The 231,909-nt window shown below is 36.4% G+C and overlaps 2 protein-coding genes across 2 annotated transcripts; one reads left to right on the forward strand and one right to left on the reverse strand.

Moving 5' to 3' along the window:
• Nucleotides 1-46,945: 46,945 nt before the first annotated feature.
• On the forward strand, nt 46,946-103,730 carry LOC149806249 (voltage-dependent calcium channel gamma-5 subunit-like). The gene is made up of 4 exons (XM_089937581.1): nt 46,946-47,717; nt 93,110-93,205; nt 94,962-95,096; nt 102,812-103,730. The coding sequence occupies exons 1-4, from the start codon at nt 47,522-47,524 to the stop codon at nt 103,114-103,116; spliced, it is 732 nt and encodes a 243-aa protein (XP_089793707.1). The 5' UTR covers nt 46,946-47,521; the 3' UTR covers nt 103,117-103,730.
• An 8,320-nt stretch (nt 103,731-112,050) lies between these two features.
• On the reverse strand, nt 112,051-158,261 carry LOC149806250 (vitamin K-dependent gamma-carboxylase-like). Its single transcript, XM_089935484.1, has 10 exons — nt 158,155-158,261; nt 152,174-152,346; nt 150,497-150,675; nt 148,629-148,760; nt 143,469-143,600; nt 140,786-140,937; nt 123,160-123,338; nt 120,588-120,712; nt 113,863-114,033; nt 112,051-112,197 (listed from the first exon to the last, which is right to left on the reverse strand). The coding sequence occupies exons 1-10, from the start codon at nt 158,259-158,261 to the stop codon at nt 112,051-112,053; spliced, it is 1,497 nt and encodes a 498-aa protein (XP_089791610.1).
• Between the last annotated feature and the right edge of the window lie 73,648 nt (nt 158,262-231,909).

Genomic DNA, 231,909 nt, shown 5'->3' on the forward strand with positions numbered 1-231,909 from the left:
CCCGGAAGGATAGCCACTGGCTTCTTGTTTCAGTTTCAAAAAGGCATCCACGTAGTCTGCGAAAATGCCTTTCTGAGTGGGGTCACCCTTGTGGTATTGTTGTGTCTTGGGAAAGTAGAAAATTTCGTACACTTCTAACAGTTGGTATCCTATGTCCAGAGCTTTGAACAATTCCACGCTAACCCACGTCCCCGTCACGGCGCGTTCTGCCTTGGTTGCACGTTTCGGCACACGTACGGCACAAGGGAAACATCAGTTTGCCTTGACAATGGTGAGGTAACACGGGATGGTACAAGTCCGTTGGAGGCAAAACTTTACATTTGATGAAACGTTCGTATTGTCGAATGTTTTTCAGGTCGACGTGTTCCGTCAGCAAACGTGGGTGCCCTGCAGGAAAGCGACAATATTTGCACACGTATGGATAGAGTGAACACAGGTCCAAGTATTTGATTTCTTCTCCTTTCTCTTCTCAGCAAACAGGTGGCATTAGTCCTTCCTCCGTACAAACTATCCCTCGGGTTTAGGGGGTCCATCCACTGGTAACTTTCTACGATACGTTTAAACTCGGGATCCATTTTCAAACGGTGATCGTACTCGTATTCCCACATTTCCACCACTTGGTATCCTTGCTGATCTAACTTCAAACGTCGCTGACAAGTGTCCTGGTACAAGTCTTCCATGGCTCATTGTAAAAACTGATTTTTAGTGTTACGATCAGGGTAGCAGACGGCACATCCGTGAAATAAACAACTGTTAAACTCGTACACGATCTTGGGGTTTTCTAAGTCCCAGCCATCTACCGAATGCATTCCGATGGTCTTTTCACCCCCTCCGTTGCGGGCATGCTGAACCCATTTGTCTTCCTTGTCGCACAAGCAATGTAACCAACGTAGGGCTTTGACCGAGTATTGATTTTGACAAAGTTGGTCGTTTGAGGGCTGATGACTGCCAGTGTGTTTTCAGGCATGAATCGTTTTCTGTACACTAGGGAACACGCTTTGGCAATGGTGCAGGCTTCTTTCAAAGGATCAACCCCTCCGTGTTCCATGAACAGTTCTCGAAATTTTCCACAGCAACGCCGTAATATGTCCACGTCGGAACGACAATACTTTAAAATTTCTTCCTCAAAGTCGAAAGGGTCAGAGGCGTGAGCCTGGTACCAAACGTAGAAAGCTTCTCGTTGTTCGGTACGCATGTTGTCGGGGTCGTGGTCTTTAGCCTCAGGCAAATGGGGTAGAACGGCATGTTGATTGGCTTCGGTATTGAAAAAGTGTGGAAAGTACCCTTTGGCCATTTCTGTCATTCCAAACGTTTTAGGCATTCGACTCAAAGGCATGGCCAAGTCACTCATCGAATCTTTAAACTGTACTTGTCCCACTTGCATGAAAATGATTTTGGCTCCGTTCAAAGTGACTTTAGGACGTGCGGTGCCTTGTTCAGTATAGTATCTCAAAAGAAACTGTCCATCGTATCCGGAGAAATTGTGAGCCATCACTGTGGCATGGCGATGACAATCTCCGTAACGTTCGATGTCCTCTTGGCTCCACGTCTTGTCGATGGGATCTGAGATCCATCGGACGAATTCGGCTAACGTGTTCGGTCCTCGAAAGATTTTTTCACGTCCCCCAGGAATCTTACTGCAGTGAGGGCAATGACTAAAGATAGGTTCTTGAATGCACTTCTCGCACGCTCGATGAGCCACGCAGAAATTAGGAATGTGAATGCCGGTCTCTTGCATGCATTCAAAATCGAAAAAGATGAAATTGCCTTTCTTCTTGTGGCCTTCATTTTCCTCTTGTTGGGGTTGGTATTTTTGCATGAAGCATTGATGTTCCAAGTCCACGATTTGGTGACAAATGTGACATTTTTTCTTTCCTCGACATACGTGTGCCTTGGCACTGTTGGTACATATGCCTTGTCCACACGTAGGCCACAATCTCAGCAGCTGACAAGTACATTTCTGTTGTGAACCTTGCGTCTTTAGATGTTGTTGGTAACAGTCAGGGCTGACAAACGTGCGCAGACAAGTAGAGCAATGCACTCGTTCTTGTTCTTTGTCCAGACAGGGTTGAGAGGCCAAACATCCTGGGCATTTCGATCCACAATGTTTGTGTTGCTCTAGATTGTTATAGCCATAGTCAAATTTATCACAGTAATAACCGTATCCCAGGAATACAGTGATACTGGTAATGGTATCGAAATGTTCATCGTGATGATAGAGATTAATGTATTTTCCATCTTTAAAATCTTGGCCTCGGAACAACAGAGACCCGCGCACTTCTTGAGGGTGCACTTTCAAGGTGTAGCGTGGAGCTAGGACATCTTGCAATGTTTGCATTTCAGGAATACCACAAGGTGTGTCTTTGGTCAGGCCGACTTGTTGCAACAGGAGTTCTGCTTCACTTCATTGTTTGGCTCGGTCCGATTTTCGAATGTTCTCCCAGGCTCTTTTCCATTCTGCCGTGTCGTTCTTGTCGGCATAGGTTCGTCCCACCACGATAGCCCTGGCTAAACACATCTGGTCTTGAGGGCTGTTAATTTGGACGAGGCTACGCTTAATGCTGCGAAGGTCGTCCACCAATAAGACCTTTTTGCGTTGTCCGGTCTCTTGAGGAGGAGAGACATGGGTCATGGACAGTGTGGCTTTTCCATCAGTGATGTGAAACTGGTCATTGGATTGTTGCACGTGTTGAATCTTGTCCATGACTTTGGAAGGGGTCAATTTTGCAGGGCTGCTAAACTCGATTTAAAAAAGTGTATTTCAAGCTGTCGTGTTGTATGGAAAGTCTCAAGCGATCGTCTTCTTTGGCTTGACATTGTCGCTTCAGTGTGGTGAGCAAAGAATCCCACATCTCGGAGATGAACCCGTCTGCATTCTCCATAGGTACGTCGGACTTGAAATCTTTAAACTTCACCGTGTAGGTGTAAGCCGTGGTTCTAAATTTTCTAGAGGAGCGCTTTTCCGTCTCTCGAATGTGATAGTACTTTTCAGGGTTCACTAAGGGTGGTGAACTTTGGCTAGGTGTAGACTCTCTGGGTCTGGATTCTGGTTCACTTATGTCATCTTCAAAATCACTGGCATGAATTTGTGCCAAGACTTCAGCTATGGTACGAGGCGATTGATCACGTTTCTGTCTCTTACTTGCTTCTTCTTTCTTCTCGAATTGATTCGATCGTTTCATCTTGACTGCAAAAAGTCAAATGACTACATGTTAAACACCATGGGTCACTTTATATCTATGACAGACCTGTGTATATATAAAGAATGTGTGACTTGCCTTCATTTCACTCTCAAAACTGAGCAGAACGATGGAAGAACCTACACAGATCGAACTTTTCATCAGAGCTTTGCGAGGGGTCATCAGAAAATTTTCTTCAGACAAGCCGACGGACTACTCTCCTTCCTTTCGAGATAAAAGTCAAGATACTTGCATTATCTGTAAGAATAAAGGGCATTGGTCTTCAGAGTGTCCAGACCGTCAAAAAGCAAAACAGGGCCTAGAAGAGACAAAAGTCAAGATACCTGTTATCATTGTCAAGGGAAAGGACATTGGTCTACAGATTGCCCTAAGAAACAAGAGGAGTAAAACGAAGAGGACAGTTATGGAGAGGAAGAAGAGGAAGAAAGAAGGCAGGTGAAGAAACAGAAACAGGAGAAAAAAAGAAGAAGGGAAGAAAGTGGGGATGAAGAGGAGGAAAAAGCTGTGAAAGTGAAGAAATTTTAAAAAAAGAGAGAGTGAACAAAAACAGAGAAGAAGACTATGAACTTTTTAATGTGTTATGTTGTGAATTGGATTGTAAAATTTGTACCAGAATAGACAGTCTATAACACGTAAGTGTCTCTTGGTTTTGATTTTTAGAATAAGAATCTACACTGACGCACTCAACCAATCACACGTACCATAAGGGTAAAAAGGTTTTTTGAGTTTTAATTGATGTTGGCAATTGAAATAGTATCTCTTTTCGAGAGAAATGGGCGGCCCTGAAAAGAGCCATTGGGGTATTTGTTGATTCAAACAATGAACTTTAACTGTCTTAAGCCTTTGCCACGGCCAAGCCCTACTTCTGGACTGCGTACTGTCGATGATGATTTGGTAGAAATCACTAAGGGTGGTATGGTAGGGTTGGATTGTTTCGCTCGGGAAGGTCTTTTTCTCTTCGGTCGTAATAAAGAAGTCTGATACATTTGTTTCAGACTTCTAACTCCGCTAAAACGTCTAACAGTACCGAAATGGTTTGACTTTCGCCATCTTGTTTCTTTGTTGCTTCTTCTTCTTGTTTCCTTTCTACCTTTTGTTCTTGGTGTTGTTGCTGTAGGAGAAAAGCTTGTTCTGCTTCCTTTTGCTGCTGTATAAATTTCTCCAATTCTTCTTTCTGTCTCTGTTTAAAATTCTCCACGTGTGGTAAAGAAGGAGAAGGTGGCGAATGTACTGGTTCCAATTCATCGTCTTCTGAGTTTCCGTCATGTTTGAAAACTGTCGCATGGATTGAGTGCGCGCAGACGCTAGTGACTCTATATAGACAATGTGACGTCACAGACTGATGTCTTCGGATTGGACGTGGGGTGACTGAATTTCGTAACGCGTGTTTGGATTGGTCAATGAACTCAATCCGTTTCGATCCTCCCTTCCCCTATAAATAAGCGCAGTTCGCTGCATTCCTTCACCTGTTCTCGTCACCAAGATGTGGACCAACGTGGAATCCTCTACTCTAGTCTCTTCAATGTTGTTTCGGTCGGACTTGCCGATGTATGTCCGATCCTCGTGGATTATTGTTAGGACGACAGATACAAGCCATTGGAAGAGAAGAATATACGTGGAGAGGCAAGGATGTTTAAAGAGGGTTTTAATTTACGGTCCAGAAGTGAGACAGAGTTTGAGGAAAAGAAGAAGACCTAAGCGATGTCCTCTATGTTAACATGGAATAAGGTTAACATAAATACAAAGGCCCTTTTCAGGGCCATTCATATGCCTCGAAAAGAAATTGACTTTCTTGCCTAACTCCCAAACAAATGATTTTTATATGTTGTATATGTATAATGTAAGTCTTGTCTCTATTACATAAATCTCCTATGTTAAATTTCCATTGTCCCTATATCGTCCCGGGGGGGGGAGGTATTTTAATGATAAGTCCCAATGTCCCTACATCGTATCTATACACTACTATCGATGTATTTCGATATCATTCTTATGAGTACTTTGAATGAATCATAAATGTATTTTGATATCATTCTTATGAGTACTTTGAATGAATCATCGATGTATTTCGATATCATTCTTATGAGTATTCAGATCAGCTGATAGAATTCTGGCTAATCACAAATTAGGTCAAGCTGGTCTTTTCCAGAAGTTATGTCCTTGTCGGATCACGTGAGGTTCACTTGCACGTATAGTTCGAGTCAAATTTGAAACTTACGAAAGAATCTATTCGAGCATTTGATACATGACTCAATTTACAATACAAACCACAATCATAGGATTAATTATTAAGAATGTAATTAGCTAAAGGACCTTTATAAGAACTATCGTAATGAAACAATGCACATAATATAGATACACATAACATCATATATAATACATGATTGCTCTTCAGTGTAAATTTTCTACCTATATCTTGTATTAATGTATATTCCAGTTAAAGGCTGTAAAACTTGCTCTTAGAATAGTTATGTGAATGATGAGTTAATGACTTTTCTACCTTGTCTGTTTGCAAATGCTACGTATTCACATTTCATGTGTTCAGCCTGATAGAGCTACATATTCAGCATAGTCAGACACCATTTGTCACGCAAAGAAAACCGTGAAACATTCCACATTGCTCTCATAACTTTGTCTATTAAACTTGAAATGATCATCCATTTACTTACTTTGGACGAAATTGTTTTGCCACCCCCTGACATTCACAAGGCATTCTGTCGCATGAGGATATTTTGAAGTGAGATTTGATTTAATTAAAAATATACATCTAGTATATATTGTTATGTATATTTGATTTAATTTATATTTGATCTAATTTAATTGTTTGTTTGTTAGTTTTAATTTTTTATTTCATTACATGCTATTGTAATGTAACTTTATTACTGGATTTGACATTTTCCAGAAATTAGTTTGACCTGACTGTTTTTTTCGTAAACACTAATAATACAAACTTTGTATCTAATGCTGACCTAGTTCCTGACCTTGGTTCTGAATTAGTAAGAGCTGAAGTAAGCAACCTTTAAAAAAATGTTATTCTTTCCCAGAGTAAATAGCATTGGTTTTAGTCCAGGCCATACTGGTAGTACGTGATGTTTGGCATGTAAACTGGTTCTATCTTGTTTTAGAAACAAGATCACGTGACCCTCATACGTGAATCTGTTATGCGTCTTAGTGTATAACTTTTTTCTATAGAGAATTTTTTCAGTTGGGCTATAAACCATTAACACTTGAATGTGTTTTGCTGTGACCAGTTTGAGTTTAAAATCTATTTTATGGAATTATTAATTCTTTTCCTTGAAAATATTTAAGTGCTCATACAGAATTATTGGACAAAGATATTTGTTGAAACTTTATTCGGAATTCAAAACTGAAATATTATTTTCTGTGGTTCAGCAAAGAGCTGTTGACACATCAGGACAACACTGATCACAGCAAATGTCATCGTCCTCCATCTTGGATTTTTTTCTTCTTCAGGACTCCAGCTTAGATTGATTTAGGACTTTTTATTTATAGGACTTCTATTTATGAATTCCTGGATTATTCTTGGAATATTCTTGGATTTGATTCGTAAAACCGTAAGTCCTTTTACTCATTTTTACATGTTTTTCTAGGGAAATAATTATTTGTTAAATTTACAAAGCTTCATTCCTCACTCTTTTCTTGTTACTGTTTTAAAGAGCCTAAAACGTTACTACACACACACACACACACACACACACACACACACACACACACCAATATAATGTTGATGACGCACGTATTACTCGCTTGAAGTGGAAAAAATGTTGCATATCTAGTTATTAACATATATTTGTCCGTAATACACTTTTTTTGTCATTTTTGTTTGTATTAGATCGTAAAATGTTTCCCTCAGATTACAACTATTCATCTCCAGTAAAAAGTATTAAGATGTTCGGCTTTAGTATTTCACCCGTGTCTATACATCAGGTATGCACCCTTGCTGTGTCTATACATCAGGTATGCACCCTTGCTGTGTCTATACATCAGGTATGCACCCTCGCTGTGTCTATACATCAGGTATGCACCCTCGCTTATAATCAGCGAGATACGATAACGAGGCGTTAACTTAAGCAACAAATAATTCCATTTGTCAAGCTTTGAAATCACCTCATATATCGACATAAGTATGGATTTAAAGATTAAAACAGTCATCCCCCTTATAAATTTAGGAAAACGTACACACGTTTCATATGTTGCTTTAGTAATAAACTTCATATTTAAGAAACAAAGGAAAGTCGAGCAGTATTGTATACATACATACATATATACATATATACATACATACATACATTTTTTCATGCATACATGCATGCATACTTACGCACGCACGCATGGACGCACACATACAATATATATATATATATATATATATATATATATATATATATATATATATATATATATATATATATATATATATAGATAGATAGATAGATAGATATAATTTATGTATTGATTTGTTGTTATAGGATGGAGAAAGAAACCCTTGCAATCAGTTAATAGGAAGAGATAAGGGAGATGAAGGTAGAGACAGAGTGGAGAGAGAAAGGGAAAATAGAGTATTTCTCATATAATATTATTGTTTTCTTACTTTGAAAAGAAGATAATCTGTATTATTCTTGTACAAAGCGTTCTATATCTTTCCATATGCCACTAACCAAACAGAGTAATTTGATTAAGATGTTTTTCAAGAATTTAAAACAGAAACAAGAGGTGAAATGTAACCTAACAAATGAAGAAAAAAACAACAACAAAAAAGAACTAACCCATTTCAGAACTAATAAGAAAAGAAAAGAAAAAAATGCAAAACGCATTATTAGAGTTCTCTGGCTATTTTAGAACCTTTTGGTGACATAATGAAACAGTTATATGCAGAAAGTTCTAAAACACATATTGTACACACTTCTATGATAGCCATATATAATATTTGTCCATAGCTATAACACATTTTGCGCACATACCATGACACACATATGTGTCAAAAGCTGTGACACATATTACACACACTACAATGACACCCGTACGTGTCCATAGCCATAACACATACTGCGTACACTACTCTGAAACCATACATGTCCATAGCTAGAACACATAGCACGAACACTTCTATGACACCCATACGTGTCCATAGCTATAACACATATTACACGCATTTCTATGACACCTATACGTGTCATATTTATGACACATATTTCACACACGTCTATGACACCTATACGTGTATATAGCTATAACACATATTGCGCACACTTATATGACACCCATACATGTCCATCGTTATAACACATATGACACACTTCTATGACACCCATACGTGTCCATAGCTATAACACATATTGCACACACGTCTATGACACGTCTATGACACCCATACGTGTCCATAGCTATAACACATATGACACACTTACATGACACTCGTACGTGTCCATAGCAATAACACACATGACACACACTTCTATGACACCCATATGTGTCCGTAGCTATAACACATATGACACACACTTCTATGACACCCATACGTGTCCACAGCTATAACATATATGACACACACTTCTATGACACCCATACGTGACAATAGCTATAGCACATATGACACACTTCTATGACACCCATACGTGTCCATAGCTATAACACACATGACACACACTTCTATGACAACCATACGTGTCCATAGCTATAACACACATGACACACACTTCTATGACACCCATACATGTCCATACCTATAACACATATGACACACACTTCTATGAGACCCATACGTGTCATAGCTATAACACATATTGCGCACACTTCTATGACACCCGTACGTGTCCTTAGCTATAACACATATTATAAACTTATATAACATCTATACATGTCATAGTTGTAATGCATATTGCACACACGTCTGTGACATCCACGCCGTCAACACTCAGTACTGGAGATGTTCCTGATTAATGGATTGTCGTCCAAGTATCACAGAAGTTCTACGTGCCATTCCTGTCTGCGTCGTATTATCATCAGCCTTGTTCCTCAGCCATTAGTCTTGCAACTCTCCGAGTTTTTATTGGACAGACCTCTTGACTTTGCTGAAGGATGCCATCTTAGATGATGGACTGCTGTCTCCAGAACCGGTGTTTTGGAGACAATATTTGTCGTTTATTAGTCTCCAATTGTCAGCGTAGTTCTCAATCAACCAATCTTGATATTAACGTGAGGTGGGACGGATGTTTTGTATGCAGTCAGGTACACAGAGTCTCTGAAGGATACCTATTACTCCTCTACGTTCTCATCAATTATTACTAAGTATCTGCACAGTTCTTCAATTGTGTCTGTTTCGCACTTTCCTGTTTCAATTTGGAGACAACGAGCGTTTAAATCGCTTCTGTGCCTTGTGTCGTCTATTAAGCTGAATCCGTATAATGAGCTTGGAGACCACGAGCTCGTGGTCAGTCCGGATTTTTGTACTTCTAACGCCCGTTTGGCGATTTACGAGCTTGCTGAATATCTTGATGGCAACCCAACATAAGTTTCAGGTATTTGTCCCAGAAGTACGTGCTGTTGGCTTCATCTTCAGTGAGAGGTCTTTCAACGAGTTTCACTGAGGGCTATATCTGGATCATCAAACTGGTCAATTATCTACCAAATGGAGCTGTTCGTCTCTCTGGTCTGTCTGATAATTTTCTGTCCATTAGGGTTAATATATTTCCGGCACCGATAGTGAATGACGTCACCTGTCTTCTTGTGTGATTTTCAACCTCTAAGGTGGGATCTTCACCAACCGTGGTACGCTGATTAGAGCTAAAATGAAGGATGCAATGTTTATGTCGCCTATGCCCCGTCCTTATGCTATGGAGGCGAGGGTTATCGTCCAGGGACCACAGAGTTTCACTGTTGTTACGATCCATTGAAATGAACTTATGACATGGGCCGCCTATATGCAGTTTTGCAGTTAGAGTTCCAGTGTATCCATACCTAACGCATTTCCACTCACTCATCACCATGGGACTTGAAGATTTCTGGCGGTGGTGGAGGAGAGGAATAATATCGTGACTTACGCGTGAGTTGGATTTATAGTTTTTTCTCTCCCTCCCTCTCTCTGTCTCTGTCTCTGTCTCTCTCTGTCTCTCTTTTTCTCTCTCTGGTATGCCAGAATCTAGTGTTACACAATTTCGATGCATCTGGTATTGTTTGTTTTTTAATCACTATGATACTCCATCATTTCACACATTGGTATGTCTTGTTACTCAAAAAGTCCCTTTCATGCTCCTTCATTATGTCTTGTTGCTCATAATGTTACCATGATGTTTCATCAGTTAAGACATCGATATATGTTGTTACTGATGCAGTCCCTATGCTACTCCATCATTTCACACGTCGGTGTATTGTTATGCATATTTAATGTATAGTGTCTGCTTCACCTTTGTCCGTGATTGAAGGCTGTGTCTACTTGATTTTTGTCACGATTAGAAAAAACAAACAGTAAATTTACTAAAGTTTGAGATCAAGGCCTAACCTTGTTTACGAGCTTAGAATGTTCTGGAAGAGAACTATGTAGGTGACATTTCTTTCGGAAATACTGTAATTCTAGAATTATCTATTGAGTCGCAGGTCAAGTGGGGTTTTTATATAATAAGATTGGTAAACAAATTTTCATTCCTGTATCACATCAGTTTTTAGGAATATATCATCATAGCAGTGTTCATATTGTGATGCAAATCTATATTTTTTGTAACTCCTAATACATGATTTTATCTCAGTTTTATAATTTGTATACATGACTGTAATTTGTACAGAGTTTCTTGAGTTAGTTTTGCTTACGTGACCTGCATCTGTTAAGATCAAAGTAATGCATAGGATCTATCAATAGATGCTTACGTATGTGGTGTCAATTATTGATAATAACCTTAATAATAAGACTCAAAAAATTTCTCGTTGGCTAATGGGGTTTCGATGTTTCTAGAAGGATTCAGTAACTTCCCATTTGTTGGGCTAGGTCGTATGAATAGGCAAATTTAATGCAAAATGAGAAGTGTATTCTGTTTTACAAAACTTGTTGGTTTTTCCTTTATCTGTTACTTAGTTTGTGGTAATAGAATCGTAACAATATACAATTTGGAAGAATTATTTATTTACATTTATCGTTGGAATTGAAAAGTGCTCATTGACCTTTTCAACTAAAACACTATTTTGGGATTATTGAGAAATCATTCAAAGATATTCTGGATTATGCATTGTGGTAAATGAGGACATTCAAGATTATTTGGAACATTCTATACTTTTGTATTTGTGATAGGGCATTTATGATTATTTGGGATTTAATTCACAATACTGTACATGTCATTTGTCCATAGAATTCCACGTTGTAATGCATGTATGCTTTTACACATGCTATGACCAGGAGTCGTAATAATAACTTGTTATTCAAACAGTGCTTAGATCAATGCATCGGTTTACATATCGGTATGTCTTGTTATTTGAAAGTGTTTATGATTCTCCATCAGTTTACTCATCGGTATGTCTTGTCATTCAAGCAGTGCCGATGATGCTCCACTAGTTCACACATTGATGTCTTGTTATTCAAACAGTTCCTATGACGCTCCACTTGTTTGCATATTTATGTCTTGTTATTCAAACAATTCCAACGATGCCACTAGTTCACACACCGATGTCTCATTATTCAAACAGTTCCCATTATGCTCCATAACTCTATGGCCCATGAGCAAGCAAATGTTGATTTCAAAAAGCTATTGCAAGGGCGAGGGACTGATCGAATACACTGTTACCTTTTCTTTGATTTTTCTCAGATATAGCACACAAAAAAGAATAATACTTCACGAAATGTTTGAAATTATTAATTTTAATTAACACATGTTTAACATTTGACACACTTGTAGTGACTCCTGGGCAAAGATGGAAATAACACGCCTCTTGCAATACCATATGGGCAACAAATGTTAAATAAAAATTACCGTTCCACATTTTGCAAATATAATAACAACTGTTAGATCTAAATCCCCGTTCCACATGTTAGAAGTATAATAAAAAATGTTAAAAATAAATTACCGATCCACATTTTGGAAATATGATAAATGTTAAATCTAAATTACAGTCGCACATTTTGTAAATATAATATCAAATGTTAAGCGTAAATTAATGTCTCATTATGGAAATATAATAGCAAATATGGATAGATCGAGGGTATCACAATATAAAAAGTGCTAATTAGAAAGGCACAGTGTGTGTCTGTGTGTGTGTGTGTGTGTGTGTGTTTGTGTGTGTTTGCTTGTGTTCCATATATACCCCACAAGACGCCTCCTATAGACACTAGAGTCATTGTTTTACACTTGCGAAGTCAGTGCGCTATATTTAAAATCGTCTAGAGTTCACACATGATGTTCTCATTGTTATTACCTATTTTGGCCTCAGATACTGTGCACTGCCATGGAAAGGAAGGTACCACGTACTCTGATTCCCGAATTACATAATCTCAAAACAATAACAACATTTCAAGGAATCCATTCGACAACAAGCAACTACTGCTATCTCTGTGAAAAATTAATAAAACAGATACACTGATTATTTACTGATTAGCGATCCCAATTTCTACACGAATTCAAGCTTAAAGCACAATAATACTTGAGCTTGTTTCACCGAAATTCCTGTGTTGTCTTAAGATTGATTGTTCTGCTTTGTTATGGTATTTTTAATGTGGAAAGATAACATAGTAAGGGATCTGCTTACAACAAACCGAAATCTAACAGTTACCGACACAACATTTCATAGGTATTCATTCAAATCTTGTCTGAACGAGGATTAAGAAAGACTCCAGCCTACTATTACTATGTGAATAGGGATTAGAAAGGGCCCCAGCCTAATATTATAAGGTGAATAGGAATTAGAAAGGGCCCCAGCCTAATATTACTGTGTGAATAGGGATTAAGAAAGGCCCCAACCTACTATTACTATGTGAATAGGGATTAAGAAAGGCCTCAGCCTACTATTACTATGTGAATCTTGGCATCCGTCCGTCTACGGGAGACGATGGCGTAGCTCCAAAGTAAGCTTTTGTTTATCCTTCTTTCTAGCTCTCTTTTCAGCTTGTTTAATTTTTCTCTCTTCCTCTGCCTTTTGAACTCCCTGTCTGACAGCTAGACGCCAGCTGGGACGGTTGTTTGCACAGTTCTCCCAGTCGTTGACATTGATGTTTGCCGTCTTCATATCCTTCTTGCAGACATCTTTGTAGCACAGATGTGGTCGTCCAGTTGGTCTTGCACTTTCTGCTAACTCCCCATATAACAGGTCCTTGGGAATGCGGCCTGGGTCCATTCTCTTGACATGGCCAAGCCAGCGAAGGCGCCTCTCGCTGAGAATGGAGAACATGCTGTTCATGTTGGCGCGTTCTAGAACCTCTGTGTTGGGTACTTTGTCCTGCCACTGGATGTGCAGAATGCGCCGCAGACATCTCAGGTGGAAGCTGTTGAGTTTCCTCTCGTGTCTTGCATAGGTGGTCCATGTTTCGCTGCTGTAGAGAAGTGAGCTGAGCACGCAGGCTTGGTAGACACGTAGTTTGGTCTTCTCTGTGAGGTTGGGGTTGTTCCAGACCCTCTGGTTAAGTCTGGCCATCACTGCTGCTGCCTTGGCAATCCTGCCGTTCACCTCAGAATCAATGGAGAGTGAGCTGGAGATGTTAGACCCGAGGTATGTGAAGTTCTCGACAATTTCCAAGTTGTACCCATCGATGGTGACAGAGGGAGAGGAGTCTGCGTCCTGAGCCATGACGTTCGTTTTCTTCAAACTGATGGTCAGTCCAAATTCCTTACAAGCATGGGAGAGGCGGCATACCAGCTGCTGAAGTCCATCTTCTGTGTGTGATGTCAAGGCTGCATCGTCGGCGAAGAGCAATTCACTGATAAGTACCTCTGTGAATTTAGTCTTAGCACGGAGACAGGCGATGTTGAACAGCTTGCCGTCAGCCCTGGTATGGATGTTCACTCCCTCGCTGCAGTCCATGAATGCGTACTGGAGAAGCATTGAGAAGAAGATGGTAAAGAGCGTCGGCGCAAGGACACAGCCTTGTTTGACTCCGCTGATGACTGGGAATGCTTCAGATGTTGCGCCATTGTAGTACACTGTGCTGTGCATGTTCTCGTGGAACGACATGATGACAGCAAGCAGACGTGGGGGGGGGGCAGCCAATCTTTTGCAGGAGTCTGAAGAGTCCACTCCGACTAACCACGTCAAACGCCTTCGTCAGGTCTATGAAGGCAATGTAGAGGGGCATCTGCTGCTCGCAACACTTCTCCTGCAGCTGACGTAGTGAGAAGATCATGTCTACAGTTGACCTGCCAGCTCGAAATCCACACAGGGACTCTGGGTAGACACGGGAGGCTAGGATCTGCAAGCGCGCCAAGGCAACACGGGCGAAAGCCTTTCCGACGATGCTGAGGAGGGAGATGCCCCGATAGTTGTTGCAGTCGCTACCGTCTCCTTTGTTTTTGTACAAAGTGACGATGTTGGCGTCACGCATGTCCTATGGGATGTATCCCTGTTCCCAGCAAAGACAGAGGAGTATGTGTAGGGGCTGGAGCAGTGCTGGTTTTCCGCTCTTGAGGACTTCAGGCGGAATGCCGTCGCTTCCAGGAGCCTTCCCACAGGCAAGGCAATCGATGGCTTTCCGAGCTCTTCCAGGGTAGACTGTGTGACAGGCAGGTCTGGAATGGCTTCCAGGGCAGTTCCAGTGACATTGTTTTGGGTTGCATAATGCTCGAAATAGTGCTCAACCCATCGCTGCAGTTGTTTCCCCTGGTCTGTGATGACTTCGCCCGTCTTGGACTTGAGGGGGGCGGTCTTGTAGCTGGGGCGAGGGGGCGGGCCTGTCGCCTTTTTGATACCCTCATACATTCCTCCTTTATCCCCGGTGTCGGCAGCTGTCTGTATTGTGTTCCAAAGGCTCAGCCAGTAGGTGTTGGCACAGCGGCGGGCGGTCTTCTGGGAGTTGTTCCTTGCAATCCCGAGGCCTTGTAGTGTTCTGGGGCTAGGTGTAGCCTTGTATGCCAAGAGGGCTTTCCGCTTTGCCTCAGTCACGGGCTCCATCTCCTCCCAGTTTGCCTCATACCAGTCGACACTCTTTTGCTCCCTCTTCCCCTAAGCTGTGATGGCTGAATTGTACACAGAGTCACGGATATGGGACCACTTGGAGTCAATGGTGTCATCAGGTGTCACTTTGGTGAGGGCTTCCTTCAGTTTGCTGATGAACTGCTGTGTTTTCTCTGGGTTGCTTGCACAGCAGGTGTTGATCGTGGGTGACCTTTCTTCTTGGCTTGGTGCAGCTTCTTGGGTAATATTCGCACCTTGCTGGTCCGTGTCGCAATCGGCACTGTGGTAGCTGCGGGTGAGGAGAACACTGGCCAGTTCTGCACGCCTGGTGATGACGAGGTCTAGCTGGTGCCAGTGGCGTGAACGTGGGTGTCTCCACGACACCTGGTGGATCTCCTTGCATTTGAAGAAAGTGTTGGTCACACATAGGCTGTGGGAACAGCACATCTGTAGCAGTCGCTGACCATTCTCGTTGATCTTGCCCCTTCCGTAAAAGCCGAGACAGGTGGACCAGGCTTCATGGTCAGCTCCCACTCTAACATTGAAGTCTCCTAGTAAGTAAAGGCTTTAATTGTATTGTTGGGGATGCTGGATATTGCCTGATCCAGAGCCTCATAAAACTTGTCTTTCTCCTCGTGGGTGGAGCAGAGGGTTGGGGCGTACAAGCTGAAGATGTTGACCGGGCCTAAGGATGTTGACAGCCGGAGGGCAAGGATTCTCTCAGTACCTGATGATGGAGGTTCAATGAAGGCGATTAGCGTGTTCTTTACGGCCAGGCCTACACCATGCTGCCTAGGTTCATCCGAGGGCTTCCCCTGCCAAAAGAACGTGTATTTGGCTTCCCTGATGGTGCCGCTGTCAGCCAGTCGGGTCTCCTGGAGGCAGGCAATGTCGATGTTCAATCGGGAGAGTTCTCTGTCAATGACGGCAGTCTTCCGTGCATCGTCGATCTGCTGTAGGTCAGCGGTCAATCCAGGACACATGGTCCTGATATTCCAGGTTGCAAAACGAAGAGTTGGAGTCTTCTTATTTCTTCTTTTAGTCTTTCCTGGTGCGGAGTTTTGTGGCCCACTTGTCGAGATGGTTCTCTAAGCTCCACGCACCCAGTGAAGCAGGCAGGCCAAGGCGGGCAGCACCTTACTGACTGAGGGCTGCCCAGCTTGAGGCGGGCGGTAGCTGTCCAGTGAGACCTGGTGATCTCTCCCACCGTCAGAAGTAACCCCTGGCGCCAAGCTCTACGCCAATCGAGCTTTGACTTAGAACCGGTAAACTGCTACTTCTCGTGTTGTGCCGACGCCGTACGACGACGCTGGAGTGTCCTCTCCAGTGGAGCTATGAATCCTGGGCAGGGTGGTATGGAGAATCAGCTGTTGTCCATGCAGCAGATCCCCCCTCTCCACGCAGCTGGTGGGCCCAAGTGAACGACGAATGCCGATACAGCTTTTCACCAACGGCGTCGCAGGAGTTGCCGAAATGACGTTGAAGTCAATGTCAGACCGCCTTAGGGACGCCATCTCCGGATTTTCTGTCGGGGTTTACTCCCTTAGCCTTTCCCATGAGTGGGTATAGCCACAAGGCAGCAGAGGTTTGGAATCGGAGTTTTCCTTCTCCTAGATGAGCTACCATCCAAGGCTTACGAGTCCCATCTACCCGAAGCAACTGGTTTTAGGGCGCCAATGGCCCGCCTTCACCCCTTCTCCTGTTAGTGGAAAACGTGGTCTGCCGGACTTCAAATCTAAGCCACTCGCGAAGGCCAGCTGAATTTTAGTTGACAGAGGCAATCAGAGATGCAAGCCGTATGGGGCATTTATGGAGGATTGGGGCGCTTGTCTCCCACTTCCACCCCGGGCAATGTCAACCTTAGACCACACTATGTGAACAGGGATTAAGAAAAGCCCCAGCCTAATATTACTATGTGAATAGGGATTAAGAAAGGCCCCAGCCTACTATAACTATGTGAATAGGGATTAAAAAAGACCCCAACCTACTATTACTATGTGAACAGGGATTAATAAAGGCCCTAGTCTACTATTACTATGTGAATAGGGATTAAGAAAGGCCCCAGCCTACTATTACTATGTGAACAGGGATTAAGAAAGGCCCCAACCTACTATTACTACGTGAATAGGGATTAATAAAGGCCCTAGTCTACTATTACTATGTGAATAGGGATTAAGAAAGGCCACAGCCTACTTATACCGATGAAAATATGAGTTAGAAATGGCCCTAGCCCACTACTGCCAATGTGAATAGGGATTAGAAAGGGCCCCAGCCTACTATTACTGTGTGAATAGGGATTAAGAAAGGCCTCAGCCTACTACTACCGATGCGAATGGTGATTAGAAAATGCAAAAACATACTACTGCTGATGGTAACAGGGATTAGAAAAGGTCCGGGCCTACTAATACGGAGGAAAATATGGATTGAGAAAAGGCATCTACTTACTCTTAGTGATATGAACAGGGACTTAGAAAGTCCGTAGCTTACGACTACCAATATGAATAGTTTTCAATAATGACATTTATGTTAGGCATATTAAGCGCTTGCGAAATAAACAGTGGTCTTTTCTAATCCATAGAATGGCACATTTACAACTGTATTTTGCTAACACACTTGGGACTACTTCTCCTTCGAGGATAATCACAGCTGTAAACAGTCAAAATATCAGTCAAGATACAGCAATACATTCAGTGAATTGCATTACAGTAAAGCTCTAATGTTGCCGTTGAGGTATTAAAAAGGAGAAAAAAAGCTTATGAAACATTCATAAATAAGTAATTTCTTGCAAGAGAGGAAAATTTTATGCTAGATGCATTGTTATTCATATTTGAGTGGTAAGTATCAAACACAGTAATGGGAATATCAAATCCGCTATCTCCACATTAATCAAATAATAGGTTGCATGTTCACAGAAATGGATCGTCCCAAGAGGATGGCCTACCTGAATATTTCCGAGATGTAAAGTCCTGATCTTGTTGTTGTTGTAGGGTTTAACGCCATTATTCAGCACACGATAGGCTATACATGGCGACCAGTATTAATGGTGGAGGAAGAACCCGGGAAATCCCCGGAAAGAACCACCGACCCTCGAGAAGCTACTGGCAAGCTATCTCACATACCCACATTGGCCAAACACGAGACTGGAACCCACGCAGACAGAGGTGAGATGGCAGTGATCCGTAACGGAGAGCGCTTTAGACCACTCGGCCACTCGGGCCCCCTCCTGATCTTGTGTTATATTATTGTATCAAGGTCTGATATAGTATTATACGATTATATCAAGGTCTGATATAGTGTTATGCGATTGTATCAAAGTCTGATATAGTGTTATACGATTGTATCGAGGTCTGGTATTGTCTTGTACGATTGTATCAAGGTCTGATATAGTGTTATACGATTGTATCAAGGTCTGATATAGTGTTATGCGATTGTATCAAGGTCTTATATTGTCTTGTACGATTGTATCAAGGTCTGATATAGTGTTATACGATTGTATCAATGTCTAATATAGTGTTATACGATTGTATCAAGGTCTGATATAGTGTTATACCATTGTATTAAGGTCTGATATAATGTTGCACGATTGTATATCTCTAATGTTTGATATTGAGGTGTACGATTGCATGTATGTAAAGTTTGGTATTGAGTTTTACGACTGTTTGTATGCAAAATTTGATAATGAGTTGAACCACTGTATATATTTAATATCTGATATATGTAATATTTGATATAATTGATATAATGGTGTACGGCTGTAAGTATGCAATGTTTGATAATGTGTTGTACGACTGTATCTCATTATAAACCGAATACAGTAACCTTCTAAATAGATATGCTTATATAAAGTATAATGTTTATATCTGCATTGGTTGTAGTAGATATGACTGCTGTGTGACGGTCCTTTTATTGCCTCTTTGCACCTAAAAGAGTAAAATTTATCAAATTCAAGAGAAACGACTCTTTTTTTAAAATTATTTTGAAATGGTTTGGGACGGTAAAATGTTTTGTTTTCTTTTTAAAAAAGAAATCTACGATAGATGTTTCAACGTAAATATACAGGTAGACTAAAATATTTTGAACACCCGAATTTAGAGTGATCAAATCAGTATAGAAACACACAAATAGACTAATACACACCCGTTTGTAACAGGTGCTCATTGTGTTAATTTTCACTCATCATCACATAGATCTACATAGAAACTACGACTTCTTTGATACGCCAACAACACAAACCAAAGGCTGATCTACGTCGAACCTTATACTTTTTTGATACTACAACAACACAAACCAAAGGCTGATCTACGTCGAACCTTAAACGTTTTTGATACTACAACAACACAAACCAAAGGCTGATCTACGTCGAACCTTAAACGTTTTTGATACTACAACAACACAAACCAAAGGCTGATCTACGTCGAACCTTAAACTTTTTTGATACTACAACAACACAAACCAAAGGCTGACCTACGTCGAACCTTAAACATTTTTGATACAACAACACAAACCAAAGGCTGATCTACGTCGAACCTTAAACTTTTTTGATACTACAACAACACAAACCAAAGGCTGACCTACGTCGAACCTTAAACATTTTTGATACTACAACAACACAAACCAAAGGCTGATCTACGTCGAACCTTAAACTTTTTTGATACTACAACAACACAAACCAAAGGCTGACCTACGTCGAACCTTAAACATTTTTGATACTACAACAACACAAACCAAAGGCTGATCTACGTCGAACCTTAAACATTTTTGATACTACAACAACACAAACCAAAGGCTGATCTACGTCGAACCTTAAACATTTTTGATACTACAACAACACAAACCAAAGGCTGATCTACGTCGAAACTTAAACATTTTTGATACTACAACAACACAAACCAAAGGCTGATCTACGTCGAACTTTAAACTTTTTTGATACTACAACAACACAAACCAAAGGCTGATCTACGTCGAACCTTATACTTTTTTGATACTACAACAACACAAACCAAAGGCTGATCTACGTCGAACCTTAAACATTTTTGATACTACAACAACACAAACCAAAGGCTGATCTACGTCGAACCTTAAACGTTTTTGATACTACAACAACACAAACCAAAAGCTGATCTACGTCGAAACTTAAACATTTTGATACTACAACAGCACAAACCAAAGGCTGATCTACGTCGAAACTTAAACGTTTTTCATACTACAACAACACAAACCAAAGGCTGATCTACGTCGAACCTTGAACGTTTTTGATACTAGAACAACACAAACCAAAGGCTGATCTACGTCGAAACTTAAACATTTTTGATACTACAACAACACAAACCAAAGGCTGATCTACGTCGAACCTTAAACGTTTTTGATACTACAACAACACAAGCCAAAGGCTGATCTACGTCGAACCTTAAACGTTTTTGATACTACAATAGCACAAACCAAAGGCTGATCTACGTCGAAACTTAAACATTTTTGATACTACAACAACACAAACGAAAGGCTGATCTACGTCGAAACTTAAACGTTTTTCATACTACAACAACACAAACCAAAGGCTGATCTACGTCGAACTTTAAACTTTTTTGATACTACAACAACACAAACCAAAGGCTGATCTACGTCGAACCTTATACTTTTTTGATACTACAACAGCACAAACCAAAGGCTGATCTACGTCGAAACTTAAACGTTTTTCATACTACAACAACACAAACCAAAGGCTGATCTACGTCGAACTTTAAACTTTTTTGATACTACAACAACACAAACCAAAGGCTGATCTACGTCGAACCTTAAACATTTTTGATACGCCAACAACACAAACCAAAGGCTGATCTACGTCGAACCTTATACTTTTTTGATACTACAACAACACAAACCAAAGGCTGATCTACGTCGAACCTTAAACATTTTTGATACTACAACAACACAAACCAAAGGCTGATCTACGTCGAACCTTAAACGTTTTTGATACTACAACAACACAAACCAAAGGCTGATCTACGTCGAACCTTAAACATTTTGATACTACAACAGCACAAACCAAAGGCTGATCTACGTCGAAACTTAAACGTTTTTCATACTACAACAACACAAACCAAAGGCTGATCTACGTCGAACCTTATACTTTTTTGATACTACAACAACACAAACCAAAGGCTGATCTACGTCGAACCTTAAACATTTTTGATACTACAACAACACAAACCAAAGGCTGATCTACGTCGAACCTTAAACATTTTTGATACTACAACAACACAAACCAAAGGCTGATCTACGTCGAACCTTAAACGTTTTTGATACTACAACAGCACAAACCAAAGACTGATCTACGTCGAAACTTAAACATTTTTGATACTACAACAACACAAACCAAAGGCTGATCTACGTCGAAACTTAAACGTTTTTCATACTACAACAACACAAACCAAAGGCTGATCTACGTCAATCTTTAAACTTTTTTGATACTACAACAACACAAACCAAAGGCTGATCTACGTCGAACCTTAAACGTTTTTGATACTACAACAACACAAACCAAAGGCTGATCTACGTCGAACCTTAAACGTTTTTGATACTACAACAACACAAACCAAAGACTGATCTACGTCGAAACTTAAACATTTTGATACTACAACAGCACAAACCAAAGGCTGATCTACGTCGAAACTTAAACGTTTTTCATACTACAACAACACAAACCAAAGGCTGATCTACGTCGAACTTTAAACTTTTTTGATACTACAACAACACAAACCAAAGGCTGATCTACGTCGAACCTTATACTTTTTTGATACTACAACAACACAAACCAAAGGCTGATCTACGTCGAACCTTAAACATTTTTGATACTACAACAACACAAACCAAAGGCTGATCTACGTCGAACCTTAAACGTTTCTGATACTACAACAACACAAACCAAAGGCTGATCTACGTCGAAACTTAAACCTTTTTGATGCTACAACAATACAAACCAAAGGCTGATCTACGTCGAAACTTAAACGTTTTTCATACTACAACAACACAAACCAAAGGCTGATCTACGTCGAACCTTGAACGTTTTTGATACTAGAACAACACAAACCAAAGGCTGATCTACGTCGAAACTTAAACATTTTTGATACTACAACAACACAAACCAAAGGCTGATCTACGTCGAACCTTAAACGTTTTTGATACTACAACAACACAAACCAAAGGCTGATCTACGTCGAACCTTAAACGTTTTTGATACTAGAACAACACAAACCAAAGGCTGATCTACGTCGAAACTTAAACCTTTTTGATACTACAACAACACAAACGAAAGGCTGATCTACGTCGAAACTTAAACGTTTTTCATACTACAACAACACAAACCAAAGGCTGATCTACGTCGAACCTTGAACGTTTTTGATACTAGAACAACACAAACCAAAGGCTGATCTACGTCGAAACTTAAACATTTTTGATACTACAACAACACAAACCAAAGGCTGATCTACGTCGAACCTTAAACGTTTTTGATACTACAACAACACAAACCAAAGGCTGATCTACGTCGAAACTTAGACAAGTTAATAATATTAAGTATGAGCACGAGTACAAAATTCAAAATTACAACCTTTTACAGTCATTAGTAGCAAGCCCTCTTCAACGTACTTTGTCATTGATGGATTTGATGTACTTTGTCATTGATGAATTTGAAGTACTTTGTCATTGATGAAATTGATGTACTTTGTCACTGATGAATTTGATGTACTTTGTCATTGATGGATTTGATGTACTTTGTCACTGAGGAATTTGATGTACTTTGTCACTGAGGAATTTGATGTACTTTGTCACTGAGGAATTTGATGTACTTTGTCACTGATGGATTTGATGTACTTTGTCATTGATGAAATTGATGTACTTTGTCACTGATGAATTTGAAGTACTTTGTCATTGATGAATTTGATGTACTTTGTCATTGATGGATTTGATGTACTTTGTCACTGGGGAATTTGATGTACTTTGTCGTTGATGAATTTGATGTACTTTGTCATTGATGAATTTGATAAATAATGTTTTAAATTGAATGTATTAAAATTAATGTTTTGCAAATTTGTTTTCATTTAATGTATTAAAAATAATGTATTACATTTAATGTATTACGATTGATGCATTACAGTTATATTACAAATAATGTTTTACATTTTAGGAAAAGAATGAATACAAAAAACAAAACAAAACTCAAAGAATGAAGTTTTCCAACTAATGATATGGTTTCGTTTCCCACATTGAATCATTGCAAACTGTTATACTACCATTTTCCTGGCATGTATATTGTACACTTTATATGTAATACGTTATAATACAGCCGTCATTCCTGTCAATTTGATGAGTTAATACATACAAAGTCATTGACTGTTTGATGAGTTAATCCATACAAACATAGCTTTTGTCAATTTGATCAGTCAATCCGCACAGTCATTGTCAATTTGATGAGTCAATCTGCAGTCATTGCCAATTTGATGAGTCAATCTGCACAGTCATTGCCAATTTGATGAGTCAATCTGCACAGTCATTGCCAATTTGATGAGTCAATCTGCACAGTCATTGCCAATTTGATGAGTCAATCTGCAGTCATTGCCAATTTGATGAGTCAATCTGTAGTCATTGCCAATTTGATGAGTCAATCTGCACAGTCATTGCCAATTTGATGAGTCAATCTGCACAGTCATTGCCAATTTGATGAGTCAATCCGCACAGTCATTGCCAATTTGATGAGCCAGTCTTTACATAGTCATTGTCTATTTGATGAGTCAACCCATACAAAATATTAAATATTTATTAAATTCAATAATTGGACCTTTCAGTGTGTGAATGTCTTTCTTGCCTAACTTACTGATGACACCTTTTAGTTCATCACAGACGCTGTGTAACACTGTTCATATTAATCAGTCAATATAGAATTGAACTTATTAAAAAGGCGAGAACCAAACATTCTTGAGCTCATGGGATCCTATGTAAAGTTCTTAGCTGAAAATGTTTGTACCTTAATTTGCACCGTGAACTTCTTTAAACGAGAATTAAAGACAACGGCTTTGTTATTGATTAATTCATTGTTTATGATAAATGTTTGCTTTGTAGATATATCTGACCAAGAATACGAGAAATGTCTTAAGGTCATTAGCTTGTTTCAAATCTACATCAGTGATATTAATAAATCAAACAACAAGCAACAGTGTTATGCAGTGCTGTACAAATGCCCCCATTAAGGAAACTTTATCAAAAATTCTTAATAAAGTCTGTTTCACAGTTTCAGCCTTTTGATCAAACATTGCAATTGTCTAGATGACAATCTTGTACAGTATGAAAATGAAAATCATCGTGTACAGTGTAGAGGTGAAAATCATTATTAACAGTATGAAAATGAAAATCATCGTGTACAGTGTAGAGGTGAAAATCATTATTAACAGTTTGAAAATGAAAATCATCTTGTACAGTATGAAAATGAAAATCATGCTGTACAGCTATATAGATGAAAATCATCGCGAGCAGTATAGAGGTGAAAATCATTATTAACAGTATGAAGATGAAAATCATTGACTACAGGTACAAAGATGCAAATCATCCGGTACAGCAATACAGATGAAAATCATCGTGAACAGAACAAAAATGACAAAGAAAGAGTACAGGTACAAAGATGCAAATCATCCGGTACAGCAATACAGATGAAAATCATCGTGAACAGAACAAAAATGACAAACAAAGAGTACAGGTACAAAGATGAAAATCACAGTATACAGTATAAAGATATGAGTCATCGTGTGATGTATAAAGATGAAAGTCATCGTGTACAGTATCAAGATGAAAGTCATCGTGTACAGTATCAAGATGAAAGTCATCGTGTACAGTATCAAGATGAAAGTCATCGTGTACAGTATCAAGATGAAAGTCATCGTGTAATGTATAAAGATGAAAGTCATCGTGTAATGTATAAAGATGAAAGTCATCGTGTACAGTATAAAGATGAAAGTCATCGTGTACAGTATCAAGGAGTAAAATACTGTGTTAAAGGATGCTTAACGTAGAATAGAAAGAAACAACAACTACCCGACAGGAACATCTATCTTAAATGATTGATATATCTAGTAAATTGAAGCTTGGATGCCCGTACTGCCAATAAAGCATACATTGCCATATAAACATGAATTGCCATATAAAGCAGGAATTGTCCTATAAAGCATGTATTGCTATATAAAGCATGTATAACCATACAAAGCATAAATAGCCATACCAAGCATGTATAGCCAGACAAAGCATGTATAGCCATACAAAGAATGTATAGCCATACAAAGCATGTAAAGCCATACACAGCATGTATAGCCATATCAAGCATGTATAGCCATACCAAGCATGTATAGCCAGACAAAGCATGTATAGCCATACAAAGAATGTATAGCCATACAAAGAATGTATAGCCATATAAAGAATGTATAGCCATACAAAGCATGTAAAGCCATACACAGCATGTATAGCCATACAAAGCATGTAAAGCCATACACAGCATGTATAGCCATACAAAGAATGTATAGCCATACAAGGCATGTATAGCCATATAAAGAATGTATAGCCATACAAAGCATGTAAAGCCATACACAGCATGTATAGCCATACAAAGCATATAAAGCCATACACAGCATGTATAGCCATACAAAGAATGTATAGCCATACAAGGCATGTATAGCCATACAAAGCATGCATAACAATACAAAGAATGTATACACATATAAAGCATGTAGAGCCATACAAAGCATATATTGTTTATAAAGCATGTATTGCCATATAAAGCATGTATTGCAATATAAAGCTTTTATAGCCATATAAATCATGTATTGCCATATAAGGCATGTATTGCCATATAAAGCATGTATTACTATATAAAGCATGTATTGCCATATTAAGCATGTATTACCATAATAAACATTTGCAGCCATATAAAGCATGTAGAGCCACATAAAATAAGCATTGCCATATAAAGCATGTATTGCCATATAAAGAATGTACAGCCATACAAAGCATGTGTAACCATACAAAGCATGTACTGCCCTATAAAGCATATATTGCCGTGTAAAGATTCGATAGTCATGCGAAGCATGTATTGCCATACAAAGCATGTATAGCCTTACAAAGCATGTAATGTCATAACAAGCATGAATAGCCATACAAAGCATGTAATGCCATACCAAGCATATATAGCCATACAAGGCAAGAGTAGCCATACAAAGCATGTATAACCATACAAAGCATGTATAACCATACAAAGCATGTATTGCCATATAAAGCATGTATTGCGATATAAAGCAGGTATTGCCATATAAAGCAGGTATTGACGTAAAAAGCATGTAGAGCCTTCCACAGCATGTATAGTCATAGAATGTATATTTTGCCCTAGAAAGCATGTATAACCATACAAAGCATAAATTGCCATATAAGGCATTATTGCCATATAAAGCCAGTAGAGCCGAATAAAGCATGTATTGCCATAAAAAGCATTTATAACCATATGAAGCAGGTATTACCATATAAAGCATGTATTGCCATATAATGCATGTAGAGCCATATAATGCATTTATTGCCAGATAAAGCATGTATTACCATATAAAGCGTGTATAACCATGCAAAACATATATTGTCATATAAAGCAGGTATTGCCCTATAAATCATGCATTGCCATATAAAGCATGTAGAGCCATATAAAGCATATATTGCAATATAAAGCATGTATTGCCATATAAAGCATGTATAGCCATATAAAGCATGTATTGCAATATAAGGCTTTTATAGCCGTATAAATCATGTATTACCATATAAAGCATGTATTGCCATATAATGCATGTATTACCATATAAAGCATGTAGTGCCACATAAAACATGTAGAGCCATATAATGCATTTATTGCCAGATAAAGCATGTATTACCATATAAAGCGTGTATAGCCATGCAAAACATACATTGTCATATAAAGCATGTATTGCCATATAAAGCATGTATTGCCATATAAAGCATGTATTGCCATATAAAGCATGTATAGCCATATAAAGCATGTACTGCAATATAACGCTTTTATAGCCATATAAATCATGTATTACCATATAAAGCATGTATTGCCATATAAATCATGTATTACCATATAAAGCATGTATTAACATATAAAGCATGTATTGCCATATAAAGCATGTAGAGCCATATAAAATATGCATTGCCATATAAAGCATGTATTGCCATATAAAGCATGTATCGCCATATAAAGCATGTACAGCCATACAAAGCATGTATAACAATACAAAGCATGTATTGCCCTATAAAGCATATATTGCCGTATAAAGATTTGATAGTCATGCGAAGCATGTATTGCCATACAAAGCATGTATAGCCTTACAAAGTATGTAATGTCATGACATGTATGAATAGCCATACAAAGCATTTAATGCCATACCAAGCATATATAGCCATAAGAGGCAAAAGTAGCCATACAAAGCATGTATAACCATACAAAGCATGTATATCCATACAAAGCATATATAGCCATACAATGCAAGAGTAGCCATACAAAGCATGTATAACCATACAAAGCATGCATAGCCATACAAAGCATGTATAACCATACAAAGCATGCATAGCCATACAAAGCATGTAATGCCATACCAAGCATATATAGCCATACAAGGCAAGAGTAGCCATAATAAAACATGTATTGCCCTGTAACGTATGTATTGTCATACAAAGCATGTATAACCATGCAAAGCATGTATTGCCATACCAAGCATGTATAACCATGCAAAGCATGTATTGCCACACCAAGCATGAATAGCCAATGGAAGCATTAATATCTATACAAAGCATATATTGTCCATTAACGCATGTATTGACATACAAGGCATGTATTGCCCTGCAAAGTATGAATAGCCATACAAAGCATTAATGCAATATAAAGCACTATTGCCATATAAAGCATAAAATGTTTCAGGCGGACAAATGAGAGAACCGAAAATTTCTCATGCGATGATTATCGCTACAAAATCAAATAAACATGCACAGAAGTTGCTATTTACATGAATAAAGCAATTTTCTCTTTTTATCGTATTCATAAACAATGCCGGTAAAAGACCCAGATGGGATTCAAACTGAAAAATGTCCTAAATATTATACATGATCATGTCTTTAAAACAGTGAACAAAGAAAAGAAATAGGGACAGGAAACAAAGACTTCATTTCAAATACAAAGAGGGTAATTTACGTCACGTGGTTAGAATGTATATTCGTCAGCTTTCAAGCGTGAAACACATTGGACGAAGTCTCCTATGGTTATGAAAAGAAATGGAAAATATTAACTGCATGGGAAATGCATGAGAATTGTTCCTGACAGTGGAGGTAACGCATAGTAATGGAACGCCTTTCTAAGTCCTACAATCCCGCAAAAGTTCTTGAAGCAATGATTACATTAATTTAATTATATTAAACAATATAGTAGGATACAATCATGTATAAAAAGAAATTTATTTTTACATCATGGCAAAACAGAAAAATCTCCTTCAAACTGATGGACACTATTTTGGTATGACGTATCCTCTATGCTAGGCTTGGTGGTTTATAGTTGTTCAAAGAGGCTTTTTGTGTTAGAAATGGAGTACTGTTTATTAATTTACTTGCAAAAGACAACCATATTCAACAACATTGGTAAACACTTCAGAGATCTATAAGATTGGATATAAAATGTAAATATTTTGGTAGACAATTTTCGCGTGGTTTTACCGAATAATTCATTTAAAACTTTAATCTACTGGAATTGCGACATGCTTTAAGGCCTGGGTGCTATATTATTTAATGCAACATGAAATTATGAATTTTGGTTTTTAAGAGCTCGGTTTCTAGTTTTCATTCTTATAGTTCACTTTATTCTTCTTTAATTAGGAAAGATTCAATGCATATCCAGGAACAGCCACATGCCAGCTCAAACTTCCCTTTGAAATAAAATGGCGACAATAATGCATCAGAAATACGTAAGAATTTTGACATGATTATGTAACAGTCTATCTTTCCTGATGCAAAACTATGACTGACAGCATGATATCTAAACATACTTATTGACAGCATGATATCTAAACATACTTTTTGACAGAATGATATCTAAACATGCTTGTTGACAGAATGATATCTAAACATGCTTGTTGAGAGAATGATATCTAAACATAGTTGTTGACAGAATGATATATAAACATGCTTGTTGACAGAATGATATCTAAACATATTTGTTGACAGAATGATATATAAACATGCTTGTTGACAGAATGATATCTAAACATACTTATTGACAGAATGATATCTAAACATAGTTGTTGACAGAATGATATCTAAACATACTTGTTGACAGAATGATATCAAAACGCATTGTTTGAAAACTTAACATCAGAACACACTGATTGACAAGATGGATATAACATGATACTTTTAGGGGCTTATAGTTGATCAGAGACGATATTCTACGAACTACCTATTTTAACTTTTTATGTTATTAGGAAGGGTAATCATTCTATTAACTTGTTATTTGGCATTAAACATGTTAGCTGCATAAAATCCAAAATACTATATGAAATAGGTTTATGACTGATTTCTTTAAATTATGTTTTAGTAAACGTTTACTTTTTGAGAACCGTACCCAAATGAAACAATATTTTATGAATACAAAGAATACAAATACACAAAAGGAGTAAGATATAAAAATTAATTCATAACATGGTAATTTGTATTTGTTTTTCTACAATTTTCATACTGCAATGGTATTAATCAAACTCACGAAAATAAAACAAGTATCTGAAATGTTTTAGTCTATTGAAACTAAAATATTTCAACAATGACACGAGAGAGAGAGAGAGAGAGAGAGAGAGAGAGAGAGAGAGAGAATATTAATGAATATTAAATACGCCCTTCTGTATCAGAAATCCAAACCTTATTACAACAGTCATTATATCCTGATATTTTAAGTCAGTTAAAATGCTAAATATGACTAATTGGATACTTTATTCTGCAATGCATAGCTGACATTAATACAGTGTACAAAAGAACTTTTCTGAGTTAATCTTTACATATTTCTATTCGTTCCTCCGTGTATTCTCTTTCTTCAGAGATGTAAGTTAAACTTTTGTCGTACATAAATGTTTCTTATATTATTGAACCAATTTTGTATATATTTGTTGTACTAAATATAAAGATCCAGCTTTTTCTGATTTCATAATTAAATCGACCAATATTACCTACTATTTGTGGTCTATTTCTTTCTGTATAATAAAAAAAATCATCATCTCTATGGAATATTCTCATTAAGATTATATAAAATTATATAATATTTATCATAATGAGGTAATGATAAATTCTATTTTAGTTTAATATTAGCTTTACTTTAGTTATGCATTGTCTGTTATAATATTGAAAACTTTATGTCCCATTGTTATCTATTATTGTCTGATTTGCAGCCCTAATCATTTTATTGCAGGATTACTTACTTGCACTCAGAATTAATTCTTTTGTACTAGATTCCATTAGGTGTAGGTACTAACCTAGCTGTTGTACTATATTCCAATAGGTGTAGGTACTAACCTAACCGTTGTACTATATTCCAGTAGGTGTAGTACTAACCTAGCTGTTGTACTATATTCCAGTAGGTGTAGGTACTAACCTAACTGTTGTACTATATTCCAGTAGGTGTAGGTACTAACCTAACTGTTGTACTATATTCCAGTAGGTGTAGGTACTAACCTAGCTGTTGTACTATATTCCAGTAGGTGTAGGTACTAACCTAACCGTTGTACTATATTCCAGTAGGTGTAGGTACTAACCTAGCTGTTGTACTATATTCCAGTAGGTGTAGGTAATAACCTAACCGTTGTACTATATTCCAGTAGGTGTAGGTACTAACCTAACTGCTGTACTATATTCCAGTAAGTGTAGGTACTAACCTAACTGTTGTAATATATTCCAGTAAGTGTAGGTACTAACCTAACTGTTGTTCTATATTCCAGTAAGTGTAGGTACTAACGTAGCTGTTGTACTATATTCCAGTAGGTGCAGGTACTAACCTAACTGTTGTTCTATGTTCCAGTAGGTGTAGGTACTAACCTAACTGTTGTTCTATATCACAGTATATGTAGGTACTAACCTAGCTGTTGTACAATATTCCGCTAAGTGTAGGTACTAACATAGCTGTTGAAAAAGAACCTACGGTTCTACGAATAAAATCCTAAAATAATCCAAGGATAATCCAAGAATTAAAAAATAGAAGTCTTAGTAATAAACAATTTCTAATGAATCGAATCCCGATGAAATTCCAAATGGAAGGCAATGACGTATGATGTGGTCAGGGTCGTACTGGTGTGTCAACATTTCTTTGTTGAATCGCAGAAAGCAATATTCCAATGTTTGAATTCTGTGTACATTTCTGCCTTTGTCCAAGAATTATAGCACAAGTATTTCCAGGGAAAAATAATCTCTTAGAATCCAAATAATTTTAAAGAAAAATTAAAAATTCAACTCAAACTGTTCACAACAAAATATCTTTAATTGTCAATGGTTTAAAGCCCGACTGACTAAATTGTCTGTAGAAAAAATGTTATACACTAATTTAAGACGCAAAACAGATTCCCGTATGAGGGTCACATGATGATGTTTTTGGAACAACATAAAAGCTTTTTACAAATCGAACATCACGTACTCCCAAGATGGCCTTGACTAAAACCAATGATTTTTACTCTGGGAAAGAATTTTAAAGAAACAAAAAAAGTTGTTTACAATAACCCTATAATGGTTCTGAATCAAGGTCAGGAACTAGGACAACATTAGATACAATGTCTCTATAAATTTGTTTACGTCAAACGTATTTTTTACAACAGCATGTAATGGAATTAAAAAAATTAAAACTAACAAGCAATCAATTAAACTAAATCAAATATAAATTAAATCAAATATACATAAAAAAAATTCAAATGACCGAGACTAAAAGTGGTGCTAAAAGTTCTGAGAATCTACCGGACCTTAGCCGAGACTGAAAAAGTCCAGAAAAACTTTTAAAGAAAAAATGCCCTAGACTAGAAGTAATATTAAAATCATTACATTGTACAGGACTGTAGCGGAAATTAAAAAACAACTCAGCATGAAGTCAGTTTAAGGAAATTAATTGGACTCGTAATAATAAAATTCCGATAATCTACATGACTTTAACGGAGACTGAAAATTATCCACAAAAATTTGAATATCGAACACTCGCATTTTGAATACAATCCAACACAAACCTACTATTAATCAACCTCATTTTGATTACTAGCCAACACCAACCTTTTCAGTACTATCCATCGCCCCATATATATCATCAAAAATGTCTTGTGTGGTACCTTTGTACTGTTACGACTCTATGGTCACAAACTAAGAAACAGAAATAAAGCAAAACCAACACGTTTCGTAAAACTTAACAAGCAATTTAATTATCAAAGTTATAAATGCAAATCTGAGAGGAACTTTTCGGTATTATGAAGTGAATCCAAACAAATCTCTATAAAGGTCATTGAAAATTCTTAATGACTGAAACGTTAATTATAAAATTGCCTCTGCTTTGGATAGCGGAAAGATTACAGTCCTTACCCTCCTTGATTTGTCTGCAGCATTTGACACAATAGACCATGATATATTACTTCACCGTCTCCAGCATGTATTTGGCATTCATGATACAGCCTTACTGTGGTTCAAGTCCTACTTGGTCAACAGGACACAAATTGTGTCTGCAAATGGAATACACTCCAGCTCAGTTAATCTATGTTGTGGTGTTCCACAGGGGTCTGTTATTTGGCCCGATCTCTTAAATATATACACTCAGCCGCTCTCAAGTGTCATAGATCATCATCCAGTGTCTCACCAATTGTACGCTGATGACACCCAAATATACAAATCTAGCCACCCAACTGAAGTTGATGCTACCATCCAAGGTGTAGAGAGGTGCATTTCTGATGAGAAATCATGGATGACATATAATAAGCTGAAGATGAATGATGATAAAACTGAGGCCATTCTGATTACAACTCATTCACAACCTTTACCTCAAACAATAAATATCAGCAACACCTACATTAAATTCACACAATCAGCACGAAACCTAGGTGTTACTCTGGACAGTACTCTCACATTGCACCAACATGTCATGAACATATGCAAGGCTGCATATCTTGAGCTGAGACGCATCAACTCCATTCGCAAATATCTTTCAGTTGATGCCACTAAAACATTTGTGTGTTCATTAGTACTTTCAAGACTGGACTATTGTAACTTGCCTCTGTGTGGTTCATCTCAATATCTACTCCAGAAACTTCAAAAAGTTCAAAACACAGCTGCTCAGATCATACTTAGAGTACCACGATCAGAGCACACCTCCCCGCTGCTCTGGACCCTACACTGGCTATCCATTCGATCCAGAATTAAACACAAAATTTGTTCTCTGTGCTACGTTTCAGTCACGGATTCTAGTCCAACATACCTATCCGACCTCACCCATGTGTACACACCAGCAAGATAATTACGCTCCTCTTCTGACAATCGTATACTCATTATTCCCACTATGAAAACAAAGTCATATGGACAGCGTTCTTTTGCATACCAGGGCCCAGCAACGTGGAATGAATTGCCCACTGAACTTCGACACAAAGACACAGTGATCCCATTCAAGAGTGCTCTCAAAACTCACTTATTTCGACTGCAAGAACAAACTTAAAGACTTAATAATGTTTCCTACCTTAAATATTCTCAGCATGTTTTTTTTATGTTTTCTAATTTCATGGTGTTTGTGTTTGTAATCATATCATTATATATGTTTTTATCTTATAGGTGTTATCTAACGTTGTAAAGCGCTTAGAGCCTCTAAAGATTAGGCGAAATACAAAGTCCTCATTATTATTATTATTATTATTATTATTATTATTATGTATTTGTCTTCCAAGAAACATGACGTTGCCGAGATAGACTTGTCCATAATTCCTTCTAATAATTTATAACAGTTATAGAATATTATTAAAATCCAAATAATGAACACTTTCAATTTTCACTGTAAGGCCCACAAAATATTTTCCTCTCGAATATTATCTAATTACAAGTGAAACATAAGATATGTGAACGATCCCAAAATTCGGAATGAACACGATTGCTCAGTTCTCTACTTATATAAACCGTCTACTGTGACTGTATTTTGCAATAGACCCCACGTGACAAATAACACTAAAAATTTTCCGTCGCTTTGGCCTATTCATCGGACCTAGTCCAACCGATGGGAAGCTACAAAACTATTTTAGAAACGTCTAAAGCCCACCTGCCACTTAGAAATAAAAATATAGGCACCATTAAGTCTAATTATTAAGATTATTATTATTATTAATTGTCAACACATTTGTAAGCATCCATTTATAGATGATACATAACTACTAAAGATACTTAGGCCACGCATGCCAAATTTCACTAAAGACAGTCTGTATGATTTACAGCAATGAATCAAACTTATAATGCCGCGGTTGCTGTTGATACCTAAATGTCCAACAATTGCGACTTAAATGGTTTAAATTTAGCAATGTAAGTGTAAGGGGTGGTTCTAAATATTCTGGACGTCAATTTTGTGTATCTGGAACGTGAAACTAATCTTCAAAAGCTATAAAACAAATAGAGCATGTTTGATAGTAAAGGTCGGGTGTTGGGTAATAAATGTGGGGCATTAGATCAGTCGGTGTTGGTCACTCGACCTTTTCGTTGGTCACTTTTGCACACCTGTGCTTCATAATTTGTAATAAAAATTAATTTGTTAAACTTTTGCTTTACAATCTGAAAAGTATTAATTGCAATTTTTAAATTTGTCCCGACATTTTTAAGATTTTGATTCAATTCAGTATAATTTCTTTATTCTTTAATTTGTAAAAATGTAAATTTGCAGGTTTTCTACCTTTAATTTTTTTAGTTAGTTTAAAAAATCATATTTCACAGTTTTTAATTAGGTGGGGGTAGAACAGCATTTTAGCTTCTACTAAAGTCTGTATTAGATTCGAAAGTTTAGTATTAATTTTACACTCGATCATACTGTAAATATTTCTTGACATGATTTTTAAAGTCCATATGATTTTCAGAATTGTATTGCTACTTTTAGTCTGGGCCAATTTTCGGATGCATTTTTCCCGGATTTCTTTCAATCTCCGCTAAAGTCCGATATAATTTTGACATTGTATACTACTTTTAGTCCGGCTCAATTTTTCAAAATATTTGTCTGATGTTTCTCAGTCTCAAAATAAAGTAGAATACAATTTCTGAATTTAACGTTTATTCTAGTCTAAATCAATATTTTGTAGAATTTGTTTTCTTTTATGGACCTTTTTCAGTTTCTGCTAAGTCTAGTAAAGATTCGGAATAATCAGTACTACGTTGCAAATTTACCAGAACCACCAACATGACCATGCGTCTCAAATATTACATTCCCGTGATGACCTCACGTAATGACCCCAAAGTGACATCTCCGTGCTAAATTCTCTTTGCGGTTACCCACTTAAAACAATGTTACCACTTCCCCTCAATGTTAAACTGATGGACAACTCTTACATATGATTTCCCGTATGACCTATAGCGACCCACAAGGTTAGCCTATGTGCTAATGTTAATTCCCATTTGGCTCTGTTGAACCCGATGCAACTATTCTTTAGATAGATGCTACATCACTTTGCAAAAAAGTCACAAAACTAATAGTTGAATAATATACCATATCCATCCATGTGATTACGATATCAAATATGTTGTAGACAATATTCTGCTTCTATGGAATATAACATCAAAATGAAAACCGAATTGGAAAATACGAGAGAATAATACAAATTCATATAACGCCGTAAGTGTGGTTAGACACGAAAAGTTTGCAAATTACAATCCGTATAAACATCTTTGGGTGATGAAAAAAATATGTTTCTAGATGAAAATATCTTTCTAGAGGAAAATAATATCTTTCTAGATGACAATAATGTCTTTTAATGTCTATACTTTCCAATAAAAACTGTAAGAGCGTTTGCTCCCGTCAGGATTCTGTGTAAGCAGGACAAGTGCAGGTATGGACTGAAAAGCTTGTGAAACCCCTGGCCTTAAATAAAAAAGTAAAACGTATGCATAAAGACACCTGCCTATCCAATTTACCGTTCGTGGCCTTCCTTAAAGTTCCGATAGACAGCATTCTAAGTAAAACTCCCTGTATAGCCCTCTCTAAGTTTCCCATGGACAACATCGACAATAAAGCTATGTCTTTGGCATTCTCTCAAATCTCTTTAGATAGTTTTGGTAGTAACGTTCTGTCTTGTGTCCTCCCTAATTTATCACAAACACACACACACACCTTTGGTAGTAGCACGAGTTTGTACACGAACTCATTCCAGCTATTGAATTAACTGTTTTCGATCCCCTTTTGTCCCTTCTATAATATTTGCTATAATTGGCCATAGTTTTGTTGCTATTTTGGTAATTCATAAAATACGTTGGTGTTATTTATAGTTCTAGATTTTCCTTTTTGGTCTTAAAAAAGTCATCAACTTTCAGTTCCATTTCGAAAGTTGCTATAGCAGATTCAAAGCTACAACTTGCCTAAGAGTGACATAGACAGTCACGTGATGTACTTCACAAAATAGAAATTTTGAGTAGTAGAAGGTAAATGGGTTATGGCACAATTCCCCATTTTTCATCCAACCAAGCTTGTTTTCACCTTTTTAACCCTTCTAGGGGCCTCTTATAGTAATCCAGTAATGCTTTAAAAAAATGGAACGAGATTATTATAATGACTCCTCCAATAAAGACATTCTTTTTACTGCGTCTACAATCAATTATGTTGCTTGCTTCATGCAAAAGATGGCTCAATATACCCCCTTGCATCCTACTACTAAATAAAATGAAAACCTATTTACAGGTGTGTTTCAAAATGCCCTAAAGCGAGTGTGTTTGTACCATCAGCACAGTATCGCTTGTCATCAAAAATAGTTATTCTATGTTTATCTATTTTATCTGTTTTGACAATATGCTCTTATTACGGTCATTTCTGCAGTGTGATTTTGTTCTTCATTAAACAACACCTGACGAAGGTTATCATGGCCAATATTGTTTTTTCTTTTTTACCAAAGCTTTTTTAAACTCATCTTGCCTTCATCACACTTTCCTTAGGATTTGCACATACTACTGAGTACATCTTGCTTCGAAGTCCAACAAATTCGAGAATAGGCTTAAAAAAAAAATCTTTCATCTAACTGATGACTTTTTTATTTGTTGGGTCTTGAAATCATGTCTCTGGCGGAACATCAGATAAATCAAAAGGTACACCAAGGCACTAAATCAAATATTTCTCTGTTATTATATATATCTTGATACACATCATCATTAACGCAATCAGCTCCATCAATCTCATGTGCGAGTGAACCAGAGTCTGTGAACAACAATTTTGCACTTGGCCAGTTTGTCTTTACCAAACCGTAGTGAAAATCGTACATGAGCCACTATGAAATTTCTATCACGGATGCATGGCTTCTGAAATTATGGGCAACACAAGAAACAAACTTTGATGCGTGAAATTTTATATTACAACCATTATGTGCTTCTCCTCTATAATCACCAGTAAGTTGAAAACGGTTTTTCACAACTATGACAACATGCAGATGTTTCAAACTAATTTTGCCTCTTGGGTTATTTGGTTCATATGAACTGGATTTGAGAAACGTTGAAATATTTTTGATGCTTCATTGGAAAGAGTTTATAATAACCAAACATCTGGTTCTTCATCGCTTTTAGCTTTTTGACGATCAATTTTAACAGGCTGAGATAGCGTAGGATTAACCATGTAGGTAACTTTGTAAGCAACAGAGACATAAATGTGTTTATGTGTGTTAGCTCTTGAATGGACTCAAATCATGCATAATTGTAAATGGTATTACGAACTTTTTCTTATAGTTGGTGAATTTCATAAAAAAAATCTTCTTTTGGCATTGTTGTGTTTTGTTGATGAATACAATATTTATTATGTTTCAGTAGAAGTTCTTCTTTTGTAAAAACAATTAAAGAACGACAGCATAAATATTTTGTTTCTTTATGCTTGTTACATTGTTTGCCTGCTAATCCTTTAAAAACTTTTGTTAGTGCCTAATGTATTTTAGGTACCAACAGGTTAACTGTTTTACTACTAGTTGTCTTTGAGATTCGTCTTCGAAAGATTCTATCATCATCATAAACACCAAATACATTAATTCCACCATCATCAACACCAATACATTAATTCCACCATCATCAACACCAATACATTAATTCCACCATCATCAACATCAAATATATTATTTCCATCATTAATTCCATCATCAACACCACATAAATTATTTCTGTCATCATCCTCAACACCAAATACATTAATTCCGCCTGGTAACATCATCAACACCAAATACAATAATTCCACCTGGTAACATCATCAACACCAAATACAATAATTCCACCTGGTAACAGATTAATATTATTTTTTCTATAATGTGATATTGGTGTTGGAAAGGTTATTCCGGTTAAATTTAGTTTTGATTCATGCTGTTTATAGTTGGAAGGCAGGAAAATTTGCTGCTGGTATTTGCCATTTGATACACTTATTATCACCTGAAACAACATTTATGCAACACTGTGTGTTCTTAATTATTTTTCTGGGAGCACGGTAAAATTACCTATACGCAAAGGGTCGTATTTATGAACATGAACTAATATTTTTAAAATCTCAATGAAAACCCATCCAGAACCAACTGATGTGTATTCATGAACGAGATTACCATATTATTGACGTATCTGATCAACGAGTAATTCAATATTATCATTTAACAAAACAATACGAGGTTTTATGGATAAGTAAGGTTCAACAAGTTTCTCAGCATCAACAGCGTGCCTAAACAGCACCTGGCACTCTACAATTATTTTAAATTGGATTATTATGCAAAATGTATCTGTTTCAAATTGCTTTTTGCGTTTTGAGGGACCCATTGAAAAGTTTTTTTAAGCTTTCAAACGATGAATTAATCAACTTCAATTGCAATTTTTCTTGTCTGAGTGAATCAGTATGTTTTTTGTAGACGTTCAAGCTCAGCATTTGACTTTGGATACTTTCCGGTTTTTCCAGACTGCAGCTGATACTCACTCATTCAATTTTTCACAAAATTATCTCTGGTGAATTTATCTCTTTTAGTTGTCAGCCTTAGCAAGAGTGGTCGATTTTTTATTTCTTGAAGTACTTGTGTGAAACGAGTTTTTTGTTTATTTTTCCAATGCTGCTTTTTAAGTGTCATTTTTGAGACGGTCTAAATCAGCATCTGATATGGGATTACTTTACGGATGTTCCGGTAATGTCTTGATGGTCATTTATAAGTTTTGTTACAGTAATATGACTTGTGTACTTCAGGTTGGCTTAAATAAATGTAAGTGGCTACTTCAGGGGTCAAATGAATTTCGCAACAAGAACTGTTATAAAGAATTTTGCGGCCTACATAAGCTACAATCAATCAAAATAAATGGTACTGGTCCAAAACCATGCCTGTACTGTGGAAAAGGCGTGCGAGGACAATATCCAATTTGTACAGATTGTGGTGGAGACAAAGTTCGACCATTAATAATTTATTACAAGAGAAAGCCAAATATTCTTGTTTAAAAAAAAGACAAAAACGACAATTGAGGAGATTTTAAAAGAGCACTTAAGCCCTGCCAATACTACAGTAGGATTTTAAACAACGGCTTACTCTAATGGCTATATTAAGAGAAATTCGAGATCAAGGTTCCAAAACATTTTACAACATGTTTAAACTAGGAAGTATATATATATATATATATATATATATATAATGACTGATTCGTGTGTCGAACCTTACAGGCAAATAGACAGTTTACCATTTGATTGGTTAATATTAGGCGCCAGATGACTTCAGGCTCTGTTCCAATAACATGAGATTTATAGATGCACGAGCTGACGTATTGAGTGCTGTTAAACACGCAAACAAATGTACCTTCTATCGAGTAACACAAATAGAATGAATTCCGGCACATATTTGAGATTGTCCATTTCTGAAATGGCAGTGCATTTAATCTGGTCTTGCCATTATTACTTTTTCATGTCGGTGCGTGACTAAATGTGGCTTCAACAGTGGTCAGTACTGAAGAAAGGCACACCCGTGAACGACTTCAACAAGCTATTAGTGAATCCGTACTGGAGAATGACAAATACATGATAGCGAAATAATACTATCATGGAGTGTTTGTGACATTTGACAGGATGGGCTAGAAATATTTGAAAATAATATTTATTGGATACATACAAAAAATCTCATTTGTGCATAATATACGGAAGACAGAATTTCTTTCGTTTAATCTTTTAATAATAAACACAAGATATCAAGTAATTTCACAAAAACGAAACCCAAACCAAGCCCATACTAAACTCACCAAGCTGTTGATGTTATCTGGAAAGCAATAACGTAATGTATTATGATGTAAATATCTGTGTACACTGACATTCTTATTAAATGCAGATTCAGAGAGCAGAATTCGCTGTCAAATAAATGATGTAAGTTTAAAAGAAAACCAAGAAAAGCTGTTCGACTTATGATAATTTTTGACGTTTTGCAAAAAGTAGATTATTTATCTCCCTCTTGACAATGTAAACCAGCATGCAACATGTGTCAAAAGCAATTTACAAAATTCATTCATTTATTTTTGTGCTACAGCTGTAGAGACGCCTCTGATAGATGATGGAAAAAAGCGACGTGTAACACCTTGGCGCTTCGTAGATGCATTAGCATGCCATTAGAGCTAACATATATGAAACAACTAACATATTAGAGGCTTTCCAAATATCACATCTGTGTCATGTCTCTACTACTCACAGAACAATTTACCTCAATTAAGACCCATAATAGCATTCTCCGCATTCTTATCTGAAAAACGAAAAAGGAAATTAATGTTAGAATGTATACTTATTCCACCATAGCACGGCATAGAAAATTAAAGATTAAAGAAGGTCTGTAATAGAATATTGTCATACTAAAACATTTTCTCTCAAATATACGATTCAGTGTAAATTCCAATAATTGCAATAAATAATGTATTCATTGGCAGAAACACGTCGAATTCCACAACCACAGACGTATGAGACACTCCTCGATTAATTCCTGTTACACATTCTCAAATCATAATCTTAGTTCAAAATAATGCTTGAAATGTCGCTATAAATTTAAGTCTTTAATGCCAAGAATCTTAATTTTGAAGAGTACTTTGTATTTTCAAAGAATCAATATTCTACTTTAATTCAGTATGTTTACTACACTGACATAACCTTTGACAACAGAGACTATATTCTATTATATTTAGTGCATGGTAGACGTAAACATTAATGTTTTAAAAAAACTATGTAAATCTCCATGTTAATTATTTTATTCAGTTTTAGAGGCTGTAGAATTTGCAAAGGAACCTGACACCGAAAACATCAGGAAACACAAGAAATATGTGAAATCCAAATCCTCAGGGAAAGAAAACCTCATATGCACTATAATTAATTTTGTATACATCGCCTAACAATAGAAACCAGTTCTGATACCTCGGAAAAGATAGACATATTAAGCCATGTACAACGTTACTGTATCACATTGTTGTCTGTTCATGTTCTGTTATCGACGTCTTCAATAGAGTAAAGCAGATTTTGGTTGGTGAGAATAAGTTTACTCGCATGAATCAACATGATTCTGATTGACATCAGTCTGTTTTGTTGTACGGGTCAGGTGCACCCAAGGGAACTAGATTACATATTGCTCGGGTTTTATGAGGTCAGGTGCACCCAAGGGAACTAGATGACATATTGCTCGGGTTTTATGAAGTCAGGTGCACCCAAGGGAACTAGATGACATATTGCTCGGGTTTTATGAAGTCAGGTGCACCCAAGCGAACTACCGGTAGATGACATATTGCTCGGGTTTTACAAGATTGTAAGGCTATTTCCACAATGTTACAGCTAATTGAGTTGAAGGCTTTTCAATGTCTATTAACAATAATAAACCATATATATATTCAGTCTCTTGTTGATTAATGATATTTTATAGCCTGATATTTTCTCTAATGAATATACCCTTCATAAATCATTTTTTGAATATCACTGATTATTGACAGAAAACCTATTTAATCCTTGTAGCAATAGCTCCTGAAGCGATCTTATGGTCAGTATTTAGGAGTGATGTATGTCTCCAAATTTAAAAATATCTTCTGTCTTTTTCTTCTTTTGGTAGACATGTGATTACTCAATGAGTCTGAAAATCTGAAGGTTTACCTATATAATATCCATAATTTACTGATGTGCATAGAAATCCCCCAAAAGGCTTTCGAAAGAATTTATAGAACTCTGCCCTAAATCCATCTGAGCCAGAACTGTCCCATTTTCCACCCGTTTTAGAGCCGTATATTATTCGTTAATTGTAAGTAGACCCTAACATGATTATCTCCCTTGACGAACTTTCATATTGTGATTAAAAACTGTTCTATTTTTAGTTTCCTGAATATCCTTAACATAAAGCTGAGGAATTCTACTTTTGTACAATTCGATAAAACTGTTGTTTTGTTTTTGGCTTCTAAGATATCTGTTTGGTCTGATATATTCATCCCATTATGTAAAATGACTTTCTTTATTGACCTAATTTCTTTTTTCAAGACTTAAAGAGCATTTCGTGCTTCCATACTATCTAGCTTTGGATCTTAATGTAATCACCTTGTATGTATGTTTGCTAGATTCCTCTAGTTCTGCTTTCTTATTTTCTAAATGTTTCAATTTAGCCATCAATGTAATATAAAAATTTATAATATTTTATGTTCAATTTTCTTTAATTTGGATCTTTTGTCTTTTGTTTTCATAACAGAATAATACATAGTTTTGGATCTTATCTTCTTTTTCGCAATTTTAAAGAACGTTTGATCATTACAGGAAAGAGAAACATGGAGAAAGACCTCTTTATTTCCGCCTACGTAATATTCATTTACATTGTCAGTTACACATAGCTGTTTGACAAAGTCAATAAAATTATTGTTCCTAAACAGCTGAACATCGAATTTCCAATATCCTTTTCCCCTTGGACACATTGGAAAAGCCACACTCAAAACAATAGCTGAATGATCAGTCCTGTACTTTGGTAAGATAAGTGCATCAGTGGTATTCATAGAGATATCATCACAGACAAGAAAGTAATTTAATCTACTTTCAAGGGAGATTTTTGCCTTCAGGTATACATCTTTAAGTCTTGATTGGAATTTATCCAGGGGTCAATTAATTCTTGTTCGTTTTTCTGGTCTTGGATTGCTTCCCTAGACGGTCGGTGTTTGTCATCTAAAATATTACAAGTATCTAAATCTAGGTTTTTAACAGAATTCCAATCTCCACACATTATAATTGATGAATTGTAAAATACAAAACTTTTCCTTTAGATTTCTAAAAAAGCTATGATTATCATAGTTATACTCATACAAATTCACGAGGGTCTTTCTGTTTCCATTAATTATAATATCTATCATAATAAATCTCCCGTGACATGATTATATTTATGTAACGCGATCCATTCAAATAAGGCCTCCTTGATATTATTTTATTTATAAATGTAACATGATCCTATTGAAATAAGGCCTCCTTGAGATTAAAATATTTATGTAACACTATAATATTTAAATAAGGCCTTCTTGACATTATTATATTTATGTAACACGGCTCCATTTAAATAAGGCCTCCTTGAGATTAAAATATTTATGTAACACGATAATATTTAAATAAGGCCTCCTTGAGATTAAAATATTTATGTAACACGATAATATTTAAATAAGGCCTCCTTGACATTATAGTATTTCTGTAACACGATAATATTTAAATAAGGCCTCTTTGAAATTATTATATTTATGTAACACGATGCCATTTAAATAAGCCTTCCTTGACATTATACTATTTTGTAACACGATAATATTTAAATAAGCTCTCCTTGACATTATAATATTTATGTAGCACGATAATAGTTAAATAAGCTCTCCTTGACATTATAATATTGTGTAACACGATAACATTTCATTAAGGCCTCCTTGACATTATTATATTAACGTAACACTATGCCATTTAAACAAGGCCTCTTTGACGTTATATTTATGTAACACGATAATATTGTAATAAGGCCTCCTTGACATTATTATATTTATAAATGTAACATGATGCTATTTAAATAAGACCTCTTGACATTATAGTATTTATGTAACAAGATAATATTAAAAACAAGGCCTCGTTGACTATTATATTTATGTAACATGATGCTATTTAAATAAGGCCTCCTTGAGATTATAATATTTATGTAACATTTCAATAAGGCCTCGTTGACATTATCATATTTATGTAACATGATAAGATTTCATGACATCGTTAGAGCAGACATACAAAGAGATGGCGGTATGCCACATGCTGGTGTCCCTTTTTGTTGCATAATAGTAATAATGAACCTAAGGTCAGGAAACTTTACATCACACGAAGTCCAAATGAATATTCTAAAATCGGTGGAGTTTGCGAAATAACAATCGCACACTGGTTTTCCGTTTTAAATCACGCTCGCTTTAACCTGGTTGACTCACGCTGCAGGAAAATTTCAATCGCACACTGATCTTGCATACTAAAACACGCTCACTTCAACTTATGTGATTGACGCTGCAGAAAGAGTTCATTCGAGCACTGAATGTGCAAACCAAATCACGTTCACTTTAACCTGAGAGAGAGAGAGAGAGAGAGAGAGAGAGAGAGTTAACTTAATCTAACACTGGTTATGCATACTAAATTATACTCACTTCAACATGAGTGTTTATCGCCTCAGAGAGACAGACAGAGTTGAGTCGCACATTTGTTGTGCATACTAAATCATGTTCATTTCAACCTGGAGAGATAGGTTAGACAAAAGATGATACTCAAGGAAGAAGCATCAGCACTGGCAAGATGTTTACTTGCCCGCAGGAGACACTCGTATTGACCGGGATGAATATTCAGATCCCAGGTGTAAAATGCGTGACGTAAAGTTCAACAGATTGTACTCGGGTCTAATACGAATACCTATATCCTTGTTTGTAACAAAAGTAAAGAACATTGCATTGGCGTTAAGGTTGAGCATTACACGTTTCATGTAAATCGATTGGCGTCAGGCTTGAGCATTACATGTTTCATGTAAATCTATAGGCGTTAGGCTTGAGCATTACATATTTCATGTAAATCTATAGGCGTCAGGCTTGAGCATTACACGTTTCATGTAAATCTATAGGCGTCAGGCTTGAGCATTACATATTTCATGTAAATCTATAGGCGTCAGGCTTGAGCATTACACGTTTCATGTAAATCTATAGGCGTCAGGCTTGAGCATTACATATTTCATGTAAATCTATAGGCGTTAGGCTTGAGCATTACATGTTTCGAGTAAATCTATAGGCGTTAGGCTTGAGCATTACATGTTTCATGTAAATCGAGTGGCGTCAGGCTTGAGCATTACACGTTTCATGTAAATCGAGTGGCGTCAGGCTTGAGCATTACATATTTAATGTAAATCTATAGGCGTTAGGCTTGAGCATTACACGTTTCATGTAAATCGAGTGGCGTCGGGCTTGAGCATTACATATTTAATGTAAATCTATAGGCGTTAAGCTTAAACATTATATAATTTCATATAAATCTAGAGGCGGATAGAGCAACCAAGTGCTTATAGTTGCATTGTTTACTTTGCGAATGGCGTTAAGCTTGTAAAGAAGGAAAAACACGAAAGATGTTTTGTACACACGAGCATTTATGGCATGTGTCGTGAACTGACGGTCGTATATTGTAACGATAAACAAAACTTATCAGATCCTTTAAAATCTGACATGAAACGTTTTCCTTCAAAATGAAAGTGTAGTTGTAACTTTAGTTTGTCACGAAGACAACACATCCCGTCACGTGTTCTTGGAATAATTTCTTTTTCAATGAGAATGGAAGACGAGATAGTTATTGACATTCTAAGTTTAGCGCTATACGTATCATTTGCAACATTTTCTGATTCGTGTCCAAAATTACTTCCAGCAACTACTCGATTCTACATATTGTTGATTATTAGTGAGGATTCTTTTTAAAAAATGCATTGTCTTAAGCTTGCATTGAAATCACGATATTATTTGCTTTAGGTCGTAAAATGTGAAATTTTGTCATTCTTTTTACTTGGAACATAAGAAAACAGTTATACACAGATAGAATGTTAAATAGTGGTTCTGTTTTGATCTGCAAATTTTTAGCTAACAAATTTAATACAATGTGAACAAATCTTCAAAGGAACGAAAAAGCTAAACATTAACTGTAACTCGCCGAGTAATATCGATCCCTACCTGAAGTTGCAGAGGAGGCCGTGTAATTAAATAGTTGCAGAAAACGTACTATTATTAAATAACAATCCCAAGAGTCATTACCTAGATAAAGTACTATGAAGATAGTCTGGTTTACAGAATAAATAGCCTCTTTATGAAGGCAGTCTGGTTTACAGAATACATAGCCTCTTTATAAAAAAATATCGAAACCAGTTACAGGGGATTATTATGTATTTAAGAGTTAGTGTCGATTGAAAGGAACTGCAGAGGCCTGTCTTGTCCGCGGCCAATATTTTACGATATGGAAGGAAAACTATCATAAATTTTGGCGTTAGGTTTAACAGAAGCATAATCGATACAGCAATATGAGGGCCGGTTCTGAACCAGGATTGTTTCTGATAATATCTGCTGACAGACACAGACAATGATTTAGCATGGAGCATGACTGCTTTTCCCAACTGGGACGATTTGTGTAGCCTATATAAACGACTCTTTGATAGGACTGGTGCTTAATCTACATGACAGATAAACACTATCAAGAGCACGGCATCTATAGGTCCTGTTTCACCTGCTGAGGTAGACAAAATACACAAAATGGATGTTAAAAGAAAACTATCAGGTGTCTGGATTAATATATTTTGTCCAGCAAGACTGTTAATAGTATAATAGCCATATATCGCTGAAAAATACCAAGAAGTAGCTAATAGCTAGCTACCTGTGATTTCCATAAATTTTACACAGGTGAGTAAGTCTAAGGATTAAAAGTAAACATGCACTGTACACCCCGCATATTGACAATTGCCTCGGTGGTGTTGGGGGCTATTTCCATGACGGTTTTGGCCCTTTCAGTGGGTACAGACTCGTGGCTTTACACTCGAGAACAGTTCAAAACCGACGGCGGCAACCTCACATTTACCTTCCCAATCAAAATGGGTCTGTGGAAAGTCTGCACGATAATGGAAGATGGTAAGTCTCTCTCTCTCTCTCTCTCTCTCTCTCTCGTATCGTATTGTATCCATATGCAATCGCAATGAATATGATAATAACAAGACCTTATATCTCGTTTCTTTTATTTTCCGAAATTTCTGAAACATAAATTGTTGCGTACACTTTGTGTCAAAGCTTTAATTTTCTCTAGAATATTATGTACGATTTGTGTCAAAGGTTTAGCTGTATTAAAATTATTGTGTACAATTTGTGTCAAAGATTTAATTGTATAAAAAATGTTATGTACAATTTGTGTTAAAGGTTTAATTGTATCAAAAATGTTGTGTACACTTTGTGTCAAAGGCTTAATTGTATCAAAAATGTTGTGTATAATTTGTGTCAAAGATCTAATTGTATCAAAAATTTTGTGTATAATTTGTGTCAAAGGTTTAATTGTGTCAAAAATGTTATATGATCTATATCTAGAGTTCACGATTCAAATGTGTCTCGTGTGCTATAACTCATACCGATAGTTCACAATTCACTTGTTTCGTGTGCTATAACTCATACAGAGAGTTCACGATTCACTTGTCTCGTGTGCTATATAACTCGTATCGAGAGTTCACGATTCACTGTCTCGTGTGCTATATAACTCGTATCGAGAGTTCACGATTCACTTGTCTCGTGTAGCAACTTTGTAACAGTACTTCTATTTAAGGGCTGAACTAGAATCAGTAACACGGTTACTACTTTAAAAAAATTAAATTCGCTATTTTGTTACTAGTTTGAAATCTCCCATCGACAAATAGAGTCCTTTTTTTAGATTTCGAAAGCTTGAAATTGTGGATTTATTTTATTCGAGCTGAAGATATGTAACAATAGCTCTAAACCATCAAGAGTTTCTTCATTTATGTGTAAGACGTGTACTACATTCGAAAATTTAAAAAAAAAATATTAAGAAATATCTATTATGAAAACAATCGCCAAAATTTGGATAATTAGCTAAATAGGAAAATATGCCTGTACTTTTAGTGTAGGAATAAGCAAACAGTTATATGCAAATAAAACTTGTCGAAGAGGAATTCAACCCATAAGATCCAATTTTGTGTCATAAATCCATTCACATATTTTTTAATCCACTGTGTCCAATATGTTTTTGATCTAAAGGCAAAGAAGTAAAGTTCCTCAATATTTAGTAATCCTGTGCTTCTCTTTTATTTAAGAGACATCATCTCACGCATATGATTTTCTTATCCAATAGACTGTCTCGATATTCCATTCTCACCCATGCGACTGAGAAATCTAGCTCTTTTGCTGACCTTACTTTTCTTATCTCAGTCAGGTTGTCTCGGTCATTGTGTCCACGCGCCAGGAACTACTTTTAAAAAGAAGCCCTTGTTGTCTTTTGAATATCACTGATTATTGACGGAAAACCTATTTAATCCTAGTAGCAATAGCTCCCTATTCAATCCTAGCAGCAATAGCTCCCTATTTAATCCTAGTAGCAATAGCTCCCTATTTAATCCTAGTAGCAATAGCTCCCTAAGCAATCTTATAGTCAATATTTAGGAGTGATGTATGTCTCCAAATTTAAAAATATCTTCTGTCTTTTTCTTCTTTTGGTAGATATGTGATTACTCAATGAGTCTGAAAATCTGAAGGTTTACCTATATAATATCCATATTTTATTGATGTGCATAGAAATCCCCAAAAGGCTTTCAAAAGAATTTAGAGACCTCTGCCGTAAATCCATCTGAGCCAGAACTGTCCCATTTTCCACCCGTTTTAGAGCCGTATATTATTCGTTAATTGTAAGTAGACCCTAACATGATTATCTCCCTTGACGAACTTTGATATTGTGATTAAAAATTGTTCTATTTTTAGTTTCCTGAATATCGTTAACATCAAGCTGAGGAATTCTACTTTTGTACAATTCGATAAAACTGTTGTTTTGTTTTTGGCTTCTAAGATATCTGTTTGGTCTAATATATTCATCTCATTATTTAAAATAACTTTCTTTATTGACCTAATTTCTTTTTTCAAGACTTAAAGAGCATTTCGTGCTTCCATACTATCTAGCTTTGGATCTTAATGTAATCACCTTGTATGTATGTTTGCTAGATTCCTCTAGTTCTGCTTTCTTATTTTCTAAATGTTTCAATTTAGCCATCTATGTAATATAAAAATTTATAATATTTTATGTTCAATTTTCTTTAATTTGTATCTTTTGTCTTTTGTTTTTATGATGTACCTGACGGAGTTGTTGTAAAATTAAAAAAGCAAAAACTACAAGAACAGATACATAACAAACAGAACCTCCATAATAAAGCAACTTAAGGTCTCCCCAACTTTGAAAAAACACCATCCTAAACATTTTGAGACACACACACACACACACACACACACACACACACACACACTCAAGTCAAGCTATTTGGTATTAAGGTAGAAACAAGCTGAAAACACTGTTCCAGACACAGGCTATACACCTGACTGACTACAAATATTCAAACTCTCTCAAGAGCTACCGCAAACCTGAAAACAACCTGGTATATGCTATATCAGACTTGCGTTCTTCAAAATCTGACAAACACCCCCAAATGAACCCCAGCTAAGTCAAACATAATAATGCAATCGCAAATGAAAACGCCTACATTTGCCAATCAGAGTGGTTCATTCATTAGTCCACACGCCATTTGACAAAAAGATTTCCATGTTGCGTATCATTGTATTAGTAATAGCAACACTTGCCATATTCCAGGACAGAAAACATAAATTTCCAAGAAATTCATGAATTAAAAATCGCCAAATAGTCATTACACACTTTGTTAAGGCTAGGTACCCAGTGTTGTATCGTACCATTGAACGTTTTCTAAATTAGAACTGAAGAAAGTTTAAAGTTACTCTTATACTGATATTAAATACTTATTGTTATTTTCACATGACATCCATCGATTAAATATGACAATACGGTAATTATATCAAATGTTTTATGATTCCGTTTTCTCATGCGTAGATCTTGTGTTTTTAGGGTCGTCAGGTCATCCGAATGCCCTCATTAACATATTCATATTAATGCGCTGTGTTTACAAACATTAGCGCGTTGCCCAAGATGGTACAATAATTCAACACGTAACAATTTTAGTTTAGATTCTTAAATTTGTCAAAGAGAGGCATATATAGCTAGACTCTTCTTAGAGCAGTAATTATATTTTAACAAAAGATTATAAGACCTTTGTATAAAGTGAGAGGTAATCATGCTACCTGACTAATACTGTGTGTGCTGAATCTGTTAATTATGTTGCAAAAGTGCAGGGTTATTTTTAATCTGAATGCAAAAAATTGGGTGAGAAAAATAATATATGTCCCAGTCGAGGGTTAAAATATTCGTGGTGAGACAAATAATGCAACCTTTAACTGGGATTTCCTTGTCTCGGTGCAAATCCCAACATTTCGTAGTCGTATGGGACTTGACCCTAAAACAATTTAGACTCGTACTAGTTCAACCAACCATATATATTTCAGCTTAGCAAAGGAGTGATCATTTATTGGACTATTGTGTGAAAGTCGATTTTCATATATTGAGTATCACGAGGTCTTGTTCTAAACATATTGAGTATCACGAGTTCGTGTTCTAAACATACTGAGTATCACGAGTTCGTGTTCTAAACATACTGTGTGGGTAAATTAACTCCGTTGTTATGCATGGATATGATAACTCTTATAATGTGGATAGCTCTCCTAAACCAGTTGGAGAGATCCTCTGCTGGCACATGTTGAATCCCAGAGCTACGATTTTATTCTCAAACTGAGTTTTACTTTAACTTGCCGATAATAATAATAATAATAATACCGGCTTTTGTAACACAGAAAAACTTCAACAACTAATCTACCTTGTGTTCGTCTATTATTTACATATGTACATAAAAACTCATAGCGCATTAAGGGTACCCCTCCCCACCCCCTCCTCTCTCTCTCTCTCTCTCTCTCTCTCGTGTCCTTTTTCTGTGGCTAATGAAAAAAACATATTTCCTAGTAAAAGATAATGCATTAATTTGGTATTTTTTGTATGGTGATAAGCAAAAGACAATCATATTTACTACACTTATTAGTGACTACAATGTGTTTATAAGTACATTAAAATTTTTTTCCTAAAGTTTGATTATTTACAGCGAAATAGTTTTCATAGAGAACCATACCACTAGCCAGGAAGAATAGTTTATGAATTTTCATCTGTGTTATGATATAATAATGTATATATATAGCATTCCCTCATTTCATTTTGGAGTGATTTTCCAACTGTGCTAATCCTTGTAGTGATGACATTTTGCAATAGCTCTTTACTCTGATTCAGAACAAAAAAATATTTGTCTACAAGGCCTTTAATTGGTGGGTTGCCTTGAACTCTCACACAAATGTTTGGAGACAAGGCCTTTAATTGGGACGTTGCCTTGAACTCTCACAACAATGTTTGGCTACAAGGCCTTTAATTGGTTCGTTGCCTTGAACTCTCACAAAACAATGTTTGGCTACTATAGTCTGACTCTACATCCCCGGTTGTTTGTGCCCCCTCCCCCCGATTTCAATAACGAGAAGTTTAATGTGATAAAAAGTGCACAGAACTAAGTCAATTGAATCACTGATTTATAATTTCTAACTCACTGTGATCAGAATGGTACTAATGTTGGCATCCCCTGCACCATTTCATGCTTAAAGGACTTTCCATACTAACACGGCGCCATATTGCGTACAATATAGGCTAGTTTATTTCCATCAGACGACATAATGACGTAGTTCATCCTGTTCGGCAGCTGCTGAATAATTGCGTAAATTACATAACGTTCAGAGTTTGGAATTATATCCTTTTGCATATATGAACATAGAAATTAAACCGCTTATTAAATCCACATGAAAAGCAAATTTGTAGTTGTCATTATTTTCCTTTGCTTGATTCGACATTGTAAATGTCGGAAGCAGACGACTTATGTATGTACATCTGTAGTCGTGATATGAGAAACTATAAATCAATGAATGAATTGACTAAGTTCCTTGAACTTTTTATAACATTAAAGGTTTCCATTATTTAAATTGGTAGCGGGGTACAAACAAACGGGTTTGTATTGTCAGGCTATAGGTCTTTAATTGGTGTGTTGCCTTGAACTCTCACAAAAATGTTTGGCTACAAGGCCTTTAATTGATGCGTTGCTTTGAACTCTCACAAAAAATGTCTGGCTACAAGGCCTTTAATTGGTGCGTTGCCTTGAACTCTCACAAAAAATGTTTGGTTACAAGGCCTTTAATTGGTGCCTTGCCTTGAACTCTCAAAAAAAATGTCTGGCTACAAGGCCTTTAAAAAGTGTGTTGCCTTGAACTCTCACAGAACAATGTTTGGCTACAAGGCCTTTAATTGGTGCGTTGCCTTGAACTCTCACAAAAAGTATTTGGCTACAAGGCCTTTAATTGGTGCGTTGCTTTGAACTCTCACAAAAATGTTTGGCTACAAGGCCTTTAATTGGTGGGTTGCCTTGAACTCTCACAATAAAATGAAGGAGGAAATGTAGTTGCGAATTTTTAAAGGCAGAACATGAAAGAATAGAAATAAGACGAGTGGACACTATGTGGTTGTCCACATGATGCTGACTCTTCTTCTGGAAGGTAGACATTTACTATGGCAAATTAGAATTTGCTTGTAAGGTTGGTTTCAAACCATTTTGATGACGCAGCATCGCTTTCATATTTGTTAAATTTATGAACAAGGTTATTGTGATGCACAAGATCAAAAATCTTCCTACGGTCAATAAGCAGTGATTCCACTAATTGCCCATTGTCAAATGCCATTTGTCCACCGTGGAGACGAAAGCTGCCTCACATGGGTAATTTTATTTTAACACAGACTGGTTTTGGTGAAACACGTTGTGGTCCATAAGTACAGTGTAAGGTTAGCGTGAACATACTATTCGAAAGGTTTAGACAGAGTGGGTAAGGTCATTATAGGTACTTAGTTATTTACATCTTCTTTAGGTTTATACAGAGTGGGTAAGGTCAGTATAGGTACTTAGTTATTTACATCTTCTTTAGGTTTATACAGAGTGGGTAAGGTCAGTATAGGTACTTAGTTATTTACATCTTCTTTAGGTTTAGACAGAGTGGGTAAGGTCAGTATAGGTACTTAGTCATTTACATCTTCTTTAGGTTTATACAGAGTGGGTAAGATCAGTATAGGTACTTAGTCATTTACATCTTCTTTAGGTTTAGACAGAGTGGGTAAGGTCAGTATAGGTACTTAGTCATTTACATCTTCTTTAGGTTTAGACAGAATGGGTAAGGTCAGTATAGGTACTTAGTCATTTACATCTTCTTTAGGTTTAGACAGAGTGGGTAAGGTCAGTATAGGTACTTAGTTATTTACATCTTCTTTAGGTTTAGACAGAGTGGGTAAGGTCAGTATAGGTACTTAGTTATTTACATCGTCTTTGGTACCTGGTTTATGAATGGGAGTAATTGTTGTACCTGATTTATGAATGGGAGTAACTTTGTTACCTGATTTATTATACATTTTCCATGTTTTGTGAATGCTGAAGAAAATAGGCTCTATTTTTATATTTACGTTATATCAGACGTTGTTGCTGCATCAGCCCGCGAGAGGCATGGCGCGATATTGTCCGGGCCCGCAGTATCATCCCTCGATGGAAATGGCCGAATTGTCCGGTCGTGTTGCTTTGTTTCTATGAATATCAGAACTTTATCAAATGATACAGCATAAACTAAAAACGTGCTTTCAGATGCAAGTTTTTCTGAGCCGATATTTCTTAGTTCCTTATGATTGGAGTGTAAAATTAGATCCTTTATTTTTGAAGCAACAGTGACGAAAGATTCGTTAAAAGTATTTGTAATTTCTTTATGTTGATCAACAATTCAATGAATTCTGTATAATTTGCCTTACCTAGTGCGTTGAAAATCTATGAAGTGAAATTAGCCTTATGTCTGTTATTATCTAGATGACTGACGGTATGATGTCTTGGCAGTTTTCAGTTGTCTATAGCTAGTGATGTAAAAATTTAATATGGGGGTGGGGTAATAACACGAAGTGGTAATGATTCATCAAAATTTAAATTTGTTCTGTGACATTGTTTTATAAAGCCTAAGTAAATATTGGTAATTATTTCTGTTGAACACTACATCAGCAATGCCTGGAATATTTGGCAGTGTAAAAATCAGAAGTCTTAGAATAGTTGGACAAACTGTTTCATTCCTTGCTGAACACGTAATTTGCTTTGGCATTTGTTGTCTCCTTTTCATTTTTGGATTTTTTTTTTAATTTTGAGGTTGGAGATGTAAACAAAACATCTAGCAGGATTAGAGGTTCCTAATTATCGGCCACTACGCCGTTATTTTACGAAGTAAAGTACAACAGTTTCTGTATCATTAGTATAAAAAGTGATTGAGTGTTTAATTCACGGTCAATGTTGTTTTTTTGCCACCTCGAAATTGGACTTTTCGCGCTTTGTGATTACTCTGTGCTACCGTAAGAGAGACATTGTGTACCAATGCTATTGAAATGGTTTCATTAGAGTGTAAACGAGTGTTTAGATTGATATAATTGTTGTGTATTGAGTGTCGACAGGTCACCCCGTTGCCCTCATCAACATATTCGTCTTACTGCGCACTAATGGATAAATAAAAGCACTTGGCTCGAGACGCTCAATGAATTATAACTTTTTCTTGATTTTGTTTTCTTCTTCCATTTCTAAGAGCGGCATATATAGATAGTTTCTACTTAGATAATTATTCAGATTTTCATAAAGAGTATAAAATCTGATTAATTTTATACAGAGTGAGGAAAAACAATAGTACCTGACTTATATTGTATTTTGCAACTGTTATTTTACTTGCGAGGGTGCAGGGTTATTTAAATTTAGTTGGAACAACAATTGGGTGGAAACAAAATCTTGGTGTTTGTAGCAATACTAGGAAATCCCAGTCGTGAATGCATTATTTGTCTCATCACGAGGCATAGCCTCGTGGAGAGACAAATAATATAATCACTTGACTTGGATTTCCTTGTCTAGGTCCAAACCCCAACATAGATTATATTAATGACTCTGTTTCTTACTTATGCAAATGGGCGTTAAATGCCTCTTCGTCGGTATGTCGTTACAAAACAAAGGATATTCAAACAAGAAGTGTAATCATTACTTTTTTCTAAGAGAATTGAGAATTTCATGTATATTGCTTTAATGCTGTATTATATTGACCCATGTGATATTAGGTTCAACCCTTGCTCGTCATGTTTGATGATTAGAGCGTAGTCTGCCAAACAGCTGTCGTACGTTAGGTTGTATTATTGTATTGGCAGTGCCCAGCGGAAAATAAATCCATAAGAATATAGTCCTCCAGATGCTTTGGCTCAACAGAAACGGCATGTAACACATCGATTTTTGTATCAGCTGATGCCTTTATCTTCAGTACTCTACTGCACCTTGATGATAAGATTGGCCAACGTTGCCAAGAACGCTTGATATATCTCATCCACTATGTGTACTAAGAATGTACATACCAAGGTACAGCGGAACATCTGCGCTATTCAAAGTAAATTTCAAGCAGCAATATATCAAATACTTATTATGATATACACCTCTTGAGACGTTTCGCATTCACATATAAGAATAAAAATAATAACTATTCTAAAATCTGGCTAATGGAATTCCAGTGTATTGCTTATCATTGTTAAAGATTAATATAGGGCTTCCATTTCTTTAAACTTCCCTTACATACAATTTCTCATTTTTTAAAATACTGCTATTTATTTTAGAATTAAAATGTTTTTAGAAATTAAAGAAAAAGAAAACAACAGTATTCTAATATTGATTCGAAACATACCTCCCTCCACCACCCATCAAAAAATGAACACCCCCCCCCCCCCAACACCAAGAAAAATAAACAACTTAAAGACTCCAGGTAAGAAAACAAACAAGCAAACAAATTACTGAACCATTACTATTTAGGTAGACATTATTGATAGAAATATCACCTTCTTTCTAATTGTCGCTAATATTCACAATTAAAATATTAATCGGAACATTCATAATTGATTACTCACGTGACCATACGTAAAGTTGTATTCACACCTAGATTTAGGCAAGAAATAATGTCATAGAATTAATAATTAATTAAGAATTAATTGATTCATTTTTAAGTGGCATCAGAGCATTCAACTTTGTCACTGACTTTCCACATTAAAACATTTACCAATAAATATATTTATAAATCATATATTAAGAATTTAACTAAATACGCACAATTATAACGCTGCTCTGAAAAGAATTTTTCTTTGAGATTATGATATTCAATGTATATAAATCTTTTGAGAGTATGAGCAAAGAACTTCTTAGAACTAAAAGATCAGATCAGTTACATTATCAAAGCACCTATATTCCGCTATTAACAACGAATGAGTACGTTGATATGGCCAGAAGTGTAGCTTACATGGAACCGGCCATCTTCCTACCCTCTGCTTGCCATACATGGAACCGACCATCTTCCCTACCCTCCGCTTGCCTTACATGAAACCGACCATCTTCCTACCCTCCGCTTGCCTTGCGAGCTGCTGGGGAAACGGAAAAACCAAGGAATACATAGGATTAAGCTAAAGATAAAATCATCCAGCCTAGCTCATTGCTCGGTCAAACAACGGGCGCGTCGTCCAACCCATCACTGTCCAACGGCAATAAGTGGGCTACGATGACAGTGAAAACTATTCAAGCACCAATGGAACGATTGATTTCTATCAGCATTGGGACATTAAATGTTGGAACACTGCTAGAACACGGCGCAGCAACACAGCTAGCAACATGACTTGAACGTATGAAGTTTACAATAATGGGTATGCAGAATTTGAGATTGCCGGATTCAGGCGAGATAACGCACGGTACATCAAACAGTCATCTCTATTAATTCATGGATTTCAGACGAACTGGATTCTGACCACCTACTCATCGCCTCTGCAACGTCGATCAATCTGAAGACTTGTGAAATGAAATTCACAAAATCCGTGACCTATAAAACTGCGAGATCCCTACAAGGCGCATGGCTATGCATTCGAAACTCGAAACCATTTTCCAGAGCTTTCCGGGGATAAAGGACAATCCTGGGAATGTTTCCGGGTTGCAATGAATGACTCAAGCAAAGAGCGGGCTTCAAATAAAAGACTGGAAGTCACTGAGTCAAGAAGAGATGTCAGATTTCAAAGTGATTGAACAGCCTATCGGAGTCTCCACAAGATCCTGAAGAAAAAGCAGCGGACAAGCAATATGGTCTGATAGCAGAGCTACAGAATTTGAGGATTCCTTGTTCAGAGAGACTCTTGCTGGTACGCATTGGTCCACTTCAGGGACCTGTTTATGCCGCTTTCTGGATCATGACACAGCCGTATTGAAGATTCAGCGGTAAGATTCTATGTGACAGCAAGCAGAAACTAGAACGATATTATATTATATAAAACGATAACAACGCTATTCTCTGTTATTAAACAAACATCCCGCCACTTCATCCCAGGAGACTGAAGACACCATCAGTCTAGCTTCACCAACCCAGATCATAATTGCTACGCCACCAAACGGAGGCTAAGTTAACTGTATCACTTAAGAAATTGAAAAATGGGAAAACAGCCGTGACCTTTGATATCACGAAAAAATTGCTGAGCTCTACAGGCGACGTCCGCATTGCGTGGTATATCCGGATATATAGTTCTGCGTAGGAAACCTCCTAGATGATAGGAAAAGGTTTTAATGCCTGCCTTTCTAAAACGGCAAGAACAGTTATCAAGATTGTAAGAATTAACACGGCATTACCTTGTTATTTATGACGAGAAAGACCTTCGTTACTTCCTCCTTACCAGAGCGTAATACCGTTTACTGGGATTGCGCCTAAAGGAACAGAGTGAAGGTAAACCAATGAATAAATCTAACTAATTTTCAACTATACAAACCTTGATGAATTCGATCAAGCATTATGGAAAGTCTACGTTGACCTAAAACCAGCCGTTGACTTGGTCGACTGGACCGTATTCTGGCTTTTGATCAAGATCGTAACACTCTCTGACAAAGTTGTCAACATAATAAAATTCTTTCATACAGACACTATCACCTGTTTTAGAGTAGATGGCTAATATGCTCTATAGTTTAATATAAAAAGTGGCGTTTGACAGAGACGTATCATTGGCCTGAACGTTTTTCAGTCCCCAGTGGACAGGATGATGAAACAACGGCAAGGAAGGGACAGCTGAAAACAAGTATACGTGACTGAGTTTTACCGACCTTGATTATGGCAACGACGTCACTCTACTGTCTGAGTTGCTAAATATCGTACTGCTCATCCTAGACCCCATACAGGAGGAAGCAAAACTTTCGGCATCGAGATCAGCTGGAGCCATACCACAATATAAACGCTTAGCGCACAAACCATCGCGTCAGCAAAAATATCACAGGGGTAAACATGATTGAGGTACTGAACTTAAATATCTCGTCAGTACACTCCACGGCTTAGGTAGATGCGAACCAGAGATCTGGCGCAGCATCGAAATTGCTCGTGCCTGCAGAAAACCCATCAATAGACATATCTGGCGCTCAAAGACCACTCGTGTGACAAAGATCCTGCGGTATAACGCATATATTCTACCAGTTTTGCTGCACGGTACGGACACGTGGACGCTTACAGCTGTGATGATTAAAGTGACTAATGTGCTGGATTAATGGTGCCTCCACAGCATCCTTTGCATCACACGCATCCAGCATATCGCGAATGCAAAGATTTGGGACAGAAAGAAGCGACCGCAGCTCACAAATAGCATCAGGATTAAACGTTTTGATTGCATTGCAAGAGCATTCCCTGATATGGACTTAAATCCTACACTTAAAGCTGCCGATGGAAAACCAGTGCTGTGGTGGAAGTGCTGAGTGGGAAGACCGAGAGCACCTGACTGCGTGTGGTCGATCAGGACCTCAAGGAGCTCAACTTCAGGCTGTAAACTGGATGGCAACAGTCACAATATCGGATATACTGGAGCCGACTCGCATCTACGGCAACGATATCTTGGATGCCACTCTTATAACGCCGACGAAACAGATGTGTACTCAAGCGTCACCAAAACAGAACAATAATGACATCTTCCAATCCGATACGAAGTCTTAAAATTGTTCAACAAAGTGTGAATCTTGCTAGTTCATTTGCTTTGTGTCATCTTTTTCAACAAGTTCCTCGAACATTCCTTTGTATCAAAACTGTCATGCTTTGTCAATTTATGCATTGCCGACTGCTCCCGGGTTTTCATCATTAACACTCTTATCCCTACCTGCCCAAGCTGTTTCTGTACACGTGCATCAAAATGTGAAATCTCCACAGGCTCCTGTCATCTCCAGACCTGCACCTTCAAACCCCTTCAAACAGAAATATCCATCTGAACGTTTATATGATAGAGCATTTTGTGGAAATTGAAAAACGAATAGCTAAAGCAAAACGCACAATCATGCTGTGCAAATAATGATAAAATCCATAACCTAGACCTAGAGCTCAGGTAAATAATGATAAAATGTATGACCTAGACCGAAAGCTCAGGTAAATAATGATAAAATGTATGACCTTGACCTAGAGCTCAGGTAAATAATTATAAAATGTATGACCTTGATCTAGAGCTCAGGTAAATAATGATAAAATGTATGACCTTGACCTAGAGCTCAGGTAAATAATTATAAAATGTATGACCTAGACCTAGAGCTCAGGTAAATAATGATAAAATGTATGACCTAGACCTAGAGCTCAGGTAAATAATTATAAAATGTATGACCTTGACCTAGAGCTCAGGTAAATAATGATAAAATGTATGACCTAGACCGAAAGCTCAGGTAAATAATTATAAAATGTATGACCTTGACCGAGAGCTCAGGTAAATAATTATAAAATGTATGACCTTGACCTAGAGCTCAGGTAAATAATTATAAAATGTATGACCTTGATCTAGAGCTCAGGTAAATAATGATAAAATGTATGACCTTGATCTAGAGCTCAGGTAAATAATTATAAAATGTATGACCTAGACCTAGAGCTCTGGTGGCTACATTACGAAGTTTCGGGAATAAGAATTATGATGCGTTTAAAAATTCTCTGCAGTGTATGAGTAAGAAAGCAAGACGACTGAAAGATTATTATTATTATTTACCCGAGCTCTAGGTCAAGGTCATCCGACAAAATAACAGACACGGATGAAAAAGTAGCTAAGAAATCTAAGCGAAGCACTAGCTCCATTGCAAATTGAAAATCAAATATTGAAAGACAAGAACATCAGTCATATGCAAGTTAAAAATATGTGAAATAATATGTTATTTAACGGGCTCAAACGAAACTGAAAATGAAGATCGCAATAGCAAAAAGGTGCTAAAAACAATTATCAGAACAGGGCTGCAGATTTACATCGCTGACATCTATGAGAAATGGGAACCTCTTTACATACCCAGCGAAAGAAGGGCCCCAAGTTTCGTCTGATTGTTGTTAATTTTTCTTTCTCTCCAAGGATCGAGAAACTTTAATACAAGCAACACCTGTACATCCCACCATCTGTACATCTCAAAGGGAGACCATATGACGTAAATAAACAGTTTCTAAAATAGGTTGCAGAACGACGCAAAATACGTTTGCCAGCTTTCAAAAACCAAGCACAAAAATGAGAACAGCTAAGCCAAGATAAATAGAGTTGTGAGAGTTAAACCTTCCTAGGTGAAACTTTACATCAATGGCAAACTAGTGAACGAACAACAAGGAGAAGCACGTGTTAATAAGCACCCACCGTTTTCTGTACGAATCCTGGCATGATTGACAGCTGATATTAATACCGATGTTGATTTTACTCAAGAATCTAATGTATCATTAAAGCACCCTTCAGAATAATCAACAACGTACATGCGAAGTGACCGTGCCATTCGTCCACAAAACATCAACATGGACCTAAATAAAGAGAATTGCTTTAGTGTATTATCTAGCATTGACTCAGTAAAACCGTAACGGTATAAAGAGAATCTCTTTAGTGTTTTATCTAATACTGACTCAGTAAAACCGTAACGGTATAAAGAGAGTAGATGCCAGGAATATAAATGTGTTTGACATGAACCCGTATAAACTGAATGTTTGAAAATTGCTTTTGTAAATATTATCAAGTCAAATACTATATTGTCTTGATTCTTAAATTGTTTGATTCGTATGATAGTGTTTCATTCGCTAAACAAAGCCCACGGATCCTGATGAAAGAAATAGTATAAGTTAAAAACTAATTTAAAAAACAGTCGTACTATTCTCGCTCTGATTTTATTGAATGTTTTCTCATCGAAATCAGAATCAACCCTTTTTAAAAAAGAAAAACCAAGCTAGTAAGCATCCTGATATTGTTTGGATCAGTACATGCTCACCAAGAATATTAGGAATGTAGCTCTGCTGAACCATTTACCTAAATAGAAATAAAACTGCATATTTGTAATGGGTCTAATTATATTGTTCTTTTTTGGTGATCTAATGCCAGAACTGCCAATGTATGCTGATAACATTCTTGGTAGAAATCAAACTTTCAGTTTCGATGATGATGCAATGAATTTACGCAATGAAGTTATGCAATGAATTTACGCAATGAATTTATGCAATGAAGTTATGCAATGAATTTACGCAATGAAGTTATGCAATGAATTTATGCAATGAATTTATGCAATGAATTTATGCAATGAAGTTATGCAATGAAGTTATGCAATGAATTTACGCAATGAAGTTATGCAATGAATTTATGCAGTGAAGTTATGCAATGAAGTTACTGAGCATGCAGATATAATATGATATGCTTTAGGTCCAATTAAGAAAACAAAATATGTATGTATGCAAACTTTTTTTAAATAACGAATAATCAAATGCATATTGTGGGAGGAGGAGTTGGTATGGACAAAGAGTTGGAAAATACAGATCCCTTATTCCTTATTTATTAACCACTTTATGTAATTTCCAATTGTCACAAAATTTTTAAATGCATTCATATTTTCTTCTTCAGATATTTCCTTTACATTAGCATATAACATCTAAGGTAACTTGCTACATGTACTTGATGCCACAAGATATTCCATTGACTTTAACATATAATATCTAATGTAACTTGCTACATGTACTTGATGCCACAAGATATTCCATTTACATTAGCATATAAGGTAACTTGCTACATGTACTTGATGCCACAAGATATTCCATTTACATTAGCATATAAGGTAACTTGCTACATGTACTTGATGCCACAAGATATTCCATTTACATTAGCATATAAGGTAACTTGCTACATGTAATTGATGCAACAAGATATTCCCTTTACATTAGCATATAAGGTAACTTGCTACATGTACTTGATGCCACAAGATATTCGCTTTACATTAGCATATAAGGTAACTTGCTACATGTACTTGATGCAACAAGATATTCCCTTTACATTAGCATATAAGGTAACTTGCTACATGTACTTGATGAAACAAGATATTCCCTTCACATTAGCGTATAAGGTAACTCGCTACATGTAATTGATGCAACAAGATATTCCCTTTACATTAGCATATAAGGTAACTTGCTATATGTACTTGATGCAACAAGATATTCCCTTCACATTAGCATATAAGGTAACTTGCTATATGTACTTGATGCAACAAGATATTCCCTTCACATTAGCATATAAGGTAACTCGCTACATGTACTTGATGCAACAAGATATTCCCTTTACATTAGCATATAAGGTAACTTGCTACATGTAATTGATGCAACAAGATATTCCCTTCACATTAGCATATAAGGTAACTTGCTATATGTACTTGATGCAACAAGATATTCCCTTTACATTAGCATATAAGGTAACTCGCTACATGTAATTGATGCAACAAGATATTCCCTTCACATTAGCATATAAGGTAACTTGCTATATGTACTTGATGCAACAAGATATTCCCTTCACATTAGCATATAAAATATAAGGTAACTTGCTACATGTAATTGATGCAACAAGATATTCCCTTTACATTAGCATATAAGGTAACTTGCTACATGTACTTGATGCAACAAGATATTCCCTTTACATTAGCATAAAAGGTAACTTGCTACATGTACTTGATGCAACAAGATATTCCCTTAACATTAGCATATAAAGTAACTTGCTACATGTACTTGATGCAACAAGATATTCCCTTCACATTAGCATATAAGGTAACTTGCTACATGTACTTGATGCAACAAGATAGTCCCTTTGCAAGTGGCTGACCTGAATACGCTCTACTGTAGGTAGGTAGGTGAAATGAATTTTATAGGGACAAACAAAGACCAACACACACACACACACACACACACACACACACTAAACATCATGTGTTACCTGAGAATGCCAATGAAGAAGATGAAATTTCACAAAATAGACTATCCCTTTATCCACAAAGATACTATCCATTACATCAAATATACCATCCATTATATCATACTCACTACGCAAACGCCCTCTTTTAGTTTAAAATGTAAGAGAAGGAGATAAAATCGCACAAATTATACTATCCCTTACATTACAAAAAAATAATATTCATCAAACCATCTATATCATCCATCACCTCACACGCGAGTCGAACTGTTAGCTCAAATATATGTCAGTGATTTCGACATAGAATCCCACAAAACCAACCTATGTTCAAACTTCCACCATACAAACAAACGTAACTGTCGCGATAGTGTTTAAAAGTAGGAATAACATGGTCTTTTTCTGTCTCTGTCTCTCCGTCGTAATACGTTTGATTGAAATCCTAATGGTATTTGTTCCTGTTTTAGGAAACCGTTTCAGATATGTGACCAGTAGTTACCATAATTATGTGAACTGTTCCGTTTGTCGTGTAATTATCTTTCAAACACTCGCACCCTAAAAACTGTAGAGCGATTTCTTTCCATAAGAAAATCGTTGCATGCTATAAAATCTTGAATTGACTTGAACTTGTACACATCAGGTATCCTATTTGGCACTGCCTTATGTCACGGGGAAAAATTCTAACATTAGATATACAGTTTTTCAGAAAGAAAACAAACACATGGTTTTTTCAAGAAGAACGCGAGTTTCACTGCACTCTGTGACCATGCCTATGGTAAACTCTCATTCTAAACCATGCGTTCAGAAAATGTAACAATGTTGGCCCTATTTTTTTCTCTCCGTTGCTTAAGAGTGAAGTAGAACCAGACTTTATTTTGGCGATGTCCGATGTTTTGTTGGAAACTTTGCCATATTGTTTGTAGCGTGTGCTACCAAACATGACATCTAAATTGGGATATCCAACAAATGTTATGGTAGAATGAAAACGATTGTCGATGAACATTTTCACATAGAATATATCGTTGTCTTTATTATCATTGTCTTAATTATCATTGTCTTAATTATCATTGCCCTGTAATACCTTTAAAAAAAATAACTGAACCAAAAAATGGTGTCCTACATTTCCGTCTTTTTCCATTCTTTTTTTCTCTCTGCAATGCAACTTTAAGTCTGTTAGTCCATCTCTCAAATCACTAGTCCCCGTTTTACTGTCACCCAGTACAAGTAACACGTGTGTATGCGTACTTGCGTGTGTGTATGTGTGTGTGTGGGTGGTGGTGGTGTTAACTTTCGTTTGTACCAAAATTTCATATGAATAGTACATACAAAGACATAGCAACCATTGACTTTTACCGTTTTATTTCTCCGTGTAGGTGTATGTCATCGTTCTAAATTTGTTTATGCAAGTCCCTATTGGTTTCTAGATTGTAAAACACAATCTTCATGAGGCATCAAACGAATTTATTTCTTCACTGGTCTTGTTGATTCTGTCATCCTATCAGATTTACCACCGTTTCTCTCTCTCAACTTCTCAGTCTCTCTCTCTGTAGTGGACGTAGATGGTGTTGAATATGAAGTACTCATATCCTCTTCAAGATCGCCACCACAAACTTCTACTAACACATTTGGAAGGAATTGTGTGACACAGATCGTTATTGTCGCTTAGTGTCTACTTTCTCCTTGAAAATGTGTCATCGTTTCGTCTTGATTATTAACTTTAATTTGACTAAGTTATACACACTACTTGAACACTTTACACTTCACAGTGTAGGTGTAAGCCTTCGTTTTCAAATCTTTTAAGTGCGTTTTTTTTTTGTCTCTCAAATGTGACAATAATATTATGGGGACGAACGAATTTCTTTGTAGCAGAATCGGGACTCTCATGGTTTTGTGACAGAAGTGGAGGACATTGATGCAGACTCACTCATGTCGTCTTCGAAATCACTGACATAGATTTGAGCAAACAGTTCGACTCGCGTGTGAGGTGATGGATGATATAGATGGTGTGATGAATATTATATTTTGTAATGTAAGGGATAGTTTAATTTGTGCGATTTTATCTCCTTCTCTTATATTTTAAGCTATAAGAGGGCGTTTGGATAGTATGATACAACGGATGGTACAGTAGATGTAATGGATAGTATTTTTGTGGTGTAAGGGATTGACTATTTTGTGAAATTTCTTCTTCGTTTACAGTCGAAGCTAACACATAACGTTTAGTGTGTGTGTGTGTGTGTGTGTGTGTGTGTGTGTGTGTGTGTGTAGTGGTCTTTGTTTGTCCCTCTAAAGCTCCCTTTGTCCTTATCAAATTCATTTTACTTACAGTAGCCCGTATTGTGGTCAGGCACCTAGTCTCTAGTAAAAATGGACCATGAAATACAAAAATAGGGACATAGAAATAGGGACATAAAATTAGCATACTTAGCGACACTTTAGGGACACTATAGAGACAAAAAAATAAACAAACAAATCTAATGAATATAAAATGTAGCTAACTAATCAAATGTATAAATAACCCATCTATAAATAACTACGAGATCTCATGCTCGGTTCAGCTAAATCTCGGAGCCTATCGAACGGATCTCTTCATCTTACTTACTTACTGACACCTTAGCGACACTGTACAAACAAAAAATAGGGACACAGAAAATGGACATTATAGAGACACATTTAGGAACATTGTAAGGAAATTGAAGCTACGCAACGATTTTAATCCGCATAGATATAGCGTACCTAATCATATGTCCCTGAATACACAAATATTCAAAAGCATAACGGATCACATAGACTAGCTCAGCTGACTACTCAAATCTATAAATAACTTATATATGATTAACTACGAGATCTTCTGCTCGGTTCAGCTGAAGCTCAGAGTATTTGTGTGTTTGTGTGAGTGTGTTTGGTTTTGTGTTTGTTTCTCTGTGTGTTTGTGTGCGCGCGTACGTTTGTGTGTATGTATGTGATTGTTTTCTCCTTAATAAAAAACACTTGTCCCTAAACACAAAAGATATTGTTTGTTTGTGTATACGTGTGTTTTTGTGTGTGTGTATGTGTTGGTGTATTTGTTTTTCCCTTAAAAAAACACTTGCCCCAAAACACAAAAATAGTGTGTGTGTGTGTGCGTATGTATGTATGTATGTAAGTATGTGTTTTTATATGCACGCGTTCGTTGTGTTCATGTGTGCATTTTGTTTGTGTGCATGCGCGTACGTTTGTGTGTGTATGTATGTGTATGGGTGAGCGCGTACGTTTGTGTGTATATGTATATGTTAAATTTCCCCATGTTAAATTCCCTTCGACGCCAAAGTTTCCCACGACCTTTTTTTGACTGGGATTTCCATTGTCGCTAAAGTGACCCACATTACTACTATCGACCATGTCAGTAAAAAATAAACATGTCAACACTGTCCTACACAACCCAAACAAAATTTAGGGGGACTTGAACCATACTTAAATTAAAATACAAAAATAATTGCAACATATTGCACTAATTCCGTGCAGGGCCGGGTCAGGTCAAGTGTAGAGGGAGCGGGTTCCCAAAAATTTCAAAGGGCCCTGACTTTCCTCTAAAGGGCTCCAAAGCAAAGTCTATGTTTCTATTTGCTCAGTGTGCATAATACACAATAAGCAAGAGCAAGAATAAAACGATGGTCAAATTTCAAGCGATAAGTAACTGTGTGTGTGTGTGTGTGTGTGTGTGTGTTTTCAGCCTGAGGGATCTGGTCAATCAGGCCCTGACGTAACATCGACTGGCGTAAATAAGACGTGCCCCAAGCGGACGACATATCGACTGTGGCACTAGAAGACTACATATCAACTGTTGGCTAGGAGACAACATATCGACTGTGGGATTATTGGGAAACATTTTTGTGACTTTTTATTATATACGTCAATGTAATCATGTAGGCGTCTTTTCTGATCCTAAACAATAGAAAAATGTTTGCCCTAAAATTTAATACTAAAGTAATTTTACCAAAGTCTGTTCAATCCTGATTGTTGGGTTATCTGCCCCTTAGTTGTCATCACAAAACTTCTTAACGAAAATTGTTGATCGCTATATACCAGGGGTGCACAACCCCCGTGCCGCATCTGGTCCGGGAACGTGTTCTGTCCGGCCCTCATGGCAAGTTAAAACAAGAGAGAAATCTGGCCCGTGAACAGTAGTTATATTAAAGGAATTAGTGGTTGCGGCCCTCGAGTGGTCTTAGAAAATGCAATCTGGCCCTTGGCCGAAGAAAGTTGTGCACCCATGCTATATACATTTACACTGGCAAACTGCCAACAAATTGAGTCAAGAAAAGTGGAAGAGAGTCTAATCATTACTAGTGCAAACGATGTCCAATTGGATGCATTTTCCTTGTGACATCATAACGCCACATTCATTACGGTTTACATTTGATAACGCCTCACGTTTGGCCTGCTTTAAACTTTGATATTTCGAGTCGCGTTTATATAATGAACTTCCAAGAAATATCAATCGATAAGCGAAGTAAAGTGATTAATAGTCGTTTATGGGTTTGTTTAATCAATTTCTCAAAAATGACACATAGAGCTGAAATAATCGATGACGAACCCCACGTGAACTGCATTATCTGTACTTTTTGTATTATAGATACCCTTTGCAGGACACACGATGTATTAGCCTGACCCCAAGGATGATACTTCAAGGCTTCACACAGAATCAGAGTTAATTTGATATGACAGGTTAAGCATGGTGTTCTTCATGTTAGGATGAATAACTAGAATGATTACCTACATGCTGCACTCTTCATGGTCATATATAACTTCACTCTCTTTTTCTCAGTGTCAGTGTTATATATATATATATATATATATATATATATATATATATATATATATATATATATATCACACTGAGAGAAAGAGAATACGGGGTGGGTGTCTGAGTAATAATTGAAGTTTATTCGATAGTCTTCCATCAGTTGTCCAGTTACTTTTTACTTTACTGTCAGTTATCCTATAGTCAGTCTACCATTAGTTGTCCAGCTACCATTAGTTGTCAACTACCATTAGTTGTCCAGCTACCATAAGTTGTCCAGCTACCATTAGTTGTCAACTACCATCATTTCTATCATGCCTACCGCATGTTATCATGCAGTCTGTTATCAGTTATTTTACAGTCTAGTCAGATGTCCAACTACCGCCAATTGCATTATAGGCTACTGTCAGTTATCCTGCAGTCTATTGTCATTTATTTTATAGTCTAATCAGATGGCAGACTACCGTCAGTTGTATCATAGTCTACCGTCAGGTATCCTGCAGTCTATTGTCACATATTTTGTAGTCTAGTCAGATGTTAGACTGACCTACATGGTTGGATCAATATCCATCTAGGATAATTTCCACACTGGAATAAAGAAATAATGTGCTTCAAACTAGAATATTTTCCATATTGGTATAATGAAAATATTGTGCATTCTCGAATGAATAATATTTAAGAAAAAACCAACGTATTAATGATTAATCAATCCCGCATTCTAAACATTTTAATAAATATAAAATAGTTTTGTCCAAATTTTGTAAGTTTGATCAAATAAGAGTACATCTGAGACCAATAAAATTCCCATATTTGAAAAACCCGTTATTAAATAGCTACTTCTACCTTATTTCTTTCATAGAGTGCATATTATGACATCTATTTGGTGTTCTTATATGATCACAAGGAAGGAGAAGATATAAAACGTTTATGAAACGATGAGACACAAATTCTGTCTCTCGATGTAACTTAGTCTCACAGATCGGTATACCTATTCTGTGTTTAATTGTATGTATTGCCTTAATGTAGACATTGCAGCTTGGAATGACCAGAAAATTGGAGTCGCTACACAAAGTCATATGTTGCTTCTTCAACAAACCTTGTTTTATATACAAGGTATACATTTACATTTATAATAATAATAATAATAATGAGGACTTTGTATAGCGCCTAATCTTTAGAAGCTCTAAGCGCTTTACAACATTAGACAACACCTATAAGATAAAAAAACATATATAATGATATGATTACAAAAACAAACACCATGAAATTAGAAAACAAAACAAAAACATGCTGAAAATATTTAAGGTAGGAAACATTATTAGGTCTTTAAGTTTGTTCTTGCAGTCGAAATAAGTGAGTCTTGAGAGCACTCTTGAATGGGATCACTGTGTCTTTGTGTCTAAGTTCAGTGGGCAATTCATTCCACGTTGCTGGGTCCTGGTACGCAACAGAACGCTGTCCATATGACTTTGAGGTAAAAGATGTGAATGAGAAAGTCTTTGTATTGTGATCAGAATGGCCTCAGTTTTATCACCATTCATCTGCAGCTTGTTACATGTCATCCATGATTTCACATCAGAAATGCACCTCTCTACACCTTGGATGGTAGCATCAACTTCAGTTGGGTGGCTAGATTTGTATATTTGGGTGTCATCAGCATACAATTGGTGAGACACTGGATGATGATCTATAACACTTGAGAGCGGCTGAGTGTATAGAACAAAGATTACAGAATATATACAAGGTGGAACATATTTAATTCCTTTTCGCAATAGTCATGTAGATAGTAGTAGAAGCAAAGTCTTGATCCTGATTATTTATGCTAATAGTACTTATTGGGTATGATTCTTGATACTTAGTATTTATGCTAATCGCGCTTATTGGGTATGATTCTTGATATTTAGTATTTATACTAATAGTACTTATTGGGTATGATTCTTGATACTTAGTATTTATACTAACAGTGCTTATTGGGTATGATTCTTGATATTCAGTATTTATACTAATAGCGCTTATTGGGTATGATTCTTGATATTTAGTATTTATACTAATAGTGCTTACTGAGTATGATTCTTGATATTTAGTATTTATGCTAATAGTGCTTATTGGGTATGATTCTTGACACTTAGTATTTATGCTAATAGTGCTTATTGGGTATGATTCTTGATATTCAGTATTTATACTAATAGTGCTTATTGGGTATGATTCTTGAAACTTAATATTTATACTAATAGTGCTTATTGGGTATGATTCTTGATATTTAGTATTTATACTAATAGTGCTTACTGAGTATGATTCTTGATATTTAGTATTTATGCTAATAGTGCTTATTGGGTATGATTCTTGACACTTAGTATTTATACTAACAGTGCTTACTGGGTATGATTCTTGATATTCAGTATTTATACTAATAGCGCTTATTGGTATGATTCTTGATATTTAGTATTTATACTAATAGTGCTTATTGGGTATGATTCTTGATATTTAGTATTTATACTAATAGCGTTTATTGGGTATGATTCTTGATACTTAGTATTTATGCTAATCGCGCTTATTGGGTATGTTTCTTGATACTTAGTATTTATGCTAATAGCGCTTATTGGGTATGTTTCTTGAAACTTAGTATTGATGCTAATAGTGCTTATTGGGTATGTTTCTTGATGCTTAGTATTTATGCTAATAGCGCTTATTGGGTATGATTCTTGATATTTAGTATTTTTACTAATAGTGCTTATTGAGTATGATTCTTGACACTTGGTATTTATACTAATAGCACTTATTGGGTATGATTCTTGATATTTAGTATTTATATTAATAGCGCTTATTGGGTATGATTCTTGATATTTAGTATTTATACTAATAGTGCTTATAGGGTATGATTCTTGATACTTAGTATTTATGCTAATCGCGCTTACTGGGCATGATTCTTGATACTTAGTATTTATGCTAATAGCGCTTATTGGGTATGATTCTTGAAACTTAGTATTTATACTAATAGCGCTTATTGGGTATGATTCTTGATACTTAGTATTTATTCTAATCATGTTAACTGGGAGTATAGTATATGCATCGTGTGTCTCAGATGTTTAGGAAAACAGATAAATGGCACGTCACATTAGGCGTCGTGTACAGTGTTTGGAACTTTAAATAACATGTTACATTACGCGTCAGGTACAGGGACATAAATTCAGATGTCACATTACACGTCATGTACAGTGTTTGGAACATTACCTTTATGTTACTACCATATATTTGAGAAACCTAAATGCAATATTGCTCGCGACGCCTTTCTTTGGTGGTTTGCTTTGTTTTGTATTTTTGTGTGCGTGTATATGTGTATGTGATTCAGATTTTTAACGTAGTTTTTAACAGTTTAAGTCATATTGCTACGATGTCTGCACTGTGGCAGTTTACAGTGATGTCTAGCACCGGGGCATCATGCCGCGGACATGTAGCATGATGTCCCACCCAATCACGTTATCCCGACACCAGGCCGACCAGTCCTAACACTAACCTCTTAATGCTGAGCGCCAAGCGAGCCAGCTGCTAGTACCATCTTTACTAGTCTTTGGCATGACTCTGGCAGGGTTCGAACCCGCGACCTCCTGCAGTATAAACGGACGCTCTAACGACTTAGGCCACCTGAGTGGTCAGTTTTTTGCTACTGAATAGTACTTTAACGGGTTATGTATTATCAGTTTAAAAAGGGAAAGACACTCGCTTTAAGCGTCCTAGTGAAAGAAAGTTTAACAAATAATACAAAATACCGTGTTTATATTGACATGAACCATGACGTAACTCGCTACCGTGTTTCTATAGACATAACCATGGAATAACTCGCTACCGTGTTTCTATTGACATCAAACATGGGGCAACTCGCTGGTATCTTGATCACATGCCTCACTGGCATAATACTTGGACTTGTCAGTAACAATGGCATACTAGCATAATATTTGGACTTGTCAATGACACTGGCATACTGGCATAATATTTGGACTTGTCAATGACACTAGCATACTGGCATAATATTTGGACTTGACAATGACACTGGCATACTGGCATAATATTTGGACTTGTCAATGACACTAGCATACTGTCATAATATTTGGACTTGTCAATGACACTGGCATGCTGGCATAATATTTGGACTTGTCAATGACACTAGCATACTGGCATAATATTTGGACTTGTCAATGACACTAGAATACTGGCATAATATTTGGACTTGTCAATGACACTGGTATACTGGATTAATATTTGGACTTGTCAATGACACTGGCATACTGTCATAATATTTGGACTTGTCAATGACACTGGCATACTGGCATAATATTTGGACTTGTCAATGACACTAGCATACTGTCATAATATTTGGACTTGTCAATGACACTGGCATACTGGCATAATATTTGACTTGTCTATGACACTGGCATACTGGCATAATGTTTGGACTTGTCAATAGCACTGGCATACGGACATAATATTTGGACTTGTCAATGGCACTGACATATTGCATGATATTTGGACTTGTCAATGGCACTGACATATTGTATGGTATTTGGACTTGTTAATGAAACTGGCATACTGGCATGATATTTGAACTTGTCAATGACTCTACATGATAAAAGTTCTAATTTAGTCTTGTTTTGGTTCGACTTCAAGAACGGTTGTTACAAATATGAAAACTCTTTGAATATATTGAGCTTCCTGTTTGGCAGTTATCAGAAAATAAAATTGCATACCTTTAAGACAGATTATTATTATTATTATTATTATTATTATTATTATTATTATTAACCCATATTCATATTGTCATTCACGACCTCAGAAAATATTACCTTTTAGCGTAATATTAAGAATCACATGGTACAAAATGACAAATTACGTACTTATTAAATGCCAATGCAAAATAATTGTATACAACTTGTACGGGTAACGATAAGCTTCAAAGATATCATTAACTTTGCAGTGCAAGATCACCTCACTGTTACATAATGGGAATATACGGAAGAATAGATTAGCGAAACACAGAAAGGCTACTTAGAATGTTTACAAAGGGTGACGTACATAGGTTCGAATCCAAAAAGATGATCGTTAAAGCGTACACTGTTTTTGTTGTAGCGTACGATAATCGTATAGCCTACAGTGTTTTAGCGTACGATAATCGTATAGCCTATAGTGTTCATTTTAGCGTACGATATTCGTTATAGCGTACAGTGTTCGTTTTAGAGCACGATATTCGTTATAGCGTGCAGTTAAACTTTGCCACTATAGGTCGATCATCCGAACTCAGGATCTGGATACCTTGTATGTTTATGGCCAAAGGTCTACTGTTTTATTGTAGAGAATAAATTAACTCTTTCAAAGGTTGATTCTGAGTGCTTCCTGCTGAAATCTTCATGAAAAGGTCTCCATGATGCTACAGCATTTCTCAACCATTCTTTTTGTTATACTTATTTCCTTTGGCTGGATTTGTTCTTGTGTACTAGTATGACCAGAGATGATAGGTATGAATAACTATCGTACCGCTTACATGATGGGTATGAATAACTATCATACCGCTTACATGATGGGTATAAATAACCATCATACCGCTTACATGATGGGTATGAATAACCATCATACCGCTTACATGATGGGTATGAATAACGATCATACCGCTTACATGATGGGTATGAATAACTATCATACCGCTTACATGATGGGTATGAGTAACTATCATACCGCTTACATGATGGGTATGAGTAACTATCATACCGCTTACATGATGGGTATGAATAACCATCATACCGCTTACATGATGGGTATGAATAACCATCATACCGCTTACATGATGGGTATGAATAACCATCATACCGCTTACATGATGGGTATGAATAACCATCATACCGCTTACATGATGGGTATGAATAACCATCATACCGTTTACATGATGGGTATGAATAACCATCATACCGCTTACATGATGGGTATGAATAACTATCATACCGCTTACATGATAGGTATGAATAACTATCATTCCACTTACATGATGGGTATAAATGAATATCATACCGCTTACATGATGGGTATGAATAACTATCATACCGCTTACCCCTTTAATGTGTCTATACGTGTTTATTCAAACTAACTAATTAAACCCAAAGTCATTTTATCCCCAAAATGTTTGCACCAAATATTGAACCAAAATCATTTTAATTCTTGCTTAGTTAAAGAAGATTTCGCCTCAGAAAGATTATATCTACCAACAAGCTTGAGTAGTTTATCTTTTTAGAAGGACTCTGACCCTTCCTCGGTAGGATTTAAAATAAATTTCTTAGTTTTACATGACAATGCGAAAACCTGTTGGTTTCACTAAAGAGTTTTACAAATAGGTGAAATAATATCTGGGACTTAGAATATTCCGAAGTTTCTGAAATAATTTAGGGAAATTCGTATCCAGGACGAACTCCCAAATTTCTGTTCTCACTCCATGGTCTTAACCTAAGTAACAAAAAAGAGCACAAACCAACAAGTTTTGTAAAATCCAACAAATAATTAGTTACAGTATTTGTTAATTAAATCCCAAATAGTCATAAATGTTCTGTCACTGGTCCAACTGCACGAAGTTCCATTTATTTTCCATTGTTATTCTAAATGAATTCCGATATTGAATATGTTGATGTGCCTGTAGTCTGTAACGTGCTAATGTGCATATGGATGGAGTGATAATTTAATCCAAAATGACTTTCCCTGAATTAGCTATAATTTCAAATTCCAGCCCAAGAATAGTATTGAGCATTGTAATTCCAGTGAATACTAATTTGAATAAATGAATCCACCCAAATTAAAAACTGAACACATCAATTGGTCTTATTCTGATTCAGATGTTAAGGTGAAATGAATACTTTTTTAGGTAAACAACATTGTATAAAAAGCTATGACACAACAATAGAGAGGATGCGGTCAGTCTCCATTATAAACATTTAAAGTTGTCAACACAGACAGGAATTTCCAGGTGCAAATCTGATGTCGTGGACCCAGACGTAAATAAATACTTTTATCTACATTGATAATGATCGGAAGATTAAATCCACACGCAGAGAAATATTTTATATTTATCATGTTGATTACAAAATAAATGTCACTTGTCACGAACACCTTCAACTTGATTTACAAAAAGGTCCAGTATAAAATACAGATGTACATACCATAATCAGGAAGAAAAGCCAACAAATAATCAAAATTAAATATACATAACATGGTTTCTACCTTAGCGGGAGCATACTCTAATTTGCAATGAACAGTTGATATATGGCAATGATTACATCAGAGTCTGACAACATTTGATACTCAGAGGATTACCTACCGGTAGATTGAAACAGTATTTAAAAAAAATTACAAAGGTAACAGAAAATATAAATCTCCCCTGAAAGTTACAAGCCTATTTGCGTACTTCCTGTTATTTACAACACTTCTGAGATATTTATTCAATATGCATGGTCAGCACAGAATAAAAAAATTCAAATGCAATACCCCATCGAAATTTTCACGTAATAAACGAGTATGCAACCTTTACATTCAAGGAAGCTTTATAGTCGTTTAACGAAAGTATTTTTTAAATGTATTCCGGAAAATGTATTGCATGTTCTCTATACATAAGTTATAAAGTACAGTGGGACAGATCTATGTGTACAGTGGGACAGATATATCGTTGTGTACAGTGGGGCAGATCTATGATTGTGTCCAGATAAATATAGTCTGAATCAGTAAATAAATCGTTTCATTGACACTTGAACTAGCCAGACGAAAAGTACGAGCTTCCATCCACTGAGCACCATTCAACCCATTGTCACCTAAATCTGTGAAACTGACAAGAAAAATGGTTGTTCTTGTTAGAGCATCTTATCGAACGATAATCTTTCCCCCAATAGCAATGTATCGCTAAAGGTGTTACAACGATAATCTTTCCCCCAATAGCAATGTATCGCTAAAGGGGTTACATCTTACAAAGAAGATGCAATTAGTTCTGTCGGCTTGATTGCCTGTGAGATTTGAAATTTATTGGTTGTGAGTCATTAATCAAAGCGGTTTGTACCCTCACTCTGTTGAACTGTACTAATTACCCTAAAATCCATGTCACTAGGCAACGCATTGGTAAAAAGATGGCAATTACTAATATTTTCATGAAAATCTCACGATGAATGATGAAACAATTAGAATAATCAGTCTAATATGAATTTCTATTGAATTCACTGAATATTGAATTAATATGGAAATGAACATGATGAGTAGTAGAACGATGCAAGAGGAAAGAAAACAAGGCCTTTTCAGCAATGAATTATATTTTAATTCATCACGACTATGTTTGGACATTTGTAACAAATTCCAAACATCATCGATAAGCCAACGAAATCATATTTCCCTACCCTAAAACTACGCTGGAACATGGTAATAATTCCAAACAACATCGATAAGCCAACGAAATCATATTTTCCTACCCTAAAACTACGCTGGAACCTTGTAATAACTTCCAAACAACATCGATAAGCTAATGGAATCATAGTTTTCTACCCTAAAAGTACGCTGGGACGTTGTAACAAACTCTTTTTCCTGCAATTTTCCTTTAGTTAGAAGCAATCTCGAGGAAACCTCTATTCAAAAGATCTTCATCTAAAGGTTGCCTGTATTAATATTGATATTGACATTGATATTTATATTGCTACTGCTATTGCTATTGACATTGCTATTTATATGGCTAATGCTATTGATATTGATATTGACATTGATATTTATATTGCTATTGACATTGATATTTATATTGCTACTGCTATTGATATTGACATTGATATTTATATTGTTATTGCTATTGATATTGACATTGATATTTATATTGCTATTGATATTGATATTGACATTGATATTTATATTGCTATTGCTGTTGATATTGATATGATTATATTTCTGCTAAATCAAGATAAACTGTTGACAAAAAATGTATATAAAAAAGAAAAGAATATTTGGGGAAGGGTACGTCTTTTTTAAAAGCTTTTACAGAAGCAGACATAGTCTTTAAAATATTAAAATAAGAACACTAATTCCCAAAACGTTTTACCAGGAATGTGTTGGACGTATTTTATTACATTGCCTCGCAGAACTCCTATGTATTGACGACTATTGACCTTGCTCGTGAGATATGGCTTTGTGCCAGATCAATGCGCCATTTAAGACTACTGACACTCAAATCTGCAAATTAAGACTACTGACACGCAGCATGACTGGTACGAGAACTATAACTTCTTTTTCTCTCCTGCTATAAACTTGCAGTCGGAAACTTATATTTTAATTCCACCACATTTGTATAATTAACACATACATACCTCATGGCATCACTCATAGTCGATAACGTTTTCTAATGGCTGTTATAGTACGGTAAACCTATTGATATGTAAACACATTCCTAAAGTGATTATCGATTGATATGTCAGTAGTATCGTAAATAATGTATCAATGACACAAAGGGTTGTGGAAACACAACAGAAGAATATACCATAAAACATTATCATTCCAACAAGAAATTGCCAGCCACTGTCATACACATCAAGCGTACATACTTATCATATTAAGAGAAAACACGAACCTGTAATTCAAAAAACTTGTTAGTTAATTAAATCATATTCATTAATTTACTTGCAATGTAGGTAAGAGTAAGTCCTTATGAATTTCCTTACGTTTGTCTTTCTTTCGAATCTTTATCCGTCTACATTCTGGTGCTTTCGTTCCTTAGTTTGCAAGCATTACACGTTGACAGAATGGTTCTGTATCGCAGTTATTTCTATGAAAAGTCTCGAATTACTGTCTTTTCATGACTGATGTTATTCTGAAAGATTCAATTGGTTAACAAATAAAAACTATATATTTATGGATTATTACGAATTTAGGGTCTTGAACTACGTAACAATAAAGTGCAGAAATCAATCAGTTTTGTATAACTAATAAATATGATTTATTTCCCCCTACGACACAGTGAAAGAATTAAAAATATCGTACAGTATGGTGAGTTAATTCTTAAACTCATAAAACGTCTATCCATTCCATTAGTTCCGAGTCATCCGATTGAGTTGCAAAGGTATTCTGAATGATGTCACTACTGTACTGTTGTGTCAGCAGTACCGACGAAATAACTGATATAATCCCAAAATGTCTTTAAATGAATCACGGTAATTGCAATACAGTTGTATATCCAAATGCCTTTGAATATTTCAAAATAATTCCATATAGGGTAATTTTTAAGATTAATCTTTAGATGCATGTTACAGCACGATCCTCTCGTATAACTCTTGCGAGACCAATAATGCTGTCAGAATGTGTAATCCGCGTTATAATTCCATTATATACAAAACTAACACGCAGTTGCGAGAATGCAATTCCAGGTTTTTAATAAGTCGTTGATGCTTTCGAAATAATGTTTTACAGTAAAGAAGTCAGCTGATTTACATTGGCTAATCCGGAAGTATGTGAGGAGCCTTATTTTTAGGAAACCAACTACCCCTCCCCCCCCCCCCATCCAAGAACTCGTGGAATTAACCTTGAAGCGTGTGAATGAACGGATCCACATACTTGATACACCACTTATCTTATAGTACAAACTAAGATCAAAGGATTTTTGGCATTAAAAATGTCATTAACTAAATGACCCTTATAAAAGCTATTAATATGAAAAAAATAGACATAATGTAGATATACATAACAGGACGAAATACCAGACGGATGATTAGAGAAAATGTAGTTAGCAGGGATATCCACAGTGGAAAGAGTGTATAGTGTACTTGACATAATCTATCTATGTTTATGAAGAATCAGTACTTTTGGCGAGCTGTAATTTGTAAACATAATCTAAAGTCAAGATAAAAATACATATTTATCACTGGAATAATTATTTGATGTACATCGTCATTGTTTTCAGGAACCCATCCACTCTTTCCAGGGGTCATAATATTTTTATTTTTATTTTTGTTGAAAAAAAGCTTAATCACTTGTAAGTCTGGCCTTTAATCTATCGAAATACTCCTGACATTTCTCGGCTAAATTAAAGTTGGATATCTTAATCAACAAATTTGTCCAAAGTTCGACAATTATGGAATTTTTTATATAAAAATTCTGTAAATAAGCAGCCAAACCTTTAAACTTGCATCATTTCGTTTTACTAATATGCACTGGGAATTCAAAGATAAACTTGACCTTTACTTCCAAAGGTTTAAGATGACTTTGTTCCAGAATGTGTCCTTAAAAATGACACAAGCACGGCAAAATAAACATTTACATAAATTAACCGTCAGATTTGCATTACTAAGCCTATCGAAAAATTTCTGAATTGTTTCCATGCGATTTTCTCAGGTGTCTTTATAGATGATGACGTCATCGATGTACGTGTCACAATTATTTAGATCAAACGATATCACGTTCAGTACACATTTAAATACTGACTGAGAATTTTTCATTTAAAATAGCATCAGAGCATTGCTTTATGCTGATAAAGATAAAACCCATCTTAAAAAGAAAAATTTGGTGACATATTTCGCATATCCAATTTTGTCGCTGCAGTCATCTATTCATGACAGTGAAAATAAATCCTTTTTGGTGACACTGTTTACTTTTCTATTGTCCGTGCACATGCAGACATTATCTGATTTAGGCACACAAAAACATGGTGGACTCTGTTACATGGCTCTTTGAAATCATTCTCCAGTGAATTTCTTATTTCAAATATGTCTTATTAAAAGGATGCTGTTTCACGGGTGATAACTACAATATCAACACGGGTGATAACTACAATATTAACGTCATGATGGATTTTACTTGTGCATGTTGGAACATCAGGACTAGAGTGCTCATAGTCATATAAAAGCTTTTTAAGTTCTTTCCTTGCTTATTGTTGTGACCGCTTCGGTGGCCTAAGTGGTTAAAGCGTCCACCTCGGATTCGGGAGATTGCGTCTTGAAACCCAGCCTAATTATACTAATGACTTACACAAATGGTACTTGCAGCTGCCACGCATTAAGAGGTCAGTGTTAGGATTTTGTGACATGATAATGTGACTGGGTGGGGCATGATGCTTCATGTCTCCGGCATGATGCCCCAGTGCTGGACATCACTATAAACTGCCAAACTGCAGACATCGTAGCGATATGACTGAAAATTGTTAAAGTTCAAAAAAAGTTTTAAAAACAAATCACACACACACACACACACACACACACACACACACACGCATATTGTTGTACATATGAAAGTTTCTGGCCGAAATTATTTAATATTTCTCAGTTCTGAAGATTTTTTATCCCAATGTCTCTACAATCCGATTGCATTCCATTGTGTACATACTCACTAAATAGGATAGATACAGTTAAATTGATTAAATTATTGGCTGTGCTATTTCTATCGAAATTTTCCTCCGACATATTTATATCATAACGTTGTTTCTATTTCCGCCTCCCAAGGGTGTTATTGATATCATTCAAGTTATTAATGTTCTTTCAACTGCATAAGCACTATAAAATTTAGTCCGAGCAGGATCTGAAGGTATGGACGAGACAGCCAGAACTATATCACCAGGGTGAAAACTCCTTTCCTGTGTATTTCAATCACATAGTAATGTCATATTTGACTGTGTTGAGTGATGGTTATTAGTTCCTGCTACTTCACAAGCATTCTATAACTTATATTTCAAATTAGGGACATATTCAAAAAGATTATTTTCTGAATCTTCAATTAATGACGTTTCTTTTCTGATCCTCGGACAATATATTCAAAATCCAGTTAAAACATTCTAAAGCCCAATGACTCTTGAATTGATTCCCTAACGGCAAACAACAGTAAATGAGCACTCTGATCACTTGTTGTATCAAAGTAATTTGAACGAATCACAGTCTTCAAAGTTTGATGAAATCTTTGTGAAGTCCTTTGTCTTTCAGGGTGATAGGCAGAAGATTTGAACTCTTAGATGCCTAATTCGTGCATAACATGTTGCAAAATTCTAGACTGCGCCTGCCAGTTATAATTCGTTCATTTATATTGCATTTCCATTTGTTATCTCGGCATTTGCAATTTCCTCCTCTTTCTCTCTCTCTCTCTCTCTCTCTCTCTCTCTCTCTCTCTCTTAGCTCGCATTCATTTTTCTTCTTTCTCCGTCTGCATTTATGTTTCCCCTCTCTTCTTCTGTATCTCTCTGAATTTGCTTTGTCATTAATTCTTGCTGGAGCTAAAGCTTTCTAAATTACAATTTCATATATATTTGCTTTCCTTTAATTTTCTATCGAAACCAGATACAGACATACTAATCAGTCCCAAACCACTGTTACCCAAATTTATCACCTAATAGCGATTCAAAATTTTCATTATATCTTGCTTTGTTAAACATGCATTCGCTTCAGAAAGTTCCAAATGTCTTGCGAACTCAAACTACTCGTCCTTTTTCGGCGACTCTAACCATACGTGGGTAGGATTTGAAAGAACGTACTGTATATTACATGACATTATGAATGCTTGCTGATTTCACTAAATATTTCTCAAATGTGTGAAAAATTAAAATCTGAACCAGGGAGACTGAAAATTTTAAAACCACGTCCATTTATATCTTAAAGGAAAGTTTTAATATGACTGAAACTTTACAAATAAACTTCGATCCCGAACAAGCCCACAATTTTTGTTACCACTCTAATTATTAAAATATGTAACAGAAAGGAACTTAAACAAACATTGTAACTAAAACGATAATGCAGTTTATTTCTCTACGATACAAAGTGAAATTTCAAGAGACGCAATTTTTGTGAATCAAGTTCAAAATAATCCTAAATGTTTTGTCATAGGTTCCGAATGAATTATTTTAGCCTTAATATCATCACTTTGTTCGTTCTTGCTGGCAGGAATGTTACACTCCATTTAAATATGGCATTTTGCTCTGTTGTGGCTTTAGCTTAATTTTACTTTCACGAAATATTTAGATTTACACATGGTTAATTGAATGTTTAGAATAAATATGAGCTATTTGTATTATCTTCTTGTGAAAAGGAATAAGGAGCAAGTCAGAGCTTTAACTGCCCTAGATGAGCTACTCAGACGATGTTTCGAGGTCGCCGGTTGCTATAAGAGTTTGCTGTTGTGTGGGCAATAACAACAAAAACTGTACCAAATATGATACAGATAAATTTGTCTTACTACCATTTTCATCAATGACTTTATTTGGCTGAATACAAGTATTATTAGATCCTCTCCAGAGTATGGCATAATTGTCATGACAAAGTCAGCAAATTAAGTAAAACTTTAAAACTCAAATGACCAAGATTAATATTATATTGAATATATTAGCGACTATTATAAAGAAAGAGCAGGTAATAGTTCTATACTTACTGTACCGTGTACTGATTATGTTCTCATTGTGCGGTATCAGTTCTGTACTTAATGCAACTGAACCATACCCTAACTTACTGGATTTTCGTTCCCATCTTCCTGTTCTCCTTACCTTTGGTGTAGATATTAATACATTTTATTACCAGAAGGATATTTGCATTTAACGTAAAGTGTTCTGTGTTTTCAATGTAAATTCTTGGTGACTATTCTTTTCACACGGAAGTTCATGCAATGTGAACTTACCTGCATGTGGTTATTATATTTCGACTGCAAAACGGTAAACAGCCTTATCATGTTAAACACGCAAAATGTTTATAGCGACTAACTGGAATTTAACATTGAAGTTAATTGGTAGAAATGTTAGAAGCGGTTGAACCATATTGGGTAACAGTGTATGGTAGAAATGTTAGAAGTGGTTGAACCATATTGGGTAACAGTGTATGGTAGAAATGTTAGAAGTGGTTGAACCATATTGGGTAACAGTGTATGGTAGAAATGTTAGAAGTGGTTGAACCATATTGGGTAACAGTGTATGGTAGAAATGTTAGAAGCGGTTTAACCATATTGGGTAACAGTGTATGGTAGAAATGTTAGAAGCGGTTGAACCATATTGGGTAACAGTGTATGGTAGAAATGTTAGAAGCGGTTGAACCATATTGGGTAACAGTGTATGGTAGAAATGTTAGAAGTGGTTGAACCATATTGGGTAACAGTGTATGGTAGAAATGTTAGAAGTGGTTGAACCATATTGGGTAACAGTGTATGGTAGAAATGTTAGAAGCGGTTGAACCATATTGGGTAACAGTGTATGGTAGAAATGTTAGAAGCGGTTGAACCATATTGGGTAACAGTGTATGGTAGAAATGTTAGAAGTGGTTGAACCATATTGGGTAACAGTGTATGGTAGAAATGTTAGAAGTGGTTGAACCATATTGGGTAACAGTGTATGGTAGAAATGTTAGAAGCGGTTTAACCATATTGGGTAACAGTGTATGGTAGAAATGTTAGAAGTGGTTGAACCATATTGGGTAACAGTGTATGGTAGAAATGTTAGAAGTGGTTGAACCATATTGGGTAACAGTGTATGCGCCCTAGCAGGAATTTAGCACTGAAGGTATATGGTGACATCCTTACGAAATGGTTGCCCCACTGTGGGTAAAAGTTTATTTCGACTAAAATGTATTTAAAATGGGAAACTTTATTAATGTAAGTTTAAAGCGATTCACTGGAATTTGAAATGGGAAAATTCATGGTCAAAGTTTATCCCCATACAGGATTTTAACACGGTATCTACGGTAGAAGGTTTCTGATTTTCTATAAGAATGTCACATGCAAATAGTTATCTACCGTCAAATACTTTGTTATCTACTATCTAATAATTAGTTATGTACTATCAAATATTTAACTATTTATTATCCAAAACTTACTTGTCTGCTACCCAATACTTAGTTATCTACTATCCAACACCCTACATTATAAGCAGTGAAGGGGATAGATACTTTAGCCTCAATGGAAAATACATACAGACCCACCCACCCCGAGACACTATAGCCTCAAGGTTTTTTTTATCACACCCTGGTACACTCTAGACTCAAGGGGAATTAAACATGGGAATATTGGTTCTGTATAGCGTCCAAGGAAAGTGGGGTTGCTGTATAAGGCCAATAGGAACGGAACAAGTGAGGTGATGTAACGGTACTAAAGATTGGTGACAGTGTAGTAAGGGCCTGACCTCAGTCGGACCAAAGAGTGGGCAATAAAACCTAGAACGTTTGTGCGGGAACGCACGTACATTCATACAAACCCTTAAAATACTATCCACACACGTGAAGAAAAAAAATACAAATATGCTATCCACACAAGCTTACACTAACTCAAAAAACACAATATCTACTATCCACACACGGGAACAGAAAAATAACCCCCAAAATCTGCTATCCACACAACGTACGCGCACTCATACAAATCCTAAAATATACTGTCTACGCAGGGGAAGGAGAAAAAACAACCCTTAAATATGCTATCCACACACGGGAAGGAGAAAAGCAAACACCCAAAATACTATCCACACACTGGAAGTGGAAAAAACAATCCCAAAATCTACTATCCACACAACGTACACACTCTCATACAAACCCCCAAAAATATACTATCTACACACTGGAAGGAGAAAAAAAAACATGCCCCAAATATATTATCCACAGACAGGAAGGAGAAAAAACAAACCCGATATCTGCTATCAAAAACCCCAATATATACTATCTACACACGTAAAGAGGAAAAAACAAACCCCAAATCTACTATCCACACAACGTACGCCCTCTAATACAAACCCAAAAATATAATATCTACACACTGGAAGGAAGGAAAAATAAACAAGTCCCAAATATAATATCCACACACGGGAAGGAGACAAAAACCTGAATATACTATCAACACACAGGAAGGAGAATAAAAAACTATATATACTATCAAAACAGAGTGAAGAAAATAACCCAATATATACTATTGACACAGAATGAAGAAGAAAAAGATTTTTTGAAAGTACCTAAACCCTCACATACAATGATCAACTCTACCAACACACACACACACACACACACACACACACACACACACACACACACACACACACACACACACACACTCACACACACACACACACACACACACACACAAACACACGCCAAAACCCATTTAACTCATTATTCTATAGCGTCAGTGTGTGATTTTAGAAACAATCAAAACAAAGATGATGGATGAACAGACTGACTATATTTTACCCATCTGCATGCCTAAAGTGCGTACGTGAAGGAAAACACACCTTTCATTTTAATTATATATATATATATATATATATATATATATATATATATATATATATATATATATATATATATATATATATATAATGACCCAGAGGGATAGAGAGAGGTGAAAGCGAACATATTCATGCAGTGTCAATAAAAACAAAACATACCATCCTTACTATAAAAACTCAAGACGAAGAGACACGTTTTCTTTCTGGTCTGTTTTCTTTTAGAAGTTAGTATGACATTTCACATCAGGGACAGCGCATCAGATTAAATTGTCATTTTTTCCATTTCCATCTCTTCATTGGTACAAGTTCTTCCTCATCATCAATTTCTTCTTCTTCTATACCTCTCTCCTCTTTCTCCTCTTGTTTATGTTTCTTCTCTTTTCTCTTAGGGCACTCTGAAGCCCAGTGCTCTTTCTCCTGACAACGATAACAAGAGTTTTGTCTCTCTTTCTTGGACGAAGCAGGTATTCTGGAGACCAGAAGAATAATTTTTGTTGCCACTTTCGCCCGTGATTTATGATTTCTTATTACTCTTAGCAGATCTTTGACCATCAGGTCGATCTGTGCTGCATCTTCCATCTTCTTGATCGTTTAAGAGTTGAATGAATACTCTTCTGACTCTAAGGGACCTGCTACGTGCGTAACCTTGTCAAATGAAGTTTTGCAATAAGATAAAACGATTTCATTGAGAAAGTAAGAGGCAACGAATGCCGTGTCGCCTCACACACAAGCTGAAGTGTTAGCTCAGATCCGTGCCAGCAGTCTCGAAGACGACATATGTGAGCTTGAATCAACGCTCTCCACTTATGCCACAAAACCAAGAGTCTTGATTCTCGCCAAAAGAAATTCGTTCTGTCCATAAGAAATATTACCACATTTGAGAAACGCGAAAACAAACATCCATAAAATTGAGAACGACGGCTCACACCTACAACGTGAAATGTTAAAGTTCAAGTAGTGTGTAAAACTTAGTCAAAATAATTTTTTTAATCAAGACGAAACGATCTATTTTCCAAGGAGAAAGCAGACACCAAGCGACAATGGCGATCCGTGTCACACACCACTTTTCAAAATGTGTTGGTAGAGGTTTGTGCTTGCGATCTCGAAGATGATATATTTATCTCATATTCAAAACCATTTGCATCCACTACAGAATGAGATCGAGAGGTTGAGAGAACAACGGTGGTAAATTAAGTAGGATGACAGAACCAACAAGACCAGTGGGGAAAAAAATTGTTTGGAACCTCAAGGATATTATTTTTTACAATCTAGTGACTTGCAGAATAATTATGAACGATGACATACACCGACACAGTTAAATTAATGGTTTACTTGAATGGCTGCTATTTCTTTGTTATTAAATGTTCGTACAGACGATATGTGTGTAAGCGAAAGCTAACACACACACACACACACACACACACACACACGCACGCATACGCACACAAGTGTTACTGCATTGGGTGACAGTAGAACGGTCAGTGCTTTAGCCTGGAGTGTTTTGAGAGATGGACAGATACATGTAACATTACAATGGAGAGAGAAAGAAAGAATAGTACAGAAAGAAAAAACGTAGGACACCATTTCTGTTATTTTTGCGGTATTGCAGAACAAAGACAACTGAGAGAACCATACATTCTATGTGAAATAGGTAGTGTGATATTTATTGTCGACTGACTGCTTAACGTTAACTTATCTCAAATTTAAGATATGTCCTGTGTTTCGCAGCACACACTACAAACAATGTTGCAAGGTTTCACAAATCTAAGTCCTGGGAAAACATAATAATAAAAAACAGCACCAAAACGCATCTTGTTCTATCGACAGTCTAAACTGAGAGAAAATAGGTCGAACATTGTTAGGTTTTTTCCGAACGTGTGTTTTGGTTTTAGAATTCAGAGTTAACCCTGGGCAGGGTTATACAGTGCAATGTCATTCGCGTTATTCTTGAATATTGTTACTTTTTTTTTTACGAACGTGTGCTTTGGTTTTATAATTCAGAGTTAACCATGGGCAGGGTTACACAGTGCAATGTCATTCGCGTCATTCTTGAATATTGTTCCTTTTTTCTTTTACGAACGTGTGTTTTGGTTTTAGAATTCAGAGTTAACCATATGCAGGGTTATGCAGTGCAACGTCACTCGCGTCATTCTTGAAAAAGCCTTGTGTTTGTTTCCTTTCTTAAAAAACGATAGATGTAATGTTAGAATTTTTTTCGTGACATATTGCAGTGCCAAAATAAGGACAAAGCTAAGATACCTGAATTGTATAACCTCGTCAACTCAAGATTTTATTTCATTCAACGATTTACTGATTTACACTTTGTAAGGGTGTAAGTGTTTGAAAATAAAGTACATGACAAAAGAAACAGTTTACATAATTATGGTGACTACTGATCACAATTTTGGAGAGGTATCTTCAAACGGGAACAGATACCATTAGGACTTCAATCAAAACTACTATGACGGAGAGAGAGAGAGACAGAGACAGTGTGTGTGTGTGTGTGTGTGTGTGTGTGTGTGTGTGTGTGTGATTAGTATTTGTAACGTAGCTTTAAAAAAATTTCAGTCATATCGCTACGATGTCTGCAGTGTGGCAGTTTATAATGATGTCTAGCACTGGTTCATCATGCCGCAGACACGTAGCACAATGTACCACCCAGTCACATTATCCTGACACCAGGCCGACCAGTCCTAACACTAACCTCTTAATGCTGAGCGCCAGGCGAGGCAGCCTTTAGTACCATTTTTTGAAGTCTTTGGTATAACCCGGCCTCCCGCTTCTGAGGCGGACGCTCTAATCACTGGGCCACAGGAGAGAGAGAGAGAGAGAGAGAGAGAGAGAGAGAGAGAGATAGAATGGTATTCTAACTGTAGAAAATATCACGACAATTACGTTTGTTTTTCCACTTTATTTTACCTTAAGAAAGATTCAAAGAAACACACATTCCACTTTGATAATCAACATCCATAGAATGAAAATACACCATTATTAAATATCACAAGAGTCAACTGAAGATGTAGGCAACTAAAACTTCCTCCATTTTGTTAACATGGATGTAAAGTTCTCACAGAATAGTTCATCCAAATATGCTGTGATGTATTTGACTATAAAACTGACACAATTTCCGTGGGATCGCCCAGGGTACAATTGTTCTTGCGTTGATGACAGAGAAGGAAAAGAAAAAAAGAAAGGAATCGTTGAGAATCTGAGGAAATGGTGGAAGAACTAGAGAACATAGAAGAAGAACCCAAAGACCATATTCAGGGCCACTCATATACCTCAAAAAGATTTGCTTTCGTGCCTACAAATATGTTTTGTGTTAGTGGTATAGTTGGTTGTGTTTTTATGTTGTATGATGTATGTGTTATATATGTCTATGTCCCGCAAAAACGTTCTAGTTTTTTCTCCAGCTCTTTGTTCCTTCTGAGGCCAGCCCCTTGCTACATTGTTACCAATATTAAGTACCGTTACATCACCTCACCTGTTCCATTCCTATGGTCTTTCTACAACAACCCCACTTTCCTTTGACGCTATATAGACCCATTATTACCATGTTCAATTCCCCTTGAAGCTAGAGTGACCCAGGGGTGTTCTGTAATATATTTTCCCACTGAGGCTAAAGTATCCCCCTTCGTTACTATTATACCATCAACAAAGTGTGTGTAGTGACTAATACCCCACATATACTATCCAACACACCAGGTGTACTAATAGGCAAGGAATCTACGATCAAAACCTGACATTATGCTATCAACATGATGTGTGTAATGGATAATACCTGAGATACCAAGAAACTAAACCGTTTTCACATGGTCTGCCTGAAGAAATAGACGTGGCTAAGATGGCAAAACAGAGTCCTAGACACTGAGGTTATCGCCCAGGAAGGCATTCCAAGCGTCCACACTCGGCTCATAAAATTACGGATAGGATGGGCAGGCCTTGTCGTTAGAAATGATAGGATGAGCAGACCTCGCCATTAGAAATGATGGGATGGGCAGGCCTTGCCAATAGGATGTCAATTATAGGACGGGCAGGCCTTGCCATTAGAATGTCACTTATAGGATGGGCAGGCCTTGCCAGAAAGATGTCAGAAGAGTGACTACAAAATAAGAGCCGAAGGAAAGAAGGTAATTTTAGAGGTTTCAGAGAAAACGCCTCAAAGATTCCATCAAGTCATTCTCCAAACACTTCAACACTGACCCTGAGTATTGGGAAGATATCGCACGGATTGATCCAAGTTGCGCAGTCTCATCTCTGCTGAAAATACAGACTTTGAACTGAAGAGAATCACAGAGGCAGTGCAGATTCGCGAGCAGCGTAAAGCCTCAAAACCGCAGCACGTCCTCTATTCATCAAGAAAATCCTAGCAGCATATCCTGTCAAGTGTGCTACATACAGTCCAGAGTACAAAGTGGCCTGATCACGGAAACCAAACCAGTTAGTGATGGCACGGTCACTTTCTAACTTGGAGGACGAACAACAACAACAAGAACACACAAGTATTCTTCCTGTGGTTTTCAAAGCAAATGATGAGTACAGAAAAAGAAATACCATAGCTTGTTGCATGCTCTATCTATGATAAGTATACAAATATCCTCTGTGTATAGGTTTCGTGTAAGGTGGGTAATTGGGATTCGCTCACAGCCTTTTGAGCAAGATGTATGAGGAGCATTCGTTCACAGTCCCATGGTTTAAGGAAAAACTTGGCATCAACAAAATACATAACATTAAGGACATCATGTTTAAGTTTTATCATAAATGCTCAATTTAGGCACGGAAAATTAAAATATAGTTCAAATGCATAATATAATACAGTAAAGAAACATATTTGTAAAACGTTCTGGTAATATTATTGTGTAAATTTTCGTTAAAATATTTCCACATATCACACCGTTTCCCTATCTTATATCAATAAAAATGCCAAGACAATTACCAGAAAGTGATGATATATGCACCCTGTTCTATTTCTGTCTTACTGATATCACGTGATATATTCGTTCCATTCATTCTGTAGCATACTCCAAGATGTCCGCCACTGATTTCTCCACTACTTTATTTATTTTCTTACATTTTTATTTTTTGCTGCCGTTACTAAACGACAACACAGCAAAAGATTTACCATGTTTTCCATCCTATATCAAAATATTGAATCAGATTATATGCTTGTATGTATATAGATCACTGTGCCAAATAAATTAGTAATTACATTGATTACTATGTCAGTGAAGGTTTTTTCCCCTAACTTTCAAATGCCCATTCATTTAAAACAAATAGCGAACTAATATCGCTGAGGTGTTTGTGAGGGGCATGGGGGAGGGGGTTACATTTAAATAGCCTTATAAAGGCATAGCATAACCAGCCCAAACGAGCAGAACTTGAATATTTGTTTCTGCAGGAAAAAAAATAGACAGAGAAAACAGTATGTCCTTCCAAATAATTCCTAAATGGATAATCAAACCTATATAGTTCACGACTACGAATTATTTAATAATTAGAGATCAATTTCACCTCTTTTATTTCGAATGAACTTTTAATGTGCATGCAGCAGTTATAGTAGAAACTGACTTATTATTTCAATAACGTTCTTTAGTTGTTAACGTGAAAACAACATGGCTATTTGTTTGTTAATTTGTTCATGGTATTGTTTTATTTAGTAAAACAAGAAACATAAAAACAATTCAAATACTAATTCTTTATCGACGATAGCGCCATGATAGATGATTGCGTCATATAATTGATGGTTGCACCAGCTTCACGTAGCAGGAGTTGCGGCATCGACCTAGAAAAGAGATTGCCATAAATAAACAAAATCTTTTAACCTGAATCCTATTACCAAAAGACGAAGCGGAAATATTTCCTAAAGAACCAAGCGACCTAAAGAATATTTCCTACGGAACCAAGTTCGCCTTTAGAATATTTCCTACGGAACCAAGCCCACCAAAAGAATATTCCCTAAGGAACCAAGTTTGCATTAAGAATATTTCCTAACTAACCAAGCCTGCCTTTAGAGTATTTCCTAACGAACCAATCCCACATAAAAAATATTTCCTAGTCAACCAAGCCCACCTAAAAAATATTTCCTAAGAAACCAAGCCACCTTAAGAATATTTCCTACGGAACGCAGCCCACCTAAAAAATATTACCTAAGGAACCAGGCGTGCCTTTAGAATATTTAATAAGGAACCAAGCCAAACTTAAGAATATTTTCTAAGAAACTAAGCCCGCCTAAAGAATATTTCCTAAGGAACAAGCCCGCTATTAGAATATTTTTTAAAGAACCAAGCTCACCTAAAGAATATTTCTTAAGGAACCATGCCCACCAAAAGAATATATCCTAAGGAACCATGCCCGTCATTAGAATATTTATTAAGGTACCAAGCCCACCTAAAGAATATTTTCTAAGGAACCAAGCCCACATAAATAATATTTCCTAAGGAACCAAGCCCACTTTAAGAATATTTCCTAAGGAACCAAACCACCCAAAGAACATTTCCTAAGGAACCCAGCCACCTAAATGATAATTCCTAAGGAACCAAGCCCACCTAAAGAATATTTCCTAAGGAACCAAGCCCACCTAAAGCATATTTCCCAAGGAACCCAGCCACCTAAATAATATTTCCTAAGGAATCAAGCCCACCTAAAGAATATTTCCCAAGGAACCCAGCCACCTAAAGAATATTTCCTAAGGAACCAAGCCCACCTAAAGAATATTTCCCAAGGAACCCAACACCTAAAGAATATTTCCTAAGGAACCAAGCCCACCTAAAGAATATGATGACAAACACATTTAAGACTAGGTAATATATTTGGTATGGGATGCAATTAGAACTTTCGATTTAACTACAAAACAATCAATCATTTGTCTCTTTCTCACAAGTTTCACTATGCCCTAGGAGGACTTTATAAGCAAGATATATGTTGCATAGTGTAAATAAATTAGCAATAAAACTTTTCCGCACTTATTTACTGACAAAAATAATGTCCAAAACGCAAAATAATTGTTATGCCTTCAGGATTTCCGTAATAATTATTTTCAGATAACACCGAAGATATCAGACCCTGCTTGAGTGTGGGCGGAAGTGTTTCAGAGCCGGAGAGGGTTGACGGACAAGGGACCTCCTTGGCCATTATGAGTTAGTATATTGGACAGATACGCATTTACTCATTTGAATGCCTTAAAGACAGATACGCATTTATTCATTTGAATGCCTTAAAGACAGGTACGCATTTACTCATTTGAATGCCTTAAAGACAGGTACGCATTTACTTATTTGAATGCCTTAAAGACAGGTACGCATTTACTCATTTGAATGCCTTAAAGACAGGTACGCATTTATTCATTTGAATGCCTTAAAGACAGGTACGCATTTACTCATTTGAATGCCTTAAAGACAGGTATGCATTTACTCATTTGAATGCCTTAAAGACAGGTACGCATTTACTTATTTGAATGCCTTAAAGACAGGTACGCATTTACTCGTTTGAATGCCTCCAAGACAATTTTGACGTACGTTCATATAACTTAGAAAGACGCATAAGGATAGATAATATTAACTGGCAGTGGGCCATTACTTACGAAAGGGCAAAGAAAACTACTGTAATATCATAGATCATACAAAATAATAAGGCATGTACTGATAAGAGTTCTTGTAGCTACATTTAGCAAGAATCAGTAAACACTGAATGACAAATTTTGACAAACCCGTTGATACTTTTGAATTATTAATGGAGAAGTCATTCATCTCCACCCAAACAATTGTTGGAAATTTTCGTGACTTAACTCTTGCTTGAATGGTAGGTGTCTAATAATAGTTGTAGGTGTCTAATAATAGTTTCTTTCTAGAACCTAATGAAACTTTTTCCTTATACGGTTAAAATTTCCCTGAGTGGTTTGGATCATTTTGAGATAAATATTCCCTGAATGGTTTGGATAATTTCCCAAAAAGATATTCCCTGAATGGTTTGGATAATTTCCAAAAGAATATTCCCTGAATGGTTTGAATAATTTTGAGATAAATATTCTCTGAATGGTTCTGATAAATTCCTAATAAATATTCCCTGAATGGTTTGGATAAATTCCAACATTTATTGAATCCTAACACTACATGGAGATTCTCTTTTACCTCTGAAGTTACCACAGGGTTCTTGTGGAAAATGATAGTCCACGTTTCAAAATTCATTCAGACACCCACAACTCTTTTCCTGCCAAAAATATACATGAAAAAATACAGATATTTAAAATCATATGTAATCTTTCCTAAAGTAGAAAAAATGTTATAATGTTTTAAAGTAGAAAAGGTGTTTATGATGGTATTAAATTAGAAAAATTGTTTACAATGGTATAAAGATAGAAGAAAAAAAAATATGTATAATGGTATTAAAGTAGAAACTCGTTTATAATGGTATTGAAGACACTCCTGTATGATAAACTGCTATCACTTACTATAAAAATACAAAAATTCAACGTACGTCCATCCGACATATTGATAATTCATTATAATGGTTTTGTTGTAACGTTTGTCTTCATCAAAATAAAAACGCATTTTTAATGATAACCATTACAGTAAAATATTGTCGTGCATTTACAGTGATAAGCAAAAGCTTTTTTGCGAAAAACACTTTAGTCATTTATTCTTGAGAACCTATAGAATTCATCCCATGTAAGAACAAACAGGGATATTTCCATTACGTTCCCTCCAAGCTACTTCTGCCATTGAAGTCTTGTACTTCTATGCAGACATTATAGAAATATCTTTACGGATAGTTTTTTTGTGCAGATGTTATCCATAAATATTCGCATCGAGGCTTAAACCAGACGTCATGCCATGAGAAGTGTTTCATACCACTGTCTTTCCTAAGTTATACCTATGTATACATTTCTCATGACAGGTGCAACCCGTTTTGCGGCCCTTTTCCCAGTATTCTCTCTTGTGCTGTTGACTATTGCCGTAATACTTGGCATTATAGGGAACCTGAAGCAAGACGTCCGGACCCTTCTGGCATCTGTTGTCTCGGTGCTAGCAGGTAACCGTCTTTTTCAGAGCAAAGTATTACATCAAACAGGAAAATTTAACTAGTCAATGCAAGTATTCAGAAAACAGAATGAAGTACAACTTAACGAAAAATAATCGTTCAACTATTCCTATGCTATACAGACAAAGGATGAAACAAGTCATTAATAATTAGGATTTTTGTATCTATCCGTTACCTAAGCTGTGCAAAACATAAATTATATAAACAAATTTTGTCCAAGCTGCAGAGAATACATCTGTGATCCTCACTGGCAAACTTTATTTTATTAAACAGCATGGATTATAAGCCAGTAAATTCCTTCTTGTCTTCCTAATCGTGTTAGTATTTAGTGATTAGTCATCTTATGAGATTATTAGTAAAGAATGTTAATATCCTTCTAGATCCGTCATATATACACTATAGCCACGACGGTCAGAATCCTATAATACATTATATACACTATCGCCACGACGATCAGAATCCTATACGCATATTATATACACTATCGCCACCACATCAGAATCGTATACATACACTATAGCCACGACGGTCAGAATCCTATACATATATATCATATACACTATCGCCACGACGGTCAGAATTATACACATACCTTATATACACTATAGCCACGACGGTCAGAATTATACACATACCTTATATACACTATAGCCACGACGGTCAGAATCCTACACATACCATATATACACTATTGCCACGACGGTCAGAATTCTACACATACATTTTATACACTATCGTCACGACGGTCAGAATTCTATACATACATTATAAACACTATCATCACGACGGTCAGAATCATATCGTCTTAAAAAATATACCAAAGGGTGACAATAATACTCAAAATACTCTAGACCCTACCTACATTCTGCCACATATGTACGTCTGATAGATAGATATATAGATAGATAGATAGATATGTAGATAGATATGTCTATGGGAGAGGGAGGTAGGTAGGTAGATGTATGGATGAATAGATGGATGGTTGGATAGATGGATCTTTGCCTTTACTGTTCGAACACTGTTTCGTTTATAACTTCCAGCTTTCAGATTACGGCAACAATCAGCAGTCTTTTAAACTGGTTAAAAAAATCAATATGTAAACCGTTTTTTTTCCCAATCCATATAAGGTAAATTTCTTATTTTGCGAAAGATCAACTTGTTTGGCTAAAGTGCCATATCCTAGATAAGCATGTTTAAGCAATAGGTCAAAGCTGAATTAGATTAACTATTATCAAATCTGCAAGTTTTGGCATTCTTTTTAAAAATATAAAATATTTACTGCCCACGAGTATTATGTACTGCCCAAACGTATTATTTACTGCCCACGATTATTATGTACTGACCAAACATTTTCTTTACTGCTTAAAGGTAATATGTAAACTATACGTTTGGGCTGAAAATATTATGTTTGGTCAGTACATAATACGTATTATTTACTGCCCACGAGTATTATGTACTGAACAAACGTAATATGTAATGCCCACGGGTGTTATGTACTGCCCAAAAGTAATTTGAGTGCCCACGAGTATTGTGCACTGACCAAACGTAATATCTACAACTCTAACGTATAATTTACAACCCTAAAGTATAATTTACAACCCTAACGTATAATTTACAACCCTAACGTATAATTTACAACCCTAAAGTATAATTTACAACCCTAAAGTATAATTTACAACCCTAAAGTATAATTTACAACTCTAACGTATAAATTACAACCCTAACATATAATTTACAACCCTAACGTATAATTTACAACCCTAACGTATAATGTACAACCCTAACGTATAATTTACAACCCTAAAGTATAATTTACAACCCTAACGTATAATTTACAACCCTAAAGTATAATTTACAACCCTACGTATAATTTACAACCCTAACGTATAATTTACAACCCTAAAGTATAATTTACAACCCCAACGTATAATTTACAACCCTAACGTATAATTTACAACCCTAAAGTATAATTTACAACCCTAACGTATAATTTACAACCGTAAAGTATAATTTACAACCCTAATGTATAATTTACAACCCTAAAGTATAATTTACAGCCCTAAAGTATAAATTACAGCCCTAAAGTATAATTTACAGCCATAAAGTATAAATTACAACCCTAAAGTATAATTTACAACCCTAAAGTATAATTTACAACCCCAACGTATAATTTACAACCCTAACGTATAATTTACAACCCTAAAGTATAATTTACAACCCTAACGTATAATTTACAACCGTAAAGTATAATTTACAACCCTAACGTATAATTTACAACCGTAAAGTATAATTTACAACCCTAATGTATAATTTACAACCCTAAAGTATAATTTACAGCCCTAAAGTATAAATTACAGCCCTAAAGTATAATTTACAGCCATAAAGTATAAATTATAGCCCAAACGTTTGGGTCATTATTTGGATGCTGAAACTGCTTATGCACTGGCGAAATGTAGAATTGGTTCAATCGAACACAAATACCCACTTAGGGAGATATAAATATCAATCGAACATAAATACCCACTTAGGGAGATACAAATATCAATCGAACACAAATACCCACTTAGGGAGATATAAATATCAATCGAACACAAATACCCACTTAGGGAGATATAAATATCAATCGAACACAAATACCCACTTAGGGAGATATAAATATCAATCGAACACAAATACCCACTTAGGGAGATATAAATATCTATCGAACACAAATACCCACTTAGGGAGATATAAATATCTATCGAACACAAATACCCACTTAGGGAGATATAAATATCTATCGAACACAAATACCCACTTAGGGAGATATAAATATCTATCGAACATAAATACCCACTTAGGGAGATATAAATATCAATCGAACATAAATGCCCACTTAGGGAGATATAAATATCTATCGAACATAAATACCCACTTAGGGAGATATAAATATCAATCGAACATAAATGCCCACTTAGGGAGATATAAATATCTATCGAACACAAATACCCACTTAGGGAGATATAAATATCTATCGAACATAAATACCCACTTAGGGAGATATAAATATCTATCGAACACAAATACCCACTTAGGGAGATATAAATATCTATCGAACACAAATACCCACTTAGGGAGATTCAAATATCTATCGAACATAAATACCCACTTAGGGAGATATAAATATCAATCGAACATAAATGCCCACTTAGGGAGATATAAATATCTATCGAACATAAATACCCACTTAGGGAGATATAAATATCAATCGAACATAAATGCCCACTTAGGGAGATATAAATATCTATCGAACACAAATACCCACTTAGGGAGATATAAATATCTATCGAACATAAATACCCACTTAGGGAGATATAAATATCTATCGAACACAAATACCCACTTAGGGAGATATAAATATCTATCGAACACAAATACCCACTTAGGGAGATTCAAATATCTATCGAACATAAATACCCACTTAGGGAGATACAAATATCTATCGAACACAAATACCCACTTAGGGAGTTTCAAATATCTATCGAACATAAATACCCACTTAGGGAGATACAATTATCAATCGAACATAAATACCCACTTAGGGAGATTCAAATATCTATCGAACATAAATACCCACTTAGGGAGATAAAAATATCAATCGAACATAAATACCCACTTAGGGAGATTCAAATATCTATCGAACACAAATGCCCACTTAGGGAGATATAAATATCAATCGAACACAAATGCCCACTTAGGGAGATATAAATATCAATCGAACACAAATACCCACTTAGGGAGATATAAATATCAATCGAACATAAATACCCACTTAGGGAGATACAAATATCAATCGAACATAAATACCCACTTAGGGAGATACAAATATCAATCGAACATAAATGCCCACTTAGGGAGATACAAATATCAATCGAACACAAATACCCACTTAGGGAGATATAAATATCAATCGAACATAAATACCCACTTAGGGAGATACAAATATCAATCGAACACAAATACCCACTTAGGGAGATATAAATATCAATCGAACATAAATACCCACTTAGGGAGATACAAATATCAATCGAACACAAATACCCACTTAGGGAGATACAAATATCAATCGAACATAAATACCCACTTAGGGAGATTCAAATATCTATCGAACACAAATACCCACTTAGGGAGATATAAATATCAATCGAACACAAATGCCCACTTAGGGAGATATAAATATCAATCGAACACAAATACCCACTTAGGGAGATATAAATATCAATCGAACATAAATACCCACTTAGGGAGATACAAATATCAATCGAACATAAATACCCACTTAGGGAGATACAAATATCAATCGAACATAAATGCCCACTTAGGGAGATACAAATATCAATCGAACACAAATACCCACTTAGGGAGATATAAATATCAATCGAACATAAATACCCACTTAGGGAGATACAAATATCAATCGAACATAAATACCCACTTAGGGAGATACAAATATCAATCGAACATAAATGCCAACTTAGGGAGATACAAATATCAATCGAACACAAATACCCACTTAGGGAGATACAAATATCAATCGAACATAAATGCCCACTTAGGGAGATACAAATATCTATCGAACACAAATACCCACTTAGGGAGATACAAATATCAATCGAACACAAATACCCACTTAGGGAGATACAAATATCAATCGAACACAAATACCCACTTAGGGAGATATAAATATCAATCGAACATAAATGCCCACTTAGGGAGATATAAATATCAATCGAACATAAATGCCCACTTAGGGAGATTCAAATATCTATCGAACACAAATACCCACTTAGGGAGATATAAATATCAATCGAACATAAATGCCCACTTAGGGAGATTCAAATATCTATCGAACACAAATACCCACTTAGGGAGATACAAATATCAATCGAACACAAATGCCCACTTTGGGAGATACAATTATCAATCGAACACAAATACCTTTTTAGGGGGATACAAATATCAATCGAACACAAATACCCACTTTGGGAGATACAAATATCAATCGAACACAAATACCCACTTAGGGAGATACAAACTCTGTCAATGAATTGAAAATATTATAGTTCCTAGGTACGGCAAGCAGTTCAGATAATTATACATTTATTGTGATAGGCTAAGGTGAAATTGTTTTAACACATTAACCCCTAGCGACGAGTTAACGTGGCAGGAGGTAGTTGCCTACTGCCGAGCTCTGTAGCCTCATGGCCATGCATGATACGCTAAAGTGTGTGGTATTATACAAAGGTAGACAGATGTAGCTCTACAATGATACCAAACAATTTGGAATTTCTAGTTGCACTACAAAATACGGAAGAAAAATCCTCATTTTTTGGACCCGATATTTTAAACCCAAAATTCGCCCGTGGTCGGAATCCGATTTTATGTCCGGATTTTAGACTTTTTGGTCTCAGACCTAAGGCAAACCGGTATGAACTGCAAACAGACGGATGAACCTTTGCAAAAGTAGGATAAGATATGCATTTGGAATAAAGAGTGGTCTCCATACAAAAATAATGGCTCCGTTTAGAAGAAAATAAAGCAACAACAAAAACCAAAACAAGAACTCCAACTTTTACCCTTCTGCTCATGCGCGAGCAAAATAGCCAATGAAAATGATGTTTCTAACACAACTAGGCAGTATGTTATTGAACGATCACCTGGGATTTGGTGTTTTCGGATCTATTCAGAAGTAGCTTTCAAAACGTGTTTCCTACTCGAATTTAAGGCGAAAACGACGGAAACCTCCAGGGATTAATGTGTTAATTAGCAATAATTCGAACACTTGCTACTGAATAATTTCTATCATATTTGACATAAATGAAACGAATCAGTTTGCAGCTTCAAAATGTTGATGACACTAGACAGTTTTGATTGTCTTGAAATACTAACCTAAATGAGTATCCATTTTTAAAACTAACATTTAATTTTCTTGAGAAAACATTAAAAGTATTGATATTTGTTCAAATAGCCCCAGTATGCGATACAATTAAATACGAGTTCTGTCAATGAAGACTTTCATTGCTTGAAGTCTCAATAGTGCCAGCACGAAGTGCTTCTTTCCGTCATAATTTGTAGACAATAAAGTTGCATTACTTTTAATGATGTGTGTAGGTCGTCAACTTCTCTCTTGCTACTGAAGGTCATATTCTGAAGAACGTTTTATTAAATTATTCACTTTAAAGTTTGATGGGTTTTTCCCCCAGAATTGTCCGTGTTATAAACTGCCAGCTGCCGAATTACACAGCAAATAATGCCCGAAGGGCGTTATGTAAGCTGTGTGATTCAGCAACTGACAGCTTATAACAGAAAAAAACAACATTAAACTCACATAATTGCATATCTTTATAAATTTACATATTAATTTTTTTGTTTCATTTCGTTTTTTTTACAGATAACTTCTGTAAGTTTTAGAGTTTTTTTAGCGTATGAATTATTGTTAAGGGCGTCTGCTGCGTAGCTATTTACAGAAAATGGGATTTTTTCTCGGCAACGTAATAGCTTCGTCAACATAAACAAAATTATACCAATCTAAGGTTTTGAGCATTAAACAGCATGGTCTAAATCTTGTATCTAAATTGGCACATGTGATGTGAGTAGGAGTTCAATATTCAAAGCAAAGTATTTATTGTTTTGTTTGATACACGAATGACTCTTGGATTTTATACTCTCTTAAATTCATTATGACTTTGCTCAATCGTTATTGTCCAGACACGTTAGTGACCAATTTTCCTTTCTTCATATGTAATTTCGTGTTCATTTACAGTTTAGGCTACGTACAGGGGTTACTTACAAATGAAATTAAGACTATCGTCGGTAAATAATTATAGTGACGGCTGTCAAATAGTCAAACAGTGCAATCCACCGGCCATGACAGTTACCATGGAAGAGTAGCGTGATTTCTTCCCCTCCCCATCGTAACTGTCATGGTCGGTGTCTTGCAGTGTTGGACTGTGAATCCAACTGTTACAATGTTAGTTTTTGAACCCTCTTCCTCCCAGTCCCCGTATCCATTTACCTAACGTTTAAAATTCATTTGTAACGACCTGCGGTTAAAGTGCTGTACAACATAGCCCCAATGTTCTTTTTAGCAGATTTTGAGTTTCCCAGCTTTTTTTTCCAACCTAATCAAATAAAGAATTATCTTTAGAAAGTTCTAAAATATATTAATTGATTCTGTCAAATCGATTGATGAAATTTTCGTAATAAAATATAAGCCCACCCTTTTTAGTTAGCTTCAAAGGCATGCAGTGTTTACATTAGTTACTTTGTACGAGACTATTTATAGAAGTATAAAGTAGTTTTTCGTACAGTTTATGCAGAAATTAACGCATTTGGTTCTGATCACATGGTTGTGTTCTGCCCAATGGAAGTCTTCCCTACATTTATCAACTGATGCAACTGCAATTATAGCGAGCATGAATGATTTGCGTTGTTTCAAAACTTGAGGCTCTAATTCGCTACCAATTGACGGCACGCTTTTCATACCAAAAAAAGGAGCACTTCTTAATCTCCGTATCTGTCCCTTGCTGTTCTGGTAGGTCTCTGACTTTCGGTACCCTCATCTGAAATAAAATGGGGGTTTTAAAATTTGCATTTTAAAATTGTGTTGGGAGTAAGAATTGATATAAATTTAAATGAATTCGTTTTTATTTATCTATACTACACAGGTTTGTCTTTGGCTGTGGGCATTACACTGTACATATCTGCGATAAACGACGAGGTTGGACACAGGTCTAAAGAGAAGGCCGGGAAAGCGGAGTTTACGTATGATTATGGCTGGTCGTTTTATTTCGCCGGCATCGCCTTTATCCTCTCCGAGTCTACAGCCGTAGTGTACATAACGCTTTACATGCGGAGAAATTCTAGCGCGGACGATATGGTGCGAATCATTCCAGGACTGGAGGGCAAACTTGACTCAAATACATCAGAGAAGGATCACCTTGGTGTTTCCAACCCGACCATAATTCTTTAGTGTAACGTTTGCTACGTGGTAACGAGATATCTTTAACCTTAATGTTGCTTCGTCCATAATGATCCAGACGAAATGCAAGAATTTTTGTCTTCCAAGTTCAGATTGGTGCAAATAATTTGCATCAATTATAATATTGACGACATCACGATCGGGTCGTCTTTTAAAGACTGCTGTGTTGATTTATATTCGGTAAAATAAGAATTACATCAAGCAAAATATGAACGTTTTGAAATATTCAATGGTTATGTGATACGCTTTTTCCTGTTTCAGAATAACTGAAATTTAAACAGGGGATACAATTTCTTTATAAAATGATTTGTTCCCCCCAGAATGCAACATCAATAAAGACAAGTAGTTTTTCTTGCCATTTTTGCACTTCTTGAAGACACAACTGTACTTTTCTTTCTTAGGCATATGTGTAGGAAGCCACAATCACCATGACGACTGATTAACGGATTCAACGGAACTAGGGTATTTTGAGTTTTCCATGCCAGCTGCAGGTTGATGAGGTCTATGTTTCTTCTATGCACTAAATGTTGTATTGTACTTTTGTGCAAGAAAACTAATATTTACATTTCTCCATTAAATCTGGTGTTTTGCCTTGTTCTCTTAAATAGTTCTTGGCAATTTAATATACTTATACATGCTCTGTATATATACATTTATGCATACAATGTGTAAATTTATACATACTTTGCATACATTTATGTATACAGTGTATACATTTATGCATACTTTGCGTACATTTATGCATAATTTGTGTATATGCATATTGTGTGTACAGTTATGCATACTTTGTGTATATTTATGTATTTTTTGTGTACATTTCTGCATACTTTGTGTACATTTATGCATATTTGTGTACATTTATGCATACTTTGTGTACATTTTTATGCATATTTGAGTACATTTATGCATACTTTGTGTACATTTATGCATATGTTGTGTACAGTTATGCATACGTTGTGTATATTTATGCATATTTTTGTGTACAATTATGCATACTTTGTGTACATTTATGCATATTTTGTGTACAATTACGCATACTTTGTGTGCATTTATGCATACTTTGTCTACATGTATGCATACTTTGTGTACATTTATGCATATTTGTGTACAATTATGCATACTTTGTGTACATTTATACATATTTGTGTACATTTATGCATATTTTGTGTACATTTATGCATAGGTTGTGTCCATTTATGCATACTTTGTGTACATTTATGCATATTTTGTGTACATTTATGCACATTTTGTGTACATTTATGCATATTTTTTGTACATTTATGCATATTTTGTGTACATTTATGCATACTTTATATACTTTATAGGGGCCCCGAGTGGCCGAGTGGTCTAAAGCGCTCTCCGTTACGGATCACTGCCATCTCACCTCTGTCTGCATGGGTTCGAGTCTCGGATTCGGCTAATGTGGGTATGTGAGAAAGCTTGCCAGTAGCTTCTCGTGGGTCGGTGGTTCTTCCCGGGGTTTTCCCGGGTTCTTCCTCCACCATTAATACTGGCCGCCATGCATAGACTATCGTGTGCTGAAAAATGGCGTTAAATCCCACAACAACAACAACATATACTTTATACATCCTTTTTATAGTTCTATGATTCCAGTAAGGCGTGTTATATAAACGTTTTATACAACAATTTCACTAAACATACACTCATGTAACGTTTGTAAATTCATCGCGTTCTTTGTTTATAATTTGTCTCCTTAGTTTCTGTTTTGTAACTGCCATCGACAAAGACTCAGTAGGTCCAACGCGCTAAGGGTTGGTAAAATACAATCTTACACAAGTCGTTAACACTGTTTAACATTTGTCCTGATAAATCCATGCAATGCACGATCCCTGTTATTCGCGATATAATTGTGTTCTATTTTAATCTCGTATAGATTTATTTATTAGATATCTCTGACTGTCCTCAAATACATTTATTATCCCAAATATATGCACTAAATGATAACATTCGTGCAATAAATGCATTATAAAGCAGTCAATAATAATATTTGGATACAAAACAGAGTTACATAATTTTAATCTCAGTTCTATTTGATATGTGATTGTTTTGATTATTGTAGGATTGTTCTAATGACAAGATTATAATAATCGTAATCGTTATTAGTGGAATAGGAACGGCTGAGTGGCATAACATGGATACAGTAAGTGGAATGTGGAAGGCTGTGTGGCATATGGATACAGTAAGTTGAATCAGTGAAGACTGTGTGGCATAACATTGATACCGTAAGTGACCACGAAGTAGAACGATCTCTCCGATTGTTATTCTTCCTTCTAGCTCAGAGATTACCACGACATAACTAACTGGCTGGTTTCTACGAGCATGCGAATGTCTCTGATCAGGACATTTTGTGCCCTGGACGGTCTGTGGTGCACAAGAAAGGAGATGAACTTTCTTGATGAACAGCGAACGTGCTGCAGTTCTGAGATTTACGCTGCTCGCGTTTCTGCACTGCCTTTGCAATTCCATTCACCGCTCCAGTGGCCTAGTGATTAGAGCGTCCGCCTCGGATGCGGGAGATCGCGGGTTCGAACCCCGGCCGAGTCATACCAAATACTTGTTAGGGCCGGTCGGCCTGGTGTCAAGATAATGTGACTGGGTGGGACATGAAGCTACATGTCTGCGGCCTGATGCCCCAGTGCTAGACATCACTATAAACTGCCATACTGCAGATATCGTAGTGATACGACTGAAAGTTTTTGTAAAGCTACGTTAAAAATCCGAATCACACAATTCCCTTGAATGTGAATGAGACTGCGCCAGGGGGAACAACTCTGTGCAAGATCTTCACATGTTTCAGTGTTCAAGTTTACAAGGTAGACTTGAGGGTGCCTTGAATCGTTTCTTTTGAGCTCCTTGAGATCGTTTTACTCTCCTTCGTCTCGTCGTGGATCTTCTTTAATCGTCCACTTATCATCTTGATATCATACGTCGTGGATCTTCCTTGGTCGTCCTCTTATCATCTTGATATCATACGTCGTGGATCTTCTTTGGTCGTCCTCTTATCATCTTTTATCATACGTCGTGGATCTTCCTTGGTCGTCCTCTTATCATCTTGATATCATACGTCGTGGATCTTCCTTGGTCGTCCTCTTATCATCTTGATATCACACGTCGTGGATCTTCCTTGGTCGTCCTCTTATCATCTTGAAATCATACGTCGTGGATCTTCTTTGGTCGTCCTCTTATTATCTTGATATCATACGTCGTGGATCTTCTTTGGTCGTTCTCTTATCATCTTGATATCATACTTCGTGGATCTTCTTTGGTCGTCCTCTTATCATCTTGATATCTTACTTCGTGGATCTTCTTTGGTTGTCCTCTTATCATCTTGATATCATACGTCGTGGATCTTCTTTGGTCGTCCTCTTATCATCTTGATATCATACGTCGTGGATCTTCTTTGGTCGTCCTCTTATCATCTTGATATCATACGTCGTGGATCTTCCTTGATCGTCCTCTTATCATCTTGATATCATACATCGTGGATCTTCTTTGGTCGTCCTCTTATCATCTTGAAATCATGCTTCGTGGATCTTCTTTGGTCGTCCTCTTATTATCTTGATATCATACGTCGTGGATCTTCTTTGGTCGTCCTCTTATCATCTTGATATCATACGTCGTGGATCTTCTTTGGTCGTCCTCTTATCATCTTGATATCTTACGTCGTGGATCTTCTTTGGTTGTCCTCTTATCATCTTGATATCATACGTCGTGGATCTTCTTTGGTCGTCCTCTTATCATCTTGAAATCATACGTCGTGGATCTTCTTTGGTCGTCCTCTTATCATCTTGATATCATACGTCGTGGATCTTCTTTGGTCGTCCTCTTATCATCTTGATAGCATACGTCGTGGATCTTCTTTGGTCGTCCTCTTATCATCTTGATATCATACGTCGTGGATCTTCTTTGGTCGTCCTCTTATCATCTTGATATCATACGTCGTGGATCTTCTTTGGTCGTCCTCTTATCATCTTGATATCATACTTCGTGGATCTTCTTTGTTCGTCCTCTTATCATCTTGATATCATCATCGTTATCATCTTGATATCATAAAACTATAAGATGTGCTGCTATTAGTTTTTTGTTGCTGTCGTTGTTTCAAGAACGCTGTCTTAAAAGTTCCACAAAATAAGTGGGGGATACATGGTTTTCTTGGGTTCACGAAAACAATTACGATGCAATTCAGATTTGAAACGTTACATATAAAATATTGTCAAAACAGGGCCATTGCAGAAGCGTAAGGTTCTTGTATGTGGTTCTATTAAACGCATGAATGTAAATTTATGTTCAATGTATTATACAGGTGAAAAATTAGCATTTGACTGATATCAAACAGTCTTTATACCAATGTACAATCCGCATATCACCCTTGCCACAGTACTGAAACTACTCTTCTAAAAGTAGTTAATGACCTTCTCTCTCCTTTGGATAGCAGAAAGATTACAGTCCTCACACTCATTGACTTGTCTGCAGCATTTGACACAATAGACCATGATATATTACTTCACTGTCTCCAGCATGTATTTGGCATTCATGATACAACCTTACTGTGGTTCAAGTCCTACTTGGTCAACAAATTGTGTCCACAAATGGAATACACTCCAGTCCAGTTGATCTATGTTGTGGTGTTCCACAGGGGTCTGTTCTTGGACCTGTTCTCCAAGGTGTAGGGACGTGCATTTCTGATGTGAAATCATGGATGACATGCAACACGTTGCATATGAATGATGATAAAACTAAGGCCATTCTGATTACAACACAAAGACTTTCTCATTCACATCCTTTACCTCAAACAATAAATATCAGTAACACCAACATTAAATTCACACAGTCAGTACGAAACCTAGGTTTTACTCTGGACAGTACTCTCACATTGCACCAACATGTCATGAACATATGCAAGGCTGCATATCTTGAGCTGAGACGCATCAGCTCCATTCGCAAATATCTTTCAGTTGATGCCACTAAAAGACTTGTGTGTTCATTAGTACTTTCAAGACTGGACTAAACCTGTCAACATTACATATATGTATGAAATTTATTAGATAGGACACAAGCGGATCAAAACTGATGATTGTTTTGAACACTACAAGAGAATTGTCGAGCAAGTCACGTGATTACTAAATTATGAGAAAATTGTTGTAGAGTAAGTCACATGATAATTAGAACGCGCAGAAAAAATAGATGTAGAGCAAGTCATTTGCTATGTGAATATTAACGTATGAGTCTGTTTGTAAACATATGAACATTGTCAGTTTTTTTCGTGGAAACAACACCAAAGGCGTCTTTACATGCTTTAAAGTTTATATGAGAGCTATGAAAGATGATTGGCTGACGTACCCACATGAGATGCATTGAAGTTATATAAATACTCTCCACTCTAGAAAGATGTTTGGCTGACGTACCCACCTAACATGCATTTAAGTTAAATAAATCTTCTCAACCCTGGATAGATGCATGGCTGACGTAGCCACCCGAGATACAATGAAGTTAAATAAATGTTCTCCACTCAAAATAAATATATCTTCGGTAAAGTTCAAACCCTCGTGAAACGATTCATGCCCCTTTCCTCCTATGCCCTATGTCCCTTTCCTCCTATGCCCTATGTCCCTAGCTCTTTTATTTCCTTCGCACCAATTAAGATATTGACGGTTATAATTTCAATATACATACGTTTTTAATAAAATTTCATAACTTCTATTTAAAAGATTAATTTTGTCTTTAATTCTGGTTCTTACTTTTCAAGCCATTCGCAAAGAATTATCTGTAGAACATATGCAAGATACACTGACCTAATATTTGTCTGCATCAAAAACGAGGCATCGAGATCGTATCGTGTTTGAAGTCTATGTTTGTCTGCATCTACAAGGAGGACAACGAGGCAATGAGATCGTATCGTGTTTGAAGTCTATGTTTGTCTGCATCTACAAGGAGGACAACGAGGCAATGAGATCGTGTCGTGTTTGAAGTCTATGTTTGTCTGCATCTACAAGGAGGACAACGAGGCAATGAGATCGTATCGTGTTTGAAGTCTATGTTTGTCTGCATCTACAAGGAGGACAACGAGGCAATGAGATCGTATCGTGTTTGAAGTCTATGTTTGTCTGCATCTACAAGGAGGACAACGAGGCAATGAGATCGTGTCGTGTTTGAAGTCTATAATTAATAGTGATACGAATGAACAAATCTGATAATATAAAGCTTGAAAGTTGGTTTGACAGCATACAGAGAGAGAGAGAGAGAGAGAGAGAGAGCAGATTATCGCGGGCCCTGACATTCTAAATGTTCTTCCAAGTTACATGCAAAGATTTTTTTCATTGTTACATCCTGTAAGGCCAAGATGATATTCGCTGTTGAAATATTAAACCCAACAGATTAAAGCAGTCGTCTGTTACAGCTTTATTTCAAACTTTAATGGCTGTCTTTAGCTACTACTTTGAAAGTGATAAAAATGTACACAAAATCTACTGACATGAACACTAGATGTATCCAAGACAACGCAATGAGCTACAACATGCAGCATATATACTTCTATGTAGTTTTCATAAAATTTATCAAATATGTTTCTTGACGAAGTGTTTTCTCACTCTCTCTCATATCCTCATTAGCACGAATTAATACAAGGAATTGGACACAGTACATTTTACACAGTACTTTTACACAGTACATTTCCACTCCTGTTCAAATCTCTGTGGCCTGCCCAACGCACATTCGTGTGTCTAGTCACAAGTATCATCAGATTCAGACAAAGGGTTGTCCAGTAACAATGCTTCTCAGGCCCCCAAATAGTGTTCTGCATCTGAAAAAAATGATTCCTCGAACTGTAATACATTTATGTGATATCCGCGTGCGTGCGTGCGTTATATATATATATATATATATATATATATATATATATATATATATATATATATATATATATATATATATATATATATATTCAAGAAATCAAATTATATTATATCTAAATTAAGTCAACATTTATCAAAACTATGGTTTTAGACCGACTCTAATCTAGTCTCGTAACTGTAGCATTGGACTAAGGAACATGACAGGAAAGGCACATTCAGCCTATCGTTGCTGTTATTTATGTATTAATTAGGCTTGTCAAAGAACATGTGACTTTTAGATGCAAAGAACGTTTGATCTTGAAATTAGTATCAAAATGAAAATTGCATATTTTATGGCTGAGTTTGTTGGTAGGATTTAAACAGTACTTTCAACACGTTATTAACTATAACTTACTGTGGCAAAAGAAGTTATATATCTTCCCCAAAGGATGCGGAGGCAGTCGACCAGGGCTGGCCGTCTGTTGGGTAGAACCCGCGATCTTAGGTTTCCTCACTAAACGTAACGATGGCTCAAAGTGAGAAGTTGACTTCGGCATGGATTATATATGCTGGTGTTAAATATTACTATTACATTAATTATGCAACAGTGGCTAGCATGAACACGAACATTATGTAACTCACATCAGAAGAAATGCCTAGCATTAACACGAACGTGTATCATTATGTAATTCACATCAGAGGAAATGCATAGCATGAACACGAACGTGTATCATTATGTAACTCACATCACAGGAAATGCCTAGCATGAACACGAACGTGTATCATTATGTAACTCACATCAGAGGAAATGCATAGCATTAACACGAACATGTATCATTATGTAAGTCACATCAGAGGAAATGCATAGCATGAACACGAACGTGTATCATTATGTAACTCACATCACAGGAAATGCCTAGCATGAACACCAACGTGTATCATTATGTAATTCACATCAGAGGAAATGCCCTACTACTCGATAAAAGCCATTCTGACCGACCATACTAATATTGGCTGGAATATTTCATCCATGAGATGATGCTATAAACGTTGATGTTACCCGCGCCTGAAGAGACGATCGTTGTTGTTCATGGTCCATTTGAATCTCTCCCCGAGTGTCATCTCTTTTTCCTCGTCCCGTATCTGCCTCTGCAACATGGCTTGCCGGTACATAGATGATCGCTCTCCATTCAGTATCTCCCTAAGCGTCTGATTCACTTTGATCTCTGAAAACGAAGTTCACTGCTTCAATATGTGTGCGAGTTGTTAGCCTTGGTTGCTGAGCAGTGTATTATATTAAGATACTATCTTATGCATTTAATATCCATGCCAAAGATTCAAATCAAACTTTAATCACCGCCACACTTTACATTTATATGCAATGGTGTAGATAACAGTATCTCAAAGGAATGGATACAATTTTATAATTAGTGATGTTCTGGAACTAATAGTGGATTTATAACTAACAACAAAAATATTTTCCAAAATATATTTTCTTCATCTACAAAAGTAAAATATCGAAGTCTTTTGTGACATGTAGGTAATCAATGTTAAAATTGTATGCTTAATCATTAATTATTTCATAACATATAGTTATCTAGTAATTAAAATGTAATTACTATTGTGAGTTTTAAACAAATTTGGTTTACAACCGCTAAATCTAGAAACTCTTAACCAGACTTTAAGCTCCTAATGATGGACATTGTATGGCTGTTTCTGGAAGATGGATTACTAATGACTGATATTTACATTAAGCATATGTGTAAATATTTATCTGGTTTATTTAACAAAGGTGTTCTTTACTTTCCCTTGATCCCAAAATAACTCGTAGATTTAAACACGGATATCACCAACAGAACGTAATTCTAGATTTAAACTTGATTATATAAAATAAAATCCAGTTATGTGATTGGCTTTAAGTTAAGTCTAACTTCAGTGATATCAAACCCTTGATGACTGGTGTTAAGTCCTAGGGGATTAATCTACGTAACAACAAACGCAAATTTCCAACGTGCATTCTGTAATCGAAAAGAAAATATTTCCCTAAAATACAGAGACAAACAAAGTGAAAGAATTAAATATAAATTTTAGTATGGTATGAATTCCTAGAGTTTCCTAACTGCATCATCAATTTAACAGTTTCTCTAACAGCTTTCTGAATCAAACAGGAAATCTCACGATCTTTTTCCTGTAGGACTACTAGTGACTGTCTTGGGTCAACCTGATTAGAATTAAGAGAATGTGTGGAATGCCTTCCATACTCAACGTAAGGCTCTGTTTGAATATTAAAGTATTAGGATTCAAGTAGTTTTCAAATAATATATTTGAGCAAAGGTCAATTCATACTTTTATATTACTGTTTGACTATCAAAGGACCGCACTCTCAAGTTTCCCAACTTTATCTAGTGTTACGGATATCCGTATCATCTATTTAATTGATACTTTAGTTTTATCATCAGTCATTTAGGTTTACGCCAGTTATATTTTAATTCTTTACCTCAGTGGCTGGCTAAAACAATAATAAAGTACATGTAAACTACGGTGTATCTCATTCATAAACCGATCGTTAAGGTCAAGTCAATAACTGTGTCGGTCAAGTATTTGATGAAAGTTATGAAGGTAATCTAGGGAGTGTATTTACCCTGGAAGAGCTATAACGAACTCCTAGTTGTTGATTGGTGCAATGGTTCGAGAAGGCCATAACATGAGTGAGTTCATTTGAAATAGTACGATTTAATAGTTCCATAATCATTCAGTGCATATGAGTCTGTTTATAGGATGCACATATTGAGACGTTAACATTAGAATATATGTACCATATATTCTGTACTTCATTGATACTCGGTTCTGCAGAGTCGTTGAGAAGAGATGGTGATTTATTTATGTGCTCGTTGGATTTAGCGGAGGGGAAATTTTTAATTGAAACAGTCACCACGTACTAGATTATGTGAATTTTTCAAGGACTTGAATATTTAATTTTTTCAATCTGATTATGTGAAACTTTCAAGGACTTCATTAATATTCTACATTCACGGTATTACATTGAAGTACAAGTATTTGGATTTAGCGCGTTTGCACATAAGCACTTTAGAACCTTCATTTTGAACACCTTTGGACGATTTCCGAATAATGGGAAATTGATAGCTCAATTTAGGATATTCTAGAAATTATTTTTAATTCTTTCAGTTTGTTTATTTTAATATTTTATTTAAATAAGTTTATATTCTTGAAAATTGAATGATTGCTGTGTTTACCTTCCTTGTCACTTAAGTTTAAAAGCCCCTAGACGTAACACTAGTTATGTGCATTTACAGTGAAATCGTCCATACAATGTCAAGAGAGTATTATACGCATTATTTTCGATGCAAGTCATCGAGATATTTGTATCTGACTCTGTGTTACTAGATATTTGTATGCCTTCAAAGTGTTGCCAAGAGCCGTGGAACACTACCAAACTACCCGTCAGTGCACCGGTACCAGAAGTATGCATCAACTCCATGACAAGGTACCGGTCATAAATAATCCGTCCTGACAGACTTTCTGAAGGAGTAGAGCATACGAACATTGCCACATCCTCCACACAGCCCTGATTTAGCTCTAAGTCAATTTTGGCTAAATTATCAAAGATTTAATGAGAGACAGATGATTATTGAAAGTAAACATGTAGTTGAAAGTGCAGTTTTCTAATGTACAAGCAACATGCCAAAGCGTCGATACGAAATGGCATTTGATATTCAAATAAGACTGAGAAAGCGTCTAGAGGTACATGGGGAGTACTTTGAGAGATGCACTAATATAATGTTCACTAATATAGAAATCTTTTGCACAGTGCATTAATAGTCAGATTTTTTTTAAATGACCCTTGTATATTGACAGTGTTGCATACCAACCTCTTCAATTTCGGAATCGTACCTTTCTGTGAAATGGTCTGTTTGAACATTTCGTAGAGAGTCACGTTCCTCTGAAATTCTTCACCTGTCGTGTTGACATATATGTACATGTAGCAAGATGGTTCTTCCGAGATAGTTTGTACAACGTGAAACTTGTTGAATGGGAGCTAAATATATAAAGGTGTAATAATATCACAGATCAAATATAACATGATTTTAAAACCTATATTACAGATACAATACCGTATCAAGGTAAACCTATATTACAGATACAATACCGTATCAAGGTAAACCTATATCACAGAAATAATGCCATATGAAGCTAAAATTATATGTTATAATGCTCTATGCAGTCAAAAGCTGTATCACAGATACAATACTCAGTGAGGTATAAGATACAATACTCAATGAGGTATAAGATACAATACTCAGTGAGGTATAAAAACCCATATAAGATATAGTACTCTATAAAGTTTAAAACTATATCACTGATACAATACTCAGTGAGGTAAAACTAAATATAAGATAGAATACTGTATGACGTTAAAAACTATATCACAGATACAATACTGTATGAAATTTAAAACTATATCACAAATACAATACTATATGAAGTGAAAATCTACATCACAGATACAATACTGTATGAAGTGAAAAACTATATCACAGATACAACACTCTGTAAAATTTTAAAACCGTATCACATATACGATACTCTATGAAATTAAAGCTATATCACAGATACAATACTCAGTGAGGTATAAAACAAATATAAGATAGAATACTGAATGACGTTAAAAACTATCACAGATATAATATTCTATGAGGTACAAAATACTATAAGATACAATACTGTATGAAATTTAAAACTATATCACAGATAGAATACTGTATGAAGTGAAAAACTATATCACAGATACAATACTCTATGAAAACCGTATCACATATACGATACTCTATGAAAACCGTATCACATATACGATACTCTATGAAAACCGTATCACATATACGATACTCTATGAAAACCGTATCACATATACGATACTCTATGAAAACCGTATCACATATACAATACTCTATGAAAACCGTATCACATATACGATACTCTATGAAAACCGTATCACATATACGATACTCTATGAAATTATATCACAGATACATAATTCAATAAAGTTAAAAACTATATCACATATACAGTATGTATGAAGTTGACGATAATATAATGTCACAGATACAATATCGTATGAAGTTCACAAACTAAAATTGGTATTATTTTGCGTTGCGGACTAAAACTTGAATTAACATTAGGCCGTAAGTTTGGCATTTTGGACTCAAACGTGAAATCCTGTTAAAATGGTAAATATGTTTAATATTGATGGAAAAGGATAACAAGGAAGTGGTTAACCTCAAATGGGGCTATAATGTTACATTGTTAAATAGTTGACCTCAGTGTGGGGCACTCCGAGTACATTAGGAAATTCTATGTTAAAACGTGTCTATAGGTTTAACATTGTGGTAGACGCATGTGAATGAAAGGGACAGTTACTATTGATGCTATGTAAGCATATCGGTGTAAGAACGTTTGACTTCAACTGGCTATATGGCCTCAAATGGCAATTTAACATGTCGGTCACACTCTAGATTCAAACGGGAGTTTTTAACATGTCGGTCACACTCTAGACTCAGATGGGAATTTATCATGTTGGTCACACTCGAGACTCAAACGGGTATTTAACATGGGGATTTCACTCTGGACCCAAATGACGCAGTGTGTAGTAATCAATACCCCCCCCCCCCAATATAACATCCACACTCAGTACGTAGTAACCGGTACCAAATAGTTACTATCAACCACCCACAATATACTACCCACATTATGTGTCCAGTGCACAGTGTCCCACACTAAATCAGCCACATACCGTGCGTAGTGACTAATATCTCACACTATACCATCCACAGGCAGTGTGTAGCGATCAACGCCCAGTTATCTACTATCCAACACCCCACATTATACCATCGTGTGTCGTGACATGTCGCCTAGTGGATATATACATTTCCTATAGCTCATATCATATTGGTGTCAGTCGATTTGCATATATTGTATTGATGTGTCGATGTAAGGAACCAACTCAAAATAACACTAAATTGGACATGACTGTGATTAGTAGTAGCATTCAGAAAAGTTAATAAATGTACAAATTGTCAACAACAACAACAACAAAAATGTAAGGGGAAAAATGAACAAAATTAACTGGAAAATGTTTTGGAAAATTTACAACCTACAATTTTGTTTACAAATTGTGAAATAAAGGTTTAAAATTTTAATAATTGAAATTTTACAAATTGTGAAATATAAGTATTGAAGATTTCAAATTTCATGATGATTTCTGAGGGCAACACCCAATCCTTAGTAGCCACCACTCTGCCATCTACGATCCAACACGTGTTTTGGGTATATTCTCTTCATTTAGAATTACAATGAAATTTCATAACACATAAGATTTCCACTTATTTTCCCTCATTTTCTTTCGAAATCTTCAATGGTATTATTTCTTCCCTTCTCTGTTGCTTCCGCACAGTGCATGAGGATGGTGTAGTATTGGGCAGTGGCCACTACGCACGGCGTGTGGGTTCGATAATGATGGTACTGGATAGTAACTGTGGTCACTACGCAAGGCATGTGGATGGTATATGGGGAGGTATTGGTCACTACACACGGCATGGGGATGGTATAATGTGGGTGCTGGATAGAAACTATGGGGTATTGCTCATTATACTAGGAGTATGGATGGCAGGATGTGTTAGTTTTGGTCTTTATAAACTGCATTATTTGGGTCCAGAGTACAACGTCCAGTTAAATTTCCGTCGCGGCACATGTTAAATGCAGTTTGAGTTCCAGTGTCTGCCGACTGCCACATGTTAAACCTAAAGACACTTGAACATTCCATGTCTCGTACGATCCCAGAATTCCCCATACTAAGACCAACTTTATCAATGTAACATTGTAGCCCCATTTGAGCCGCACTTCTAACAGTAAACCTATGAAATTATTTATCACGGTATAAGATGTATTTAACGTCAGCATGATGTAAAACAACAGTTCAAGTTCTAATGAGCATATTACAGAAATTACATAAAACAAATAAGGCATTGTAATGTAACAAGCATGATTAGCACAACATACAAATACATCATAATACATAAGGACAAACTGAACAAAGCACACAATGCATAACTTGAGACATGAGCAATCACAGCATTTTAGAAAGTCAGTGAGTAAAAGTGAATTTATTATTCCGATAAATTAAAAAGCAATTTATATTTTTAAAATAAATATGTAAAAATATTGTTCACAATTGTTGCTGTAAATCGTGTTGAAATTATATAAATCTTATCTTATTACAGGATTTCCATTTTGGGTCCCAGATGTGAACCTAAGGCGTGATATCAATTCCCGTTTGAGTCCCAGATGTGAACCTAAGGCGTGATATCAATTCCCGTTTGAGTCCCAGATGTGAACCTAAGGCGTGATATCAATTCCCGTTTGAGTCCCAGATGTGAACCTAAGGCGTGATATCAATTCCCGTTTGAGTCCCAGATGTGAACCTAAGGCGTGATATCAATTCCCGTTTGAGTCCCAGATGTGAACCTAAGGCGTGATATCAATTCCCGTTTGAGTCACGAGTGCAGGTTATAACCTCCAATATCATTGGATAACGTTTATATTTGATAACGTTATCTTGAAATATATCAGTGGAAGTAAAATGATATCACCACAGTAGCGATACCACTCCTGGAACTACTTTCTTTGTCCAATCAGGAAGTATTTGTCTTTATGCAGTTTATTCAGATCTGCGGTTCCATGCCTTTTTTCTCTCTTAAGATGAATAGATCTTAAAATGTGTAAAGACTGTTGACCCTCTGTGTCAAGACTGTTGACCCTCTAACATACATTTATGTAGGGTTAGGGTTAGGGTTAAAATGTGTCAAGACTGTTGACCCTCTGTGTCAAGACTGTTGACCCTCTAACATACATTTATGTAGGGTTAGGGTTAGGGTTAAAATGTGTCAAGACTGTTGACCCTCTAACATACATTTATGTAGGGTTAGGGATAAAATGTGTCAAGACTGTTGACCCTCTAACATACATATATGTAGGATTAGGGTTAGGGTTAAAATTTGTCAAGACTGTTGACCCTCTGTGTCAAGACTGTTGACCCTCTAACATACATATATGTAGGGTCAGGGTTAGGGTTAAATTGTGTCAAGACTGTTGACCCTCTAACATACATATATGTAGGGTTAGGGTTAGTGTTAAAATGTGTCAAGACTGTTGACCCTCTAACATACATTTATGTAGGGTAAGGGTTAGGGTTAAATTGTGTCAAGACTGTTGACCCTATAACATACATTTATGTAGGGTAAGGGTTAGGATTAAATTGTGTCAAGACTGTTGACCCTCTAACATACATATATGTAGGATTAGGGTTAGGGTTAAAATTTGTCAAGACTGTTGACCCTCTGTGTCAAGACTGTTGACCCTCTAACATACATATATATAGGGTAAGGGTTAGGGTTAAATTGTGTCAAGACTGTTGACCCTCTAACATACATATATGTGGGGTTAGGGTTAGGGTTAAAATGTGTCAAGACTGTTGACCCTCTAACATACATTTATGTAGGGTAAGGGTTAGGATTAAATTGTGTCAAGACTGTTGACCCTATAACATACATTTATGTAGGGTAAGGGTTAGGATTAGATTGTGTCAAGACTGTTGACCCTCTAACATACATATATGTAGGGTTAGGGTTAGGGTTAAAATTTGTCAAGACTGTTGACCCTCTAATATACATATATGTAGGGTTAGGGTTAAATTGTGTCAAGACAGTTGACCCTCTAACATACATTTATGTAGGGTAAGGGTTAGGGTTAAAATGTGTCAAGACTGTTGACCCTCTAACATACATTTATGTAGGGTAAGGGTTAGGGTTAAAATGTGTCAAGACTGTTGACCCTCTGTGTCAAGACTGTTGACCCTCTAACATACATTTATGTAGGGTTAGGGTTAAAATGTGTCAAGACTGTTGACCCTCTGTGTCAAGACTGTTGACCCTCTAACATACATTTATGTAGGGTTAGGGTTAGGGTTAAAATGTGTCAAGACTGTTGACCCTCTAACATACATTTATGTAGGGTTAGGGTTAAAATGTGTCAAGACTGTTGACCCTCTGTGTCAAGACTGTTGACCCTCTAACATACATTTATGTAGGGTTAGGGTTAGGGTTAAAATGTGTCAAGACTGTTGACCCTCTAACATACATATATGTAGGGTTAGGGTTAGGGTTAAATTATGTCAAGTCTGTTGACCCTCTAACATACATTTATGTAGGGTAAGGGTTAGGGTTAAATTGTTTCAAGACTGTTGACCCTCTAACATACATTTATGCAATGGACGAGAAAGCGCCATCATAAATGCCTAAACTAACCCCCAAGCAACAAAAAAGCAAAAATAAAGTATTCACATTTTATATAGCTTTCTCGCGTACCCACCTCGGCCTTGCCTGAGACTCGAACTCACGCAGACAGAGGTGAGATGGCAGTGATCCATAACGGTGAGCGCTTTTTACCACTGGGCCACTAGACACCTCCCCCAATTGTTTAAGTAGCAATTTTAAAAACTCATAATTAAGTGACAATCAAAATTTGGATGTCGCGTCTGTTACCGAAATAGACTGGAAGCTTGCCAGCACACAAAATATCACGTCTAAATGCATAAATCTAAATAAGAATAGGAACCCAAACCCTAATAACTAAACTCACAAAAATTAAAATCTTTTGTTTAACGGTACTATGCTGTGAATTGTGTTGGGCATTATGTCATGTTTCCATAGCACTTCAACCCCAGCACTGTTGGGTATTCTGTCATGTTTCCATAGTATCCCAACCCCAGCATTGTTGAGCATTCTATCATGTTTCCATAGTACCCCAACCCCAAGCACTGTTGGGCATTCTGTCATGTTTCCATAGTACCCCAACCCAAGCAATGTTGGGCATTCTGTCATGTTTCCATAGTATCCCAACCCCAGCACTGTTGGGCATTCTGTCATGTTTCCATAGTACCCCAACCCCAGCACTGTTGACTTATGTCAAGTCTGTCTCAACATAAAATAAAAAAATATACCAACATTTTCCCACTGAAACATTTTCTTAAATGGACAGAATGCACACTGAAGAATTATTTGTGCAATCTAAATTTATAAAATGTCACTGTTCTGAAATCGCGTTAAGTTAAGACTATACAAGTAAAGCAACGAAGACCCTCCCCATCCTTGTCAATAACTGTGTTTCTTAAATTGCCAGATCAATAACTGCCAATTCTGGCATTTGCAGTAAAACTATACTAGTATGAAGGTTGAAGGTAGGCTGCAATGTACAAGCACTAGCTAATAAAGAAAGATAAGTTATTGCAACTTCACCTTGATTAACATCATATTCCTTAATTTACCTTGTTCCATTGATACAATGAACAATCTCCTGCACAAGAACTGATCGTGTTTGTATATTGGAACCACAGCAGACATCGCTTTTGTGCATATTGTTATTGTTTTATATTTAAGTTGCCTAATTCTTCATTCTTCCGTAAATTAACTAAATAGAAGACTATTTATTGTGTATGGGAGCGATAAATGAGGAATGCAAACATTTGTTAGTGCAATTTACCTGGATACGACTGCCTTCGGTAAGCGTTGTGTTCTTCTCCTCTGTGTGGACTTTTACGGCTCCTTGCAACACAGTAATGCTGGTATTTTCAAAGTCTTCATGGACAAAATTTTTCAAGAAAAAACCTGCAAAAGAGCATTAAAATATATTTGATCAATTCCGAAATGTATAAATAAAGAGATATAATAACAAAGCTTACCGTGCTTACATCGCCTCGGATGCGGGAGGTCGCGGTTCGAACCCGGGCAGAGTCATACTAAAGACTTACAAAATGGTACTAACAGCTGCCTCGCTTGCCGCTCAGCATTAAGAGGTTAGTATTAGGACTGGTCAGCCTGATGTCAGGATAATGTGAATGGGTGGTACGTCATGCTACATGTCTGCGGCATGATGCCCCAGTGCTAGGCATCACTATAAACTGCCACATTGCAGACATGAAGACTGAACCAGTAAGGTTACCAGAATCAATCGTTAGTAGCAACTGGTCTATACTTTTGTCAAGGCAGTTTGACATAAATCTTTTGTCAGAAAACCTTATTTTGATTTATGGAGGAGTTAATATTATTAAGATATCCAAAAAGACGCTAGCTGACATGCTTTTCAACAATTTTTGAAAGTACGGATGGAAAAGATAGGGGTCCATAATTAGATGGGTTACTGTTTCATTCACGAAGGCAAAGTTTGTCTATGTTAGGCTCTAGAAAATTTAGAGTTCTCAAACTTCTATAAATATTAGTAAAAACAAAGAGGTTCATTTGGGTTGCAATATCGTGATAGTCGGTGTAACTAGTGCCATTAACTATAATTTCACACAGACATTGAAGTACTGGTTTCGTAGAAGTTAATTTTCGCAGGTGATTCCAGGTGGGTCAATTATCAAAGTTTCAGGAAAGTCAAGGGCAAAGGAGCTTTCGTATTTGCAATGGTGGATTTGGTCGAACATTGAATGGACTTGATATGAGTCCAGTCCAAAACAATTTACCATCAATAAACTTAAAGGAAGAACATCGAATGGACTTGATATGAATCCAGTCCAAAACAATACAATCAATAAACATAAAGGTAGAACGTCAAATGGACTTGATATGAGTCCAGTCCAGAAAAATGCCATAAGTAAACATATAGATAAAACATCGAATGGACTTTATATGCGTCCAGTCCAGAAAAATACCATAAATAAACATAAAGGTAGAACATCGATATGAGTCCAGTCCAGAAATATATCATATAAACTTAAAGGTAGAGCATTAAATACACTTGGTATGAGTCCAGTCCAGAAAAATATAAATATATTTAAAGATAGAACATCGAATAGACTTGATATGAGTCCAGTCCAGAGAAATATAAATAACTTAAAGGTAGAACATCGAATAGACTGGATATCAGTCCAGTCCAGAAAAATATAAATATATTTAAGGATAGAACATCGAATAGACTTGATATGAGTCCAGTCCAGAGAAATATAAATAACTTAAAGGTAGAACATCGAATAGACTGGATATCAGTCCAGTCCAGAAAAATATAAATATATTTAAGGATAGAACATCGAATAGACTTCATATGAGTCCAGTCCAGAGAAATATAAATAACTTAAAGGTAGAACATCGAATAGACTGGATATCAGTCCAGTCCAGAAAAATATAAATATATTTAAGGATAGAACATCGAATAGACTTCATATGAGTCCAGTCCAGAGAAATATAAATAACTTAAAGGTAGAACATCGAATAGACTGGATATCAGTCCAGTCCAGAGAAATATAAATATATTTAAGGATAGAATATCGAGTAGACTTGATATGAGTCCAGTCCAGAAATATATCATATAAACTTAAAGGTAAAGCATTAAATACACTTTGTATGAGTCCAGTCCAGAAAAACACCATTACTAAACTTAAAGGTAGAACATCGAATGGACTTCATATGAGTCCAGTCCAGAAAAAGACCATAAATAAACTTAAAGGTAGATCATGGAATGGACTTCATATGATCTTGATATTCAGATGATTAAATATTAACTTCCATGTCAAGGATATCAAAAACGTTTAAATAATTTTAGATTATGGCTTTTTCAAATATTAAGTGTCGAGTTTTCTGCACAACAAAGTTGTATATAGGTTTTCCATGATAATGTCAATACTTATACATGAAAATATCTTGAGAATGACATTCGCTATGAAATCAGGGGAGATCCTTAAAGTGAAACCAATCCATGTTGTCAATAATCTCTGTTAATACTGTACATTATGAATTTTGCTCCTAGTAATTAGTTAAAATTTCTTCTCCCCATTACCGACTCCCCATACTGCACAAATAATTGGATAAAAATAGATGTAAATACAAATAGCACGGTTTATTACAATATCATAGGATTGCTTTACATATAAAGCATCCTAGACTAAAAAATGTCCACAAAATGAAATTCATGGAAGTTGCAAATAAAAAAATAAACAATCGAGTTTTTCGTTTAAATGAAATCACAATAAATCAGGGGATTCTTTTTATACTTTTCGTTTGAAATCGGACAACTCTTTAAAAAGATATTGACTGTATATATAACTGTTCACATTTACCTGGGAAATCTGCTACAAAAGTTACATGAGCATGACTGGAAGTTGCCCACACCTGCCTTTCGATCTCCATCAACTTTGGACGCCAGTAAGACATGTTGTCTAGTAGTGGCATAACCCAGGACGTTTCACGGAACAGATTCCAATCAGCTGTCACAATGTCTACTTTTGGATCGTACGACCTGTAGAAACAACATTATTACAACATGTTTACTACTGAATCGTACGACGGGTAGAAACTACATTATTGCAACATGTCTACCATTGGAACGTACGACCTGTAGAAACAACATTATTACAACATGTTTACCATTGGATCGACCTGCAGAAACAACATTATTACAACATATCTACCATTGGATCGTACGACCTGTAGAAACAACATTATTACAAGACAATGCAAGTTGGAAGTAGTTTGACAAACGTTAGCAATACCGGGATACACTGGGAGAAACGGTGACCCGAAGTGTATATATTTTTGGTGTATTTCGTTCATATTAATTCTTAGTCATCATAAATGCGGATTTTGTCACTTAGAACGGTGTTACCGTGAATTTTACATTCACTAGTATGATTTGAAACAGTGAAATTCCAGACGTATGGCCATTAGAAAGTTGTGGTTCACAGACCAGTTTTGCAGGCAAACCTTTTGCAGGTGTGTTATGATTGGAAATGCCATCCGTTCATGTGTCCTACAATAGGTTCTACATGTAAGTGAAATCCGTCAGTGCGTCCTATAATAGGGTTCTACGTGTAACTGAGCAGCAGAGAGACTGAGCCCACCAACTATTCCGTCCAACAGAACACTCTATCGAGAACACTCTTGATAGAGGGTCTTATTTCACAAAATAAACCCTCTATTCAGAAAACTATGATAAATAAGCCTTCTCTGCTGACTAGAAGAGTTATTTCATGAAAAATAACTAACTATAAAAATACTTCTTGACTCCGGGGTCTAATAGACGAAACACTTGGTGGCCTAGTCTCTCTGCTGCTAGAAATGTAAATATTTTTAATCCTAGAATTTCTAGTTAAAAATTGTATCTAACCCAACTCGATACCGTGTCCGAGGATCATGTAAATTTATCGTTACAAATCCGTATGGTTTTGCCTGAGCACGACTAAAGAAATTTCTGAATTTATTTATGTCCATGTATCCGCTGCACCAAGTCCGATGAATATTTTGTAGCGTGTGTGCGTCAACGCCGTTAAATACCGCAAGAACTTTACAGTTATCTCTGATCACTTTCGGAATTTGTGTATACCGTTGAGTTACATAAATCACATCAACGTTTTTGTGTCGTCCACTTGAAAATATCCTGGCAGGGTTTGATTGTTTGTCCAACATGATATCATCGTACACGACTAAATTATTAATACTCCCATCAATATCATCGATACTCGGTGCTTCATCAATATCAGTTATAAAATCAACAACATCTTCTTCACTTATCGATTTTGCACTTTCGTTAAAATCTTTTAATACCTGATAACATCGCTGATCGTCCACTGATGGTGCTATCAAATATAATTTATCCCACTTCATCCACTTCATTATTAAATTAAGTAACAACTGTGTCTTATCCGACCCACATGGGCCTATAATAATCATTCGAATTGAATTTGGTAGCACTGAGTTATGTTTAATTGGCTCTCGTCGCTTTGACGCAGAAAAGTCAGTGATCTCCATTAGATATATCATAAAATAAATATGAATTTATATTGTGTGAAATGCCGAGCACATACCCCAACTGCAGATATGACAACAATTACAACAAAAAATAATCGACAAGCGCTTACAGGCAAGTGTGAACGATGCGGTATAAAAAAGTTTAAATTTATTATTAAAAAAAAGGAGGTGATATCGCAGCCAAGTTAGCCAAGCTACCAGGAACACCGTGGGCTAAATATCCAGGAGAAAAACATCTTCCAGGATATAATTACTGCGGTCCTGAAACCCGACTTGATATCAGACTTGATGCTCAGGATCAGCCCAATCCAGGTGAGTATCCGATAAACGCTATTGATAAGGCGTGTCATGCTCATGATGTAGCTTACCGAAGTAAGGATTTGCAACAGCGCCATCTCGCGGACGTGAAATTAATTCATGCGTTAAATGCCATCACTGATAAATATTTCAAAGAAAAGTAAACATCCTGGCTAATAAAATCTGCGATGAAAGGTAAATTAGCGCTAGGTGCTGGTATATAATGGAGTCGATTTATTATTCCCCAAGAGGATATTGGAGAGGTAGCGCAGCAATTAGTAAACTCGCTGAAGCAGCAAAAGTTACAAAAGTTACTGCTAAAAATTGGTTATCCCGACAGGCAATATGGCAAATTTATCTGCCGCGCCCTAAACAAATTCACTTTGCACATTTTGATGTTAGTGTGCCAAATGAGGTTCATCAGGCTGATATATTATTTCTGCCACATGATACTATCCGAAGACGTACATACAAGTACGCATTAACTGTAGTTGATGTTGCAAGTAGATACAAAGATGCTGAACCGTTAACGACTAAAACAGCATCTGAGGTTGCTTCTGCGTTTAAACGAATTTATCAACGTGGTCTGCGATGGCCAAATTTATTACAAGTTGATCCTGGTAAAGAATTTCAAGGTGCAGTATCATCACTGATGAAACAACATAACGTCACCATCAGACGAGGACATACTGAAATTCATCGCGATCAGGCAATTGTTGAGCGATTCAATAGAACACTTGCTGAGCGGTTATTTGGATATCAATACGCGAAGGAATTCATTCAAGATAAAAGATCTCGCGAATGGGTTGCAAGATTACCAAGCGTGATAGCTGCGCTAAATAGCGAGATCACACGAACAACCAACATGAAACCTGCCATCGCGATCACAAAAAAACATATACCCGTACGACGTGATTCTTCAGCACAGCCAATACTGGGCAATGTTACAGTTAGATATTTATATGAACCGGGTGAACTTGAAGGTGGTAAACGAAGAGCAACTGATCCCATTTGGAGTGTTACCACACACCAGATAACCACCGTGACAAGATCTACTGGCAGACCAGCAATCTACAGGTTGGATTCAACTGCTCCTCAACGCGGATTCACACGTGAGCAATTACAGGTAATTCCCGAGGACACACAATTACCGCCAAAATCACTTCAGTGATTTCGATCACTTAACTAGCACCCAAGGCGCTGGCGCCTGTACGTCGATTACACTCAAGACAGGTCAACATAATATTATCGCGTGTATGACCACGACTGTTATTTTTTCTGTCTACGGTAAATTGTTTTGAATCATTATTCGAATACCTCCACAGCATTATACAATTGCAACTTGCGCAATGATTATTCTGCTGTTGTTTTAACTCAGTAATAAATTCAACATCAAGATCAAAGTCGCGATTATTTTTTTTGTCACTCTGTTTGTAACCGGCGAGTTTTTTTCTTATTACATCATCATCGGTGATGCTGTTGTTTTCATTATTAATTTTATCAGCTATTGAATCTTCCAAGACAATTCTTCGCAGTTGAGATATTCTTCTGACTCTGTCACCGCTAGGTAGACTAAGTTTGACCATTCGATTCGATCATCAACGATCCAGACAGTTGTATCACTGATAGTTAGTCCTTGAGATGAATGAATTGTCATTGCGTATCCTAGCGTCCACGGGGATTTGTTAATTTTTAGTGCATCTTTGACAGCATTAATATCAACTAACACAATATCATTCAGTACTAAATTCTGTTTCTCTGTCCCTGACGCAGCCAGGCGTCCTGGTATATCAACACCTATATTCTGTAACCGCGTATCAGCTGGTCTATAACATAACGGCACTGGCAGCATTGGAAACTTTTCTTGTTGTAATTGAAATAGTTGTTGTTGAAGTGTGTCTCTGACTATCTTTCTACTTGCCACTATCAAATCGTCTGGTTTCCACGAGCTCCAAAAGTCGCTCATCGAAGTTTCAGGAATCATCTCGCGCATAATTTCACATTGAATTTTATTCGGTTGTAATCTGATTAATGTTTTAAATTCTTTCAACGTTGCATCAAGTGCTCTATGATCATCAGACACTTCTTCGTAATAATCAACAAAATCTTTTAACCAATCATGCGGAGATGCGCCGACAAACGGAGGTGGTTGACCGTGATCGCCGCACATAAACATTGCAGTATTTTTCGTTAGCAGCCAATCAAGAAATGTTTTTAATGTTTCCAGCGGCACCGTACATATCTCATCCCAAATTATTTTCTCGGGAATATATTTTGTTCCTATTCGATCTGACATCCACACACCGCCGCTGTATTTAAAAAAGCTGTGTGTAGGTGTTAGCACAATCATATCCGATTTTCCAAATAATTCAATCGCTCGAGTTGTTTTACCAGACCCGCCCGGCCCGTTTAAATAAACGATTTTGTGTCTAGTGATTGGATCATACACAGATGGCAACATCGAAGTTGTCGTCGACATTTCTGATAATTTACAATAATCATCCTTAATTGCAACATCAGCGGATTCACAATATTCGTGTAACATCTCCGCTTTTATTCTCCACGAACTCCATGATTCATCAGTGCTTGTAAAACGAGCCAATAATTCTGAATATTTTTTACTTAGATAAAAAGAATCCGTTGCAACTCTAACTGCGGTGTCAGGAAATCGATTTATCATTGATAGTAAATTTATAGAAACATAAGCCAGCATTGAAGATCTTAAATGTGTGTACTGAGGCGATTCTCCGTCCATATAACTTACAATTGTGCCCAACTTTCTTCCGTCGACAAGAACACATCCTCCCGATTACAAAATATATTTCTCGCAACAGCGTCAGCAATTATAAAATCCAATTCAGCATCATCGATAATCAGTCGCGAGTGATGCATTTTATGATCAAATGCAGCACCCTGAGTAAATTTACCGATTATTCTTCGTCCAAGATCTTTTGCTGCTTTTTCACTATTGCTAAGTTTGATCTTGAGAACTTTAGGAGCCTCACTGACAATGACATCCGTCGGGGTATTTGGACTCTCTCGTGCATACTCGCTAATAACTTCATCTACACTGACACGCTCCGGTGTTGGTAACCAAACTGAGGTCTGCGGTTGATATGATATGATTGCTTCACTGACAGTCAACGATACCAGTATTCGGCTGTCAAGCATATATCGCAATAACACTATTGGTACCCAGCGCTTTTCACTGAAGTGTCTGCCAAACCAAACATAACAAATCTGATGAAGCCCTTTAGCAAATTCAAACGAAGTCACATGAGCAAATCCTGTCAGGTCAAAGTCGGGTAAAGGACCATTTATAGCAACTCGTGTCATCGAGTTCGTGGGATGTCCAAATCGCTTAAAGTATTCGCGACACTCGCCCATCTCGAGAAAGCTTCCTGGGTAGCAAGCAATCATATCCACGGAAATCATATCCCGGTAGTCATACCGGGTATTCCACAGCCCGCCATGCCCATGCTCGACACAACTTAATTGTATATCCGAAAGAAACTGACTTCGGGTTGGTCTCCACGAATTTCTTTCTCTGGCGGCGTGAGCGGCAACACTTGGAACTGTAAAACAATTAACCAATATCTGCTCAATGTCTTCAGAAACTCTTGCGTTTCTCACATATTTCTCTGCGAGTTTTTTCATTTGTTGTTGTAACGACTCCGTCCGGTATAATTCCCCGTTGGGTTTTACAAATTGATCATACTCGGAATCTTCGGAAGTCCTAAACAACCACACTGACACAGGGTCGGTTTTACTCAGTGTGTAAATAGCATCAAATATATTTTCGGAATAAAGTTTGACAACACGATCTCGTGGAAATATTGTAACTGCATCAGTCCAGGCATGAAAGTTATGATCAATAATTTCAATCGGTGATCCTGACTTTTTATAATGCTTCGAACTATGTAATATTTCCCCGGTTAGTGTTTTTACTGTTATTGAAAATTTTAATTTACTTGATAGCACAGCAACATCATTTATTGTTGCCCCAGTATCTTTGACTTGCTCAGCCCATACTGTTATTTTTTCACGTCGCAGATCGGTTAAACCGTTTCCTCGTTTTGCGTTTTTAAAATGTTCCATTACCCGCTCAGCTACACAATTCAGCGTTGAAAATCCTTCGGATTTTGATGACGTAGTCATTCGCATCGGGGTGAGTTTATCAATTTTTGGTTTTTTTTACCAGATAGATTCCAAAAACGACTGCGGTTACAGGATACGCTCGAGCGTAATATGGTTTATCAATCCCGGTCAGCATTCCTGGTTTGGAATCTTTACTTAACAGAATGGTCCTTTCGTTAGCGAGAACGGGGTCGAGTTTGTCACGGATAATCCACGTATCGGAATCTGTTTGCACAATAAATTTTATTCTGAAAAAATATTTCTTACTGTGTTCATCGCTTTGATGAATATCAAATAGATAATCAATAATTGTTTTTGCTCGGGCATCAGTCATTGTAGCATCGATGACTTCGTTAACATCGATGCTGTCATCGATGACTTCGTCAATATCGCGGATAATTTTAAATGACGACCATACATGAGAAGCGCCGTCGTCGCGGAATTCTTTTTTACCCTCCCTGATAATATTAAATAGATCAGTTAGATTCCGCCGTCGTGAGTCTCTGTTTAGCCTGTCAAGATCGAATCTCCCAGCGCCAAATAAACCCTTCATATTATATTTAAAACAAATATTTAAATAAGAAATATTATATATACAATGAATAATTGCAAGTGGTTAAAAGTTGGATTTGTAACAGTCTGTAATAAGCCCTGCAGGAAGGAATTCTGCGGTGAACATATACAAAGCATCAAACGAGGAAGCACAGGACCTATTCCCTGCCTGCGATGTGGCATTGGTGTCAGGAGTAAAACACAATTATGTGCGGGATGCGGAGGTAAGCGATACCGTGAACTCAAGCGATATTACAATAAAAAAAATAATGGAGATGCGCTGAAATCCGAGAGCGATTATATAACTAAGTTTTCAGACAAATTATAAATTAGACAAATATATTATTATATAAATGAATCAAGAATTTGTTCCACATCCAACCATCGAAAATTATGAAGCATCTCGCGAGGGAATAGTGAGACATTGTAGGTCGAAAAAACCAGTTGGTGTTGTTAGTAATTCTGGTTATCTTAGATTTACTGTTGGAAAAAAGAGGTATCTTAATCACAGGGCCGTGTACGAGTGTTTCCGCGGAGAGATCAAAGACGGTCTTGTAATTGATCACAAAGATAATAATAAACTTAATAACTCTCTCCAAAATTTACAAGCCATCACGCAGAGCGAGAATTCTGCACGAGGTGGCACTGGTAAATTTGTAAAAATTCCCAGTGCTGTCAGATCTCTCAACAAAAATACTAATAAAGAAAATATATTTCGCTCAATGAACTCAGCTGCGAAGTATTTTGGTATTAACTCCCGTTCGGTTCAACGTGTTGCAGAAAATATCATCAAATCAACTTTTTCACGTAAGTTTGATAGCTGGATTATATTTTCTTATGTAGATAACTCTACAGCGACTGTGTGAAAATCCGAAGGATTTTTTAAGTCAATGATACAATTATTTCCCCCTTGTCACCTTGACAGCGTCAAGGATGACAGCGCGCTATAACACTTCCGCATTCACAGGTACGAGCAGACGATTTTCTGCACAATATCTTAAGGTGTATTTTTTTTACCTGTAAGCGAGGCCTACCTGTATAAATTTCACAACAGGTAGATCAGTATATAATAATTTTTAAATCCTATATTATCAGATTGGACAGTGGCACAGTGGTAACGCGTTTGACTTTCGTCCCGACGCTATCAAATGCCACGTTCGAATCCTCGTCACGGACATATTGTTCGACGGGCCCATTTGGGGGTTTTTATAATAGATGGGGGTTCCAGCAGGGGCCTTGTGTACATATCTCCTCCACGTCGAATCGTGGGGGTACGTTTTACCCCTGGGATTCGATTTGGGGGGGTATGTACACAGACAGTTTCACTTTCGCTTGGAGCCCCCAAAAATAAACAGTAGTCATTGGATGCATAAGCTCTACGGTCAAAAAGAAAATATGGCTAAAAGAACCGATCACGAGGATGCCGAGAAGCTATAAGAAAAGTTCTGTAAGACTGAGATAAAAAAAATCTGAAAAATAAAAAAATTACCTTGACAAAGTGTTTCAATGACAAAATCAAGGAAGTAAAAAATCTCAAGTCTGAAAGGACCTCGTGGAGACCCATAAGCCAGTATAAGACTAACCTCTCATCAATGACTGCTGTTTATTTTTTTTATTTTAAATATATAAAAATATATAGAAATATGAATCGAGAAAATATCAATAATGTGATTGATGCTATTAAAAAATTAGAAAAACAAGGATTTAATATATTACTAAATCCTGAAACAATTCTGTCTGATTTTGAATCATTATATGAAGCTAAATGCGCAGGGCGTTATATTCTTCCTGCTCAATATCGATTCATAAAGACGATCCAAAATAATTTGTATAAATCGCTGGCCAGCGTAGAAGAAGCACAAATAAATGAATTTGTTCCATTGTCTCGTGCAATTGAAAAAATCAGGCTGGCATTAGCAGGCGAGTATGAGATGAAAAAGATAATAAATAATCGCGTCCGAAAATTGAAACATTGTATGTCCGCTGAAAATCCCTCGGATGAAAATCCTTCGGATTTTGAAGTAGATACCTCATCTTAAAATTCTTTAGAATTTTCAATGAAAAATATCTTGCATTTTACCTCAATAAAATCAAGGAAGTGAAATCGAGTACTTGGAAGTGAAATCGAAAGTAAACAAAAAATATTACTTTTCTTTTACTGTCCAAATTATGCAATTGTCCGATTTCGTTGGTTTTTACTAGCAAATACCCTATCAGGATTAGCAACTTGGACATTTTCTCTGGTTTTTACTAGCAAATACCCTATCAAGATTAGCAACTTGGACAATTTCTCTGGTTTTTACTAGCAAATACCCTATCAGGATTAGCAACTTGGACAATTTCGTTGGTTTTTACTAGCAAATACCCTATGAAAACCAGTAAAATCGACAGTTTTGCAATAAAATATTATAATAAAACCAGCAATTTGGACATTTTCTCTGGTTTTTACTAGCAAATACCCTATGAAAACCAGTGAAATTGTCAGTGTTAAAAAAAATATATATAATAAAATTATGCAATTGCCCGATCTCGTTGGTTTTTACTAGCAAATACCCTATCAAGATTAGCAACGTGGACAATTTCTCTGGTTTTTACTAGCAAATACCCTATCAAGATTAGAACTTGGACAATTTCTCTGGTTTTTACTAGCAAATACCCTATCAAAATCAGCGAAATTGTCAGTGTTAAAAAAATATATATAATATTTGAAAAATTCTAAAGAATTTTCAAAAACGCTAGCGTTAAAATCCTAAAGGATTTTCACTGCAGTATCTTATCAAGATGATCCCGCGAAATACACGAGTGAGCATAATTCATGATTTGGTCTGGAAAACACGTGATCGCTATGATATGATTCTCTTGTACTTGTTTCAACTGTGATTCTGTCAGTAAAAAATTATCATTGCCGTATTTATCAATAACTATTTTAACTTCACCTAATTTCATCATTGATGAAATCGACGACGCTCCGCTGAATAATTTTTTGATATATTCTTCAAGTGTTTGTTTGTCGTATATGAAACATTTCACTTGCTGATACATGCTATATTTTTTTTATCATTTAATATAATTTATTGTGACAGTGCTGTCATTGATGGTGATGTTACCAACAGTGCCATCATCGTCGTCACTGTCACTAACAATAAAATCACTGTCAGAGACATCTTCATCACTAACAATAAAATCACTGTCAGAGACATCTTCATCACTAACAATAAAATCACTGTCAGAGAGATTTTTATCATCATCATCATACTTCTGGTAATTCTTCGAATTTCTCAGAAACGCTTTGCATTTCTTGTAAGTCGAAGATTTTTGGGACATTATTATGATATGATATTATTAATTGAAAATCGTTTCACGATTTCACCAGCAAATTAATACTAATAGTTTCATTTCTCAGGTCCAAAAGTCTACCCTGCTGGTCAGTGACTTTAAAATTCATCCTTGCCAGCGTTGGACTTAAACACTGCAGAAATACTGGATTAATTGGCTCTTGTACAATCAAAAACCCAGGTGGTTCTTTAGGAGTAAATGAATATAATGTAAATCCTTGCTGGGCTTGATTTGATATTGTTGTGTCTATGTTGTAACTGCCATCGATTACGTCACACACAAGATTGACCGCGACGACATCAGTGATATTTACGATTCCCGGAGAAATATGTCTGCCATCGCTCGCTGTGGAATTGTCATGTCTGAGGATAGTTGGCGATGGCAATATTCGCTTGTGCTGGTCAAGTATGTCATCGAAGTATTCATCGATGACATCAGTAACTGATTTTTTCAAGATGTCCGGAGAAATATATCCTGGTAGTTTATAATTTGCAAGTTCATCCTCTTTGATTTTAAGTCTATCTAATGCTTTTCGGATATCACGCAGTTCATCTTCTTCTTTTCTTCTTCTTTCCATAACTTCTAGTAATCCCTGTGGACGATCTTTTTCTTTAAAAATAGTCTTGTGGAATTCTTCACTTTCTAAAGCATCCCTTACTGTTCTTTTTTGTTGCTCGATCGTTTCGACTATAGCAGTAACTGCTCTGTTGTTCAAAATGTCCATGTAACTCGCGACTTTATTTAATACTTTGATCTCATTGATGATATTATCACGTGAACCTGTTATATCGCTGATATGTGATTGAAAATGCGAACGTAAATTCTTTAGTCGTTGATTGTGCAATTCACGATAATAATTAAATAGATCAGTAAGATCCTCCAGCGAATATTTAAATTATTTATCGTATCTTACCACCCAGTTGGTTTTGCCTATTCCGGAGTAAAAATAATATTCTGGATCACGATCAAAAAGCGTTATTACCGGGATAAAACGTCTTTTATCATCTTTGCTAAGGTCATGATATTCCTCCTCGTTAGTGATATAATCAGACTTTTTAGGTTCAGGTGGTATCGGTGTATCAGGGGGTTTTGATTCAGGCCATCCTAATACTGTTCTGATTGAACTGTTATAAATGTCTACGTGTTAACCCGGTGAAGCGACTTCGATGATCATTGACAACGTTGGCTCGTGGGCGGTTATTGATATTTTTGCTTCTTTTCCGGTGATACGCTTTATTTGACGCTGTATTTCTTTGTTGATTTCTTCTATCTGATAAGACCCTGTTGGTAACGTGACAAAGTTCCAGTCGGGGGTACCGTCAGGTTTATTCTGATACGAAAATACAAATGAATTATTTGGCAACTGTCTGTGAAATGATGTCGACCTGATGTTGGGCCAACTGTGATATACTCGTAATTGTGCCAACGCGATTTCTTTTACTGGAATTGCAGTTGGAAAATTAATATTAAACTCTGGTTGCGTTGAAGATATTGTTATCATTGATGTTTTTGCCGGAGCTGTGTTTGCGGCTATCTGCTGAAGTAATTCCGTCATTATTTATTCTTCATCGTTTTCAAATCAAAGTACTTGTGAAAAACACTTTGTGTTTTTGTAATCGTTGTATGCGCTGGACATCAACGTGAATTCGGAATCGGATATTGTTGTATCGTCAAGGCTGGATGATATCAACGAGGACAATTTCGAGTAGGTGCTTGTGGCCGCGTTGTTTAACTTTTCATACTCGTGCAATTTTGTTAGCGCACAGGAGGATATTTTTTTCGCAATTATATTAGCAACTCCTGCAATTGTCGTTGATGTTGAAATTGTGATTGTAATTGCGATTGCAGTTGTCACTGGTGTCAGCGCTGATAATAGGACACCCGTGGATGCAACTACCGCGGATACCGAATACACTATTGTGTCTAATACAGTTACACGCCGTTTGTATTTTTTTATCTTTGTTGCACAATTGTCAATAGTGGTTTTTAACTCTGACTGCCATTCGCGTACTTGATCATACCTATATTGCTGAGCATTTAGTGTTGTCGTTGATGCCGAAACACTTTGCATTTATTATTTTACGCGGTAACCAATTGAGGCGTTTCAGCTACAAATTCCAAACACCACCAGTAAGATGTTGCGGTTAATTTCTTGTCTGCGGCTTCAAATATAAATATTTCTTCGGTTTCCTTGTTTAGTATGATAGTCACAACCCCGGAATACTTATCGGTGGAATGTCTCCAGGGATATGTTGTGAAGATTTCAAATTTTGCAGCACTGAATACAGACAGTCTATACACGCCAGTGGCTGTTGCTGTATATTTGATAGTATTATTTTGTTTGGGCCATGTTGCAAATCCCGATGATACTGTATATACGATGTTGGTGATATGCCCAGAAGTAACTCCAGTGGGGACTTTAATCAGACTGGTTTTGTTAACGATCTCAGGAATTTCCGATACGATATCCTGCTGTGTTTGTTTTATCAACGCGATTTGATCTGAAAAACTTCTATCTGTTCTGACTACACCTAACCGGGTATTAATCTTATTGATATCGTTGGCGTTATTAGTAAGATTTGGTATGATTTCAGAAAGTTTCATGTCGATGACTGGAGGAGTCCCAAAGAACTTATCCACGGCCTCATCAGTTATTGCGAAGTTTCTTCGAAGTCTTGTAAACGCGCCCACGTGAACACCATACTCTGCCCGCAACGTGGTTAGTTTACTGTCAACGGCGCTAGTGCTTGTGTGGACACTCGTGTCTACATATTGTTTGTTTGCGGCATCTTCCGGCGAGGTTGGATCTCTTAAAACGGTTATTTTGTTACCGTTCATGCTGAGTTCACCTGTCATTGTATCACCGGTCTTCGCTACACGTTCCCCTGCGGCTTTTCGTGTGTCATCTCGAAGCGCCGCGATTGATATCAGCGAATTTCTGATTCTGCCGCTGTCAGTGAATACAACGATGTTGTCCGTGGTAGCTCCAATAACCCTGCGAATTATGTCATTCCACTTAATGTTACTGGTTTTTAGCTTGCCATGTCGATCTTGAAAAATTACAATCTCATCTGGGTCTATCCCGGTTAACGTTAAAAGATTATCAATTTCATCTTTGGTCGCATACTTTGATAAATCGATATCTTTTTTTTCTTCCTTTGTTCTGCTTGATCTTCCGTAAATATCAACCATTATTAGTTATGGGGTTGTTTAAATTTGGAAATCACATCTGTGATTTCAACGTGTATTCATGCACGACTTTGTGAGGAGAACTCGCTGATTTCGAGATTGCATCAAGAACATTTAATACTTCACGGCCACATATCGGAGGATCGGTTAGTGTTTGTGTTGGTAACGTTGAATACCAAACTTTCCCTGTCAAGGGGATGTTTTTTGTATATCGAAGAAACTCAGTTGGCGGTGCTAGCCCGTACGAATCGAAATATATAATTCCACGTGGATCGATCGCGTAAGCAACCCAGTGAGTTCCTGGACCATCACTGTTATCAAGATTAATAATTCCGGTTTCTGGATTATTCGGTCGTGCTGGTAATTGATCTCGCATAAAGACACCTCTAAAATGTTTTACGCGTAATCGTTTAGCGGCATCAAGTAAATCAAAGTTGGACGCTGGAAGTGAAACAGAAACACCTTGTGTTTTCAAAACCTTTCTGGGTACCATGATGGCGGAGTTCCTGGAAGTCTTAGGCCGGATCCCCTCTTTTTTTTTGTATCCTGATCCTGTTGAAGCTTTTAGTGCTTTTATGATGCCAGGAAGTTGTTGCATTTTTGACAATACTTCAGGCCTGGAAAATACTTTTCCTATCGCAGGAGCTAAAGCCGCTGAGAATTCTCTTCCTGTTGGGTTTAATTTACCAGTTAGTGCACGATTTATTCCCATGAGTGGCAAGAGTATATTTCCTCCTCGTTTCTTATATTTTCCACCAGTTGCTTTCTCCACTATTTTTTTACCCGCGGCTCCAAGTGCTCCAAGTGCTACGGCTCCTGCAGCTTTTGCTGCTAACGCCGGCGCCGCTGCGGCAAGTGAACCGAGTAATATTGGAATAAGTGGAAATATTCCACCGGATTTAATCATATCATGGACAGCTGCAGCACTAAAATCAAGTCTGATTCCTTTTCCTGTCGATTTAGCCTTGGAAATTTGATTAAGTTGTGTTTGAGTAACCGATAACTTATTTTGACCACCACTAAGTTGTCCGTGTTTAAGTGTTATTGACGTTCCTGACGCTGATGCTTGCTTTGATTTCAGTTTGTTGATCTGACCAGGAGTCAGAGTGACATTAACATGACTGTATGACATTTTATTTAATACGAGATTGATCTAATTGTTACATATCTTCGGAAAACTACAAGTTTTCTACTGGTGCATCAACGAGTATCATTCGGCCGCCAGCACCTTCAAGCAACATTGCTTTATCGGAAAGTATGACCGCGATTGCTCTGTAATTAGCTATAACTCCTGCGTATCTATTCACGGTAGCCCGAAAGTGAATATCAACGACAGACTGTCTGGTTAAATCAAGATGCTCCAGCGAGAAGTAATAGATTGGATAATGAGATATAAAATCCAATTGTGATATTTGCAAACCAGTGTCGATATTTAGATCACGAGCTAGATATTTTGTCAATCGTTGATATGCACGTGCAACATGATTATTACCAAAATTTAACAGTATGTTCTTAGATGGTTCCTGATGTCCGTTTATTCTCATAGAAACGTCAGTGATACCAAGTTGATCAAATATCATATGCGAACGTGTTTCATTACCCACCCGTGCAACATCCTGAAGAGCAATGAAAATATGTTGCGGCGCGGTAACCCCCTGCTGTGATGCTATATGCCACGTGAATAAACCGTTATTGGTACTTTGAATACTATCTGTGGTTGTTGTAAGCCACGATAGCAGCACTTTACCACCTTGATCCATAAAAGAAAGCAGTCGCTGTTCTTCAGTAATTGCAGGAGTCATTACCGGCATCCACAGTGATAGTTTTGTTATGTTTACCTTACCAGCGTCACCTAGAGGTCGCCATAGCGCATCATTGTCGTTGGCTTTTCTAACAAGCACGACTGTATGTTTTGCTCCAAAAATCACGTTTCTGACATCTCTGCAAAATCCAAAGATATGCGACAGCGGAATGGCACATGAAAAATTTCTACGATTACCTTTTAGCTTTTGTCTACGTGCAGCGAAACCTTAATTAAATTCTGAATTAGCACCACGAACCACCGGCCACACATCAGCGTCAGCGTTATCGGCAAAGTTTCTTGGTCGTCTAATATCGTACTGATCACTGTTAGGAAAATTAGAAGTGTCCTTGGCAAACATCATTGATGGACCGGCTGATCTTGTATAATCATCAGAATATCTCGCTAGACCAATTATTGTTGTAGCAACATCGACATCCTTTTGAGTTGATTTAATATTTTTTCCATCAATCATGTAGATAGCACTATCAAACAAGGCCATAATTCCGTTATTGACAAAACCGATTTTAACATTGGGTCCGTATTCTGTGTCATCGGTTTTTATAATTTCACCTTCTACCTCAATAAATGCTTCAGCGGGCAGGAAATATCTACTTGTATCCTGAACTTGCAATTCAATTCGTCCTCGTTTATTTGGTTCTCGTGCGTCATAAGAATAATACTGATAATCACGCACTGATTCATTTTTAAGAACCGGTTCGTCTATGTCGAATGCTGGGTCGGATTCCCGTTTAAACATTTTATTATAAAAGTTATCGTCTAAAACGAAGACCACTTCCCGCAATCAAACTTGTGTTTATTTGTTCAGGATTTATCAGCGCTGCTAGTTTTTGATTTGCGGCTTCATTTATTACTTTACTAACATTTGCTGGCATGTCTGCGGTGGCTGAGGATCATATTTCGTCACTCCATATTATAGTAATGTGGATTATACCTAGTAACTCCATATTATAGTAATGTGGATCATACCTAGTCACCCTATATTATAGTAATGAGGATCATACTTCGTCACTCCATATTATAGTAATGTGGATTATACCTTGTCACTCCATATAATAGTAATGTGGATCATGCCTAGTCACTCCATATTATTGTAATGTGGATCATACCTAGTCACTCCATATTATAGTAATGTGGATCATACCTTGTCACCCTATATTATAGTAATGAGGATCATATTTCGTCAGTCCATATTATAGTAATGAGGATCATACCTAGTCACTTCATATCATAGGAATCTGGACATACTTAGTCACTCCATAATATAGTAATGTGGATCATACCTAGTCACTCCATATTATAGTAATGAGGATCATACTTAGTCACTCCATAGTATAGTAGTGTGGATCATACTTAGTCACTCCATATTATAGTAATGTGGATCATACCTATCACCCTATTTTATAGAAATGAGGATCATATTTCGTCACTCCATATTATAGTAATGTGGACATACTTCGTCACTCCATATTAGAGTAATGTGGATCATACCTAGTCACTTCATATTATAGTAATGACGATCATACTTAGTCACTCCATATTATAGTAATGTGGATCATGCTTAGTCATTCCATAGTATAGGAATGTGAAGCGTACTTCGTCACTCCATATTATAGTAATGTGGACATACTTCGTCACTCCATACTAGAGTAATGCGGATCATACCTAGTCACTTCATATTATAGTAATGAGGATCATACTTAGTCACTCCATATTATAGTAAAGAGGATCATACTTATTCACTCCATATCATAGTAATGTGGCTCAAAATTAGTCACTCCATATTACAGTAATGACGATCATACTTCATCACTCCATATTATACTAATGAGGATCATACTTCGTCGCCCCATATTATAGTAATGTGGATCATACTTAGTCACTCCATATTATAGTAATGTGGATCATACCAAGTCACACCATATTATAGTAATGAGGGTCATACTTAGTCATTCCATATTATAGTAAAGAGGATCATACTTATTCACTCTATATTATAGTAATGTGGGTCATACTTCGTCACTCCATATTATACTAATGAGGATCATACTTCGTCACTCCATATTATAGTAATGTGGATCATACTTAGTCACTCCATATTATAGTAATGTGGATCATACTTAGTCATTCCATATTATAGTAATGTGGATTATACTTAGTCACTCCATATTATAGTAATGCGTATCATACTTAGTCGCTCTATATTATAGTAATGTGGATCATGCTTACGGTCCTTAAATTTGAAGAAGAAAAAAATGAGCACGAGTTGACACAGAAATATCGATATGTGGACTGAGTTGGGACCGATAGCATCCTAACTAGACGTATAATACAAGTACTGGAAGTACTAGACTTAGAATAAATATATGTACTGTACTGAGTTGGGACAATGGCCAAGTGACTGATATCATCTTAACTATATGTAGAATAAATATATGTACTGGACGTAGTTGGGATAATAGCCTTGATAATGATAAAAATGGAATGAAAAATAAAATTAAGTTCGTTGTTGTTCTTTATGATAAAAATAATCAGAAAATATTGTTCCAAATATGTATGTACAGACTTTTTTCCCACTCTACATAGGGACATATAAGGGCGATAACCTCTGAAAAACTCGTCTGTTGAGTGACCTCCATACGTCCACATATATCCCCACTGAATCGATATTGTATTTCTTCAGATGTTTGGCTGCACATGTTGCGTACTGTTTGACTGATGTCGGGTGGAGAATCCATCGTTTATCGCTCACCCATGCCTGTAATAAAGTCAGGAGTCTAACAGCTGAAGCTTCATAAGGTACACATTCTTTGACAGCAAAACTTAATGTACAAGTTTACATTTTCAGTGTGTCTTTTAACCGTACATAATTATTGATAAGTACATACACTTGAAATTCTTGAAGATCATTGCTAATGAAAATAGTATTAGATATAAAATCGTCAAATTTCCAAAGGATTCAAGTCACATGCTACGGTAAATTATCCATCTTTTGTTCAGTCCAGTATTATTATTTAAGATTTCAAGGCAAAAATCGAAGACCAGAAGTCGCCAATCTCTAAGATGTTATAAATTCCATAGATGTTCCTTGGGTTTTGTATAATTTTCAGCTACGACACCTCATTTCACTACTTTACTAAGACGACCTATCACTTCAGTATTATGTACTTAAGATACATCATTTTTCATAATGTAAATAGCACAAATAAGTCGCATGTACATGATACAGAGAGAATATCCATAGGTACATGATACAGACAGGATACCTAAAAGTACATGATACAGAGATAATATCTATAGGTACATGATACAGAGAGGATACCTAAAAGTACATGGTACAGAGAGAATAACTATAGTTACATAATACAGACAGGATACCTAAAAGTACATGATAAAGAGAGAATATCTATAGGTACATGATACAGACAGGATACCTAAAAGTACATGATACAGAGAGAATAACTATAGGTACATGATACAGAGAGGATACCTAAAAGTACATGATATAGAGAAAATATCTATAGGTACATGATACAGATAGGATACCTAAAAGTACATGATACAGAGAGAATATCTATGGGTACATGATACAGAGAGGATACCTAAAAGTACATTATACAGAGAGAATATCTATAGGTACATGATACAGACAGGATACCTAAAAGTACATGATACAGAGAGAATATTTATAGGTACATGATACAGACAGGATACCTAAAAGTACATCATACAGAGAGAATATTTATAGGTACATGATACAGACAGGATACCTAAAACTAAATGATACAGAGAAAATATCTATAGGTACATGATGCAAACAAGATACCTAAAAGTACATGATCCAGAGAGAATATTTACAGGTACATGATACAGACAGGATACAGAGAGGATATCTAGGATTTGTGATTAAGCATATGGAATATTTCACGAGTGAAGTGAGAAACATTGTATTGAAACTTTGGAAATGATTCCTTAAATCGATTAAAAAACCAATAGATTTCTTATGATTATATAGTTTGTAAGCCAAAAATAATGATGTGCCAATCCGGTCAACAGGTGCATTACTACATTGATAAAAACTAGTTCCGAAATTTTATTGTAGTTGTAGGATATATACATATTTGGCATATACTTTTAGCGTGTATTCTGTCACATTAATGACTGTATTCAAACGAAATTGAAGAACTTTCATTTTTCTTGCTCGTACTGAAACAGTAAGCATTGCTGTGGTAAGGGTTCTGTTGAAACATCACGTGAGAGGTAGCATCTGACAGATTTCAGAGCGTAATTTCTTTAAACAATAGTTTTGAATAATTTCAAGCCTACTTGTAAGAATGTTGGCACTCTATTTTGTTCTGCATTAAAACTTTAATTTTTGGCCTTTGCAAGCTTGCAATCTAGTTCGGTAATAGAGGTGGCACCCAAATATCGATTGTCCCTTAATTTTGGTTTGCAATCGATGCTCATCGGATGTTTTCAGACATGATTCTGGTAGCGCTGGGAGTTAAAATCGCTACTTAAACAACTCTATTATTATATTTAATCCAGAGTTTGTTACCTAAAAATGTGCTTTTTGTGGTAGAATATTAAGGTATACAATAAAGTGTGGGAGACACAAAATACCGAATAGCAGGAGTTCACGCGAATTTAGTCATTAATAATTTGCAGGATTCATATATAAACTAAGTTTTAGAAAAGATGATACCTTAAGTCTGAATGTGGTCTTTATCAGGCATTTAATGGTTCCTTCTTATTTATTAAATAAATGTATACTGGAGGGTGTACAGACTTGCCACGATTTAAGCTCTATTCGTCCTGATTATGAGAGAGAGAGAGAGAGAGAGAGAGAGAGAGAGAGAGAGAGAGAGATGAAATAGTTTAAAGATGGAAATACAAATTTGAATAATATACATATGGACAGGTATATATACATACCGACAGGTATATATAAATATGGACAGGTATATTTCCTACAAGAAAAAAGAAAGTTGTTCCAAAAGTGATATTGTCACTATAGTGATAAAAATGGTATCGCGGCAGTTGCGATATCCTTCCACTGATTGTTTTCAATATCTCATTAGGAAAAAATAATAGAACTCTTATATCGCTTCCAAAGTTGATGACAGCGTTGATTCAGTGTTCAGTGATTAACAAGGACATAAAACCGTAAAAACTACGTCAGTTCAAGGTACATTTACAGCTAGATTTAAAAGTGATCTAACAACTGGAGTAAACTGACTTGATGATAGTAGACTCGTTCATGCAGGAATAGAATCTCAGAAAGCATACCCCTGGGAACAGGTATCCAGATTCCCTCGTATTCTTGTTAACGTAACGAACGCGTATATGTTGCACCGTGTTTTCCGGAATAAACATGTCCCATGAGTAGAGGTACATTCCCATGCCAAATAAATTGTTGCCCTGAAACAAATATAATTAAAATATAATTAGGATTTGTGTTTTGTTTCATTTAAAGTATTCATGCATTGAGACGTGTTTTTTTTTTCTTCAAATGATAAGTTTTATATATATTGTCACACACTTGTATTGAACTATCTTGCTGAAATGTCCACACGAATCAAAATGTCCTTAACATTTGTACTAATACAAGTGGAAATTACTTTTTCAATCGAACGTCTAAATAGTCTATGTTGAATGTTCAATCGAACGTCTAAATAGTCTATGTTAAATGTTTAATCGGACGTCTAAATAGTCTATGTTAAATGGAAAGTATTGAAATTTGTATTGTTATGGAACGTTCAAGCTAAACGAAACATACTTTATATATTCAACAAAACCAGATCAATCCATTTTGCACATATATACACTTTATTTTGGAATTCTATCCTATTCTTTATCATAATGGATTAATATGTAGTGTTATCAGTACAGCCAAAACTGTTATTAGCTAAGTTCTAGTCTTGTAAGATAGATGGATCGAATTATTCTCAGCACCCATTGCTCGAATGTTTCAAATAAGAGTATTTAACAAGAGAGCTAATTTAATCTAGAATATAGTCACGTGAGATGTTGCTATTGTAGTCACGTGGGATGTAGCTATTGGAATCAATAGTTCGTAAATTTCCCTTGAAATGTCTCTTACTGGTCATATTTCTGGCATTACTTTCTGGGCAAGAGGGCCAACCCTTCATTTCTTAGATCTTAGAAATTTACATGTAAATGAGAACAACATTATCTTTATAACAGGAGGTTATCTTTTTAATCAATCACGTGCAGGAAGTAATTTGGGAGAAATTGCGTATCATGGTATGCACCAGACAGATGACTTTGTACATTCACTACTCTAGCAGATATTTATTTTTGTACAGTCACTCTAGTAGATGCTGATATGTGTACAGTCACTCTAGTAGATAACATTATTCGTATAGTCACTCTTATAGACGTTGATATTCGTATAGTCAGTCTAGTACATATTGATATTTGTAGTCACTCTTGTAGATGTTGATATTTGTACAGCCAGTCTAGTAGATGTTGATAGTTGTACAGTCACTCTAGTTGTTGTTGTTGTTGTAGGGTTTAACGCCATTTTTCAACACACGATAGGCTATACATGGCGGCCAGTATTAATGGTGGAGGAAGAACCCGGAAAAAAACCGGAAAGAACCACCGACCCACGAGAAGCTACTGGCAAGCTTTCTCACATACCCACATTAGCCGAATCCGAGACTCGAACCCACGCAGACAGAGGTGAGATGGCAGTGATCCGTAACGGAGAGCGCTTTAGAACACTCGGCCACTCGGGGCCCCCCAATCACTCTAGTAGATTTTTATATCTGTACAGTCACTCTAGTAGATGTTGGTATTTGTACAGTCACTCTGGTAGATGTTGATATTTCTACAGTCACTCTAGTAGATATTGATATTTTTACAGTCAGTCTAGTAGATAGCGATATTCGTAGTCACTCTAGTAGATGTTGATATTTGTACAGTCAGTCTAGTAGATGTTGATATTTATACAGTCAGTCTAGTAGATGTTGATATTTGTACAGTCACTCTAGTAGATACCGATATTCGTAGTCACTCTAGTAGATGTTGATAGTTGTACAGTCAGTCTATTCGATGTTGATAGTTGTACAGTTACTCTAGTAGATGTTGATATTTGTACAGTCACTCTAGTAGATACCGATATTCGTACAGTCACTACTCTGATGGATATTTAGATAGGACAGACAGTAATGAATAATGAAACCAAACTATTTATTAATTTCCAGTGAATAGGGACATTATTTCAACATACTTTACGCTGCATGGCATTCCTTATTGCTACTTTTTCAGACAAATTCCCAGTGGCTACAACATTAACCATGTTCAACTGAATTTATATTCATAATAAATTCTCACGATTTGCGGTGCGCAGTAATTTTCCCATTGACCCTACTATACTTCAGACACATGATACGATCTAAACATTTCATGGCGTGCCTAATGATAAAGAAGATTTATTGAAATTGGAAAACCAAACCTTTACTTACTAAATTGAAGTTTGATGACAATTTCATTGAACTTGTAGTACAATTAGGGATCACACAAAACTCACCCTTTCTGTCTCTCGTCTTGTATCATGTGACCGCTATAAACCCTGACGAGTCACGTGACGTATGCGTAATCTTGAATGATCCCTAAGGGTACTACTTGTTCAATGAAATTATCATCAAACTTAAACTTGGTAAGTACAGTTTAATTTTCCAAATTTCTCCACTAAGATATGTAATGTCTGTTGTTTGTTTAATTTGAACAGAGGATATTGTTTCATGCGGAGATAAACTAAGATTTCTAAGGTATGATTAATATCTCTCTCTCTCTCTCTCTCTCTCTCTCTCTCTCTCTCTCTCTCTCTCTCTATATATATATATATATATATATATATATATATATATATATATATATGTATATGATATCGAATCACTCTCGCATAGGTAATGAACATGGCGTGGTCTCAGTATAAGAAGCAGTCTCGCTCAAGTTAGGACCAAGACTTGGCCACAACCTAAGATATAGAATCAACCTTTCTTAGGTAAGGACCTTGTTTGGTCAGGACAATGGTTAGCAAAGGACCATGGTTTGGCCAGGACTGAGGTTCGGTTAGGATCATGGTTTAGTCACTATTTCAAAGAGTCCTCCGGGGGTTGTGCAAATAACCTTTTCGTCAGTTAAACATTCAATCTTAAAGTGCATTTTCATTAGGATTTTACGTCATCTTTTCTTCCCCACTAGTAATGGTAAACATTTATCATGAGTGTTATGTATATGTATATATTTGTAATTCCTGGTACATGACTCTATTTAATTTAACTTTTATTCATGCACGTAAATTGTATAAAATATCTTTATTTCATTTTGCCTACGTGACCTGAATATGTTAAGATCATAATATTGCATAGGATCTATAAATAGATGCTTACGTATGTGTTGACAATTATTAATAATAATCTTAAAAATAAGACTTAAATGGCGTATTTGGCTTAATTCCTCAGTGACTGATGAGGTTTAGACGTTTCTAGAATAATTCTGAAACTTCCCATTGGCTGGGTTAAATCGCATGAACAAGCAAAAGCGACGCAAAATGAATAGTGTATTCGGTCATGTGGTGTCTATTGCGAAATACAGTCGCAATATACGGTGTATGTCAGGAGAGAATTAAGCAACCAGTTTCATTCCTAATTTGGAGACATTCACATTTATAGCGTTCCTGTTGTAAGTCTGCATACGTGTTCTGTGTTGTACTTTGATATTATTTGAGAGGAAATACATTTGTTTGGACTGTTCAGTGAAAATAGAAATTGCTCATTATTTGTTCTGGGACTGTTACAAAGTATTTAAAGGAATTCTGGACAACGCCATCTTGACAACGTCACGGTTCTTGGAGAACCAGTACATTTCTGGTTTCGAAATTTATAAGGAACTCTTCACTCATTTAGGACTTTCGTAGACCTTTGTAAGGACTAGTTTGGACTCACTTCATACTATTGTAAGTACGTCTTAAATTTTAATGTATAACGTTATCATTAAACTGTTTGTTGAGTTTTACAAAATGTGTTGGGTTTGCTTTTTTCTGCTACTTGAGTTACTTTCATTCTGAGGTTTTATTAAGCACAAAAGAAATTAGCATTCCGAGAAGGCACTCGTGTATCAACCAATCAGGGATAAACATAATGAAAATCTGATTATCAATGGAAGCTATTTGGTATTAACTGGATTATCAATGCGAGCTATAGGGTATTAATTGGATTATCAATGCAGGTTATATGGTATTAATTGGATTATCAATGCAGGCCATAGGGTACTATTCGGATTATCAATGTAGGCTATACGTTTATAATTGGATTATCAATGGATGCTATTGGGTTCTATTCGGATTATCAATGCAGGCTATATGGTATCAATTGGATTATCAATGTAGGCTATACGTTTATAATTCGATTATCAATGGATGCTATTGGGTTCTATTCGGATTATCAACGCAGTCTTTAGGGTACTAATTGGATTATCAATGCAGTTTGAAGGGCACTAATCAGATTACCAATGCAGACTATAAGATTCATGGTACTAATTCAGTTCCCATAGTAAACCTATGCAAACACCATGATATTAAAGATTTAATAACGTTCAATTTCTGAGAGCTCATGATCAAACCTATATTTATCAATATAGATGAAACCTGGATGTCAGCTTCTGTGTAGAGAAAAGGATATGAGCCACGGCGTTTTCTAGACCTGCATGTGTTTAAAACATGTGTTTTCAATTCCCCACAAAAGAGTCAGGTGCTAATGTCAGTAATGAGTCTTCCAAGCTCAAGACTGCTAAAAGACTGAAATTCCATCAATAAAACAATGTCTATTTTTTCAGTTACAACTAGGACAAGCTCTCAAAAGATTCATTTTCCGAAAAAAATAACTCACATTATTAACCAATCCTGGCCAATCCTGGCCAGCCTAACCCATTTATACTTTATTTTATGTTCACCTATTTCCAGACTGGTTCCCATTTTTCCATACATTTAGTACCGTGTGTCATAAAGGGTACTAATTGGCCATAGAATATAAGCGAATATACACAATAACATATTAGACTAAGTGTAAGTATGATATCTACTTCCCCTCTCTGTTATAGTAATAATATATGAAGATATACAATTTTCAGAGCCTTTTCATTTTCAAGCAATCCAACTTTATTGGAGAGAAGAGCTTACTAGTGGTGGAAACTTGTTGTAAATTGACTCACATTATTGTAATTAAATATTTACATCTTGTTTTCTTTTTTCTTCTTTTATATTTCTACTTCAATTTAATACAGTATTATTATTATTATTATTTTGTTGTTATTTTTGCTGTTGTTTTATTTTATTATACTATCACTGTACAATTAAAGTATCACTATTTCATTTGTTGCTGTTGTTATTGTTGTTGCAAATATATTGCTGTGTCATACCTTAGTAATACCATGAGAATATGGAAGAAAACACTGTAGCAGGATGTATGCCCCTGTAACCATAGAAACAAGTTTATGATACGTCCTCGCTTTGGTAGGAGGTGTAGTTGCACCAAGTGCTACTGTCCTGGCCTGAAATGAGATAGATGTGATATTATATGCCGTTACATTCTGATGAAACTGACACAGATGTGATATTATATGCCGTTACATGTTGAAGAAACTGACACAGATGTGTTAGTATATGCCGTTACATTCTGATGAAACTGAGGTAGCTGTGTCATTATATAAGGTTATATGTTGATAAAACTGAGGTAGATGTGTCATTAAATAAGTTTTTTGTTGATAAAACTGATGTGTGATGGTGTGTCATTATATAAGGTTATATGTTGATAAAACTGAGGTAGATGTGTCATTATATAAGCTTTTAGGTTGATAAAACTGATGTGTGATGTGTGTGATGTGATTTGGATTGTTAACGTAGCTTTAACAATTGTTCAGTCATATCGCTACGATGTCTGCAATGTGGCAGTTTATAGTGATGTCCAGCACTGGGGCATCATGCCGCAGACATGTAGCATGATGTCCCACCCAGTCACATTATCCTGACACCAGGCCGACCAGTCCTAACACTAACCTCTTGATGCTGAGCGCCAAGCGAGGCAGCTGTTAGTACCATTTTTGTAAGTCTTTGGTATGACTCGGCAGGGGATCGAACCCACGACCTCCCGCATCCGAGGCGGACGCTCTAACTACTAGACCACCAGAGCGGATAAAACTGAAGTAGCTGTTTTATTATATACCGCTATATGTTGATGCATTCGGGTGTTAAAGATTTTTAACCAAGGAATATAAAATTATCTAAAGCCGTTCGCACTGTTTGCAAAAAGTATTGTATTTCCCAAAAGCATTGCAGCACTAGACATGTTTCGTGTTTTGATATGCTGGGGAAATAGATAAAGCGTTATGTATGAGTTTGAAATACAATTGCCACATCAATTTGTATTATCACGTTAGTTACAACAGTAATGTGAGAGAAAAAAAATCACGTTCAGCTAGTTATGTTGATACAACTAAAAATGTAGTTATGCTGATACAACTAAAAATGTAGTTATGTTGATACGACTAAAATGTAGTTATGTTGATACGATTAAAATGTAGTTATGTTGATACGACTAAAAATGTAGTTATGTTGATACGATTAAAATGTAGTTATGTTGATACGACTAAAAATGTAGTTATGTTGATACACTTAAAAATGTAGTTATGTTGATACGACTAAAATGCAGTTATGTTGATACAAAAAAATGTAGTTATGTTGATACGATAAAAAATGTAGTTATGTTAATACGACCAAAATGTAGTTATGTTCATACGACTAAATTTCAGTTATGTTGATTTAACTAAGAATGTAGTTATGTTGATACGACAAAAAATGTAGTTATGTTGATACAATTAAAAATGTAGTTATGCTGATACGACTAAAATGTAGTTATGTTGATACGACTAAAATGTAGTTATGTTGATACGACAATAAATGTATCAAGGGGAAACTATGTTCATATGCCTATGGTTGTATGATACTTTGGTTCAACTTCTGACGAGGATGCAGGACATGAAGAGTATATACAAACATGCAAAGTAAAATAATACTGCAGAACATTGGAAAAGCTAAATGTCTGAAGAAATTGTATTTTCTGAAATATATTAGAAACTTGTGTTATTATACACACGTATAAAACATCAAAAGAAACACTCGTGTCTAACAAATATGCAAAGAAAGTGGAAGAAAACGTAACTTTAGGCCATCATGGAAACATGAAATATAAAATCTTCATTACACATGCAGGTTAACATAGAACAATTACCACTTTGTCTTCAGGCTTGACCTGCTCCTTTGAATACAGGCAGTGGTCACTGGCCTGCAGCTCGTAATCCGGTAGAGCTGGAGAGCTTATACTTGCTGGAAACGTTTGGAAACACTTTCTGGGCCAGTCCGAACGGCAAAATAACAGCATCGTGGCTACCAAACACCAGGGGAACATACCTGTAAATGACAACATCGTGGGTCTCACTTAGTGTTAGTTATGAGTATTATTAGAAAAGGAGTCTCTAGGTCTTCGGATTTAATCGGTTGAATTACAACTTGGATTTTGTGAGTATCATGCAGATAATTTTGGTTATTGTTCTATAGCACGTGAGCTTCTGAAATAAATAAATTTGTTTAATATCCATGTCTAAACTTCATATCAAATTCATTGAAATCAAAACTGAATATCATTTTTACTTTTTAAGTCCAATGACATTATTAGTCCAAACATCAACTCGTAACATGTTTCTTCCGTATTCTGGATGACATGACGAGTGTATATGTAATGCGTTAAGATACCTTTTTGTTCTCTCAACTGAGGAATTTACAAATTAGCAAGTAAGTCTGTAAAAGGGTGCCTTTAGAAGGGAATCTGATTTTTATTCTCGAATTAATCTGCGCCCGGATGTCATGAAATGGTTTCTAAGAAATGATTTAATTGTGGTAAACAGAAACCATCTGTATTATTGGCAAATTCAAGCCAGAAAGATATAAAGTATTTGGTACTAAAATTGATAAATGCACTAAATGTTGTAGTTATTGAAGGTTGTAATATATTCCTGTTGCTGACGGACCGCTGTCTGGCGGACTAGCTGCCTGACGGACCAGCTGAGGATTTTAGGATGTAGAATATTACATTGCGTACTATGACTTGTGTTATGTATCGACTAAATGAGACCGCTTCCTCGACGTGGGTTTCGTTTTGTGTTTTGACAATATTAATCCTGACGGTTGTACAGAGAAGCATTCGTGTTGTATTATCGGCCTAAGGTATTGATACATGTATGGCGTAGGATAATTAATGAAGGCTATGTCAGATTCATTTTCCTTGTGTCTTAAGACATTTTAAGGTCACCATTACTACTAAAGAAACCTATATGAAACCTCCTCATAAGGAACATGGCCTATGATGGCAGTTCCAAGGGTCAGTTGGGTAAGGATTACCATAGTTTAGTATATCACCGTTGATATGGCATGAGAGCATAATGGATCGGTCTTATAATCTGACCCGTTGTCGGGCTCCTAGGCAGGTGAAAGAACCGTGGATGAAATCATGTTCTTCCATTGTCGGATCAGTTTTAAACAGATCAGTGGCAATTCTATCGCAAACGTGTTTCAAGTCAATGAGTTGGAACTCGATTTCTCATCAATGAGAATATCAAGAGAGCAAGTTCTCGTCATTGTTGCTTGCAAGTCCTCCAGGATATGGATGGAGATTCCAAGGATGCATAACAAACCAGACTGGTTTAATTATTGATCGTTTCAGTCATCGTGGACCCAAAATGGCTATATACTAACATAACTGATAGTCTTTAAAGTTCTATTGGAAAGGTTTTAGGTGAATGTATTGCTTTGTGCTCTGCGTGCCGTGCACATGGAAGAAGGCATTTGAGCCATACTACAAATTCATCGGTGACTTGCACATCCAGGGGACATTTTAGATCAATTCTCATACCTATTCCAGTTTCATGGAAGATTTGATAGTTCATCATGTTGAATAAGGTTAAAAAGAAAAAAGCAATTGTCCTGGTCTTGTCAAAGAAAAGCAGGAATCCCATTGACAGGTCGATGGTCACACCTCCAATATGAATTATGAACTGGGATATCTGCTCCTCGGTCAGGAGTAGTCTGCGAATAAATAAAGACGAATTTTAATATTAAATAAAGTATTGGTCTACGTTTGTTGTTAAATATTCCTCGGGATAAACACCTTCATTCATGCCAGCAGCATTTTTAATGGAGACGTGAAATTTATTTGACTATATCGTGTCCAAAAAGTAGACATTTAAGAACAAGCTGACAAATTTTGGACCATGTACTTTTCCCTACATCATAATTTTGTTGATAATACAATTAATGATGACGTGCAAATTCTTTTTTCTAAATAAGTTAAAGTTGATTTTGAAGTTCAAATGTGCATGCCTAATAAGAATGTCTGATGCGTTCTTTAATTGCTTCTGTTCTTAAATGCTGTGGTACTATTTGGCCGATCAATAACTTTTATTCCGCTCCTCAGTAGTTACAGGGGATTTTATGGATCCCTATTGAAAGTATTTTATAAAAAGTCTATATACGATTGGTCTCTTAGGTGACTTAATATTACGGATTATAGTAAAGGGTATGTGGAATGGTGCCAGAGAGAAATAAAACATAATGGATAATTCAATATGAGTCCTTATTATTTACTTCTTAAACAGTTCCGAACGCTTAACGATGCTGATACCATTCAATATCAAGCAGTATTGACCGTCCTGATGTATATATCACCGCTTCCTTATACTGTAAATACGTGCCCGTATTAGATGAATTACCATTTGGCTACGGCTAAAAAATAATGTCGTCGGAAAAGTTGAACGCTGAGCACGTCCTGAGTTTAATGGCAACCAGATCCAGATATTTAGCGAAATAGTGCGCGCTATCGAGATTGTAAACACGCCTGGCTGTATCACGAACGTTTCCAAGACATCCCCGAGCAGTAAAGCGACTGCTGATTTATTATCGCTTGCGAGATGTAACGCGGATAAGCATTTGCAAAACTAAACTCGTTTTGCCATTGTTTATCACTGACCGCAGTAGAACATACTTTGGTGTTTTCATGCAACTGGATCTCCATAAAGGTTTTTATAGGGGGCTGAAATTCCAAGCATCTCAAAAGCATCCAGGAGGAACCGCCACTTGAGTATTTTTAAAACATCTCGATGATTTTTGCATAACTTTTTTTGTATCAATTTCATCGTTGATGACCTCAGTGTCTTTACGGTTTAAATCTACACAGACACCACTATAAAACGAAGAAGGTGTAAAATCATCTTTGTCTGAATTACCAAGTATGGTAAATTCCTCACTGAGAATATTTTCAACTTGAATGCGGACGTCATCATTATCTCATCCACCTGCTGTAAAGTTCATAAATTCTTGTACGCATATTTGATAAAAATTGTACAACCGTTCTGATTGGTTTCTATACCCTTGGTATTTTACAACCTCTCGGATTGGTTTCTATACGCTTGGTATTTTACAACCTCTCTAATTGGTTTCTATACGCTTGGTATTTTACAACCTCACTGATTGGTTTCTATACGCTTGGTATAATCGCTCTGTATCACTGAATATTGCGAGAGCACTTGTGCAAGTTCGAGAACTGTTTCTTGATGAACATACTCGACCTCCTCAGTGGCCATAGCGACTGCCGTACGTCAGCGGTTTTGTTCATCCTCAACCATGCGTGCAATTTGCGCCTGCTTGGCTTATGGATGAAAGTTTGGTTTTTAATCTTGCTGCTGTTGCACGAAGGACCCTCAAAGTTAAACGCATTTCAACTGTAAGACCTAATGGTGTGTCAGCTTTTCTTGATCCTCTTTGTATTTCACTATTACTCTAGCGCTCCTACGTGTTGTTAACGTTGCATTTACAACCGTATGTGGTTTATGCGGGAGATGTGGCTGTGGTTTATTTTGCGAGTTCAAGTATGTTAGTTTCTCGCATACCGTATTCGTATTCCATGCTCTCGAGCGAGTTTCGACTCAACTGATTAACAGTGGGCATACTGGCATATAAAGGTGAAATCACTGTCTAATTGCAAATTCCGTCATTGTATTTTTTAGATATTATTACTTTGTCAGGATGAGAAATTGCAATCGATTCAGTCCGGACTAGTTTAGTATTGACTTCCGTATCACTTTGATTGAAGTTGTCTGGTGTGTCCACCATCATATCGACGGCTGTTTCTAAAATAGTAGGCTCAACGAATCTTCGTCAGCGTTCATGATATTAGCTGACCCGCATCGCAGGCAAAGTTGTTTACGAGACTTTACCTCGATATCACGTAAAGTTGTTTACGAGACTTTACCTCGATACCACATAAAGGTTTTACGAGACTTTACCTCGATACCACGTAAAGTTGTTTACGAGACTTTACCTCGATACCACGTAAAGTTGTTTACGAGACTTTACATCGATACCACGTAAAGTTGTTTACGGGACTTTACCTCGATACCACGTAAAGTTGTTTACGAGACTTTACCTCGATACCACGTAAAGTTGTTTACGAGACTTTACCTCGATACCACGTAAAGTTGTTTACGAGACTTTACCTCGATACCACGTAAAGTTGTTTACGAGACTTTACCTCGATACCACATAAAGGTATGACTGAGAGCCTAGACCAACGCGTAACGCAAGCAAATGCGATTTACAGTGTTCGTAATGACAGGTTCTGCCGCAGAATTCATATTTACCAAGGCATACACATTTGCACCGATTGCATCCTAATGACACGTGTGTGTGTGTGTGTGTGTGTGTGTGTGTGTGTGTGTGTGTGAAAAACTAGTCTTTAACCGAATATTTAGTTCATTGGATCTGTCGTCTTTATCTTAATTCCTGCTTTATGTACTGTGGCATAAAACTAAACACTTCATAATCCTGAGGACAGTACCGAAATTGACGGTCATTGCTTGTACGGTCATTTTGTCCCCCACCTACACTGGAGAGTGTTGATATTACATCATGTCCTGCTCATCTTCCGGATCCTGGTGAAATAGGTAAAGACCTAACTCAGAATTTCCATCAAGTTTAAATCAGGCCTAAGTCCGGATCATGGTGAAATAGGTAAGGACCTAACTCAGAATTTCCATCAAGTTTAAATCAGGCGTTAAGTCCGGATCCTGGTGAAATAGGTAAGGGCCTAACTCAGAATTCCCATAAAGTTTAAATGAGGCCAAAGTACTACTAATTCTACACCAAATCGAACACAAGCGTGTAAATCTGCATTCACACGTATTTACCCATTAATATTGAACTCCCTCTCCCATTATACATATAGTATGTTCATACGATTCGTTGCTTAAATATATATTTAGTAAATTTATGACATAGAGCAAGTTGCTTTGCTTCTGCCTTGTTGCATGATTTTTCGCATTTCTCCTCAAGGTCGATGAGTGTATATGTCATTGTCATATTATAATGTTAAAAGCATCTCCATAATTAATTTTAACCTTGCTGATCTTCATCACTGATTTAATATTTGCTAATAACATCTGATGAGTATTCACTATTCATATCATTATCCATACAGGTTAGCCTAGTCAACGTCAACCACATCATTTCTCCTTCACAATATCATAAAAATGCTTGTCGTATTTCTTCTCTAAAAATTGACCAAGTTTAACTTCTTCTGATTCCAAGATAATCCTCCATTCTATCAATCCTCAAGTCGATTAACTTATTAAACTCTACGGATACGTATTTCAAATTTCATACAACATCACTTGAGCTTCTTTGACAAATCAGTGTTATGCATTGAAGCGAAACAGCACTTTAATATTTTTATGTAATGCTAGAAATGCTCCACTGATCTGGTAATATAATCCCAAAATTGGATGCACTTATAACATTCATTCTAAATATTATATGCATCAATCTGTGAATCATATATATATATATATATATATATATATATATATATATATATATATATATTCCATTTTGATTGCTTAATATAATATTCCCAGAAAATCTCTCCCAAAGGTAATATAAAAAAATATCTACACAGAAAATAAAATATAGCTGCACAAATAATATCAGTAGAGTATTTCATACAACAACAGAGGCGATCAATGATCCTATTCCTATCTGGCTGCACAGAAAAGGAAGCTCAGCGTATGTAGGTGTAGTCACAGTCAATAATATTGGGCTGACTAAGAGCAGACCTTGCTTTGCAAAATCGGTTACGCGACCAATGAGCACAGGTAAAAATCACAAAAGTTAACTCATGCTTCAACAGACGAATATTCCATGACTTTTTACTTCATAAAAGTCATTATATGAAACGAATGCAGTTCATCTTGAGACACCCAAACAAGCCAATATCAACCATACAAGCTATCTGGATTTCGCTACAATGCAAATGGCAGTGTGTTGATGTGGCTGTGTTGGTTTCTTTTAGACAGGTTATTGGCGTGATTATATTTGTATCTGATCCATTGTTTATTACCCAGCATGCACTTATGACGATCGGGGTAAAGGTAGTGTGGCAGTATAGTTCGTGATGGACATAACTAACAAGGCGTGACCAATCAATCATCAGTTTTACAGATTTAAATCCTAGGAAAAGACCAGTAACTGGAGGATGTACACTCTTTACAAATACTTAAAATCTACCATTATAAACGGGAGTTAAACAATAGGGACAAAATCAAGAATCGACATGGTCGTAACTGCCATCTGGCATCTATAAAGCTTGTGGAAAATTAAAAGCATTATTAGCTAGAACAAAGTCAGAGCATTGCGGTCAATAATGGTACTTTGAGTGTTTCATTTAGTTTTTGAAACATGGATTCTAAACAAAGACGCTGAAAGAAGAGTGCAAACTCTTGAGACTTTTTACAATAGATATAACTTATACATTTGCTACGCCGACCGCAAAACAAGCGAAAAAGTGCGCAACAAGATCCATCAGCCGTCAGCGTCCGTGATGAGTTCCTAACATTAGAGAAGAAGAGTAAACTCTTCTAGTCATCAATAATGCTTCTGACATGTGGCACGGTAGGTAGCAAAACAAAATGAGGAGTCCAACACTAGCGACAACTGGCTCAAAAAGCAAAGAACAGACGGGGCTGACACTTTAAAAAAGCATGGTAGGTGGCGAAGGTACCCTGTCTTTGGAGAACTGTTGTCGGAAGTTCATCAGAAGTGGCATCACAATGATCTTAACAAACAATGTATACATGACAGGTGGCATGTGCTATATACAGTTTTTCACCTTAACAAACAATGTATACATGACAGGTGGCATGTGCTATATACAGTTTTTCACCTTAACAAACAATGTATACATGACAGGTGGCATGTGCTATGTACCGTTTTTCAGCTGTGATTATACCAAGATTTGTTATCGTAGCACGTATGCCACAGCAAACAGTATATTTTAGGTACATTTCAAAAAACTGCGTTGCTTATTCTCAATATTTATGCATTTAGATAGAGCTGAGTTGATATTTTCAAGGAAATTCGATGATGGAATCTGGGCTTTCTTCTACCCCAGTAGTTTTGGTTCGTAACCTATTTGTTATCAGCGTTGTATGTTTACAGGAAAAAAGTTATTTTCCTTTAGCTTATCCCCTTCGCAAAGTACATTTGCACTGAATTTCTTCTTGTGACTAGGACATGTGAAATATAATTATGTAATGAAAGGTTATATCTTCGGTCTACAGGGTTATAGCTTCAGTCTGCTGGGTTATATATTCAGTCTACAGGGTTATAGCTTCAGTTTGATGGGTTATAGCTTCAGTCTACGGGGTTATTGTTTCGGCGTAAAAAGTATTCATATCTTGAGTAGATTTTTGTTACTATTATTTATATTTGAAAAGTGATTTCATTCAGTGTCATTGTGAAACTGATCAGAGATAAATGGCAGAACAATAAAATTATGATTTTTACCTGAATGGGACAAATACCCAGTGGGCGGCTATTTCTGGTTTGCAGTAACCAAGAATCCAGTCTGGATTCAGCAGTTTCTTTAGTCCAGCAATAAAGTATGTGGCCATTACCTGCACGGAAAGAGGGAAGACAGAGATATTAATCGGCGTGCGTGCATGCATATATATATATATATATATATATATATATATATATATATATATATATATATATATATTCATTGCCTTGATCTCTTTGGTTTTTATCTTTTATAAACACATTCCAAGCCATAACCATAGTCGCAGTTTTTTGGTATTCTGTTTAGTATGGAATTGTATGGTATTTGGTACAACGTCAGATTGATAGTAGTTGTATTCTGTTTGGTATGGAATTGTGTGGTATTTGGTACAACGTCAGATTGATAGTAGTTGTATTCTGTTTGGTATGGAATTGTGTGGTATTTGGTACAGACTTCATATTAATAGTACTTGTATTCTGTTTAGTATGGAATTGTATGGTATTTGGTACAGACGTATGGTATATAGTAGTTGCATTCTGTTTGGTTTGGAATTGTATGGTATTTGGTACAGACGTCATATTAATAGTACTTGTATTCTGTTTAGTATGGAATTGTATGGTATTTGGTACAGACGTCAGGTAGATAGTAGTTGTATTCTGTTTGGTATGGAATTGTATGGTATTTGGTATAGACGTCAGGTAGATAGTAGTTGCATTCTGTTTAGTATGAAATTGTATGGTATTTGGTACAGACGTCAGATTGATAGTAGTTGTATTCTGTTTGATTTAGAATTGTATGGTATTTGGTACAGACGTCATATTAATAGTACTTGTATTCTGTTTAGTATGGAATTGTATGGTATTTGGTACAGACGTCAGGTAGATAGTAGTTGTATTCTGTTTGGTATGGAATTGTATGGTATTTGGTACGGACGTCAGGTAGATAGTAGTTGTATTCTGTTTAGTATGGAATTGTATGGTATTTGGTACAGGCGTCAGATTGATAGTAGTTGTATTCTGTTTGGTATGGAATTGTATGGTATTTGGTACAGACGTCATATTAATAGTGCTTGTATTCTGTTTAGTATGGAATTGTGTGGTATTTGGTACAGACGTCAGGTAGATAGTAGCTGTATTCTGTTTGGTATGGAATTGTATTGTATTTGGTACAGACGTTTTATTGATAGTAGTTGTATTCTGTTTGGTATGGAATTGTATGGTATTTGGTACTAACGTCAGGCAGATAGTAGTTGCATTCTGTTTGGTATGGAATTGTATGGCATTTGGTACTGACGTCAGATTGATAGTAGTTATATTCTGTTTGGTATGGAATTGTATGGTATTTGGTACAGACGTCAGGCAGATAGTAGTTGTATTCTGTTTGATATGGAATTGTATAGTATTTAATGTGGAAGAAGTAAGATTGGCAGTATCCATAATGCTAATAATAATTTTGATACTACCTGATTCTGTTCTTAACTTTTGCCACATACTTTGATATACGTTTTCCAAAAATTGCTATATAAAAAGAACACTTAATACATCTGCCGTCTTCTCAAACCCAGTCATGCTTTAGCTTCTATCAACACAAAAGATATTGGTTGATGAGTCATGCACAATTCACATAAATGCAGCTTCTATGACTGGCATTCAGTTGTGTCCAAGGTATGTCCAAATTATTCTGTAGTTTGTTGAGGTATGTGTCTCTTACCTGTATCGGTTCCAAAATCTTTTTTCATTAGATAACGGTCAGGTCAATTCCAACATCATGAAATAATGATCTTAAATTATGGACCCTCAGTCACGTGGCTATCTGATCACAAACACAAAAATCATCTAAAACTCCATAAAAAAGAATAACACTTCGAGTCTCTAAATATCAAGAAACTTTGGCGCGTACGTCGAGACGAAATATATCATAATGCCGACATGTTCGCGATTCTAAGTAAGAAAAGTTAATGAAGATAAAGTTTTGTTGTTTTTGTTTTTACTTTCAGTACTAGTTTGGTTATGGTGCTCAGAGAGATTTGCAAAGATGAAAATGAAACTTGAAACCCACCAAAACAAATTTTTACCTAATGTATGCTTACGTTGTAACAATTTAGCTTTTGAACAAAGGAAACAAGAAGACAAGATTTGTATGAAGTTCTGTGCTACTAACCTTAATCTACAAGTAGCTACACAAATCATCAGTCTTCAGACTGGGATCATTTAGCCAGACGTTTCGCGTTTCTGGATTAATGGGGCAGTTGTTTTAGGTTAGTGAAATATTGAACAAAGAATTATGTATGCATCTACGCTTGTACGCTTTATCCGTTTCCACGGTTCGATGATTTTATGTGGTTGATTATAGATGCTTTGTGTCGATGGAGACCCGTGTTTAAAAGAAATCCCAAAAACGTTGCTTTAAACTGCACACTATAGAATCATGATGTTAAAATAAATACACTATCACTTGGCAAACGATTATGTTGGAATTCCCCACGAATCAAAACATACAGAAAAGAATGCCAATATAATACCGATTAACACGGAGAGACGCTGGACAGGAAAGTCTCGTGAAAAATGAAAGTAGGGAGAAGAAAAAAATGTCTATAGAGGTAAGATCTGTGCTGCAAAATTGTGCATGCGGTAGTGCCAATAGTTTCTCGTTGACTTTATACAGACTGTCTAGTCAGTGAGAAGCATTCACCATAAGCCTGGCATGCTCTAAATATTGATCATAAAGCCTTGCGTACTCTAAACATTGATTATAAAGCCTCGAGTACCCTAAACATTGATGATAAAGCCTCAAGTACGCTAAACATTGACCATAAAGCCTCAAATACTTTAAACATTGATTATAAAGCCTCGAGTACTCTAAACATTGATTATAAAGCCTCGAGTACTCTAAACATTGATTATAAAGCCTAAAGTACTCTAAACATTGATAATAAAGCCTCGAGTACTCTAAACATTGACCATAAAGCCTCAAGTACTCTAAACATTGATTATAAAGCCTCGAGTACTCTAAACATTGATTATAAAGCCTCGAGTACTCTAAACATTGATTATAAAGACTAAAGTACTCTAAACATTGATTATAAAGCCTCGAGTACTCTAAACATTGATTATAAAGCCTCAAGTACTCTAAACATTGATAATAAAGCCTCGAGTACTCTAAACATTGATTATAAAGCCTCGAGTACTCTAAACATTGATTATAAAGCCTCGAGTACTCTAAACATTGATAATAAAGCCTCGAGTACTCTAAACATTGACCATAAAGCCTCAAGTACTCTAAACATTGGCTATAAAGCCTGGAGTACTCTAAACAGTGGCTATCGGGCCTAGCATACTCTAAACATTGACTATAAAGCATGTAGTACTCTAAACATTGACTATAAGGACTGTAGTACTCGATTTATTGACTATAAAGCCTGGCGTTCTCGAAACATAGACCATAAACCTCAAGTACTCGATACATGGGGTTCAGAAAGCCTAGCGTACTCTAAACATGGGATCATAAAGCCTGGCGTACTATAAATATAGGGGTCGGAGAGCCAAACGTATATGTGGATCAGAAAGCCAGGCCTACTCTAAACATGGGGATCATAAAGTATCGAGCTCTAGATTTGTTATTAACCAATCGCAAAAAAAAATCACTTTTCAAAGTCAGTTTTGATTGACTGAGGGTATAACCTAAACTCAAGCTCAGAAATTTATAGTATGCAGGCCACGGAAGCTCCGTGGTTAAGGCGTTGGACTCGTAACCAGAAGAGTGTGGGTTTGATTCCAACCATCGTTCAGATTTAATGGTGTGTCCTTATGTACTGCACATTATCCTTTTTGCCTCAACACTATTGTTGCGTGTTTAGGCTCTCACACACAGTAACAAAGAACAAGTGAAAACAACAAGCTTTCTAAATTTTAACAAATAATTTATTTCCCTGGCAAAACAATGTAAAAATGAGGAAAAGAACTTACGGTTTTAAGAATCAAATCCAAAAAATCCAAGAATAATCCAAGAATTAAACATTATTAGTCCTCGTAATATAATGTTCTGATAAATTTGAATTATAGTCCTAACGAAAATCCAAAATGGAAGGCGATGACGTATCTATAGGGTTTATAGTACGGATGTGTCTAAAGTTCTTTGTTGAACCACAGAAAATATTCCGGGTTTTAAATTCCGAATAAAATTTAAATAAATGTCTATGTCCAAGAATTCTAAATGAGCACTCAAATATTTACAGGGAAAGGAATTAATAATTCCAATAAGTAAAATTTCAACTCAACCGGTCACAACAAAATACCTTTCAGTGTTGAAGGTAAAACTCCCAACTGATTATTTTCTCTATATACAAAAGTTATACATTAACTTGAGACGCTAAACAGATTCCCGGATGAGGGAATTCCCACAGAGCTTCTGTGGCCTGCATATTATAACTTCTGAGCTTGAGTTTAGGTTTTAACCCTCAATCAATTCCGGTAAAACCAGAATTTCTACAACATTGTGGAAGCTATTGACGTCTAAAGTCACGTGGTCTCAGTCAGCCTCGATTTCCCCCTTTAAATCACACATTAAGAATAAATTTTAAAAAGTTGTTTACTCGAACAGTTACTAATTTCGAACCAAGGTCAGGAACTAGGCTAGCATTACGTGTTTACGACTAAACGGTCAGGTCAAACAAATTTCTGGAAAATATCAAATTCCAGTAAACAAAATTACATTACTTTAACATGTAATGAAATAAATAGCATTAAAACTTGCAACAGACAATTAAATTAAATCAGATATAAATTAAATCAAATATACATAACAACTATATAGTCTTACGAAGAAAACAAGCAAACAAAACAAAAACGTCTCCATACTAGTAGGGTTTCATACGAGGTTTATACTTCACACTTAGGACCATGCAGGGTTTCATACGAGGCTTATATCTCACACTTAGGACCATGCAGTATGAATTATTATTACATGAAGATTCAAAAGTTCTAATTAAAAGGACAAACAATGATGACATATTTGTTGTGACGTGGAATGCTGGCATGATTTTTGATTGAAACTTTCAAAGATAAAAGCTTGACCAGTGTTCTGTGACCCATCATATTGAAATAGTTTTTCATAGGCTATATCTTACCTGAAATCTAAACAGTGTGTAGTTCAGCAATGGTATATGCGTACGTCTTTTCCGCGGAAGCAGCAGCCCGTCTAGCGACCTTAACAACAACAACAACAACAATAATAATAATAATAATAATAATAATAATAATAATAATCATCATCATCATCATAAGAAGAAGAAGAAACATTCTCTTAATGAAACACAGAAAATATTATTCCAGTTTTTGAATTCCGTATAAATTCCGGTGAATGTTTTTTTCCAAGAATTATCACAGCACTTCAGTATTTCCAGGGGAAACAATCACAAGAATTCAACAATTTGAAGAAAAATAAGATTTAGCCCACAACATAAAACAATTTGAAGTTTCAAGTGTTAAGGCACAACTGATAGAAGTCTTATCATAACATCAGTTATAAGAATAACTAAAACGCACAAGAGTTCATCCTTCTAGAAAAAATAGAAGTTTGATTATCAATTGACACATGCTTTATATCACATAGTCCAGGTATGACCTTGACTCAACTTAATGTTTCTTACTCTGAGACAGATAACAAGATTAAATACATTTTTTTTACCAAAATTGTCCCTGATTTTAGAACAAGGACAGCAACAGATACAATGTTTCATTTATTAGCTGTTAACATCAATGAAATAAATAATAAATAAAAAATTTAAACAATCAATTCTGGACAATGTCAAATATCCAGTAAACAATGTTACATTACAATAGCATGTAATGGACTAAAAAAATTAATCTAACGAACAAACAATTAAATTAAATATACATAACAGAAAAAACTACATATGACTAATTTACCTCAGTCGGATTAGATTTATTTTATTGAAGGAAAGTTAGGAAAACACATCCAAATGTGGCTTAAATGAACATGAAACTTCATGGTATCAATGTTTCTAAATCGTTCTTTATCTTAATTCGATAAGGCAAAAGTAAAAGAATTTTAGCTTGTATTTACAATTATGATAATTCTAATTCCAAATTGTTTCTGTACTCGATCTGTTTTGTAAAAAAGTAGAGAGTTTTCAACAATTTTACCGGTATTGCAACAGTACGCGTACATGTATCATTTCAATTTGTATTTACCTATATTTGTAACAACTACTTAGGTAATACATTACAAATTAAAGAAATGTACACAAAGGGTATGATGAAATCGCTATGTCTTTTTGCTTAAAAAGACGTGAGTTTCTGGTCTGGCAATAACTAAATGCTCATCCAGGTGACAAACATCTGAAAAGTATTTCAGCAGGTTTATGTTGTAATTATCCTTTTTATCAGTTAGATGTGCTAATTCATGTCTCATATTGCTTGTTAGCAGACAACAAATTTTTTTTGTAATGAAAAGAAATGGGTTCATCATTTTGCTGATTAGTTCCGTATTTGGGTTTTCATGTAGAAAATAAATTGTTTAATGATCGGGCGTATTGTACATTGTTTTGTACTGTGGTTTTCACATAGAAAATAAATTGTTTAATGATCAGGCGTGTTGTACGTTGCTTAGTACTGGGATTTTCATGTAGAAAATAAATTGTTTAATGATCATGCGTGTTATACATTGCTTTGTACTGGGGTTTTCATGTAGAAAATAAATTGTGTAATCCTCAGGCGTGCATGGAGACGTCATTTATTGGCTTTAACATGTTGTCTGGCAGATCACTTAGCTAGATGTTCTAATTACATTGTCATCATTTAGGGGTCAAACAGACTTTCATCAGGATGTTTACATAAAGGCTTGCATTCATTTAGGGGTCAAACAGAATTTCATCAGGATGTTTATATAAAGGCTTGCATTCATTTAGGAGTCAAACGGACTTTCATCAGGATGTTTACATAAAGCCCTGCATGCATTTAGGGGTCAAACTGAATTTCATCAAGATGTTTACATAAAGCCTTGCATTCATTTAGGGGTCAAACATAATTTCATCATACACAGGATGTTAACATAAAGGCTTGCATTCATTTAGGGGTCAAACAGACTTTCATCAGGATGTTTACATAAAGGCTTGCATTCATTTAGGGGTCAAACAGAATTTCATCAGGATGTTTACATAAAGGCTTGCATTCATTTAGGGGTCAAACAAACTTTCATCATACACAGGATGTTTACATAAAGGCTTGCATTCATTTAGGGGTCAAACAGAATTTCATCAGGATGTTTACATAAAGGCTTGCATTCATTTAGGGGTCAAACAAACTGTCATCATACACAGGATGTTTACATAAAAGCTAGCATTCATTTAGGGGTCAAACAAACTTTCATCATACACACGATGTTTACATAAAGGATTGTATTCATTTAGGAGTCAAACAGAATTTCATCAGGATGTTTACATAAAGGCTTGCATGTAAAACTGTATCTATCAGTATTGGATATCATAAAAAAGTAATAAACATACCAGTATCTGTCGGCATCTGATATGAGAAAAAGAAAGCCAAGTAGTCCAAAAAAGTAGTTGTGACAGTGCCAGTGTGTCTTATCTAGGAGCAAGAGATACCAATAGCAGACGACAAATATCAGACAGCTGACACGGTAAAGCAGACCAAGGCACATACCCAGGGCACCTGTGGGATGGATTTTAAGAAGTATATTCCAAAATTAAATAAAATCCTTTTAAAAGCTAGGATATCGCAAGGAAACAATTAATTACCCTCTTCACATTATTACATAGCAAATGAATGATTATTTACAACATTGTGTGTACTTTAATCTTCTCACCTTTAAAGTATACCTCCATGAAGTAGAAAAGAAATCATCCCAATCGCCATCTTGTCCAACAAAAAAGCTTTCATGTATTAACTATTAAATTAGCTTTTCTCATAACAAACCTCGGTATTTAATTGAATTCTATGTTGATGGACTTAAAAACACTACACATGTTAAGCTAAAAAAAATTGAATATATATACATTGTTTTACTTTTACTACATATGCATTCAATCTAAAATGGTGGGTCTGGTTTCGATACCTGTGTTCCTAGGAACTATATAGGAGTTTTTACGGAAGTCTGCGAGTTGATATGGTTCGATACACCAAACAAACTTTTAAAAATCTCAGTTTTTAAATTTCATGCACACTGTATAATGGAAAATATTTGAACGGCATAAGCGTGGGTATATCATACATTGAAACTGCATTCGAGTTTTGTTCCGAGACAGGAAACGAACTCGTTTGAGACGGCATATGAATACGGCCTCGACATGTCCCAATGCCGTTTCAAATTCGTTCTTTCACCAAACTGGGAATAAATGATGCATGTACTTTGGCGTAATACTATAGGTATTAACATAACTTCATAAATAGCAACCGGAAACACTTTTTCTGCAAATGCTCAATTGAACAATAAGCCGTATAATCATACTGGCATCGGGGGTCTTCAAAATTGTGAGCAAAGCTGAATCTATATGGATATGTCAGGTAAACTCAATTTCAAAACATCGAGTGTTGTACTGTCAGAAGCAGGTTTCCGTCAGTGTCAAGTTTTCAGCGTCAATAATTAGACAATAGTTGGCCTTTAACTGAGGTTTCGAGGATATGGCTGCAAACTAGCCTCGATCCATTCGTTATGAGAGATGATGTCAGGACAATTGCATAATGTCAAGACCTTTATATAATTACTATACTATGGCAACCTCAACGTCATCCGTGTTTTTAATGGACACGGTGGGAATATTGATACAAGAATTCCGTACAATATTTCAATATTTAATATTGGTACAAATTCAAATGTGAGCACAATGTAACTGAATATATAAGTATAAATTCAAATGTGAGCACAATGTAATTGAATATACAATTACAAATTCAAATGTGAGCAGAATGTAACTGAGTATTTAATTACAAATTCAAATGTGAGCACAATGTAACTGAGTACATAATTATAAAATTTAAATGTGAGCTCAGTGTAATTGAGTATATAATTACAAATTCAAATGTGAGCACAATGTAATTGAGTATATAATTACAAATTTAAAGGTGAGCACAATGTAATTGAGTATATAATTACAAATTCAAATTTGAGTACAATGTAATTGAGTATATAATTACAAATTCAAATTTGAGCACAATGTAACTGAATATACAATTACTAACAAAATCTTGTAACTATTAATATCCTGAATAAGCTTAATTTAAAAAATCGCATGTAACTAAATATTCTTAAGATAAACACTCTTTGATATAACTTTCTTTTATGATAAAATGTATTTGATATTAACTCTGATATTAATTAACTTTCTCAGATATTAACTCTCTGATATAAATCCTATTTAATATAAACTATTTGATATTAACACTCTTTGATATTAACACTCTTTGATATAAACACTCTTTGATATTAACACTCTTTGATATTGACACTCTTTGATATAAACACTCTTTGATACAAACACTCTTTGATATTAACACTCTTTGATATAAACACTCTTTGATATAAACACTCTTTGATATTAACACTCTTTGATATAAACACTCTTTGATACAAACACTCTTTGATATTAACACTCTTTGATATAAACACTCTTTGATATAAACACTCTTTGATATAAACACTCTTTGATATTAACACTCTTTGATATAAACACTCTTTGATATTAACACTCTTTGATATAAACACTCTTTGATATAAACACTCTTTGATATTAACACTCTTTGATATAAACACTCTTTGATATGAACTCTGTTATATAAACACTCTTTGATATAAACCCTTTCCTTACATTTTTCAATATGGACAGTTTATTAGACAGTGCTATCTGTCACTAACTTTTACGAGACTGCATAATTGAAAATGTCTATCATTAACATCAATATTATGAAATATACCGCACATTATCGATAAATTATGATTTCTTGCTCTTAATTTACAACAGTAAAATTTTAATTTAAATAGTAATGTAATTAAGCACAATTCGAACTTAAACTCAAATTTATAAACTCTTTAGTTAGCATTTATACAACTGTTGTATATACCGTAATATCAGCAATTTTTTAAACTTTTCTTGTTTTTTTTTTTCTTTTTCTCCATTGTTGATTTTATCCACTTTCGACTTATGGTTTGGCAATAAAATAGACTAGATAAGCATACTCAGTAAACGCTAGTTTTAACACAAAGTAATCTTGGGGACTGATACACTATTGTGCATTACTGCTCGATATGTTATATCGTTTACTTTTTTATACAATCACTAGTTCACCTCCAAAAATGTTGCAATTCTTTATTTTACAGTGACGTAGATGGCAAATCGTCTTCGGTTATACTCATTTTATTATTCAGAAGCATTTCAGAAAATTCCATTTGCAACGATTCAGTAATTATTAAATATTCACATAAAATAAAACATAGTTTTGAACCAAATATATTTGGTCGGTGGTTTTTCGGTACATTAGTACTTTGGAGGTTATGGCAAGGGAAGTTAAAGTACTTTGCACAAGAATACAACATGGCAGCTAACCTAATCTGATCCGATTGTCGGAATCGAATCCATACCCATCTATTCACAAATCCAATGCTTTAATCACTTATCCACACGCTCTCTTACACGAGTAGATACAAAACTATACCACTGCAGTTGTATATCACAGATAACTGAAGCAGCTTTGATTTCTTTATCACGGAAATATTAGCTTCTCTAGCTGCTCTCTTGTCTTACACAATTTGCCCTTAAATTCAAACAATGTCGATACGTTTGGAATCATCGACAATACGAATAGAAGAATTATCATATGGAATTGCTCATAAGATTCTGCCAAGATAAATGTATTTTCAACATATAACGTTAAAATAAGGTCAAGGACACATCGATACATCATGATAAAGTGCTTTGTGTATAATGGTGCAAGCTCTTTTTCAACTCTGGTAGTCTTTCTTCATATTGTCAACTGTTCAAAATTCTTACACGACACAAAATTCATTACCGAAGCCCTTAGTAAGGTTCAATTTTAACTCAACGTCATCAACAACTTAAACATTCTTCCGTCAGTCTTTAATTTGAAATAAAGACGTCCCACATCATGTGTGTAATTCAACACAATGCACTTCTCAACGAAAATGCTTTTGCTAAATGACGATTTATTACAAACCTTTTGAAATTCATTTACTCTGGCAATTAAAATGTTTCAGTACTGAAATGTTGCGTTTGTTAAGCCCATCGAGCTATTTTCTGGTATAAAATATGTGCAATATCTAAAAAATGGCTAGCTCATTAGTTACAACAATGTTATATATATATATATATATATATATATATATATATATATATATATATATATATATATATATATATATATATATATATATATATATCGATGTTTTTTTTATCTATATTGATTTCTGAGTGTAAATCCGTTTGTCGGTCTGTGGTTTTCTCTCTTTGTGTATTGTTTGTTGTGTTTCTTTCCATCTCTATTGCACTCACTAGACTAGTTTATAGTGCCTAATTACTCAGAGAATTAAAAGTTTATAAAGCTCACCTAGTATCCAACCGAGATATATTACGCACATCCATTGAAGGGGAAGGGGTTTCAGAAAGTCAAAGAGAGGAAATCTGCACTCCTCCGGATCTCTCCACGTTTCATCAGCACGGAACAGACCTCTTTCAGCGTCGAAAAAGGCCTCAATTACCATAAGTATACCTGTATATGTAAAATAAAAAAATGGGATGCTTAGATGTGTTATATAGTAAGCTGTAAGAGCTATTCGTCCCTGAATTCAACACAATGTACTTCTCAACGAAACTAAGTATGCTTTTGCTAAAGAATCACAGGCTGCATCAACAGCCACTAAAGAATCACAGGCTGCATCAACAGCCACTAAAGAATCACAGGCTGCATCAACAGCTACTCAAGACAAGAATGCCATGAAAATCTGACAGTATAAGGTGGTCATAAACCCCAACCACTAGGCCCAGCCACGCCAGGTGGCACTGATTGAACTAATTTAAAATCTACACTACAACTCAACATAAAGGTGTACATGCTAAAATAAAATTAAAAAGCTTTCTTTAATCATGGTCTAATGACTTAAATCCAAGACAGACAGACAGTCATGACACTCATTGTCAACTCAACAAATCAATGACGACATGAATGAGTAAAAATTGGTTAGGAAGACTTAACCAGACCTTAGCACACCTGGAACATGTTCGTCGACTGCTGGATCAACCCAAGGAGCTCAAACCAAACAGGGATTCTTCAAATGGACAAAGATGTGTTTGAAATGGTCCAGTCAACTTACCTTCTCCACGTTGGAGGATGAAATGATAGATTAACAGAATAAATGAGAAAACGAAACGAGTAGGGAATATAAGGAAAGTCAGGGTGCTGTAATAACAGAGGTTGCAACCAGTGACACTCTTTGAAGGTGTCACAGACGAGAGACCAATGATGAGGGCAACACAGTTATCACAACAGCTTAGAAGATGCAGGGTCTCCCAGACGGAAGACCGGGATATGGAGCCGCAGCAACAGCATCAAAAACAACAGCAAAAATGTCGTTGATAATCACTCAAACATCGGATTGGTAAAGTGAGGCAAATCACCCTCATCCTATCTGTCCCCATCAGTTCTTGGCGTGTAAATAGATAGTGCGGACATAGACCTGGGAGTCGTGGACACTAGGTGTAAATGGACGCTATGTGTCAAAAAAATTAAAATGCTATTTTTCGGGCCACCAACATATCTAGAGAGGAGAGATGCTACTCAAAATTACTGCCAAAATATGTAGTATGTTTCTTTTTTGTTTCTTTGTGTATGCCTATGTTCACAACTAACACTTAAACCCCTACCCCTACCCCAGTGTGATATTGTGTGTGAACAGGTATAAAATGCATTTGTAAGCACTCCTACCCTTATCTTACACATTTCTCATTTTCAATGATAATAGGGTTTCCTGTCATTTTCATTGATAATAGGGTTTCCTGTTATTTTCAATGACAATAGGGTTTCCTGTCATTTTCAATGATAATAGGGTTTCCTGTTATTTTCAATGACAATAGGGTTTCCTGTCATTTTCAATGATAATAGGGTTTCCTGTCATTTTCAATGCCAATAGGGTTTCCTGTGAGTTAAATGAAAAGAATAGATTTCTCTTGATTTTGCATTAAGTATAGAATTTTTCATTCACGTCTTTACTTTGTAGGAATGGTTTCCTTCATGCCGTGTGTACACCGTATAAAGCTATGCATTCACCAGTCCTGCCAGTCATCGACGATCCCGTTAGATTAGGGAGAAGACAAATGGCATTCCCCCAACATTGCTCAGTATGGATTTTGAAGGAAGCCATAAGTTTGATGGAAACGGTGGAGTACCTTCTAGACTGGATAGATGGCATGGGTGTTACTCCTGTCAAAGTCATGTCCACAGGAAGAAGACCTCGTATACAGCAGTCTAGAGGTTTGTGAGAGAAATAGAAAGAAGTGTCAAAGATAAAATTAAATTTGCAGGAGACAACGAGGGGAAATGATAAACTAAGGACGAAGAGAGAATTCCAGTGCCTTAATGCAATCCGGATAAACGTGCGGGAGAAAACGAGCCGGCGGGAGCATAGAGACTGTACTTGTTGAGGAGAAGGAAGCCAAAGGACCTACTTTTAAGCTCATTGTCTCCACTAAAACATCTTGGCGTGAACAATATGGGGCCTGCGGTGCCAGACATGCGATATGTAACCACTTAAAGAGAAGACTAGAAGAAAACCAACTGCTCTTTCTATAGCCACTAACATCACTAGAAAAGAGAGACACTATTCATATTTGCCAAATGTGTGTGTGTGTGTATGTGTGTGTGTGTGTGTGTGTGTGTGTCTGTTTGTGACTTAGATTTGTAAGGTGCCTTTAACAACTTTTCACTCATATCGCTACGATGTCTGCATTTTGGCAATTTATACTGATGTTCAGCACTGGGACATTATGCCGCAGACACAGCATCATGTACCAACTGAAACAAGGTGGACCAGTCCTAAAAGTAACCTCTTAATGCTCAACTCACATACATACATACATACATACATACATACACATAGGACTTGTCGCTTAATGTGGCTTCTTCATACAGTATTTATGGCATATTGTGTTTTATATCTGTTTTGCTATGTGTTATATATGTCCAATGTCTCTACTGTATTTGTCTCTACCTAGGGTAGCTCGTATTCAGGTCAGCTACTTGCAACGTTGTTACCAATGTCAAGTACCGTGACGTCACCCACCTTTTTAATTCCTATTGTCTCTATACAAAATCCAACATTTTGCCTTGACACTTTTTTTGCCCGGGGGTGTGTCTTGTAATGCTAATTCCCATTGACTCTAAAGTGGCCCATTCACTACTAGTCGTTAAATGAATGCCATAGTGAAAGCAGTGGGCGGTAATTATGTGAATACCTTGTTGAAACAACTGTGCGGTCATTAAGTAAATACCATGAAACAAGTGGGTGGTCATTATGTGAATACCATGAAACAAGTAGGCGGTCATTACGTGAATACAATTAAACAACTAGGCGGTCATTAAGTAAATAACGTGAAACAAGTGGGTGGTCATTATGTGAATATCATAATGAAACAAGCGTGGACATTAAGTCAATACCATGATAAAACAAGTGGGTGGTCATTACATGAATACCATAAAGAAACAAGTGGGTGGTCATTATGTAAATAGCATAATGTGAATACCATAATGAAACAAGTGGGTGGTCATTATGTGAATGCCATAATGAAACAAGTGGGTGGTCATTAAGTGAATACCATAATAAAACAAGTGGGTGGTCATTATGTGAATACCATAATGAAACAAGTGGGTGGTCATTATGTGAATACCATAATGAAACAAGTGGGTGGTCATTATGTGAATGCCATAATGAAACAAGTGGGTGGTCATTAAGTGAATACCATAATGAAACAAGTGGGTCGTCATTATGTGAATGCCATAATAAAACAAGTGGGTGGTCATTACATGAATACCATAATGAAACAAGTGGGTGGTCATTATGTGAATACCATAATGAAACAAGTGGGTGGTCATTAAGTGAATACCATGATAAAACAAGTGGGTGGCCATTATGTGAATGCCATAATGAAACAAGTGGGTGGTCATTAAGTGAATACCATGATTAAACAAGTGGGTGGCCATTATGTGAATGCCATAATGAAACAAGTGGGTGGTCATTAGGTGAATACCATAATGAAACAGGTGGGTGGCCATTATGTGAATACCATAATGAAACAAGTGGGTGGTCATTATGTGAATACCATAATAAAACAAGTGGGTGGTCATTACATGAATACCATAATGAAACAAGTGGGTGGTCATTATGTGAATACCATAATGAAACAAGTGGGTGGTCATTATGTGAATGCCATAATGAAACAAGTGGGTGGTCATTAAGTGAATACCATAATGAAACAAGTGGTTGGTAATTATGTGAATGCCATAATGAAACAAGTGAGTGGTCATTAAGTGAATACCATAATGAAACAAGTGGGTGGTCATTATGTCAATACCATAATGAAACAAGTGGGTGATCATTAAGTGAATACCATAATGAAACAAGTGGTTGGTAATTGTGTGAATGCCATAATGAAACAAGTGGGTGGTCATTATGTCAATACCATAATGAAACAAGTGAGTGGCCATTAAGTGATATCACCCCATGTAATAGCATCGTCATAGTACATTTTAATTTGGCCGATACTCGTATGTTACTACTGAACAGACTTCAAATTTACGTCTTATGTTTTTATTATTGAAAATACTTCAAAAGGTTGTATAATGTTTTAATTATTGAAAATACTTCAAAAGGTTGTATAATGTTTTAATTATTGAAAAGACTTCAAAAGGTTGTATAATGTTTTAATTATTGAAAAGACTTCAAATGGTTGTATAATGTTTTAATTATTGAAAATACTTCAAAAGGTTGTATAATGTTTTAATTATTGAAAATACTTCAAAAGGTTGTATAATATTTTATTATTGAAAAGACTTCAAAAGGTTGTATAATGTTTTCATTATTGAAAATACTTCAAAAGGCTGCATAATGTTTTAATTATTGAAAATACTTCAAAAAGGTTGCATAATGTTTTAATTATTGAAAAGACTTCAAAAGGTTGTATAATGTTTTAATTATTGAAAAGACTTCAAAAGGTTGTATGTTTTTATTATTGAAAATAGTTCAAAAGGTTGTATAATGTTTTTATTATTGAAAATACTTCAAATGGTTGTATAATGTTTTTGCTATTGAAAAGACTTGAAAATGTTGTATAATGTTTTAATTATTGAAAATACTTCAAAAGGTTGTATAATGTTTTAATTATTGTAAAGACTTCAAAAGGTTGTATAATGTTTTAATTATTGAAAAGACTTCAAAAGGTTGTGTAATGTTTTTATTATTGAAAATACTTCATAAGGTTATATAATGTTTTAGCTATTGAAAATACTTCAAAAAGTTGTATAATGTTTTCATTATTGAAAATACTTCAGAAGGTTATATATAGTTTTTCTTCTTCAAAATACTTCAAAAGGTTGTATAATGTTTTTATTATTGAAGATACTTCTAAAGGTTGTATAATGCTTTTGCTATTGAAAATACTCTAAAACGTTGTATAATGCTTTTGCTATTGAAAAGACTCGAAAAGGTTCTATAATGTTTTTGCTATTGAAAATATTTCAAAAGGTTGTTCAATGTTGTTATTATTGAAAATACTTCAAAAGGTTATATAATGTGTTTTTCTATTGAAAACACCTCAAAAGGTTGTATAATGTTTTTATTATTGAAAATACTTCAAAAGGTTGTATAATGATTTTGCTATTGAAAAGACTTCAAAAAATTATATAAAGTTTTATAATGAAAATACTTCAAAAGGTTGTATAATGTTTTTCTTATTCAAAATACTTCAAAAAGTTGTATAATGTTTTTGCTATTGAAAATACTTTAAAAGGTTGTATAATGTTTTTCTTATTCAAAATACTTCAAAAGGTTGTATCATGTTTATGCTATTGAAAATACATTAAAAGGTTGTATAATGTTTTTCTTATTCAAAATACTTCAAAAAGTTGTATAATGTTTTTGCTGTTGAAAATACTTCAAAAGTTTGTATAATGATTTTGCTATTGAAAATACTTCAAAAAGGTTGTATAATGTTTTTCTTATTCTAAATACTTCAAAACGTTGAATAATGTTTTTGCTATTGAAAAGACTTCAAAAGGTTATATCATGTTTATGCTATTGAAAATACTTTAAAAGGTTGTATAATGTTTTTCTTATTCAAAATACTTCAAAAAGTTGTCCAATGTTTTTCTTATTCTAAATTCTTCAAAAAGTTGTATAATATTTTTTTATTAAAAAGACTTCAAAAATTTGCATAATATTTTTATTATTGAAATTACTTCATTAGGTTGTGTAATGTTTTTGCTATTGAAAATACTTCAGAAGGTTGTATAATGTTTTTCTTGTTCAAAATACTTGAAAAGGTTATCTAATGTGTTTTTCTATTGAAAATACATTAAAAGGTTGTATAATGTTTTTCTTATTCAAAACAATGCAAAAATTTGTAAAAATTTTTTGCTGTTGAAAATATTTCATAAGGTTGTATGATGTTTTTGCTATTGAAAAGACTTCAAAAGGTTGTATAGTGTTTTTATTATTGAAAATACTTCAAAAGGTTATCTAATGTGTTTTTCTATTGAAAATACATTAAAAGGTTGTATAATGTTTTTATTTTTGAAAATACTTCAAAAGGTTGCATAATGCTTTTGCTACTGAAAATACTTCAAAAGGATGTATAATGTTTTTGCTGTTGAAAATCCTTCAAAAGGTTGTATAATGATTTTGCTATTGAAAAGACTTCCAAAAATTATATAATGTTTTTATAATGAAAATACTTCAAAAGGTTGTATAATGTTTTTGCTACTGAAAATACTTAAAAAAATTCTATAATGTTTTCATTATTGAAAATACTTCAGAAGGTTGTATAATGTTTTTCTTGTTCAAAATACTTCAAAAAGTTGTATAATGATTTTGCTATTGAAAATACTTCAAAAAATTCTATAATGTTTTCATTATTGAAAATACTTCAGAAGGTTGTATAATGTTTTTCATGTTCAAAATACTTCAAAAGGTTGTATATTTTTTTTTGCTCTTGAAAATACATCAAATGGTTGTATAATGTTTTTGCTATTGAGAAGACTTCAAAAGGTTGTATAGTGTTTTATTACTTGAAAATACTTCAAAAGTTTATCTAATGTGTTTTTCTATTGAAAATACCTTAAAAGGTTGTATGATGTTTTTATTATTGAAAATTCTTCAAAAGGTTGCATAATGCTTTTGCTACTGAAAATATTTCAAAAGGTTGCATAATGCTTTTGCTATTGAAAAGACTCCAAAAGGTTGTATAACTTTTTTACTATTGAAAAGACTTCAAAAGGTTGTATAATGTTTTTATTATTGAAAATATTTCAAAATCTTATAAAATGTGTTTTTCTATTGAAAATACATAAAAAGGTTGTATAATGTTTTTATTTTTGAAAATACTTCAAAAGGTTGTATAATGCTTTTGCTATTGAAAAGACTCTAAAAGATTGTATAATGTTTTTTGCTGTTGAAAATCCTTCATAAGGTTGTATAATTATTTTGCTATTGAAAAGTCTTCAAAAAATTATATAACGTTTTCATAATGAAAATATTTCAAAAGGTTGTATAATGTTTGTTTTTGCTATTGAAAATACTTCAAAAAGGTTGTATAGAGTTTTGCTATTGAAATATTTCATTGGTTGTATAATGTTTTTATTATTGAAAATACTTCAAAAAGATTGTATAAAGTTTTGCTATTGAAAATACTTCATTGGTTGTATAATGTTTTTATTATTGAAAATACTTCAAAAGGTTATATAATGTTTTTCTTATTCAAAATACATCAAAAGTTTGCATAATATTTTTCTTATTCAAAATACTTCAAAATATTGTATAATGTTTCTGCTATTGAAAAGACTTCAAAAGGTTATATAATGTTTTATTATTAAAAATACTTCAAAAGGTTGTATAATGTTTTTCTTATTCAAAACACTTCAGAAAGTTGTATAATGTTTTTACTATGGAAATTACTTCATTAGGTTGTATAATGTTTTTGCTATTGAAACTACTTCAAAAAATTGTATAATGTTTTCATTATTGAAAATACTTCAGAAGGCTGTATAATGTTTTTCTTGTTCAAAATACTTCAAAAGGTGGTATAATGTTTTTGCTATTGAAAATACTCGAAAAGTTTGTATAATGTTTTTCTTATTCAAAACACTTCAAAAAGTTGTATAATATTTTTGCTATTGAAAATACATCAAAAGGTTGTATAATGTTTTTGTTATTGAAAATACTTCAAAAGGATATATAATGTGTTTTTCTATTGAAAATACATCAAAAGGTTGTATAATGTTTTTGTTATTGAAAATACTTCAAAAGGATATATAATGTGTTTTTCTATTGAAAATACATCAAAAGGTTGTATAATGTTTTTGTTATTGAAAATACTTCAAAAGGATATATAATGTGTTTTTCTATTGAAAATACATCAAAAGGTTGTATAATGTTTTTGTTATTGAAAATACTTCAAAAGGATATATAATGTGTTTTTCTATTGAAAATACATCAAAAGGTTGTATAATGTTTTTGTTATTGAAAATACTTCAAAAGGATATATAATGTGTTTTTCTATTGAAAATACATCAAAAGGTTGTATAATGTTTTTGTTATTGAAAATGCTTCAAAAGGTTGTATAATGTTTTTCTTATTCAAAATACTTCAAAAGTTTGCATAATGTTTTGCTTATTCAAAATACTTCAAAATATTGTATAATGTTTGGGGTTTTTTTGTTATTGAAAAGACTTCAAAAAGTTGTGTAATGCTTTTGCTGTTGAAAAGACTTCAAAAGGTTGTATAATGCTTTTATTATTGTTAATACTTCAAAAAGTTGTATAATGTTTTTATTATTAAAAAGACTTCAAGAGGTTGCATAATGTTTTTATTATTGTTAATACTTCAAAAGGTTGTGAAATTTTTTCTTATTCAAAATACTTCAAAAAGTTGTATAATGTTTTTGCTATTGAAAAGACTTCGAAAAGCTGTATAATGTTTTTATTATTGAAAAATCTTCGAAACATATTATAATATTTTTGCTATTGAAACAATTTCGAAAGATCGTATACTGTTTTACTATTGAAAAAGTCTTTAAAAAATGGTTGAGTATTTTAATGACACAACGTACAAAGACCTCTCTTACGATTCCCTTCTCGTAAGTAATCACGTTAAATTCCCTTCTCGTAAGTAATCACGTTAAATTCCCTTTTCGTAAGTAATCACGTTAAATTCCCTTTTCGTAAGTAATCACGTGTAATCACGTTAAATTCCCTTCTCTTAAGTAATCACATTAAATTCCCTTTTCGTATGTAATCACGTTAAATTCCCTTTTCGTAAGTAATCACGTTAAATTCCCTTTTCGTATGTAATCACGTTAAATTCCCTTTTCGTAAGTAATCACGTTAAATTCCCTTTTCGTAAGTAATCACGTTAAATTCCCTTCTCGTAAGTAATCACGTTAAATTCCCTTTTCGTAAGTAATCGCGTTAAATAAATGGAAGAATGCTTTCGGATAACCTGAAAACGTTAAATAAAATATGAACATAAGAAACAAGTAAACACCACAATAATGATTAGAATTACAACAAAATAAAAGGCAATTTTGAATTGGGGAAATGCAACGCATCGACCTGAATACTATTTTCCTTACCAAAAAGAATTCTCTGCACTGCGAGCGAAGAGGGGTCCTCGGGTCGACATAGCAGACGAATTACTGCCTCTCGACTTGATATATCCTCAAGAGAAAATCTGAACAATTCCTTGAAACGATCCCGTGGTTTCTCTTCGACACGTTTAGACATGTTGATGTACCGATCTGTTTACTAATTCCTTGATGACAGACGTACAGAATGCTGTCTGAAAAGATCAAAACCAATATTTACTCAAAATAATTTTTGAGGTTTCCTGGCTCTAAACCGTCAGTTACTTACAACCGGAGTATTATAATAAATTTGGAGTATGAGCATTTGGTTATAGCGCCCCGTTTTAAGGAATTCTTAGATTTGTGTGATTATTTGTCTGATGTTTGGAATTCGGTGCAATAGAAATATTCCTTTGCCCGAAATAATAGGCCAATTACTAGGGGCAACCATCGCGGAGTACAGTGGTAGTGAGTTTCCATGTTGCCATGTTTCAGTAGTAGTGAATTCAGGTCCAAACCAAATGAGTGTCGATGGAATAATCTAGTGGTGTACATTGGTGGTGTGACTGCAATGACAGTAATTACGGTAGGAAACCGGTAAATTACACAATCAAATCAATAAGAAGGGACTCGGCAGATATCGTTTATGTCGCCATGGTGGCAAATGTAGTGCAGTTATACTGTTGGAAAGTGCCTGGAAACCATAGTTTGACTGGTCTAAGGTGGTGTAATTAAAACAGTTCCCTGTGTTAAGGGACAGTTGCATAGTTTCGACGGCGAGAACTGCTGGCGGTACGGAAACCCAACGAAGAGAGGCCGTGCGGGTGTGCGGTTGGAAGATATTTGGAAGGTCGTGAGATCTGTGGTCTTCCATTGATTAGAGTAAAGTTATGTTTAGAATGGACACGTCGGGCTTTCTAATCTACAACTGAAGTTGTATGGATGTCTTTGGAAATTTGAGGTAAAATTATGTGTCTTCTAGCGAGAATCGCGTCAGGGTTTTGACACCGCTCGGTCAAGTAAAGACCCCTGGCTTGTAACAGTATTATTTCTTTTTTCCTGCAAAATGACTTAATGGAATTTAAATGGATTACGTTTGACACAAATGAATGAAAGGAAATTGGTAAAGGTGGTCATGTTTCTGACGATTACATACTGTAGGTTTATAGACAATGGCATGAAAACATATAATTAAACCGTGTTTTTGTGCATCAGAGAGTGTTTGTGAACATTTGATAAGCGGTTATTGTCGAAGTCTATCCCACTGTTTTCAAGCAATCATGTCTAATGGATAATACATGGCACTTGAAAAGTCCAATTTTATTCTTGATATATGTAGCAATGAAATATAAAGTCGTGCTCCAAATTGTGTATCAATAAGCAACTTATCTAAGTCATGGAATGACTTTAATTGATTTCTCGCAATGCTTAAGGGTGTCTAGATAATGTCTCCGAGTTTTGGCGTAATCGCTGTCTCGTGACGAGCTCACATTCTTTTGAGGGCCAGTCACCCGACAATTACACCAGATTTATCTAGTCTGTTCTTGGAATGGTAGCTTTTTACGGGTTATAATGCAGCATAGATACTGTATTCAAATAGTACACATTGTGTTTGTAGTGTTTAATGTGTCAGATATGCTGATCAAGCAACCATTGTAAGAGAGTATAAACAGACTAATTTCTTATCGACGCGCCGCACACGTTGTTAATTTAAGAACGAACGTACCAATTACTTGGGAGCTACACGTTAGTAATGGGGGTGCGTGGCCTGGGCCTGACGTCCCGCTTGCCAAAGGAAAGTGAAGCGTCTCTCATAGCCTCTCCTTCCCAGGTGTAGTGATCGCCGCAGGACCACTGTCTCGCTCTGCGGGGCAGGAGGTTACTTGCATATGGCCTCTCCTACACTATCGTGTCCACAGCAGCACCTTCACGCGGTGCCCCCTGTTTTTTACAGAGCCTGCTGTGTGGCGCGACCGAGTACCCGGCGGTATAACTGGGTGGGCGGACTGGACTCATTAGCCTTGGCAGGCAATCAGTCTAAGAGAAGGGAAACTCTGACCCCAAACCCGGGCAGATGAAGCTCGTTAGCCTTGTCAGGCAGTTCATCTAGGAGAAGGAAACTCTGATACAAAACCATCCATTGGATTATGGCTCCACTGCCTTGTGGATATCTTCGGGAGAAGGAAAGGCTACGGGAGTAAACCCAGACAGAAAATCAGGAGTGGAGCCCCTAAGGCGGCTGAGGGTCGACTACGGCCTCCTTCCGGCAGCTCCTGCATCCAAACTGGTGCCAAATGTCATGCTCAGCATTCCTTTGGACCCCACCAGCAAGGACGAGAGGGGGATCCTGACGTCTGGGCAGCCCAGGATCTCCATACTCCACGCCCAGGCTTGCGCCCTGGAGAGGACACTCCAGTCTCGCTACTGAGTGAGGAAACAACACAGAAGCTGACAGTTTACGGGTTATAAGTCCCACCCGATTGGCGTAGGGAAGGGGCGCCACGGGTCAGCTTTGACGGTGGGAGGGATCATCGTGTCCCACTGGCCAACTATCGCCCGCCTCAAGCCGGGCAGCCCCCGGTCAATAAGGTGTTGACCCGCCATCGTCTGCCTGCTCCAGTGGGTGTCTGGAGCTCAGTATGTTGTTCAGCATGACAAGCAGATGCTAATTCCACACCAGACAAAAGAAACAAGAAACCAATAAAGAAGACTCCAGCTCTTCGATTTGCAAGCTGGAATGTGCTCACCATGTGTACAGGCTTCTCCGACGACCTCAGAGAAGTAGACGACACCAGAAAGACGGCCATCATCGATAGATAACTCACCAGACTAAATATCAGCATAGCTGCCCTCCAGGAAACCAGGCTCGCCTCTAGTGGCTCCCTCAGAGAGGAAAACTACACCTTCTTCTGGAAGGGTCGAGAACCTGAGGAGCCCCGTCAGCACGGAGTGGGCTTTGCCATCAAAAACAATCTCCTGCCTCGGTTGAACCACACACAGGGGGCACTGAGCGTCTCTTGTCCATCCGCCTCACCACTGCTTCAGGTCCTGTCAACATCATCAGTGTCTACGCCCCAAGCCTCACGTCATCAGAAGACGTGAAGGATCAGTTATATGGGCAGCTTGACGAACTGATCAAAGGATGCCCCAAAAATGAACCACTATTCCTCCTCGTCGACTTTAATGCCAGAGTAGGTGCGGACCACGAGTCATGGCCTACCTGCCTCGGATATCATGGCACTGGAAAGACCAACGAAAACGGCCATAGACTGCTGGAGCTATGCACCTACCATGGCCTGTGCATCACAAACACCTTCTTCAAGTGTAAGCCACAACACAAAGTGTCATGGAAACACCCCAGATCTCATCACTGGCACCAACTCGACTTGGTCATCACCAGGCGCTCTGCCCTTAACAGCGTCCTCTCCACCAGAACCTACCACAGTGCAGACTGTGACTCCGACCATGCCTTTGTGAGCAGCAGAGTGCGACTACAGCCACACACGCTACACCGCTCAAAATCAAAAGGACGTCCTCGCATAAACACTGCGCAGATGTCAGTCCCTGCCAAGGTGGAGGAGTATGTGTCTGCCCTGAACAAGGCTCTCCAGGACCTGCCTGAGTACGACGCTACAGCCAAGTGGAACGCCATGAACGGTGCCATCTACAGTACAGCTATGTCAACGTTTGGCAAGAAGGAACGACCCAGCCAGGACTGGTTCAATCCACACCTATCAAGGATGGAACCACAAATCGAGGAGAAACGAAAAGCCTTCATAGCTTACAAAAAATGTCCTAATGAACGGACGCTTGCTGCTCTCAGAAGTGCCCGAAGTAACACCCAACGCATTGCTAGACAGTGTGCGAACGAGTACTGGCAACAACTGTGTGAAGGGATCCAGCGCAGTGCCGAGTCCGGACACATCCAAGGTATGTACAGTGGCATCAAGAAGGCTCTAGGCCCTACAGTGAAAGGGGTCGCTCCCCTGAAATCCCTGACGGGAGAGAAGATCACAGACCGTGGGCAACAGATGGCCAGATGGGTGGAGCACTACTCAGAACTATACTCCCGAGAAACGTCAGTCACTGATGCAGCCCTCAGCAGCATAAAGAATCTGCCCACCATGGAAGAGCTCGACAAAGTGCCAACCTTAGAGGAGCTCAGCAAAGCAATCGACTGCCTTCCAAACGACAAAGCACCAGGTAGTGACAGCATCCCGCCCGAAGCTATCAAATGTGGAAAACCAGCATTGATTAAACCACTGCACGAGCTACTTTGCCGCTGCTGGGAGGAAGGAGTCGTCCCCCAAGACATGCGTGATGCCACAATTGTGACCCTTTACAAAAACAAGGGCGACCGCAGTGACTGTAATAATTACAGAGGGATCTCACTCTTGAGTATTGTTGGTAAAGTGTACGCCCGCATCATACTCAAAAGGCTGCAGTTGCTGGCAGACCGTGTGTACCCGGAATCACAGTCCGGCTTCAGAGCAGGCAGGTCGACGACAGACATGATCTTCTCCCTACGACAACTCCAAGAGAAGAGCAGAGAGCAAGGTCAACAACTCTACATGATGTTCATCGACCTCACCAAGGCCTTTGACTTGGTCAGCAGGAAGGGCCTTTTTGAACTTCTGAGAAAGATCGGTTGCCCCCCAAAACTCCTCAGCATGATAATCTCTTTCCATGCAGATATGAAGGGAACAGTCCTGTATGATGGATCCTCATCAACCTCCTTCCCAATTAACAGTGGTGTGAAGCAGGGCTGCGTGCTGGCACCAACACTTTTTGGGATCTTCTTCTCCCTGCTCCTGTCCTACGCCTTCGACACGTCCACGGATGGCATATATCTACACACCAGGTCCGACGGGAGGCTGTTCAACCTGGCACGACTGCGCTCAAAGACAAAAGTGAGAGCTGTGCTCATCAGGGAGATGCTTTTTGCAGATGACGCAGCTCTTGTGGCCCACACCGAGGAAGCCCTCCAGAGACTGGGAGACCGTTTTGCTGTTGCCTGCACGCAGTTTGGTCTCACCATCAGCTTGGAAAAAACAAATGTCAGCGTGCAAGATACCACCATTGCCCCTTCAATCAAAATCAATGGTGTCACCCTGGAAGCAGTCAACAACTTTACCTACCTAGGGTCAACCATCAGCAACACTCTCTCGATTGATATGGAGCTAGACAGAAGGCTTGGAAAGGCAAATACCATCATGGCTCGATTAACGAAGAGGGTGTGGGAAAACAACGCGCTGACAGAGCACACCAAGGTCCGAGTCTACCAGGCCTGCGTTCTCAGCACCCTTCTATATGGAAGTGAGACCCGGAGTACCTACAAGAGGCAAGAACGCCGGCTCAACTCCTTCCATATACGGTGCCTAAAACGCATCCTGAAAATCAGCTGGCAAGACCGTGTTCCACACAGCGAGATCCTGCAGCGTGCAAGTACCCCCAGCATGTACTCCCTGCTAATTAAACGCCGCCTTCGATGGCTGGGTCACGTCCGACGCATGGAGGATGGAAGGCTGCCAAAGGACATCTTATATGGACAGCTGGCCACTGGCATGAGAAGAGTCGGACGCCCCTCACTCCGTTTCAAAGATGTGTGCAAGAGGGACATGAAGGCATGCAACATTTCACCCGATGGCTGGGAAGAGCTGGCCGAGGACCGAGGCACCTGGAGACTGATGGTAAGCAATGGCATATCAGTCGCTGATGCAAGGAGAGGCCAGTTGGCGGCAGAGAAACGTAAGAGAAAGAAGAACGCAGCAGCAACCACAGTAACGCAGACTTCCCAGTATGTCTGCACCAACTGCAGTAGGGACTGTCACTCACGTATAGGCCTGCACAGCCACAGCAGACTATGCCAACAGAGACAGACAACACCCCAAGGGCGCTATTCGCATGGTCTTTCGAGACCGAGTTGCCAATGATGATGACACGTTAGTAAGAATTTTGTTTGGTGGGGCTAACTACTATCAAGTTGACATCAGACTCTTTAATGTGTAAATGGTTTCTACTCATTCTGACATCAGACTTTTTAATGTATACATGGTTTCCACTCATCCTTATATCAGACTCTTTAATGTGTACATGGTTTCCACTCATCCTGATATCAGACTCTTTAATGTGTACATGGTTTCCACTCATCCTGATACCAGACTCTTTAATGTGTACATGGTTTCCACTCATCCTGATATCAGACTCTTTAATGTGTAGGCCTACATGGTTTCCATTCATCCTGATATCAGACTTTTTAATGTTTACATGGTTTCCACTCATCCTGATATCAGACTTTTTAATGTGTACATGGTTTCCACTCATCCAGAAAATCTGTCAAATTGATCCACCAACAATTCGGTTCCCTGAAGTACGCAAAGCACTGTTTAATTTTCCCAACTCAGGGTCGTACCTAAAGTATTTGGCAACCGGGGCTGATCCTTCTTTGGCACCTTCACAAATAATGATAAAATGTAAACATTATGAAGTTTGCTAGTAAATTTTTAAACAGTCGAGTGCTGTCAAAAGCAAATTGGAAATAACTTTCTCGTTAGAACTCCACATCCCTTTCTGGCTGCTACCCGGGGCGGACAGCCGCCCCCTCGCACGTCCATTAGTACTCTACTGACCCAGCTATCACTCTGTATGGTAAGAAATGAATATAATTCATGATTTTAATTATTGGCATTAGTTTATCATGTCCCACCAGCGTAGTTAAAATCATAAGTTGCTTTCCTATGTCAGTAGTAGGTAATTTCAATTTGTATGTACCTTTAAATTTAACATTTGCCTCCGCATGCCCTTGCGTATGATTTTCTTATTGTCCATATTTTCTTCCATTGACGTTGTAGGAATACAGAGTTCTTTATATAATTTTCTATTATCTGCAGCATTTTGTGTAAATTGAGCAATTATTTATTTTAGTCTTTAGAAACTGTCTATGAAATAATCATTTCATTGCCATTTTTTGAACAGTCATTGTAATAAACGACCTTAACACACAGTACGCTTTTCGTGTATTTAGCCAACTACTTTTAAGCAAAACTGTCTGACGGATTTATACTTGGAACCTTGAAGTCAATATTTATTATAGATTCCTTATCCCTTATTGATCATAACCTCAGAAAAGGTCTAATTATATCTATCACAGTATTAGAACAGAAAGTCCCTTATGTCTAATGATCACTATCTCAGTGTTCGAAAAGACAGTCCCTTAAGTCTAAAGATCTCTAGCACAGTATTAGAAATTACAGTCCCTTGTGTCTAATGATCTCTCTCACAGTGTTAGAACAGACAGTCCCTTAGGTCTAATGATCTCTATACATTGTTAGAAAAGACATTCCCTCATACCTAATGATCAATATCACAGTATTAGAACAGACCGTCGTATGGGTTTAAAGATCTCTATCACAATATTCGAACATTCAGTTCCTTAAGTCTAATGATCTCTATCACATAGTTAGAAAAGACAGTCCCTTATGTCTAATGATCACTACCACAGTGTTAGAAAAGACATTCCCTTAGGTCTAATGATGTCCACCAGTGTATAAAAGACAGTCCCTTAGGTCTAAAGATCTCTATCACAGTGTTAGAAAAGACGGTCCCTTAGGTCTAAAGATCACTATCACAATATTACTACAGACAGTCCCTTAGGTCCAATGATCTCTATCACAGTGTTAGAACAGACAGTCCCTTCGGTCTAATGATGTCAACCAGTGTATAAAAGACAGTCCCTTAGGTCTAAAGATCTCTATCACAGTGTTAGAAAAGACGGTCCCTTAGGTCTAAAGATCACTATCAAAATATTACTACAGACAGTCCCTTAGGTCCAATGATCTCTATCACAGTGTTAGAACAGACAGTCCCTTCGCTCCAATGATGTCCACCAGTGTAAAAAAGACAGTCCCTTAGGTCTAAAGATCTATATTACAGTGTTAGAAAAGACAGTCCCTTATGTATAATGATCTCTATCACAGTGTTAGAAAAGACAGTCCCTTATGTATAATGACCTCTATCACAATATTTGAACAGAAAGTCCCTTATGTCTAATGATCTCTATCACAGCATTAGAACAAAAAGTCCATTATGGCTAATGATTACCATCACAGTGTTCGATAAGACAGTCCCTTAGGTATAAAGATCTCTACCACAGCATTACAAACGACAGTCCCTTATGTCTAAGGATCTATATCACAGTGTTAGAACGGACAGTCCCTTAGATGTAATGGTTTCTATCACAGAGTTAAAATAGACAGTCCCTTAGGTCCAAAGACCTCTATCACAGTGGTAGAAAAGACAGTCCCTTAGGTCTAATAATCTCTATCACAGTGTTAGAAGAGACAGTCCCTTATGTCTAATGATCTCTATCACAGTGTTAGAAAAGACAATCATTTAGGTCCAAAGATCTGTATCACAGTGGTAGAAAAACAGTCCCTTAGGTCTAATGATCTCTATCACAGTGTTAGAAAAGACAGTCCCTTATGTATAATGATCTCTATCACAGTGTTAGAAAAGACAATCATTTAGGTCCAAAGATCTGTATCACAGTGGTAGAAAAACAGTCCCTTAGGTCTAATGATCTCTATCACAGTGTTAGAAAAGACAGTCCCTTACGTATATTGACCTCTATCACAATATTTGAACAGAATGTCCCTTATGTCTAATGATCACTATCACAGTATTAGAACAGAAAGTCCCTTATGTCTAATGATCACTATCACAGTATTAGAACAGAAAGTCCCTTATGTCTAATGATCACTATCACAGTATTAGAACAGAAAGTCCCTTATGTCTAATGATCTCTATCACAGCATTAGAACAAAAAGTCCATTATGTCTAATCATCACCATCACAGTGTTCGATAAGACAGTCCCTTAGGTCTAAAGATCTCTAGAAAAGCATTACAAACGACAGTCCCTTATGTCTAATGATCTATATCACAGTGTTAGAAAAGACAATCCCTTAGGTCTAAAGATCTCTATCACAGTGTTAGAGCAGAAAGTCCCTATGTCTAATGATCACTATCACTGTGTTTCGAAAGACAGTCCCTTAGCTCTAATGATCTCTATCACAGTGTTAAAAGAGGTAGTCCCTTAGGTCTAAAGATCTCTAGCACAGTATTAGAAATGACAGTCCCTTATGCCTAAAGATCTCTATCACAGTGTTAGAAAAGACAGTCCCTTAGGTCTAATGATCTCTATCACATTATTAAAACAGAAAGCCCCTTATGTCTAATGACCACTATCACAGTATTAAAACAGAAAGCCTGTTATGTCTAAGGACCACTATCACAGTATTAGAACAGAAAGCCCCTTAGGTTTAAATGATCTATATCACAGTGTTAGAACAGACAGTCCCTTCGGTGTAATGGTTTCTATCACAGTGTTAAAATAGACAGTCCCTTATGTATAATGATCACTATCACAGTGTTAGAAAAGTCAGTCCCTTATGTCTAATGATCTCTTTCACATTATTAAAACAGAAAGCCCCTTATTTCTAATGACCACTATCACAGTATTAGAATAGAAAGTCCCTTATGTCTAATGATCACTATCACAGTGTTAAAAAGTCAGTCCCTTATGTCGAATGATTTCTATCACAGTGTTAGAAAAGACAGTTATCTGGTCTAAAGATCTATATCACAGTATTAGAACCGACAGTCCGTTATGTCAAATGATCTCTATCACAAAGTTAGAAAAGACAGTCCCTTAGGTCTAATGATCTATATCACAGTGTTAGAACAGATAGTCCCTTAGGTGTAATGGTTTCTATCAGAGTGTTAAAATAGACAGTCCCTTAGGTCCAAAGACCTCTATCACAGTGGTAGAAAAGACAGTCCCTTGTGTCTAATGATCTATATCACAGTATTAGAACAGTCTGTCCCTTAGGTCTAATGATCTCTATACATTTTTAGAAAAGACAGTCCTTTATGTCTAATGATTTCTATACAGTGTTAGAAAAGATAGTCCATTATGTCTAATGATCTCTATCATAGTATTAGAACAGACATTCGCTTGGGTTTAAAGATCTCTATCACAATATTCGAACATTCAGTTCCTTACGTCTAATGATCTTTATCACATAGTTAGAAAAGACAGTCCCTTATGTCTAATGATCACTATCACAGTGTTAGAAAAAACAGTCCCTTAGGTCTAATGATCTATATCGCAGTGTTAGAAAAGACAGTCCCTTAGGTCTAATGATCGATATCACAGTGTTAGAAAAGACAGTCCCTTATGTCTAATGATCACTATCAAAGTATTACTACAGACAGTCCCTTAGGTCTAATGATCTATATCACAGTGTTAGAAAAGTCCGTCCCTTAGGTCTAAAGATCTCTATCACAGTGTTAGAAAAGACAGTCCCTTAGGTTTTAAGCGTAACTTGTTATCTAAGAAAGAGAAATATCACTTACGCTGTGCTTCTAGATCCTCTTTTCATGGAAGTGTTAATCCTAGTGTACCGTTTTCCTCCTTACTAAACTGTAAACGTGGATAAACACTTGTATTTCCACGTTGTCGCCATATAGGTAAATTAGAAGTCAATGATCACATATTTTATGGCATTCTGATTTGATACCCCTGAGCCACTATTAATCGAAAGGATAAAAACATATTAGACTTCCGCAAAAATGTAGGCTTTCTCGCTTTGCGCTAAACATAGAAAGATATATATGTAGATAGAAAAATACAGAAAACACGGGGTTTGTTATATATTATATTCTTAAAAGTCTTGAACCATACAAATAATGATATTTTGTTTTCGAAAAATAGTTTCCGCATTATGAACGTTATAGATTCTTATTATATGACTTTCTTTTGCTTTCCGAAAGATTGCATATTCGATTGGGAAAGAAACAAAACTTACTCAGCGGGAAAAAGGAAGACAAGCAACGTGTTATTTATAGAACTGGCAATACATGCACGTGTATTATATGTGTAACATGCAATAGAATTGGCAATAAATAGATCATTTATACAATATGCAGTAGAATTAGCAATACATGAAAATATACAATATGCAGAAGAATTGGCAATATGTGGATTATTTGTATAACAAGCATTAGAAATGGCAGTAAATGGATTATATGCACAACATGCAATATAAATGGCAATAAATAGATCATATATACAATATGCAGAAGAATTGGCAATATGTGGATTATTTGTATAATAAGCATTAGAAATGGCAGTAAATGGATTATATGCACAACATGCAATAGATAGTACAGCATTCAATAGAATTGGCAATATGTGGATTAATTGTACAGCATTCAATAGAACTGGCAATATGTGGATTATATATAAAACATGCAATATAACTGGCAATAAATGGGTTATATGCACAACATGCAATAGAAATGACAATGTGTAGATTATTTTGTGCAACATGCAACAGAAATGGCAATGTATATATTATTTTGTGCAACATGCAACAGAACTGACAACATGAGGACTATATGTACAACATGCAATAGAACTGGCAATATGTTGATTATATGTACAACATACAATAGAACTGGCAAAAAATGGATTATATGTACAACATGCAATAGAACTGGCAAAAAGTGGATTATATGTACAACATGCAATAGAATTGGCAACATGTGGATTATCTGTACAATATGCAGTAGAATTCGAATTATATTGATTATATATGTATACAATGTGCAATAATTTAATACTTTCCTTTAATAATATAATATGTTAATACTCTTTTGAGCTGGCTAAAGAGAGCTAGACAGAAATATAAAGTTATTTTTTAATTATTGTATTTTTTCATTTTATTTTACAGATCGGACTCCGTATATTTCAATTAAATCATCCAGTTAACATCACTGAATGTCATCAAGCCGTACGTTTTTCTCCTTCCTCAACCCAAGTGTATTTTGAGAAGATATGCATTTATATCCACTGTAGTGCCTTTCAGTTGTTTGCATGTCAACGATGTTTGCCTGCCACTAGTTATCCACGTGACTAACGTGGACCCTTCTGAAGGGAAATCGTTTTCTAGCTTGCAATAGTTATGTGGTTCAGTGTTCAGTCAGTCATTATTTTAATTGGATGTGTTGTATTCATCTTGTACAACTGGTTTTCAATTGGTATCATATAGTTCATATAGTCATTGTTGTGCTGAGGTGCCGTTAAATGATAATACATGCATATGTTTTCACAAACTATATTATCAAGTTTACGTAATCTTTAAGTTGTACTGTACTTTTAACCGCATACAAACTGGTAGATGATAAACATGAAATACGTAATTTGTTCTTCCTCATACCGAACTGTTTTAACTAGCTTGTTATCAGGACTGGTGATTCTTTTCTCGATTTAATTTTCACTGAATGCAGTCTATAAAATCTGCATCTTTTGAATAACATTGCAAGACATCTGTTCAAATTTTATCTCTAGCCTGGACTATTTTGAATCTATCATCATATAGCTTTATGACATCATTTAGGTGATTTTAGCTCTGCTGACCATAGACATAAGGAGCTTATTACATGGTATGCTGTCCGTCGTTCGTCGGCTGTAGGAGGGATTTTTATGAAGCTTATGAGATGGTCCGTCGCCCGTCGGTTGTAGGATGGATTGCCATAAAGCTTATCAGATGGTCCGTCGTCCGTCGGCTGTAGGATGGATTGCCATAAAGCTTATTAGATGGTCCCTCAAACGTCGGCTGTAGGAGGGATTGATATAAAGCTTTACACACACATTCATCCCATGGTCTAATTGGTCCTAAACAAAAATGGTGCAGTTTGGATATTCAATATTGCCTTCACAATGACCATCTTAAAAAGTTGTTGTTCGCTACTCATCCTAAACAGGATTACCACATCAATAGGGCCTTTGCACCAAAAGACGCCTTATGATGTCGAGTTGGCTCTATAGGAAACTGATCCCAATCTGATGTCCATTATAGCCATCTTGAAAATCTTGTTGTCAATTATACTGCTGATTGGATGGTCGTATCAACATTTGTGTTTTCACTAAAAGGCTTCTTATAATATCAATTTAGACCTAAAGAAAATGATGCCGATCTGTTGTCCAATATGGCTACTACAATGTCCATCTTAAAACTATTATTATTGTTACTCCTCCGGAATGGAAATTCTGACATGGGGTTTTCACCAGAAGACTTCTCGTGATATCTAATTTTTCCCAAATGAAAGTGTTGCTGACATGATCTGATTTTCACCGGAAGTCTTCTTATGATGAATTCTTTGTCTTAAAGTAAAATAGTGCTGATCTGATATCTATCTTGAAAATCTTGTTGCTAATCCTTCGATATTGGTGGCCAAATCAACATTGGGTTTTCACTTAATTACTTATTATGATGCTTTTCTGGTCCAGAATAAAAAATGTTGCCGATCTGATATCAAATATGGCTGCTACATTGACCATCTTAAACCTTTGTTATTGCTAAGTCTCCTGAATGAAAAGTAATACTGGTATGGGGTTTTCACCAGAAGATTGCTTACGATGCTTGGTCTGTCAGGAAGGAAAAGTAATACTGGTATGGGGTTTTCACCAGAAGATTGCTTACGATGCTTGGTCTGTCAGGAAGGAAAAGTAATACTGGTATGGGGTTTTCACCAGAAGATTGCTTATGATGCTTGGTCTGTCAGGAAGGAAAAGTAATACTGGTATGGGGTTTTCACCAGAAGATTGCTTATGATGCTTGGTCTGTCAGGAAGGAAAAGTAATACTGGTATGGGGTTTTCACCAGAAGATTGCTTACGATGCTTGGTCTGTCAGGAAGGAAAAGTAATACTGGTATGGGGTTTTCACCAGAAGATTGCTTATGATGCTTGGTCTGTCAGGAAGGAAAAGTAATACTGGTATGGGGTTTTCACCAGAAGATTGCTTATGATGCTTGGTCTGTTAGGAAGGAAAAGTAATACTGGTATGGGGTTTTCACCAGAAGATTGCTTATGATGCTTGGTCTGTCAGGAAGGAAAAGTAATACTGGTATGGGGTTTTCACCAGAAGATTGCTTACGATGCTTGGTCTGTCAGGAAGGAAAAGTAATATTGGTATGGGGTTTTCACCAGAAGATTGCTTATGATGCTTGGTCTGTTCTAAATGAAAATGGTGGCGATCTTATTTCTAATATGAAAGTAAAAGCGGCCATCTTGAAAATATAATCCCTACCCCCACTATTTGGACGGCCGTACCAACATAGGGCTTTTCCTAAACAATATCGTATCATGTCTAGTTGGTTCTAACGGTGCTATTCTGACGTTCAACAGAAAGCCACAGTGGTCATCTTGAAAATCGTGTCATCACTATTTATTCTGAATGAATAGTCATATCAGTTGGGGTTTTCACGGAAAGACTTCTTATAAATTGGTTGTAAATGAAAATTGTGCTAATTCGACTCCTAATATGAATTATACTATGACTATCTTGACCATTTTGTTTTCACTACTTTTTCTAGAAAGCTGTTCATATCAACATTGTGCTTGTACAAAAAGACTTTGTATGGTACCAAATAGGATTTTGCCAGTCTAATTTTGTACATAGCCACCATGGCTGGCATCATGAAAGTCGTATCAAAATTGTGTTTCCACCAATTATGTTATCTTGTTGGTCCTAAATGAAAGTGGTTCCACTTTGACATCCAGAATGTCTACAAGAACAGCTAATTTGAAAATCTTGTTATCGCTGAAGAATATCAACGACTAATTCAACCCTCGACAGTTAAACGAAAGAAATGGTCTTAGCTCTAATTCTTGGAAATTCTTTTCAGTTAGTACAGCATCAGTTTCTTCTAGGGACCTTTCTTAAAATTAATTTCTCTAGCTGTGCACGCACAGCTTGTAAGTTAGGGCAGGTATTCACTTTCTCAGCATGATCATTTATAAAGATTGTGCTATTTTATATCTGCATGTGTGCTAGGACAAAGTGATGATGATTTAGAAATGATTAAGTGTGATATAGGTTTCATACACGAGATGGTTATGATTAATATTTCACATGTGTGTTTTGAGTGTTATTACCTGCACGAGATGATAGTGATTTACGAGTATGCCATATGTTCATAGTCCCCGTACAACAGATGGTGATGATTTACAAGTGTGCCACACGTGTTCTAATACCCGTACACGAAATGGTTATCATTAATAAATTTGCAAGTGTGCTAGGGGTGCCTCGTTCCACTATGACGATTTTAAAATTTGCAAGTGTGCTTGTGGTTTGTTTGTATGAGATGTGATGATTTAGAAATTTGCAAGTGTGCTAGGGGTGTTTCGTTCCACTCTGACGATTTTAAAATTTGCAAGTGTTCTTGTGGTGTGTTTGTATGAGATGTGATGATTTAGAAATTTGCAAGTGTGCTCGTGGTGTTTTGCCATGTAGGCGTTCTATCAATGTATCAAAACCGTAGAGTACAGTGACCTATAAACAGAACACGTGTTACCCTAATGATTCCATGTGAATATGTCTGCCTGGAAAAATTACAACCACAGCAGCATAGTATATATTAAGGGCTATTGACAATACGAATTGGTTTAACGGGTGGGTGGGTGTGGTATAATCAAATATTGAGTACAATACTACTGCGTTTAAAGTTATATATAATTAACTTTCGAAGAAACTGTCATTTAATTTTTCAGGTACAATTCTTAACGGGAAATGTATTTATTTTTGAGTTAAAACAGGTAATATGAAAGTGTATGTTACGCTCAATAGATAACAGCATTGAGATAGTATTGCGCTATTACACTGTAATTATCGTGTTGCATCAAGACTAATCAATATGAGAACGTGCGTTACATTTTTCATACACATTGGGACTTGCGTGCAATGCATGTGGCATACATCAATATGTCAAGCAACGGAGGTTGCCATGTTCATCTCCTTTCATTGTTAGAAAGGTCAGTCCCTTATGTCTCCTCCTTGCTAAACTGTAAACGTGGATAAACACTTATAATTCCACGTTGTCGCCATATAGGTAAATTAGAAGTCAATGATCACATATTTTATGGCATTCTGATTTGATACCCTTGAGAAATTATTAATCGAAAGGATAAAAACACGTTAGACTTCCGCAAAAATGTAGGCTTTCTCGCTTTGCGATAAACATAGGAAGATATATATGTAGATAGAAACATAACGAAAACACGGGATTTTTTTTATATATTATATTCTTAAAAGTCTTGAACCATACAAATGATGATATTTTGTTTTTGAAAAATAGTTTCTGCATTATAGACGTTATAGATTCTTAATATATGACATGATTTTGCATTCCGAAAGATTGCATATTCGCTTGGGAGATGCACAAATATTATTTTAATTGAACGTGTTTTATTCAGCTTATACAACTTGGTTTTCAATTGGCATCATATAGTCTATATTGTGCTGAGATACCGTTAAATGCTAATACATATTATATGTTTTTACAAACTATATGGCATCATATAGTCTATATTGTGCTGAGATGCCGTTTAATGCTAAAACATATTGTATGTTTTTACAAACTATATGGCATCATATAGTCATTATTGTGCTGAGATTCCGTTAAATGCTAATACATATTATATGTTTTTACAAACTATATGGCATCATATAGTCTATATTGTGCTGAGATGCCGTTTAATGCTAATACATATTATATGTTTTTACACACTATATGGCATCATATAGTCTATATTGTGCTGAGATGCCGTTAAATGCTAATACATGCATATGTTTTCACAAACTATATGGCATCATATAGTCATCATTGTGCTGAGATGCCGTTAAATGCTAATACATGCATATGTTTTCACAAACTATATGGCATCATATAGTCTATATTGTGCTGAGGTACCGTTAAATGCTAATACATGCATATGTTTTCACAAACTATATGGCATCATATAGTCATTATTGTGCTGATGTGCCGTTAAATGCTAATATATGCATATGTTTTTACAAACTATATGGCATCATATAGTCATTATTGTGCTGATGTGCCGTTAAATGCTAATACATGCATATGTTTTTACAAACTATATGGCATCATATGGTCTATATTGTGCTGAGATGCCGTTTAATGCTAAAACATATTATATGTTTTCACAAACTATATTATCAAGTTTACGTAATCTTTCAGTTGTACTGTACATTTAACCGCATACAAAATGGTATATGTATCAACATTAAATACGTAATTTGTTCCTTCCTCATGCCGAATTATTTTAACTATCTTGTTATCAGGATTGGTGATTCTTTTCTCGATTTAATTTTCACTTCATACAATCTTTAAATTTATATCTTTTAAAAAGCATTACAAGACATCTGTTCAATATTTTAAGTTAAGAAACCAGCTGTTTTTTTTTTTGTTTTTTTTTGTTTTTTTTTTGTTTTTTTTTTTTTTATTGCAACATCTTCTATACACTTGAACGTTGCTTTTATGATAAACTCATGAAGTATTGTTATCTGTGGCCTGAACCATTTTTATGATAAAGGGTTATTGGCAATACGAATTGGTTTTACGGGTGGGTGGATGTGGTATATAATCAAATATCGAGTACACTACTACTGCGTTTAAAGTTATATATTATTAACTTTAAAAAAAAATGTCATTTAATTTTTCAGGTACAATTCTTAACGGGAAATGTATTTATTTGAGTTCAAAAAGGTAATATGAAAGTGTATGTTACGTTCAATACATAACAGGATTGAGACCATAAGTATCGTGTTGCATCAAGACTAATCAAGATGCAACGTGCGTTACATTTTTCATACACATTGGGACTTGCGTGCAATGCATGTGGCATACATCCAGATGTCAAGCAACGGGGGTTGGCATATTCATCTTTTTCCATTCAACCCGGTCCGTGAGCTGAGGGTCATATTACACACATGCCTGTAATATCGTGACTCTCAAGATTTCCATGTTAAGGTCTCACTGAATAGTTTCGTATTTTGACACCTAATTTTTAAGGTAGAAGGCATGAACCTAATTATCACAAGCCTAGCATTTATAAATTCACACAGAAGTTAAATCTGTAATCTCGTTTAGATTTGCTTTGAATTAGGCTTGGAAATGGGTTGGCTTGTTGGTGACTGCCTGTCACAGTTAGACGAGCATTGGAGATCAAATGTGTAATTTGGGCTGCAAATGAGTAGCCGACTTGGCTTACGTATTTACGTGTGTCTGCTGCAGAGGTAAATATCTAAAAATCTATATGGTTGAGGGGTGATGAAAAGTATGCTAATTTGTTATAGTACTAGTGAACTTTATTCATGCATAAGGCACAAACTAATTCTTTTAGCTCCCTTGTCACAGGAAAATATTCAAAATAGCTTTTTTTTGCTGTCAAAAATGAATGTAAAATTTAGAGGTTGGTGACAGCCTTAGTTCAGTATAAAAGCCACCAGTTGCAACAGGAATTAACCTGATTGCCGCAGTCAAAATCTCACTTGTATGCTTTCTACAAAAATCATTAGTTTGTTTTTATTTGTATCTTCAGTGTAAAATTATTCTCATTTTTCTTTAATAGGTCATTGTCAGATGAAAATTCACCAGATAAACTGTACAGTAAGACCTGAGAGTATGGTCGGTACTGATAATAGCGAAGAAAATTACAAAACATTCCTGAAATACATACTACAATATGACTGGCTTGTTTGTTTACATTTTACTTCTGTCATCACATCTTTCACAGCATGTACTTCTGTATTATTCCACCAAGTTTATATCATCAGGTATCACCAGTCTTTCATTCTTTATACCCATCTACAGATAATGAAAAATACTTGACATTATACCAAATAAACCATATATATATATATATATATATATATATATATATATATATATATATATATATATATATATATATATATATGTGTGTGTGTGTGTGTGTGTGTGTGTGTGTGGATATTGAAGTTTGATTTGAATGCATGAGAACTATTCTAGTTGTGTAGGAGTTTCCGTTAGTGCGTGAGAAGGTACTTCCGGTGAAAGAAGTACGTGAATCAAATTAAGAATAAAACGAATTTTAACAAAGTTACAAACTGATCGGGTAAGATATATCACCAGTTTCATACTTCACGCAATGGAAATTTGTCCAGTGCGGTTGGGTTTCATATGCTTTTCTACATTGCACTGTACAATGTGTCGAATAAGCCACATATAGAAAAATGTTTACATTGATACGTACAATTAGTTGTTACATAATAATGGTGACTGAGTGACATATACATGCATTTGTGATAACTAGTTATGTGTGTTGTTTTGGCATGACATTTGGACACGAAGTTTTTATCATTGCAAAGTCTAGTAATTTGCAAAGACATGGCTGGTTTATAAACCAGGACACAATTAGGCAATTTAATGTTGCTGATAGGCTACATAAAGGGGAAATATTAGACAAAAGTAAAAAATTTCGTACATTTTGCCTTGAACACAGCGGCCTGTTAATTAATCCTGGGGGAAGGAATTAGTGCCTCATCCCCTAGGCGTTTATGTGCACAAAGTGCACTGTTATTTAGCCTCAGCCGTGAGTCCAAATTTGACCCTAACGGTCTGAATCAGTGATTCTCAAACTGTGTGCCACGGCACACTAGTGTGCCGCGAGAGATTTGCAGGTGTGCCGTGTGAGTTTTTAACAAATATTAAAAATTGCTAGCGTTTTGAAACCTTTAACATATCGACAAATTAAATGGTAAATCAATGTCGCAAAAGTTAAAAAGTAACATATATAAGTTCTGAACCAAATTATTCAAGTTGTAAACTTCATCAAATCTCGACCGCTTCAATCTCGACTTTTCTCTCAACTCTGTGAAGCGATGGATTCAGACTATACAAATGCCTGCTGTACCATACCGACGTTCGTTGGCTTTTAATGGGGAAAAGTGTTAAAGCGTCTCGTCCATCGCAAGATTGAAGTGATTTGGTTCTTGGAGGTTGAGACAACAGACTTTGGATTCTCTCTTCATGACTAAATCTGGTGGTTGAAGGTTCAGTTTCTCTCCGAGTTATTCGACAAATTAAATTCGCTGAATTTAAGTCTTTAAAGAACCATTGGAAAACATCATCACTGCAACATCAAAACTGATGTCATTTGATAAAAAGTTGTCGCTGTGGCAAAATAAGGTATCGAATCTCATTCAAACAAGAAAATCATCCCGAAATTCTGGACACACTAAGAGACCTACAATCGGCACTGCAGCATTACTTCCCATCACATGCAAGCGAGGAATATGGATGGGTGATCAATCCATTCGGAAACAACGAAACTACAAATCTTACAACCGAAGAAGAAGAAAAGCTCATTGATTTAAAAAAAAAACGATACATTTTGTCAGTCAATATTTCTCGAAAAGAGCCTGGATGAGTTTTGGATCTCAATCAAGAAGTCATATCCTGCAATCAGTTCAAAAGCAATCAAAATAATCCTGCCATTTGTGTCTTTGTGGTTTTGTGAGTTTGGATTTTCAGCATTGACTGAAATCAAATCGAAAAAGAGAGAGAGACTTCTTAAAATGTACGATGAAAGGCGCGTTTGTTTGTCGTCTTTGGAGCCTCGCTTCAATCTGATTTGCTCTCGAAAGCAGGCACATCCTTCACATTATATTTAAAATTAAATATATATGTAAAAAAAAAAATAAGTTCTTCACCACAAAAATTGTTAAATCTTTTCAGGTGTGTCGTGAACATTTTTAGATCTTTTTTGGTGCGCCGCAAGGCAAAAAAGTTTGAGAAACACTGGTCTGAATGGAGGGCTTACATGAGTGGGACTGGACCCACGCACTCATGTTCTTAAGGAAATTCTAGTTTGCCAATCAGTGGGGTGTCAAGCAAAACAGCATGCAACGTCAGTCGCGATTGGCTGGCGACTATAACGTCACACTGGGACACCTAATTATGGCGGGTGGAAATTGTTCCTATCACCGCCTGTATAACAATAGAACACAACACAATGTCCGGGCGGGCAAGGGAGGGAAAAAAATGGGGAATAGTCAAATTTAAGTCCAGTTATTTTATTAGATATTCCCTGACACCAATAATGTGTAAGCCACCTGTGCAATTAGCCAAATCAATGAGTTGCTAATTTTCCTACTTAATAATAGTTTGAATTTAGTGCATTTTACGATCTGTCAGGAAATCTCATATCCAAATGTGCATGCGGCCAGTGATTCCGTATAGGTTTAGTTTCGCAATTAGACCCTTCGTCCATACTAGATCAAATGCTTTCTTCAAGATACATGTATCTTGGAAATACATGAAAGAAAACCAGACGTGTAAAACAAACTTTGCTGTAGGTTTGACGGGGGATGGTGTGTGGATCGAAATGGTACAGTAGTGTTTGCATCAACTAATATTTTTATATGAGCATGTTCTCTTTCCCACATATCTAACAATATTGAACAAATTGCCCATTTAAAAATAAATTTTAATTAAACTAAAGTTATATGATGCACGGCAGACGTGCATTAAATTGCAATTCTCCATGTTTTACTACATGAACATATCTTTTGCATTTCTGAACAACCAGTGCTGTCTGCACGTCATTTATTTGTCAGTTATGTTGTCAGTGGGCATGTGAAGGAAATGTATTGCCATTCTATTGAAGAGGACAGCCCTGTCTGCTTCCTTTCTGCTAAGGTGACACCGTCTCAGAGAATGAAAGACAAGCCGCACCACCCTTGGGTGTGTCTGAGAAAGAATGAAGCTACATTCCATTGTGCACATTGCACTTGTATGGCTGGGTAATAATTCGTTGCTTCATGCTTAGCAAATAATTGTAAAATATGTATATAGGCATCTGGTGATAAAAATATTACATTCCAGACCATATTGTACTTAAATTTGAAGTTGGAAAGAATAATTTAAAAGTATGATACATGTAAACATAACATTGTTATTTTTAAATGCTCCAATAAACTGCATATATAAGGAAATATATACAGTTTCTAATGCATTGAAATCCCAGCACTTCTATTTTGTTGTGAAATCGTTTTATTTATGAAATTTGGACAATATGGGACTCAGAATTAATGATTTAACACAATCTAGTCCAACCTATTGAGCATGAAAAATACACCAAGATGACAGAACTATTCAAATTAGAACGTATTTAACCATGCTCTCTTACTTGGAGGTAAAATTAACATGTGAAGAATTATTAGAATACAAAAATTGTCTAAAAGCATGGGTTTCTATTGTTAGCTTAGAAAGGTATGCAGCCATATGCCTGCTGTTCTTTTCAAGGTGGACATTGGAGTTCGACTTGGCATGACACAAACATCATCCACTAGTCAAGCGTGTAAGTGGAATAAAAGTTTTCGAGATGAGGTAGATATTGTTCAAGTGTTTCCAGCAATGTGCCAGCTAATAGATATTGTGATGTCCCCAAAATCATACATTTTGATTTGCCTTCATTAATTACCATCCTATTTTGTTGTGCCCAGTTTTGGACTCTAATAAGCTCTGAGTTTAATCTCATTTGGATAACTTCAGTATCAGAACTATAATGTTCACAATTGTCATTGAGAGAGAGAGAGAGAGTCCATGCAAAATGAAAACACAATCATGGGGATCAGTGATGCAACATGTATTTAATACAAAAAGTGTCTGGTCCTCAAATTTCACGGTCAGTAGTGAACTCAACATTATTTGATTTTCAAAAGATTCATTATACAGGTCATGATATGAATGTGGTCTATCTTGGAAATAAATATGCTCTTGAAATACAAAATATATTCTTTGTTTATGTTAATATTCATGAAATCATGGATTTAAAATGCTGGATACTTAATTAACCAGCTTGGGGTGTAGGTTACTTAATGATGCACAGATGGTCATGATATTATTTGAATGAGGTACCAGCCTCAAGTTCATTGTAGAACTTAATATTTTAAAGTTTTTTATTCTCTCAATTGCACGCTCAACATTGATGCGCACTCGTGCAATCCTTCTGCTTTTCTCAACCTCCCTAGCAATTAGTTGGTTCTTTCCCTTTGTAAATGCTCAAGTGAGCTTTTCGTGATGCAACTTCTTCTGCTATTAAGAAACCTCTATCGGTCAGAACCTGATCATCAAAATCAAGTAGATCCAGGAATCCTGACCGCAAAGTGATCACTTTGTTTGAGGTCCTGCCACCAAAGGCTTCTGAAATAAAGCTGACAGAACCCGTTGGACTAATGGCAACGAGAAACTTTATTGTATTGTTATACTTGTAATTTGACTATGAAGTTGCACGTGCTGTCAAGTTCCCTGGCCAATCTATGAAAATTTCCCAGCAGTCAATAATAACGCGACACTTTTTGTATGCTTCTCTGAATACGTCAGGCAAATTCCTGTGCACTGTCTCTCTATTTGGCCATTGCACCAGAAAACATAAATTCCTGGCAAGCTGTGGCAGCCCCTCATTGCGAATATCCGATACAAATGTTTGTGACACACTGAATCTGTATGCAAGATCCTGGTGTTGAATATTGAGTCTCAACTTCATCAAAATCAGAAGAAGAACTGAGCCAGGGGACAAAGCTTTACACTTGGGAAGAATGTCTGATAAGTATTTCACCATCCAAACAAAGGAAGAGTGGTGGGGCAGTTAGGTAAAGAATCTTGTCCTGGCATCTTTATCCTCATGCTCTAGAAAAGATTCTGTAAACTTGACAGCATTAAGCTGTTGTTGAGGGAACGATTTTCCTCTTGCAGTCTTGCATGCTTATCCATGGCTTTTTCATTTTTAATACTAATATCTGCAATCATTCGCAGGCAAGTGTCATGATGATCACCTGTAAAACAAGAAAACTAGTGGTTATTTGATGCACATGAAGGTTGCATATTATAGAGTAACTGAGGCATAAAAAAATCAATAAAACCCAATGCTCATCAAAATACAATCAAACAATGGTCATTGACAAAAATATTACCGTTACTTTTTTTTTTACTATTCTAACTATAATCAATACAACAGACAAGAGTGTTTCTTTAAAAGCTAAATATGTATTGCCTTATATTACATTAACTTGTTTTTATATAAGTTATTCTGAAATATTACCTGTATGATTGTCACAGCTTTGTAACTTGTTCTCGCTGGGTGGAATCAAGTTCTCGTTGCTGATATTGCTCGAGTCAAGAAGGACTTCTGCAGCAAACAAGTCATGTTTTCTATGTGCCTCCAATTCCTCTTGACCTTGTTTCTTGGCTGACCGATTCTGGGTTCGCTCATATCTCTTCTTGGATGATAATGGATCGGCAGTGCTAACTGTATATCCCATGTTGACATTGGTACATGATCTGGGTCATTGGGACTGTCACTCTTTCTGCCTAAAATTCTAATATATATATATATATATATATATATATATATATATATATATATATATATATATGGAGGGGGACCCATTTGATACGTTAATTTTCATAAAGCAAATTAGACATTAGACTGCTATGAAAGCTTTATCTAAAGGATAACATGTAATAGCTATGGACCATTATCCGTCTGGTATCAAGCATAAAAGAAAATAGGAGAATAAAATGTTTGATGGTAGTAATCGAAACTAGTCAAATTAGGATGCTAAAACTAGAAATATTATTAAAAGTAGTTTCCAGCCAAACTGCATGACTCCCTGCGTCAATTTCTTTTGCATTCGATCTTTTCAATTCGGGTTCCTCAGATGTAAGCAGCGCCTGATTTACAGCACTGCTATCATTCAGTGCCAATACATCAGCAGTCTCACTCTTGAAAGGGCCTCTCCTGAGGGATCCGAACCGTGACCGGACTGCGGCTTCCCAGCCTGGTAGGTAATGGCTAGTATACTTAAAGTGTAAGGTCACCCTTTTACATCAGCAGTACTCCCCACTATTCTTCAATAGTAGAGACGGTTGACTAAAAAAAAACGGTATTATCAGCCTGCTTTGTTTGTTCTTCCGTAATTCTACAGGTGTCCGTGCCCGCTCATGCCGCATGAATTTCATGGACCTGATGCAACTGACAAAGTACCAGTCTGAAGCTCTGAAGAAAAGGACCCCTAAATCTCGCCATAGGAAACCTGATTCCACCCATCCCCAAGATATAGTTTTCCGGTGAAGTGGTTAGGCAATAATCATTGCCGTCCCGGGCAAACAACTTAGTCCTTGTATGACTGGTGGTTTATCAGCATAATCATTCTTCGTGGTAATTTCCTAGCCGCCACGTGGACGGCTCCGAAGTAGTGCTGTACGATGTTCACCGGTCGACGTCTTGAGCTGGAATGGAATGAAATGAATGATTTCGAGTTAGATGATGATGATGATGATGATAATAATAATAAAATTTAGGTTGCCTATACATCTAGTGCTTTCGCGACCGGTTAAGTCCTGAAGGTCATGATTCTTAATTAGTCGGGGGTGTGGGTATGGTGCCACCACAGCCCCGTTTTTATGTGCAACTGTCGCACTCCTTAATTTTAGAATTTTGGTCATGTCTAGACGAGGCAAAGAGGAAAGGCACCCCGATGACTTAGTAACCCATTGGATGTCGGTACGCTCTGGAACGCTGAAACTCGTATGATCAAATTTTAGTCCAGTTTTGCTTTTGGACACTTACTTTTCCAATAATGTATGAGCCACCTGTTCAATTTTCCAATTTCTTTAGTTGTATAATTTCCTTTACTGTTTTAATTAAAGATTGGAATTTTGTGTACATAGTGTACTTTTAGCTTTCGAAATGGTACCAATCAGCTAGGTATCAGGTACCCTATATACTTTTATGTACTTTTAGTTTTCCTTGGTTTTGAATTTTGATGGTGGTAATCAAAGGATCAGATTAGGATTTTGTGGATAGATCTTTTGTCAAAAGAGGACTTTATAAACCAAAGGAAGAACCTCATTAAAGAAGGCAATTTGAAAATCGATGTCGGTCTTCTTTTTCTTCTCCTTTGCTTTCTTTTCCTTCTCTGACTTCTTTCTGCTATTCTGGTGTTGAGGCAGGGTGTTTTTGGTCCGACTCGACTTTCAATGTTGTAGTGCAGTATGATGTTTGCGACTGGTCCATCTGGTTCGTAGGCAGTTGTTTCTTATTTACTTGATGGGATTTTGAAATTACATTCTGCCTCTAAATGTTGTTATTTATAAATATATGTTTGTCTTATGGGTAATCTTGGGTTTAAAATGTTGTGTTTTTAATAGTTTGAAGTCTGTATATATGTTACGTACTTTATTTCCGCTTTCTGCGGTGGGCCTGATGACTTGGCTTTTATCACCTTATATTCTGAATTTGTATTGGGACCTATGGCTTAGTGGTGTTTTGTTTGCATATTGCCAATCTTTGTGGCCTTGTGCAACCGGACCTGATAGTGGGATTAGCCACCTTATATATATATATATATATATATATATATATATATATATATATATATATATATATATATATATATATATATATATATATATATATATATATATTATTGTTTCTTGAGATGGGCCTGATTGATGTTGGAACTTTGGGGTCTTTGCCTGGTTTCGGTATGGCTATAACTATTGCTTGTTTCCACAATGTTGGTATATTTCCTGTTGTCCAGATTAAGTTGATTAAATCTAGTGTTGTGATTTGCATGTTTACTGTTAGGTGTTTATTAAAGTCAAAGCCTAAGTTGTCTTCTCCTGGGTATGTTGTCCTTTTATTAGCTAATGCTTTTTTCCATTCTTCGCAATTGAAAATGTCGTTTAGTGGTGACTCTTCGTTGTTTTAATCCGTGAATAAGTGTGGAAATTCTCTTTCAAGTGTTAGTCTTTTGTCATGAATTTTTGGGTGTGATTTTTCGTTACTGCTAGAGTTGGCAAAGTGTTGCGCGAGTAATTCTGATTTTGCTTGGTTGGTATCAGATACTGTAAGTTTTCCTCTCATGGCTTTAATTTTTGTCGAGACCTCTTTAGAGTTTGTGTGGTGGTTGAGTGTGAAGCAGTATGCTTGCCATGAGTTAGTGTTTGCTTCCTTTATTACATTTTGGTGTTAACCTCCTTTTGTTTGTAAATCAGGAAGTCCGAAGCCCTTTTTGTGTGTTTTAAACGATTGAGGGCTTTCTTTTTTCCTTAATGGCTATTCGATAGTTCTCAGTCCACCATGGTATACTGGTTTTGCTAGGTTTCCCGCTTGTGTTGGGTATACTATTTTGTGCTACTCCATTTATTGTTTGGACTATATTGATGTAATATTGGTTGGTGCCGTAATTATCAGGGTCTTCTAGTTGTATTTGCCTCAAGTGTTGTTGGAACCTTTCCCAGTCAGCTTTTTCTGTTTTCCATCTTGGTATCTTTTGTTGTTGGTCTTTGAGATTTTGTTGGTGTATTGTTATACATCTTGGGAAGTGGTCACTGCCCAATGTACTTTGCTGTAGGACTTTCCAGTCCGTAATCAATGCAACGTTTGGTGTTGCAAGTGTTAGGTCTATTGGAGATAGTTTTACACTGTTAGGGTCAATTCTGGTGGGTATGCCTGTATTTAGAATTATGAGCTGATGCTCCCTAGCATACTTTTCGATGTTTTTCCCTCTTTTATCTACGTGGTTCCCACCCCATTCTGTGTTGAGTGCATTGAAGTCCCCACATATAAAGCTATTTGTGCCATTATCTTTAAATATATCCATACAGGTTTGAGAGGGATTAGCATTATTAGCCCCTGGGTCATATATGTTGTAGATATTTAATTGTTAGGTCCTATATTGACGGCGATTATTTGATATTCTATGTGGCTTCCTTTTAAATCAATATTTGGGTTTACTTCTATCACCTCTGAGATGGTATTGTGGATGCAGACAGCAAGTTTTTAAGGAGGTTGTATCAGCTGCTCTGTGCCTTTTGACGGTGATCGGCATACCTGCTACATTTGTGATTTCGAGGTATTTTTCGAGTTGCCTTGCACTATTGCACCAGATGATAATGTAGTTTGCATCTGGTTTGATGATCTTAAATGTGCTTCCGTGTTGTTGCACAAGTGTGGCTGCTAAACTTTTGCTGCTAATTTTAATAAACTTTTGATTATTGCTGCTGATATACAGTGTTATTGCTGGTGGATGGTATTGATACTTCATGGGTCTGCTTCTCTCCTGCTGGTGGTGATGTCTAGTAGTTGTGTGTGTGTGTGTTTTATTGTAAAATTGGGTGGTTGTTAGTGTTCAACATGATGTTGTTGTTCATGTGCCTTTTGTTATTGTTTTGTTTGTGTTTGGGCTTTTTTTTCGTTGGTTGTTTTCGGGGATTGTTGTTCTTTTAATGTTTTGTTTACCTTTAATTGTTTTTTTTTACCTTTACTTTTCCAGGCCTCTTCTTCCTGTTCTGGTTTGTTGTAGTCACTAAATATTATTGCTTCTTGTTCTTCTCGATGTGCTTCTTAAATGGTCTTATTTCTCTTTTTGTTATGTGCTCGGATTGTCCTGCTTGTTGACTATTGTGTATGGTGTATTTAGTGTTTTTAGTTGTTGTTGGGTGTAGTGTAGTTGTGTGTGTGTTGTTATTGTTGAAGATGTGGGTGTTTTGGTGTTGTTGCTTGTTGTTAAGTACGGTGGTGGGATTGTTGTCGTTCTGTTGTCTACCACCTGTGTGATGGTGTCTGTCACCACCTGGTTGGTGTGATTTTTGGTAGGCTCCTCGTTGTTGTTTTCTGGTGTATCATGTCGGTTTTTGGGGTGAGTTGTCTTAACGCTCTTGTTGCTGATTAGGGGTGCCTACTATGTTATTATCAGTCTTATCCTGTGTGGGCGTTATTGGTGTTATTGGTGCTATGTTGTCTGTTTCTATTCCGTTTGTTTCTTGCTCCTTTTGGTCTTGTTTGGGGCTGTACGCCATATTGCCGTTATTTGTTGTTGTTGTATTTATTTATGTTGTATTGTTGTTAGTATTATCCTCTTGTACGTTATTCACTGTTGCTGTTGGTTCTGTATTGTTGTCAGGGTTATCCTCTTGTAGGGGTGTCACCGTTGTCGTTGATGATGTTCCATTATTTGTCTCCTCATTTCCTGCTGTGCTTTTAGTGGTGGATTGAACGTCTTGGGCTTGAATTTCTTTTTATTTTTTGGATTTCAGGTGTATGTTGATTGGTTTTTATTTTTTGACAGGGTTTTTTGACAGGGTTTGTATGGCCGCATCCAGTGCTGTTATATTGTCTTTTTTGTGGGGTTTTTTTTTTGTTTATATTTGCCCTTGTGATCCAGGGTGAGCATGGTTGTTGGGTTGTTAGTTTTAGTTTTGTTATTTCCTTTGTTGTTGGATAGGTGAGATAAGTTCCCACTAGTGTTTCCGTGGGGGATTCTTTCTGTGCTGTTGTTACATCCGTTTTCTGGTAGCTTTATGCTTGGTTGGTTATTTCCATTTTTTGTTTGTTATGTTTTGTCACTTCTTTTTTATTTTTGTTTGGGAGAGCAATTTTGTTCCTGGTACCTTGTGACATATTTACCTGTTTTATTGCGTGTGTAATAAAGTAAAAAATGTTGAGTTAAATTTTTGTCAAATAATAATAATTAATGTTAATAGAAAGTATTAGTTGTTATAATTGTTAGACGGATTAGTTATTAGTCCATGTTGTAAAATATTACTTATAATATTGGTGAAAAAAAAATTAATTATGTTATGTCACTGTCTCTTGTTATGAACAGACTTTGGGCGAAAAAGCTTATAAAAACACTTGCTTGTTGTTTTTGTTTATAAGGATTTCACCCAGGTTTTGCTAGTATATTTTGCCTAGCACCTGTCTGAGGTCTGTTCAGTAACATATAGTGTCGTAGTCTTGTATTCCTAGTATATGTGATAGCTCTGTCTGATTTGTGCTGGTTATATAACGTCAAATCTGATTGGTAGTTGAATTCTTCGATTTGGTTTATCGGTTTTTATTTCTTAAGTGTGTTCTTTTTATAAGGACAAATTTGATTGGAAGTTGGATCCTTTCGGTTGTTTACTATCGTGGTGGTGTTATTGTATTAAGCAAGCTTTGATTGGTAGTTAAATAGTTCTAATGAAATTTAGAAATTTATAGTGTTCATGTGTATGATATTAAAGGATGATTTATACTGGCGGTTGAATTGTTCGGTTTGTCTTTTGGTTTTCAAGTATGCCCATACTAATTAAGTGAGGTCGATTCTGATTGGTTCATGGTTGTTTGGATTATTATACTGTAATAGTTTAGTATATTGAACAGTATAGGTATTTAGTTTTGATTTTAATATTTGTTGCCGTAGTAGTCGGCATAGTTATTTTGATAGGGGGTGGGGGTGACTGGCTTCACTCTCCCAGTCTTCACCTTCAGGGATAGGAAAGACTTCCCTCTGCCTTCTCCTATGCTACATGCGTGGATGTTGTGGCCTCCTTATTTCCTCTTCCCAGTTTTCAGTCTGGCGAACAACTGGTCTTTGTACTGGTGGCAAAGGCTGTGGCTATGGTTCTGGTACTGGTTGTGGAGGCGTCCTCACCTCAGGCTTGACCTCACACAGAGGTCTTAGAATGAAGTGAGGTAAGATCCTTCTCTTCGTTTCCTCTTCTTTTTTCTTTTCTTCCTCTTCCTCCTCTACTATCCTTCCTTGTTCGGTTATGGCCTCCATAGCCAGCTCATCCAATAAACGTCTGGCATACTCCAGGTGCATTCAGAGTTCAGGCAATTTAGCAATTCTGTTACTCATGTTTGCTCGTTGGCGATGGGTAGCCAGACTATCGAACGCTCTCTTTATATTTGTCAAGCGCTGACGTGAAGGAAAACATACCCCAGATATCAAAACGTACAAGACCCATATCATCACCCTCCAAAACATAAAACGCGTGGACCTAAAAGAAACACTCACTCACATTTTACCTACAACCGCTAACTACAAACACAAACATATACAGACTATTTTTGACAAGCTACGGAAAAGAAATGCTTATAGACACACTTCTAACAAAGTCAAACAAACAAAGTGCTTATAGATACACTTCTTTTTTTAACTTACTAACATACAATTGTCAAGTGAATTAGTATCTCTTTTCTAGATTATTGGGGTAGCCCTGAAAAGGGTTGTTTTTTGTGGACAGGGAGTTAAGGCAGTCTTTTATCATATAAGATTGCGTCACCGTCTTTCAGCAGGCTTTCCCACAGGATAGGGTCTGCTTCTTCATGTCCACACGACAGTCCACAAAACCTCTGCCTCGTTCCTGCAGTTGGTGCTGATGATGTTGCTGCTGCTGCTCTCGCTGCTCTCTACTTCTGAAGTCTGTACTTCTCCGTCCATCCTTCTTTCTTTTTCTTGATTTCCTCTCTGAAGAGCTCTTCTGTCAGGTTTTCGGTCAGTTTTAACGTTCTGACTCTATCTCTTCAGATTTGGATATCAGGCTTTGTCTGACACGATGTAAATTCACGTAAGCTTCGTTCAACTTAGCTAGTCTTGAACACATCTTCATAGTAGGATGAGTCAACAATGGATGGTCAGACTGGAGACTTGCCGGCTTTATATTCTTCAAGCGCGGACGCGATAGAAAACATCCCTACAATGTTTAGAGTCGGAACACTATGATAGTTGACTTCAGGAAGAGATATAGAAAGAATCAAAGAGTATGTATCATGTTATAATGTTATCATAAACAGCTGAAAACAAACGACACACATTTTTTTCAAAACACAACATTTTTATTCAAATAACAACCAACAATTAATAATAAAAGCAAACAATTCTCAAATAACAAAATATTTTTGACAAGGTTGACAACGTTGTGAAGTGAAGCTAGACTTCCAATAATGGAAGTCATTGAGCTATTGATGTACACTACTTTTCCTAGCTAAAGACAAAAGATAACCATAATGGTCACCAAACCATCGATCTAATTTGGCATCGTTTCTAGAAGAGTGACGATCAAAATAAGTCACTAAATGTTCTGAATAATATCCAAGACTGCGCTGATGAAGAAAATACACACAATATAGTCCACCCACCATGGAATCTGTGTCTTGTAATTTCACATTATTGAATCGTGTCGTCTGGGCATTTCCTCTCATAAAGTCAATGATGTCGTCTTCCAAAGGTGGTATTCCATACGAATCAAAATAACCCACACAACCTTCTTTAGGAAATTAGACGGCTACCCAGTGGGTTTATGGGAGAGGACTGATGTCCTTGTTCATGACATAAGTTTCATGGTCTTGGCGTTTGCGATGAGGCAGTTCAACTTTGCCACACTCGACAGGATTCGAAGAAACAGTGTACGAACTGTGGTTCAAAAGGTAATACAGTTCCCAGGTATCCATTTTTGTGTTGTTGTTCTTTTTTTTTTTGGTTTTTTTTTCTTTTTTTCTTGTTGTTTTCTTCAAAGGTAATGATAAGTTATCAATTCAATCCTTGCTTCGTCTTGGCACTCTGAGGCAAGAGTGCTTCGATGTGATGGATCTCTAGAGCCATCAATGGAGGAGAGGAATGATCATGCAAGTCTTTATACCACTGATGCAACACGGCTTCTTCCGAGATGAGACTGCAAGCTTCGTCCAGATACTCGTCCAATTTTACTTCTTAGCTCAGCATCAGACATTTATCGTGTTGAATTTTACCGGTACGATCGCTCTGACATCCATAGCAATCTTTCTTGATCATTTCCGTAATTTTCTGCCAAGTGTTTGTCAAATGCTAAATGTTGTTCTTGTTCTGGCCATCTGGATTTCGTGACTATAAACTCTTCGTCTTTGTCTTGGGGTTCTGCTTTCACGGTACCATCCAATTCCATTTCCATAGATTCTCCACTATTCAAAGAGGGATTACAGTCTTCCATAGCTTCTAATAGCCTAGAATATTTCTCTTAAACTGTTGATTTTTACCGCATTATCAAATTCAGCTAACAGGATGAAGTTCACCCAGTGGTCTGGGGGTGTGATTGCAAACTGAAGCTCCAGACGAATCTGACCGAATTTTCTAAGGTGGAAATGTCCCTCGTCGCTGCCTTGGTCTGGAGTAAAATCAAAAGCCCACAACGCGTAGCCTCCTGCATAATCCTCGTACAAAATGCCGTGACTGGTGTTGGTCACTAACTGTCCTGTGGCTTCGTATAGTAACAAATACGATCTCAAGTAATTTTTCTGCTCAAAGTTAGGTTCGAATGTTTTGGTACACAAAGTCTTGCCATCGAGATTGACTTCAATTTTGCTCACGTTGTAATGCTTAAACTGGAAAAGATTTTCATTGTGGGTTCCATTGAAGACTGAATTCTTGACGATAGCAATGATTAAACCTTTGGATAACTGTCCTTGGAAAAGATGATCTTCGATCATTGATCGCTGGTTAGCGGAAATGGTGAAGGTTTTTACTTCCATGCGTCGTATTTGGATACTTGGCGGTCGTTCTGCTCAAAATATGGCCAATGTCGTTTCCTACATTAGGTAACATTTCCACGCGTCGCACGTACAGTCTGGCTTCTTGGATGATGGTTTTGTAATCGTTGCCATGAGCTTTCAAAAAGAAAGCGGTACTTCAGCGATTCAGTCTCAGGCGGATATCAACCCTGTTCAGCCAATACTTTTCTTGCATCGAAATATCCAAATGAAAACGATCCATCAGTTCTAAAGTGCGTCCTAGCTTGATTTTATTTCGACGGTCATTAAAACCCCACATTGTGAGGATCATCATCCACTGTCAAGGCTGTGTCGCTAAACGTGTGCTTGCCAGCTGAGTCTAGTCTCCATACCACTCAAGCATCCAGATGAGTGCTTTTGGCTTCTTTTCTGTACGTCTAGAGATTTTCCAGGTACGCTTGGTAAGAGTAAGTGTCTATGCTGCTGCTGACTAGTTTGTTATTAAAATACAAATCCACTCCGTTAAACAAGGAATACATGAAATTACTGACGGGAGATACTCTGTCATTCTCTCAAGAATTGGTGTTGTCGGTCGCTTTTTTCACTTGAACTTTCAAGTACAAGTAACTGTTATTCAGATCAATGTAAAAGAGGAGAAGGTATAAAATTCAACCAGTTTGGATTCTCGCATCGTCATCATGGTGGGTGGCATGGTAAATCGATCCAGTTCCGACTTGGAACAGGCGAAAGACTCTCGGTGCATCATTTTTTTTGTTGTTGTTATTGTCTCTATGATTTAATAATCAAAAACATCTAAGTCTCGGACGGTTCTTCTTATCTTAGTCTTTCTAGCTTTATGAGTGTGAAGTCCTCTGTGTTTTCGTCCTTGCTGTGACGTCAGGGAAGTAGGAATGCCTGACTCAGTAACATCCTGGGTATTTATAGGAGTTTCTAGTCGGCCCAAAATGTCTTTGCCCGTTTGCAGCTAGACATTTTTGCCTGCTCTCAAGAAAGCTTCTTTTGGGTTTTGTTTCTCGGTGATGACATTTAGGAGAAATTATTTGCCATACGTCAATGCGGCATCTTTCAAAGCGCGCAATCCTCGTGTCACCATAGGTTGCAACACCAGGATCACAGAAAGAAAGGTCGATTTCAACATATCTCCTAAACCATGTCCTCGCTGTCGAGCGACGCCTCGGAACACTAAATACATGACTTACAAGTCGTTTGAGAATCGTTTTAAAAAATGGAGTTTCACTGTGACTTTCCCTTTGGTGAATGGAATATTTTGTCCCAGATCTCCTTTCATAGCAATGTTGACAATGACAAACAACAACTTGTGGACGTCTAAATAGGGAGGATGTACAAATTCGCGGTGAATGTGATAGGTGTTTCCACCTTCCTCGTCAGCGTTCGTGGCTTAATCCACTTTGAAAGGATTGACACGCAGTTACGGCACGGAGGTGTGTCCCACCACGTTGTACTCCACCATATCACGGAGTACACAACGATCAAATTGAGCTATTGGTTCATTTCTAACGGGAAACGAATGAACTTAGGAAAAGAATCGTTGTCAGAAATGACTGGTAATTCGTTTTTATTGATCATTGTCATCTTCGTCTCCATGTCCCCGCCTAAAATGTCAAACAATTCAGGGTAAAATAAAATGAAAAACACTTTACACTACGGACATGTCATCAGTAGGCGACAAGCCACTTTACGGTACTCAATTTTGACACATTTCCTGACACTCTCCAATGCCTTACTAAACAGTGCGTATAATCTGATAGCGATCGTACTCGCCAAATGTTGACCACTAAAATAATAGCCTGGTAGAATTGCAGTGTTATAGGTCCACTTTTGAGTTTGTGAGTTATATGTTTTATTCTCATATTTTACATTGGTATTCAAGTACTTTTTCACTTGCTCGTCATGAGCTTCGACCGCAAAATAATTTTGTTTTGGAAGGACATTTAGGACTTCTGTCTGGTGAATGATTTCCACCAAAGCCACTTCCCAATAGGCTTCGTGATCCAACTGGATGTCCTGAAGTGATTTGGCCATGTAACAACACAAAGTATTGTTGGGAAACAACTACATGGAGCTGTCACTAGGTAAGGTTAAATAAAATTTTATTGTTGTTATTCATAATTGCAGAATTCTACTGCTGTCCGAGTGGTGACTCGAAGTCAGAGCAGTGTCTAAAAGAGCACTATTTTGGTGATTGTTGTTGCTGGGGTGGTGACAGGCGTTGGACACAAGGCTCCCGTTCGTCCCGTTCGATAAGTATTTCAGGGAAGGATGGGGAAGAAGGTAACCGATGCCACTGCTCAGTAAAATTGTCCATAATTGTTTGTCTTCTTGTTGAAAACTCAAATTGGCAATGGCAGCACCAATGACACAATACACCACAAAGATTTGGCAGAAAACGACAATTTACGTTTTAGGTACACGTTCTCCACACCACACACACAAGGGTTGCTTTTGTATCCACACGTTCTCCACACCACACCCACACGGGTTTCTTTTGTAAATCTTGCATAAGAAAAAACTCGGTAAAAGAGTGGCTCTGTGGAAGGGCATGATGGTCACTTCATTTTATAGTCGATGACTTGCGAAGCGTCGATCCAAGAATCAAAACAGGGACGATTTCCTTTCCAACGCACTTTGGCTTCTTTGACACGGCGTTGTCCCACTTTACGGGTTCTTAGTTCGAGAATGCTTTCGATGTTGTACACGTCGTCTTCTTTTTACGCGTTGTAACTCGGGCAAGTAAAACGTTCCTTTTAACACTTCTCCATTCATGTCATCCAATTTATAGACGGCAGTATGACGGCCACGCACTCATCCAGTGACACGAAACAATTCGGTGGTCCAGTTGGGTAAGTAACCTTTGTCAAAATTGCGTTTGGTTTTGCCATTACGCACACAATCTCCTGCTACCAACACTCCACTTTTCTTTGGAACAGTCACCGTTGGGAACGTACCAGACAGGCGCTCAAAAACAGTCACTTCGTTGTTGGGAGTCACTTCTTGCGGGGCACGTTTGATGCTTTGATGGTAAGATTGTCTGTACGCTTGAATCAAACGCGGTAAGACGTCGATGTACTTGAGAGTGTGTTGATGAGTAAAATATTTCCAAATGCGTTATTTGAAGGTGAGTTGAAAACTTTCCACGATGCTAGCATTGGCTTCGGGATTCTCGGTGGTGAACAAATGAATGTCACGTTTCTTTAATTCTTTTTGGAAAGATTGGTTCATAATTCGGTGCCTTTGTCAGTTTTCCATCGAAGAGGGTGACGACCGCTTTCTTTCAACACCAATTTGAGGGCACGCACTAATTCACTGCCCGATTTCGAAGTCAATGGCACGACCCAAGCAAAGTTGGAAAAGACGTCTATGACACAAAATGAATATTTGTAGCCACGACTGTAGGTGGCCAAATTAGAGATATCGGCTAAATCGGCTTGCCATTGGTGATCGATGCCCTCCACTCGGGTGCGACGTCTGAAATTTTTTCGTCGAATGGGTTTGTGCAAAGTTGGCTTGTTCTTGTAACCGTCGTTGCACTTGAGGTACACGGAGACTTTTCAGAGGGCTTAGGCAATACAAGTTCTGAACTCCTTCGTAACCTGCAGGATGAGATGGATCATAGTAAAAGCTGGCTTACACCTTCTCCATTTTTAAATAAGTCACCCACTCTTCGCTGTTGCTACTTTGGATATTGCGAAATGGTGGTTTGGAAACGGCTTTACGTGTCCGATGTGCCACGGGCGTAGACGTCGAAGGTAGTGGTGGTGGTGGAGGTGGTAATGGGATGGCTTTGTTTGGTCTTCGTTTCTTTTTTCACTTCTGGTTTCCCTTCTTTCTTTTTGACTTCTGTCGAAGGAGGAGTAGACATCATTTTAACCCAAGCTATAAGTTCTTCTCGTTGGGGGGTGTGGAAAGGGGTCAAAAAGGACGCTGCAATCTTACTAGGAACGTGCGCTGGTGACGGTGTCTTCTTTCTCAGGCATTCGTGGCGCTGCGTCTGTCTGGACCACTGAGGGTCGGGTGGTGGTGATGGTGATGGACTTTTCATCAGGGTATTAAAATCTTTCAGAGTTTGCACAGATGTTTCGTCTAAAGCTTTCGGAGAAATAGTTGCATTCGTTGCAATAGATGACTGTACTTTAGCGATTTGTCTGTTTCAGACAAATCGTTTCGATCCATCAACGATTGCAATTCACAATGTAACCGGGACATATCGGTTGAATTCGGATTTGCAGGCAAATGCGGGGTCCGTTGTTCTTGCCAACGATGGTATCCCATCCATCGTTTGTAAGGCACTAGAGCCAGTTTTCATCCTTCCATCTGATTTCAATGGTCATATCTGAGATTTTTGGACCCAAAAAATCACTTTTATCTTCTTGGTCCTTTTCTTCTTGCTCCCATGAGTCCTCCCACTATTGTTTCCAATACTCCTTTCAGCAAGGGTACTAAGAACATGGGCAAAATTCGTCCGCATTGTACCAACATCTTTTTCCTTTCACAAATGTATTTTCTTTTGAACCGTTTGGCGAAGAACGTGACGATGTTTTCCTAAGCATTTGTTATGGTCTTAAGACAAAGGTATCGTGCTTTTCAAAACGTTCAAACAACACTCGCACACAGTATCGATAACGTCTTTGGAGGCTGTTTGAATGAGTTTTTCTTCGCATGCGTGGAGAAGCTTTTGACAGGACGGACAACTTGTCCGCATGTTTGACTAAACGAGGAAGAAGTCCTTTCCTTTTCTTTCTTTTGGTGTTAGAAGAGGGATGGCTTTTGGGAGTGACACCTTTGGTGTTCAGGAGCACAAAATCACTGATTCCCATTCTTTGAATCGGGGCTTTTTTATACTAGAATGCGTCGACAATGATTGTTTTTACGGCATATCAACTTGATGACAGGCATCACAAGTCGTGGAGGGGTTTGCAACGGACTAAATTGGGACAGTTCTTGATTGTGCATATCTAGTAAACTCTGTAACATGCCCGATCTTTCTTGGACCTCGATTTTAGGATCAGGTAGCTTGTAAGCAGTTGCCGCTGTGGCTAAAGAGGAGGAGGATGTCACCTCTGGAGGAGAAGTTTCTGGAGACGCAGGTTTCCATAGTTTCATCAAATAAGGAACAAATTGGGTTTCTCTGGCATCGCCAGCAACGGAGAAGTGGAAGAACCTGAAGCTACTTGAGACGCGGTCACCAAACCCTCATGATATTTACACCACGACTGCAAGTTCAAGTCAAATTAATGAAGAGATAACTATACTGGTCCGAGCTAATCTGCACAAACATGTCACGAAATTAATCGTACGTGTGGATGGCGGCACACCAAGTCTAATGTATGTTTCCAAAACCATGCGCGTCAATGTCACGAAATATCATCTACATGTTACAGTTGTCACGAATCACGAGGTCGTACAGCTGAATGAAACAAATCACGTCAGTTGGGGGGGGGGAGGGGCGGGTGTTGCCTCTTGAAAATATTTGTCGGGGATTGACCCCATTTTCTAGCATCACATCTTCGCACACCACAAGATTGTTTTTGGTTTGCTGAACATCTTTTAATACATCGTAACACGGATGATCATCGGCCGATGGTGCAATCACATATAACAGATCCTAGGTCGATCATCGTGAAACCATAGCCAACAACAGTTGAGATTTTCCTAATCCAGCCTGGCCAATGATTAACGCACCATCTGAGTTTGGAAACACGGTTCTGTCACCATACTTGGATGCTTTATGTGCTGTTTGTGCGGAGAAATCAATGAATGGAAAAGTCTTTGATTTTTCTCAAATCTTCTGGTGCCATTGAATAATATTCTGTCATATAATACAACTATGTATTCATATTGTGTGCGATTACTCTCGAAAACACGTACGGCAAGTCAAACTTTAGTCCAAACACGTGATGGACGAGCAGAGATTAGTGAAATGTATTTCGATGCGGAGTAAAGAAGTTTATTCTTCTATATAAGGTGCAAACAATTTTTTTAAAAAGTTTTCGGCGCTGATATCACGGTTGCATTAATGAAGTTACCAGGAGCACCATGGAGTATATATCCAGTTGAAATCATCTTCCTGGCTACAAGTAATATGAGAATGGTACACGGCTAGATATAAGACTCCATTCTAATAACTAACCAAACCGTGGTGATAAACCCCTAACAACCGTGTTGATGCTACGTGTTACCCACATGACCTTGCTTTTAAACATCTAAGGATATCCATGGGCATCAGCGTGTCTATGTGGATCTGATCCATGACTTGAGGGAACGAATCACATGATTTGTCTCCAAAGGAAGTATGAAATCCAAAATTGCATTGGGAGGCAAAACCACTCATTAAAAGGTAGAATTATGCCAATGTAAGCAATGGATACCAAGAACGAGACATCGTCCAAAATACTGGAGAGGTGAAGCCGCCGTGGAATAATTAACCAGTGCAGCCAAAGTCACTCATGGGATTGCTTGAACATGGTTTGCCAAACATGCGTTGTGGCATATTATTTACCAGTGCCAGTATCAAGAAAATTTGGTGCATTCAGTGTATTTGAGGCCAGATTCATCAAAGACGGCACAGTACACGAACAACAATGAACTTGGCACCGACAACGCTTCTGATGCTAGCGGATAATCGTTGTGTGACTCGTGTAAATGCTCAAGATATTCCGTATCAACTTTAAAGATGTATCTGTGATTACTGTTGATGTTGTGATCGTGCTCGCGTTTTACAGATCAATGTGCTCGGGATCGACCCTCTGAAATCCTCCAAACGGACATGTCCCATTCTTAAATGTTATTGGCATACATCTAGATAGAAGATGTAACTGTATGGGTCAGCAAGGTCATATCCGTCCACATTTGGGTTGTTGGCACGAGCGTATCTGTGACTTGACATGAATATTCCACCACGAAGTGGTTGCTCGATAAACAGATGCTGGTCAATGTCAGTGAGCAGTTTCAGCTCGTTTTTGGTTTCGGACAACAATGCATCCCAACTCATACCCGGTGACGAGAAGTAATACTCAGGAACGAGCTTGTACGTGAATGGCAGTATCACGAAATTTATCAAACACATCAGCAAGCAACAACACATCAGTGAGCAGACACAGATCGTTGTAATCGCCAAAGTTTTGGCACTCTAATGTTGACCAAACATTCTTTACATGTTCGTAATTTTCTTCTGAAATATCTTCACGTGACGACGATAAATAAAATCATTTCATCGGTGGCAATTGAGTTGCTGAAAATTCGTTACTGTCACTCATGTACTTGTATGTGTACACACCTTTTTTCGTCAGCAGGTCTGTATTGTTTGGATAGTGTTGACGAGTAAATTTAAGTTTTCCGCTATCAGAAAATTGCTAACTTGTCCAATGACATATGCCTAAGTTGTATCGAATCAATAAACTACAATCAAAACTTCATGTATTTTTCCATGTTGTTGGGGATCACGCTTATTGGTGATTTTGATGCCGTGACTAATGCTTGCATTATTAAATGGACATCATAAACACGCATGTTATAAAGCACTATAGGAAGTTTTTTCTTGGGATCAATTCTTAACTGCAAATTACATGCATTAGGTGCGGCATCTATGTACCCACCATTGATGTGACAGAGATCAGGAACTTTAGAACCAGGACTTTACTCTTTATCGGTGAAATGACTTTGCTATTCAGTGAAAGTTTTTTGCCAAATTCAGACATAATTATGAGTGCATGTTACTAAAGCTGCTGCCGAATCCGTTTCACCGTAACTTTGTTCGATCTGAGATATACTTCAGCTGTATTTAGAGAGCTAGCGCTCTGGGAACGATAATGTTTATTTGCTTTGTTTTGGCATCACGTGGAACTATTACATAACAAAAACCACAAGGAATGTATTCAGCGAATTATGCCATTTGATTGATATCATGCGCATTTGTGTCTTTGTTAGCAGAGCTGAGCGAAAAACTTTCGACTGAAAGATTCAGGCATTCAAAATCTGCGCAGATAATATGTGGGACTTTCATTTTTCGTTCTACTACAGTAAATGTTACAATGTTTTACTATGTTCTGGGATAATTCTGCACTGTGGTTTTTCACTGATGCCACCACAGTAAAACTCTTGACTGATAAGCATTTCGTGAGTCTTAAATTAATGCATGTAACGTCTGCATGGATATTTTTATTCTTGTACTTGCTGTGTCGGATAATTAGCTGAGCAGGACTCTTTATCCATACGTAGGTCGATAACGATTGTGATTGTTTTATTTCACCCAGCAACAACAAATCAACCTGGGTTCGTTCGTTCGGTCCATGAGGAGATAATGTCAGCGGATATAACCGTTTGTCATAAGTGAAAACATAAACAGCGATACTTGGGTTAACTGTGTCAAATTTGTTATTTTTTTTTTGTAACCTGCATGGGAAATTCAATGTCACCAAAGTTGAGTTCTTCCAGGTGTTGCTGGTACATGTATTTTCGAGGCATGTTTTGGTGATCACTAGCTGGATGTAGAGCCGATAAAATTGCCCATTCAAAACATACGTTGTCAACGATTTTCATTTTGAAAACGTACCTTGGCGGGACCCATTATTTTGTTGGTATGTAACTGGATCCACTAAACTGATGATACTGTGAGACATGGACCTCAACTTTCACACATCTTTAGATAGCCCATCCTGATCCTGCGTTGGTGTATTTCGCCAACGTTTCTAGAATCCTTTCAACGCCTCTCTCAGTATCATTATTGACGGTGCTGCTGTCTTTGCGGTTAAGGATTACGTGGACACCCCTATGAATCTATGGAGTAGTCCTTTTAAATCCATCCTTGTCACGGCTAAGGGGCACAACCAAATGAGCTCTAAGGACAATGTTTGCTTTAACCCCGCTACAATTCCAGAAATCGTATTTGCCAATAATTGTCGAGCGTCTTTGCCTTGTGTGTATGAAGGTGCAATACTTGCCACATGATTTTCCAACTCACCACTCACCACTATGTTTCTGAAATTTGAATTCTAGCACTTGTGATTGTTGTGCTTTTGCACGAACATCTTCGGCCGCTTCAGTAGCGATAGCAGAGGCGAGACAACGACGACGGTTTTACTCATGCTTGTTTACTACCGTTAGGATGCGGCATTACTTAATATTCGATTATTATGCTAACGTGCAAATTGTCTTAGTTGTTTTACTGTTGTTTAATTTGCATTTGTTGTTGCAGTAACAACCGGTGGCAGTTGTGGTGGATTTAGTACAAATATAGGTCTTAATAATTCAAGTATGGCTGCCTGTCCCTACCACTTTATATTCATTGCACGATAGTCAGCATATTCTCTTTAGTTTTATTTGCCTCAAAAGTCTGCCTAAATTTATTTTCGTCTATTTCTAAGGTCACTCCCAGATCTACCAACTTATCAGTGTTCTCTGATTTTGTTTCCGAGAATGCATACAGTATCTTTTGTGCTTCTTTGATAAATCTGTATGATGCAGTCAAACGATACAGCGATCTCAATTTATCCGCCACATTTTTGATATTTCAATCATTTAGCAGGTTATGCCATTGTAAACAAAAAAAAAATCCTTCAGTATACTTTGGCAATCAATGGCTTGGCTATTGCTTGAGCTTGACATTTCTATATAAACAGCCATGGGCATTTCATTAACACAAAAGAGATTCATAACTCGACTATATATTTCTCTTAAAACAAAATCATTGCCATAGAGACTGTGAAAGCATTGCTGTGAAGAAAATCAAGACAGAGCTTTTTGTTGATATAATATAGACACAATCAGTAAAACAAACCTAGACCGTTCCGGTGGCCTAGTGGTTAGAGCGTCCGCCTCGGATGCGGGAGGTCGTGGGTTTGATCACCGGCCAAGTCATACCAAAGACTTACAAAAATGATACTAACAGCTGCCTCGCTTCGCACTCAGAATTCAGAGACTAGTGTTAGGACTGATCGGCCTGGTGTCAGGATAATGTGACTGGGTGGGACATATTGCTATATGTCTGCGGCATAATGCCCCAGTGCTAGACATCGCTATAAACTGCCACACTGCAGACATCGTAGCGATATGACTGCAAAACTTGTTAAAGCTACGTTAAAAATCCAAGTTACACACACACAGAGTAAAACAAACCTGTTTGTATGCAGTATTGATCAAAACCAATGTACATTCATTGTTCTCTGTATGTTTGATCGCTACCATATGCTTGCATGAATCAGCACACTATGCAGAATTTCCTTTCTACAAGCAAAGAAAGAGTAGTGTGAAAAGCTAACGTTTTATGGCCGCTGGTGCTCTTGGGAAGCTGCCATTCGGACAAGACTCTACCTCCCATGACTTGATCACTCACGTTACGTGAGTGTGTGCGTCTGTGGCGTGCTTGCACCTCCGCGGACAAATTAAAACCGATCGGCAGGCAACGTTCATTTATGGGCTAAATATGACATGGGGGTAGAGTCGAGGACGGGTGGCAGTGTCTTCCAAAGAGGCCAGCCAGGCAAAAGCCCTACTTCACAATTCTTGTGTGACCAATTATAGCTGACCTTCCTCTGCTGGTTCCTTGTGTGAATCTGTATCAATAAATCATCCAAATTTAATAAATTTACAAACTCATTGTTGCTTCCATAAATTTGGGAGACTGTATCTGACGTGCTGAAAACTAAATACCATAATTCTAATCATCCAACTCAAGAAAGTACTGAACAAAGTTCTTGACCTCCATTTTGGATATGGAAGAATCCGACCAGTTATTTTATATAGCATATTATGACTACATCTTAAATAGCAACCACGTGATGTGACGTCATGGTCATTTTCTTTAGTGCATATACAGTACAAGCATCTTGGATTATGAATTGTCCACCCAATATTTTACATATATTAACACGGTGCAAGGGATTAAGTGTCCAAAACAAATAGTTTATGCTCGCCACATCTGGGAACACCAGTTCAGCCTAGTGAAACTCCGTTGTGGAATTTATATTCGCCATGGTGGGATTTATGCCACTCTTCTCTGCATTGGTTTCTCGAGCTGGCAAACTAAACCAACAGAGTGCCTAGCTTGGAATACATCCAAACGTGCATAACGTAAAAACAAATACGAAGTTTTACATTTCTTGGATCTATTCTCAACATGATCGACCACATATATTTGTACCTGTTGGCATATACACGAGATTTATACAGTGTTTTGGATAGCAGTAACTTTCTCAGTAAATGATATTTCATAAAAGTGCTTATTGTACTGACTATTCAGTGATCAGTATCCTTCAAATTTATACAATATTAGCATTTGAACAAATCATTAGTTGCATTACACAAGTTATAACCCCAAACAACAGGTTCCAAAGATGGTACAAGGGTACTTTGCCCCTGGGAGAACCTTTCAACTTTAGCCCCCTCCCCTCCTCCGGGCATCGTTTATTATGAACTGTTCATTAGTATTAATACACTCTCGGCTTGGTAATTTATTGATTTCATTATTTAATCTGCATATTTAATGATAACAAATGAATAACCTAACAGTGTACTTCGTTATTGGCGCCCCCTTTCCCCCTCCAATTATTGGTGCCCTAGGCAGTCGCCTAGTTCGTCTAATGGACTAACCCGACTCTTACCACAGTTCATCTAACATAGTTATTTCGTGTTTCATCCTCTACATAGGATTTAAGGCAAGTCAACATCAAGTACACAGCCTAATTAAATGTATCAAGTACACAGCCTAATTAAATGTATCAAGTACACAGCCTAATTGAATGTATCAAGTACACAGCCTAATTAAATGTATCAAGTACACAGCCTAATTAAATGTATCAAGTACACAGCCTAATTAAATGTATCAAGTACACAGCCTAATTAAATGTATCAATTACACAGCCTAATTAAATGTATCAAGTACACAGCCTAATTAAATGTAATAAGAAATAAACAACCTTATTCAAATTATTACGTACACGTCCTAATTCAATGTATAAAGAAATAAACAACCTAATTCAAATTATTACGTGCACGGCCTAATTAAATGTATCAAAAAAATAAACAACCTAATTCAAATTAATACGTACACAGCCTAATTAAATGTATCAAGAAATAAACAACCTAATTCAAATTAATACGTACACAGCCTAATTAAGTGTATTAAGAAATAAACAACCTAATTCAAATTATTCCGTACACGGCCTAATTAAATGTATTAAGAAATAAACAACCTAATTCGAATTATAGCGTATACGGCCTAATCAAATGTATTAAGAAATAAACAACTTAATTCAAATTATTACGTACACGGTCTAATTCAATGTATCAAATGAGAGAAAATAAACTAATTCAAGTTATTACGTACTCAGACTAATTCAATGTATCAAATAAACATCCTAATTTAATACATCAAGTACACTGAATAATTCAGTGTATCACGTTCACAGCCTAATTTAATGCATCACGTACACAGCCTAATTCAATGCATCACGTACACATCCTAATTCAATGCATCACGTACACAGCCTAATTCAATGCTTCAAGTAATAAACAACCTACTTCATGTTATTATGTACACAGTCTAATTCAATGTATCAAGAAAACATCCTAATTTAATGCATAAAGTACACTGAATAATTCAATGTATCATGTACACAGCCTAATTCAATGTATCAAGTAATAACCAACCTAATTCAAGTTCTTAAGGATGCAGCATAATTCAATGTATCAAGCAAACTGCCTAATTCAAGCTATGAAGTAAACAGCAAAACTGAATTTGCAAGTAAGCTGACTAATTTAATTTACCAAGTAAATATACTACTTTAAGTTGCAAGTAAACAAACTATTTAAATGTATCAAATATATAGCCTATTTCAGTTTGCAAGTAACCAGCCTAATTCAGTTTATTTGTGAGTGTGAGTTTCTAAATGCACGGAAATCGTCTATACTGTTGATAGTTACGCTCTATTAAGGGTTGTTCGTGTTAGCAAAAAAGATGATTTTCATGAAAAAAAGTTTCTTTAGCGAATCTATCATAAAACACCATTAATCGAAATTCATCACATATCTGTGTCATGTTTAACAAAAGCTCAAGTTACTACAAGCTCTCCTTTTAAAAATGCATATTTCTTTGCATAAAATTAGTTTATTATATGGAAATATGAGAACGATATATTCTGTATTGTAACTTCGATTGATATAACCCTTTTCTAGCTAACTTGGAAAATGTTATTGATCATTAGAGAGCATGCATATTTTAAATGTGCAGCAATTTTTTTCTTTATTTTGGAATTCATCTAGAAAAAATTCCAATACAGTTTAGATACTGCTCTTTTTCAGAAAAAGTAAATAAAGATACTGCTGGTTATCAATGCCTTTTTTATTTAAATAAACTTTCAAGTAATTGGGTTATTAGCTGTTATTATTGTGCTTTTACTATGTTCTAGTTTAGTTCAACGCTCCAACTTGGTCATAATTAACCTAAATGAACAAAAAACTTCAGTAAGATAATAAATTGAAAATCAATGAGCCGGTATTGCTGCGGTAATCAAAATGAACACACTGAAAATATCCATGACGATCCTAGAATTAGTACGAAAAGTTTACAATCAACAGGAAATAACTGAAATTTACAACCTCTGAAGCCAGACGTACTCGTCTTTAGTCCAGTTTTGATTTTAATTGTGTGGGATTTAGCTCTATGTGGCGTCCAAATGCGCTTGTAGGACTACGGCGTGGAAAGACGCTTCCTTTATAATTCCATAGAGAGACTTCCAGATGCAATTATTAGCGGAAAAATGGAAAGTATACTGTTATGAATATATAATATGTATTATTTGTTAGTTTCTCTTAATAATTATATGTTGTCTACATTTGTATATTGCACTTCACCGTGTCCAAAATCAAGTTCAGTGTTTACCTGACCAGGGACATTGATTTGTAAACAACATAATACATATCTAAAATTTTCTCTGAGTGTGGACTAAATATTCAGATCATTATTAATAAAAACAAGTTTATTTTAATTGGAGTCTGGGACATTGGAATTCTCCTTTGAAAACACATGATTTACCTAATGTTTATCATGTTTTTTAAGAAAGTTTTTGTAACAGATTTTATCTTGTTGACAACTTAGAATTTTCTAGTAATGGGCTTTTGACCCTCATTCTGGTTCTACTTTTGAAAGGCTCTTTTCCAAAATGTTATTTACTTCAGAAGTTACTAATTCTTGCATTAACATCTTTAGTAAAATCAGTCTCATCGTTGTATTCGGTATTTCATTTAGGTGGAATTATTTATTCAAATTATTATTCACTGGAAATACAAAGTGCTCATCAAAATAGTATTCTTGGACAGAAACATTAATTTGGAATTATAGTGAATTCAGACAAAGACTAATTGGATACTATTATTGTAAAATACCAAAAGACTATTGGCACATCTCCACACTCTAGACCACTGGCATATTAACACATTCGAGACTACAGTCACATCAACACATTCAGTGCTCGATCTTATTTGGAATACCACTGGAATTTACCTAGAACTTAATTCATTAAGACTTGTAACAGAAATTTTTGGACTATTTGAGATTTAATTCATAATAGCGTGTCTATTTTAATTTTTACTTTATATTCAAGGGAAATAAATTATTTGTTGAAGTGTACCAAACTTGTTATTTTTCGCTCTTTTCTGGCATTTTTTAAGACCATAGAGTTGTAACAATACTTCCTTCATTTCTCAACAAATTAGCTATAGTTATTCTAATTATAAACAATTTTTCAATAGTTCTTCCAATTTTCAACAATTTAAAAGGTGCATGTAACTGGTCGTTTGTTTATTTTGGATCACTGAATGCAATATTTTAAGATGCTTTTTGACAGAGAGAAAAGTTATCATTTTTATATACCATCTGAAAATAACATAATGGTCATTCGTTATTTAGAAGGAGTAACAATAGTAAGATTTTGGAGATGGCTGCCATCTACCGATTGTCAGACATACACTATTTTCACTTAGGACTGACTAGACTTTATAAGAAGTCTTCTGGTGAAAACCCAATGTTGAATGACTTTCCATCAAAAAGGAGTAGAGATAAGATTTCCAAGATGGCCGCTGAAACAGCCATATTGGACATCAGATCAACACAGTATTCAAGACCAAAAATACACATAAAAAGTTTTCGGGGGAATAACTCTTGCTGATCTGATTTCCAGTTCTGAAGAAGTAATTATAACAAGACCTTTAAGGTGGCTGCCGTGGTAACGGTATTGGATATCAGATAGGCACTATTTTTTTTAGGATCGACTAGACATTATCAGAAGCTTTTTTATAGAATACATAATGTTGATATAACCATTCATTCGGGTGGAGTGGCGATTACAAGATTTTCAAGTTGGCTGCCAAAATGGAGCCTAGTGTATTTATTTCTTCAGTGTAACGTAAAAATAAAATTTAAATTTCCACAGAATCACTTTTTTTTGCATAACCTATCGTAAATTTCCTACATAATAATTTATATGCTAGCGGTTTCCTTCCTACGCTATATCTCTATGCAATGGGTTTCCTTCCTACTCTGTGTCCTTGTGCTAGGTTTCCTTCTTACGCTACATCCCTATACAACAGGTTTCTTTCCTACGCTATAAGTGCTGTGCAAGAGGTTTGCTTCCTACGCCATAAGTGCTGTGCAAGAGGTTCCCTTCCTACGCTATATCTCTATGCTAAGGGTTTCCTTCCTACTCTATATACTTGTGCTGCGTTTCCTTCCTACCCTATATCCCCGTGCTAGGGGTTTCTTCCTACGCTATATCCCTATACAACAGGTTTCTTTCCTACGCTATGCTAAGGGTTTCCTTCCTCTATATCCCTATGGTAGGGGCTTCCTTCTTACTCCATATCCCTATGCTAGGGGTTTCCTTCCTATGTTATAATCTCTATTCAAGAGGATTCATTTCTTCCCATGCTTACAAAAAACAAAACAAAAAACTTGAATGCAAATTCTAGTAGCGGTCATCTTGAAATGCATATACCTTCATGTTGTTATTAACATGATAATAATCTGATTGACATCACTGGTTAGAAATGAATGACACGACACGAGTACGTTATTTAGTGTATAGGCAATTGGAGCAAAATGACTTGATCGAGGACATACTATGGTAGCCGTCCCAAGCTAATCCTATGGTAGGATGCAAACCCGCACCATTTCGGTAGCCAGACCGGCAGGCTTACCATTGAGCTATAGAGTCATTGACATCACGATTTGATTTCATGTCATCACTAATGTCAACACAGGCGATAGTTTCAGTTTGTGGAAAATGGATGATTTTGTAGATTTCTTACTGCCAACCAGAATATGTCATACACTGGATTAAACTACAATATAAGTTCCCATGATGCCGTGGTTCACTAGTAGTGAATTCCGGCCGAAACCGAATGGATGTCCCTGTCGTAAGATAGTCCATAGTAAAATCTAGTGGTGTACATTGGTGGTGTGACTGCAGTGGCAGTATTTACGGTAGGAAACCGGTAAATTACACAAAGGAATAAAGAAGAATGACTTTGCAGATACCGGTTATGTTGCAATGGGTGCAAATGTGGTACAGTTATATTGACGAAATGTGCCTGGAAGGCATACCTTGACTGGCCTAAGGTGGCGGAGTTAAAATAGTTCCCAGTGTTAGGGGATACTGGTATATTTTCTAAGGCGTGAACGGTTGGCGGTACGGAAACATGATGAAGATAAACCATGCAGATGTGCGGTTGATAGATATTTGACAGGTTGTTTTATATGTGGTCTTGCAATAGAGCAAAATTTAGGTATAGAATGGACACGTCGGGCTTTCTAATTTACAACTGAAGTTGTATGGAAGTCTTTGGAAAGTCGGGGTAAACTTATAACTTCAAGCGAGAATCACGCCAGGGTTTGACAACCGCTCGATCAAGTAAATACCCCTGTACGTGTAACAATATGATGTAGTTACTGTAGCTTAGGAACGGTAACTATAGAAACAAATATCCGTAAGAAATTATATGTATTAAGTCTTCATGTCTAAGAAACAAAACTTCTCAAAGATTTATATCCCTGAAAATTATATTAAAATGAAACGTGGTTGTAATCAAAGGTCTACCTCTGTTGGATTAATTGTAATCAAAGGTCTACCTCTGTTGGATTAATTGTAATCAAAGGTCTACCTCTGTTGGATTAATTGTTCTAACAATAATTTGTTTAGTTAAAGTCCAGAAGTCTACACAAAGGAACAGCTACAGAATCGCAATACAATAGTATTATCTTCGTAGCAATTATAATCAGTTGGATTCCAGCAAACAGACCCTTAATAATGCCTTCGTGTGGTCCAGTCCAGTATTTCTCTCATCTAGGCAAACTGAATTCAATTATAATGTGTCAGTATGGCAGTTCCTCGGGTAATGTGCCGGCACGGTAGTTCCTCTGGTAATGTGTCAGTACTGTAGGTCCTCTGGTAATGTGTCAGTACGGTAGTTCCTCTGGAAATGAGTCAGTATGGTAGGTCCCCTGGTAGTGTGTCAGTACAGTAGATCAGTGGTAACGTTTCAGTACGGTAGTTCCTCTGGAAATGAGTCAGTATGGTAGGTCCTCTGGTAGTGTGTCAGTACAGTAGATCACTGGTAATGTGTCAGTACGGTAGTTCCTGTGGTCATCTTGATTTTGTTATTTCTTTTAATTGGAACGAGACTGTAGTCCTAGATGGAGGAGATAATAAGTGGGGCAAGATATTTTCATGTCTAGTCCCAGATGCTATAAAGACAGACATAAAGACTATATATTGTGAAGTGTCGAATTGTGAAGTACAGAAAATTTAAAGTTGAATGCATGTACCAATTAAAGTTATCGCAGTTAAGCCAGGAAATTCTTTGTGATGGGTCACTCTGAACTTTCGTCGTTCATCTCCCCCATGTCAGTGTAAACTTTAAAGGAACAATATTTCCGACCCAGTGAAATTGACTGGGATATCTTAAAACTGTCTTTAGAAGTAAACATTTGAGCTACCAACCCTAACCGCTTGTAAGGAACCTATGTCCACTTATCATATTTCAAAGGGAAAATTGTCAAGCACTATCGTACACAGATTATGAGCTGTATAAATATGATGAAAGAAATTATTTCTTTGGGAAAGATTAGGGACCACCGCCTACGATTGGGTAGAATAAATTAGGGCGTACACTTTAGAGCAATCTGACTTTAAAGTGACGACCCTAGTGTAAATTCTTTAGTCTGAAATTTTCCTAGAACGGGAAACTTAGTCGACTCCGTGGAAGCCTAAAGATTAGTGCTTTCCTCGTGAAACAAGAAAGGGACCAGTTGGTCGTTGTGTAAAAGGAAAGGCATGTTTAGTGCTAGGATGCACAAGTCCTGAGAAAACACAGCGACGAGGTACGCAATTTTATTTTCACGTAATATTCTATTATTTGATTGTTTATTTTATCAAAATGTGTTTGCTATGACTAGGTTTCTATATTATGTATCGTTTATTCAACTCATAGGAATGTGTTGATGCTAGAGATGTTATGCAATTTATTTTATTCAATTTCATGGAGAGTTTGGATGCTAGAGTTATTATGCAATTTGTTTTATTCAATTTCATGGAAAGTGTTGATGATAGAATTGTTATGCAATTTACCTTTCTAATTATACAGTTATTAGTCCATTGGTAGAATTGATTGCATTTGATCCAAATGTTCATATGTGTAAGATTTCATACGGTTATATGAAATAACTTATTTTGTTGTTAGGACGATAAAGATCATCGTGAGTTAACGATAATTATCTAATTATATCCGATTTTGTAATTCTTGGATAATCTTGTAGTTAAGGAATACCTTGAGTTACAGTTTTTTTTTTTAATTTCATGCAATAGTAATCGAACATGTAGTAGCATATGTAAATTAATACGGTAATATTTGGTAGACGTTCACGTGGTAATTTACGACTTGCCGCTGGAAAGCGAGGTCAGTGTTCTACCGTACTAAGTCAGAATTTACGCGGTGTGTGGATAGCCACAGGCTCTGAATAACGATTAAGTGAATTGTAGTATGTGCCTCTGAACAGAAGATATATAGTATTATGGGGTAAATTTTTCCTTTAAGGAACAGCTTTCGGAGGGAAGGACGACGCAGTCCGATGACAGGAATACGGGGAAAAGAAAGAAAGAAGGACGAAGTCAGAATAAAGGGACCAGAAAGTTTATGAAGGGGAGAACCTAGAATTCAGGAAGGATGAACTAGGAGACGTTGATATGAGGTCAAAGTGAATGAAGGTGATGCAACCAATCGTGGACATTGCGCTCTTTCACCTCTTGTTATGATGATGTAATAAATCCAAATTGGACATACCTGTTTAATTATACTTATATAATCTAACTTAAATTTGAATTACCGTTTTAATTTGTCCTTATTAAATTTGTTATTTTCTTGTCAAAGGGGGCTCGTATTGTTTATTTCTTCCAGTATTCTCGCTCAATTCTCTGTTGAAATTCCATTTTTCTTTCACTCCCGCCGGGCTATAATATCGAGGGAGGTCATCCTCTGGATAACGCAGCCAAACCCAATTAACCACCCCTCTTTAGAAGAGGGCTACCTTACACACACACACACACACACACACACACACACACACACACACAC

The sequence above is a fragment of the Sinohyriopsis cumingii genome, chromosome 2 (assembly GCF_028554795.1).
Source record: "Sinohyriopsis cumingii isolate HCF-2022 chromosome 2, ASM2855479v2, whole genome shotgun sequence".
NCBI lineage: Eukaryota > Metazoa > Mollusca > Bivalvia > Unionida > Unionidae > Sinohyriopsis > Sinohyriopsis cumingii.

What these genes read in the sequence shown, in the direction of transcription:
- LOC149806250 (XM_089935484.1), bottom strand. Translation starts at nt 158,261, where the DNA reads ATGGCCACATACTTTATTGCTGGACTAAAGAAACTGCTGAATCCAGAC. An exon ending in CTTCCATGAAACTGGAATAG is followed by an intron (nt 150,676 to 152,173) that starts GTATGAGAATTG and finishes TGTCATTTACAG; the next exon opens with GTATGTTCCCCTGGTGTTTG. An exon ending in AACAGACGAGTTTTTCAGAG is followed by an intron (nt 123,339 to 140,785) that starts GTTATCGCCCTT and finishes TTGTTTCTACAG; the next exon opens with GTCGTACGATCCAAAAGTAG.
- LOC149806249 (XM_089937581.1), top strand. Translation starts at nt 47,522, where the DNA reads ATGCACTGTACACCCCGCATATTGACAATTGCCTCGGTGGTGTTGGGG. An exon ending in CTGCACGATAATGGAAGATG is followed by an intron (nt 47,718 to 93,109) that starts GTAAGTCTCTCT and finishes AATTATTTTCAG; the next exon opens with ATAACACCGAAGATATCAGA. An exon ending in TGTTGTCTCGGTGCTAGCAG is followed by an intron (nt 95,097 to 102,811) that starts GTAACCGTCTTT and finishes TATACTACACAG; the next exon opens with GTTTGTCTTTGGCTGTGGGC.